The sequence below is a fragment of the Hydra viridissima genome, unplaced genomic scaffold (genome assembly GCF_058129835.1).
Source record: "Hydra viridissima isolate aposymbiotic clone 2 unplaced genomic scaffold, HvirCarnegie_v1 scaffold_12, whole genome shotgun sequence".
NCBI classification, from domain to species: Eukaryota; Metazoa; Cnidaria; class Hydrozoa; order Anthoathecata; family Hydridae; genus Hydra; species Hydra viridissima.
The window spans coordinates 4,592,531-4,880,888 of record NW_028324311.1 but is presented as its reverse complement, the minus strand read 5'-3'; the positions used below and the strand labels follow the sequence as shown (position 1 = coordinate 4,880,888).

At 30.3% G+C, this 288,358-nt stretch overlaps 18 protein-coding genes, 1 long non-coding RNA gene and 14 pseudogenes across 41 annotated transcripts; 23 read left to right on the top strand and 10 right to left on the bottom strand.

Annotated features, from left to right (window-relative positions):
* Nucleotides 1–2,833: 2,833 nt before the first annotated feature.
* LOC145189496 (uncharacterized) lies at nucleotides 2,834–14,612 on the bottom strand. Of its 2 annotated transcripts, none has more exons than XM_090068990.1 (6): nucleotides 13,151–14,612; nucleotides 12,963–13,041; nucleotides 4,334–4,597; nucleotides 3,854–4,027; nucleotides 3,409–3,701; nucleotides 2,834–3,164 (listed from the first exon to the last, which is right to left on the bottom strand). In XM_090068990.1, exons 5-6 carry the CDS (start codon nucleotides 3,616–3,618, stop codon nucleotides 2,856–2,858), a joined length of 519 nt encoding a protein of 172 aa, XP_089925116.1. In that variant the 5' UTR covers nucleotides 3,619–3,701; nucleotides 3,854–4,027; nucleotides 4,334–4,597; nucleotides 12,963–13,041; nucleotides 13,151–14,612; the 3' UTR covers nucleotides 2,834–2,855. The 2 variants fall into 2 exon arrangements, with proteins under 2 accessions (XP_089925116.1, XP_089925115.1); XM_090068989.1 differs by lacking the exon at nucleotides 13,151–14,612 and adding an exon at nucleotides 7,266–8,611 and having other exon boundaries at nucleotides 12,959–13,072.
* LOC149880924 (uncharacterized) lies at nucleotides 5,068–7,246 on the bottom strand (annotated as a pseudogene).
* LOC149880923 (E3 SUMO-protein ligase ZBED1-like) lies at nucleotides 9,090–12,155 on the top strand (annotated as a pseudogene). The gene is made up of 6 exons (XR_016445371.1): nucleotides 9,090–9,665; nucleotides 9,809–10,053; nucleotides 10,154–10,227; nucleotides 10,443–10,803; nucleotides 10,962–11,373; nucleotides 11,552–12,155. The product of XR_016445371.1 is annotated as an E3 SUMO-protein ligase ZBED1-like (transcript).
* LOC149880922 (uncharacterized) lies at nucleotides 13,088–14,880 on the top strand (annotated as a pseudogene).
* A 3,721-nt stretch (nucleotides 14,881–18,601) lies between these two features.
* LOC149880921 (3'-5' RNA helicase YTHDC2-like) lies at nucleotides 18,602–49,338 on the top strand. The gene is made up of 16 exons (XM_090068365.1): nucleotides 18,602–19,301; nucleotides 23,700–24,379; nucleotides 24,734–24,957; nucleotides 25,743–26,006; nucleotides 29,498–29,665; nucleotides 31,004–31,168; nucleotides 36,394–36,567; nucleotides 36,638–36,883; nucleotides 37,009–37,158; nucleotides 38,635–38,808; nucleotides 39,451–39,623; nucleotides 44,552–44,861; nucleotides 44,942–45,287; nucleotides 45,518–45,891; nucleotides 48,493–48,821; nucleotides 48,951–49,338. Exons 1-16 carry the CDS (start codon nucleotides 18,666–18,668, stop codon nucleotides 49,239–49,241), a joined length of 4,704 nt encoding a protein of 1,567 aa, XP_089924491.1. The 5' UTR covers nucleotides 18,602–18,665; the 3' UTR covers nucleotides 49,242–49,338.
* A 5,819-nt stretch (nucleotides 49,339–55,157) lies between these two features.
* Nucleotides 55,158–65,132, bottom strand: LOC149880919 (uncharacterized). Of its 3 annotated transcripts, none has more exons than XM_090069370.1 (6): nucleotides 64,310–65,132; nucleotides 57,750–57,859; nucleotides 57,195–57,498; nucleotides 56,887–57,088; nucleotides 55,647–56,781; nucleotides 55,158–55,523 (listed from the first exon to the last, which is right to left on the bottom strand). In XM_090069370.1, the coding sequence occupies exons 2-6, from the start codon at nucleotides 57,831–57,833 to the stop codon at nucleotides 55,338–55,340; spliced, it is 1,911 nt and encodes a 636-aa protein (XP_089925496.1). In that variant the 5' UTR covers nucleotides 57,834–57,859; nucleotides 64,310–65,132; the 3' UTR covers nucleotides 55,158–55,337. The 3 variants fall into 3 exon arrangements, with proteins under 3 accessions (XP_089925496.1, XP_089925494.1, XP_089925495.1); XM_090069368.1 differs by having other exon boundaries at nucleotides 64,857–65,132; XM_090069369.1 differs by lacking the exon at nucleotides 64,310–65,132 and adding an exon at nucleotides 62,567–64,024.
* On the top strand, nucleotides 59,159–67,961 carry LOC149880918 (uncharacterized). Its single transcript, XR_016445805.1, has 2 exons — nucleotides 59,159–59,245; nucleotides 67,696–67,961. It is a non-coding gene; the product is annotated as an uncharacterized LOC149880918 (long non-coding RNA).
* On the bottom strand, nucleotides 59,311–63,964 carry LOC149880920 (uncharacterized). Its single transcript, XM_090069372.1, has 2 exons — nucleotides 61,734–63,964; nucleotides 59,311–61,696 (listed from the first exon to the last, which is right to left on the bottom strand). Exon 2 carries the CDS (start codon nucleotides 60,790–60,792, stop codon nucleotides 60,418–60,420), a length of 375 nt encoding a protein of 124 aa, XP_089925498.1. The 5' UTR covers nucleotides 60,793–61,696; nucleotides 61,734–63,964; the 3' UTR covers nucleotides 59,311–60,417.
* Nucleotides 67,962–68,002: 41 nt separating the features above from the next.
* LOC149880917 (zinc finger BED domain-containing protein 4-like) lies at nucleotides 68,003–68,590 on the bottom strand (annotated as a pseudogene).
* A 14,288-nt stretch (nucleotides 68,591–82,878) lies between these two features.
* Nucleotides 82,879–89,309, bottom strand: LOC149880916 (uncharacterized). Of its 4 annotated transcripts, XM_090068808.1 has the most exons (7): nucleotides 89,002–89,309; nucleotides 88,620–88,877; nucleotides 85,986–86,095; nucleotides 85,439–85,742; nucleotides 85,027–85,228; nucleotides 83,668–84,916; nucleotides 82,879–83,547 (listed from the first exon to the last, which is right to left on the bottom strand). In XM_090068808.1, exons 2-7 carry the CDS (start codon nucleotides 88,657–88,659, stop codon nucleotides 83,362–83,364), a joined length of 2,091 nt encoding a protein of 696 aa, XP_089924934.1. In that variant the 5' UTR covers nucleotides 88,660–88,877; nucleotides 89,002–89,309; the 3' UTR covers nucleotides 82,879–83,361. The 4 variants fall into 4 exon arrangements, with proteins under 4 accessions (XP_089924934.1, XP_089924937.1, XP_089924935.1 ...); XM_090068811.1 differs by lacking the exon at nucleotides 88,620–88,877; XM_090068809.1 differs by lacking the exons at nucleotides 88,620–88,877; nucleotides 89,002–89,309 and adding an exon at nucleotides 88,081–88,270.
* An 11,582-nt stretch (nucleotides 89,310–100,891) lies between these two features.
* On the top strand, nucleotides 100,892–109,626 carry LOC145194412 (aspartate aminotransferase, mitochondrial-like). The gene is made up of 12 exons (XM_090068437.1): nucleotides 100,892–101,134; nucleotides 101,932–102,088; nucleotides 102,788–102,916; nucleotides 103,049–103,108; nucleotides 103,315–103,388; nucleotides 103,491–103,578; nucleotides 106,222–106,290; nucleotides 106,525–106,560; nucleotides 107,350–107,500; nucleotides 108,723–108,965; nucleotides 109,125–109,198; nucleotides 109,336–109,626. The coding sequence occupies exons 1-12, from the start codon at nucleotides 101,064–101,066 to the stop codon at nucleotides 109,456–109,458; spliced, it is 1,275 nt and encodes a 424-aa protein (XP_089924563.1). The 5' UTR covers nucleotides 100,892–101,063; the 3' UTR covers nucleotides 109,459–109,626.
* Nucleotides 109,627–114,953: 5,327 nt separating this feature from the next.
* LOC149880915 (uncharacterized) lies at nucleotides 114,954–119,996 on the top strand. Of its 5 annotated transcripts, none has more exons than XR_016445683.1 (11): nucleotides 114,954–115,258; nucleotides 115,367–115,553; nucleotides 115,647–115,705; nucleotides 115,974–116,028; nucleotides 116,106–116,150; nucleotides 116,267–116,369; nucleotides 116,704–116,783; nucleotides 117,197–117,353; nucleotides 118,686–118,751; nucleotides 118,870–118,966; nucleotides 119,180–119,996. XR_016445683.1 is itself a non-coding variant. In XM_090068974.1 (11 exons), exons 1-11 carry the CDS (start codon nucleotides 115,200–115,202, stop codon nucleotides 119,185–119,187), a joined length of 936 nt encoding a protein of 311 aa, XP_089925100.1. In that variant the 5' UTR covers nucleotides 114,954–115,199; the 3' UTR covers nucleotides 119,188–119,996. The 5 variants fall into 5 exon arrangements, 2 of the variants coding, with proteins under 2 accessions (XP_089925100.1, XP_089925099.1); XM_090068974.1 differs by having other exon boundaries at nucleotides 115,974–116,025; nucleotides 117,197–117,376; XM_090068973.1 differs by having other exon boundaries at nucleotides 117,197–117,376.
* A 26,934-nt stretch (nucleotides 119,997–146,930) lies between these two features.
* LOC145191283 (uncharacterized) lies at nucleotides 146,931–150,914 on the top strand. Of its 3 annotated transcripts, XM_090069753.1 has the most exons (6): nucleotides 147,664–148,765; nucleotides 149,181–149,503; nucleotides 149,583–149,792; nucleotides 150,022–150,234; nucleotides 150,326–150,388; nucleotides 150,667–150,914. In XM_090069753.1, the coding sequence occupies exons 1-2, from the start codon at nucleotides 148,069–148,071 to the stop codon at nucleotides 149,186–149,188; spliced, it is 705 nt and encodes a 234-aa protein (XP_089925879.1). In that variant the 5' UTR covers nucleotides 147,664–148,068; the 3' UTR covers nucleotides 149,189–149,503; nucleotides 149,583–149,792; nucleotides 150,022–150,234; nucleotides 150,326–150,388; nucleotides 150,667–150,914. The 3 variants fall into 3 exon arrangements, with proteins under 3 accessions (XP_089925878.1, XP_089925877.1, XP_089925879.1); XM_090069752.1 differs by lacking the exons at nucleotides 150,326–150,388; nucleotides 150,667–150,914 and adding an exon at nucleotides 146,931–146,959 and having other exon boundaries at nucleotides 147,777–149,503; XM_090069751.1 differs by lacking the exons at nucleotides 150,326–150,388; nucleotides 150,667–150,914 and having other exon boundaries at nucleotides 147,487–149,503.
* A 3,956-nt stretch (nucleotides 150,915–154,870) lies between these two features.
* LOC145194487 (UPF0598 protein CG30010-like) lies at nucleotides 154,871–157,885 on the bottom strand. Of its 6 annotated transcripts, XM_090069766.1 has the most exons (5): nucleotides 157,331–157,464; nucleotides 157,055–157,145; nucleotides 155,823–156,168; nucleotides 155,663–155,711; nucleotides 154,871–155,555 (listed from the first exon to the last, which is right to left on the bottom strand). In XM_090069766.1, the coding sequence occupies exon 5, from the start codon at nucleotides 155,459–155,461 to the stop codon at nucleotides 155,096–155,098; it is 366 nt and encodes a 121-aa protein (XP_089925892.1). In that variant the 5' UTR covers nucleotides 155,462–155,555; nucleotides 155,663–155,711; nucleotides 155,823–156,168; nucleotides 157,055–157,145; nucleotides 157,331–157,464; the 3' UTR covers nucleotides 154,871–155,095. The 6 variants fall into 6 exon arrangements, with proteins under 6 accessions (XP_089925892.1, XP_089925890.1, XP_089925893.1 ...); XM_090069764.1 differs by lacking the exon at nucleotides 155,823–156,168 and having other exon boundaries at nucleotides 154,871–155,559; XM_090069767.1 differs by lacking the exon at nucleotides 155,823–156,168.
* Nucleotides 157,886–159,368: 1,483 nt separating this feature from the next.
* LOC145194384 (putative ascorbate peroxidase pseudogene) lies at nucleotides 159,369–160,997 on the bottom strand (annotated as a pseudogene). The gene is made up of 2 exons (XR_013847995.2): nucleotides 160,862–160,997; nucleotides 159,369–160,573 (listed from the first exon to the last, which is right to left on the bottom strand). The product of XR_013847995.2 is annotated as a putative ascorbate peroxidase pseudogene (transcript).
* Nucleotides 160,998–168,761: 7,764 nt separating this feature from the next.
* LOC145194287 (uncharacterized) lies at nucleotides 168,762–173,444 on the top strand. 2 transcript variants are annotated; one of them, XM_090069770.1, is made up of 2 exons: nucleotides 168,762–169,369; nucleotides 169,494–169,621. In XM_090069770.1, exons 1-2 carry the CDS (start codon nucleotides 168,962–168,964, stop codon nucleotides 169,554–169,556), a joined length of 471 nt encoding a protein of 156 aa, XP_089925896.1. In that variant the 5' UTR covers nucleotides 168,762–168,961; the 3' UTR covers nucleotides 169,557–169,621. The 2 variants fall into 2 exon arrangements, with proteins under 2 accessions (XP_089925896.1, XP_089925895.1); XM_090069769.1 differs by adding an exon at nucleotides 173,331–173,444 and having other exon boundaries at nucleotides 168,766–171,043.
* Nucleotides 173,445–174,147: 703 nt separating this feature from the next.
* LOC149880914 (uncharacterized) lies at nucleotides 174,148–176,652 on the top strand. The gene is made up of 2 exons (XM_090067906.1): nucleotides 174,148–175,749; nucleotides 175,812–176,652. Exon 1 carries the CDS (start codon nucleotides 174,148–174,150, stop codon nucleotides 175,411–175,413), a length of 1,266 nt encoding a protein of 421 aa, XP_089924032.1. The 3' UTR covers nucleotides 175,414–175,749; nucleotides 175,812–176,652.
* Nucleotides 176,653–176,702: 50 nt separating this feature from the next.
* LOC145193932 (cysteine desulfurase-like) lies at nucleotides 176,703–186,851 on the bottom strand. 3 transcript variants are annotated; one of them, XM_090068227.1, is made up of 15 exons: nucleotides 186,722–186,851; nucleotides 183,629–183,690; nucleotides 183,032–183,148; nucleotides 181,334–181,417; nucleotides 180,944–180,997; nucleotides 180,436–180,534; nucleotides 180,175–180,268; nucleotides 180,027–180,076; nucleotides 179,632–179,716; nucleotides 179,338–179,413; nucleotides 179,151–179,232; nucleotides 178,827–179,014; nucleotides 178,178–178,261; nucleotides 177,840–177,929; nucleotides 176,703–177,174 (listed from the first exon to the last, which is right to left on the bottom strand). In XM_090068227.1, exons 1-15 carry the CDS (start codon nucleotides 186,828–186,830, stop codon nucleotides 177,111–177,113), a joined length of 1,338 nt encoding a protein of 445 aa, XP_089924353.1. In that variant the 5' UTR covers nucleotides 186,831–186,851; the 3' UTR covers nucleotides 176,703–177,110. The 3 variants fall into 3 exon arrangements, with proteins under 3 accessions (XP_089924353.1, XP_089924355.1, XP_089924354.1); XM_090068229.1 differs by lacking the exons at nucleotides 183,032–183,148; nucleotides 183,629–183,690; nucleotides 186,722–186,851 and adding an exon at nucleotides 181,855–182,962; XM_090068228.1 differs by lacking the exons at nucleotides 183,032–183,148; nucleotides 183,629–183,690; nucleotides 186,722–186,851 and adding an exon at nucleotides 182,533–182,679.
* Nucleotides 186,852–190,866: 4,015 nt separating this feature from the next.
* Nucleotides 190,867–201,596, top strand: LOC149880912 (uncharacterized). The gene is made up of 2 exons (XM_090069730.1): nucleotides 190,867–190,991; nucleotides 199,573–201,596. The coding sequence occupies exon 2, from the start codon at nucleotides 200,615–200,617 to the stop codon at nucleotides 200,993–200,995; it is 381 nt and encodes a 126-aa protein (XP_089925856.1). The 5' UTR covers nucleotides 190,867–190,991; nucleotides 199,573–200,614; the 3' UTR covers nucleotides 200,996–201,596.
* On the bottom strand, nucleotides 196,708–197,568 carry LOC149880913 (uncharacterized). Its single transcript, XM_090067905.1, has 2 exons — nucleotides 197,535–197,568; nucleotides 196,708–197,105 (listed from the first exon to the last, which is right to left on the bottom strand). Exons 1-2 carry the CDS (start codon nucleotides 197,566–197,568, stop codon nucleotides 196,708–196,710), a joined length of 432 nt encoding a protein of 143 aa, XP_089924031.1.
* A 439-nt stretch (nucleotides 201,597–202,035) lies between the features above and the next one.
* Nucleotides 202,036–203,169, top strand: LOC149880911 (uncharacterized). The gene is made up of 2 exons (XM_090067904.1): nucleotides 202,036–202,590; nucleotides 202,720–203,169. Exons 1-2 carry the CDS (start codon nucleotides 202,036–202,038, stop codon nucleotides 203,167–203,169), a joined length of 1,005 nt encoding a protein of 334 aa, XP_089924030.1.
* A 6,479-nt stretch (nucleotides 203,170–209,648) lies between these two features.
* Nucleotides 209,649–211,144, top strand: LOC145184345 (uncharacterized). The gene is made up of 3 exons (XM_090067903.1): nucleotides 209,649–209,682; nucleotides 209,843–210,091; nucleotides 210,351–211,144. The coding sequence occupies exons 1-3, from the start codon at nucleotides 209,664–209,666 to the stop codon at nucleotides 211,142–211,144; spliced, it is 1,062 nt and encodes a 353-aa protein (XP_089924029.1). The 5' UTR covers nucleotides 209,649–209,663.
* A 4,109-nt stretch (nucleotides 211,145–215,253) lies between these two features.
* On the top strand, nucleotides 215,254–216,087 carry LOC145181764 (uncharacterized; annotated as a pseudogene).
* A 4,643-nt stretch (nucleotides 216,088–220,730) lies between these two features.
* LOC149880910 (uncharacterized) lies at nucleotides 220,731–223,731 on the top strand (annotated as a pseudogene).
* Nucleotides 223,732–229,281: 5,550 nt separating this feature from the next.
* Nucleotides 229,282–234,776, top strand: LOC149880908 (uncharacterized; annotated as a pseudogene).
* On the top strand, nucleotides 230,928–233,310 carry LOC149880909 (uncharacterized). The gene is made up of 2 exons (XM_090068686.1): nucleotides 230,928–231,311; nucleotides 231,413–233,310. Exons 1-2 carry the CDS (start codon nucleotides 231,068–231,070, stop codon nucleotides 233,179–233,181), a joined length of 2,013 nt encoding a protein of 670 aa, XP_089924812.1. The 5' UTR covers nucleotides 230,928–231,067; the 3' UTR covers nucleotides 233,182–233,310.
* A 3,194-nt stretch (nucleotides 234,777–237,970) lies between the features above and the next one.
* Nucleotides 237,971–248,810, top strand: LOC149880906 (uncharacterized; annotated as a pseudogene).
* Nucleotides 243,711–246,461, top strand: LOC149880907 (uncharacterized; annotated as a pseudogene).
* A 482-nt stretch (nucleotides 248,811–249,292) lies between the features above and the next one.
* LOC149880905 (uncharacterized) lies at nucleotides 249,293–255,334 on the top strand (annotated as a pseudogene).
* Nucleotides 255,335–255,663: 329 nt separating this feature from the next.
* LOC149880904 (uncharacterized) lies at nucleotides 255,664–256,546 on the top strand (annotated as a pseudogene).
* A 17,587-nt stretch (nucleotides 256,547–274,133) lies between these two features.
* Nucleotides 274,134–277,425, top strand: LOC149880903 (uncharacterized). The gene has a single exon (XM_090067902.1). It carries the CDS (start codon nucleotides 275,851–275,853, stop codon nucleotides 277,423–277,425), a length of 1,575 nt encoding a protein of 524 aa, XP_089924028.1. The 5' UTR covers nucleotides 274,134–275,850.
* Nucleotides 277,426–281,090: 3,665 nt separating this feature from the next.
* Nucleotides 281,091–283,684, top strand: LOC149880902 (uncharacterized; annotated as a pseudogene).
* Nucleotides 283,685–284,441: 757 nt separating this feature from the next.
* On the top strand, nucleotides 284,442–286,100 carry LOC149880901 (uncharacterized; annotated as a pseudogene).
* Nucleotides 286,101–288,358: the final 2,258 nt, after the last annotated feature.

The window sequence follows — 288,358 nt, the reverse complement described above, 5'->3', positions numbered from 1 at the left end:
AAGCAAGTTGGGAACAGAGTAGAAAATATTTTGATAACCAGTGTCCAGAAATAGAATGTCCAAGTTTTTCACTAATATTTAGTTATATACGCACGATTATATATATAAAAATATATATATATATATATATATATATATATATATATATATATATATATATATATATATATATATATATATATATAAAAATATCTATATATTTTATCCTGATACTCAAAGACACTCCTATTTGAAAAGAACTAAGTAGACTTCAGAGAATAAAAAAAAATCTCAACACCAAAAATTCAGGAAGCTTTATGCCAAAAAAAATCTTCATTGCAAGAAAAAGAAAACTTTATGTTAAGCGTGATGAAAGAAAAAAATAATAGTTTGAATAGAAATAACAGTGACAGTAGAATCACAACATTTTAATGAACTGTCTTGTAGATCTATTCAAGGATGTTGCAAATAATTTCGTACTTTAACAACAGAGGAAACGTTGAGCCTCAGTAAACAAATCACATTTTGTCTCATTGATTTTTCTTTTTTTGTTGCATTAATTTTTTTTTTCATTGATTTCATTGAATTTCCTAAAGAAGTATAGAGGAGAAAGTGCTTATGGTGTGTGCAACATCTGCTTTAAGATGCTTAATATTTCCATTTAACATTCGAACGATTATGAGAAAATCGTTTAGTGTAGCAAAAAATTTCGATAAAATTCAAAAAATGTTAACCATTCCATTTATCGCATTTTGCTATGAAAACACATTAATGCAAAAATGCGAGTTTAATAAAAAGACACTGATTTTGAAATCTTCTTTCCCTTCGGAATCGTAAGGGAAGTATAACTATACAAGACGTCCACCTTCATTTATTTGTTTTGTTTAAGAGACTTCAAACGAAAATAATTGATTGATTACGTAATTTCTTCCAATAAAAAAAGTTAATGCAAGATATTCTGAAGTTTTGTTCATCGATGAGAAAATAATTAACGAGAAACTTATTTAATAGAGAGTTCCGTAATGATAGTTTTCTTATGTCAAAATATTTACCTTTCAAAGTAGGCCAGTCAATAGGATAAATGAGGCCAAACAATTTTGTTTTAGAAGTGGGACCTTTGTTTTAGAAGTGGGAACCTTTTTTTAGTGGAGGACCTTTTCTTTTTTTGATGAGCTTTACGAAATAAAGTTGATCGTTTAGAATAGGCATAGGCATGTGATCCAGAAGAGATTACTGATTGAAAAAATTGAGCAACAATCGAATCAAGCAATTTTTTCTGTCAATCAATAAACAAAATGTAAAGGAAGTTTTGTTAAAGTAAATTATGAACAAAAATAATAAGATAATAAAGTTGAGAAATGAATAAATTTGTATTTTTCCAAACAGATTGGTTTCAATTGGAAACTCGTCCTTTTTTTTTTTTTTTTTTTTTTTTTTTGCGTGTGTTGACAAAAGTATCATGGAAGAATTTTTAGAAATCAGGAACAATTTGAAAAATTCTTTTTTTGTAAAGTTTATATAACATTTTTCAAATCTCTTAAAACAAACTCCAACTTCTTGTTTAAAGCTTTTTTTTTTTTAGTTAAAAAACATAGAATAATTATGAGTTAAATTTGCGCTAGTATCTTGAAGTTCAAAGAAATCTAAAAAGTAGCTAAACTTTATGGTTAAAGTTCGACAAAATATCAGCAAAAGTCGAATGTATAATCAAATGCTAGGCCGTACCAAGTTTTTTCGGGGCACTGGGGGGAGAAATATTATAAAAATATGCTAAAAGGACTGAATTAAGGTTTTATTACACTTGTATTTAGGATAAAAATCAGATACTACAAACAAAACATTTTCTATGCATTACGCTTCTACATATCTGCAAGCTACAAGTTTCTAGACCTTCTTAAAGCGGAAAAGTCCATTTCTTGACAAATATCACATTCTAATGATAATAGTGATACTATTGCTAATCTCTCTTGGTTTAAAGTTAAGCGTAAATAGTTTTTGAGTAGTTTTAATTTTAAAAATTAAAAATTTTAAATTTGTTTAATTTAAAGTTTTAATTTAGTTTTAAATTAAAACAGCGACTGGAGTTGTCAGTACAAAGAGCAACATAAGTATTTGGATTTGTCATCCAATTGATTTGCACAAACCTCTCGTAGACAATCCGGAGCATTTGCGCAATGAGTTGGGATGACATGTTGAGATTACAGCTGAAATGTTGCAATTCTTCACAAACATTAATACCTTCAATATCACTTGCATCTTTCTCTTGATCCTGGAGGTTATAATGAAATTTCATAAAATGAACCATAAGATTTTTTCGTGACAGTTTTTTCAGTCCACGTTTGTTGTGCAAAAAGCTAAACTTAACTGTATGGCTTGAGTTAAATTCAAATCATTTTTTTAAGGAAGTGAGGGCAATTTAATTTTATACTTTTGTTAAGGTCTGAAGATGTGTGTTTTACAAATATTTATATATCAAACAAATCATATGATAATTGAATTCATACACAGTAAAAAAATAACCCGCTTTATTTTTTAAAAACATATCCGTTATGTTTGAAAACCTGAGATAACGGGTAATTACCCGTTATGTTATCCGTTAGGCTTAAGGAAATTTCAGTATTCTTAAAATATGTTGTTTTTTTTCCTATAATGACCATGCAATTCACTAAAAGCAAAACTCTTTCTCTCTCTCTCTATATATACATATAAATTGTTAGTTGTTACACAACCAGTCCCAATTTATTTTATAAAACAGTTTGATATGGAAAAGGACATTAACTGCGTTCTATGCAAATACTTTTATTGGTATTAGTTTGTAATCATTATAAATTATTCTATATATAGTATCATGTAGTTTAGGATCATGCATATATATTTCAAACAAACTTTACATTACTTCGAAAAGAGTTCAACAGTGCATTGCACTTTTTTGATATGAAAATAAATTGTTCAAATCCACATATCTCTTGAAAAAAACTAAGCAACTGCCCAAAACAAGATGGATATGATAAGTCCAATAAATAATACACAATAACTGAAGTCACCAACATCTCACTGGTGCTGACTAATGGCTGAATGTCCATCTCAAGACCCTGTCGACTCCTTATGGCATACTCCTTGTGATTAAAAATCACTTGGGGACCATAAGAACTTGGCACTTTTATGTATTCTCCAATAGAGTCACACTAAAAAAATATATAATAGTATAATAGTAAAATAATAATACTGCAAAAAAATATTGTGAAAATTTTTAAAGTACACTTTCCAATTTTTCACACACATTCCAGTTTAAAATTATTTCCGTGAAAGAATTAAACTAATGCAAAAAAAAAAGAGACAGAAAAGAAAAGTATGCTATTTCATGGAAACATAGACATGCATATTGTTGTTTAATTCAAATAACTTCAAAAATTCAGGTGATAAACTTACATCTGCTTTCATAAACAATTTATCACATGTCTTCTTGGAAATAAGTTTCTGCTGGAGCTTTAACAAATTGTCAGTGTGGTTACCAGACTCTGGAGAAATCCAAGACAACATTGCTTGTATCTTGACTGTAGCATCCTTGAAATCAGCATTAAAACGAATTGCTTCCTCCAGCATTAGTGTAGGAGAAAAACTAATTCTCTTTAGTATCATACTGAATGTCTCATTATTAAAGAGTTGTCTATTTAAAATGGACAAGGTCGGCTGTGAAGGTTTTCTTTTTTTTTTAATTCATTCTAAAATGAAAAGTACAAGTCGATTTTAAACATATAGAAGAGCTATAGAAATTAATCAAATAAAAATTAGAATAAATTAAGAGAAAAACTATTCACAAGAATTTCTAAGTAATATAAATATTGCTTAAATCCATAAATTATATTTTTCTTACTTCAACATCGTTTAATAGCTACTCTTGATTCGCTACCAATTCAGTCACAGCAGGTTTGAGTTTCCTATTGTTATTTGAAACAGAATCCTGTGGAAGCCTTTTCACCTTTAACCTGTGACACTTGGTATACTGTCGTTGTCGAAAATTGTTTGGGAACTTTTTAAAAATGAGATCCTAACATAATCAAAATATAATCTTATAATTTATAAAAAAAAAAAAAAAGTAACGAAATAGTGAATTGATAAGGCTGTTTGCTAAACAAACATTAATGCATAAATTGTCAAATAAAACTTTAAAAAAACATTAACTTTTAAAATTTACTTATTTATAATACATAATGCATAAATGATTATTCATTTAAACCAAAATGTACATGAACTTAAAAAGAATAAAATCTTTAAATGCAAAATCAATACTATCACTTTTAGTATGAACAAATTGGACTAACAAATACAATTTTAAATGTAATATTTCACTTACCAATTGTTGACCATAACAAGGATATAAGCCGAGACAAGTCAACTTTAACTTTGAAAAAAATATTTTGTACAGAAGAATTCTATTTACAATGATAGCATGAGTTGGGATACGGGAGAAACAGAATGATAACAGACAAGCCATTAATTCTCTGGCCACAATCTTATCTTCTACTACAGAGTTGCTGCTAACAAATTGTTTAATGTGTGGAGGAAAGTAACTAATGAGTTGTTGTCCAATGTCGCCAACAAAAGGAATTCTATCAATCTAAATCAATATGCAATTAGATATTAATAACATAATATTAGGAGATAGTCGTTATTAAATTAAACACCATAAAAGCTTCAAATAAAAAAATGCAAATTTATTTTTAAAATAAAACATTTAGAACAAGTTATAAACTATAACATTTAATGATCAAGTGCTTCGTAAGTCAAAAAATGTTTTCATCAATATCAGGATGTAAGCCTGACAATGACACTGCCTATATAGCGGAATTCCCAATTTTTGAAAAATTTAAAACTCTAAAGATTTAAATTCCTAAAACTCACTGAACTTTAAAAAAAACAAAACAATATAAAGACAATAAAAATTTCCAATATTGAAAAAAAAGCTATACAAATATATATATATATATATATATATATATATATATATATATATATATATATATATATATATATATATATATATATAAAGTGAAGCAAAATAACATTTACAAACTCAGTCAATAATAATTTGTGGAAATATTATTCTTTCAGTAAACTTTCGGTTGTAGTTTCTCACTCTGTAAATAGGTGCATATGCACTATATGAATGACTCCAAACTGTATTTAGCTATTTAACTAGCATGGAAGTACTGGGGGTACAATATAGATGTTATCAGCCTCTTTAAAGTAATGCACGCCAAGGAAAAAGAATATTTTTTGGTGAAATAGGTGTTAAAGGAATAATAATATCTTCAATGCCACTAAAAAACCTCTTATCTCATCATATGCAACAGACTGGAGCTGTGTTGTAATAAAAAACTTTGTGTCACCTCTGACTTGTATCTCCTTAATTATATAAACAAGAAACTGTGAACTACTATGAAACCATAAACATGACCCAAGACAATATTTAATACCATTAACCTGAATACGAGATATTACATTTTTCTTAAAAGTTACTTGATCTAATTCACAGAGAACTCCATTATTCAACTCACCATGATTTAAAATCATTCTCTTTAGGGCAGTATATGGCATATTTTTAAAATTAAAATGTCTGATACTTTTAATTAATTGGTGTTTTCTCTCAAATCCCATGCACATGTGGTATTGTAGAGGACCAAATTGTCTGGATTGATGTGGATAACGTATGAGAAAATAAAGCTTCGGTATAAATTTTTCTGGATGTAATTCCATAAAAAGTGTATGATAAGCAGCTTTTTTTTCCTCTAAGCAAAATAAATAAGCATCAGTTGTAATAGGAGAAAGACATAATTGAAGTATATGAAGAAGTTTAATTAGGCATGAAAAATGAAGATCAATTGCAGTTGTTCTCAAAAAAATAGGCAAAACAAGACAAAGAGATAGCACCTGAGCATTTCTAAATTTGCCCTTAATAACTAAATTGACTATTACAGGTGGTTTTTCAGTGTCCTGTGGATACTAAAAGCACTTTACAAAGTCATTTAGGCTATCTAGCGTAAATAAACTTTGAAAAACAGCATTACTTAAGTAAAGTTCTATCTGTAAAGGTATTACACCTTCTAACAAATCATGCATGGGATCAAAGAGCACTTGTTTTGTGACATCAAAATTTCTAATTTCTGATAAAATGCTTGCAGAATGAACACCATACAATTTTAACCATTTTTGACGTTGCTTGAAAGGCAGAAGTGGATTATCAAGTTTTTGGACTCTTATCTTATGTTCTTCTATATCACGAACAATACAATGAGAACGTCTATTTTGATTAAGCATATCTGAACAAGTAGAATTACAAACTCAACAACACCTAAGAAAGCCTTCCTTAAAACTGTTAAAGCTGTTAAAGCCTTCCTTAAAACCAGCAACTGCATTAAATGCTAACAAATCACCGATAAAGCTCTTCAATTTAACTGTGAATCGCTTACCTTTAGCATTGGTTAAAGTTGAGCAATCAAATAAAGATAGCTCATTTAGAGATTGAACTAAATCAAGCAAAAGTGATTTCATGAAGCTTTTATTTTTAACTGATTTAAAACCAGTTATTGATAAGGGAAATATTGAAAAAGTTTTACTGAGGCTATAATCAGCTACATTTAACAACTGAAAATATAAAACCCACAACTTATGGTTTCCTCTTGATTTACCTATTGGATTGGTAATACCTAAATCATCTGAAAACAATGAAATCAATATTTCAGAAGAATTCTCTAAACACTTTCATATTCAGGGGATATCAAAATAAACTTAAGTATTTCGTTAAATGAAATATAGAATCCCTGTAAGCCATTTTTAGAAATAGATTCAACTTTTGGTACATTGAAAGCATTTTTAAAGTCCTGCTTTCTTGAATATTCTGCTGATAACTGCTGGCAAATTGTAGATAACTCCTCTTTTGGTGTGTTATCAGTTAAAATATCTTTTAAATTTGAAAGAATAATATTGACTACATTTTCAGAATATACATATTTTCTTCTCAGGTGTAGAGCTAATGCACCAAGCTTTCTATTCTCTGAAGGAATCCCAATGTCTTCAACAGTGTCACCAATTTCTTCAACATCTTCAATCATAGTAATTGGAATGAGACAGTTTTTACAATGAAGTTGAAAATCTCTAACACTTTTAAATTTAGTAAAACAATTATCGCAATCTACTGAACCTGCCTGACCATGTAATTTAAGATGAGATATCATTATGTAAGGTCTATATATTTTAAAATCACAAATACAACAACTTAATCTTACTTTTTGGATTGCATTTGTTAGTGGATTAGATGCAAAAGCCATTTGAGCAGTATAGGATAGTTGACTGGAAATGCCTGTCAATGAAGACTGTTAAAAAGCACATTTTTGAGCTAAAGCTTCTTGAACAGATACTGGTTCAGATACATCTACTGCGCTCTCTAAATTTGATTGGTCACTAGATTGTTGATGTGAAGTAGGTATCTCATCACAAGTCAATAGTAGAGAATTGGGTGAATGCTGTGAACAATATTCTGCTAGTGATCATGATGACATATAAGGCTGACCAAGTAGATTTGTCACTGGTAAAGATAAACACTGCTGTGGTGAAGAAGCATGAAAATTTTCAAGGTGGGTGTATACAGGGTTTTTAACAAAAGAAAATTCATTTAAGGCGATTCCATGTGAAGACATCAAGGGCATGCATCCATAAGTCTCAGATTTTGCTGATTTTTAAACCACTTAAAGATTTTAGTAAAATATGAACATCCTGAAAATTGTATTATTTAATTTCAATTGAATCCTAAGATATATAGCTTTCTTAAGTTTGCCTCCAACCAACAAAAATCTGCCATTATTAAAAATGGTTTTGGTTCTAGTTTTCGTTATATGTATGTTGGAAAGCTGAAAATTTGCACCTTTACATATTTTGGCCAATTAAACAACTTAAAATATTTAAAAATGAACACAACACCTAAAATGTTTATTAGGGATAATAAATAATAGTATATTGATAAAATGGAATCTTGTGGATTTGGAAACGTTTTAAATGATGTATGTCACAAAATGTTTTGTTTAAAAACAAGGATTAAAAATTTTTTGTAATCTAGAAAAGGATTTTCAAGATACTTCTATTTGGAGGTCTGGATTGCTTGAGACTACATCATACGAAGAGATAAAGACTATTTGTTATCATCATGAGCAGGCTTAAGGACCAATATTTATAATAAGAATGATAAGTGTTGTGATGTTTTAAAAAGACATATATATATATATATATATAAAATGTAGAAGCAGAGTATAATGTTTATTAAAAATTAATGATTTTATTTTAGGTCAAACTATCATATCTCTTGAAATGGCTCATAACCTTAAATCCAAAAATCTAGACTGTAAACCAGGATGGAAATTTTGTCGCTCATGTATTCAGGTTTTGTCAAATTGTGATGATGTTTATGATAATGAAATGGAGTGTGAAATTGATGATGATGTATCATTTGTTAAAGGTAAATCTTGTAATAAACAACAGTTAGACAACTCTTTAATATCAATTGGAGTCTCACCAATTAAAGTTCATGGAGTCGCAAAGCATCAACAAGTTGTAACAGCAAAAAGAAAATTAGTCAAGCCTAGAGATGTGACAGGTTTTTTTGGTTCTTGTTTTTTTGTTTTTTTTTTGGAAAAAAAACACAGGGGTCCGTTTTTTCGGTTTTTTTGGTAAATATTCAAAAATTCATCATTTAAGCTACTAAATTCAAATTTAATAGAAATATTATTAAACCCATTTTCTTTTCAGATTTATATAGGAAAACTAAGGCTGAATTTGACTAAAATTCATTTTCTTTTAATATGCTTAAAGGTAATTGTTTTATTGTTAATTTTTAGGTTAACACGGTTATAGCAGTCCTGTATAAAAAATTATTAGTTAATTTTATCTTCCTCTATTTAGTTTTTATTGACTTTATTGTTATATATTGACATAATAAAGACTTCTTATCTAAATTTATTATACTTAACTACATTTACTCAATTTTAATTAATATTATATATACATGTGTATATTATTATTATTGTTATTGTTATTGCTATTGTTATTGTTATCATTATTATTATTATTACTATTATTTCTATTATTACTATTATTATTATTATTATTTTTATTATTATTATTATTATTAATTTGCTGTACTTATAAAGTTTTGAGTTGCAAATAAAAAGTTATATGCAGTTTAAATGCTCTTTTTAATAATCAATTATGTTCTCTATTTAACTATATTTAAATTTTAGATATTTTGCTTAACATTGTAAATTTTAATTATAAAAATGAATAAAGCAGGCCATACAGGGGGGAGAAATAAAACTGTAGTTGCCAATTTATTTATACCTATGAACCAAATTAGCAAAATGGAAAGAGTTAAATGCTCCTTTTGCTTTGACATTATGTCTAAAAACGGAACTCGAATGACTTAGCATATTGAAAAATGTCGAAAATGTCCTGATGAAGTAAAAAGTCTATATGCAAACAAATCAGGTTATTGTCAAAAGCAGCAAGACTCTCCCGGAGATGCTGAACCAAAAGCAAAAAATCCACGATCTGATTCTTTTGGAACATCCTTTTCTAATTCAATTTGTAGAAGTAAAATACCAAGTTCCATGTTTGACAGCATGACAAAAACTGAAAAGGTGTGTATTGTATTTTTTAAATTTTAAGACTTATTTGAGTGATTAACTGATTTGGCAACTAGCTTATTAAAAGTTCATGATGTATAGATTTTAGATTTGTTTTATGATTGACTGATGTACCAGTATGACATTATCTTTTGCAGGAATTGATTGATACACACCTAGCCAGAGCAATATATGCTAGTGGATCGCCACTTCATATAGTAGAAAATAACTATTGGAAAATCTTTTTGAACAAGTTATGTCCTGCTTATAAGCCTTCATCAAGACATGATGTGTCAAATGTGTTATTAGATAATGAATTTTCAAGGATTTCAGCAAATGTTAAAGAGATGGTAGCAACTGCAAATTATCTTGGATTGATGTGTGATGGATGGAGCAATTTAAGGTACAGTAACAATTTATTATAATATTAGTTGATGCAATTGAAGCTATATTATTTAGTTAATAAACAGATCATATTTGTTTATGTTTTTTCTTCTTTACAGAAATGAAGCTATCATTAACTTTGTAATGACATTGCCTTCTTCATCACCCATTTTGTGGAAGACATTGCCTACAGGTAAAACCATAATTTTAGTACTGTGTACAATGGATTTACTTAACAGACTGGTAGACTTTTAAAATATGCATACTATTTCATAATTAACTTTGATATTAAGTTTATAACAAACAACACTGAAAACCATTTCAGTAAGCAGAAATAACATATCAGTTAATTGGTTTATAATATTTATATAGTACAGTTTATATAATATATCCTAAACTGTTTTGTAGGAACATTAAACCATTCTGGTGAATATATGGCAAATGAAATAAAGAAAGTTTTAGAAGAAATAAATCCTAACAAAGTTTTGGGCATTGTGACTGACAATGCTGCAAATATGAAAAATGCATGGACTCGTCTAAAAGATTGTTATCCCCATCTTCATTGCTATGGATGCATTTCACATGGTTTAAATTTGCTGTTCACAGATTTTTTAAAATTGAAAACTTTAAGTGTTTTGATGTCACAAGTAACTGATATTGTTAAAGAGATAAAAAATTCTCATTTATCTGTTGCAGCATTTAGAGATATACAAAAAAAATCAGCTAGTGTAGTAACATGCATTTCCTTGAAACTACCAGTACGAACTAGGTAATACAACTAAAAGTATAAATATACTGTATATTACAAAAAAAATTGAACTATGTAACTAATTTTATTATACGTTCATAAAAATAGATTTCATTTAGTAAATTACTTTACTCTAAATTTATCAAAGTTATTGTAATTTCTTTATGTTTTATTTAAAGGTGGGGATCAACTGTAGCATGCTTAGATAGCATACAGAAAAATAAGCAACCATTAAAAACATTGGCTATTTCTGAAAACAGTGGACTTAATTCAACAACAAAAATTATTCTTCTATCAGATGTTTTTTGGGACAGGGTTGAAAGTTTTTTCAAATTGCTGTCACCATTAGCTGATGCAATAAAGAAAACTGAATCAAACACTCCCATGTTATCTTCTGTTGTGGAAACTTTTCACTTCTTGGAAGACCACATTTTTAAAAACTTAACAGTTAGCCCATTCTCAAAAAAGGAAGAAGAAGAAGCCAAAAAGGTCTTCAAGAAAAGAAAAGATTTTTGTTTAACAAAAATTCACTTGGCTGCCAATATACTAGATCCCAAATTTCAAGACAGAGTCTTGACTGGAGAACAAAAGGTATTTACTACACATAATTCATATATGATTCTTAAAACCAAATACATAAAAGTAAAATAAATAAAAGTAAAATTTTTGAAAAATTTTGAATTATCTTAAATAGTATTTTCAAGTTTGAAAATACTATTTAAATAATTAAAGTAATTTTAAAATTATTGAAAGAGAAATCTTTTTATAGATTGATGCATGTGAGGCGATACACAACATTGCTGCAAGTATGCCTGAAGTAAACAAAGAAATTATGATGTTTGACTTGGCTAATTACCAATCAAAGGGTGGCATATTTTCCAAACCTTTTATTTGGACTGCAGTTGGAATAACTCAACCCATAAATTGGTGGAAAGGGTTGTGTTCCTTTACTGAACTATCAAAAGTTGCATCTAGAATTCTTCAGCTACCAGCTTCAAGTGCAGCATGTGAGAGAAGTTTTAGTACTTATTCTAACATTCATAGTGCAAAAAGAAATCGCTTAACAACTGAAAGGGCTGGAAAACTAGTTTTCATTTCACAAAATTTAAAACTTGAAAATATTGAAAACTCCAGTTATGAAAATGGTACAAGCTACTCCTCAAATGGTACAAGCTACTCCTCAAATTAATAACTTGAGTGTAAATAAAGTTTCTAGCACTTCAATCCCTTGGTCAGAGTCTGAAGCAGTTAACGTAGAAAGTGACAGTGACTTTGTTTATGAATCATTAGATGAATGTAGTCTAGGGTGGGAAGACTTGGACTCAGAAAGCACATCCATTTATAATATCTTTTATAGTTTAAATAAATGTTAAAATTACTAAATTATTGAGTTTTTTGCTTAAATATTTACACTTTTTTTAATTGTGTGTATACTACACTACACAGTGCTACACTACTTAGCACTAAATTAATAACCAATTAAAACTAATAAAACATTATTATTAAAAAATATCAGATTATGTAAATTAAATAAAATTAGAGCTTTTTTTTATAAGGGCTTACTGGCAATATAATTCAACATATGTAACAAACAATATAAGACCAATTTATTACATAATAAATATTAGGATTTTCTGTTTCTTTAAAGATTTGAAATCTGATATTAAATAAGCATGATATTGTATATTAGTATATTTAAATTGTAAAAATGGTTATTTTGTCATGGACAAGTATAGTTTCTGTAAATAATGAGTGTAATATTTAGGATGTACAACAATATTTAAGAAGTAAAACATGACAAATAAACATTCTCATACAATATACCTAGATTTATAACTAACTTAATATTAAATTGCCTAATGAATATACTTAATAAATAGCTCATTTAAGTTTTTTTATTAAAACATTAACTTTAAATTGGTGTTTATAGATTGTATTTGTGATTATAATTATCATATACTATAAACAGACAGAATAAAAAAAAACTCTTCCAAATTATTTACCAAGAAAAAGAAAAAAATTGTTTAAAAAGTCAAAAAAACCAAAAAAACACCAAAAAAACCAAAAAAACACCAAAAAAACCAAAAAAACACCAAAAAAACCAAAAAAACACGTTTTTTTGACCCAAAAAAACGCAAGAGGAAAAAAACGCGTTTTTTTGCAACTCTAGTCAAGCCTACTCAAAAATGGAAGGAGTAGCAAGTGCTTATGGAGTAAATATAGATAACATCAGTGTAGCCTCAACGTTTCCCAGTCATCCTACAGAAAAAAAAAAGCAAATGATCTTGATTATTTGACAATTTTAATGAAAGAAAAACTTAAAGCTGAACCATTTAAAAAAAAAAAAAAATCAAATATTAACACTTACACCTGAATCTTGGTCTAGAAAATACGCTTCAGAATATTTTGAAGTTTCTGAACATCTTATACGACGTGCTAGGAAATTTAAAAGTGAAAATGGAATTCTTGCTATACCTGATAAGAAAATAGGCCAAAAAATACCAGACTTTCTTACAGCTTTGGTTCAAGATTTTTTTCAACAAGATGAACATTTTAGAATTATGCCTGGTAAAAAAGATTGTGTTAAGGTTAAAAGTGGTCCTCCACAACAAAAAAAATTATTGTTGAGCAGCCTTCACGAGCTTTATATTGATTTTAAAAGTAAATACCCTAATTTTAAAATAGGATTTTCAAAGTTTTGTAGTTTGCATCCAAAATGGTGTATTAGTGTGGGACCAAACAGTATACACTGTGTATGTGTTTGTATTTACCATCAAAACTCAATATTGCTTGTAAATGCTGTCCAATGGAATGTTACATACAAAGATTTAATGTCTAAGTTAGTTTGTGATACAAGCAATAATGAATGCATGGTTCATAGATGTGCCAAATGTCCAGGTTATGATAACTTAAAGGCATTTTTAGATGAGGAGTTAATTGATTGATGAAGAAGAAATTCAATTTAATCAATGGCAAAGTACTGATAGATCACAATTAATTACTCAGACAGTTAACTTATCTGAATATAAAGAACTAGTTGTTTCTCACATTAGTCAACTAACTTCACATTCATATATTGCTAAATGCCAAACTCGGTATTTGAAAGAGCTAAAATATAATTTAGGTTACAATGAATGTATTATACAGGCAGAAATACAAAGTTATCATTGGAATAAACAACAATGTACATTACATCCTGTTGTTATATATTTTAAGGAAATTTCTAAAACAAATATTCAGCATAAGTTGTTCTGTTTTTTAAGTGATGACAATAATAATGATACATGCTTTGTGTATGAATTTCAAAAGAAAATTGTAGAGTACATTAAAGAATATTTAGTTGGTATAAATAAAATTTATTATTTTTCTGATGGATGTTCTGCTCATTATAAAAACTATAAAAACTTTATAATACTATGCCACCATAAGGAAGATTTCGAGATTATAGCTGAATGGGTATTTTTTGAAACCAGCCATGGAAAATCCACTTGTGATGGCATATGTGGTACTGTTAAAAGAATAACAGCAAGAGCAACTTTGCAAAGATCATTAGAAAACCAAATATTGACAGTTGATGATATGCTTGAGTTTTGCATCACCAATATAAACACAATCATATTTTATAAAATTACCAAAGAAACAGTTAATTTAATGCGACAGCAACTAAAGGAGCGATTTGAAAAAGGAAAATTTATTCCAGGTACCAGAAGTTAATATCATTACATACCCATTTCAAAATTTGAAATTGGTTTTAAAAGAACAAGCGAACATCAATGTGTTGACAGATTTATACTGTCAAAAGCAGTAATGCCTGATGTTATAATTGTACCAAATCTAAATGATTTTGTTGCATGCAAGTACGATTCCTTTTGGTGGATAGGCATGGTTACAGAGATAGATATTACAACAAATGATATTCAAATTAAGTTTATGCACCCTCACGGTCTTTCTCAAAACTTCATTTGGCAACAGAGAGATGATATCTGTTGGGTACCATTGTCAAATTTAATTGCAGTAATCAAAGTCCCAACAACAAAATCAGGGTGAACATATAACATTGATGTGAATTATTATAACACTATAACTAACAAATTTTAATTTTTTTTGAGTTTTTAATTCTTAAATTTTGTATATTACTTTTGTTTCGTGAACTTCTTTCCAAGAGCTCTATTTGTTTTGGAGCCTTTTTTTTTAAGTTCATTTGTCTTAGTTTGATAAATATGAAACTGTTTTATAAGTAATAAATTTAAGTATATTTGAAGATGTTTTTATTTGTTTTAACGTTGCAATCTGATTTTTTCTATTAACTCCAACTAAACTTTTTAATACAGCCTCTAAAAAAAAAAACAACTAAATTTGTGATATACATCTGCATTTATATGATTCTCACCCTTTGAAACTATAATTTTTTAAGATGAGATTCTATAAAACTACTAAAAAAACAGAAACAGCTAGTCAACAACAACTAAAAGAACAATTTGATGTTACCAAAACAGTTTCAGTTACAAAACTGTCAAATTAAACCCTTTTTTTCTCATTTAATTTATCAAAATACCTGTTTTTAAGCACTAAATTTAAGTAGATTTGACCATGTTTTTATTTCTGTTTTAGAAAAGATCACTCTCCAATTCTTTGTAATAACTATAACTTAACTATTCAGGACAAATTCCAAAAAAAAAAAAAGAGCTACATCGGCATTTTTGTGATTGGACTCGCCCCAGTAAAATTGTGGTAAACACTTAAATTTTAGGTGTTATGTTCATTTTTAAATATTTTAAGTTGTTTTATTGAATTCATTGGCCCAAAATATGTAAAGGTGCAAATTTTCAGCTTTCCAACACACATATAACAGAAACTAAGACCAGAACCATTTTTAAAAATGGCAGATTTTTGTTGGTTGGAGGCAAACTTAAAATAGCTATATCTTAGGAACCGATTGAAATTAGATGATAAACTTTTCAGGATGTTCATAATTTACTAAAATCTTTAGATGGTTTAAAAATCAGCAAAATCTGAGACTTAGGGTTACATTTTCAAAAAAAATTGGATGTTTTCACATGGAATCGCTCTTTAAACTTTGGCAGAAAGAGCTTGAATAAAGTTAAGACACTGGCAAAGACAAGGCCTCAACTTCCAGGTTTTACTCATTTAGAATGGCAACTGTTCCCACTTGCACTAGCAAACTTCTTTGAAACTAAAATAAAAACATTACTTTAAATAAAAACACACCATAGAAACTAAAATAAACACAAAACATAATTTTTTCTTCAGATCTGTCTGTCTCTTTCGTAGGCTCTAAGCATATTACAAATTAATTTAAAAAGAATTTAAAAAATTAAAAAGGTAATGTGGGGTAACTTTGACACCAGAATTTGACAACCTCACTTAAAAGCAGCAACTTAAAATAAAACATAATAAAACAAAACATATATTTATGTGTATAAATAAAGATATATTTCATTTTATGTTAAATGTATCTGTTTAAAGTTGACATTTTATAGTCTGCTTTTAACGTTACCTTATGTAAACTTGATTAAGAATTAAAGTGAAAATATTAAATAGCATACATATACATTTGCAAAAATTTTACTTAGGCAAAATATTATGTAAAAATTTTACATTATTCTTAACAACAAATTATAAACATTATTAAATGTGTACTTCTGAAATTTTTAAAAATAAATATGCATACCATCATTTAAAAAATCAATAATGCTGCTATTATTAGCAATAACATTTTTTCGTTCACCAAGGTACTTAACAAGAACAGCTTTGACCATTTTATCTTCTTCTTTGTCAATTCTTTTTTAGTTACAATATAAATTATGAAAGTAATGGTGCTAAACCATGTTTTGTATAAATATTATTTTGTATTAATCTACTAATTAATAATTGCTTTGTTCTTTTAAGAACATTGAACACTCTATTTTGTAGAATACATTTTAAAATTGTATATATATATATATAGAATAATCTAGCGAAAATTTTTTAGATAAAATGAAAAATTAGTATTGAGAGAATTCGTATTTATTGAAGTTCATATATTAAATATATATATATATATATATATATATATATATATATATATATATATATATATATATATATATATATATATATATATATATCAGTGCATTATGGTATATATTTCGACGATTTATAAATCGTTGAATTTTGCTATAAATAATCAACTTACCGTATTTCTTATAGAAAAACCTCGTGCAACTAACTATTTTCAAGGATTCTTTCAATTCGCGCTTTTTTTATGATGTCATGCTTTTATGATGTCATATTTTTATGTGATGACATTTCCCACCAACGTAACGGTTAAACATAACGCCTTACATTTATATACAAATATACAAATAACTGTGGCCAACATAACGCTTTAGACATTTATTACTAATGTAACGGTAAACATAACGCCAAACTTTTCATTTACCGTTATGCAACCGTTATGTTAGCGTTATATTTTTTGCTGTGTATGCTCTTTCATCAACTTTTTCTGCTTTATCTCCCAAGAATACACAATACACTGAACAGCAAACAATGGCTGTAAGATATCTTTTAAATTTTCAATTGGTAAAGTAAAAAAACTGTAGTCTCGCCATTTCTGCTGTAATTTCCTTAATGTAAACCTAGGAATGTGGTTTAATTGCTCTTTTGCTGCTCCAATAGTTTGGCGGGAACCAAAACACACATTACTGATTGTCGATTTTGTCTCATTGCTTTAGCTGGTCACACAGCTAAGGCAAAGAACCACATCACATATCAAGTATTCAATCCAAAACGCATTCGGAGGATCTTACTGTTCTGATACCCATAAATTCTTGAACGCTCAATACTAATGAATAGAAAATCACATTGATTACAACTTCGCTTGTGATTTATCAATTAAATCTCAGCGTCTTCAGACAACTTTATGCATGCAGTCAGTGTTAAACATAAATCCAACTAGCGTGTTGCTTCATAATAGTAATGTTTACCCTTCATAGCTATTGAGCACGAATTTTACATTAAACAAGTATATGGAAATATAAAAATATTACTTAGTAAAAATCAGCTATCTTCAATGTAACTAGTGCATTTGCTGTGATCTCTGAGTCATTGGATTGCATGGAAACATTTTCGTAATATAAAAGGCGCTATATGATTAGTATAGTCAGCAAAGGGTTCACATTACATAATGAAAAATTGGGCACAGCGCATCAAATTCATCCCTGATCAAAAGTGTGAGCCGTGTGCCGCTGGTTAATCCACTAAAGATTTATGCCACCCTTAAGCACAAAACTTGGGTTTATGAAATTTTAGTCATAGCCATGAACAGAAATATTGTTTTAGATAATTTCAGAAAAAGTTTCCAAGAATTCGTGATGATAAAAAAAAAAAAGAATATTTCGTTGACTCTTAGAGCAGGGAAATCTCAAATGATGAAGAACTTTTGAATATCCTTAACATCATAGAGTTTCATGCATATTTATTCCAGTCCTTATGGAAGAATTTTCTAGAAAATGAGCAATATACTAACTATGCTTGACATGTTGAAAAACTTCTTCATACCTATAAGCTATTGGGGTGTTACTTAAAGTAAACTTTTTGCATTCGCACTTAGATTTTCTTCCCTCTGAATTTTGCTGATGTCCGCGATGAACACGGGAATGATCAAGACATCAATCGAGCAATCAAAAAAAAAAAAAAAAAAAAAAGGAGTTGAAGCATCCTAGCTGACTATTGCACTATCAAATTACTTTAGATATTGAAATTTAAAAACAACTTAAAAACAACCTTACAAAACCGTCTTGCCCTCCCGTCGCTCTTTTCTTTATAGTTAAGTTTCCTGTTCCGTCACATGGTGACAAGCGCGGAATATTAAAATATGAAACATGGAAGACAAGAAAAGTATTCCTGTTAAAAGAGATGGGAAAATGAATAATGATCCTAGTAAGCCTTCTTCCCAACAAGATATTTGCATTGGAGAAGAGGTTAAGATTGCAGTAGCTATTGCTGTTGACCGTTTTAGAAAAAATGAGAACGAAAAAGAATTAGAGTTTCCTTCTTCTTTCACTGCTCAAGAACGTGCATATGTTCATCGATATTGTAGAGACTTAAATCTTATATCCAAGAGTCGAGGAAAAGGAAACAAAAGATATTTAACTGTTTTTAAAACGGAGAAACAAAATTCTTCCCTTAAAGTGCGATTGGATATGACAAAAAGTAGTGCAAATGCTATCTCTACTTTACTGAATATTTTTCCTGTCACAAGCAGAGATAGACATGAGTTGTCTGGACAGAAACTTCACAAAGGTATTGTTAGCGAACAAAATAAAATATTAAATAAAGAACATAGGTTAGTTTTAGGAAGCAGTGGTAATATTCCTCCTGAACCAAAAGACACTGAGGCTGGAAAATGTGCCAGAAACCTTCCAATATTTGGCTTTAAAGATCAAATATTAAAAGCTATCAAAGAAAAACAAGTTGTTCTAATAGCTGGAGATACAGGTTCTGGAAAGACAACCCAGGTAAAATAGTTTTATATAGAGATTAGTGTGTTAAAAAAATAAAAAATAAATGTGTCAAATTTCAGTATAATTGCAATATGTGTACCATATACATACATAGATACATACAGACATACACATTTACATATACATGTATCTTTTTATATATGTATGTATGTATATATGTATGTAATATGTATGCATGTATGTATGTATGTATGTATGTATGTATGTATGTATGTATGTATGTATGTATGTATGTATGTATGTATGTATGTATGTATGTATGTATGTATGTATGTTTTATTGCACTTCATATCCAAATGTTTACCATTTGAACAATAGATTGTTGATTGAGAATTATAGGGTTCTATGTGATGTTTTTTTAGTTTAGAGAAAATCGACTTTAAACTTTTGTATCCTCTTCCCATGAAAACATTAATAGAATTTCGTACAAATTTTTGTCCAAAATGATTGTATACTTTCTCTAATGCTATAACTAAGTTAAAAAGGAATTAGACGAAATATTTTGTAAACTAAGCAATACTTTCAATTTCAGTTAGAACGTTTTCTACAATAGTAATGTATTTTTTGTTAGGATTAAAAAGTTCTACAAGAAATATTTGTGGGATATAGGCTATATTTAAGAAAAAAAATAAAGCAAGAGACAACATTAAAAAACTAAAACATTGAATATTTTGTTAATAATAAGAAAAAATAAGAACATCTGAAAAAATAAAGTTTAAGTATCTAAATATTTTAACAAATTTTTATAACATTTTCATAATATTCCTTATCTTGTAAAGGCATAAATTTTAGCATGTCTTTCAGATCATTCTTTTTTTTTCTGTAATGGCACTTTGATTAAACTTGAAAAGAATACCTGGTTTAGGCAAAGTAAACATAATATTCTTTTTAACTTCTTTATCTTTTTTTCTAGTATATTTCTCAGGTGGCTTTACATTGGTTGTATGAAACATTTTATTTGAATAAGAAACTTTATACCCAACAAGAGGTGCACATTTAATTTGGAGTGATGTTATATTTAAAAATGGCACTTTTTTGAATAAAAATTTGTTTGCAACATTTTGGAAATCTTTAAAATCCTCTGACTGCATTTGAATAATTGTGAATGGTTTTTTCCTGTTTACTGTAAGTAAAAGTCTCATTAATGAAATTGGTGAGTAAAATTCAGAAGAATGCAGTGTTTTTTCAATTTGACTGTGCATGTTATCAACATCCTGAACTGCAGAATGCCCTGGTACACTGTACTTCATTGTAATATCTTCAACTAGTCGGTGCTGAGTCAGAAAATAAATCATGGCAGTTGTCATAATTGAGTTGCGGTTTTGAGGATTACAACTATCACTCCAAGTAATGTAATGTTTAGCTTCAGGAAATGTTTTTGCAACATCATCAAAAATTTTAATAAGTCAGCTTGCAAGATCATTACCTGTTCTTCCTGAAGTTACTTCTGGCCAAACAACACAGTACTTCTTAATAGTTTTGTTAGATTTAACATGTGCTGTCAGGTTGTAAACATTTAGTTTTCTTTTGTAGAAAAAGCTACTTATTTCAGCTTTCGGACACTGAACAACATTTGGAGATCAAAACTAATTACTACTAAATCAACCAGCTCATTGTTATGGTCATATGTTTTTTCTTCACGCATTGCTATTTTTTCCTGCAAATGAACTTGCTGTACCTCTTCCATAGTGTTATCAAGTTTATTATTTTCTTTTGCTACTTTATAGGCTTCACAAGCATCACACCTGTCCTTTTTTGGTTTATGGAAACTTAAATTAAACTGAGTATTAAATATAAATCTAAAGTAAGACTCTTAAACTTTTTTTGCTTCTTCCTCACTATTCGTTTTGATGTACAGCTGATACATCTTTTTTAAATTCAAATTTGAGGGTAAGTACTGTCGGGTGCTTGAAGACCTGCAATAGTGACTATCAACTGTTGGAAATGAACTTATGAAGTGAATTACTTTATTTTTTATTTCATCTACAACCACTCTTTTAGTATGCTTACCCCTCATATCTGCTTTTGGCGTACCAGTCAACAGATCCTTCTTTTCATGCACATTGTAAATACTTTTTTGACTAATACGTAGTGTTTGTATCCAAAAAGTTTTGGAAACTCTGATTTCTTCATTTGCTACAACAAAAAAATATTGAAAGGAATAATGTCTTTTTGAAAAACCTTCTTTAGTCTGACGAGCTGTTATATTACGTTTTGTAGAACTTAAAATGAAAAAGTTTTGCCTATCTTTGTCCATATTGTAGTATGACTGTTTAATAAAAATTCTCTGCTCAAAGGTAAGTTTAGCGTTGCATTTACACTTGCAGTTTTCTTTACATGTTTTTAAAGCCTTTTTTGATGAAATTATCTTTTTAGTACTGCTAACATAAGACTCTCCAGACTGGCATAGTTTCTTACGTTTATTCATTTTCCATTTTTCTGGTTGTCTAGATCTCTTTTTATTTGTTTTTTTACTACTTGTTACGAGAAGACCATCTTTACCAAATCTATAAAAGATATTATTATGTAGAAAAGACAAAATTTTGAAAATTAACTAAACATTGAGATTATAAAAAGTAACCTTTGCAATCAAGAAAACATAATTTTGACAATAATCTTGAGTATTAAGTTATAAATTACACATAAATGACAAAAACACAAAAACACAATATAAAAATACCAATATAGTAATACATCAGATAAAATTGTTATGGGAAAGGTGTACTCTTAATGATTCTTTTTATTTTAACTTACCTTGCTTTTTCCGTTTGATTATCTGGATGCTGCGGAGACAAAGAAGATACCAGAGAACAAACAACGTTGTTGAACGAAATACCTCTACTATATAACAGAATGACATACAGTTAATGACTATAGAAAAAAAATAAAACTTAAAAACAGTACAAAAAAAAATAAAATTGTACTTTATTTGGTAAAAAGTTATAAGATTTTTCAAATTTAAGCATTTGTGGTCTAAATCCAATCTCTTTTTGTTTATAAGTAAACGTTGTAATTAAATTAAATTAATAAAAACTTTACTCATTTGACTCTTCACTATTGCAATTTTCATCATTTGAATCATCATTGATATTGGATGAAAAATTCTGATTAAAGTCTTCATTAATTGCATTTAAAACATCTTGCAAAAAAAAGATAATTTCTTATTTTTGCGAGCAGCCATCTTTTATTTAAAACTTGAAATAAATTGGTTGTTTATGCCAATAGAACCTTCTAGCACAAACAATATCTGAGGAACTTTATAATTCTGAACGATTGCTACAAAACCCTGCGTTGCAATTGGAACTTTTATCAAAAACTTGTTCAAATCTGGAGATTTTTATAAAGGGTTTTAACAGATGATAGATATTGTCTACACCATCATGATTATGTTTACAACTCATTTTTTTCCAAAATGTCAGTTAGAACCCTATAATTCTCAATCGACGAGATGTTGCCATCCATATTATAAGTTGTATACTTTCTTTATCTAAAACTGAAAAACACAATTTGCTACAATTACTTTTATACTTTTTATAACTGTATCTTTTATATTAATACAAAGATAACTATGGAAACACACATATGAACAAGCATGTGTTCCCATAATTATCTGAAATTTAATCCACATTTTGAATTACTAAAAAAGGACTCCAACTGTAGAAATTTTAACTTAAAAATGAAATTGTATCAAACAATCAACTACTGAAGAATATTTTCAAAAGAATTTGTGTTAAATGATTGTGATGGTGAATGTCTGATTGATGCAAACCAACATTAAGAAAAGCTTTTTTTTGTTTCCAATCTTGGTTTTGAAGTTTAACTAATTTAAAAATAACATAAATTCTATATCATTTTTTTTTTGTTTTGAAAGTTATCTTATTACTTCCTAAAATTACATTATTACACATTGTGCTTTATTAGAGTTATATTAGATAAGAATAATACCAATTATTTTTAAAAATGCTAGGTAATTTTTTAAAAATAAAGTTTAGTAAATCTTTTTAAAAAAAAAGCTGTTTTAAATTTCAGCCAAGTTGGTTAATGTGTGAAAACTAAAATTGACATACAAATAAAAATTAGAAGTAACAAAACAAAATAAAAACAGAAAGCTAAAATCATTTATAAAATATCACTGACAAAGATAATAATAAGAAATTTTTTTTGACACTTGCTTCTTTTCGAAGCAGCGTGCAAACTTGCTTAGTTATGAGTAAATATATTTTACTAATAAAAGAAACTTTGGTTTTTAATGGTTTTCAAAAATAAATTCCCTATGACTATTAAATAAATGCATAATTTCATTATTTTATTAAGTTAGATATTATTATATTTTCTTATTTTATTATCAATTAAGATTAAAAAAGTTTCTAACTAACAAGTTTCCTTTTTTAGGTTGGACAATATATCTTAGAAAGCTGCAGACAAGCTCAAAAACCATGTCATATTATTTGTTCGCAACCAAGAAGAATTTCTGCAATATCTGTTTCTGAGCGTGTTGCTTCTGAGCGAGGTGAACGAGTTGGTCAAACAGTGGGATATCAAGTTCGTCTTGACAGTAAACTATCACCAAAAACTGTTTTACAGTTTTGTACTACTGGTGTCTTGTTACGATTACTCATGGTAGGTCACAAAAGCCTGAGCAATATTTCTCATGTGATAGTTGATGAAATTCATGAACGAGACTCATTTACCGACTTTTTACTTATATGTCTAAGAGACTTACTGAAATCATATAAAAAACTTAAGTTGATTCTAATGAGTGCTGCTCTCAATGTCAATTTGTTTAAGGAGTATTTCGAAGATTGCCCATTTATACATGTTTCAGGGAATGACTTTAAAGTCCAGACCTACTTCCTAGAAGATGTTTTAAAGCATACAAGGTACGTAAACAAAGCAATGAAAAAGTTAATGAATGATGCGGATAAAGAGCTTTTTTATGTCAATGATTTACCTCATCAAGAAAGTGTTGAAGAAGATAATATTGAGCCAAAAGAATCTTCTGAAGTTGATAACAAATCAAATGTAGAGAGTTTAGATGAATGTGAAGTGGAAATTGATTTGGCTGAGCCCAGGTAAGTAAGTAATTTCTTTTTTTTTTGTAGAGTTTAAAATGTTTTAGTTAAATAAACTTTTCTGAAAAGAAATGTTAAGGTAAAATGCACCATAATTAAACATCTGAATGAAACCCTGTTCGCACTCTCAATAACAAAAGGGACCCAAATCATGTTTTTTCTGATTTAAATTCATATTATTATTACTGTTCTCCCCAATTTAAAAGTCCATTTGGAGCTTTTTTTTTAAATTTTTCTATAGATTATGAAACCACTCAGAGTTATATTTTTCAGACAAATTGTGAGTTGTGCCATTCTGTTATTGAAGATATAATAAATTGACTTTTTTTGTGTGTAAGTTATTTTTCTTTTTAGTTTGTTAACTGAAAAAAAAGACAATGATGAAGATTTCAAAGAAAATAGCATTACGAAAAAAGTTAAGTCTCTTGATATTTCCCAGGATGATGAGTTAAAAAATAGTGATGAGGAATCTATACATGAAGATGACGAAGAAGTTTTAGTAGAAGATGATGAAAATCTTCATTCAGAGGAACAAGAATGTGAAGTTAGCTTTTCTGAAGAAATGGATTCATCACTTGGTATTTTATTGTTTCTATAGTTTGATTAAGTATGTGTCAGAATGAGGATAAAACATTTAAAAAAAAGGCCCAACATTAAGCAAAATGCATGGCATCTCATTTTACTGATGATCAGAAACTTTAATCTCACTAATACCAAAACCCAAAATATAAAGTATTTACACTAATAATTAAAACAAGATGGTGTTGTAACAAAATAAACTTAAACTATAAAAATTTCATATTTATATATGTACATATTTATATATATTTATTTATATATTTACAATCAGCATTAACATTTTCATAAAAGTTATAATTTTTAATGTCATTGTTGTCTATTTTATTTCATGACATTTCATGACACATTTTTGGTAGAAGATTACCAATATTTCAGTTGAAGTCAGAAACATTTAAGAGTTAAATAGTTTTAACCTCCCTGATTATTTTTTAATCTTCATGAGTTATCACTGTGGAAAATAAAGAATTGTTAAAAAAAAAAAGAATTGTTCTTGCTTGGTGCATATTTTTATTGCTACACTTAGTCTTTTGTAGTACAAAATTTGCTGCAGGAATTTTTACTTGTTACAATCATGAGAAGCATAAATTTAACATGCATCAGGATTAAAATATCTATGTGATCATTAATCAACTATTGCCTAATAATTGATTACAGAATTAATTGGAGAAAAATTATCTTTTAAAATCATATAATTAGATTTTATACTAATACCAAATATCAGATTGTATTTCAGGCTCTATATGCACATATTGATGAAAACATTACTAATCTTTAACCTTTATAGCTCAAGCTTGGTTAAATGGTGATGATGAAGCTTTCGACCAAATTATACATCTAATATTAAATGAAAATGTTAACATTGACTATCAGCATTCTCATACTAAGATGACTGCCCTGATTGTTGCTGCAGCAAGAGGAAATTTAGCTCTTACTGAACAGTTGGTTGAACTTGGTGCTAATTTAGATATAAGAGATCCTAACAACAAGAGAGATGCATTTGAATGGGCAAGTCATTTTAATCAAGACCATGTTGTTGAGTTCTTGCATTGTATGTAATGAATTTGTTGTTTTTCTTGCTTTAACTTTTTATTCATTTAAAATTTATATATATGTATATGTGTGTGTACATGTGTATATATATATATATATATATATATATATATATATATATATATATATATATATATATATACACACATGTACACACACATATACATATATTAGGCTGTTATAATCACCCTAATGCTAAAAAATAAAAGCTGTTGTAATCCTCATTAAGTTTTGTGTTCCTTTTGCGTTAAGAAAGAAAAGTAAAATTTGTTTTTGAGGTTATAAGATATTTAGGACTGCCTTGATTAACTCAAAGTTCACATAATTGCCATGAATACTCAAGTAATCAAGAATCTGCTCATTTTCATTCTTGCTTGTACTACTGCAGGTAAGCAATTGCTTGTTCAGTAATTTACTTATTTACTTATTTACAGCATCACATAAAATATGTATACACTATCAGGAAATAAATAAAGCAGACATTAGTGTTATTCATATTTTTGAAATTTTAACTATTTTTCACCAAGTTAAGCTATTTTTTGGTATGTGGAGTGACTGAGTACTGAGTTTATTTTCATATCCTTATTGTCAAAGTTCAATTACTATAATTTCAGTAGAAAATATAACGTACTGTTAGTACAAGCCTATATGCTGGTCACAGGCCTATGTTTAGTTCAGGTAGATGTACAGTATGCACGCACAATACAATTAAGCCAACTGTAGCAATATTGCCCTATAGTTGCAAAAACCTCCCATATTATTGATTTGACTATATTCAGTTACTTTAGTGCAATACAAACTGTATTGAGTATTCATCACTTTCTATCTTTTGCAGGTAAGACTGGTCAACTATGGCAGTAACACAATCCCAGGCATATATACATTTGATTGATGAACCCTGTAAAGAATTTCATGAGAGAAGCTTGCCAACAGTTTAAGATGTCCTGAAAATTTATTTTCACTATCAGCTGTTTCACAGAAAGAAGCTGCAAATGTAGTGATGCAGAAGGTCTGTGAGTTCTGGAACAAGCTACAAATATCAACAGTAGAAAGCAGGAATATTTTTTGCAAGCTTTACTATTTACTCAATCACTACAGAAACATATGCCATAACAAGGGACGCAAATCATCATCTCAACATGCCAAGGAGTCAGAATATGCAACATCAATATACTAATTGTTTGACACAATGATGCAATGAATTTTATACACACTGATGAAAATAAGCAGTTTTTGATTGATCAGCGATCTTGCATAAAATATATATTAGAAGACATAGATGAAGGCTTAACAAGTCAGGTGAAAAGAAAAGAGGCAAGAAACAAGATATTGGAAGCACAGAGAGACCAGGAGAAAAAGAGAGCAGAAATGAATAAGAGCTGTAAAAGATCAACTGTTGATAAATTCTTGAGCGGTACAGAAGATGAATCTGACAGTAGCGGCAGTGATCTGCTAAAGTCATCTCACCTGCAATGGCAGCAGCCTTAGACCATGCAAATGTAAGCAACAGAAAAGCAGCATTTATCATATTGGAAGTTGCTCAGATTTATGCTCAAGATGCTAGTTCAATGACTAATGACAGAATGTTCCGACAAAAACAAAGCATGCAATGGCATGTAGATTTTGTGATTGTAATGATCAGTCCATTCAGCATAATTTAACTCCCTCACAGAAGTGCAATGATGTAGACATCATTGATAAGCCTCTTGAAGCTTTTTTTGGAACTCATTCAGTGTCACTCTTCAGCATTCTTAAACCAGACAGTTCCTTTCTGTCAGAAGAATTTAGCAAGTGGTCTGAACTGGAAGCCTATCAAAAGTGGTTAACAGCCCAGGCTCAAACAGGAAGAGCAGAAACAATTCCTGTTTCAAACTGTTGAATGCAAAAAAGTTTTGATAAACAATTCATTGAAAAAAAGGATGAATCAAACATCATACTGGCTGATAACTGAAATGACACATAACAACTGTTACATTTTGAGTAATCATGACATTATAGTGTCATTGTAATATCTATTCTTGAATTGTGTTTTGTAGAATGTTAAGTTGATAAAACACTACTTATATATGGCTTATTTCTTAATAGGCCACATGTGTATATATATACTTTCCAACAAGTGTCAGTTATTAACAACCACAATACATAAAATAAATGGAAATACTAACAATTTTTATTATTTTTTAATACAAATTTTGTTTGAAATTTTTTTATTTTTAAACAAAATTTTAAGACCATTCTAGTTTTTTTCTTAATAGTGATTTGGTCCACCATTTATTTATTACATCAATAATTCTATTTGGCATTAAATGAATAAGACTTTTTAATTCATCAAAGGTTATTGGACCCCAGTATTCCTTTATTCTTTCTTCTAACTCATTGACATCATTAAATTTCTTTCCTTTTGCATAAAACAAACAAATCAAACTACTCCATATGTTTTCAATATGATTTAAGTCCAGGCTATTTTGAGGGCATTGTAAAATATTTATTTTCTTTGTTAGTAACCATTTTTTTGTATAATTTGAGCTATGGATGCTAGCTCCTCCTTCCTGTTGAGTAGTTCTGTATAACCTTCAGAATCTAGAGTACCTTTAACAAATGCAATGCTTGATTTTCCTCTACTTCCGAAGGCTGCCAAAACCATTAAACTACTGCCTTCCAAATTACGATAAAATTTTTTCTTTCTTTAATAAATCATATCAATAATAGTGATAAACATCAAGCAACATCTACAATGAACTTCTTTTCATCAGACCATACAACATCATCTCAAGCTAACCTTGTTTAAATTTCTAGCAAACTCAAGTTTAGCTTCTTTTTGTCTTAGAGTAATTGCTGATTTTCTTTTTAATATCTTATAGTTAATTAATGGGTTTAATTTGATTACTTGCTGAATAGTTCAAACACTTACAACTAATAAATAAATCACTTATTATTTTCTCCTCAGTGTTGAATTAATAATTACTTAAAAATTACTAATCTTAAAAACTACTTGTCGAACCCATTTATAATGAGTCTATTCTTCCTTTAAGATAATTATGAACAAGAGTCTTTGATCTGTTTATATTTTTTGCTATTTCTATTTCACTAAGGTTCTTTGAATAAAGAGCATCAATTTTACTGTGCTCGTAATTAGTCATGTCCTTTGCTTTACCCATTTCAAAAGTTAAACAAAATACAGTTAAATCCCAATAAGTTTAACTTTTAAAGGACAATGGAAATGGTTTGACTTAATGAATATTTTAATTTAAACAAAGTTTTTTCTACAACTGAGTTTTCAAGGGACCGAAGAAAACAGTTTGAGATAATAAAAGTTTAAATTAAAAAGTTTAAGTTACTTTATTTAAAACATTTTAAAAATTCATAATTTATAAAAAAAATCATAATTTATTTAATTTAATTTATATTTAAAAAAAACTTAATTATATTACATATAAACTATATTATATTTATTTCGTTGCTAACAAGGTTTAAATGTCTTATATTTAGCTCTTATATCTGCTCGTTCACAACCTGATGAGTATAGTATAACAAACAATAATGAAGATCACAGACGGTTAGAGTTATATCATAAATCCTTTGATGATCAGCGAGTTGATATCAGTCTGATTGTGGCTTTGATTACTTCTATCTCTCAAAAACCAACAGCATTGCAAGGTTCAAATTTGCTTTAATGTGAAAACATATTTTTTTATTAAATTTGTGTGCTTTTATAAAATTTTATATATTTTCAATAAAATTTTTTTTATTAAATTTGTGTGCTTTTATAAAATTTTATATATTAACAATAAAATTTTCAGTATTTTCATATTTTATATTTAAATATAGAATTCTATTTGAAAGTGTGAAATTTCTAAAGAATTTCTTTTGTACCTTTGGCAGACAGTATAAGGATTTTTTTTAAAATGTTAATTGTTGTACACACAGCAAACAGTTTTAAACCAAAGACCAGTTAAATGCAGTTTTCCTCTAAATCTGTGTGGTATTTATATTAAACTAAGATGGTGAGCTTATGAAGGATCTTATCCTCTAACACAGCTTTAACTTTATTGCAATAATCATTACAAAATCATTATGTTATGAAGTAATAACTGAAAAAGAATCTCATTTGCTGCCTGCAGGATCTGAAAATTTTCATGTACATTGCACTTCCTTCTACAAAAAACTTAAGAGCAAAACCCTGAATGAACAACTTTGAACTGAAGACCTTTTCACACAAGTCAAAGCCTAAGCTATCAAGGATATATTTGGGAAAGCTTGATTTTTATATTTTAAAATTAAACTGCACATTTTCTAACAGAATCTACACTAGTTAAACAACATTAATCAGAGTAATGTTGATGACACCTCAACCTGAAGGATAATCCTATGATCAATTAATTATCCTAATAGGAAGTGATCAGAATTTTATGGCCTCCATTAGTCAAACTTTTCAATATGTCTGTGTTTTTAAACTATGAATTTTAGTATGTGAGTATGTAGTATCAGGTTAAATTATATGTATAAATCCTAAACATAATTTGATCCTTATTGTTTTATACACTTCTGTTTTACCCAAAAAGTAATACATTTAAATGGATGAGTCATATAAACATTGAAAAAAATATTTGTCCCTAAGAGTCAGTTTACATTTTTAACTTAGAAATTCTAAATAACTACATTTTATTTTATTGCAAAGATAGAAGAGAACATTTTGACCAAAAAACAAAAAATGTGAAAAATGTAAGCATAGTTTATAAGCATTAAAAAAAAGCATTTTAAATGTAATTAAAAGAGTTTCCTGAAAATGTCTTTTTTTTTGAGTTCTCTTTCATTTTCATAATTTATAATTATGTTTAAAATTTTAGTTAAAAATTAGCTGTTTATCATTCTAACACCTTTCTTTCAATATTTTATTTCAATGTTGATTATTTCAAAATTCTTTTGTTATTTTGCTCTTATAATTAGCTTGATTTATAGGTGCTATATTGGTCTTATAATTGGCTTGATTTATAGGTGCTATATTGGTCTTTCTACCTGGTTATGATGAGATAATTACTTTGCGAGATAGTTTAATAGCAAGTCCTGAATTCTCTCAAAGGTCAAAGTATCAAATATTACTTTTGCATTCAATGATTCCACCATCAAGTCAACGTAAAGTTTTTGTAAAACCCCCACCAGGTAAGATTTTTTATTTGATAATATTATTCAACTTTTACGGTTTTTAATATATTAAAGAAAACGCAAGAAATCTGTGATAATAACTAATTTAATCTAAATGTTTGACCTTTGAAAAGTTAATGATAACATTTTTAGTTTAACTTTGTTTAGGAATCTGCAAGTTAATCAATATTACCTTTTAGTTTATTATTCAATAAAGGAAGTTAATGGAAATGGGAAGTTTAAATCACAGTTTCTAATTAATCCTTTAGTTCTACAAGATTGCAAATCATAGAAAATTAAGGTCTACTGAAATAAGAACAAAAATATAAAATTGTTGTTTTCTATTTTTGCTGTTCTCTTCAATTCAATGGAAACGTTTTCTTGAAAATCTAATATTTTATGTTTTGTTTTTAAAACATCATTTTTTCATCCAGAGATTGCTTCTCATACTACAAGTACAGTATGCAATTTAACACTTAAAGTCGTCAAAGTAAAAAAATGACATCGTTCTGTTTTCTCTCTAAACGAGATTTCTATAACTAAAGAGTCTGTGTGATAAAGTTTGTGGGTATTTTATCAGAATGGAGTTATACCTGAACACTTTAAATTTAATCTGTATTTGTCTACTATTTGTACCACTCAACAGCAAAGACCATTTGAACTGAAGATGATTGAAATGGGAATTAGCATTATTGTCTTTAGTTAATCATTAATAAAGAATCAATCTATGAGTTATTTGGTTTTTAGTATTATCATAGTTTGTTTGTTATATTTAAAGGGTATGTATGCTGGTATGGAGGTGGTTTTAATTATCATTGCTAAAGAATATAGAAAACTTTTAAAGGTACTTTCAAAAATCAAATAAGATAGATCTATATGCTTTGATTGATAAGGCACTTAAATGAAATGCAAAAAAATTTTCAAAAAAATCTAAAACATTTAAAGATATATTTAGTGAGTAATTTAAATTTTATTTCTTATTGACATTTTAACTGTCAGTTGGTAATTTGATTAATAAAAAGAAGAAATATAAGAAATATAAATAAAGAAGTATAATAAAAAGAGTATAATAAAGTCATTTTTTACCATTAATAAGAAGTTATACACAAGTTTCCAAAATAGCAGAAGAAAGTAAATGACATAAAAGTATATAACATAAAAAAATAATGATTTTCATTAATAGAAATGTATATTAAATGTATTACTTCAAGCAAAAATTGGATTTGCATAGAGTTAAAAAAATTGTAATTTGCAGGTATTAGTTTTGAGTTGTCATTTGAAAGCTAGTTCAATTTTCTCATGACAAAAGTTGTCATGAGAAAATTGAACTAGCCTCCCCAGTTGGAGGCTTATTCAATTTTTTCTTCTTAAAATGACAGAGCCTGCAAAAGCAAGTATAGTGATGTGTTAATGTGTGGCAAGACTTGCATGGAAAAGCATGCAGTATTTGGGGAAAATATCATGTGAAGACATCTAAATCTCATAAAAGTGGAGTGGGAATCCTCTAAAAATTATCTTGCTCAAATTTCACTGGAAAACTAACTATGCAAGCAAACAATCTTCTTTATACTTTGTTTAACCAGTAGAGGAAAATCCATTTTTATCACAATTCCATATTAACTGGATCCTAGAGCCTTTCCACATTTTTCTATTGTCATAAAAATATTAACAAAAAGGTTAGTTATTGGGTTGTTCCAGGTCATTTCAACTTATGTTTGCACTATACCATCTCAGATTTTAATAATTTTTGGTACACAAGCTTACATTTTTGAGAAAAACTTTAATCCTTAAGGTTTTAAAGATTTCGATACTCCATCCCAATGCATTTTTGATCTTTTTTTCAGAAGCTTTACTAAAAAAAATTTACTAAAACACTACAAAATCAAAGCTAAATGAAAATTCAATATTAAAATTATGTAATCATTTTATTAGGTTTTCTAATTTTCTGTACAAAAAGAAAGATATTTTAAGATGTCTAAAAGATATGATTTTGAAATTTTTTTCTTTGGTTCAAAATGTAACTAACACTGTAATATAAAAAAAACTGCAAGGTTTTTTTTTTTAATATACATGATTTATTTGCATTGAAGTTTTATAACAGTAACCCCCCCCCCCCCCCTCGTCAAAAAAAATTACAAAAAAAATTATGAAAATTAGGAATTAATTAAAAATACTAGAATGTAATAAGAATTAACAATATTAAACAGTTTGATAAAAGTTTAGTTCTGGCTTAAAGTTTGCACAACTGTCTTCAATGCTTTGGTGCTCAATCTCACTGATGTTGCATTGTCTCCCTGTGACCGTTGTTGGAATATTAATCGTCAACAATAAGTTTGTTGATGTAACTCAACACACATCCCTTGAAAGAAAATAATATGACCTTGAGGGGTAACATGGATGCATGAATCTTATTTGAAAGACTAGTTGAGGAGAATAATGTTGAAAATGCAATATTAATCTTCTAAACTAGTCTGATCCATGAATTTTTGTTATATATCAAACATGCAAACACTCCAAAGTTCATATTCATAAACAGTTATTTTTTAATAATCTCATCAGTTTAGAAATTAAAGAGAAATGGTCATTCCAATTGTTCAAAAACAACTTCAGCTCCAATATTTGTGTTATTTATAGGGGTGAAATTGTGATAGCTGCAAGTGCCTTGTAAAGTTTTTGTCATGTGCCACCAACTTGTAATTTTCTGCAAAATCATTGAGGACAATGGCATCAGTACTACTCATTCAGTACAACTCATTACAATTCAGTACAATTCAGTACAGCTCATTTTTTTATTTTATATAATGACTTTTTTGACTTTGCTTGACTTTTTGCAATATAAAAATAATTAGAAAATTTTTGTAGCTTATCAGAGTATGAATGAAGTTACTTGTGGCTTTAGTTAGACTTATTAGTTAAGATTGATTTGTTGTCTCCCATTGTTTGTAATCTATGCAAGAATCATCATCTTCATCAATATCATATTGAAAACACAACCATTTTCAAGATAACATCTTAAATCTTCTGGACCCAAAGGGCAGCAATGTATCATGCAGTTATTACTAATTCAATTACAAACAGCATATCAAAAAGTTTGTGATAATCCTTTGATATTTTAACTACACTAAACATTTAACATTTTAATGGTAGGTGTAGATGCATCCTGTATGCATACCTGATGTCCCTATTGTGATGCACTATTTTAGGCCAAGTGAGCTAAAATTAGAAAAACAACTCTTTATCTGGATAAAGGGTTTTTATTTAGCATGCCATCAAATACTTTTGCATGTGAGATCTTTGAGCTATACTCACAAAATCTTTTATCCCAGGCGTTTGCATGCTCTTTTCATCACTACAATAAAGTTCAATTACCTTACCTACTTACCTACAGTCTCAGAAATTTCCTTTCATACTTTTTTCAATAAAAAATCTCTGCACCAATTAGCGTGATATCTGCTAATTGCTGCAGAAATTCTATCTTTTATTGAAAAACATTTATTAGACCTAGAAATAGGAACAGTGTTAGTAGTTAAATTTTCTGATTGCAATTGGATCTTAAAATTTTTTCTTTGATTTTTCAAATAAGTTTTTTTAACCCATCTCATTTGCTTTATGTTTAACTTCTTTAGATAATTTACGAAAAGAAACTACTCGGCTTAACTGAACAGGATCTATATTTAAAGTCTTTTCAATTCCTATCAGTTAAACACACTAAAATTCAGCACTCTTTTATCTTTAATTACTCAAAAACTGCTTAGCAGATTTTTCTAATTTTTCTTTGCAGAAGGAAGATAATTTGTTCTTTGATTGTATGGGTTGTAAGTATTGGTTATCATTGTTATTGGTTTAACCCTTTCAAGACTTGGTACATATATGTACCACTAAATTACATAGCTGATCTAGACGCCTTCTGTGATTTAAATTCGCTTGAAATGTATATATTTTTATTTGTTGATAACTCTTTAGAAGCGTGCCACAAAAATAGAAAATATTTACCTAAAATCAATGAAAAACTGAAAAGAGTCAATGATGTGTTTCAGTGCAGTAAAGATGGACTGTTATTTGTAAAATGGTAAGACACAAAAGAAGTCCTTATGTTGAGAAATTTTCATAAAGCTGATGTTACAGAAGTGACGAAAATTTTGAAAATGGTTCAAAATGTAGTGTTCTTCGCCCAGAGGAACTGGGCAAGGAACACTACATTTTGAGCCATTTTTCGAATTTGTCTGGATTGTGACCTTCCATTATGTTCAAAACATTTTGCAGCCAATCATACATAAAATATTTTGTAATATGTATGTATGTTCATTTATGTCAATTAGTTATGTTATGCTCAAAATATACAATATTTAAGCATAACATAACTAATTGACATAAATTGACATAAAGAATTAAACTTTTTTCAAGAACAATAGTTGTATGGTACTGATGGTACACAAATGAACCACAACAGAAGACTGCTGGTATATATATGTACCACCACCCTCGCCAACCACTTGATGTTTTATTTGCTTTTTCCAATAGATTAGGTACTATTGACTAACAAAATTATAAAAACACAAAGAAAACATTCATACTTCCTTAAAAAAACCATCTCGAAAGGGTTAAAATAAGTAAGTGAATATTAAATCATGAAAAAGTTTTGGAAACTTTCCTTCAAAACCCTTCAAAAAAGTTAACATTGAGAAAATATTTTATAAGTTAAGGCTAATTGTGTGATGTAATTTGCTTAAAAACTTAATGGCATTGAAAAAAAGGCAAATAAGAAATTGGGATTGAGTATCATTATCTCTGAAACCATACAGAGTTAGACTCTAAAATTTTAAATTAAATTTTTTCATGAATGTCAGCTTGTATACCAAAAGTTAAAATAACTGAGATGGCATGGTGCCGAAAAATTTTTTTTTGGTTGATTTCACACAGAATGACCCTTTAGTTGTTAGGGATATTGCTTCAGATGATTAGATTGTAATAAAGTTAGTTAAAAAATGTATCTTGAGTTAGATCAGTCAGGATATTATTACCTTGTAAAGGTCGCATTAAAAAAACATTAGTGTGGCAAAAACCTTTCTATACATCTCTCTGAAAAGTTTTTTTTGCCCTAAAACTTAAATTACTGAAAAAAATGGTGATTATTTAAGGCCTAATTATTACTTTGCATGACATTTACAATAGCAAAAAGTGATCCACCAAATTTTTTTTTTTTAAAAGAATTTATTGTTGTTATAAATTTTTGTATTTAACAGGTGTGCGCAAGATAATTCTATCAACAAATCTAGCAGAAACTAGTATCACAATTGATGATGTAGTTTATGTCATTGACTCAGGAAAAGTTAAAGAAAAAAGTCATGACCCTATAAGTTCTGCATCCACATTGCGAACAGTTTGGATTTCAAAAGCTAGTGCTTTGCAGCGTAGAGGTATGTTCATTTACTTCTTAAACTTTCTTGTATTTAATAAAAAATTTGTTCTAATTTTTTTTTTTTTAAGGACGGGCTGGCCGTTGTTCTGATGGCATTTGCTATCATTTATTCAGTCAAGAACGTTTTCATCATTTGCAATTGTATCAAGATGCTGAAATATTACGTATACCTATTCACAGTCTATGTTTGCAAACAAAAATGTTAGCTCCAGTAAATATTTCTATTTCTGACTATTTGTCCAAAGCACCAGAACCTCCTTCAAATCTCATGATAAGAAACTCTATTCGTCTCTTGAAAGCCATTGGTGCTTTAGGTATATTTAAATTACTATAAATAGATTGGAAGATAAAACAGTTTTAAATTGCTCTGATGATGACTTTTATGTTTATGATTTTTACTGTTATTTTGTTAACTTATGTGCTGAAATTTAATTTTAAGATGAAAATGAAGAGATGACTGACCTTGGAAAAGTTTTAGTTGAAATTCCAATTGAGCCACAGGCAGGAAAGTTAATTTTGATGGGTCTTACATTAAAGTGTTTAGAACCAGCTGTTATTATTGCTTGCTGCTCCACATTTAAAGATCTTTGTAAGTCTTTAAAAGTCTTATCTTCATTTAGATTGTCTTTAACGTTTTAAAACTAAAGAATATTTGTATTGCACAGTTTTTATTTTAATTGTCATTCTGTGAATTACTTATTTCTTTAATTTAAATCTTTTTCTACTTTGTCTAATTTATTTGATGTTCTCTCATTGAGCCTAAGTTTGCTTCTTTTTTTCTTATTATTTATAATAGCTGGTTAGGAAAGCAAAAACCTAAATTAAGTTACTGTGTAACTTATTGCTACAACTTGATGGTATTTTGATAGATGATTTTGGGAAAACAAATTTGAGAATGAAATATTCCAAAAGTTTTAAATTCCAATTTGAAAATTGCAAAAAAAAAAAAAAAGGATCCCACCTCATCAGAATTATGTTTTCTCAATTTGAGTAAAATCTCAATTTGAATAAAAAGACCAATGTTTTTGCAAAGTTTAAAATTTGACTTTCTTTTTTCTTGTGAACATTTGGGTGCAAAATAAGAATGCATTTTGCACCCACCAAGTTTTAGGATCCTAAAAATTAATATTTAAATGCCCTATATGTGATAATCATACATACCATATAAATACATATATACCATATATATATAAATCCACATGTAGGTAGATTCTGAATCAGCTCCCTTTAGCATTTAGATAAATCTCATTTTATTTGGACTTATCTTAACAAAAATCATGAAGAGAAATTGCTTTGCTTTTACCATTACTAAAACTTAAAAGGGCATTATAGCTCCAATGATGTCACACATGCTACACCAACAGCCAAATGTATACGCTAATCTTACCGAAAAGGGAAAAAATGAAAAGGAATAGAGGCAAGAATATCTAAAGAAAGTTATCCACACTTCTCAAGAATTAGAGTCAAGAATCAGATTCAAACCAAATCAACACCTCTAACCTATGCGGATACCACAGTCTTAATACATTATTGAAAAATGTGTGAAGGAGATCAAATCCATATCCAAGATTAGATAATTATTAAAGATTAAATCAGATAATAGATTAAAAGTAAAAATAGAATCTGTATGAGTTTATAACTTTAGAAATCTTCAATTGATCTAAAATAAAAATGTTGATTTAAGTATGCTTATCAATTCATAATAGACAAAAACAATATTTCAAATAATTCTTTATAAGTTTAGCAGCTGCCTGAAAAAGTCTGTAAGCAATAAATTTTCTTATGCTCTCAATTTATCACTCTTAGTTTTAACATGCTTTTATCTTTAGTAAACAATATTATTATCAGGGTGCAATCTTAATGCAATATTATTGTCATAGTAAAAACTTAATATCATATTCCAATAATATTGCCCAATGGTTATTTTTTGCAATATTATTTCCTGGGTGCAAGCCTAATCTCATATTGATACAATATTATTTGTCATAAAACTAAATCTTTTTAAAATATTTATGAGTTAATAAGAATATTAATTTAGTAATGGGTAATTTTTACTCTCTTTTAGTTGTTCTTCCTATAAGTGCATCACAAAAGAGTCTTGCAGCAAGTGTTAAATTACGTTTAAGTGCTGACTCGTTCAGTGACCAGATTTGTTTATTGCGTGCATTTCAGGGTTGGCAACATGCAAAAAGAGCAGGTCGTGAAAGATTATATTGCTCTAAAAACTTTTTATCACCTGGTAAGTAATAGTAACTTGTTGATGAAATGAAAATTAAATGTTGTCAATAGATTTTTCTTTCTTTTTTTTTTTTTCTTTCAAAATTTAATCGAAGTTTTATGGTTTTTTTTTTGTACCTTTATAAAACAAATTTCTCTTAAAAGGAATAAGTTTTAAATCTTTAAAATTTTTTTACACCATAAAGTATTTTGCAAAATCAATAGCTCAAAATAGATCTCTTTAACTTCTTTTTAAGAACTTTTCAGTTATTTTTAACTGAAAAGTTTACCTGATCTACAGGACAAGATGTATTTTCCACAGGTGACAATTTTCATATTTAAAAGTTTTTTTTAAAAGTAATGTATTTTTCTTGAATTTAAAATGTATTAAATTTCTTTTGCAATTCTCAGTTAATCTTGTTTTTTTTATCACAAGCTAAATTTTAGGCTTTAAATTTTAAAAGAATGTGTGAACTAAAAATAAATTATCATTAGTTTTTGTATTTACAGCTTATGGTTTTTTAAAAAAAAAAAAAATAGCTTCAAGGATATAAAGAATATGGTATCACAATAAGAAGATTATTTATTTGTAAATATTTAGAAATAACCTTTGTGTGTTTGTTTGCTCAATTCTTAGTGAGAGCTATAATTACTATTTTTTTAGGCATTATGGAAATGGTGTCAGGAATGAGGCGGCAAATAATAATGCATTTACGAAACCTTGGGTTTGTGCGAAGTCATGGGGCTGGTGATATTCGGGATTTAAACACAAACAGTAGAAACTGGGCAGTTATAAAAGCAGTTGTAGGCGCAGGAATGTATCCAAATATTATGCAGGTTAGTTTTAAAAAGTAAGGAGTTTAAACAAACAAACAAAAAAAAGTAAGTTTTTATTAAAAAAATTAAAATATTTTATTAATATTTTCAAAGGTTCAAACCAAGAAGGAAAAATGGTTCTGTTTTATAAAAATTAGTGTAAATCTTAAAGGATACTTTGTTTCAAGAATTCATTAAAAAACATGCAACAAAGTCTTACAAAAAATATATCTTTCTTGTGAAACTTTGATAACTTTTTTCATCAATAAAGGTTTATTAAGAATTAGGACTTTGTTATGCTGACTTAAGAGTATTAATCTTTCTAAGTTAAAAAATGTTTATTAATCCTGTTGTATGTTTCAGATCTTATCAAATATCCATCCTCTTAGCACTCTTTCTCTAGAATGAGGCAGCATGTCTTTAATCATGTCTTTGTATGTATTTCAATCCATAACCTTCAATGAAGTAAGTTGGTCCAATTAAATGTATACCATTATTTTTCCTGCATCTTATTTCATAGTCAAAGTTTTATGTTTTTAGTTGAATTTTTAGCCTGAAGGAAAACAGAAATAACTAATGCTGATCCAAATAATTTGAACTTTGATTTTCAAGTTTTTATCATAAATTTGGGAGAGAAGGATTTTACTTAAAGGGTAGGGTCGGGGGTGGGTTTGGGGGTGAAAAAATGGCTTTAAAAGTTTTGATCCAAATAATATTTGATATGAAAAAATTTTCATTTTTTCACGTCTTATTTTATAGAAATTTTTGCCCTTTTTTCTGGAGCCAATTTACGTAGCTTAGCAAACTCTACTTGGGTATTTCTATTCTTAATAAAAATCGATGTTTTTTTGTTTTTTTAAGTTACAGTGTTATTTATCAGTTTGGTCAAGTTAACAATTTGTCTCATACTTTTTTTAATGTAAATCTTGAACTTCTAAACTTGAAAAACTATAAACTTATTAATTTGAGATGCTACTTTTTTCAGTTTTCAGCTCAAATAATCAAATATTTTATATGTTAAGTGAAAATTAGCTCTTTTATTTTCCATATTTAATTTTTTTAAAAATTTATTTAGAAGAAAATATGAAACAGTAAAAAATTGATTTAAAATAGTTCTCCCAAATTTTTGCGCAATCATATTTTTCAGTATTTATAAGTATTGTTTAAGACACAAATCATAAGTTTTGCCCGAATTATTACTTATAATATCAATAGTCTTATGTAAAAGTTTCAGTGTAACCAGATCAAAGTGAAAAAGAGGTATCAATTAAAAAAACTTCATAAACTTTTACAGGCTTTTGTATTCTTTTTAAAGTAGTAATTGTTTTAAAAGTTGGAGCAAAATTTCTGATTGTTCTGAATAGTAAATAGTTGTAAAAGAATAATGGTTCTATGAAAATCCCTGTATATTTTTTACAAATTAAACTTTCTTCTTACTCCTTTATCTGCAGATGTTTGTTAATTCAGATATTCTTTTAGTATAAACCATGATTTTTATTAAAGACTGTCCAGAATGATAATGACCCATGGGGTTTTTGAATTATTTCAAGAACCACTGAATTGATTTTGATATTTTTTTGTTGTTTTAAAGCAAATTTATCTCTAAATACAGTAAAGCTTTTAGAAAACAATATCTTCAAGCTGATCACAATATTTTCTCAATTTAGTCCAAACACCTTTCATGACCTTTTGGGCAAAAGATTTCATAAAATTTTGTAATGCCACAATTTTGCCCTTCTTGCACAGCTCATGTTACATGGTCACCCAAATTTTTTCAAAAGTTGTGGCATATTTGCTGGATGTCATTTTGTTGATACCATTTAATTACACTTCTTGAGTAATGGCAAGATGCAAGATCAGACCAAAAGATGGCAAGATGCAAGATCAGACCAAAAGATGGGGGGATCATTATGCTTTCAGAGCCATAAGTTACTTTTCTAAACATTCTTTGGACTTTAGTGAATTGCTATTAGGATCTTCAAGGGAATTTCTGCTTTCATTATGCTTTATACTCTTATCTGTTTTTAATTTCTTGGATTGTCACTTAGGAATTCCAGAACAGCAGAACAGAGTACTCTGCATTTGGATCTATCCCTCTGATTACTTTTTGATTGAGTTTTAAACTTGATGGACCTTTTTCTTGGTTTCTTGACTTTCTTTCCAATCCACGACCTTCACTCAATAATTTGATGATACAAACAACAAGTTTTCTTTTGAACTTTTTACTTGTGAATTCATTGAAAAATGATTTTTTAAGCCACTCATCCTAATTAATTTTCTCACTTCTACTTGCAAAAAACATTTTTGTTTACAATCATCTTCTTTAAAATTACCATTATATTATTTAAATGGGAGATAAGTTTGCTTTAAAACAACAAAAAGTGTTAAAAGTTGATTTATTCTTGAAATATTTCAAAAACCCTATGGGTCATTATTATTCTGGACAGTCTTTATAGATCTTCATTTTATATTCTGATTTTGACAATTGAACCATTGTCTAAACTAGTTTGACTATTATCTTTTGGTTTATTCAAATCATCAGTTAATTCATTTTGTATTTTCCGTTAAATTTGTGTCTTAATACCATAATAAATGAACAGTATTGTTGTTAAAAAACTGAACTATTGTTCTTTAACTATGGTATTGATGTAAACATTTTCTAGTTTTTATTGCAAAACCAACTTGAATTGTGTGATTTTTATTGCAAAACCAACTTGAATTGTGTTTTAAATTTCTTGCAGTTGTGCAAGAACACTTCATGTCTTGGTTGTCTCATAATTTTCAAAATTCAATTTGTTGTATATTTATATGTAAAAAAAAAGTTCTAAATATAATACATTTTTTGATAGTTTCTCTTTTCTCACAGTAAACTTAAAATTGCAAAAATATAATACATTTTTTGATAGTTTCTCTTTTCTCACAGTTAAAACTTAAAATTGCAAAAAAAGTTTGTTTTTTTTACATGAAACAAAAGATTTTCCTTTCTAATATCGTTTGTAACAGTATTCTTGACCTTTTTTGCCGTTAGCAAAAAGTGAATGCGATGTCATGGGACTTATTCATAAAAGTTATGAAGAAAAAAAGGCTCAACTAAGTACAATATTAATTGAAAAGATGAAAAGTAATAGAAGATTCAGTATTTTACTAGACAAGTGGACAAGTATTTGGATGAAATGCTATTTAATATCAATATACAACCGTATAGTTTTGGGTTAGTGAGAATTTTTGGATCTTGTTTGGCATCTGACTTAGTTGATCTAGTTAAAACTCATTTAGAAAATTTTAACATTTCTTTTGAAAAAGATATTGTTGCGTCAACTTGTGATGGTGCTTCTATGATGATTAAGTATAGTAGAGAGTGCCCAGCAAATTACCAGTTATGTTTCAACCATGGCATACATTTAGCTGTTTACAACACACTTTAAAAAAAACATATTTGAATTGGAACATATACAAAATGATACAGTGATGATAATAATAAGGCAGTATTGAATGAAGATGATGCTGATAGTGGTAGAGAAGATTGTTTTGAAGATGAAAATGAAGCTAATGATGTTGCTCCGTCAAAAGTTGAATTTGAAAATAATTAAATATTCAAGAAAACATCAAGAACATTGTAAAATTGTCTGTTTTTTTAGAAAATCAATAGTTTAAAAACCATATTTTGCAAGGCAAGATTAAACATGGATGAGGAGAAGGACATTCTTTAGAGTTAAAACTAGACATAAAAGCTTGATGGAACTTATTAGTTGATATGGTTGAGCATTTTATAAAAGTTTGAGAGTATGCCACTGAATCTCTTCTTGAGTTAAATAAAACGGATATGCTGGCAGAAGTAAATTTCAACTTTTTACATTATTTGTTAATGCTCTTAAACCAATAATATTAGCTGTAGAAACTCATAGTAGACAAGATGCTTCTTTGTCATCAGCAGATCCAATAGTTAAGTTTATGATGAATGAAAATCGTAATGCTGACAGTGAAATAAGTAGAACATTAATGAGAAACTTACAAAGAAGAACTGCTGAACGCACAAATAAGGATTTAATGAATCTACTGAAATCATTGAATGATTCATTGCATATTCCATCAAAACATGAATTACATTTGGCAAACAAACTAATGCAAAGGGTTTTTTCCTACAATATTTACAAAACAGAAAATAACAGTGAAATTGTTTCTGTTGAACTAAAAGAAATGACTATGTAAGATGAACTGGAAATAGTTATACAAAACTCAATATAAAGAATCAGTAAGGGAATCACAAATTAATTCCACATTAAAAATATAAAACAAGAATTTACATTAATTTGAAATATTGGAAAATGAAGCAAAAATTTGGAAAAAGTGTTTAATGCTATTTGTTCAATCATGCCAACATCTACTGATTCTAACTGGTTATTTTCAATATCAGCTTTCAATATCAATTTCTGCACCAAAATCAGATCACAGTTATCTGATAAATTATTACGCTTGTATTTCTAAAATCATTTTATTTAAAATTGAATAAAGATTTATAAAAATTAAATTAATACATTATTTTCTGTTTTTATCATATTAAAAAGTTTATTTATCAGTTATCCCATATCTGGTGTTTTTCAAGAATCCAAAAACCAAATCCAGCGGATTTTCAGAAACTATTGACTATCTAACCTTAATTTATGGCTAACTTTTTCTTGTAAAAAAGTGAAAAACAAAATACTAGATGTTAGAGTATTGTTAAAAAGTTCTGGAAGCTAAATTACCGGTACCAGTAATTTTTACCAATAACATATTTTGTATAAATGTTATAACTTCCATAATGTTATAATTATCTTTAATGCAATCTATATATAGATTTTATTTAAGATAGATTAAGATTGGTCATTATTATTTTTTTCTCTGCCCTGCTTTCAAATACTACTGCAAGAAAATGTATGTTGTACAGAAATTTTGTTTGTTTATTTTAGGTTGATAGAGAAAATTTAGTGCTAACTTCAGACAAGGAGAAGAAAGTGAGCATCCACAATTCATCAGTACTATTGGCAAGAGGTGATGAAAAACTACATATTACAGCCACACATGCTAAAAAAATGAAATCTACAATTTTACGTTTACCTTTTGACTGGGTTGTGTATGAAGAACTATCACGACTTTATTACTCAGTTCAAATTCGTTGTGTTTCAATATTGTCACCAATGGCTCTTTCTTTAATGTGTGGTCCATGTATGTCTTATGAACATAGTAGTTTACGATTAAAATCTGGCAGGGAGCATAAAGGTTTGTATTTTTTTGGAAAATTTTCTCTGGAATTGAATATTTAAAAAAATACTTTGAAAATAAACTATATATTATGTTAGGCCACCAAAGTGATAAAGTAAAAGATGCATTTTTTCAAGAAAGTGACAGTGAACAGGAAGATATAACTAGTACAGAAGAAAACTTTGGTTCTTTTAAGTTAGACGATTGGATCTCTTTCACTGGAGAGGATCACATTTTATACTCCACAGCTATGTTAAGAATAAAATTTCTTGCTTTATTTTCAAAGCGTATCCAAATTCCTACTAAATCATGGAATCAAGTTGATGACCATGTGGTGCAATGCATTGTTAATATACTCACCAAAGAAGAGCAGAATGTTGGAGTTACAAACCCAGCCACTAAAGATATTGATAGAAGAATGACTTATGAAAAGCGATCTGATAAGTAAGTTTTGGATCTGATAAGTTATGTTTGCATTTGTAATGCCAAAAGAAAACTGGTTGCATAAAACTTTTACATAGATTTAGGTTAGAAGTAGTAATTATGAACTACAGATACTTGTAAACAATTGGTAGAGTATTTTCTTTCTTTTTGTATGCAACATAAAATAGTTGTGTTATAAATAATATTCTGCTTAAAACATTTAACTCCCTCCTCAACTTACAACTTGACAGATTTTCTTTTCGCTATGATTCTGGTCCTCATGATGGAACAAGAAAGACTGGTAATTATGAAACTGCTGTGCCTGATTGGCGTGCACGTCCATTTCGTGGTGAAAGTCATGCGGTTGACCAAGATGCTTCCACTCTAAGAGATGAAAAAGCTATACAAAATGACACTGATGTTGATATAGGTAGTTTGGAGATAAAGCGGCGTCCTGCTAGTTACTTTATTATGAAATGCAACAATGACAAAAACATGAGCATTTCATTTGAAAGAAATATATGGGCAACAACAAGAGGAAATGAAAAAAGACTAAATCGAGCATTCAATGAGTCAGATGAAGTCTTTCTGATTTTCTCAGTTCAAGGAAGCGGACATTTTCAAGGTAATTTTTTCTATTTGTATACAAAAAAAAAAAGTAAAAAATTGTGAGTTCTTTTAACAAAATCTGTCTGTGGATAGCTGTCTAAGTAAGAAAAATCTTTAGAAATCTAAAAAAAAAATCTTTAGCAATTTAAGATTCAAATAGTTTCTGATACTAAATAGTGCTTGACTCTAGTAACTCATATAAATTTACATATAAAAGGAAATGAAAATGTTTAAAGCGTGTACACGAAATAAATGTGAAAGAATTCAAATCATTTTTTTTCAGTGGTTGTATTAAAACCTTTTTACTTGTTTTGTATTTTGTTTACAACGTGTTATGATTTTAAAAAAATATGTTAGTTTTTGGATTTAATTTGAAATTAGTTTTAAAAATGACAAAAGAAGAAAACGTAAGAGAAAAAATTATGCACAAATATTTACAAAATCCTAATAGTAGCTACAATTCAATAGCAAAGTTGTTGCAAATACATCCATACACCTTTAGTCGTGTTATTCAACGTTTTTCTCAAACAAAATCAATCAAACGCAAATCTGGTGGTGGAAGAAAGGAAGGTTTTAAAGATATAAAACTAGTTAGAAAAGTTGTTAACAGTTTTAAGAATAACCCAAGCCTTTCACTAAGGGAACGCACAAAAATATTTGGATTTTCTCATAGTTTTGTTGCAAAAGTTAGAAATAAACATGGTTTTCATTCTTTCAAAACACAAAAAGTGTCCAACCATTCTGAAACTCAACAAAAAAGTGAAAGAACCCAGAGCAGAAAGTTGTTTGACAATTTTATTTCTAAAAATTTCTGTATTATTGAAGACAATGAAGCTTATATCAAGTACGATCATCAACAAATTCCTGATTCTGTTTATTATATTACCAAATATAGAGGAAAAGCAGATAAGAAATTTAAATACATAAAACATGTCAAGTTCGCTAAAAAAGATTTGGCAAGCTATTTGCAGTCATGGTAAAAAATCAGCACCTTATATTTCTCAGTCCACACTTTCTGGTCAAATATATGTTAAAGAATGTTTACAAAAACGCCTTTTACCTCTCATTAAATCACACAATAACAGACCTGTGTTCTGGCCTGATTTAGCTTCAATTCTTTATTATAAACTAGCTATGGAATGGTATAAAAAGAATAATGTGAAATTTGTGCCTAAAACAGAAAATCCTCCAAACTGCCCAGAATTGAGAGTTATTGAAAAGTACTGGGCTATTATTAAAAGAAAAATGAAAAAAAACAAAATAGCTTTGTAGAAACATTAAAGATATTAAAATATCATTTAAAAAAGCATCAAATAGTTTTGATTCTTATTCTGTGTGCAATCTTATGGGTACCACTAAAGCAAAAGCTCGAAATATTGTTAGATTCCCCCAGGAATAATAATTTTTTTTTTTTTTTTTCATGTTTGATCTTATATTATTGTATTAAAATTATTACTTGGTTCGAAATAAAAATTGAGGAGTACTTTTTTTTAGTTGTTTTTCTACTTTCACATTTATTTCGTGTACACGGTTTATAATAAACTTTTAAAAGATTTATTAAGCCTTTGATATTAAACACACATATTGCAGTTCAAATAACAAACATACTACAGTCAAATATTCACTACAGTCAAATTTTCACTAGTCATTTTGAAAAAGTTTATTTCTAATTTTAAAAATTTATTTTAAAAGTTAAAAAGATATTTGTAAATTTTTAAAATCCATAGTATAAAAAGATACTTAGCTACAGCAAAACAGAATTTCACTAAACTTTAATTGTTTGCTTCATTTGCTGGAATTGCTGTTATTCAAGATTGCTTGAAATCAATTAGTAGATGAAGAGTAGTTAATGGGTAAAATAATGACATAATGAGAGTCTAGTTGTTCTGGTTCATTTCAGTGTTTTATGTAACCATTCAGTATGTAGAACCATGTTATGCATCTTTGTTATTAGTACCCACTGAAGTCTCAGAGGGGCAGTTTCGCTGGTGTTCATTTTGACATGCACAAATCAGTTTATGTAATTAATAAAATTTAAAACGAAGATTTAAATTTTTTCAATTACCTCGATAAATTGTGGTTTAAAATATTAACAGCCTGTGTTTTGTCTACGCGAATTATTCAAGCTAGTATCTTTCGAAAGTGGCTTACATTTTAGCAGACTCGTGTGGTATTCAAGCTAGTGTCTTTCGAAAGTGGCTTACATTTTAGCAGACTCGTGTGGTATTCAAGCTAGTGTCTTTCGAAAGTGGCTCATATTTTAGCAGACTCGTGTGGTATTCAAGCTAGTGTCTTTCGAAAGTGGCTCATATTTTAGCAGACTCGTGTGGTATTCAAGCTAGTATCTTTCGAAAGTGGCTCATATTTTAGCAGACTCGTGTGGTATTCCAGTATATCAAATTTTTATTAGGTCTTTCAAATTTTTTTTTCCTAAACAAAAAACTTCAGTTTCTTAAAAAAACTCTAAATAGTTGGAAGTATGGAAGAAGTAATTGCTGTCCAATAATATGCATGTCTATTTTTTTTTTTTTTTTTTTTTTTTTATTAATAAATTGAAATAATTTGAAGCTAACGTGTAAAATTAAATCCTAATTGCAAAGTGTTGACTGTTTTTTAGGGGTAGCCAAAATGACATCTGAAATTGGTGATAGACGTTGCGAAGAGTTCGGGTCTTTAAATTTGGGAGGTCTGTTCAGTATAGAATGGATCTACCAGGAGGAGATTGCTTTTCAATACACTCAACACCTTTGTAATCCGTGGAATGACAACAAAAAAGTTCAAATAAGCCGTGATGCTCAGGAATTGGAAACTAACGTTGGTAAATCTTTAGTTGAAATGTGGCAACATAACAATGCATCAGCGAGAGAAGAAATTGTGGAACAGCGAGACATAAATTCACAGAATAATGTAAATAGCAGCGTTGTTGAAGAATTTTATTCTGACGAGGTAATTTTAATTGTGCTGTTTTCCTTAAACTTTGTTACGTTAGTCTTCCGTTAAGTTTACTCAATGTTTCGTTAATCGTACTAAAAAAAGAGTTTTCTTTTAAATAAGTAATTTTTGATTGCTTTTCAGATTTATTCATCAAACGATCCTGCTGGCTACATGGATGGGTACCCTCTTTATAGTCCTCCTCCGTTTAGTCCACAATATATGCCTGAATTCCAACATATACCTACTCCATTCGGTCATCCACAAATATACCAACAGCCGTACCCTATGTACGCTTCCCCTAGCGGTCAGATATATCGCCATCAAGATTATTACGTTCCTCAGTATGCACCTCCTCGACGAGGTGTGCCTCACGAATATTATCGAGATGGAGTTCGGGATCCGAGAAGTACCCGTGGAAATTTTCGTCAATAAATTTTTTGTTGAAATGTTCCCTTTGAACATTTACCTTCGCTTTTATTATCAAAATGAAATGATTGTCCTTGAATTAAAACCCCTTTTAAATTTTTAATTTTTTTTTTTTTTTTTTTTGTAATAAAGTGTAATGCTTACTTCTCAACCTTTTATATATTTAAAAACTTTCTTACTTTCTCATCCGCTTATTTTAAAAATCGATAAAATAAGTGGAAAAAACATATATAGTTTTAACCAGAAAGCATCTTTTCAATGTTACGATGTAATTTAATTAGGTTACATAATTTATCGAAGATTTTATGAAAGAAATCATGTTTTTGCTTCTTTTTTTTTTTAATTTATCCTTTAATCTGGTTACTGAGTCACAACCCATCAGATATTTTTGAATGCACGATTTTATGTTACGTTCCTATACCTATCTAAAAGAGTTCGTGCTCTTGTAAAGGATCTTTCTTTACCTTTTGAATAGTATATCCTTTGCTTTTTAATGACAAATATACCTTTCTTTTGATTCAGTATACGTTTTTATTTTTTTACTTTTTTTTTTACTTTATACGCACAATTAGTAACTTAATGATTTTCTTTACACATACTCAAATGTGCTGCAAAATGATGTTCGATCGAAAGGTATCAATGCAAAAGCTGCCATTTAGGCATGTTGTTTCAAGAAAACGCTGCTAGTTTTTAATTGCTAGTTTAAAAACTAAGAGTGGTCCACTATCAGCTTGTTATTTGTTATTGATTCGGCCCCACCTAACAATAGTTTCTAGCGAATTAAAAAAAACAAAAGCTTATGACAAAAAATAGGTGAGGCAACCGAACGAAGCCTATTTTCGTGTCATGAACATCTTTATCAATATTAATTTTCGATTTGCAATAGAAAAAGCCTTGTCTCCCTACTCGCAATCAAATCCGTGCTTATAAAGCATCAGCATTTAGTTTTTCCGTTACTAACGAATCAAATACAAACTTCTATACCAGTCTTTTTGCTGAACAAAATTGTGTAATGTTTTCAAGGATTGAAACAAATTTGTAGAAGGTATGTAGTTGTCGCTTTTTCTTTCTTTTTTTTTTTTAAGGTACTTTTGTCTTAAATATATAAGTAATATTAAGTGGATTGATCTCTGAGACCGACCAAGAAATTTGTACTTTTAAGTTAAGAAGGTAAGGAAGAGTCGCCCATTATGGAGCACTTTGTTAAAGAAGATAGTATTTCACTCATATTTGATTAAATTCTTAAGCTTTATTTTGATAAAAATTTCTTACCTGTAGGGTGAAATATCATATAAGGCTAGAAGCGGTAGATTTAATAATAACGCAATAAAAAAAAAAAAACTTGTTGATATTAGGAGATTTTTTTGTTTGTTGGACCATTATTATTGTTTCTAAAATGGACTTGATATAAGATTCCTTGGCAAATCTGTTGTTAAATAATCTTTCACTATTATAGATTTAGTGGAAATATCATGCTTAAAAGAAGTTCTTCATAATTGGATGGGAAAAACAAAATTTGATGAATATATTAGGACCTTGAACAAGTTCATGCCTTTTGCTAATAGATGGCTCTACTAGGATTCGTGTATATAATATCATATGATTACACATCTACGGGGTAGTCACCACATTTATCCTAAATTTCAGTGTATTAAAATTATCTGTGTAAACAATACGTTTTTAATGTGTCAACATGTCTAGTTTTGTGCTAGATAAAGTGTTTTTACGGGGGAAATTTGTTACATTATTTATTTTTTTTTAAAAAAACTGCAGCTGAGGCACACCGTATACTTTTCGAGACATATGTTGAGCATTTTCCATCAAAAAGGACATACAGAAACTGGTTTCGACGCTTCAAAACCAATTATTTTGATCTGGACGATAAAGAACGCTCTGGTTTGAAGATAAGGAGTTGTAGGAGTTGCTTGATGAAGATCCTTGACGCTAATTGAACTTAGGAAATCGTTACAAGTTGATGATTCGACAGTTTCGAAACGATTAAAAGCTTTTAAAAGATTAATTTTTTTAGGGATGATCCAAAAGCAAGGTCATTGGGTGCTCTATGAGTTAACGCTAAGAGACATTGAACGGCGACACTCAATGTGTCGGCGACAATGTATAAACTGTTGCTTGAAAGGCAAAAAAGAAAGGGGTTTTTGCATCGGATGCTTGAGATGAAAAGCGGATCAAGTATGACAATCCCAAACGTAAAAAATTCGTGTGATCAGCCAGGTAATGCATCGACATCTTATGCGAAACCGAATATCCATGACTCAAAGCTTCTTTTATGTATTTGGTGGGATCAGCAGGGTATAATTTATTACAAGCTTCTAAAACTCAATGAGATCTTCACGCCAGATAGCTACCGACTCCAATTGGAGCATTTGAGTCAAGCTCTAAGGGATAAACGGTCAGAATACTAATGCAGGCATGATAAAGTGATTTTATTGCACGATAATGCTCGACCACATGTTTCAAAATCTGTAAGAACTTATTTGGAATCACTCAAATGGGAAGTCTTACCTCACCCGCCGTATTCACCAGACATAACTCCAAGTCATTACAACTTATTCCTTTCGATGGCACATGGCCTGGCTAATCAATACTTCCAAATTTATGCAGACACCAAAAACTGAATTGATACGTGGCTATCATCAAAAGATGTATTTTTTTTTCGACGTGGGATTCAAATGCTGCCTGAAATATGGGAGAAAGTAGTGTCAAATGATTGACAGTACTTTGAATAAAATGGTATGTGTTTCATATTTTAAATAAAGTATTTATTTTGTCAAAAAAACGGCTAGAACTTATTTAAGGTCCTAATAATTGTTATATCTCTCTATCTCTCAACTTTAGTCTTTAACCCACACGCACCATCTCTTACAAAAGCTGGTTCTTCCTTACTTGAAAGATGAAACGTGATCTTACTTGAAAATTGCCGTGATTAACAAAAAGTCTATTTTCAACTGTATTTCATAACTACGTTAATAACAGGACAGCATGGACGCATAACCTATAGGTTATGCGTGCATGATCTTATAAGATTACTTATTTTTAACAAAATTTAACGATAAACAACTAAAATAAACAAAAAATAAACAACTAAACATGCAGTTAATCTCATTAAATAATTATGGATCCTTTCTACGTACACCCTCACGAACACCCTAAAAGGAGATTTTATCCTGTGGTCGAAGAATCTTTTCTAAAATATAATTTCTATTTGTTTCCTTCTATCATATCTGCCTAAAAGAGTTAAATTACAATAAATTTTATACTTAATATCTATGATTTTTTTCTCTGTTTACATATAAATATGCTAACAAAATATTTCTTTATTTTACTAATACTTCATCTGTTTTAAAAGTCTGATGTATAAGTGTTATTAAGGAGATTTATTGAAATTCTATTCTCATCACGTGATTGATTTTTTGAAATTCTATTCTCATTATGTGATAAATTTGTTTTTAGTATTACTTTTAAAAATTCTTTATCATATATCGATCATTGCGATTTATTAATGAATCACTATTTGCAATGACCTGTGTTTTCTAATATTCTTAGGTACAAAGAAAATGACAGTATTGATTGATCGATATTGATTGCTCAAACATTACAACAAACCTGTTGTTTATCGTTATTTTGTATACATGACTTTTTATTATCATCCGATAGATATTTTTTAAAAAGACACATCTTAGTTTAAGATTCTAAATTAATTACATACTGATCAGCATCCGTCAAAAAAAAACAAAAAAAAACGAAAATCATATTTGAACATATGGTTTCTTTTATTGTGTATTTAGGTGTTAATAAGAACCATAAAAGATTGCAGACTTATAGGTGCACTGCAGAGCCCTCCACTTTAGACTTATAGAAATCACATGTCAAAAACTAATTTCGAAACGGTTTTTTAATTTTGCCTTACAAATTACTGCTAGTTATTATTGTTAGTTACTTTTACAAGTTAAGGTTAGTTAGTAGAAATTTCTAACATTCTACAGCAAACTGTAAGTTGTGCAAAATTAAAACATAAGCAATCTTATTATTATTTCTCTATTTTGATAATTCAATAAAACAAGTATTTTATTCGATTCAAAGTATCATATTTCTTTCGAATTCATCACGTTTCTTTCGAATCTTTAGTTGTGAAAAGATTAAAATATTACGCTACTCTTTAAGATCTTTAAAACAAGATTTAATCTTTGTTAATTTGAATTTGAAGGTCAAGCGTTAAATGATAAACAACTGTGGCCATTATCCGGTCATGATGACGAGCCATTTGCATATGGAACTTGAAGTTGGTTACTGATCCCCCAAGCCAAACAATACTGAATTGAACAACATATTTATAATCTCCATGAAGAAAGAAATGATCATCAAGGCAGGTTTGGAGAAATGACAGACCTTCAAAGCTTGGAATATAATTTAAAGGTTTACTTTTATACCAATATCTTAAATATCTAATAAAACAATCATGGTACCACTTACCTTGATTTATCTGTGTAACATATACCCTTCTTCAATATTTCTTTCCAACTCTGTTTCGATTTCTAAAGCAGTGGCTAATTGGACCTAATGTTTCTGTCTTTTCAGTAATAGAATTGCAAAGATGCTAGAAAAAAATTTAAAATAAACTTAACAAGTCTCGATTTAATATTCTTTTAACTTTAAAATGACTCTCGCATATGATATCAATAAAAATAAATTAGACTTGATACCTTGATGTAAAGTTCATACTTATGCTAACCATCATATAGCTTGTAATTCTCTAGTTGTGTACAACCACCGTTTAACCATCCAGCATAAGTAGAGGGCGTAGCATTGTATCTATAAGTCTGAAAATTATCATGGTACTTACTACCATCTAAATACATGATTTAAAATATCATGGTATTTCTGCAAGTTTTCGAACCTTTCTTACAGGCCCCTGTTGACCACGGCACACTATTTTATAAAAAGAAGCGACTTTCAAACCTAAAGTGGAAAACTTAGCAGTGCACCCGAGTGAGTCTGAAACTTTCCAGGGGGTCTTACTAACACCTAAATTCACAACAAAAGAAACCATCGTATGTTCAAATATGATGCACAGTGTTAAGCAACGTAAACAGACAGCTTCGACAAAGCTAGGCTTTTGATTCAATGATAAAGTCAAAGTTACAAGACGTTAAGCTTCCTTTGAATACGAAGTTTAAAGGAAGTAAATACAGTGTGAACAACTTCAAATAACTGCGAGTTTTGATAAAAAATTTCCGTAGTTTATGAATGTGGTTGAAACATCCCATTTGTCTTTCAGGTTGTCGGTTTACTGATAAATAATAGTGACACGATACTTTAAACATCAATGCTTTATACATACGATACGTACAGCGCTTAATTTCGGCTAAAACTGTGCCTAAGACTTTAAGATACCTTTTCGATTATATGACATAACTTTAATTATTTTTGGTTTCGGCGAAACATTTTAAAAAAGGTGTTTACGTAAGGTAAACATTATTTTTAAAATTCTTGTGAGTTTAGGAAATAGTTTAGAGACTTGCGTTCATCGCTTTTGGAAAAGGATATCTTAGTTACAAAGAAAAAAAATTAAAAAAAAATACAAAAGAATAAGAAAAAGGGAGATAAGGTAAAAGCATGTTTAAAAGCAAACAAAGAAAATGTTCTTCTAATTAGAAAAATATTTCTTTTATTCAATGATCATATTAAATGTATATCGGTTTAGTCATTGAAGATAATTATAAAAATGCAGTTGTAAATTGGGCGGTGTTAAAACAATAATAACATAACACGCCGAAACAAAAAACTAAAAGAGAAAAATGAGCGAAGGATTTAAAGTAAAGGAGATGTCTTTTTCAATGTTTTTTGACAGATTTAAAAGTTTAAAAATGAAAAAAAGACTTAAAAAGTCAAAGAACAAAAACCAAAGCTGTAACAATAACTTTATGCTAATAAAAATATCTGTATAAATATATTAAAAAAAAACAACACGTGTATGTACATGGATTTTTAAATCAACACATATATAAGTATATATGTCATTTAAATAATCATTTTTGGATTAAAAACTCGTTAAAAATTGGCATTCCGCAAAATGTTGCTTTATTACATTAACTTAGATAAACTTTTTTTAGGTTTTGGAAATAAAGAGGAAGGTGTTTTTTCAAATAATATTTTTGGTAAGAACTTGTTTGCTGCCATCAGTTTTTGTAAATGAGAATCAATGTTCATACCATTTTGGATATTTGTTTGTAGGTTGATGCAATCCTTTAAAATAGGTAAATTTTCTCTCTAAAAATAATTTTATACAATTGAAGCCCATAAAAAAAAAAAACAAAAAAAAACAAATTAAAACAAGCTTTAAAAAAAGAGCCAAAAAGTTTAAAATAACTAAAACAAGACAACAATTATTACCTCAGTAATACATTTGGCATCTTGGGGAGGATACAAGGATAAAATTTCATTATCTTTTGGGTTTTTCTCTTTTTTAACAGCAAAACTATTTACAACACGAATACTAGGATCATCAGTAAGTATCTGCGATACGTTGCTTAATTTAGGAGGAAGTGGTGGAGAAGAGCAAATTTGGTTTGCAGAAAGTGGTTTGTTAGATTCATTACAATTCTCTTCTAAACTGAGATGTTTATTATTTAATCTTTTACAGATTAGCTTTGGAGTGGCAATCCTTTCAGGCACAGGAGGAGGGACATCAACAGCATCAACTTGTTCTGTAACTTGGACACCATTTTTTACTAAAGGTGCACCCCCCCAACCTGGTTTCATATTACGATTTAATTCTGGTGGTTTTTCAGTTTTTCGTTCTTCTTCCTGGTGCAACACTTGGCTGGGAAGTTTCATAAAAACATTAGACTTTAAATTACCATTAACTTGAAAGTCCATAGGTTCACTTGAGCGGCGTGGATTAAGCTTGGGGGGTAACTCTGGGCAATCTTTCGGTGAATTATTTATAACTGTTCTCCTTTTCACAGCTAATAAAAACATTTGATGTCTTATAGGATCAACTAATCCAGAAGTAAATGAATTAACCATCTTTTTAATGGATAATGCTTTTTCATTTTCTTCTACTAATTCCAAATAAGAGACATCATTGTTACTTTCAAACCTTGAAGAAGTAGAGAAAGCTGAATGTTGTTCACAACTATGACCTTTTTTTTCATGAAATACCATCCTGTTAGGCTCAACTGTATTTGGAGTAATATATCCATTATTGTCTAAACTTTTTATTGCTAAAGTTTTAGGTGATGAATGAGATTGATATTTATCAAAATTTAAAGAAATATTGTTGTTTGTATATTTTTCACCAGTATTAGCTGACAAATCTTCACTTCCGAGGTCTATTCTAGGCAATAAATCATCTGAATCAAAACTCTGCGGATTTCTTGAAAAAAAGTGTTCACTTTTTAATGATTCTGATACATTCAATGGGCATTTGTCATTACTTTCATCAGAATGTGCTTTAATACAATCAAGAATCTCGTTGCAAGCACTTGTTTCAAACTGAAGCACTCCAATACCAAAGTGACATGTACTATAATAAACAAATTTAAAATCATCTTAAAGTATTAAAACCTTTGTAATGAAATTTTTCAAGTCTTGCCTAAAAAAAATTTAAAAAAAATAAATAAAAACTTACTTTCCCATTACAAAAATAAGTCTTTTAGAAGTTGGCTGGCTTGATTGAAATGACATGCAGCTTATTGGCCAACTTAGTACCTCAGTAAGCCCATTCTTAGTGTACAATGAAATTTGTGATTGGTTTATCAACAAAATGTAGTTTCCTTTCAGACAATAAGCTTTAGATAACTTTGTTTCTAAGACCAAAACTTGAAACTGTCCTAAAATATTTAGTTATAGTATTTCATTTCACTAGTCAAAAACATTCAACATTTCATAGATTATATATATATGCACACTCACACAAAATGAAAGCTTAACTAATACCATATTCAGTGTGGAAGTTATTTGTATTCATTGAAAACCCACATTTTAAAATATCTATTATTTGCTTAAAAGCAGCCATCCACTCAGTAAGTAATATAGGATTATCACATCCAAAAACAAGTTCCTCACAATCATCCAAAACCACTTTAAATGCAAACTGTTGAGACTTTGAATGAACGAGCTTGGCAACATGGCTAATAGATTCCATGTGATGTAATTGACATAATATCTTGAGAGAAGAATTTTTGTATTCTCCCAGTACAAAAGGATCGTGTTGCAGAACAAAGTATGCTTTATACCAACCCTAAAACGAATTAGAATACTTAAATAAAAACTTTAAGAAAAAAAAAAAAGTAGAATGTTATATTCAAAAAAAAGTTGTTACACTTGTTGATAAATAAAAATATAAATATATAAAAATAAATATATAAAAAGCTTAACAGAAAAAGATAACAAAATATGTTAACTGATCAGTAATTATTAAAAAAAAATCTATAACTAACATCAAACAAATAAAAGAATTCAAGATTGAAAAATCTGCTATCCTACTCATACCTTATTAAACATGGGCGGTTTCTTTTGACTTTTGATATAAAGATAACCTTGTTTTGCAGATTCTTTTCTATCCATAGACACCATAGTCAATATTATTTAAAGCAATTTTTCTACAGAAGCAAAAAATACACTTATAAAATAAAACATTAAAATCTTCAGTCTTACATACCGAAAGCTAATATGCTTCTGTATGGTGGCTAATATGAAATTGGAACTTCAGTTCAAAAACTCATTTCAAAATTAATGCTTTCCAAAATCAAGACTAAAGCTGTAAGTAATACAAATAAAAATCTTAGTATTTCATTGTAGACTTTTGATTACACAAACCACAATTAGACCTTTGAAATCATTTAAAAAAGTGTTTCGTGTAATGTGTGAGATTTTGCTTTTAAATATTAATTTTTTTTTGACACCCATTTCTTTTGTGTCTTGTTTTTCGGATATATTGTGATTATCTCAGCTTTTAGGATTAAACAACGAGTTTCAAAAACAATATCAAATGGCTATTTTTAAAGTTTTAAATTAATTGATTTTAAAATTTCCAATCTAAGCAGTTTTTTTTAAAAATTTAATCAGAGAATTTTAAAAATGTTAAATTTTTAAATGTGTTTAAATTCAATTGAAATTTTTTAAGTATTCTTATAGTTAATTAAATTCAGCATATTATGTAATTAACTGTACACAATAATTCGCAATGGACATTATCATTGATTTAACTCCCTTTAGACATTATTAATCCTTTTTTTTTTAATAAGAAATTTAACCAAATGGCCGTGTACTAAAAAGTTTCTTTCTTTAAAGGTACTTTTTTACTACTCTAGTACTAAAATAGTACTAGTAATAAATATAATAAAAAATAATAAATAAAATAAATGAAAAATAGTACTAAAAGTTTCCTAAGAGTTTCTTTAGTTTCAAATTTGCCAAAAGAGAGAAAAAGTAGATAAAATACAATTTGAAAACAATGTTTAACAGCTTGTCAACTAAATTTACTTCAAATTGATTTGAATTCCATCGATATCATTCAATTTAATATAACCCTCAGGTTTGTCCCTGAACAGAACACAAGTTAGGATATATTCCTTAAACTCTTAATAAAATAAGTTTCTTATTGAAAGGTAACTTAGTATTAACAGTTTCTTGAGATTTTAGGGCTTCTAGTAAAAAGCTTCTTACAAAAATGTTCTTATATGAAAAAAATGATGTAGAGAGAATTTTAAAAAATAAATTAAGCAGATTTTTCAAAGAAATCTTTAAATTTTCTTTATGTTATTTTTCATTAAAAAGCAAAAAAAAAAGGCAAACACTTTAATTAATGAAGAACAAATAGGAGGCGGCCAAGCTTTTTTTTGAAAGGCAGATTTTTAAAAATTCTAATCTTTTTCCGTATCTTTAATTGAGTACCATAACTCATTACTCAAAGTTTTGTTTTAAAGAGCTTTAACTGGTTACTGTAATGAGAAAAAGGAGACATCAATGAAGTGGTGCTGCATTCAGTAAGCTAAGAGTTAAATTTATGTTGTACAGCAAATTAGTTTCAATTTTCAGACACGCGCTTTTTTTTTTTTTTTTTTTTTTTTTTATAAGAAATGTGTTTATAAGAAATTAGTACTAAAAGCCCCAAAGTCTTTTGAAGCTATAAGTACTAAGTTACTTTTCAATAAGAAGCTTATTTTGTTAAGAGTTTGAGGAATATTTCCAAATTTGTATTCAGAGACAAATCTGAGGATTATATGACATCAAATTGTGTCGATGCCATTCAAATCCATTTTTGTTGATTTTAAAATATTTAATCTTACTTGTTCACATATTTTAAAATTTTATTTTAAATTTTTTTTGCAAAAAAAATGTACCCTTAATGTAAAAAACTTTTTAGTACTTGTCCATTTGCTTGGCTTTTTATTTAAAAAAAAAAAAACAACGTAAAAAAGCAGAAAAAACGTTATTATTTTTAGAGAACATGCACAGTTTTCGCTTACTGAAACCATTTGTAAAAAAAGCGAAAGAAAGTTATAAAAGTTATAAAAAAAAGTTATTAAAAAAAGTTGGATTACCCTTACCATTTTTCAAGCAATTTATTGCAGTATAGACAGAGAGCGTTTATTTACATACTTAAGTCTTATATTAAACTCCTCCTTTAATGCAAGGGTGGTTGTGGGCTTGTTGACATAGACCTGTGATTTCAAATAACCTCATAAAAAGAAATCTAATGGTGTTAAATCCAACGATCTAGGGGGCCAATTCTAATCACCAAAACGAGAAAGTACACGACCTGAAAATGTCTTATGCAGTAATTAAATTGTTTCTCGGGCTGTATGGCATGTGGCACCGTCTTGTTGAAACCACATAATGGGAACATCAACATCATCCAATTTCAGCAGAAAAAACTATGTTATCATATCACGATATTGAGCACCAGTAACAGTCACTGCTTGACCAGTGTCCTCATTTTCAAAAAAGTATGGTTCAATTATGCCTCTAGCCCAAAATCCACACTAAACAGTAACACGTTGTGGATGCATTTATTTTTCGACAATCACATGTGGTCCTCGGAACCCCAAAAGTGGCAATTTTGGCGATTAAAAAAGCCATCTAGGTGAAAAAGTTCTTCATCGCTTAGGATAATTTTGCTTGAAAAATCAGCATCCATTTGTTGATGTTCAATAATCTATTCAACGAACTCTCTTCCCTGTGCATGGTCATTAGGCTTCAGTTGTTGTGTTAATTGAATTTTATAAGGATTGAGACACAGATCTTGAGCGAGTATACGCTGAAGGGAACTTCTTGAAATTTGCAATTCTTGTCCACGACGCCGAATTGAGGTTCCTGGATTGTCACCGACACTCTCACGCACTACTTCGATATTGACATTTGAATGGCTTGTTTTTGGACGACCAGTTTCTCTAACGGATCCAGTCGCCCTGAATTTTTCAATTAATCTCTTCACAGTTGATGAAGTTAAAACACTCTTACGACCGATGGTTCCAACTTCCGAATTCCGATTTTGCGTGAAATTTTCGAGCTGCAGCCGCCAAGCTTTCATTATTTTTGAAATATTGTTCAATAATGAAGACACGTTGTTCTATCGTATAACGCTCCATTTTTACTAACCCTAAACTGTCAGCTGTCGAAGTGTTTTTTATTTTTTTAGGGTTGCCAACACTTTACTGCACAAATGGCAACAAATTCAAATCTTGCGTTAATTTTGGGCTCTTTTTTTTGTTTGGGACACCCTTGTAAGTTCTTTTTTTTGTTTGGGACACCCTGTGTAATGTGTACTTGTATACATGTGTAAACAGATAACTTGAGAAAAAACTTTCATCGGCGAGGTTAAATGTTGAGAATTTGTTTGCTACTTTTAAGTGTTATGGTGTAAAAAAAAACGTTGAAATTTCCAACCAATATTAGACGTAACATCTATTACTTACACAATTATAGTTTTAAAATTTCCTGATATTAGGAAAAACTTTGAGGCATAAGGATATACTTTGTGATTTAAGGAAACAATCCATTGCGTAAATAATACTTATTCCATTGTGGAATCTTGTTGGCGAGGAAAAACATACTAAAGTTACATATTAAAATGTAAACAAGATAATACTTTTCCTTGGAAAATAAATGGTGTGGCAAAATAGCATAGTCAAATTAAGCACGCTAAGTTTTGGTTACTTGAAATCTCAAGAACTTGTTTAGGGTGTGAGCGGTGTTTTTGTATTGTTTGGTTTTAATGAAATAGTCAATCTATTGTATGAAGATGTAAAAATTATATGAAGAAAGGTTTGTATTATTTCACTTAAAAGGATGAATTTTCTAGTTTAAATGAAATATGTTTAAAAATAAAACTTTAGGAAATAGAATAAGTATAAAATAATAACTGAAAATTTTATATTTTCTTTAGCTATCATGTTACTGTTAACATTCTGTTAATAGAAAATCATCAAAATTTTCTATTCTTATTTCACCAATCCCTTATTCTTATTTCACCAATCCCTTATTCTTATTTCACCAATCCCTTATTCTTATTTCACCAATCCCTTATTCTTATTTCACCAATCCCTTATTCTTATTTCACCAATCCTTATTCTTATTTCACCAAATCTCTTATTCTTATTTCCAACTTTTCGTAACAGCAAAAAACAGCATTAACTTTTAAAAGTTAGAAATTCTGAAAGATCACTTTGGTCAAAACTTTGGCCCAAATTGTCCCAGATTTAATTAGGTTAGAGATAATTCCTACCAAAATATCTTTCAACAAAATTGGTCTAAACTAAATATAATCGGTCTAAACTAAATATAATTGGTCTAAAATAAATATAATTGGTCTAAACTAGATATAATTGGGCTAAACTATATATATTGTCTAAACTAAATATAATTGGTCTAATCTAAACAATTTGACAATAAGTTCAATTTGAAGCAGTTTGTACTGGGGAAAAAGTTGGGATTTAGATCATTTATGCCTCTCCATAAAATATTTTGAACTAAGTTTGAATTAGGGTTTACAGTGATGAGTACCTTCACTTTGGCTCTTTCTGGTGCATCATAAAAACCATTAATATAACACAAAATTATTCAACAATATATAATGAATAAATAAATGACATTCTCCTAAAAAATAATGCGCAAAAAGAATTTTGTAGCTATTTTTAGAGCTGGATTAAAGAAAAATAACTGAAGCACTTTCAAGTGTGAAAGCTCCGCGAAAAGAATTCTTTTCTAAAACGGAAAAAGAGAAAGAAAATGCATTCAATAATGGAAGGACCCTTTTTAAAACGTCCCTTTTAAATTTCTTAGAACATTTTAGTGCATTTTATTACCTAATTTTTTCTTCTTTATTTCAACACTTTTTAAACTTTGTTTTACTTCATCTTCTCCCGTCTCTGTTTACGTCACAGCAACGATTACTGATTTTTTAGAAATTTCTCACCAAGTTGTAATCTTTTAATTTTTTTTGTTTGATTGTTTGTTTTTTTTCTTTCTGTTTCTAGGCATTTACGCGGTAATCAGAAAAAAGTAAACTTTAAAATCTATTACTTAAAGATTATTTTAAAGTCACAAATCTTTTATCACAGACTTTATACAAATCAAGATAAAAATTTAATCAGTTTTTCGTCTGCAACATAAAAAAAAGAGAAGGACTTATGACCAAAAATGGAGCTTGAATTACGATAAAATCTATGCATTCTCTGTGGAAGTCGTGATTTTTTGACACGTTGCTAGTCAAGTTAACAAACATCATGCTTCTAACTTGATTTGCTCATTACAAATTTATTACTCTGTTTAAAATATATTTCTATAGTTTCTTAGAGTCTTTGAACAAAACATCTTTTAAAATACGAATAAATTATTTGTCATTAAAGAATGCAATCAAGTATAACAACTGTTTCCGGATATCATGTCTAAATGACCGTGCAAATATATTTGTAATCTTTAAAAATTTATGCCTATTTTATCGTCATTTTATTGTCATTGATAGTTTAAAATGTTATAAATATTCAGTTAAAAACTTGATAAACTTGAAATTTATAAGTTAAAAGACGAAAGAAGTTGGCTATTTTACCAATAAATTCTTATCCCAATTTAAACCTTGATGTCACAATCATCCTATGTCGAGTTAAACTTCGCGCCTCAAAATACTCGAAATTCATGTCGAGCAGAAAGTGATTTCTGATTTCAGATTTTTAACACAATTAATACACGCTGTTTACGCCGAGAGGAAATTCTGCGAACGACGAAATAATTCGTATACGTTATTACGAATTCTTCGCAGGTGGTAAATAGACGGATGTTTTAAGCCATTTTTTTTTTCAGTATTTGAATTTTTTTTTTTTAATTGAATTACTATACTTCATAGTCTTTTTGTAAAAAAAATATCATTTGAATAAAATAATTCAAACTGTCATTTTATTTAAATGAATTGCTGTCTATAATAGATTATTAGACTGTATTATATCAACTGAAATTTTTATTTTGCTTTGACGCATAAAAAGAAAATTATAAGCCTTTTTCTTAACGTATCTAAAATGACGAATGCGTAATGGCGTCAAGCGTTAATTCATCAAGACAGCAGTTTGTCTGCGTTTAAAATGAATTACAAATTTTAAGAAAACCATTTTAATTGTAACTAGACAACATAGAAATAAGTACGATAATCTACGAAGCATTAAAATAATTAAGTTTGCTCAAAACATGTAAAAAATTAATTGCTGACAGATGTTTTTGTCACTGATTAGCTTTTTATCACCTTAATTACACAAGGGTCGCACTAATTCTCTTTTTCTGAAAACTGATTTTATATTTTATTACTGAACAATTTTTTTTTTTAATGTTAAATTTATTATTTCTAGTTTTGTTTGTTTATAAACTAGTAGTAACCAGTACCCAGGACCCAGCTAAAACACACGCTTTAACCTTTCGGGGGATGTCTAAAGATACATTTAATGTGTGCGATACTTTCCAGTAAAAAAAGAGATGGCTGTGAGCTTTATCTCCATCAAGTACAAATATAACAACTGGTTGTTACATAAAAAGATACGATGCTTATTAGGAACTCTCCATACCTTATTTATTTTTTGAGGCTGACCTTTACATTTGATGACCCTTGAACTTTAGGCTGTCTTTTGCATCGTTTGTGCTTTCTCACCCTTGTAACCTACATAATGCTTTTAAAAAAGTTTAGCAGTTGAGAGTAGATACAGACCTTTTCTGCTTTCTTTTATCAAAAAAAGTTTGGCAAGTAATCATATTGTGAGGGCGTTCTTTTTAAAAAGTTTTTATTAGTGTATTAGTATGCTTGTGTTAATAATATGAAGGGTGTTAAGGTTGAGGAGGTTAAGGGAAGCTTTGGGCTCTAGGGTTGAATATAAAGTAATGTTGAGATTGGGGTTAAGTTTGAGGGTATGGCGACTATTTGGTTAGGAAAGGACAAGTTCTTGCGGCTACTTGGTTTGGGCTGAGCAAGGTTTAATCGCTAAAGGGTTAATTTTGTGTTTACTGTCCTCAATATATTTTATTATACAATATATCACAATAAACGTTTTAATAGTTTGTAATGCTTAGCACTCTTTTATTCATTACGTTGATAAAATACAAATAATACGTTCTTACTCTTCTTGAAGTGTTTAGTACTGTTTTTATTGATTACTCCTCCTCTTATTCTTCTTCATTAAACGAATATCTCTTCTTCTTCTTCATTTGAAACGGCTAAAACTTCCCTTTGCTTTTCTTTGATCAATATCTCTTTTGACTTCTGTTTAATTTTTTACTTCTGTCTATTAAAATTTTCTTCTTAATATTCTCTTTGTTCCTTATAAAACTTCTCCTTCATTTTAGTTCTCTTTAAAACTCCGTCTTCCTTCTGAAAAAACTCCCTTCTACTAAAACTAATTTTTTTTTTTTTTTGAGCTTTTATTGTTTTTTGCTTGTTTTCAATTGCGTCATCATTTGTTAACATGACAGAGCCCTGTTTGGCAGCTACTACTAAAAGTCATAAGAGATGCTGCTCAAACTGTTGAAATTGTAACAAATCGTAGCATCTAAAAGTATTTTAAAATGTGTTTGTTAACTTCCATACTTTATCCGCACAAAATAATCATATAAATAAGTTCTAGCTTTTTTTATTTTTCGAAACATTTTCGAAGCTTTTCTGTTTTGTTTTTTTTACACAAACTGATGTCTGCCGCAAGTTTGGCCTTTTTACGCTGCTCACATTTTATGCTTGTCCAAAATTTTCATTTGGACGAAGTGATTTGCTAGATTCATGTTTTTGGAGACATAATCGACACCATTTTCGATTACACTTCTTGAGTAATGGCAAGATGCAAGCTCAGGCCAGAAGACGGGTGTTCATAATTATGTTTTCGGATCAAAGGCATCAGTCGCTTTTTTAAACTTTCACGTAAACTTCTGAGTTTATGTTTCCGTTTGTGAAAAATGGCTGAGTTTTAAATCACACGAACAGTTGGCTAACCAAACCATAACTTTCTTGACAAGTTTTTTGGTTTTAATTGTTTTTAGCAAAATTATAGGCTTCTTACCTTTCGGGATTATTTCTGACCTGGGAGTGTCAAACAGAGGAGTTCGATTTTTCTTACATCTAGTTATGAATATATTTTCTTTGTTTTCAACCAACTTTTTAAAAAACTACCGTTACATTATTTGAAAGGAAGTTAAATTTGCTTCAAAATAATAAAAAAAATGATCAAAATTGATTGTGTGGTTTTCGAAATATTTCGAAAGTCCCATGGGTTATTATCATTCCGGAGAGACTTTATATGCTATAAATTATGATATTACGTTGTTGCAAACGTTCTTTTTTATTTTGTAAAAATAGTGCTAAAATGGATGCAAGCACTTAAAAAAGCAAACGATACGAATCGAAGCGGAATTTTATTAGGTGATCATGGTGACGATTTATTGAGACAGGTAAAACGCCTTCAACTCTTTTGCCTCCCCAGGACTAATTAACATTTAATAATACCCTTACATAAGTGAATTTTTTTTTTCAAAATATATTTTAAGCTTGGTTTCAAAAGAAACGAAAACTAAAAGAGGAATTAAGAAAAGTGATTTTTTAAAACATAAAATAATATAATACTGTTTGATTGCCAAAATCCAAAATCGTTTAATTTAAAAATTGCTTGATAAGCCGCTGTATTTATTATTTGCAATTTAAAAATAAAGATTGCCACTTTATTGTTTTAATAAAGTCAAATTCTTCAAAATAGCCACGTTGTGCAATGTTTTGGTGTTAAAGTTTGACTCCAATTGAAGTGGTTGAACTCTTACGCGAGTAAGTTCATCTCTCAACTTTACACCACACACTGCGGCCGATGTTTTACTGACTAATTTGGCGCATCGTTCAATAGCTTGAATATGACAAGGGTATATAGAAATATTAATTTTCGAAACGTTATGCTTGGCAGCTAACACATCCAGGTCAGTGACATTAGATTAGGTGAGAAGTCGTGGTTCAGTGATTCAGAATTCTGCCAATCAATCAAATCGACTTCATCTCTTGCTGAAATGTTTATTTTAGTGATTTGAAATATTCTAATTCCATATTTTTCTAATCTCGAACGCAATTGCCAACTCCTATATATTTTTACGTTCATCGTTCAACCTAGGAAGAAGAATGTTTTCTTGATGAGCGAAGTATCAATTACGTAGAATCACTAAACCTATAATTGCTTTAACTTCGTTGGAGAGATATCGTAATTCGTAAAATGATATGAAACAGATGTCAATTTCTATGTTTGCAAAATAATTTGCTTTAAATTTTAATAATTTTACGGTCAATGCTCTCGTTAAAAATATGGTCTTTTTTTCTAAATGTGAATTCCAACATATATCTTCTCCTTTCGTTCATCCACAAATATAACAACAGCCTTACCCTATGTACACTTGCCCTAGTGGTCAGATATCTCGCCATCAAGATATTACGTTCCTCAGTATGCACCTCCACGACGAGGTGCACCTCACGAATATTATCGAGATGGAGTTCGGAATCCGAGAAGTACCCGTGGAAATTTTCGTCAAATATTTTGTTGAAATGTTCCCTTTGAACATTTACCTTCGCTTTTATTATCAAAATGAAATGATTGTCCTTGAATTAAAACCCCTTTTAAATTTTTAATTTTTTTTTTTTTTTTTGTAATAAAGTGTAATGCTTACTTCTCAACCTTTTATATATTTAAAAACTTTCTTACTTTTTCATCCGCTTATTTTAAAAATCGATAAAATAAGTGGAAAAAACATATAGTTTTAACCAGAAGGCGTCTTTTCAATGTTACGATGTAATTTAATTAGGTTACAAAATTTATCGAAGATTTTATGAAAGAAATCAAGTTTTTACTTTTTTTTTTTAAATTCGTGCTTTAATCTGGTTACTGATATTCTTTTTTCTTGATTCAGTGTACGTTTTTTTTTTCTTTTTTCTACTATATAGGTAGTGATGTGAGAAACCAAAGTTTTAAGTTCGAAACGATTCGAAACGAAACTAAGCAGTTGCTGTTGTAAGCATGCAGTCGAAGTCATTCCATAAACTGCTTGGCTTGGAGGCTGCAGCTGATGTCCGACCAAGACCTGAACCAGGACCAGGACTTCCAAAAGCAGGAGCGGGAGCACCAGCACTAGAAGATGTTCCTACAAAGTATTATATAATACAAATAGCTGTAAAACTAAAATAGCAAACAGAAATGAAAAATTATGTATTATTGTTTCCTCATTCATCTGTAATTAAATTAAACCACAACTGAAAGTTAAATCTGAACTGCAGGCCATAACTATTACCATCATGTCTTAATCTGTGTTAATCACGTACCATAAAACGTAATAATTTTGGCATTATACCTTGAATTAAGTTCGGGTCATGGTCGCTCAAGGCAACATGTCCACCTCCACCAACACCAGTACCGTCACGAGATCGGAATTCCTAGAGTGCTGATGAAGACTGTCTACAACAGTAGCTTGTTGTTGTTGGATTTGTAGTGTGGATCAAGAAATGTACACTCTGCATCAGGCAAAGCTGATATGAATTGCGGAAATTATCGGTCTAGTTTTGACTTTAATTTTTGAGCAAGAAATACACCACAACCCTTATGTGAAGGATCATTGATGAATCGCTGCAATTGCTGATTTAAGTCATGTGAAGCCGGAATTTTCATAGACGACGTTGGTTAGTTCTTGCCACATAGTTCTCTACTTGCTTATTCAAATGGAGCAAGAATTGTGTAATAGCCTTCAGCAAGCTTCCATTCTGCATTAGTCAAATTATCAATTTTTTCACTAATTGCTAGCTCTGCAGATATAGCATCTTTTTCTTCGCATAATCTCTTCAGCATAAAGTAATCCGAGTTTCACCTAGAAGCAAGATTGATTATTAGTTCTCGTTCTGCCTTTCCTAATCGCTTTTGCTCTCTGTGCAAATTCTGTGTAGCCTGGCAGTAATGGTGATAATGTGACACAATAAAACGGCTTTTGGAAAGGGCAGTCTTCATTCCATCAACTTCACTCACGGCATTATTGAGGTTAATTGTAAAGTGTGAAAACAAGAAAGATCATAAAATGATTGTGAGAGATTCATGGCGCTCTTCAAATTACTGCCATTATCACGCAACGCATAAATTGGAACAGTCCGAGGAAGAGTGCTTTCGCCGGTATGTTCTCCTGGAAACGGCTTATTTTCTAATGCAAATGTCTTTAGCTCAAATTCAGGACTTACATATGACAGACAGAAATAAATAAATGGATCTTGTGCCCTCGAAGTCCACAGGTCAATCGTGAATGAATATGAAGGAATATCTTCAAAATCTCGATAAATTTCATTAGTGGTTTTCTGTTTTACACTACAATATAACTCAGGTACAACTGATCTTGAAAACGTGTTACAAGAAAACGAAACTAAAAGTCAGTTTCGAATTCAAAACCAAAGTTTCGAATTTCTCACATCGCTATATATAGGCACAATTAGTAACTTAATGATTTTCTTTACACATACTCAAATGTGCTACAAAACAATGTTTGATCGAAAGGTATCAATGCAAAAGCTGCCATTTAGCCATGTTGTTTCAAGAAAACGTTGCTGGTTTTAAATTGAGAAAACTAAGAGTGGTCCACTATCAGTTTGTAATCTGTTATTGATGCGGCCCCACCTTTTAACAGTCTTGCAAATTAAAAAAAACAAAAACTTATGACAAAAAAAAGGTGCGGCAACCGAACGAAGCCTATTTTCGTGTCATGAACATCTTTATCAATATCAATTTTCGATTTGCAATAGAAAATGCCTTGTCTCCCTACTCGCAATCAAATCCGTGCTTATAAAGCATCAGCATTTAGTTTCTCCGTTACTAACGAATCAAATGCAAACTTCTATACCAGTCTTTTTGCTGAACAAAATTGTGTAATGTTTTTAAGGGTTGAAACAAATTTGTAGAAGGTATGCAGTTGTCGTTGGTTTTTTTTTTAAAAGTACTAATGTCTTGAATATATAAATAATTTAGAGTTGATTGATCTCTGAGACCGACTTAGAAATTTGTACTTTTAAGTTAAGAAGGTAAGGAAGAATGGCCCATTATGGAGTACTTTGTTGAAGAAGTGAGTATTTCACTCATATTTGACTAAATTCCTAAGCTTTATTTTGATAAAAGTTTGTTACCTGTAGGGAGAAATATCATAAGGAAATAAGATAAGGCTAGAAATGGTAGATTTATTAATAATACAATAAGTAATAAAAAAAACTCCAACAGCTCTTATTAAGAGATATTTGTTATTGTAATTTTAATATGATCCACTAATAAAATTATTCGCTTGTTGTTCTTGCACGTTCTTCGTGTACTCATATACTACAGGAGCGATCATGTTTTCCATGAAGCATTCGTCTTACACGAAACGATGCCATTCACTTAGGTTAAGATCAATAAGCACTAAGGCTGTGCTTTCTTAAACACTTTTTTCTGTTTCTTAAATTTAGTTGTACCTGACTTTGGCTTAATGCCAGTACCAGCACACTCACGCAACAGTTTCTTAAAGGGACCTTAGAAGAGAACCTCTGACAGTTCCCTCCTATTTCTACGTTTACTTTCACCTTTATAAAAAGGGAATTAGGTAAAAGAGGTAAAAAAGGAGTTTTTTCTTCGTTGGTGACTTATAACTGGTAGTAATAGGGTTACAGGCTAAACTGGCACTGGAGGAGATTAGTGCCTCATAATGATTTGAATTGTCATCAAACAAGGTGTGTTTGATGAGAATGGGATCTCCATCATATTGCTACGCAAGAATACATATCTAATTTCTCATCACGTAGGTATTTGATTTTTCTTTGACTTTTCAATAGAAGAATGAGGAAGTGAAAATGAAAGTGAGCGATGCGCTTTTCTAGAATGTAATGAAAATGTAGGTGCTGTGGTGCAAAAAATAAGAGAAAAATCAACAGTATGAATTTATATTTAATAATTTGTATTTTAATGAAAATAATAACAATATTACTAATACTGTCATCATTAAAAAGTTGTTGTTAAGCTCTATGTTAATCTAAAGTATTTTATAAGTTTACTATACACGGACCAGTCACGAACCATTCAAGAACCATTCACAAACGTTTCACGAAAACCATTAAAAAGTTATTGTTGAGCTAAGTTTAACAATAACTTTCTAAGTTTATAAGTCTTATATAAATCTTTATAATCCCTTCTAGTCTAACAAATAGTATTTCGATATTTGTAAGCAAATGGATCACCAGACGGTTTTTTAATTTGTCAGCCATTACTATTTCTTTCAGATATAGTAGTGAATTTTTTATTTTCCCATTTAGCCTTTGTGCTACTTATAATTCAGGCGTTATGCATACAATTGATGCTGGTAAATTTAAAATGAGGTAGTAAGCCTACCGGTTGAGCTCGGGCATTTAATTGCAGCTATACCAGTTGCACTGCAGCAGCAAAGAATCCTTTCATTTAAACTTTCAAGAAATTGCATACTTTCATTAAAGTTTTTTTTGGTTTCTGGCTTTTTTGCCAACAGTTATAAAAATTTCATTTGCAAATGGTGCATTCAAATACATACATACATACATACATACATACATACATACATACATACATACATACATACATACATACATACATACATACATACATACATACATACATACATACATACATACATACATACATACATACATACATACATACATACATACATACATACATACATACATACATACATACATACATACATACATACATACATACATACATACATACATACATACATACATACATACATACATACATACATACATACATACATACATACATACATACATACATTTTTTTCCGTTTTTTTTTTTTGAATGTGTTGCAAATTTGGTAGAAGGTTTGAAGTGCCTTATACAACAGTCAGGTTCTACAACAGTAGGGTTCTACAAAGGTTTGTAGAGACCAATGATAACGCTAGAAGACTTTGTCAAGACAGACCACGAGCTACTAATGCTGCGGAGGACCGATTTTTTATGCTTCGAACACTGAGAAAACGGTTCACTACTGCACAAAGTCTCCAAATACAACTTGCTGAGGTTCATGGAACTGCTGTTAGTCAAGAAGACTTCTTGCTTTAAATTTAGCAGCTACTGGTCTCAGATTGTCTGTAGACCATTGAAGAAACAGACAGGCTTTTGCAAGGAGGCATATTAATTGGGGTGGAATATCTTTAACAGCTCACAAGGATCTTTTTATTCTTGATAGAAGTCTGACTTCTTAAAGATACATAGCAGACATTTTAGAACCTTTTGTGGTATCTTTTGCACCTTAAATTAGAAATGGATTCCTTCTTATGCAGGATATTGCTAGATCACATACGGCACATATTGTTACTGAGTACTTTAAACAATATTAATATTCAAGTTTTGAAGTGGTCAATTTGCAGTCCAGGTATGAAGCCAATAGAGCATCTTTGGGACGTAATGGGACGTGGTGTTAGAAGCCAATATCAACCACCTAACAGCCTAGTCAAGCTGCGACAAAGTCTTGTCCGCGTGTGGGAGGATGTCCCTCAAGAAACGATTAGATCTTTAATTGAAAGTATGCCACGGCGTTGTCAGGATGTAATAACAGCAAGAGGTGGTAACACTAGTTATTGATAAGTAAAAAATATTTCAATTTAAGTTATATTAGTGTGCATAACAATAATAATCATTACTTTATTTTGTTAAACGAACCATATTTTTGGTTTTAGTTTTTTTTTCAACATCCTCAAAGTCAATTTTATTATTATCATCGAAATAATTTTGTTCATGTGTTCTATTCTTAATATGTTTGTCAAAATATATGATAATTTTGACGACAATTAAAATAAATCGAAAGTATCAGTGGTGCGTTAATTTTGCGCTTAAGTATATTTATGTATGTGTATATGTATATTTATGCATATTATATATGTATATTTATGTATTATGTATTATATATATATATATATATATATATATATATATATATATATATATTATATATATATATATGTATATATATGTATATACATATGTATACATATAAACATATATATATATATATGTATATATATGTATACATATAAACATATACATTTATATAAACATGAGGGATTTGTTTGTTTATTTATTAAAACGCTGTGTCATAATAACTACCGACCAAGCGTTCATCTAAATAAGAAATAAAAATGAACTGGTTTAAACTGATTCTGGTTCATATTCCTTCATTTTTGTTTTTGACAGTATAAAGTGCAGTCATAGAATGAATTTAGTACAATAATTATGGGTTTTGGTACATTTTTAAAAAATTGTTACTTTTTATAAACACAGTTAAACAAATAGTTAAAAATAATTAAACAAAGTTATTAGTTTGCATTTTTAGATTAATTAAATGTTTGTTTTCATTTTTAAATGTTTACTTTGCATTTTTAGATTAAATAAATGGGTAAAATATCTTTAATAGAAAGACAAAAAGTTATTATGCTTCACAAAGAAGGTTATTCGCAGCCCCGAGTTTCGTCCAAAAAAGGATATTCAAAGACTGCTGTTACAGAAACCATTAAAAAGTTTAGAGAAACTGGCTCCTTGAAGATAGAAAGAAAAGTGGTAGACCTCCTAAGGTAAAAAAAGATGACAATAAATATTTAAAAACCCTTTCTTTAAGAAATAGGAAAAAAACATCAACCGAGTTGGCAAAGGACATTAACATAGCAACTGGGAAAAATGTCAGCTATTCTTGTATTCGACGACACCTACTTAAATCGGGATTAAGAGGGTGTGTTGCAATTCGCAAACCATTATTACGGCGCACAGTGACTCAGGACGATCAAAAAACGGTAAAAATTAAATAAAATTTGACATTAATCGTAAAAAAATAATGTTATACATCAAAATAATAATTTTGGGTCAAAGATTTCAAATTTGTTAATAAATTTTTTTTTACGCGCAGTTTCGACGCGTATAATGCGCGCTTACTTGCGTATACGCACGTTTAAGGTTTACGCGTACAAAAATTTTTTTTTTTCAAGTTTTAGAATGTTCAAGACAAATACATTATCTTGATATATTACTCTCCTTGACATTTTTATAAAAATGATTTTAAAGGATGTTGATACATAGAGAAAAAAAACTGCATTTTATTACATTTATTTTATTATTTACATTACAATTAATTTAAAAACTTCATCTGGTAACGGGTTTCCTCGATAGCTCTTATGTTTTCTAAAAGATATGCTTGATACTTTTGGATCTGATCTTATTATAAGGTAGTGCATCTGATTCATCATAGTATTTAACCTTGATATTTTTGCCGTGTGCTTAAGTCTAGAATTTCTTATCTGTTTATTTAAACTCTCCAGTGCATCTTCCGAATATACCCCGATTGGCAAAGGTAATTTTTGTGATATAGAAAAACTTTGCAGCAGCAGTTTATGTACAGTAGGAGGCATAACATACCAGTCTTACAAACTCACTATACGTTTAGCTGTTTCAGTGCAGTATAAATCTAATTCATTGATATTAATAGGATATCCACAAGATATGGTTATGAGAATATTATGCAATCTTTCACTTATATCACAATCAACTTTAGCAGTTTCAGAAAAAACTTTACTATTTTTAAATGCTCTTCTGGCAGTATTGCCGTCATTGGTATTTCCAGACCCAGTTTTAGGCATGTCAACATAAAAGCTTAACCGTTCTCTGAAGAGTACATAAATCTCTCTTTTTTTTTAAGTCTATAAGATAATTTTTGTGGCTTTTTAATTTCAATTTTACAAAGCTGAAATTTCGAGCCCCAAGGCTGACTCATTCGCAACTTTTGCTTTTAGTAAATTAATATTGGTCATTTCGTTGGGTTTAGCATTTCAAATATTGCAGGATTGAGTGGATTTTGTCTCTGTAAGTGCGTTAACTACTTTATTATCAAACATTGTAAGATCAACTCTACCCAGCAAGCACACAACGCTGAAACAACGTTGATGGAGCATCAAGCCAACGTTCATGCTCCATCAAAAGCAATCTTTCCATATAAAACTCCAAATATTTCGTTACCATGACCACAATTAGGCATATCAATCATTTCAGTTATTCTACTCACAGTGTGATCTAACATGCATTGAAGTGTACACTTTGCAGAAATTTCAGAAAAATGTATATTCTCAGGATAGCATTTTAATTTTTCCACGAATATATCGTTCAAGGTAGGATAAATATGTGCACTGTGTACAAGAGCTGAGTTTCTGATCATTTGATATTGTTTATCGCTGAGATCAGTGTTAATTTTTAATGCAAGAGCTTTCTCTACACTCATATTGATGGGAAACGTTTTATCCAAAGCTTTATCAACTTTTTCTATCTCTAAAACATTAGACAAATTCTTTTTTAAAATAGAAGCTTTTTTTTTTTCTCAAGCAGAATTTGCACTTTTTGCAGAAGCAAAAAATAGATCTTCATGATGTTCAGTGGCGAGTTCTTTTATTATTTTTTTTCTTTTGCTTTGCTCTCTAAGAACACTCGATTGCTTAAGGGGCCTTCCAGAACCAAAATGACTATTTTTATTGTTCATAAGATTTCTTTGAAGCCAACGATTTTCTTTTTTATAAATGTATCATAATTTCGTCCACATTGTTTTAGTTTTTTCTTCACCTTTGAAATAAATATAACTAAAGCAACCTTTACTTTATTTAAGTTTTCTTTGCGAATTTCTTTAGCATTTTTTATTTCATTAAGTAAATCCTTCCATAATCTTAATTTATCCACTCCTAATTCACGTATATTTGGGATAAAATCTAATCTTTTCATTGTTATTGTTTTTAAGAACCATCAATATATTAAAACTAATATATCTTTATACATTTTAAATTAGATTATGTTTTTTTTTAACTTTACACTGTTTAAAATTTTATTTTGTAATGGCTTTAACAATTGTCACATTGTTACATCCTGTAATAACACTATATTACTAAGTTAACTTTATATTACAGGAAATACTAAAGTTGTTCAGTTAAGCTTTTTCAAACATGTTGTACTTATCAAATAATAAATACTTTCAAAAATGGCGGGAAACAAGGTTTTTAAGTGTTTATCAACGTTTGTATTTCTTTAATAACTTCCAATACCGCATGAGACCGCAGTAATCCCTTTATAATTTAAAAGTAGAAATGTTAATTAACTAGAAAAAATGTATATATTTTTGGAACTCGGTGGAACATTTTTTTAGCTGATATATAAACCAAAAAAATACAATTACTTGCATCCTTTTTTTTTAGAAAAGTCTTTAAATTTAAACAAAAAAATCAGACTTTTTTTTTCTTTTGAGTAAATTTGAAATACATAGAGCCAAAAGATTTTCTTCAAAAAAAATAAACACTTTTATTTAAATTAAAAATACTCTATTTTAGTTAAATAAAAATCTGACATTTTTCAAACTTCTTTGAAAATAATATCAAATTTTTTTACTTCTTTTAACTATAAAATACAAAATAAAAGTTTTATGAAACAATTATTTATAGTTTTGAAATAAAAAGTTATTGCAATTTAATATTATTTAAAAAAAGGGCACTTAATTTATAGAAAAGTTGTGAGGGGTTTATTACCATTTTGTTGTTGTTATGAGTCACTGTGCGGCGTTGCAATAAAGAAAAACAACTTAAATATGCGAAGCAACACAAATATTGGGTCCAGGAAATGTTTAATCGAGTTCTGTACACCGATGAGTCCAAATTCGAGATTTTTGGAATAAAAAAACGCCAATATGTTCGAAGAAGAATTCAAGAAGCCTATCAGCCCGAGTGTTTAAACCCTACTATTAAACACGGAGGAGACTCTTTACAAGTTTGGGGCTGTTTATCTTCATCTGGAGTAGATGATTTGATCAAAATAGAGGGGCGACTCACCGGGGAACGTTATGTGGATATCCTAAGGCACCATGCTGTATCATCCGGAATAAAACTAATAGGTCATAAGTTTATTCTGCAGCAGGACAATAACCCAAAACATTGTTCCCGAGTGGCAAAAAATTATTTAAATAAATAGACTGAGGAAGGAGTACTTGAATTGATGACCTGGCCTCCCCAGAGTTCAGATTTGAATATAATTGAGCATATTTGGGATTACCAGGACAGGAAGAAGGTCGAACATGCTCCCCGAAATGCTGAAGAATGTTTTGAAGTACTTCAAAGAGAATGGCACAACATACCCCAGGATTTTATAACAAATTTGTATGAATCTGTTTCACGGCGAATATCGCCTGTGATTAAGACAAAAGGAGGACATAGTAGATATTAAGAGTTTTTTATGAAGTTCGACATTAAAAAGTTTTTTATTGTTCCATATTTTTGTTTGAAAAACATGTGTTTTAATAAGTTTATAATGAAGAACTACAAACTTATAATATTAGAGAATAATTCTCCGGGATTTTTTGAAAAAATGCAAGTGGTCTAAAACATATTCACAGTACCGTATATCAGAAACATTTTTGGGTACTTTATATAATTTTTCACTTTACACCGTTTAACATTTTATGTTATTATTTCTTTGAAAATTATCACATTAAGTTTCCTATAATATTTAAGTAAATAATGTTACTTGTATATTACAGGAAATACTGAAGTTGTTAAATACTTTTCGAATAATAGATCATTACTCAAAAAAAAAAAAAATCACTTTAACAAATTTCTAAGTAGCATATGACGACAAAAATATGTTTCTTGAAACTATATTTGATATATTAAAACAAGTCATACAATTAAAAAACTCAAATTTAGCTGATACTTCAAACAAAAAAATATGTATATATTCTATATTATTTTAGAAAATTCTTCTAATTTGAACAATAAAAATCAGGATGCAATTTTTTTTATCTAATATATTTGAAATATATAAAGTTAAAAGATTATCTTAAAAGTAAATATAGACTTTAATTTAGATTAAAAGGTCTCCATTTTTACTAAATAAAAATCTCTCATTTTTCAGATTTCTTTGAAAATAATATTAAAGTTCTTTTAATCATAAAACACAAAATACAAATTTTATCAAAAAACTGTTTTTACTTTTTAAATAAATATTCATTTTAATTTAATATTGTTAAAAAAAAGTGCACTATATTTACAAAAAAGTTGTGAGGGGTTTATGTTTTTGTTGTTTTGAGTCACTGTGCGACATTTTCTGGCTGGCAAAAATTTTCTTCATTACGAAAGTGCGAATTAGATATCTAGTTAATATAATTAATCTGTCTCGTAACGTGTCATAATTATCCGGGATCAATTTTTAAATTCCGAGACAAAGTTTATGTCCCGATTTGTAACTTTATTTCGGGACAACATTTTCCTTTGTTTCGTTATTTTTTTCCAGGAAATTTCTCGTCTCGCTACGCTTGTCCCGGTTCATTTCGAGAAAATGATTCCGAGACGCTTAGTGCGGGTGAACGCCGACAAAACTGTGCACAACCTCAAGAAGAAGCAGTTATTCTTTTCATATTAGCAATCAGAGTTGTAGTTGTTTACTGTATGTATGTATGTATGTATGTATGTATGTATGTATGTATGTATGTATGTATGTATGTATGTATGTATGTATGTATGTATGTATGTATGTATGTATGTATGTATGTATGTATGTATGTATGTATGTATGTATGTATGTATGTATGTATGTATGTATGTATGTATGTATGTATGTATGTATGTATGTATGTATGTATGTATGTATGTATGTATGTATGTATGTATGTATGTATGTATGTATGTATGTATGTATGTATGTATGTATGTATGTATGTATGTATGTATGTATGTATGTATGTATGTATGTATGTATGTATGTATGTATGTATGTATGTATGTATGTATGTATGTATGTATGTATGTATGTATGTATGTATGTATGTATGTATGTATGTATGTATGTATGTATGTATGTATGTATGTATGTATGTATGTATGTATGTATGTATGTATGTATGTATGTATGTATGTATGTATGTATGTATGTATGTATGTATGTATGTATGTATGTATGTATGTATGTATGTATGTATGTATGTATGTATGTATGTATGTATGTATGTATGCAGGCTTGGACTGGGCCGCCGGGATACCGGGAGATTCCCGGTGGGCCGGTTGGCATAAAAATTGTATTATATTTTTAGTTAGGCTACATTATATTATCCAAATAAAATGTAAATTAAAGTTCAGACTGGTTTGAAAGAGAAAAGAATCAGAGCAAATCAACTACTTGAAAGTGCAAAAGATAAATTTCGTATCAATGTTCACAACATGGTAATGAATCAAGTAATCAGAAGTTTAAAATAGAGATTCTCAGAGCATGGTAGTCTATATGCTGATTTATCTTGTTTAGATCCAAGAAATTTTGCAAAAATTTTGAAAAAAATGCCTAGTAGCAGATTGCAGCATCTGAATGGGTTGCTCAGAAAGTTTGATGCTAGTGTAACAAAAGATCAGCTTTAAACGGAATTATCGGACTTTGCAAGGAAATGGGAAAGTTTCGAAATAACTCTTGAAGATGAATATAACTTGATATTTGACACGGAAGTACTCACTGTGTCTCGGACAACATGTAACAATGTAAATCCGAAGAATCTGAAACTGTCTTTACAATCCCAGAAGTGGAAAACAGTGACAGCCACAGAAATAAATGCAAATCTTGCAAAAAATGTATTTTTTGTTGTTATTTTGTCCTCCAGAAGTTTAACTTGCATAGTCTTGCGTATTCAAATTTGTTTCTGGCTTAAAAAGTTGTGCTGACATAATCCTCATCACAAGTTGCTTGCGAAAGGTCATTTTCGAAATTGAAACATATTTTGAACAGATTAAGAAATTTGATGAGCCAGTCAAGTTTACAGTCAATCAGGCTGATGTCTTGTGAAAAAGACGTTCTTCCGAGAATTAATAACGATGCAATAATTGATGTCTTGGCATCGACTAGTCAAACGATGAAAAAGTTGCTATACTAGTTAATATTGAATAGCGATGGTGTCTACTATTTCTAGACTCCAACTAACAGCAGTGTTTTAGAAATATTTATTTTTATCAATATTTAGGCAGAGAAGATTAAATTTTTTTTTTTATACTTTAAATAATAATAAACAATAATTTTATAAAACGCTAATTATCACGTTGATGGGCTCAGTGACGCAACAGCATTTAAACTACTACTATAAGTTAATATAATGTTTTTTGACCCACTTTTTTTTAGTAATGATGAAAAGTTTACATTAAAATATATAATTTCTAAAAAAATCTCGCCTTAAAGCCTATTTTTATTGTGATAATTAAACTTTTTTAGCTTTTAGTTCTGTGACGCAACCTAATTTTTACAGATGTGTATGTGATAAAAAAACACATGAATTATTTTTAAAGACTAAAGGTGTTTTCACTCAAGACATATATAATGTCAAAGATTCTTTCTAAACAAAAATATGGATATGTTTTGTTTAAAATATTGCAATAACTTGCCCTCAAATTTTACTCACTTTTTCGAATAATAAAAAGAAAAAACAGTTGCTAACATTCATCAAATTTATCTACTCGGTTCAAATATTTTCTACTCAAAATATATTTTAACAATAATTTTAAGGTGTTTAAACTACAATTAAAGAAAAAAAATCTTTTAAAAAAAGAAATTTTTAAACACAAAATTTCCATCGTGGAAATAGCCATATGTGTATATATATATATATATATATATATATATATATATATATATATATATATATATATATATATATATATATATATATATAAAATTTATGCAACATACAATGAAGTGGGCTGCCTTGACCAATTTTCCCGGGCCGGTTTTTCAAGCCAGTCCAACCCTGTATGTATGTATGTATGTATGTATGTATGTATGTATGTATGTATGTATGTATGTATGTATGTATGTATGTATGTATGTATGTATGTATGTATGTATGTATGTATGTATGTATGTATGTATGTATGTATGTATGTATGTATGTATGTATGTATGTATGTATGTATGTATGTATGTATGTATGTATGTATGTATGTATGTATGTATGTATGTATGTGTGTATGTATGTATGTATGTGTGTATGTATGTACATATATGCATATATATATATACATAAATATATACTAGATATGTGTTTAAACCTTTACGACAACATAATGATCGATTGTCATTTACAAAATGCTGAAGAAAGGAAAACTCTGGTAATGGAAAACTTAAATTTGCACAGTAACGATAAATACGGATATTTAAAAACCAGACAAAGTTTCAATTTTGTTAATATCCAGTGAACTCCGTTAAAAAATCAATCTTTCTACTCAATATTTACCTTAAGTAAATATTAAGGAGAATGTTTATCACAGACAAACCATTCTAATTAATTTTTACCTTACTCATCACAGACAAGAATCAGTCTCTTAACGGATGAAAATCTTAACGGATGAAAAATCTGAATTTAACCCTAACTTAAAGTTCTAAACCTTGCTAGAAATTTTCACTTTCGGATTTTTTCTCATCAACAGATGTTAAAATGAAATGCAAAACATTTTTGATGAGAAGAATGCTACTTCTAGGGTCATATCGGTTGAGATAAAAATTTTAACATGAGCTTATGATTTTTTTTTTAAATAAATTAAGTAAAATAAAAATATCGAGACTAAAATACTGCGTAAGCTTTTTCTTTAGAAACGAAAGTCGAGCGAAAGAAACTTTTGCTTTCGGTTCAAAAGCTGCATTACTTAGTAAAAACGTGCTACAAATATTAATTCAATTCTTAGATAGAAACTTCTGTGTGACCACTCCAAAACATTCAAAATAGAAGAAATATAATGTAAGTAAAACAAATGTAACAAGAGGGGATTTTACATTTTCGTCAAATTTTAATCCCATGAGTAAATATCTACGAGCAAATAAAAATTGAACGAGTTACTATGTTGGATATAATGGCTAGAAAACACTTAAAAACTTTTTATGGTTTGAAGAAGAAAAAAGGACAATGAAAATGTTCCCGAGAAACTTTGTTAATCGAAAAGTATGAACTTTTGATTAACAATTGAAAGTTTCTAATTTCTCTTTTTTTAACAATTGAAAGAAAGATTTTTTTTTTCAAAACAATTGAACAAAATTTACACGTTATAATATATATTATTACACACCGTTGTCATAACTTTTTCATATAACAAAAGAAAAAATCATTAAACGACGGAGGCGATAAAACAAACAACACGTTAGAGTTAATTCAAGCTTTTTTAACACTTTTTAAAACAATCTTCTCGAAAATAATTGGATGGGAAAAAGCAAATTTTAATAAATATGATAGTTATATCTCTTTACTTCTATAACCTCCTCAACTTTAGTCTCTAACCCACATACACCATCTCTTACACAAGCCAGTGCACCCTTGCATGAAAGATGCAACGTGATCAACATCAAGGTCTCTTTTCAATTGTATTTCATAATTTTGTTAATCATAAGACAGAGATCATGCATAACCTAAGATTACTTATGACAAATTTAAAAATTTTACCAACATAGACAATTAAACATGGAATTAATTTCATTAAATAGTTATGTATCCTTCGTTCGAACACTCTCACGAACATCCTAAAAGGAGATTTTATCCTGTGTCATAGTTACAGGACGTTAAACTTGTAAATGAAATGTAATGGCAGTAGCCACACGGATAACTTCGAATGACTGCGAGTTTTGACACAAATTTTCTGTTATTTATGAATGTGGTTGAAACGTTCCATTTGTTTCTGAAGTTGTCAGTTTACTAATAAATAAATACAATAAACGCAATACTATAAACATCACTATCTTATAGATACGATACTTAAAGTGCTTAATTTCGGCTAAAACTGTGCTTAAGACTTTAAGATACCTTTTCAAATATATGACATAACTTTAATTATTTTTGGTTTCGGCGAAACTTTAAAAAAGGTGTTTACGTAAGGTAAACATTCTTTTTTAATTTCTCGTGAGTTTAGGAAATAGTTTAGAGACTTGCATTCATCGCTTTTGGAAAAGGATATCCTAGTTACAAAGAAAAAAAAAAAATAATAAAAATAAAAAAGATTAAGAAAAAGGGAGATAAAGTAAAAGCATGTTTAAAAGCAAACAAAGAAAACGTTCTTCTAATTAGAAAAATATTTCTTTTATTCAATGATCATATTAAATATATATCGGTTTAGTCGTTGAAGATAATTATAAGAATGCAATTGTAAATAGGGCGGTGTTAAAATATAAGTACATAACATGCCGAAACAAAAAATTAAAAGGGAAAAATGAATGAAGGATTAACAAGATTTAAAGTAAAGGAGATATTTTCTTAAATGTTTTTTGACAGATTTAAAAGATCAAAAACCAAAAAAGACTTCAAAAACTGGAAGACTTTAAAAATAAAAGAAAACTTAAAAAGTCAAAAAACAAAAACCAAAGCTGTAACAATAACTTTATGCTAATAAAAATATCTATGTATAAATATATTCTAAAAAAATACACGTATATGTACATGGATTTTTAAATCAACACATATATAAGTATATATGTCATTTAAATAATCATTTTTGGATTAAAAACTCGTTAAAAATTGGCATTCCGCAAAATGTTGCTTTATTACATTAACTTAGATAAACTTTTTTTAGGTTTTGGAAATAAAGAGGAAGGTGTTTTTTCAAATAATATTTTTGGTAAGAACTTGTTTGCTGCCATCAGTTTTTGTAAATGAGAATCAATGTTCATACCATTTTGGATGTTTGTTTGTAGGTTGATGCAATCCTTTAAAATAGGTAAATTTTCTCTCTAAAAATAATTTTATACAATTGAAGCCCATAAAAAAAAAAAAATTAAAACAAATTAAAACAAGCTTTAAAAAAAGAGCTAAAAAGTTTAAAATAACTAAAACAAGACAACAATTATTACCTCAGTAATACATTTGGCATCTTGGGGAGGATACAAGGATAAAATTTCATTATCTTTTGGGTTTTTCTCTTTTTTAACAGCAAAACTATTTACAACACAAATACTAGGATCATCAGTAAGTATCTGCGATACGTTGCTTAATTTAGGAGGAAGTGGTGGAGAAGAGCAAATTTGGTTTGCAGAAAGTGGTTTGTTAGATTCATTACAATTCTCTTCTAAACTGAGATGTTTATTATTTAATCTTTTACAGATTAGCTTTGGAGTGGCAATCCTTTCAGGCACAGGAGGAGGGACATCAACAGCATCAACTTGTTCTGTAACTTGGACACCATTTTTTACTAAAGGTGCACCCCCCCAACCTGGTTTCATATTACGATTTAATTCTGGTGGTTTTTCAGTTTTTCGTTCTTCTTCCTGGTGCAACACTTGGCCGGGAAGTTTCATAAGAACACTTTTTCGCTTTAAAGCAGAGTTTTTTAATCTATTTTGAAACTCTGTTAAACTATCGTTAAATCTCTTTTCACCACTTTTTGGGGAACTATTTCCTAAAACTTTATCAAAAACATTAGACTTTAAATCACCATTAACTTGAAAGTTCATAGGTTCACTTGAGCGACGTGGATTAAGCTTGGGAGGTAACTTTGGGGAATCTTTTGGTGAACTATTTATAATTAAATTTCCTTTAGCAGCTGATAAAGATATTTGATGTTTTATAGGATCAACTAATCCAGATGTAACTGAAATTAACATCTCTTCAACACTAAGTTTTTCATTTTCTTTTTCTACTACTTCCACATAAAAGTCATCATTGTTATTTTTAAACCTTGGAGAAGTAGAGAAAGCTGAATGTTGTTCACAACTATGACCTTTTTTTTCATGAAATACCATCCTGTTAGGCTCAAATGTATTTGGAGTAATATATCCAGTATTGTCTAAACTTTTTATTGCTAAAGTTTTAGGTGGTGAATAAGATTGATATTTATCACAACTTGAAAAAACATTGTTGTTTGTATATTTTTCACTAGTATTAGTTAAGAAATCTTCATTTCCAAGGTCTATTCTAGGCAAAGAGTCATCTGAATCAAAACTCTGCGGATTTCTTGAAAAAAAGTGTTCACTTTTTAATGATTCTGATACATTCAATGGATATTTGTCATTACTTGCATCAGAATGAGCCTTAATACAATCAAGAATCTCATCGCAAGCACTTGTTTCAAACTTAAGCACTCCAATACCAAAGTGACATGTTCTACAACAAGAAAAATTTAAAACTATCTTAAAGTATTAAAACCTTTGTAATGAAATTTTTCAAGTGTTGTCTAAAAAAATCAAAAAAAAAAAATAATAATAAAAACTTGCTTTCCCATTACAAAAATAAGTCTTTTAGAAGTTGGCTGGCTTGATTGAAATGACATGCAGCTTATTGGCCAACTTAGTACCTCAGTAAACTCATTCTTAGAGTACAATGAAACTTGTGATTGATTTATCAACAAAATGTAGTTTCCTTTCAGACAATTAGCTTTAGATAACTTTGTTTCCAAGACCAACACTTGAAATTGTCCTAAAATATTTAGTTATACTATTTCATCTCAATAGTCAAAAACATTCAACATTTCATATATATATATATATATATATATATATATATATATATATATATATATATATATATATATATATATATATATATATATATATATATATATATATATATATATATATATATATATATATAAACAAACACGCACACAAATAAAAGCTCAACTAATACCATATTCAGTGTGGAAGTTATTTGTATTCATTGAAAACCCACATTTTAAAATATCTATTATTTGCTTAAAAGCAGCCATCCACTCAGTAAGTAATATAGGATTATCACATCCAAAAACAAGTTCCTCACAATCATCCAAAACCACTTTAAATGCAAACTGTTGAGACTTTGAATGAACGAGCTTGGCAACATGGCTAATAGATTCCATGTGATGTAATTGACATAATATCTTGAGAGAAGAATTTTTGTATTCTCCCAGTACAAAAGGATCGTGTTGCAGAACAAAGTATGCTTTATACCAACCCTAAAACGAATTAGAATACTTATACAAAAACTTTAAGAACAAAAAAGAAATAGAATATTATATTCAAAAAAAAAGTCTTTCATTAATACTTATAAATTATACATGTTCATATACAAAATGTTACTATAAGCTTAACAGAAAAAGATAAAAAATACATTAACTGATATATCAGTAATTATAAGAAACACCCTAGAACTTACATAAAACATATACAAGAATGCAAATCTGCTATCCTAATCATACCTTATTAAACATTAGCGGTTTCTTTTGACTTTTGATATAAAGATAACCTTGTTTTGCAGATCCTTTTCTATCCATAGACACCATAGTCAATATTATGTAAAGCAATTTTTCTACAGAAGCAAAAAAATATATTTATGAAATAAAGCATTAAAAACTTTAGCCTTACATACCGAAAGCTATATGCTTCTGTATGGTGGCTAATATAAAGTTGGAACTTTAGTTCAAAAACTCATTTCAAAATTCATGCTTTCCAAAATCAAAACTAAAACTATAAGTAATACAAATAAAAATCTTAGTGTTTAGTTGTAGACTTTTGATTACACAAACCGTATTAAACCTTTGAAATCATTTAAAAAGTGTTTCGTTTAACGTGTGAGATTTTGCTTTTAAACATGAGTTTTTATTGACACCCACTTCTCTTGTTTCTTGTTTTTTGAGTATATTGATGATTATCTCAGCTTTTAGGATTAAACAACGAGTTTTAAAAACAATATCAAATGGCTTTTGTAAACTTTTAAATAAAATCATTTTAAAATTTTTAATCAAAACATGATAATAAAGAAGCAGAAGAGACGTCATTGGCCTTAGAGAACGTGCGCGGCATGTGCACATGAATTCATATGTTAAGAAGCCAGACATTTGTGTCAAAATTTCCAGGTCTATCGGCTGGATCGGCCGTACTTTCTTCAAGCAAATTACTGCAGTATAGACAAAAAGCGTTTATTTACATATTTAAGTCTTATATTAAACTTCCTGTAGTAACGAAGTTTTACTTTGGCTATTTCAACCCTAACTTTGATTAGCCTTCGTGAATTCGAATTTTAAATTTTCACGCAAATAAATTCACAACCTTAAACAAAATGCTAAACACAATACTAAAAGAATAAAATATTCTATTTTACAAAGAATCTTACATTATTACAAAGATATATAGAGTGTACTTGTATACATGTGTAAACAGATAGTTTGAGAAAAAACTTTCATCAGCGAGGTTAAATGTTGAGAATTTATTTGCTATCTTAAGTGTTAATGTGTAAAAAGAACGTTAAAATTTCCACCTGGTTTTAGACGTAACATCTATGACTTACACAATTATAGTTTTAAAATTTCCTGATATTAGGAAAAACTTTGAGGCATAAGGATATACTTTGTGATTTAAGGAAACAATCCATTGCGTAAATAATACTTGTTCCATTATGGAATCTTGTTGGCGAGGAAAAGCATACTTAAAGTTACATAATAAAATGTAAACAAGATAATACTTTTCCTTAGAAAATAAACAGCGCTGCAAAAAACCATGATCTAATTAAGCACTCTGAGTACTAGTTTATTTGTAAAAACTAGGGACCAGCCCAAATTCACGGCAATAAAAAAAAAAAGAAAAGCCCAAAAACAAATTGCCACCATCTTATTTTTTTTTGCCGTGAATTTGGTTGGTCCAAGTAAAAACATCCAATTCGTTAATAATTTTTATGTTAGGGGTTGGGTAGTATTTTTGTGTAGTGTTTGGACTCAATGAAATACTCAATAATATCCACTAAGATATAAAATCTATAGGTTTCATTTCACTTTAAAGGATGATATTTTAAATGAAATATGTTTAAAAATAAAACTTTAGGAAATAGAATAAGTATAAAATAATAACTGAAAATTTTATATTTTCTTTTACTATCATGTTACTGTTGATATTCTCTTACAAGAAAATCATCAAAATTTTTTATTACTATTTCGCCAATCCATTATTCTTATTTCCAACATTTCGTAACAACAATTATTTGACTTCATTAAACTTTAAAAGTCAGAAACCCTGAAGGATCACTTTGGTGAATAGCAAAGTAAAGCGGCTGGGAAAAAAGTTTGTGCTGGGAAAAAAATTGGGATTTAGATCATTTACGCTGCTCCAGTTTGATGCAGGTTTTGCTGAAATGAGTATCTTCACTTTGGCTCTTTCTGATGCGTCATAAAAACCATTAATATACCAAAAAATTATTATACAATTTATAAACGAGCGAATAAATGATATTCTCCTGAAAAATAATGCGCAAGAAGTTTTTTTATAGTTACTTGGAGTTGGAATTAAAGAAAACTGAGATACCTTTAAGTGTAAAAAAGCTGTGAAATTTCTGAAAACTCTTTTCTGAAAAAGAAATCTTTTCTGAAATGTTTGCCAAAGTTGAAATATGCCATTAAACGGAAAAAGAGAAAGAAAATGCGTTGAATAAAGGGAAGGACCCTTTTTTCAAAACGTCTCCATAAGATAAGCTAAAAAGAACCTTTTTGTTTATCTAATTTTTTCGTCTTTATGTCAACACTTTTTTTTCAACTTCATGATTTACTTAATCTTCTCTATTATCTTTGTTTACGTCACAGCAACGGTTACTGATTTTGAAAAAATTTCTCACAGAGTTGTAAACTTTTTTAATCTCAACTGTCTGTTTTTTTTGTGTTTTTTTTTTCTTCTTTCATTCTAAAGCATTTACGTGGTAATCAGAAAAAGTAAACTTTAAAATCTATTATTTTAAGATTATTTTAAAACTATGGTATCTATATCTCGCAAATTTTTTATTACAGGCGTTACTAATCAAGATAAAAATTTAATCTGTTTTTCGTCTGCAACATAAAAAAATGACTTACGATTAAAAATAGAGCTTGAATTACGACAAAAGTACTGCATTCTCTGTGGAAGTCGTGATTTTTTGACATGTTGCTAGTCAAGTTAACTACCATCATGCTTCTGATTTGATTTGCTTATTACAACTCTATTACTCTATTTAATATACAATGTGCTGTCGATTTTCAGAGTCTTTGAACAAAACATCTTTTAAAATGCGAATAAATCATTTGTTATTAAAGAATGCAATCAAGTATAACAACTGTTTCCGGATATCATGTCTAAATGACCGTGCAAATATATTTGTAATTTTCAAAAATTTATGTCTATTTTATCGTCATTTTACTGTCATTAATAGTTTAAAATATTTTTAAGTTAAAAGACGAAAGAAGTTGGTTATTTTACCAATAAATTCTTATCCCAGTTTAAACCTTGATGTCACAATCATCCTATGTCGAGTTAAACTTCGCGCCTCAAAATACTCGAAATTCTTGCTGAGCTGAAAGTGATTTCTGATTTCAGATTTTTAACACAAATAATACGCGCTGTTTACGCAGAGAAGAAATTCCGTGAACGACGAAATAATTTGTATACGTTATTACGAATTCTTAGCAGGTGGTAAATAGACATTTTAAGCCATTTTATTTTCCAGCAATTGAATTGTTTTTTCTCGATCAAATTACTACACTTTACTGTCTTTGCGTCAGGAAATATCATTTGAATAAAAAAACTCAAATTGTCACTTTATTTAAATGGATTGTCACCTATAACAGAAACTGTTAGACTGTATTACATCAACCGTATTGGAATTTTTATTTTGTTTTGACGCAATAATAAAAAAAAAATTATAAGTATTTTTTTGACGTATTTAAAATGACGATTATTATGACGTCAGCATTAATTCATCCAGACAGCAATCCGTCTACATTAACGACGAATTATAACTTTTAAGAAAACCATTATATTTGCAACTAAACAACATAGAAATAAGTGCGATAATCCACGAAGCATTAAAATAATTTAGTTTACTCATAATATGCGAAAAATAGATTGCTGACGAATCCCTTGTCGCTGAGCAACATTTTACCAGCTTTAACGTACAACCGTACCGTAAAAACTCTCTTTCTCTAAAAACTAGTTTTTATATTTACTAAGCAGAGACTAGGAAACAATTTTGTTTAAAAGTTAAACTCATTATTTCTACTTTTGTTTGTTTATAAACTAGTATTTCCAGTTCCAAGGTACCAGCTGGAGCGTGCACTTTAACCTTTCAGGGGATTTATTTACAGCTTCAACTCGAATTTAATTTGGATGACAAAAAGTGTGTGAGATATTTAAGGGTTGTTATTTTCTGAAAATTCTTCACGCAAGTTGAAAAACTGAATTTTGGGCAAGAAACTTATTCTTTAAATTGTTATGTAAACGAAGTAGTTTATAGAAGGCGCTTATAGACTTCCGTAATGCTCATGTCTCCAACTCTAAAGTGTATTTCTTTATAGACTCAGACTTTTAAATGTTGAGTAGATAGTTTTCTCTTGAAAAAAAAAAAGTTAAATTTTTCTTAAAAATTTTTCACTATTCCTAACTGGTAACTAATTTCAATTTCTTTGAACGATGAAATGCAATTATTAAAACAACATCTTTTAAAAAACTTTTTTGGTACTTCTTTTAAACCTAAAATAATTCTGTTATATGATCGATTATAAGATTTTGTTACATGATTGTTATAAGATTCTATGACATGATCTGTTATAAGATTCTATAACATGATAGTTATACGATTCTGCTATTGTCAATTTGTTTAATCAATTTAAATCTGGATGTTGAAAAACTAAATATGATATACCTTCTGCTGTAAAAGCCATAGTATCATATTTACTTCCAAAGGAAAAGCATTTGCCTACCACCAACTTTTTAACCAAGTTTGATGTGTAATGATAATGGATAAACTTTCAATGGATTTAGAATTAGCTACATTGGCTTACGATTTGGGGGCTTTGGCCAGTGTTCATTATTTAATGTTAATTTGCTCGACTTTCCCATATAAGTTTTAGATCACCCTAAAGTTTCCAAGAGTGTTTAAGAAAAAAGATTTGGGCTTATGCAACTTTTCTTAGTCTTAGCTGTAGGACCAGCCAAACATCAGTCAGACAAACGTAAAATTCAGTGTATTGTGAGTTATATCTCTAAACCTATACAGTGGAACATGTATATATTTCATAGTGGAACATGTTTATATATTACAGTAGAACATGTATATATTTAAATAAATTTTACGTTTAAAAATTATTTAAAATAAATGATTTTAACGTTTTAAACTTTATTTTTACTCTCTTGAGATTCCATTAAAACTTTGAACCATGTTGACCAGAGTGTTGATTGCTCTTTTATTACAAATTGCAATAATTATTACAAATTGCAATAATTATTACAAATTGCAATAACTATTACAAATTGCAATAATTATTACAAAAATACGAATTTTAAATAAATATAAAACAAATAAATCTCGGGCGCCATAAGAAAATATTATACGGTTGAAGTTGTTCAAATACAAAACTGCGTTTTAAAAACAATATTGTGCAAATAATAAATAAAAAATCTAAAATGATTACTTAGCATACCAAATAGATTTTATTGTATTGCTCACTTCCTTGCCCACAAGTTCAAATCAGCAATTATAAAAACTGCCAAATTGATTTCCCAAATTTAACCCTGCTCAGCCACAAATAGCTTTACATTAATTCAGTGAATTAAAAAATGTAAACAATTGGATGACACCCTTGGATCTTTTATTTGGGTAATTAACTTTCTTATGTGGTATTGCCACAATCAGTTAGTCACTGAACGTTAACAGCAGCAAATAAGGAATGGGTTGATAACGAAAATCCCATCGTCGTAATTGTATTACATAAACGTTTGGAAGATACAGGGAAAACCTTTTTTAATATTTCAAATTTTTTGAATAAAACATTTGTTTTAGTTTAATATGAAAAATGCGAAAATGCAACAATATAAAAAAATCATTCGCAACATGTAGTGTTTTTTTTGAACTATAAGTCTCAAACCGTGTAAACGTCAACCAAACTTCCTTTCAAGAAGATTTCAACTAATTCAGATTATAATGAAAAAAAAAAGTTAATATAGAAAGATCGCAGAAAAGTCACTGGAAGAAAGTAGACATTTTTAAAATTGTATGCTTTGTGCGAAGAGCGATTTGTTTATTAATACAAAATTTTCTAGTAAAAATTTTGCGTTTTAGTTCTCCAAATTTAACCAATAATTTACTAAAAGTATATAATAATTTTAAAGAATAAACTTATTATATTATAATTTAAGAACTGTTTGGGTTAACTGTAAAGTTTGAATAAGACTTTGTGTTGTTTTGTTTTCAGATTTGACTGTGCTGAAAATCCAAGTTAAGCGCAAAAAGTGATTCAACTAAGCTACAAGTTAAAAAAGAAAGCTCCAAAAACCTAACCTTGGACTTCATATTGATTTTACGAAAAGAACATTTTAAAGCGTTGCGACAAGAAATAAAAAAAAAATCGGGTTTCAAAAGCTCCTAAGAAGGAGTTGATGGACCTTCCAATGAATTCGTGGCACTGGTAGGCATTCCAAGGAAAACAAAGTTAAGCCGTAGATTGAAACTTACAGTAAACCAGAGTCCTGATTGGCGGCAACTACTGAAAGTCAAAAGAGATGCTGCTCAAGCTGCTGAAAGGCTAATAGATTAAGCATCTAAAAGACTTTTAAAATTTATATGTTAGCCCCCAAGTTTTATCCACACAAGATATTTGTACAAATAAGATCTGGCATTTTATTATTTTTCGAAAAATGTTCAAAGTTTTTAATTTTTTTTACGCAAACTGATTTTGTTTGTCGCAATTTTGGCCTTTTCACGCTACTCACTTTTCATGCTTGTCCAAAATTTTCATTTGGATGAAGTAAGTTTATGTTTCCGTTTGTGAAAAGTAGCTGAGTTTTGAAACCACACAAACAGATGGCTTTCCAAGGCATAACTTTCTTGCCAAATTTTTCCGCTGTAGCAGTTTTTAGCAAAACTTTATGCTTCGTTCCTTTCGGGATCTTATAAAATTTTTGGCCAGGGAGCGCCGAACAGAGGAGCTTTCACTTCTCCTTTCAAATATATTTTCTTTGCTTACAATAAACTTTTTTAAAATTACCGCTATATTATTTGTAAGAAAGATAAAATTTACTTTGAAGCAATAGAAAAAAAATAATCAAAATCAATTAAGTAGTTTAAGAAATATTTCAAAAATCCCACGGGTTATTATCATTCCGGAGAAACTTTATATGCTGTAAATTATGATATTATGTTGTGCAAATGTTCCATTTTATCTTGTAAAAATAGTATTAAAATGGATTTAGGCACTAAAAAAGCAAACAATGCAAATTGAAGCAGTACTATATAAAGTGATTATGGTGGCGATTTGCACAATATAATATAAAAATTTACAGCATACACCCTTATAAATAAATGTAGATCATAACTACCTTGCATACCTAGTTCAATAGGGCTATAAGTGCAAAAAAAAAGTAAAATCTTGAAAAACAGCGAAACAACTTTTAAAGCTAGTATAAAATTACTCAGAACCTTAAACTTTTATATTATATTACAATTAAGTTATATCATGATATAAAAATTAAGGTTGCGAGTGATTATATACCAGCTTTAAAAACAATGCTCTGAAACAACTAAATCTAAAAAAAATGCTCTGACACAACTAAATATAAAAACAATGCTCTGACACAACTAAATCTCTTAAACAAAAAAAAAAAATCTTAAAAATCTTAAACAAAAACTAACAAACCAAAGTATAATAAATTTTTTTTTTAAAAAAAAAAAAAAAAACAACTGGAAAACTTCAAGTCTTAGTATTAAAAGGAGTAATTTGATTGGTTGGTTGAAAAGTTTTGAAAGCAAAAGTTTTTAACATATTCAAGGTTCATCAACAACTGAAGTTTTTCATTTTTGTATGAACTTCAGTTGCTGATAAACCTTCCGAAAATAAGATTTTTTGTTAAAAAATACCCTGACAATAGATTTCAAATGTTAAATTAAATGGCTTGTAAACAAATAAAAACTTTTTGCTTGTAAACAAATAATAACTTGAAAAATTGCAACAAAACTTTGCGCATGTTAATTTGAAAGATAATATATTTAAAATTGTAGGTATTTGGATAATCTTGGATCAAAGCTTCATTTTTATTACCGCGTTGCAATTGAGATGCATTTTATGGTTACATATTTAATTTACTTCACAATAGATTTAAAAATGCATATAAACACCTTGCGAGAAATTTGTTTCATAGAAAAAAAAAAAAAAAAAGAAAAGACACATTATAAGTTACTGCTATATATATATATATATATATATATATATATATATATATATATATATATATATATATATATATATATATATATATATATTTAAACTTGCAAAACTGTTTGTTAAATAAATATATGCAATCAACATATTTATACTTTTGATTAAAGACTGATAAATGAATATAAAAAAATTTTCAAAAGCTAGTATGGAGGCACTAACTGAAGTTCCTTTGAAAACCCACGTGATTGTAAGGTAACTACACCAAATTACGTCAGGTTACTGTACATTAAGATGGATCGACCTTTTAATAGGAACTTTTTAAATTGTTTTTGTTTGCATTTGAATTGTGAGAAAAAGATGCCTAATAGTCTCAAAAAAACTTTTAAAAAACTTAAAACAAACCAATTAAAACTAAAACCCTTTCATAAGTGAAAATTTGCCAAAAATATTTAAAGCTGGATCTGAAAAGAAATGAAATTTGATAGAGAAGTTGAAAACAATTTTTTTAAAGAATAATGTGTTAAAACGCTGTTGGATTGCCAAAATCAAAAAACATTTAATTTAAAAATTGCTAAATATGCCTCAGTATTTATTTTTTGCAATTATGTAAAAATACAGATTGTCCTAATATTTAGCAAAGTTGATTATGTAAACGTAATGATTAGGCATGTCAATAGATAGGCTTAACTGTTTTCTGAAAGTTAACAAAATCATTTTCTTTCTTAAGTTTTCAGATAAATTTTCCTCAAGTGTTTTTTACCTTTTCATTTCCATTTTATAACTCAGTTTAAGAATAAACTCCTAGCAAATTATCCAGTAATGCAAACTCTGTGCGCCAAGGCTGACACATGTTCCGTTTTTGTTTTAACTAAATCAGTGTCGTTCATTTCGTTGGGTTTAGCATAGGATACATTGCAGGATTGATTTAATTTGTAAGCGCATGAACTACTTCATCTTCAAAGACCGTAAGATCAATCTTATAGCTGATTATAAAAATAAACATTCTCCTTACAATATCTTTAACATAGTTGTTTGATTTTTTTATTGTGACAATTTGAAGGATAAGTTAAGCAATAAAAGGCAGGAGAGCTGTGCAGAAAAGACTTTTCTCATGCTTAAATTCTATAACTACTTTGCTTATATGATATATGCAAAATAATTATAGAGCTTACATCTGATTATGAATACTTTGGCTCAATGCTCCATCAAAGCCAATCTTTATACATTATTCAAATATTTCGTCATCTTGACCGCATTCCGGCATATAAATTATTTTAAAAATTCCATTAACCACGTGATCTAATCATAGCCACCGAGAGAAATTTTGGGCCCTGAGAAGTTTTCATAAGGGGCTCTCATTATGATTAATTATATATCAGGACCAATAGAAGTGTGCTCTGATCGTTGAAAGTTAATAATGAAAATTAATTAAATCTTTTAAAAGTCAAAACTATTTAAATCTTTTAAAAACTATTTTAAAAAATTATTTGTACACACACGGGGCCCCAGGAATCTTCCCCGTCCATTCCCCCCCCCCCCCACCTCTCGGCGGCCATGGGTCTAATATGCATTGAAGGATAGTATCCACTAAATATTGTACAAGGCGGGATAAATAGTATTCTGTGTACAAGAAGAGCTTCTGTACACAATTTTCTGTACATTTGATATTGTTAATTTCCTCGGTGAATGTTCATGCTAGTTTTTTTAACTCTTTTTTTTTTGCTTCGCTCTTCTTCGCTCTATTTATCATTTACGTGGTCTTCCAGAACCAAAATGGCTACATTTACTGGTCATAAGATTTCCTTAAATTCATTAATTTAGATTTTTCTTCACTTTTAAAATAGATATAGCTAAAGTAACCTTTGCTTTACTTTAAATTGAAAATAAACTTTATATATAAGTAACCTTTACTTAGTTTGTTTTTGTATATTATCCTAATACGCTTATATTCAGGATAGGATCTAATTTTTTAATTGTTGCTATTTTTAAGATTCACCAATATGATAAAATCTTTAATATGTCGGAAACATTTTTTAATAATTTATATATATTTTTTTACTTTACACTGTTTAACATTTTTTGTTACTATTGTAACTATTTTATTACTATCACATTATGTTTCCTGTAATTATAATCTATTAGAATTTCAGTAAATGGCACTTGTGTATTACAGGAAACACTGAAGTTGTTGAATTGTATCAAATGTTTTATTTATCGATTGCGAAAACCTGATTTAAAATCGAAAATATACATTTTAACAGACTTCTAAACGATATGTAATGACAAAACCATCTTTCTTTAAACGATATTCGATAATATTAAAAGAAGTTATGCGCGTAAAAAAAATTCAAGCTTTCAACAATTTTATTTGTTTTGACATAATAAAAAAAAATAAATAAATAAAAAAGGTATAAAAACATTTTATTACACTTTTATATCTAAAATTTGTTTTTAAACGAGTTTTTACATGGTTTCATTTACATTTGTATTTCTTCAATAACCCCCTATTAGGAAATGTCATCGGGTCCCGTTCGGACCCTGTCAAGCGGGTCCCGAACCCGTTTGGGTATAAACCCGTTAAATACCCGATATCCCGATAACCCGAAACAATAATCGAACGGGTTATCGAGCACCGACGGCTAAGGAACCGAAACCGATAAATTATCGGGTACCTGTTCGGGTATTGAATTATTTTTTTTACCCAAAAACCCGAACCCGTTCGGTTTTTGGCTATATCACCGTTCGTGTCCCGAAACTTAGTAAAAGATTTTTAAAAATTGCGAAAATTGCTAAAAGTCACTAAATTTTTGCTACGATTTATTGCTTACAGTAATTTAGCATCTTTGGAAGAGTCTGTAAAATGTATGATATAAAATTTTAAAAATGTACTAAATTAAACTTACTTAATCTGGGAGTTAATTAATGAAGTATTTAACTAAAATCCATAGTTAATTAAGCAACATGAGTAAATGAAAGAAGTTAAATGACGTGAAAATATATGCAGTTTTGGTACCAAAAGTTAACTTTCAAAACAAACTATTTGCCTAAGAATTCTAAACCGAATTTTAAAAAATCATTTTCGACAAATTCTTTGTTTTCTTCAATGTCACACATGTCCATAATGTTAATTGCATCAACAGGGGCTTTCTCGATGTCATCATTCGGGTCCTCATTTGGGATTGATGAAGAGCTTTTGGTTTCTGAGCAGAATTTGAGCAACATTTTTCTCTCAAACTGAGAGTAGTTGCTCTTGATGAAGAGCATTTTTTCAGCTTTTAGAGGATCCAAACAGTTTCTACCCTTCGTGACTGTCAGGCCGCAGTGCTAAACAAGCGCTCTTAGGATGCTGAACATGCAGGAATGCTCAGGATAGAAAAGGCAGCCTTGGAAAGAATTGGATAGATGTTCCGTTTTATCACCCAGAACTACTTTGGCTTTCCCATCCATGCAGAAACTGCCTCAACATCATTTTCATAGGCAAAAAGTTCTCCTTTCAATCCAGTCGCGCTCTTCTTCTGCTTCTTTGGCTCGATAAAACTCAAAGAGAAGCTTCCATAATGTGAGTGCCGAAGGCTGTCGTCAATCTTGGAGTCTTCTTCACCACTTTTGCCAACAAAACTTGACTAGAACTCTTTGACAGTTTCTTCAGGATCCTTTGCCACGTTCCGGAGACTGAATTTTGTTTCTTTGAGCCTGGCTTTCAAGAACTTGATGTATTAGTCTGTAAAATATAAAAGAGAATTTAAAAAGTTAGACTTTCATTGGCAAAAAGACTGACTTTAAGGGCAGATAGTTAGACTTTTCTGACTTTAACCAACTTTTACTGAGTCTTTGTCCAAATATTTACATCTCTTTGCATTTTTGGAATTATTCGCTACTATTCCCTCTCATTTCTTTTAATAATTCGCAACTGCATTACTTTAGATCATTAGTAGCACTTATTTATATTAGCAACTTTTGATGTAACTTTTTACAATTGGCACGTCTAATGGTGGATTGGGAACTTACACAAGAATAGACTACAGCCAGTTACATTGCAACTTTTGACTAATAATATTTTTAAATAATTTTTCAATCACATTTTTATCAAGGGTCCAAGTAGTTAGCTACTAGGTAGACAACTTGTCTGGAATTCATCGTAACTTTAAACAATGCTTGAAGGCAAGTAGCAACCTATGTAAAATTTACAGGCACTAGACAAATAAATTGAACTAATTGCCAATTTATTACCTTATTTTTGGGCTTCGCATTCATGGGTAGGCAGGTCATCTGGATCTGAAGAAAGTGTTGGATTTTCTTTTTCACGTTCACTTCCTTCTTCGTTTTTAGTATCAACATTACCTAGACGTTTTGATGACAGAGCACTTGACTGGCTAGTCTCTGTCATCACAACGTCAAACATTTTCGGAATGTTTTTCTCTTTTACGCACGTCCGATTTTAAATTCAAAATTTTTAAATTACAACCCTTCTAACATCATTTCAAGAAAAGGAAAAGGAAACAATTCTGACACACAACGATGCTTTACGATCGCTTTTACTGCTTTTGGCTTACCTTGGATTTTTTGTAACAACCAATCAGAGTCGAGAATTTCAAATAAAGGGTGAGATAAAGTAATTTTGCTAAACGAATGGCGTGAAAAGCATAAGGAAATATGTTAAACTTTGTTTAACCGTCGATCCGTTAATGTTTATCGAATTGTCGGATTGTGCACCGAACTTGCTGAACGACTATGCTGAACGGTTCAAATTACTTACGTATCGATTTGATCCGAAAATAATGTACCGGAAAAAAATTCGTTAAAATTTTTTCGGATAATTTTTTCGGACTGCAATCCGATTCGATACTTTCGGATCGGATTACAATTCGAAAAATTTTTTTCAAATTGAAATCCGAACTGCTATTAGCTTTACGGATTTATACCGATTCAGAATAAGGAATGCTTTTGAAATAAGATTCATTTTTATTTATTTATAATATTTAAATATACAATCAACCGAAATGATTACCATGTTAAGAAATAAAAAAAGTCAAAACCACACTGACAGTTAATCATTTTCCAAATTCATTTCCTGGCCACAAAATGTCTTGAATTTTGCTGAGTTGCTCAGTGTTTTCTTTTATATATACCAACATCTCAACATCTCAACCTTTGAGATTGAAAGATTGGTTCTTCTAGAGCTGTATATATTCCCTGCTGTTGAGAAAACTCTTTCAGATGTTGATGATGCAGCAGGTATACAGAGGTTTTTTCTGGCCTTGATACAGGCCTTACACCTCGGTTTTTGGCTTGACACAGGCCTTACATTTTGCCTTGTTTTCCTCCACCTTATTGAAGAATTCTCAAATGTTAGATAGCTTAGGCATCTGAAAAGAAAAAAAAAAAAAAAAAAAGAAATAACATGAAAATGGAATAAATCGGATTATTTGAATTTTCCTTAATATTTGTCTTAACAAAAAATGATATTTTAGAAGCATGCATAAAGTTTTCAATAAAAGAACTAATTATTTGCCTTAATTGTTGAAATGAACGTAACAATTTTTCAAACTAGTTTTTATCTCTATTTTTATTTCTGTTTATATTTACATCTAAGTAGAAAAAATATAACACTATAAATTTTATCGGACCAATCCACTAATTGAAGCAAACTGCAAAGCGAATTGATTCGCAAGGGAATTAGATCCAAAAAAAAAAAAATCCGCAAAAATTCAGTTCGAAAAATTCTTAACTTTTAAATCAAAATAATATAATAATGGCTTACCGTAATAGATGTAAGTGAAGAATAATAGACTTGTTAATTTGTTGAATGAATTGTTGTAGGTTAAGATTTCCAAATTGGACCGATTGAAAATAAAAAAGAAATCCACTATTTATATGACGCGCACATAATAAAAATGTAATTTTTTTGGACCGCACCATTTAACGGTGACGCGAACGGAACGCGATTCGTATAATTCGCTTAGCGAATTAAAGTTAAATTAATTCGTAAAAATTTTTCGGATTAATAATCCGAACAGCAAAGAGAATCCGCAAATTCGCTAGTAGTTCGTAAATTAATTTTCGGATTATGGTTTGTAAAATATTTAACGATCGGACTGTTTTAATCCGCAAAATTAGTCGGATTGACCTTTTGCGGATTTTACGAACCGAATCGCCGGTACAAAAGGCCAAGTGAAAATGTAATTATTGCGATTATTACGGTTATATTCCACTTTGGTAACTTTTTTAAACATACCAATCATTTTTGAAAAAAATGGACATTTTTCACAGAATACCCGACAGAACCGTTCGGGTAATCGGGTTCGGGAACCGATAAGATCAATACCTTTCGGATACCAATTATTTAAATTACCCGAAAGATTGAGTCGGGTCGGGTATGAAAAATTTCTTCTACCCGATTTTAAAGGCGTTATCGTTTAATACCCGTTCGGGCAATTGGAGTCCGATAAAATTATTTTTAGCTTTTATCGCTGTCCGATACCCGTTCGGGTCGGGATTCGTTCGGTTCCTAACGAGACCCGGACAATCTCTACTCCCTATACCGCAGTTAACCACAGCAATCGATTTATTTTAAAATAAAAAATAAAAAGCTGAAAAAATTAAATATCTCGTTGTAACTTTGTTGAACATTTTTTTTATCTGATATTTAAACCAAAAAATGTAAATGTGTTCTATTTTATTTTTGAATAATCTTCAGATTTCAACCGAAAAATTGATTTTATTTTTTAAATGAAAAATGATTGTGATTAAGTATTATCAAAAAAGGGCACATTTACAAAAAAGTTGTGATTGTTTACTACCATTTTTTGACTGTTTTGACTGTTACGCCGATATTTATTGAGACTCTAATTTCCTAATAGTATGCTCTTAGGATTTAAATCAAAACAGAATAATCGCGCCTTTTTTTTTTTTTTTTTTTTTTTTTTTCACGTGGGACTGTCCTGAATAAACCATTAATTAACAAGTACACTGAACAATATTTCGCTTACATATAACCAAGTAATTTTTCAATATTTTCTGACTAGCTAACTTGGAGAATATTAAAAAGTGTTAAGCTGCATTATACTGCTAAGTTGAATAAATCTAAAGTGAAAACCCTCTTCAAAAGATATGGCACTCACCGCACTTTTAGCAAAAAACCTTGTTAATAATACAGCTAGAATCGCTCCAGTGAGGCTCAGGTAAAAAAAAAAAAGACGAGAGAAGTTAAATTTTCATAAACACATTTTTATATTTTAATTCGCTATTATTTAAGGTGTTTGCAGCCATATAATTCTGCAGTGTGTAATTGCTTTCCGATAAGTGTACGGAGAATTGTAAAAATATAACGAAAAAAAAGAATGACAGCTTTTTTAAAAATGTTTTTAAATAGCAAGACTTTAACAGCACATTACGAATGCCTACAAACGAAATGTTTCACAGTCCAAGGATTGAATTGGCATACTTTAAATTAGCAGATGCACCCTATACACTATTAATCTCAGGTGGTATTTCAATTGGGTAAAAGATTAAAGAAGAAAAATTATAACATAAATGAATATCTATATAATGTTTACAACTACAGTAATATAGTTTAACAAAATATATTTGATGGAAAACAGCAAAATCTAAAATAACTGTTTAAGTTATCATCTTTAACCTTTTTTTCAGAAAAAGGCTTCTTGTTTTTTATTATAACAGATTTTGATATTTAGCCAAGAACGAAGAAAACAAAAACAAAACAAAGAAAACAATAATCTCCATTCAATCATATATTGAATTGAATATCTATGGAATTGACAAATGTTTTTGCAGAATGCAACATCTTAAATGTAGCACGGAATGTTAAACTAACAAAAATATTCAATGATTTTTTTTAAACATCTTTGCTACAAATTTTTTCTTCTACATGAACCAATAATTTATTGGTATTATTTTCACTTATATACGAAAATTAATTTATTGCATAAGTAGAATCATATTTTTTTACAATTTACAGTTCATTCTGGTCTCATGTTGAGGAAGGACCTCCTGATGTAATTCTTGGAATAACTGAAGCATTTAAAAGAGACTCAAACCCTAATAGAATAAATCTTGGAGTTGGTGCATACAGAGATGAACAAGGAAAGCCATATGTCCTACCATGTGTTCGTAAGGTATAACTTTTATGCTTTCAAAAAAAATTTTATTCAAAATAATAATATAATAGATTAATAATAGTTTAATAGAGGAAATTTCTATTTTAACAACTGGATTTTAAGTAATAATATATGATAAAGGCTTTTCAAAAATGCTTATATTTATTTTGAATAAAAAAAATTAGCTTTGGTGATTTATTTATCATACATACATACATACATACATACATACATACATACATACATACATACATACATACATACATACATACATACATACATACATACATATATACATACATACATACATACATACATACATACATACATACATACATACATACATACATACATACATACATACATACATACATACATACATACATACATACATACATACATACATACATACATACATACATACATACATATATATATATATATATATATATATATATATATATATATATATATATAATCATAGTTTAAATTATGGTAAGGCATGGATGATATAAGTAACAAAATGATTATTAATAAAAATAAAATCTAAACATAATGCTTCTCAGACAATGTTCAATACATGTTGATAAAAACTTGCCTAAAATCTTTTTAAAAATTCTCATTGTTTTTATCTGTTTATTAGAAATTTGGGGTTTTGTAATGAGTTTTTTGAATACAAAAACAAAATTGCAAGTTATACTTCCATTCTATTATAAGGCAGAAGCACAAATTTTGGAAGAATTACGTGATAAAGAATATGCAGGTATTTCTGGTGTTCCTGATTTTTTGAAAGGAACTGCAAAATTGGCATTTGCTAATAAAGGTGGTGTAATAAGCGGTGGTTTGGTATGCTTTTTTTAGAAGTTAAATTTTTTTTTTAGATTTAGTTTTAACTTGTAATCTAGTAACTTTTAAGATGCTGGTTGCAGATTTAAATATTTCCCAGCATAATTTATAGAAAGGTTTTTTACACTCTAGAACACTACTGTGCAAGCTCTATCTGGTACTGGATCATTAAGAATTGGTGCTGCTTTTTTGGTAAATTGCTTTTCATTTTGGTTTTGTAATTAATTTTAATTTAACATAGTTTTTGTTATCCTTACTTTAACTTCAAATAATTTAAACATTTTAAATAGTTTTTTAATATTTCTTTAAGTTTTAAAAAGTGTATTCAAGAATTTAGTAAAATGCAATAAACAAAATTTTTTGTTTAAGTGAAAATATTTTTTCAAATTTTTATTCAGCAAAGGTTTTATGCTGGCTCTAAAGTTGTATATATTTCCACTCCATCATGGGGAAATCATTTTCCTATCTTCAAGTAAGTTTTAATATGTTGATAATAATTGCCAAAAAACTAATTAAAAAGACACTATGTGAGTTTTTTTGTGTTACAAACATTTATCTTCCTCTTTAAAAAAAGAGATTCTGGAATGGAATTTAAGAGCTATCGATATTATGACAAAAATACATGTGGTTTTGATGCTGCTGGTTGTTTCGAAGACTTAACAGTAAGTATATGTGTATTTTAATTACCTTTTTTAAGAGATTAATCAAAAAGTTTATGCAGCTTTTTTAAAAATGTATTCAGTGTAGTTAAGGTGTGTTTGTAAGGTGAGAACTAGCTGAGAAATTCCGATGATAATTTTAATTTAAAAAATTAAAAAGTTCAACAAGAGACCAAGGTTAAAGCTTGAGTAACAAATTTTTTTTTTTTTACTTATATCTGTTAAACAAACCACAAACTCCTTGTAAATAAGTCTAGTTATTTACAGAGTATATTGTAACATATTATAAATAGATATTACATATATATAAATATATTATATATGAATGTATTATACATAAATATATTATATATAAATATATTATATATATTATAAATATATATATAAATATATATTAATTATATATTATAAATATTTTAAATTTTCAGGTTATTAAGTTTAACTAAACAAGTGAAAATACCTACTTTTCTGAATTAACTATGAAAATAGAATCTGTATATAATACTTATGAATATCTACATCAATCAAATTTTTATATCCATGTATACAGAGGTATTAAGTTAAACTTAACTTGATCAAGATTGAAGACTACACAGTTAAAACCACAGATGTCCCATTTAATAAATTTTTGCATTTGTGTCCTTTTCATCATGCTACCTATTATTTCTGACAATATACAAGCCAAAAACCACCTTTATCAGGCTCTCTCTAATTGTTTAAGAATTTTTGCTGGGTACTGTAAACCTTTTACCAATAAAAATAGTATGCCTACAGATTGTTTTGCAGAAAATGACAATTATTTTAAAAACAGGTTTTATACCAGAAAAAAACAATTTTTCCAATTTTTTTTCTTCTTTACAAATTAAAAATTTGTAAAAGTTAGCACAAAGAAGAGTTGTCAAAAACAACATTTGTGTCAGATCATTAGCCAAAACCAAATATTTTTTCTTACTAACTGAAGACTCTCAGACTGGAACATTCTTAAAAGCTTCTTTATATGTTGAAGAAAAAACATCAATTTTATTGTTTTCAGACAAAAAATATTTCGTTGTTGATTCTGTCAGCAAAATGAGCCTTCCAAATTTGGTCCATATTTGGACCAAGATTGGAAGGCTCATTTTCTTCTTTGGATTGTTGCCATCTTTCCTACAAGAAGTTCTCTATGTTCAAGTTTAACTCCTTGTCATATGGCAAAGCTGAGCAAACCTGGCTTTGTTGCATATCTGACCTCACTGTTTACATGATTTGAACACCTTGATATCTCAGTGTGGACATGCTCTAAGACTTAGGCCTGTGAACACTAAGCAATAGGCTGAAATGTCATATGTCATTTGGTTAAATGGTGTAAAACCCTGTTATTTTGTGTTATATTCTTAAATTTCATTTGGTGGACAATTTTGAAAATATTCAGAAAAGTTATATAGTGATCAATTTTTGCAATGCAATCAGTATACCAAGACAGAAAAATTTCCTATCTATGAGATAAAAGGTAGGAAATTTTTAATTGTTACTAAATGATAGACTTGTTTCTTATAGAGATGATATTTTTGTTTCTCACAGAAAATGAAGTGTAGCAGTAGTGAAAAATGTAAATTCTGCCTGCAAATTCAATTTTAATGAAGACTGTTACCAAAATTATCAGTTTTTTGAATCATTACTTTAATTCCTAACATTAAAAATAAATCATTTTATAAGCAGCTCTTTTAATTTTATTCTAATACATTTTAAGCCTATTTGGAGTTAGGCAAATTAAAACTCACTCAATAATATCAAAAAGTTTATCTAAAACTTTCAACATAATAAGAGGAAGTTTTTGCAAAACTTTTTGATTTTGTTGGTAACAGTTATAAACAAATAAAAAGCTAAGTAAGCATTGTAAGGTAAAGAATCCATGTAGTTTTTAAATAAAATAAGTTAGTTTATAGACATGGTGGCCACAGTCCTGGAATCTCCTGGAATGTCCTGAAATGTCCTGGAAAATTAATTTTTTTTCAAAAATGTCCTGGAATTTTTTTTTCTAAATCAAGTCAAAAAATTACTAATAATATTAAAGTAATATAAAATTTTTTATGCAAAAAAAAAAAAAATTATATAAATGGTTTGAATTTAATTTTAAATAAGAGAGAATTATCTATGATTTATTATTTTATACATATATAATATTCTATTCTATAATTCAATCAGTATGAATAAATTTAATGTAAAGATAATTGAAAATATTCATTTAATAGGATATAAAATGTCCTGGAAAACGCAACAAAATGTCCTGGAATGTCTTGTAAATGTCCTGGAATTTAACTTTTAAAATTTTGTGGCCACCATGATAGACCATTAAGAATCATCTATTTGGGTAGTATCAGTAAATGTACATTATATGAAGTGCTTTAAGCACATTCAAGTTATGTAGAGTTTATTTATAAAAGACAAATATAATATCTACAATTTCTCATGTCTCAAGGAAAATTATGTCTCATAGCTTTTGTAATTGTCTTTTTTTAGATCCATATATGATATTTGGATTTTTTAAATCACTGGATTAGCCCTAATTTGTTCACTTTGTTTTATTTTTTGCTTTTTAAAGATAAAGTAAACACAATTTTTTGACTTATTGTTTTATTTTTTTAAATTTATTTTGTTTATTTTCAGAATATTCCTAATAAATCTATAGTGTTGCTTCATGCATGTGCTCATAACCCAACTGGTGTTGATCCAACTGTAAGTTACATTTTAAAACTATTAGTAAGATAAAAAAAAGTATTTTATAAAGGTACATCAACTACCTGAAAAGTTTATTAAATGATTCTTTCTATAGAGAGGAAGAGAAAATTTAGTGTTATAACAAAACAATAACAAATAACAAAAATTTCCTCTTATAAAGAAAATACAGTTATATTATCAAGTTAAAGTGTTGCATGATTTTTTTAATTAAATATAATTTTTATTTTTTAGCCTGAACAGTGGAAAGAATTGTCACACATATTTAAGGTAATATTCATAAGTGAAATATAAATTTTTCCTGTTAGCTTAAGGGTTACTTACATTTAACTCAACTTTTTTTTAACAGATTTTTTTTTGTCAAACTTAACAATTTTGGAGTTCTACAATATTATTTTTTGTAAATAATATTTTTATTAAGATTATATTAAGCATTTTTCTCAAAAAAATTTTAAGAAATGTTTGTTTTGTCCTTGATGTTTGAATTATCTTGAAATAAAACTGCATTTTAATGAAATAGAAATTGAATTGTCATGAAATAGTAACTGCATTTTAATGAAATAGGAACTGTATTCCAATAAAGTTGTAACTGCATTATAAAGAAGTTTTAGCTGGAATATTGTGAAAATCTAATTTTAAGTCAGTAGCCTAGAATGGAATGAATTTTTATATATCACATTTTATTTTATTCTTTTTAAATGCATGTCTAACAATGGTGAGATTCCTATAGTTAACTATGGCAACTATTTTGATAATATTAATGGCTAACAGTTTTTTACACAAAAGTGTCCACTTTAACCAAACCTTAAAAGTCACACGTGTAAAAGACATAAGAACTAAAAATTTAGGAATAAGTTTGAGTTTTAGCAATAATCTTGAAATTTTATTTGAAATATCTTAAATTTGATAAATCTGTTTCTGTCAATAAGAGGTTTTAAAAGTTGCTTAAGTCAAAGCTAGATTGCTATTTTTTCTTTTTAATTCATTAAAATAAATTTTTGAGACGTGTACTTTAGAATGAAGTATGGGAATAGTTCCAATTCTGTTTTAATTTTTTAGAAAAAGAATCACTATGCATTTTTTGATATGGCTTACCAAGGTTTTGCTAGTGGTGACATTGATCGAGATGCTTTTGCTGTGCAACTGTTTCTAGAAGAAGGTCATAAACCTTGCCTGGCTCAATCTTATGCCAAGAACATGGGTTTATATGGTTCGTTAATAATACATATTCTTAATATGCAATTAAATTATTGCTAATTAAAAACAACTATAATTCACAGGATGATAACAACAAACTTCTTTTCTTTTCACCTTTATTTAGACTACAGATCAAAAGTTTGTAATCACTTAAAAATGTTTTATTTTTGCATAAAATAATTTAATTTTTGAAGAGATTTTAAGATTAAATTGCAGATAACAACATGAATTCATTTTAAGAAACTTTTCTATTTGTCGACTGGATAGTGGCTACTAAATCACATTTTCATCAAGTAATCCTCTGTTTCTTTTTATAACTGTCTTATGCAATCTTGACATTCTTGATACCAATTTTTACAGTAATTTTAGCAAGTAATTTTTTGTAAGATTTCTTAATGCATTTTAGGAGGGTTCCAAATTATTTTTTGATGTCAGACAATGATTTTGGACATTGTAATTGTTTCCATAGCAATTGAATTGAGTTCAAATCACATTTTGTAGCAAGCCCTTGTGATCTTTTCTTACATTTTCTACTATCCTGTTGCAGGAAAAACCCTTTCCTGATGAAATGTAGCTGATAGATTTGCATCATTCTTCAGAATATCTTTATAACACTCTTTTTTTTTTCAATATACCATGGATCCTTGTAAGGCCACCTGTCTCATTTGATAAGAAACATCTTCAGACCATAATTGTTTCACTGTTGGAGCAATACACATAGCATTAGATTTCATTCTTTTTTTTTACATATATATCTTTTAATCTAAACTATTGTTTGTTTTTCATCATTAGGTTTGCCATGTAAGGGCATACAGGATCATCATAAGTAAGAAGTATATACTTTTTTTTTTTGCTGTAGAAACCGAACAAAAGCATCCTCTGATTTTGCCAAAATATTGTTGCCAAAAATTAACACATTTCAATGGCAGGAACATCTTATTGCCAAATCATTTTCCAAAAGTCACTTGTAGATGAAGTATTAGGGCCTAAAAAGTATTATAGTATGCATATGAATTATATATTTAGTATTACAATATGCATATGATTTGTTATACAGCACAATAATGGTTTTTCATAAATAGTGTTAAATAAAACTTATTTAGCTTTAATAAAATAACAATTGCCTTTAGTGTGAATAAATCACAATTTATATTTAAGTTCATACAAAAATTTGGGGTGGTTCTAAACTTTTGGTCGATAGTGCAAATCACAATAAGCAACATTTCTTTTCTCAGGTGAGAGAGTTGGTGCATTTAGTGTTGTGTGTGACTCGCCCACAGAGGCTAAGGCTGTAGAATCTCAACTAAAAATCCTCATTCGTCCTATGTACTCCAATCCTCCTATTCACGGAGCTCGGATTGTTGGGAAAATTCTCAACTCACCGGAGCTCTACAGTGAATGGTTAACCCAAGTCAAAGGAATGGCTGATCGCATTATTTCTGTTAGAAAAATGTTAAGAGAAAACCTGGCTAAAGAAGGTGTCTTTTATTTTTATTTTGTCTATAAATGTTACTGTTTATTACTATAAAAGGTGATAGGATTAAAATTATTTAAAGTACTAGAATTACTAGCTATTTATAAAACCCTTATAGTTTTTAAAAGGCTCTAGGTGATAAATGATTTTCTATTGTTAAAAGGTTCCTTACATGATTGGCAGCATATTACTAATCAAATTGGAATGTTCTGTTTCACTGGTTTAAAACCTGAACAGGTTTGCTTTTAAAATTTACTTTTTTTGTTTGTTTGCTGATTTACTATTTATAATTAATACTTTGTTAATGAAGTATTTAATGATTTGTTAAATAATAACATAATTGCTTTTTTGACTATTCCTTTTCTTTCGTCAAGGTTGAAAAATTGACAAAGAACTACTCCATCTATTTGACTAAAGATGGGCGTATATCAATGGCAGGTGTCACTGCACATAATGTTGGATATCTCGCTAAAGCAATACATGAAGTGACAAAATAAACATCAAAGTAGTAATTAGTAATTTCAACAAATGAACCATTTAAACATTTTAGGCATCATTGATAAATATTGTTTTCTTTCGCCATCTCCGTTGTAATCATCTCCCCGCTTCATTTTTATATTTAAGAAAGTATATCAAATTTCTTTTTCAATATCTCATGAAACAAACTGTTTTTTTTTTTTTTCTTTTGACTTATTGGTTATAAAATATAACTATTTACAACCAATAGGATAAGTCGCTTTCGAAAAAAAAAATTCGAATTGAGAAAGCGTTGGGCATTTTTCTTATGTCCTACACCAGCGCTGGCCAGACTTTTTGGCACGAGAGCCGCATTCAAATACTTACGTGAACCGAAGAACCGCATTAAATATTTCGTTAAGAAAATTTTTATGCATTCATTCTTTAAAGATATTTTGTCTTGCAAAAAGTTTAGAAACTGGTGGCGAAATAACAAGTGTTGTAAAATACTCCATAAAGTTAAACTTAATTTTATGTTTACTACTAGTTTTTATGTCTAAATTTAAAAGAAAAATTTTTCGAAGGCAAAAACTTTACTTCAAATATAAGGCTTGTTTAAAATTTCAAATTATCTCGAGTGCTTCGAAAAATTCATTTCAATCAAATTAAATAAAAATCTGCTTCCCTTTTACTCTCACACAAGAAAAACTAGTTATAGAATTGTTTTAAGAAGCATATTCACATCATTAGTTTTTTAAAAAGTAACAAAATTACAAACAGTTATGAATTTTCCAATCAGGCACTAAGGTTGGGAACTTTACTGATAAGTCTCTTAAAATCTGGCTTTTTTTTTTGAAAACTAAAAAATAGTCTGAACAAGATACATTTTTTTATTTTCCCTGAAGAGACAAATTTAGACTTTGTAAATGTTGCATTACATCAGTCAAAAACAAAAGATCTTTGAAAAAATTCATATCATTAAGAATTTCTAAAGTCTTTCTTTTCAATCAAAAAAGATTTAATTGGTTCTAATTCTACAAACTTATAAAAAGCATCACTACTTGAAAGCCACCGTACAGCACAGTAAAATGATAAGCCATTAGGTTTGTCAGCAAGATCAATTCATTAAAAAGGTTTTTAAACTGTCTGTTACTTTTAGCATTTGATCGAATATAATTTACAACTTCTGTCACTGATTTTAGAACAATTGAAAAATTAAAATGTTTTGCTACTAAATGTTCTCGATGAATCAAACAATGAACTGGAATGAATTCTGGATACTTAGGATCACTTTTTAATAAACCAATAAGTCCAACATGTTTGCCAACCATTGCTGGTGCACCATCTGTAGCAACACTAACAAGTTTGCTGATAGGTGCATTGTTAGAACTGTTTCAAGAGCTTCCTTTATATCAACTCCGTGAGTTGTATCTTTTAGCTCAAGCAAATCTAGTAATTCTTCTTTCACAATTACATCTGATGTTACATACCTAACAAATACTGCCATTTGAGATTTATCTTGAACATCTCTTGATTCATCCGGAGCTAAACTAAATGCTTCACAATTTTTTAGGTCATTCAACAGTTGCTGCTCAATATCAGCACTAATCACAGATATTCTTCTTTCAGTTGTATATCGAGAAATAGGAATCTGTGAAATTAATCTTTGGATTTTGCTATTTTTAGGATCTAAAACTAAGAGGACATCTGAAATATTTTGCTTTACAAATTCTCCATCGGTGTATGGATGTTTTACTCTTGCAATGTTCCATGCTATAACAAAACTTGCTTCTGTTGTAATAATTGATTCTTTACTGAAAGATGAAACATTTATTTGATTGTTAATTATCGTTTTGAGCAATTTAATTTTGTTTTTCCTGTAATCTGAATTTAATGGATATTCTTTGGAAAAACTTACATGTTGAATTTCATAGTGGCGTTTAACGTTCCCTTACTTGTTATGAGCAAGTTCTTTATTACATATTAAACATATTGGTTTATTTTCTTTTTCAATAAATGCAAATTTTTGGACAGAAAAATTTGCATTTATTGAAATTTATCAAATATTTTTCTCTCGTCATATATTTTTCTTTTCTAACTGCTGTTACGAAGTCAATTACTGTTAGTATTTACTTTATCCATTTTGAAAAAATAAGTTTTTCGAAAAAGCTAATACGAAAAGAACCGAAATGAAATTCCGAGAGCCGCATTGACATTCCAAGAGTCGCATGCGGCTCGCGAGCCACGTTTTGGCCATCCCTGTTCTACACCATATGCGAATGATTTGATAGTACCTGTTAATTCAGCTTCGACCTCAATTTCTTTTTTTTTTCTATTTGCCAAAATAATCATTACGCGTAGCTCCGAAACTTTTTTTAACGCTCTGTTTCTTTTTTAATTCTTTGCCCGCCCCCCATCTCCTTTATAATGCCGCCAACTGGAGTCCCTTAAACATAAAAACTGAGCGATGAAAGGCAATTTTAAAACTGAACTTTTTACTCTTGCATAAATATTTCTAAATAATAGTTTATTTAAAAGAATTTTCGTTTTAAAAAGTTAAGAAAACTAATCGGACCGGATGCTTTTATACAATTCAGTAACCATTTTTTTTGATCATCTCAACCAAGTTAGAATTACTTTAATAAAGAATTCATTACTTCATAAAACCTTTTTACATTATTAATGGCTAACACAATTAGGAGTGATAATTCCTGTAAATTAATTAAGTTTTTTGTTTAGGCAATAAGTTTAAGAATCATATCTCACAACTCTTGAGATGGGAACTAAATTTTAGATTGTTATAAGCTTGGGAACTAAATTGAGAGTCATTAAAAACTTAAAATCAATTAAAAAATCTTTAATTTGAATTGCTTCTGAAAAAGTTTGGGCTGAGAAAAAAATGTTATGGCTAAAAGCCAGTATGCAATACCATAAACACGCTTCTTAAACAAATATACGGTTTGTCATTTACAACTAGGGGAAGTTGGGGCATAACCGCATATGGAGGCATAACCTTTTTTCAACATTTCCCTTCGAAAAATGTTACCTAATATGGCAAAAAGCATACCGTGCGTCGGTAAATCAGTTTCCTTCATTTCGATTATGTCAAAAAGAATGCCTGTTGCATTTCTGGGAATTATATTATATTTACATCATATTTTTCCAGACCTTTTTTTTGAGGATTAAGCAATTTTTGATTTTAGTGTTAAACATTTGTTATCAGCATTATTTCATCAAGTAAAAACCGTTTTTGACATCAGCATAACTTAATGAGCAACCTATGAAACTGCATTCTTTCTATAAACTGTCCTCTGGGGCAGAACCGCATAGACGCACAGGAGGCACAACCGCGTACTTTTGATATTTATCATCGTTAGATAATTATGAATGACAACAATCACAATCGTCACACTTGAATGCCTCATGTAAAAACTTAAATAGAAATAGTATTGTTTTGAAATGTCGGAAAAAAAATTTTGTATTTTTTTATTTAACTTTTATAAATGAGTTTTTGATTAAAATTTAAAGCTAAGAGTATAAATCAATATCTTTTTACATTAAATATAACAAGATATCGATTTATACTCATAGCAATATATAATAACATGTATTACATTACACAATATATAATAATCACCAAATATACATAATATAATATTTATGTATATCTGGTGATTATCATATATTGTAGGTATATAATTATGCATATCCTAATTTGAATATACATACATACATACATACATACATACATACATACATACATACATACATACATACATACATACATACATACATACATACATACATACATACATACATACATACATACATACATACATACATACATACATACATACATACATACATACATACATACATACATACATACATACATACATACATACATACATACATATATATATATATATATATATATATATATATATATATATATATATATATATATATATATATATATATATAATATATATATATTTTAGGGTGCGGTTGTGCCTCACTATAGGGGCACAACCTTTTTTTTTTCTAAGTCTAATTTTTGTGCTATAACATTTTCAAAAACCGTTTTATTTTTTTCTTAATTGCAGCAACTTTAAGCTTAATGATGTGTTTATCGAAATACACTGTTAAAAAAACGCATGCCGTTTTTATTTTCATACTCCATTAATCTTATCGTTACGGGGGCTGTTATGCCCCCACTTTCCCTAAACGTTATTTTATCATTAACAACTGATGATGACTGACAATTTATAATCAATTGTCCTCTTTTTTTTCTCTACATAAAAGAAAAAGATGTGGTGATGCAAAACCTTTTGAGGCGAATGCAACCGACTATGAAATACCAAAATCACACATCAAACAACATGTCATTGAAGCATATTTAGAACAATATGCAATTAAAGTAAAAAAGGTTAAAATGTTTCGTTTTGCGATAATACAAATTTAGAAGAATACATTTACATATATGTATGTAATTAGCAATCGGAAAGTCTAAATATTGTCGAAGAAATTCTTGACATTTTAAAGTAGATGTTGTAGATGTTAAAGATGATGTGCAACTCCTTGTCTACTGATCAAAAGTATGCATAGAATACCTTAAGCAGTTATAATAGGCGCATTTTCCAACAATTTAGAAGAAACAACGGTTGGTCTACGCATTCAAACTAGATCCCGCTGCTGAAAATCTAGTTGAGGTTGTCGTTTGGGAAAGAAGAATATTTAAATCTACCTGTTTTAAAACTTATGTTAAAAGAGGAAGCTATCATTAAAAAAACAATTTCGGCTCCTCAAGTTCTCATTCATGGTAAAAATCATGAGAGGATTGTTGTAGTAGTTACCAGACTTCAAAAACTATATTTGCATTTGAGGAATTAAATAATTACATTAGCGTGACAGACACATTTTAAAGCAAAATATTATTGAAACTCGACATTTGTAAATATATAAATGTTTTCATATCTTTGTAAACATGTAATCATGCCTATGAGTTATGTAAATAACAATCCCAATTATTGTACCTGTCAGGGTCTTCTGAGATGACAAACTTTTACAATACAATCCTGGTAAGAAAATTACTAACGATGTTACTCTGGTTTAAAAATCAATAATAAGAAGAGTCTTATTGTTATTATTTAAGTTACAGTTGGCAAATTCAAGCTTTTACAAGACAAGACCGAAATGGCCTTATCGCTCATTCTTGTCTTATCTGCCTAAGGCTAGCTTAAAAATGCTAAAGCAATGCTTTTTGATTCAAGACGCAAACCCTTAATCACATTTGATTCAGCGCAAGAAATTTCATTCAGAAATCTAAGCTGCAACACTTCAGTTCACAAATGCATGAAGATGTTTATTTACCTTTGCCCATAGAGATAATAGTTGAGTTAATTATTATCTCTATCCTTGAATATTTATTTTTTTTAAAGGAACACATTTTGAAAATAACGTAGTTGCGCTAGGTTTGAGATTTTACGCTGAATTTTGGAATAGGTCTTTATATACATTACCCAAGACTCTAAATTTCTACAGGATCGACCTTTGGCGTCTAGTAGAAAATAACTTTGAAATGCAAAAATTACTAAATATTATGTCTCCGTGTAGTAAGCAAAGGCATTCAAAAATGCGCGGGAAATAATAAAAATTTATATTTTTGGTCTTATGTGACTGACAAATTATAATTTTAAAGTCTTTCTTATCGAGAAGCATTAGACAATTTTTCTAATAATTTAACTAAGTAGAGTTTGAATTTTATATAAAACTTGGTAGAATGAAGAATGCTAAATCTAATCTTTTTAGTAATTCCAATCCAAAAGGTCAAGCAAATAAGTAAGTTTTACAAAACTTATTCCTGTAATAAAACGATCCTTAGATAAAATCTTTCAAAACTGTTAAAAAGAAAGAAAAGATCAGGAATCAATAGTTTTTACATTCTAGACATCCCTATCATAATTGTTCAACTAATGATAGTAAGGAGTATTATTGCAACAGGAGCTTGAAGAAAAAGTATTTTTGCAATAGTGACTTTAGGAAAGAGTGTTCTAAACTTTGTCATCATTTACCTCCCAAAAAATCTGTTAAAAATGATATTGAAAGATCTAGAAAAAGAGTTGCTTTCCTAAAAGTAAGAAAATTTGGTATTAATATTAATACAGCATAATAAAAGTTAATTTTAAAAATTACCTACTTAAATGCTTCAATCCCTTCTTTTGTTTAGATTCAAATTGAAAATAAGACAAAATCTTTACAAGAATGCAAAGGACAGTATTTTAAAATGTATTCTTTATTTTCAATACTTATTTAAAAAATTATTTTAAAATGTATGCTAAGATTTCATTTTCAATAAAAGTTGTATGTATGTATGTATGTATGTATGTATGTATGTATGTATGTATGTATGTATGTATGTATGTATGTATGTATGTATGTATGTATGTATGTATGTATGTATGTATGTATGTATGCATGTATGTATGTATGTATGCATGCATGTACATAATGTACATGATAATTATTATAATGCTTCAATGTTTCATTTCCATAGAACAGAGCAAAATGAAATGTTAAAAAGAGATCTACTGCAGTTAGAAGATAACGTGGTATAAAATGTTAAAGAAAAAAGTCTTTTTATTTTTTTAAATATCAAAGAATAAAGTAAATCTATTCTTATCCTTAGTTTGCCAAAGCTAGAAGTACCCTTCAAGAATGTGAGAAATTATCAGTAAGTGAAATTTTTTATTAGTATATTTTTTTTATTACTATTTGGTTAATCATACTTTACTTACAAATTTAATTTATATTTGGATGGTTTTAATGCAAATGCAAAAGTTTTTTTAGTCCATTTTTCATACTTTGAGCATTGAAAAGTACCCTGACCATCTAAATGATGAACTCCAACAGTTTGAATTAGTAAAAAAAGCATTAGGTGCAGAATTAGATAGTAAGTTAAGGAAGTTGTTTTACTGACTTTAAAGATAGTTATATTTGACACACTTTTCTTTATTTTACTCTGGGTGTCATAGTAAGAATTTAAATTGTAGCACATCATTTTTTGTTAAGCTCCTTTTGTAAAATTAAGCGTTTGTATATGCATTTTAAATTTTATCTTATTTCTTTTTTAAAATTGTAAAAGCTTTTGGTGCTCAAAGTTTATAATATAGAAATAAAAATTGTTGTATTTAGAATATGTTTGAATTATACCAGCAAAACTGATTTTAAAAAACAAAACCAGACCTCTATTTTGCAGTTTAAGCATTACTTTTTTTTTTAAACAGAACTCAATAAAGAAGTAAAGAATGTGGAAGATTTAATAGATGAAGAAAATTCCATCTGTAAATCTCTTAAGCATTTCAAGGTGACAAAATTTAACATTTTAATTTTATTTTTAACCATTTAAATTTTAAATTTTACCTTTGATGATTATTTTAGACCTTTTGAGGTCTGCTAGTTGTGACCTTTGGGGTTACATTTTATTAGTATTTTGAGATTAAATTGTCCAAACAAATGAATTCTAACCAAAAAGTTGAGCTTAGTTTTCCTAATTTTGAAGAGTCCTTCCATCTTTGTTTATCTATCATTAGTATTATTCCTTTACCTAGTTAAAATTAGTTAAATATAAGTTTAATAATTTAAAATGAAAGCCACATTATTTCCGTACCTTGCAGTATGGATGGAAAGAATGCTATTTTCATTTTAAATTATTTTCAAGATTAATTAAAGAATTTATTTAAAAAATTTTTCATTAATAAAGTGGATTTTGTTTTTCAGGATATTGAATTTGCTGAAAATCACCGCAAAATTAGCTGCTTAAAAAAACAGATTCTAATGATAAACCATAGTCATCAAAAAGAGTATGAAAGTTTTCAAAATACTCATAAGAAAATTTCTGCATCAATAAATTTGCAAAGAATGCTAGGGGTTGAAGGTATTGAGGCAGACTTCTGTCAAGTAGGCATGTTTTGTCTAACATTTATTTTCAAGAAGTTTGTGCTTCTTGCTTGTATGATTAGTTTACATATCCTGCTAATGTAAAACAAGCCCCCTGACAGTTAAACATTAAATTTTTTTAGGAGAGCACTTTTAAGTTCAAATTTCTTGATTTAATATTTGAAGTTATTAGCCAGGTTTTAATGGCACTAATTCAATAACTCACTGTCTTTTAAAGATATAAGTAAGGTTTTTTCTGTGTGTGTATGTGTGTGTGACCAACAACTTGGACTTTGAGTGGTATCCTGCTGTTATTTTCCAATTATTTTTCTTCAAGTGGAGCAGTTCTTGTTTTCCTATGTGACTCATGAAATTGCATGAGATTCTTTTACCATATCATCTTATTTCTTTCAGCAGTGGAAGCACTTTTCTTATATGACATTATGAATGAAAATAATACTTATTATATTTCTGAAAGACAATAATGATTATTATTAGTGTTGTTCTATCAGACAGCATATATACAATAAATCTTATGACTTAGGAAATTAATCATTTCAGAAAAAGTCATAACCCTAATACATACATACATACATACATACATACATACATACATACATACATACATACATACATACATACATACATACATACATACATACATACATACATACATACATACATACATACATACATACATACATGCATGCATACATACATACATACATACATACATACATACATACATACATACATACATACATACATACATACATACATGCATACATAAATACGGGTTCAAAAATGAGGGTCTAGAAAAAAGATTTTTCTAGAGATAAATCGAAGCTAGTTTGGTGTATATATAGTAGGGTGCATCATCCCCCCCACCCCCCACCCCTAGTATTTTGCAAAATATGTTTTGTATTTGAGTTCAACTGGGATTGGAGTTCATTTATGTGTCCAACCAGGTCGATGAAGTTTTGCAATATTCAAAAATCGTTGAAAATAATGCACTATATGAAGGGATGTTCATTACTAAATGTTTCTCATAAACGAGTGTGTACTACATCTCAATTACAGTGTTGTTCACTTAATAAACATAATTGGTAATGTTAGAACTGTTTATCTACAAATCATTGCATTAGCTTAACAATAAACCAGTCCTTTCTCAATTTTCTTTTGTTTGCTGCAGCTTTTTAACGCGCTTTTTTATACTTGATTCAGTGTAAATGTTTTACCTTTATTTTTTTAAGTTTACACTTAAATAATGATATAACTTATTTATTAAATAATACAGTATTTAGGCTAAAATTTTTTATATTATATTTAGTTGGTATACTCGTCAATGGATTGCGGTGTGATATGCATGGCAGATGAAAATATCTTGCTAAAAAAAGTTCTGTTTTACTTTATCATTTTTAATTTTAACCACCTGCGTTGTTTATTCATGTGATTTTCAACTTTTGTGTAAAATTTTTTTAGGTGTATATATAGTTGATATCTTTTCACATTAGGAGATCTCTATCCATAAAAACGAAATGAGCCTCCTCTCGAATGATATTAAAAAGTTAGAGAATCAGGTTCAAAAGCTTCGATTTGTCGATAAATTAGGTGACTTTTTCATTTAAACCGTTATATTGTTAAAGTCATGATTATTGGTAAAATGTATTTTTTTTTACAGCACAAAAGATTTTGTTTTTTTTTCCGTTAACATTTTGTTGGTTTTAAAAAAACAACCTTTTACGACTTAAATAAGCCAAATTTTTTAATGATTGCACCATTTAGAAACATTTACAAACTATTTTAAACAATTTTCCTATTTAGGGTGTTAAACCAAGAGATGGTATTGTAGGGTAATCGCCTCAAGCAGTGTATATCCCAAACTCAAAAAAAAAAACAAAAAACTAATAACTGGTTGCTATTTGCTAATTAATTATAGTAAAAATGAAACGGGTTGAACATTTATTCGTGTTATTTGCGTATTCTTGTAAATTAATATTTGGCTTCTCAAAATTCTCAATCGCTTTTTGTTTCTCGTTAAAAGCATCGCATGAATTATTTGTTTCCAAATTAACTTAAATTTTCTGCTAATCAAAACTAGCATACCTGTAATATTTGTGGTGCTGAATAGGAAAGAAATAATGAAAAGGTTACCTAATATGATGTATCGTATCTTCTTCAAAAGTGAAGTTTATGGAACAGTTGGATTTACGCGTGAAAATAGGACGCCACAAAAGGTCGGAATCTCGTCAATGGTCGGAAAACAATTGTCTAAGCGATCTTTATTTTCCAATAACGTCGAATTCGAACTTTTCTTTAGATTCTACATTTAGTCAATTTAAAAAAGAAAGCATCAGATGCAACAATACCAATCATCAGATACAACTAGAGCAATTTATAAATATCATAACGTTACTTATAAAACACTAAGAAGTTTAAAGTATTAAATGGTTATAGTGCCGAAACTCTTAGGCGCGGTATAAGGAGCTTTTGTCAAATTCGCATTATCTCAATAGCCACAAGTTTCACGAAGCTTGTTGAAACCACAATCGAGCGATTTTTATCGATTACTAAGACCAACAAATGTAAAAAATAAGCTGAAACGGCCTAATGGCTAAAATCTAAACACTATGAAAAGAAAGAACCAAAATCCTTTGTGGAAGCGCTTAAAAACGCCAGCAAAACATCCCAAACAACCCAAAATACCAGCCAATACACGACCCTGGCACAAAAAAAGAGGAAATCCATAGCAGGATTTTCCACAAGGTCTCATACACTACCGACCAGTCCCCAAGCGGAATTGAGAAAAAGTCCAGGAGATACTGTCAACGATCTCAAAAGAAATAGGACAATATACAGTAGAAATGAAAACGAAAGAACTTCTCCGCAGAATCCTGACGAAAAATCTACATTTCCTAGGAAAAAGCCCTGGTAAAACCAAGCCGAAATAAAATCCCACTCATTACGATCAAAACCGACGCCTCAGTACTGAAGGAGGAAATCGCACATGCTTTACAACCATACAGTAAGGTTTCAAACATTAGCTACGGCTATTACAACAGCAGCAAAACAATACGAGACGGGATACAACTAATATACATAGTCCCAACTGTGACCATCGACAAAATTCCTCCGACCGTTCTTATTGACTACAGAATACATTAACTATATTTTAGAGGAAAAACAACACCAACAAAACCCCCCCAACAGGAAACGGAAAACCTACTCCGAGACCTAGAACTTTCGGACATATACTCAGCACTACTATAAAAAGCGGGTTCAAGCTCATTGGCATTTTTGCGCAGACTCATTGGCATTTTCTATAGAAAAAATGTCATATCAGGTTCAAGCTCATTGTCATTTTTGCGCCGACTCATTGACATTTTTGTGCATTTTCATAATGAGATGACATTATGAAAAAAGGATGTGAATGACATAATTTATTCTTTGTAGTGGTTCTTCAAACTATTGTCTACGTCCATTAAGTATTACTGTTGGTCCTCTTTCAATTATTTCATATCGTTTTTGTTTTTTAAGAGTTAATTTTTCTTCTAATGTAATTTCAACTACAGAGGGTCTTCTTATAATAAGTTTAACTTTAATTTTTCCACCAGGTTCAGTGGGTTCTGTTATAATTATTTCAGACGGAGGTCTTTCAATTCTTCGACGTCGTTCAATAATATCATGTTCTTGGTTTCTTTCTCTCTCATCGCGTATTCTGTTTGCTCTCGTTTCATAATTTTCTCGTCGGTTTAAAAGCTCATATTGCCGTTCTATCATTTCATCGTAATAATAAAAATAACGTAAATCTTCAGGATCGCTTTCTACAATTTCAACATCTTCAGTTACACGGGTTCTTGTAATTATTGTTTCTCGTCGAGAATTCATTATTTTATAACAAGAAAAAATTTATTTAAGTCATTTTCAATTTTTTTTCTTCTGTACATTAGATCCAAAGGATTCATGGAAAATCATGATGATTTTTTAAGCGTAATAATAGGCTTGTCCTAGAAGAAGGTAAAAGCTTCCAGATTGACCGACTTGAGCATCACCAGAGTTGAGCGTGACAACGAGTCTTCTACCAGCTGCAACCGTAGGCATAGAATCTGCTTCTCCAAAATTTCTGTAAAAAGAGATGGTGGTGGTGGAACCGATGGAGGATGTGGATTGATACAACAGTCCTGTCGATTTGTTGTTGAATGAAGTCACATTTGATCCGTTCCATGACGACAAATAAAAATCTTCCAGTCCGGATGAGGAAAAGATGCATGTGCTGTCACCATCATATCCTGGAAAATACGTGTAATTGTTGGTGTTGTACGGTGTCCAAGGAGTGAGAACAGTGCCGTTACCTGGTGGTAAATTCCCATCGTACATTCTGACTCTAGATTCCCACCAGTTTCCAGAGGCGCCAATAATGTGCATCCTGATATATTTCAACGACACGTCATTTCCTTTTCCGTTGGTGTTCAGCAAAACGTATTCACTGCCATAAGTGGTGTTCAAATATCGAAACGTTCTGCAGTACAGCTTGTAAAGAGGGATGGTTGCAGGAATAGAAGCAAGTGTGGAAATGAATGGTTGAATCCAATACGTGATGGCAGTAGCATTTCTGTTGACGAGTTGAATGGAGACGTCGTTTCTGAAAGGCATGTCCAACGTGAAATATCCTCCCAAGGAAGTGGTGTTAAACATGTTGCATCCCTGCAAAGAGTTGGCGTAAAAAGCTCCTCCTAAAGGTGAAAAAAGCAAATCGGTAGCAAGTCCTGTTTGATCCACTCCAATTCCTTCCGTTGTTTCTGCATAATTCCCTACATTGATTTCTCCGTCAGTAAAGATTCGAATAAAAACTTGACCTGGAATATTTGTGCCAGAGGTGCTGTATAAAGCCAGCCACAATCTTCTCAGCACTCCGGATTTTCCAGAAAACGCAAACACAGGAGAAGTGGTTAACGCTGCCACTGTCTGAGACTTTAAGCCTAAACTGGTAAAACTGGATCCTGGAACGACACTGGTCAAACTCGATTTTTGCAACAACAAGTCTACATAATTCTTTGTTGATCCGTCTTGCGCGTTGGTTGGATCAGTCACGTTGATCAATTTGTGTGAATTCAAATCCAAATCTGCTACACCTACAGTTGTTCCACCTGAAGCATGCGTGTCTACATAATTTTTCGTAGCCGAATCTGAAGCTGATGTAGGTTCTGCTAAATTGGTTAATTTGTGCGACGTCATGTTAATGTCGGTGTATGAAATAGTGTTGTAAGAGACTTTGGTGTCTACATACCCTTTTGTCGCTGCGTCTTTTAAAGCGGTGGGGTCGGAAACGTTGATCAACTTGTGTGAGTTCATGTCGATGATCCCTGTGATCGTGCTGGATCCATCTGTTTTAACACATAGACTCGAACTCACATCGACATAATTTTTAGTGGCGGCGTCATGAAGATTAGTTGGTTCGTTCAAATTGATGGCTTTGTGAAAATTTAAATCCAAATCTGCAGTTCCCACTACAGTTCCAGTACCACCTGTCACGTGATTGTCTACGTAATTTTTCGTAGCAGCATCGTGTGCGTTGGTGGGTTCACCCAGGTTGATGATTTTATGAGAGTTGTAATCCAAATCTGCAGTGATGGTGCTCGATCCGTCCGTTTTAATATAAACGTTGCTGGCTGAGTCTGATGCAACACTATCAAAATAAACACTGATTTCGCTTCTGTTGAATTTGTCAATCATTTTTTAATGGGGTAAAAATTTTTTTAGATCTTTTAGATCTGTTGAAAATTCTTCGAATTTTTTAAATGAGTAAAACTTTTAAAAAATCACCAAAGGGTGTTGACAACGTCTTGAAAGCTGTCTCCCTCTTCGCATTTTTTCAAGACGTAAAGACACAAGTGTCCACAATAAGACGTGTTTCCAAATTGAACCCTTTCACTGTTGTAAAAGACAGGACTTTTCAAATAGTCAACGAGCTCGACGAGAGGTGGTTGAGCGTAAGAGTCAAAGCTGTATTTTTTGTCTCCGTCTTTGAACCAACACACCCAATGAAACCCATCTGTGCTCGAATCCCCTGTGTTAACAATTCCACATTCTTTTTTTCTTGGCTTTTTTGGCAACGCGTCTCTGACAAAAACTCCTCTAAAGTTTTTTATTTTTAGTTTTTTTGCTGCTTCCATCAACTGAATAGTGGATAAAGCCTCGTTTGGTAAAACAATTCCCTCCACATTTATTTTTTTGTTTCTCATTTTTTTATTTTGTTATTTTTTTAAATCTTTCATTTTTGTATCCGCGATTATCCCTCTGCACTCTTCGATCAACCTTTTTGACTTACCTGAAATTTCTTTGTTTTCCGCGATTATCCCTCTGCACTCTGCGATCAACCTTTTTGCCTCTGTCTTTGGTTCTTCCTCTACACCGTGTTCTTCCTCTGTCTCTGTCGATTTTTTTAATTTGTAGTGACCATAAGCCAACGTGTGTATTCCATCTTCCAAAATGACTCTTTTGTCATCGTTAGCGCTGAGTGCGACTTTGTTGATTTCTTCAGTGAAAATATTGTGATGATGAGATCGTAAGACGTTCATTTTTCTGAGCTGTTCTTCTTTAGTCATTAAGCATTCTTTATAATCTTGATGAGTGATGTGCTTTTCAACAACACATTTCTGAATTCCTTTGCATTTTTTGTGTTCTTTTTCTTCATTAAAGACCTCATAAGAGTAGAGCTTAGGACGAAGTCCAACAAACTCTTTAATTTGCTTACCACCTGTTTCATCCTTAAACTTACCGATAACCTTTTTATTTTTAAACCCAACGTCAAATGCAAAGTTTTGAACGGCAGGATGATCTTTAGGAAAGTCGCTCGTGTCAAACTTGCTTTCAACGTCATCAGCAATGTCTTTGTAAAAGTCTTCCGTTTCTATTTCATAAAAGAGCGAATCAGTATCAGTCATGAGTAATTTCAGCTTATCCCCGTATTTAGGTTTCATGTAGTCGTAGTGATGTTCATACATGAGGGTTTTGCTGATGTCTAGGATGCTCATTCCCAAGAAAACAGGTTTGTCGTAAAAAACAAATGCCTTTTCCATGTGAACCGCGATCAAGTTTTCATCAAAAATGGTGTTTCGTTTATATTTAATTTTTTTAGATAATTTTATAGCTTCTTTTCTCGTGGTAATGAGTCTAACATCAACGCGTTTTAGAATATTCTCCATGGTTTTCCCAAAGACAGAGTTGTTCATGAGTTTGAAAAATTCTTTATCAGATTCGTTTGTAGCTTCTTTTCTCTTATCGGTGTTGAGATCAATGTACTTTTTCATGAAAGGTTCTTCTTCAAAGGTGATACCTCGATGAATTTTTGTAGTGATCAACCCCATTCGTTCATAGAGTTTTAGGTTTTCATGGTGAATAACATATTTTTCTTTGTTGTTTAAATTGGGAACTAACTTTTCCACTTTTCCAACAAGCATTCTTTCAGGAGCTAAAGGGTAATCATTGTGTAAATCGTGAAGACTTTCAGGATAATCTAAATCAACTTCGAGAATGCAAGGCATGGATTTCCAATTTAAAAGTTCATCCTCAGTCATCCATCTAAATCCTCTAACTGGAAGAGGTTTGCTCATAGCATATCCATAAAGATTATTGGCGTCTAAATATTGAAGGAATTTCGAAGGTTCTGAAGGTTTATAATCATCACTCATGTATTTGTTGTTAGCAGTTCCATGTCGATTGGAGATCATGCAGATTCCACCGCGTATTCCTTTTCGAATCATGTTGAGCATATCAATATCGGTTATAAGCTCTATTACAACTTCAGTTTTCTTTAGCATAGCATCCCAAGCCAAACCAGGGGAGGTGTAATACCAAGCAGGATCAAGACTGTAATGTTTCATACAAGTGTCTCTAAAAGTTTCAAAGACATCTGCTAGTATCAACACATCCGACACGTTGTACAAATCGTGATAATCTCTGAACGTTTTGCATTGAAACGTATTCCAAACCTTTTGCGCATGCGCGTATTCTTCGTCGCTTATCCCCTCGTGTCTAAGTTTTGAGAAAAACGCTTCTTTTGGTGGTAATTGCGTTTCTTGAAATTTATCGAATCCGTCCACCCAATCGTAAGGGTACACGCCTTTTTTACAAAACAAATTAAATTTTTCACCTTCAAAATGTAATGCAAGGCTTTTAAACTGCTCTGGCTTTAAATTTTTAGACAAAGTATCCAAACTGGAGGAAAGGAATTTAAAGCTGTCGATGAACCTCAATTCAATTTTTTTGTTTTTTGGTTTTCCATCTTTTCCAATGTACTCTCCCACTTTGATTTTTTTCGAGAAGCTGATATATTTTTCTTCATTGTTGGGTATACAAGTGATCTTTCCACCTAATTTTTTGATAAACAAATGAGTGTCGTAACCAGACAAATTATGAAAAACGACCGGGATGAATTTTGGAACTTGAAATTTTTTATTGCAATCGTCGTGAGCCGCTCCTCGATATTTTCCAGTAAAATGACAGTGATCACGTACTTTGTCGTCTTTGAGATTTTTATTGCAAATGTGGCAAACTGTTGCGGATTTGAAATTATTTTCGTCCTCTTTTGTCAAAACCATCTTTTTTTTCTCGATTTTTCCGAAAATTTCTTTTATTTCTTTTTCCAAACTTTCGACAAAAAATTGAGCCACGTCTTGGTTCTCGTTTGACGATTCGGAAATGGATGGTTCAGCATCACAAACGGTTTCATCAAAACATTTGATGTAATAGGAAAAGGAACTTGGAATGTGTCTTTGAAACTTTTTTGTGTAAGACTGGTTTGAGTTGGGAGCGCACGAGCCTATCGGCTTGATAAAGCTTTCAAAGTCAGCATATACGATAAATGGAACCCTCATTGACTTTCCGATGCCTTTAAACTGAAGAGTTGCACCCTTTTTAGGAAGTTCAATTCTCATTGGCGCGTTTTTATAACAATCTTCTCGATGTTTTTGAAGCTTTTCTTCTTGATCATAACATTGAAGACACCTTCTGCAAAAATGTTGTTTTCTTTTACCTTTTGATGTTGAGGAGCCGGCAAATCGACTGAAACTATTAATGAGACAGTAATGTTCTGTGTCTTCGTTTTTAATATACAGCAAATCAACATTATGCTTTCGATCGAGAAAGTCAGATACTTTCAAAGGGTTGGGTTTTTTATTTTCATACTCAAAAACGTTGATGCTAATAGTTGGATTATTTTTTTCAAACTTGTCAATATTATGGAAATTCACAGGAAACTCCATTCCTTCCCAATTCAGCTCTTTTGACTTTTCAATCAAGTCTTCATCAATTCTTTCGTTGTTTTTATTTTTCAGATTCAACGCTCTGGTCACCGACCATTTAAAGCATTGATTGTCGTTGTTTTTCATGTTGATGATTGCCTTTTTATCTTTTAGATCGTCAGTCAGCTCAATGTAGGATCCACCGCTGAGAGGTGTGTAATCGATAAAGTTTATATCCATTCTTAAAATCTTAGATAGGATGCTATTAGAACCTAAAGCATTGTATTTGACACTACTTTCCAAGACTTTTTCTTCCATTTCACCCATGAGTTCTCTTACATCTGTAGCTGCTCGAATAATTTCCGAGCTGGATGAAAAGCTTGCTTCCCGAGTCACTTCTTCACCGGTCATGATGCTTACAGATTTCATTTCGCACGTTAAAATAATTCTTACTTTTGTATTCCTTTCTCCTTCCATGGTTTGAATGGCAGACTCTCTTACCAAATTAAAAAAGGATGCAATGTCTTGATATTGAGAAGAAGGCTCGTAAGAATATAACCTAACAGTACTACCCAACGCGTGTTCAGTCAACTTGAATTTTATTTTATAAGGCTTTGGCAAGGGCTGTTTATACACTGTTTTTAATACAAGTGATTTGATAGACTGTATCTTTTTATCGATTTGTTCCGCTGATTCGTTTACCTTCTCCTTGACTACTTCAGGAACGTAGGGTTCTATCCAATCTTTAACATCATCAAACTTAGTTTTAACATACGACGCCACACTTTTTGCAGCTGCCTTCAGACTTGAAAAAAATGAAGGTCTCGGTGGAATGACTGGTTTTGGTGTTATGGCAGGTGTTAAATCTAAAACCGGTTCATCAAGGATATGTTTTTGCAAATGAATTGGTTTCGGAGCAATAGGAGGTTTTACCACAGGTCTTGGTGGAATGATTGCTGGTTTCGGAGCAATAGGAGGTTTTATCACTGCAGAAGGAACAATCCTTACTTTTGTTGGCTTTATTGAAACTTTTGCCGGTTTTATTGAAACTTTTACAGCTGGTCTAACAAACCTCACCACGGTAGCATTAACAGGCAAAGGTCTTGCCTCAGTCGTTCGCCTACGAAGAGAAGCAGGAGCAGAGACAACTCTAGGAGGCTGCAAAGCCATTATAAGCTCCCCCTTTCTCATTTTAGAATACCCTCTTATTTTTTGCCTTTTAGCAATTTCTTTTAATTCTTTCAACGTTTTGTTTTCCATTTTTATTATAGCAAGAAATTTATTTAACCCAAAATCATTTTTCTAATATTTTTATTTCTTTTCAATTCTCTGAAAAAAGAATTGAAAAAATTTTTTACATTTCTCACGGACTTTTTCTTTCAAGCTTTTCCGAATTTAAAATTTCAATCTTTATTCCATCTTCCACTTTTCCATTTCGACGTTCCAAATATCTCCATCCATGTCCTGTCTTTTTCATTGCTTTGTAAAGGGATTTGTATTCAACCACTTCCCCGGTTTCCATATTGGTTGTTTTCACAGACACAGGTTTATTTCGAATTGAAGCAAGCCTCTCATATTTTGGATCGATCGGTTTTTTTTCCGTTTTCTCATTTTTCATTTTTATTTCTTTTTTTGGTCGACCCACTGACCTGTGTTCTTTTACACCTTTCAAAAGCGAATCTTTACTTATTAGATTATTATCAATCGCAATCATCATCAAAGGCAACAATTTGTTTGAGGTTAATGTGATTCCATTTTCCATAAGCAAATTTTTCAGATAATTTTTTGTATATCTCATGTTTTATTTTTAAAAAGAAAAAAAATTTATTTAAATCATTTTTGTTAAGAATCTCATGAAGAACTTTCAAACCTAATAAACAACGGTCATGTTGGTTCCGTCGGAATCGAATCCGATCAATCTGTCTGAAATGATCACTGCAAAAATAACGGTGTTTTCTGGTACTGCTGTTCGAAATTTGAGGTTGACCACCAATTCTGCCGTTTCAGAAACAACTCTTTCTTTTTGCTTGCTAATGTCTACAAAAAACAACGGAAACAAATTTTTATATTCAAGCAGAGACAAACCAGATTGACAAACAAGTTCGTTTGTACCATAATATTTATCGTCAAAAGAGAACGTATCAGAATGAGCCATGGTAATTTTCTTTTCTCCAAAATTCAAATCGTAATTGTAATTTGGATATTTTATTCCATTGACGGTTACGAAAAAATTGCTGACATCACAATGGTTGAAAATGGCTGGATTTATAATTTGACTGGAATTCTTGTTTGTCTGAAGTCCAAGCACGATATATCTCGGAACGCTTTTGTCTGTGATTCTTCCTAGAGTCCAAGTGAATTCTGTGAGACCAGCAGGAATGACCTGTCTTTCGACTCTGTTTGACTTATAAGCTACTGGGACGCGAATTTTCCTCGCCATTAATTTCAAAAATTCGGATTTCTTCGAAACATCCAACTCAATTCTAGGCATAAAAAGTCTGAATTTTTTAAGGTCGATCATTCCTGCGGCAACAGTCTCGGCTCTGTAAATGGCGTCGTCGTATTCTTTTTTTGTGAAGGTAATGATGTGTCTGAAGCCATAAACAACTTTGTCGTAAGTTTCGCAAAAACCAAAAATGTGTTTTAATGGTATCTTGAACGAAAATGCACCAATGGATGTCGTGTCTGCAAACAAGTGGTCTCGTCTTACAACAAACCCTGAATTTCCAGTGGCGCTTGAAGTGTCTTTATACCACATTTTCTTCAATCCATCTGCAAGCTGAAAACCAAAAGGGTATTTCAACAATCCAAGCATGGTTGTTCCTTGACCTGGATACGACACTCTTTCCACTTGTTGTCCTCCTAAATCATAGGTGACATCATTAAACAAATACATGATGGCGTTGTTTATCAGAGCAATGTTGTCTGTTGCTGTGTATGCAGTTCCATCTGCTTTTTTGAGAACCCCTTCAACGAGGATGTAAGCCTCTGATGGTAGTGTTTGAATCGATTGACAATCCATCTCAAAAATGATCGAACTTGAAGAATTTAAATCGAGGTTTGTTGGGTGGTACTCGAAAAAATCAACTTTTTCAATTCCAGTGTCATACTCTGGCATTTCTTCAACTCTTAATCTATCGGTGTTTATCATTTTTAAAATGAGAAAAAAAAAATTTATGTCATTTTTGATTTGTTAAAATAATCAAGCAATCAAAAGCCCGCTCCCCATTTTAACGAGATCTTGGATTCTAGCCGCATTCTTTTTCGTCATTTTCTTTTTCACTTGAATGGAAGAACCAAACATTTTTTTATGCAGCTCTTCCATTGGATTAATATATGGATCAGGCTTTGCCGCTTCGTTTACAATCGTGGTGAGTAATTGGTTTGGATTCGCCGTACCTGTCTTGGCGTAAACTTTTTCAAGCGCTTTTTTTCCTTTGTCGATGGCAACGTCTTTAGCAGTGGATATAGCTGAAGAGGCCAATTCTTTTCCAGCTGATTTGGCGGCTGTGATTGCTTCTCTTCCAATTTCGCTTGCTGCTGCTTTTCTCAATAAATGAAGAGACGATCGTGAAGCGTTTGAAGCTGCCATTCTCCTCAAAAAATTTTTAATCGAGTCCATGATTCCTCCACCTCCAACGACGTTCTTTTTAAAATATCTTCTGTTGTTCACAATGAGCATTTTTTAAAATGAGAAAATATTTTTTTAAATCCTTTGGATTCATTGAAATCTACGATTTCTTAAATCCGTTCTCACGACTCGATGTATTTTTGAATCGCTCTGTATTCTTCTTTGTTTATTTCCCCCTGTCTCAAAAGCTCGTCACAAATGGCAACGGCTTCGTTTCTCGATGCTATATTTCCTGCATGTCCTGCGGCGATGCTCAAGTTAAGCCTTTGCATAAGCACATTTGGATCGCTCGGAAGAATGATCACTCCTCGACCTTTTCTTCCACTCGTTTTTGTGTAATTTTTTTCCCAAATTTTTGAAACAATCGTTCCCCACTTTTCACTTCTCGAAGATTTTGGCACGGTTGGTCTCCCTTCTTTCTCCATTGCATGCGTTTCAACGAGTATTTTTTCATAATTTTTCATGTCCTCGTCTGACACCTTTGTTGTATCAGGCTTGGATCTTGTGATCAACTCCCAAAGACCTGTCGTCCCCTCGTACTTTTCTCCATCAATAATAACGTCGTTATTGTCGATAAAAATTTCTTTGTCTCCAATAAACATTTTTCCGCGTTCTTTTGCGTGAATTCCAAACACTCTGTCTGCATAAAATTTTTTGGCTGCATATTTGGATAAATATTCCAAAGCAATATTTCCAACATTCATTTTTCCAAAAGTTTTTTCATCACTTTTTGAACTTTCAAAAGACGTCTCACTTTCTGGATAAGTCAAAGCCAGTGGAGTGTTTTCAACCTCTCTGTATGCGATGCTTTTTAGTTCGTTTTTTATATTTTCATTGCTCTCAATCAGAGGCTTAAAAAACTTGCTCAAATCAGTCTGATAATTTGCATCTGAAATGTTGGTGTTAAGACTCTCATTGTAAAGCTTTTCTCTATTAGCTCTATATTCTCTCAAAATCTCATCTCGCTTTTCAGGATCTTGTATTCTAAAAAAAGACATTTTTAGAATACGGAGAAAAAAACTTAAAACAAAAACTCGATTGCGTTTACGATTTCTTTTTTGATTCTTTAATTTTTCTTAGATTCTTTGAATCCCATGGAAATCTACGATTTCTGAAACAAGTTGTTGAATGCTTTTATCGCTTCTTCTCTTCCTTTTTGGATCAACGACTCTTTAGTCAATTCGTCAATGACGCTTTTTGTCTTGGTTCGGATTTCTTCAGTCATAGTTTTGAATTTTTGAAGCTCGCTGAGAATGAGTTCGTACTCGGAATCACTCACAAATCCATCCATAAGAGATTTTGAAATGTGGTCGCTAATCGTATTCAATTTTGACTCGGAAAGAACTTTCAATTTTTCGTGCTTTTCAGCCTTTAGCAACATTTTTTTGTTCTGATGATTTCCGAAAATGGATAAAGCTCCCAATCCAACAGCAACCCCTTCACACGCAATCGAAACTGGGGTGGCAACGACGGTTGACAAAAGTGCAATCCCTGCAACCCCTAAACCAATGCATACCGTTTGCAATCCGTCGTCGGTGAAACGAATTATTTTTGCCGCTCGATGGTATTTTTTACTCAAAGCCATTCGTTTCACTTTTTCATCCTCTATTTCTTTTTGGATCTCGCTTATTTTTTGAAGCCGGTAAATATGTCCTCCATCTGATGGTGCCGTTGGAAGAACTGGATAAATTTTTTCAGTGTTTTTGTTTATCTCCATCTTTTTAACAAAGACACATTTTTTTTAATTCGAATCGATGTAGTTTATTTTACAAAGCTTTTCACCTTTTTTAACGGTGACTTCCTGGTTGTTATAATTGTGTATGGTCATAACTATGTCATCCACAGACTCGGAAAAAATAGCATCGTTTTTGAAATAATTCAATTGGTTGCTTATTTTATCCATCAAAGTGACGACAGCAATTCCTTTGTCTAATTGTAAACCTACAGACAACGATATCTGCTTGTGAGATACAGGAGGAAATTTAATGTCTTGTTGAGCAAAAATCTCGTGCTGTCTGTAGGTGTTGAAATAGGCGGGATAATCCAACTTTTTCTTTGTTACAATAATGTTTTTCATATTTTTTCGTTCCAACTCTTTGATTCTATCCTCTAAATGACTCAGTTGGAAATTAAAATTGTAAATCTCTGCTGAGGCGCTGTTTTTAAGCAACTTGTGTGGGGCATGCATTTTTTAATATGAAAATAAAATGTTTTAAGTCGTTTTATTTTCAGTTTTTTGTGCTTTTACATTTCCTCGTCAGAATCCATTTCTCCCAAATCCAAGTTTTCACACATCATGATGCTATGAGGTAAAGATGCATTTTTTACGATGATGGCTTCGGACAGTTTAACTTGAATAGACACAATCGAAGGACCAATATACACCCCCTCAATTCTAAGTCCTCCAATAGCATAACATCTTTGGTTGATAAAATCATGCCCAGAAGATAAGACCAAATTTTTATTATGAGGTTCTCCTTTGACTCCATTTTTTATATCAAGAGCTGTTTTCTTTCTATGAAATGTAGAAGTAATGAATATTTCGTCTTCATTTTTAGATCCTTTAGTTATATACATTTTAGCATAAAACACTGGCGCTGCATCAGCATGTCCAGCTTTATATTTTAAAATACTCAATTCGTCTGAATTAATTTGCTTTCTTCTTCCTCCCTTTTTAAGTTTGGATGACAATTTATCTACTTCACCTCTAATAAACAAAGTAATCTTTTCCATTGTGCTAATAAACTTTTCTTCTTCTTCAGTTTTACCCTTTTTAGCATCAAAGCAAACAAAGGACATGGAATATCCAGTCAATTTTTGTGTTACCGGATCTTTATTTTCACACACACCATACGAAAATAATGTAGGTGTTCGTAATACAAGAGGACCATCTCCAGTTGGATAAGAATATTTTACTGGCACTTTTTGATAGACCACTGGTTTGGTTGCTGCGTAAATTTCTCCAACTGATAATTTGCTCTCATCAAAATTTTCCATTGTAATAAAATTCATTTCTTTTCTATATACAAGATTTTTATTTAACTCAAAAATTTTTTTTCTTGCCATACAAAACGACGCGTCTATTTTTGCAAACTTAACAATTCATTATTATCTACCCATGAGTTGAACGAGTCTGGATATCCCAACCATTTGACTAAAGATCTGTTCTTTTGCTTTCGAATGACTTTTTCAATTCTAAATATGTCTTGATTGGTCTTTTGCATTTCTTGTTCATAAAATGTACCTTTAATTTCTTCACCGTTAGCATCAGCGATTTTATACGTGGGTGGATTCGTATGCTGAACATTTAACACGGTAAAAACCTCTTCAATCCATCTCGGTGTATACCCCTTTTCAAAATGAGACTTCTTTTTTACGATCCTCACTTGATCACCCATCAAGAATTTTGGTCCTGCTCTTTCTGTTTGCGTATTTCCATTCAGGTTCATCCAAACCCTATATTTATTCTTTTTATCGCTAGCTTCCACTGGAGTCATTTTGATAGAAGAGTGTTTGGTGTGGTTGTAATTTTTCACCATTTCATCTAATACGTCAATGTATTTATGAGTGTTGTTGGCTGAAAAATATTTAAACATTCTCTCTTTCATCGTTCTATTCCATCGCTCGACAACAGAACTTTTTTCCTCGTTTTCAGTGGAATACAATTGCACTCCCAACGCTTGTACATGCTTGTTATAAAACTCTTTACCTTTGTCCACCCACATCTTTGTACACCTTCTCTCCTCAAATATTTTGCTTAGAGCGTTAGCTACATCAACTCCAGTTTTACTCTTTAACGGAACGATCCATCCATACTTTGAAAACACGTCGATCACCATGAGCAAATATTTTACGCCGTTGTTGAATTTTGAAAACGATTGCATGTCAACCAGATCAGCAGCCCATATTTCATCGATGTCGTTCACAAACACTTTTCTTCTTTTAAAATGATGAATGACTGGTTTATGAAGCTCGTTTGCAAGTTGATCCGTCCATTTCAGGTTCTCCGGCGGTTTTTTTTTGCAGATACACCTAATCCGAATTTAGCTTTGGCTTTGATGATGGGAGTGATCAGTTTTCTTTCGTTTATTTCTCTCTGAGTGGGATTTTGTATAGAGTTCATTTCTTCAAGCATCATTTGATCTGCTAAATTTCTGCTTTGAACGTCGTTTAAATATTTATAAGCTAAATCATGATGGTATGCTGCATTGTCCACTCGATCTACCGGTTTGCTCCACTCTTGATACATGTCTGTGGATGTAAGTCTTTTGTCCAAGTTTGTGCCAGGTCCTGCAAAATTCATTCCTGGAATGTGCATTTCTCCTGGAAATTTTGCCCATGGAAGCTTTATTTTTTTTGAAAAATTGTTAATCGTTTCCACCAAGTCTCCTCCTTTTGCCGTATGCGAAGATGATCCTTTGAGCGCATGCGAAGAAACAAACTTACATTTGGTTGTTCCGCAAACGTTGCAAGCCCCTTTAACCATATGCCGGTTGTTTTTTGTGATTTCGTTTCTCAAATGATTCGTTTCTGTTTTCCTTTTACATTTAACACAGTACATTTTATTTAAAAAAAATATTTTTAAACTAAAAATGGAAGTGTCTGATTTGTCATGGAATATTGGAAAAATCAAAAGAAACAACAACAAGCTTTTACCGAGAAGCATTCGAGGAATCATCGTTGGAAAATCCGGATGTGGAAAAACAACGTTGCTTCTCAATTTATTGCTCAGACCTGGATGGTTGGATTATAACCATTTGCAAGTTTTTGGAAAATCTCTTTTCCAACCCGAGTACAAAATACTAAAAAGTTCGTTCGAAAAAAAATTACCAAAAAAAATAATTCTCGACTTGTTCAAGGTGCAAACCGAAATTGAAAAATTGAAACTAGACCCTGAATGTGTTATCAACGATCTTTCAAAAAATTTTTCCGAAACCGAGGGTATGGAGTGTGAATTTTTTGAAACGGCTGACGATGTGCCTAATCCTGAAGATCTTGATTCATCCAAAAACAATTTAATGATCTTTGACGATTTGCAACTTACCAAACAAAACAAATGTGAAAAATATTACATCCGAGGAAGGCACTCTAACGTCGACTGCTTTTACCTCGCTCAAAATTATTTCATGCTCCCAAGACAAACGATCAGAGAAAACACCAATTTTATCTGTCTCTTTCCTCAAGACTTAAAAAACATTAACCACAATTATCAAGACCACGTTTCGAGTGATATGGAAAAAAAAGAGTTTGAAAAGTTTTGCAGACATTGTTGGTCTGAACCTCACGGATTTGCGGTGATTGATTTGTCGTCAAAAAAGGACAATGGAAAATATCGAAGCGGATTTGACACTTTTTATTTTCCAAAAGAAACCATTTAAATATGTCTGAATCCGAAGAATCTAAAATTTCACTTGTGAAATTCCATGAATCCGAAGGATTTAAAAAAAATGTTACATAATAAAAAAATGTCAGGCATAACCATCGACGTGGACGGAAGTTCCAACGTAATCATAACAGAATTTTTAGACAAAATCGTTTTTGACAAAGGAAAAACTTATGAAATGGCTTTTCTAGGGCTTGAGACGTACAACAGCTTTCCAAACATCATCAGCAAAAACAATTCTTTCCGGTATAGCATGAACAACGGAAGGAATTGGGAAAATGTCACCATTCCAGACGGGAGCTACGACATTAAAGACATCAACAATTATTTACAAAAGGTCGTCTCAAACACAATAAAAAATTATGCGTCTCAAAGCGCAAGCTACGTCACAGCAAATAAAATCAGCTACTCTCCCGATAACATAAAAATCGGATCCAATTTAAACACTTTAAAATCAACCATCACACTTGGAATGAATTATTTGATGGATTTGAATGTGGAAAACAGCATCGCCTCAGTTTTAGGATTTACAAAAAGACAATTGGATCCTAATTCCGAATATGAGTCTGACGATATTGTTAGAATTTCAAGCATCAACACGATCAGAATCCTCAACAACGTCATCGGGTCTGCTTACGTCAACGGATCCCAACTCAATTGCATCTACTCTTTTTATCCAGCTGTTGGTCCTGGTTTTAAAATCATCGAAAGACCAACTCATTTGACTTACCTCCCTATCAAAGTCCCAGAAATTTCCACAATGATCACTCGCGTTGTCGATCAAAATGGAAATTTGGTTGATTTTCGTGGAGAGGAGATTACGATCCGTTATCACATTCGAGAAGTGAAATAAATATTTTTTCTCACATTTAAAAATGAGCAAATATGTTAGTGTTAAATTAAATGTGTCTCAGGGACAGATTGAAAAAATAAAAAAATCAATGATAGCAGGTAAACCTGTGAGCATCCGTATTTCAAAAGATGATTTTAACGGAAACGACGTTTTACTTGTAACACAAAATCAACATCGAAAACTTTTGGACGCTCTCCATCGAGGAGTTGGAGTCACCATTAAAATGAGCAAAACCCAATTGGAACATAACGCAAATGTGAAAGGAGGATTTATTGGAGCTCTTCTACCTTTATTGGGTATGTTGGGTAGTACACTTGCAACAAGAGTAGTTCCAGCTCTTGCCACCGGATTGTTAGCAGGTGTAGGATCTTCTGCAGGTTCTGCTATGGTTGATAAAATTGCAGGAAGAGGTATCGTTTATTTGAAAAAGAATGGAAATGGAATGAAAATGGGAACGCACAGAGGAAACGGATTATTTTTAACACCCTGGCCTAAAGGAGGATCATTCAAAGACGGAGTTTACGTTAAAAGCGGAAGAGGATATGAATCTATCGGAGCTGGTTTGCTTCTCGGACCAAACTCTCCATTCTCAAGCATCCCTTTTTTAAATTTAATTTTGTAAATTATACAGTGAAAAAAACTTTTTTAAAATGACTTAAATAAATTTTTTCTTGTTATAAAAATGAGTATTACAGAACAAGAAGAATTTGAGGAATTCCTTTACAGCGAACTACAGGAAATAAACACTTTTGACCCAGAATTACACAGAATGGCCATACAATTCCACGATGATAATCACAAAAAAAGAATTGATGAAAATTATATTAATAAAATTAAAAAATTAAATACCTTACCCATTCATACCAATACTAAACTCTTACTAAAACATGGATTTGAAGAACAACGACAAAAACAACATGCACAAAGAATTAGAGAAACGCGAAGAGAAAAATATAAACATCTTTTTCCATACTTGAACCACTACAAAGAATAAATTATGTCATTCACATCCTTTTTTCATAATGTCATCTCATTATGAAAATGCACAAAAATGTCAATGAGTCGGCGCAAAAATGACAATGAGCTTGAACCTGATATGACATTTTTTCTATAGAAAATGCCAATGAGTCTGCGCAAAAATGCCAATGAGCTTGAACCCGCTTTTTATAGTAGTCTCAGCAATGACGAAATGTCACAGGACGAGGACATACCTAAACAAACTAACGATCCCACAGAGGAAATTAAAACCCCTCAACCAAACACTAAAACAAGAAAACCCACAACTGACACCACAACCGAAAAACCTTCCACTGCCATCGACTCCAAACAGATAACAAAAACAGAGCAGACACCACAAGTATCAAAAACATTGGACGCACTAGGACAACACAAACACCTCTTGACCCCACACGGACCTCCACATCCTCAACAAATACCCCAATGGAGACAGACAGCAATAAAATCACTCCAAAACCCACGAAACGAAAGAGTGAAACAACACTGAAAAAACTAACACCCTTGACAAAGTCTTCCACAAACAAAATCATCTACAGCAATGACTACAAAACTCATGTCCATGAACACACCAGGAATGAGAAGCAGACAAAGACGAAGGCAAATCCTAAATAACATGTAGTATTCAGAAAATGATATAATACTACTGCAAGAAACACATATTTCTCCAGACCTCTACAACAAAACAGAAAAATTGTGGCCAGGAACCATCTCTTTCTCACCCGGAAAAGAAACCACCGACGGTACGGCGATTACAAACAACATCATAAAAGATAATAACGGAAACTATCAAATACTAGACATAGACATAAACGTACACACGCTAAAGCTGATAAATGTATATTCCCCATCAAGAGGAAAGTTCGAAAAACAAAAGTACTGAGAAAAGCTATGGACGACCCTTCCCAATACGCTAAAAAGACAGGACGACACCGGAGAGCATCCACATACTAGCCGGCGACTTCAACATGACGGAAAACAAACAAGACCGTACTACCCAAAACGAATATGCGCAAACTTGCTAATCCCAAACCTCCCTAACCGCACTTAAAAACACATCGAAGACATAACCAAAAAAAGCATCCATCAACCCAGCATTACACATACTTACACCAAATAACAATGACCAGAACAATGTTGGACAGGATCTATACCAGCAAAAGCATAGGTTACTACATAACAGACTCCACACTGATCCCAACAACAATGACAGACCATTACAACGCCCCTTAAATCACAATCACTTTTAACAGACAAGCGCGAGGGAAAGGCATATGGATCATGAACAACGACCTGCTCCAAGACAACGAATACATAAAACTGATCACAGCCACAATAGAAAAACGTAAAACCACAAAATCACATTACCGTGACATTACAGAATGGTGGGAAAATACAAAGCTAAGCATCAAACAAAAGACAGTGATATACCCAAAAGCACAAGCGAGACTTAAGGAAAAGACTGAGAAACACACTTAAGAACGACACTAGGACGCGACGACAAAATAAGCCAACAGTTAAGAGCAAAAATAGAAGAAATCGAAAAAAAGAAAGAGAAGGGAGCACAAATAAAAACTAGAATAGAGTGGAACAACGAAGGCGAACGAAGCACAAAGCTCTTCTTCTCCCTAGAAAAGCAAAACGCAGCCAGTTGTACCATAACGCAACTCAAACGCGAAAACGGAACTGACAAAGACAAACACGAAGACATACTCAACATTATGAGGAACTTCTACGAGACTTTGTACAAAAACGAAACTCTAGACGAAAACGGACAGGACGAAATCCTAAGAAACACAAAACTACCGAAACTTTCAGATGACATAAAAAAAAGTGCAACAGCAACCTCACAGAGCTAGAATTAACGACAGCCCTTAAAGACACCAAGAGCGGCAAGTCCCCCGGCTCAGACGGACTGTCACCGGAGTTCTACAAAAGGTTCTGGGGACAGCTAGTGAAAGACTTTACCAAAATGGCAAACACAGTACTGAACAAAAAACTCCTTACCCCCACACAGAGACAAGCGGTACTGACTTGCATTTACAAATACGGAGACAGAAACGAGATTGCAAACTGGAGACCTATATCTCTCCTAAACACAGATTACAAACTGATGACAAAAACGCTGATAAATAGAATCAAACCGACTCTACAGCACATAATCAGCAACACACCAGACGCCATGCATACCCAACAGACAAATGCACATGAACCTCTTCTGCACACGGGACATCCTAAAAATAACGAAAACCGAACAACTCAAAAACACGTACATTGTTTCCATCGACCAAGTAAAAGTTTTTGAGTGTGCTGGACATACCTGACCAAAGTATTAAACAAATATAACTACGGCACACAAAAAATAGAAAACATGAAGACTCTCTACACAGACATAGAGACAATCATAAAAGCAAACGGACACATGGCAGCCCCATTCCACCCGACCTGAGGAGTACGGCAAGGTTGCCCCCTGTCAATTATACTTAACGTACTCCAAGCCGACATACTGATAAGAAACGTTGAACAGAACAAAGATATCAAAGGCATTACAGTCAACAGAAAGGAAACGAAAGTAACCACTTACACTGATGACACCATATTCTATATCACAGGACTGAACTCACTCCAAAAACTCAACTCTCTGCTGGAGGATTTCGAACATGCCACAGGAACCTAAACAGGAAAAAGTGCCAAGGCATCTTAATTGGCAAAAACGGTCTCACAACGAAGAGACCGTTAAACTTTAACTAGAAAGAGACGCACCTAAAAACACTAGGAATTACATTCAACCGAGACGGGCACAACCAAATCCAACTGAACTGGACTCCCATGATACAAAAGACGGAGAAAACAATCCGCGCGTGGGTCAGACACAGACTGAGCCTCAAGGGCAGAGTGCTGGTTCTCAACTCGCTTGTGATGATCAGGATGTGCACAATACTTCCACTTTCAGACAAAAAAACGGTGACACAAATCAACTCAACAATGCACGACTACTAGTGGCACAGCAGAAAAACAAAAATGAACAGAAAACAGCTTCAACAACCACAAAAAGACGGAGGCCTAGGCCTGACAGACATCCAAACAAAATTCGACGCACTACAGGCAAGATGGGCACCAAAAATACTGACCAACATAGACAACGCGTCGTGGACACACACCGCCAAATACTACCTCAACAAATACCGAGACGGTCAACAAAGCAAACACACGCTACTAACTTACATTACTACAACAGGCATGAAAGCGCTCCCGAAAATATACCAACACATGCCAAAAAATATAATCAACAGAATCCCGACCGACTAAAAAGAAAAAATAAACAACACCAACCAAAGATACCCGCACCAGCACCACTCGAATGAAATACTAATCAAAGGGAGACCGACACCGTTAACCGAAATAACAACAAGACACATACACAACTCCATGTTGACAAACAGGACAAAGACGGAACACAGATATCTGAGATAGACGAACGGCAACACAACCGAAAGACTACAAATCGCCAACAAAACATGGGAACGAAAGTTTACGGACCTGAAAAAATTGAACAAATACAACAAAGCCACGGACATAATCTACAAGTACATACACAGAAAAGTACCATCACTTGACAGAATGCGCAAATCGAACATGACCATCTCCAAAATGTGCCGATGCTGCGCCACAACCACAGAAACACCATAACACTGGTTCTACGCATGCCAAGACACACAGACGCTCTGCCGTAAAAACAATAGACTACCACTGATCTCAAAATATAACTGGACATCGTATACGGGAAATTTTTTGAAGCCAGCTTTGGCCTCCCAAGATGGGATCGGAATTAACGAACGGCTATATGAAAATTAAGAAACTGATGATAATCAAGTTTTATATCTTAAGCTTAAATATTGATAAATATATAATTTTCGAATAAAAATCTAGTTTTTTTGTTTAGCATAAGATTTTTTTAATAAAAATAACTTCTTATAATAACTTCTTTTATGTTAACTTTCTGTTTTTCGTTTTTTAAAATAAATATAATAATATAAAATAAAAATTCTCCGTATGTACGAATTTTAATTTTAGTTTGTTTAAATTTAGTTTGTTTAATAATAGTGAAGAAAAAGTATTTGATTGCTTGTGCATAAATTTCAAATTTCAAATAATTAGCATTTGTCATATAATTTATGCACCATTTATTTCTTAACTTCCCAATACTGTGTGCTAGAAGGCTAATAACACATTAGCATGGTAGGCAGCTGAGTTTCTTTTTAAGAAAAGTATTATGCATTAGTTTTTCAGATACTAAAAAAGTCATACAAAAGTCATGCTGCATGAACTTTTAATTGAGCGTTGTGAACTCAGTGAACACACAACTCAGAGGTTCTTTCTTGAGTTATTTGGTTGTATTTCGTTTTTATATATAAATAGTTGATATATATATATATATATATATATATATATATATATATATATATATATATATATATATATATATATATATATATATATATATATATAATATAATATATATATATATATATATCTTATAATAAAAATATTTTTCATTTGTTCTTTACCCAGGTGATAAAGACGTATTTTTGAATAGTTTTCTGAAATAAGTTTAGTAAGTGAAAATAAATAATTATCAGTTATAGCCAAGTCAAAAATATAAGAGGTTTGTTCATTAAGTATTTCTATACTCAAAAATTTATTAATGGGTTTTAATTAATTTTTTTAAGGTGTTTTTACATGCATTTATATCTTAAACAACGAGTGATTATCCCTAAACTTTAAGGGATAGTTAACATTTAAAGATATAAATTTATATGTATCATACATTTTTTAATAACACACATGTTGATAATGTTTGATATCATACATAATGTGTATTATCAAAAGATTCCCGTAATAATTTTTAAAGTTGTTTTGAAGAACAAGTAAAAAACAATTGGCTTAATTATTGAGAGCTGGAATATTACAAAGAATAATATATAAAATAATATATGATATTTAAAAAATTATATTTTGTAATTAATATTCTTATTAAATATTATATACATTAATTACATTCATGTATTAAATAACCCTAGAAGGAACCCCTGATTTGTGTGTGCTCAAAGCACTCAGCTCATAGTTCATGCAGAATGTACATATCTGGTATCTTTCTACAAAATTTGAAAATACAAAATTTCTCAAAATTGTTAGTAGACACCTCTGCCGCTTACAATTCAGTTATGTTATCAACCTTCTAGCACGCTGCGTTGGGTAACTAAGAACTAAAAGGTACACAAATTAAACATAAGCCACACTTGTCCAAAAATGAGAATAATTACTCCGAAAAGCACCGGAAAAACCCTTTGGTGGGAACAATATGCACACCTTCCTGATATGAAAAATCCCAAAATTGAAATCTTTTATGACCGTCCGAGAGAAAAAATTCAATTTGAAGTTTTCGACATAGTCAAAAAAGTTTGTAAAATGGTATAATATATATCTTCGGAATAAAAATCATAAAAACAAGTCAGAAATTGTATGTTGACTGCTTTGAGAATCATAATAAAACAATTTTTGCTTTTCTGAACTTTTTATTCTCAATAAATACAAGGTTATTTTTTCTTATGTAATTAAAAATTTCTCCACAGCACTTTCCACATATTAAGTTCAAAAAACAAACAGTGCATTCCTTTAATTTTAATCAGAATTTTAAATTCAAAATGATGATTTTCTTTGAAAATTTCAACAGGTATTCAAGAGGAGCCAATGCTTTCACAAGTTCTTGCTGTTGAAATCAACAAGACAATTTTGCAGGTTTCGCAAATATTCTGGATGATCTATTGGCATCTTGTATCTTTCCCAATGTGTCCTGAAGTTGTGATGCAATGCCTCTGTGGCCTGCTCACTGTACTTGCCAAGAGATTCCTTCCTGTGATCAATGAATTCCTTGACATGAAAGAAGACGGCGTGGACTTTAGGGATCACACTTGCCTTTGGCAAAGAAAGGAAGGAATTTTTAAACTGTGTGATTTTTTCAGCATAGTTACTCTGCAACTGATTTCCAAAACAAGAGGACACAACTGCATCAAACTTTCTGAGTTTATCAATCCATGGAAAAACTTGGAATGCTGAGTCTTCTTCAGCAAGTCTTTGAAGAAGATCAACATGCTTCAAAAGTTTTCGGCACTAATTGCCAGCAAACTGGCCTCCATGAAATGGCTGAAGCTTGATGTGAAGTGCTTTTGGCTATTTATCAGCTTTATCCCAGGTTTCTTTCAGTGTTTTAAACAAATGGTTGACCACATCATGTAAAAAATGAAGTTCCATGGGTGGGATCTTGTCAAGAACAAAAGTAGAGTCATGCACATCTAAGAGTGGATTACATTTTGAAACTGCTTTGCCTTCTTGTGGTCCAGACCTGAATCTTGAAATGAAGCAAAGCACTTTCTTATTGAGCCAAAAGTGCGAAATTTTCCACATTGTGACAAGTTACGGTGATCCGCATCACACCAAGTACATGGATGAGAGCTGGCATGGGATTGAAGCCCGCAAACAAGGTTTTCTAACTTCATGTCACAGGACAAAGAAAAATCTACTCCACTTGGACAAATTAAAAACAAAATGCTTTTGAGGTTATCATAATTTTCAGGAACATCCTCCGCAACTGCAACGAGAAGTTGGCGCTTAACTCCAATGTCTTTGGGTGTTTGAAATAACACAGCCTTTTTGCCTGGTGGTGAAATGGATGGAAGTCTTGTTTCTTCTTCTTGAATGCCAAGACTGACTTTAAGGAAACCACCTCTACCATCGATGCCCAACTTCACCAAGTAGTCACCTTGAACATGACGTTGCAACAAGACATCATTCAGTAGCTCAGACAGATTTTTGAAGTGAACCACAAGCTGTTTTCTGGACTGCTGTTTGTCATTTGAAATGGATATGTATGTGTGTGAGAAGTGATCTGCCAATTGCTTTCCAATGTCAAGAAACTTTCCTTTAAATCTTGGCTCGACAACTTTTGTATTTGTGACTTGGTTTAATGTAGACGCAAGTTTTTTGATGTTGTTGTTCGACAGTCCAGTGTTGTTTTGTATGCAGACAAGATCTTGAGCTCGTAGAAGTGGCACATCACCAAACAGTCTCTTGGGGTTTGAAGGATCTTTAGGAAAGAAATTTGAAAAACACCAAATTGAGACACTTAAAAAGCAGTGGTCTTGTTAAAATGCAAAACATTTTATGTAATACTTTTACTGTTGAAGTAATAAGCAAGATTCCTTTTACCTGGAGTAATTGGCATGGGACAGCCTCCACCACTTTGCGCAATCCTGACAGTTCCATGAGGTGAGGACTGTTTTGCTGAGATAACAGTCAATGCAATCTGTTCACTGGCTTTTGGATCCTTTGAAGCAAGTTCTTTAAGATTTTCTCTGAAGGTGTATTGATTGCACTGATGTTACACTCCTCTTGCAACAAGTGTAAGACAGTCTGAACATCTTCTTTGATTTTGTGAAGCTCCTGAAGATTCTGATTTGTCCAAAGGGTGCTTTTGAAGTGCTTTCAAATGACCAATTCGACAATTAATGAAATCACAAGGCTGACCACGTGTCTCTGGTCTAACCAGGACTTCTGTGAAATCCATAAAGTTTTGAGAGAGCCACATTTTCACCTTTGCACTTTTTTCCTAAAAGAACCCTGCAGGTATTGCATATTCCACTTGGAACTTGTGAGTCAGAAAAGTCAAGTGCGAATGAAACTGATTTCTTGATTTGTTTAATCAAAAAACTTGTCAATTCTTGAGTACATTTGTTCAAACATAGGAAACAAACTGTTTTCCTACAGTCATCATGTTTTTTAACAGAATTTGGCATTTTTGCTTTGAAGTTAAAAAAAAGTTGTCATGCAGAGTTTAACACTTCGTCAGGTTAGAATTATTTTGTTCTATCTCCCATTTTAAACATTGAAAGAAAGTTTTTGATTTTTTTCTATAAGTAAAAATTATTTAAAATTTTACTATTACTTTTTTAAGAAATAATAACTTATTCTTTAAATAATTTATATTTAAAGAAACTATTTAGAAAAAAAATTTCAAAAAAAAATTTATTTTAAAAGTAATCATTACTTAGTAAAATTAACAACTCATTTTCTCCCAACGTTTAAAATTGGAGATAGAACAAAATAATTCTAACCTGACGACTTGACAAAAACTGCTTTTTCCTGGAATTACAAAAACTTGTTTAGAATTAAATATTACTCACTAGGGCTTCGTAATAATAACAAAATGTTTTCAACACAATTTCTGACTTATTTTTATGATTTTTATTCCAAAGATACATATTGTACCGTTTTGCAAACTTTTTGGACAATGCTGAAAACTTCAAATTGAATTTTTTTTCTCGGACGGTCATAAAAGATTTCAATTTTTGGATTTTTCATATCAGGAAGGTGTTTATATTGTTCCCACCAAAGGGTTTTTCCGGTGCTTTTCGGAGTAATTATTCTCATTTTTGGACAAGTGTGAAGCATTAATTTAATCTTAAATTGCACTTAAAAATTATATCGAATATTTTGAACTTTAACATTTAAATTAACAATTTCTTTAATTGTCTAATTTTTTAAAAATCACTTCATTTCTTTAAACTTTTAAAAAAATCATTTCATAGTCTAGATTTTTTTTTCAAGGCTCTGTTTAATTATTTTCTTTCATATTTCTGTAAAGCCTTATAAAATGTACATCAGTCACCGCTAAAAGCTCTGATCGCCGCCATCTTGCAAGGCCAATTTTGGCTTGAACTTTAAAAAAAACAAAAAACAATAGAACACGCTATCTAGTTATATTTTTAGATCAGTGAGATATACTACTAGGCTTTGACGACAACAAACAAAATTGGAGAAACAATAATAGAAACACTCTACGAAACTACACAATATGTCAGAAACGTACTAACAATAAGCAACGAAAATACAAACTCACTAAAACACTTCACAACCCTCCTCACAAAAAGACTATACGTAAAAAAAACACTAACCTACGACAGAACATAAAAACAACAATATCTTTACGCCATAGCCGTTTGCAAAAAAAACAACACATAAAAAAAAAACAACAACCTGTAAGTACATGTTAGTATGATTTATTAAAAAGGAAAAAAAAAAAAGAAAAAAAAAAAGTTGTATATATGTATTATATAGTATATAGATTTACATTTTGTAAATAAATAAAAAGAAAAAAAAAAAAAATTTCATGTAAAAGCGGATTTATATCACGACATTTTCTAACCTTCTAAAAGGTATTGTAACTTTTGAGAGGTATAATAAAAATGTATATATATATGTAAATATATATAAAAAAAGAAACGACCTAATGGCTTAGATCAAGTGTAGTACTATAAAGCTCATCCGAAAAATTGATGCATCAAATTTGTTGGAATTAATAGGGTGGGCGGCTGGTACTTGCTCGATCATATAGCTGGGTCATTCCATTAGAATTCAACAAAAGGTTGGTGGCACTATGTCTCAGATTTTGCTCTTCTTTTGAAATTATGTTAATAATAATAAAATATGAATAATTTGAAAATTTCAATGCATTTGGATTATCCGTTACTAAATTATCGGCATTAAAAGATTTGCGATGGAAGCCTACTTTTTAGAAAACTGTATTTTTGGCATTTTAATACGTTTATAACTTTTTTCTGTAATATAATAAATGCATATTTTTTTATTTACTAAATAAATGTAACTTAGCCTAAATAAAAAACAACATGCAGCTTATTTATTTGATTTCAGAAAAAAAATATCAGCACACAAAAGTTGAATAATTTTCATTAAATTGAAAAAAGTACTACTTTTATGCCATTATAACTTTTTTCTGATGTATAATAAACTATGTATAATTTTAGAACTAGAATCTCTACCATAAAAGTAGAATTAAAATTTAAAAAATCTTCATTTATTGTTTAACAGAAAAAATATATACATCGTTAAAAATTGCCATTGATGGAAATCGACAAATTTTGGGCTTAATTAAAATAGTCAGTAAGATTTTCTGATACCTTGTACCAAACTATTAGTGACAGCAAATAATATTCATATATAGTATATTACTTAGCAAATAAAAGTTTTCATTTATTTTAACAAATATCAGCTATTCAGATTTTATATTAATTGATTTACGTAATCAATTAATATCAAATCTGAATAGCTGATATTTGTTATTAAAAAAGCACATTGAATGCAAATTCTAAAATGAAACTAAGAGTTAATAGTAAAAATTTATTATTATTCAGGCATAATGACTAACAATACGTGTTCATTAGGTGATTATTTAAATCAAGAGTGCCACAAATTATCCTATGTCACAAAGTCAGATGTTTGTGATATAACACATGAACATAAATATTTGCTTAGCGTGAGAACAGGAATTAGTGTACAAAACTTGAAGACAACTTGCATTCATCATGAAATGGAATATTTTCGATACTATGGCAATAATTTTCGTAGCTGTTGTAATCCTCTGAATCTTCACACAAAGGTAATTAAAAAGAATTTAAACCCTATAACTCTTGTTCATCACAACATACACAACTCCCTAATTCCTGGCCAAAAGAAATGTTGTCCCTGCTTAAGAAAATTGAAAGCAAAAATGATGGAATCAGTGTTGAAATAGAAAACCATCCTGATTATATAGATGATAACAATATAAAAAAAAATGTTGAAGATCTCAATATAAGTTTAACATCGTTTGGACATTCCCCTATAATTAGCAAAAAAAGAAGCTATGAACAACTTCACAGTAGAGTCAACGTAAAGTTTCGAAGGCTGTATGAATCAGTAAACTCTGTTAATATCATTGAAGCCAGTGATGCAGAAACAAGTCTTAAAGCAGAATCATTAGACTACTTTGTTATGAAGTTAAGGGAGAAGTATGACAGAGAAGTTAACATAGCTGAAAAAATAAAATTACTGACACTTGTCTCAATACATTGGACACTTGAATTTACAATTCAAGAGTTTAACACTACACAGTATATGGTAAGAGAGGCAAGAAAACTAAGGGATGAAAAAGGCATACTTGGAGATCGAATATTGGAAAACAATAAACCAAAGAAGTTGACACCTGATGTTACTAAAACAATAAAAGAGTTTTATGAAAACGAAGAAAATTTTCTTTTACTTCCCGGCAAGAAAGACTATATTAGTGTTAATACTGATGTAGGAAAATCAAATAAACAAAAAATTTTAATTCTATGCAACTTAAAGGAACTTTATGCTGCGTTCAAATTAAAATACCCAGAAATAAGGGTTGGTTTCTCCACATTTGCCAGTTTAAGGTCTAAATGGTGTGTTTTGGCAGGGTCTTCTGGTACACACAGTGTTTGCGTATGTCATCATCATGAAAACCCAAAACTCAAACTTTGTGCTCTTGATAGTTCCTTAGAGCTAAAAACCATGATGGCTATACAAGTATGCAGTGTAAATTCAGAAGAATGCATGCCCCACAAGTGTAAAAACTGTGGCGGAGTTAACGCTGTAAAGATGGAACTGGAAAGATATGCTACAAATAGTGACACTTACACTTTCAAACAATGGGTAAATGTTGACCGCAGTGAATTAACAACAATCACAGAAGATGCACATGTGTTCACTGAAAATTTAAGTCTCGATATTTGGAAACTATCCATTCATGAATTTTTCAGGCATAGACAAGCTGCATACCTTAGAAATCTGAATGATTCTCTACCGCAAAATGAAATTCTGATAATAGGTGACTTTGCCGAAAATTATACATGTATTGTTCAAAATTCCATACAAGCACCATACTTCTCAGCCACTCAAGTGACATTACATCCATTTGCTGCCTACTACAACACAACCAATGGCTTAACATCAAAATGTTACTGCATACTGTCAACTCCATGGATCATAACCATGTTGCTGTTCACTCATTCCTTAAAGAACTTTTACCAAAAGTCAAATCATTGGTTTCAGAATTGAAACACATTCATTATTTCAGTGATGGATCAGCTGCACAATACAAAAATCGGTGAGTAATCTATACCTATAATAATAGGCTTATTAACAACCTTTGTAAAGTTGTACAGCATACATTTCTACGATTTTAGATACAACTTAGTGAATCTTGCAAACCAAAATCAAGATTTTGGTGTAGAAGCCTCCTGGAATTTTTTTGCCACAAGCCACAGAAAAAATGTATGTGATGGTATTGGAGGTGCTGTGAAACGAGTGTTGTCTAAGTTATCACTCCAGGGACACCTTCTTAACAATGCTGAAAGAATTATGAACTGTTGTATTGACAAGATTAAAGGAATAGAGTAAGTACTTTACACTCACTAACTGTATTTTATTTTGAATCAATAACATTGTTACAGTTCAACTTCAATCATATCATGAATATTTGTTCAAATACAAAAATAAAATAATAATAAAATTGAAATAAAAAAATTAATGACAAAAAATAAATAGTTAAAAATGGTAATGAATGAAAAAGTATGAAAAATAATTAGTAAAAATGATATAGTAATGAATAAATATGATTTTTAGTTTTAGATTCAACTATGTTGATAAGTTAGCTGTTTCTCAATGCCAATCATTACTACAGACTCGATACCAAAAGATGACTGATCCAATGAGAGGAACCTGATCTTTCTATGCCTTTCGAATAACAGATAATGGTCTTGCTCCTTATACTCTCAGTGAGCATATCAATGGAACGCTTGTTATTCTAGTTAAAGCAAGCTTATTTAACAAAAAAAAGTAAATATAATTTTAATTACAACAAATAATAGCAATAACAATAAACAGGAAGCATACATTTTTGTAATTTATTCCTTTTTTTAAATTTCAGAAAAATCAAAGTATGTGAAAATATACAATCCAGTTCTGTATCCAACACATTGACTGACATCAGGTGAGGCAATATATATTCCGATAAAATATGAGAAATATATTATTAGTAAACTGTTTACAATTGTCAATAATCATCATAACTATGTTTAGTGTAGTTGATGATCATGTTTTTAATAATGATGTACAATCTATTAAATTATGAATTTAATCAGATATTCAGTCATTACTTAACATGTACAGCCTATTTTTATTTAATAATCTAAGACATACATAATTTTACATTGAAGAAGATTAGTTTACTGTCTAATCTTTATTTTTATATATAAATTTAATTTTCAGCATGATTCCTGTTATGGGAACCTGTGACATGAGCTCAAGAAATTCTGGGGAAGCCGAAATTATACTCTAAAAGCACAAATAATAGACAATTTTATATTTTTTGATTTGAAATAATATATGCATGGCATCATTACTTTTGTATTGCTGAATAAAAATTGTTTTATTGTAATATCAGTTTATGTAAAACATTTTTAAAAATTAGTTATGGTGGAGATTAGTGTGCTAAATTATAAGATTATGTCGTAATATATAATGGCCTGTCATTTTAACATGTTACTGAATAAATGAAAACTTTTATTTGCTAAGTAATATACTATATATGAATATTATTTGCTGTCACTAATAGTTTGGTACAAGGTATCAGAAAATCTTACTGACTATTTTAATTAAGCCCAAAATTTGTCGATTTCCATCAATGGCAATTTTTAACGATGTATATATTTTTTCTGTTAAACAATAAATGAAGATTTTTTAAATTTTAATTCTACGTTTATGGTAGAGATTCTAGTTCTAAAATTATACATAGTTTATTATACATCAGAAAAAAGTTATAATGGCATAAAAGTAGTACTTTTTTCAATTTAATGAAAATTATTCAACTTTTGTGTGCTGATATTTTTTTTCTGAAATCAAATAAATAAGCTGCATGTTGTTTTTTATTTAGGCTAAGTTACATTTATTTAGTAAATAAAAAAATATGCATTTATTATATTACAGAAAAAAGTTATAAACGTATTAAAATGCCAAAAATACAGTTTTCTAAAAAGTAGGCTTCCATCGCAAATCTTTTAATGCCGATAATTTAGTAACGGATAATCCAAATGCATTGAAATTTTCAAATTATTCATATTTTATTATTATTAACATAATTTCAAAAGAAGAGCAAAATCTGAGACATAGTGCCACCAACTTAGATGGAAAGTTGTTGAAATCTACTGAAATGACCCGTATACGGTATACTAACTTTACGGTATACTTTTCCGTAAACTTGGTATACTAAGAGTTAGTATACAGATTCGTATGCCCGTTTACTTTTATTTGTGAAATATTTTTGGACTTTCTTTATAATCTTATAATTATATTTTCTCAAAGAATTAAATTACTGGACCATGTCTATGGACTATGACTTATCATGATTAAAGTGTTTTTTTTTTAAAATTCAATTTTAATTTCTTAGATTTACTTATAAAAACTTTAATTTGTTAGTTGTTATATTTTTAGTACAGTTCACCGTATAGTATACTTTACGGTATACTATACGGTAAACTGTACACTAAATTTTTAGTATACCGTAGACTAGCGATCCCTAACATATCGCGAGGTTAGAATTATTTTGTTCCATCTCCAATTTTAAAAGTTGGGAGAAAATGAGTTATTAATTTTAGTTAGTAATAATAACTTTTAAAATACGCATTATTTTTTAATTTTTTTTCTAAATAACTTGCTTAAACATAAATTATTTAAAGCATAAGTTATTATTACTTTAAAAATTAAAGCTAAAACTTTAAACAATTTTTACTCTTAGAAAAAATCAAAAACTTTCTCCCAACAATTAAACTTGGAGATAGAACAAAATAATTCTAACCTCGCGATATTGAGACTTATTCAACCTGCCATATCAATAAACGATATAGCCGAGAGAAGAAAAGTTAAAGAAACAACTGGGAAAAAACGTAAACGCGAAGACTGGTAAACGATAAAGCGAAAAGAAGAAAAGTTAAAAACAACAACCAGGAAAAGACTTATACACGATGATTCATCAATCTATCAAGTAAGCAAACGATAAAACGATAAGAAGAATAGTTAAAAACAACTGAAAAAAGACGTAAACACGAAGCCTCATCAACCTGCCATATAAATAAATAAAAAGATATCGCAACGGAAAAACAAGCAAAAACTATAAAAGCTCAAAAAAAAAAAAAAAAAAAAAAAGAATCTGACGGTTTGAAGAAGAGTTTTAAAAGGAGGAGGAAGACGTAGTTTTAAAGAGAAGTAAATTAGAGTGTTAAGAAAGTTTGTTAAGAAGAATTTTAAAGAGAGAGAATTCTTGTGATTGAAAAATACTTTGATGAGCAAGCAGTTTTTATAAGTGAATAAAAGAAAAAAAGAAGAAGAGATTTTTTTTACCAGAAGATTTTAATATTGATTGAAGGACAAAGACCAGAAGTTTAAGTAAAGAAGAGATATTTGTAATAAAAAGAAGATATATTAAAGAAGAGTAATTGATATAAACAGTTTTGAACACTGCAGGAAACGTAAGAGAATATTATTTGTATTATATAAACGTTATGAGTAAAAGAGTGCTAATCATTACACACTAATAGAACATTTATTGAGTTTTATTATATAATAGAACCTTAGCCCTTTAACGAATAAACCTATCTCATTACTAACCAAACTTTCCCCAAACCTCACCCTTTCCTAAGCAAGTAATCCCCAGATCCTCAACCTTATTCCCAACCTCCACATCTACCTTCCACACAACTCTAAACCTATGCCTCCCTTAACCCTTACCCTTTCCCTCAACGAAAAACATTAAATAGATAATTTAAGTCATTAAAAATGCCGCCCTCAGAGAAGTAAAGCAAAACAAATGAACAAAAAAAAAAAAAAAAATGAAACCCTTATTAAGCCAAGTTTTATAGCTTTCGAGAAATCAACGGAACATTTCCAACGCGGTGTAGACAAATCGTTTACACGGGATGTTTCGAGAAATTCTCAATTTCTCGTTTCTCAAAGAGAGCATCAGATCATTTTATTTGGTGACAATTAAATGATCTGACACTTTTCATGAGAAACGAAATACGATTAAGATTTTTCATCTTTGATCAAATTTATTGTTCTAATTCAGTTTGGTTTTGATTGGTTAAAGATATAGCAACTATAATATATGTAATTTGATTTTAATCTGATTTACTTTTTTTTTTTTAACTAGGTTTCGAGTAAAACGTAGCTGGCGCTATAGCAGCTATGTTTTAGTATACGCCCCTGCTGTATACAAGGTCAGAGCGATAATCAGAAAATTGGAGCTCTCAGCAAAAATTTCGAAATGCATCCTAGTTAAGAGAATGTTTGCATAATATTAATTTTTTGTTAACAATAATAAAAAAAACAAGTTAAATACATTTGCTTACAAATTTTAATCCTTTACAGAAAATGGAACATTTGAAAAAGACGCGCAGGGAAAAGCCTAGTTTAAATTTCAATAAATTTCGCATTTACGTCCTTTTCATCATTTACTGGTGCTAGGCTATTTATTCCGATTTTATACAAGCGAATAATCGCCGAGGCTATCGAAATGTTTTAATATCGGGGTGTTTTAAAACTTTTAACATTGAAGATTTTTTCCAACACAAAACTTCGTTTCTCTCAAAAGTAGAAAAAAAGACAACTCTGGGTCTTCCCATGTTGTCTTAAATTACATAAAGATAAAAGAAAATGAAAACTGAAACGAAGATCCCTTTACTTACATTAATAATAGTCATCTCATAAACATATGCACTAACACTACATATATATGCATAAAATATGTGTACGAATTATTATAAACTGCTTTAAATTATTAATATAGTAACATTTAATATTTAAGACATAATTTTTTGTTGAAAATATTCACCGCTTTAATTTTTTTTGGTATTTTGGTTTTCACCAGTCCGTAAATATTAGAGATTTTTTTCGAGATACGCAGGGTGTCTGAGGTCTGCTTACATTTTTCCCGTGTAAGTGGTATTGAATTTTTACAACCGCTTTCATTTACATTTTACTTATTCTTCTGCATTAATGAAAGGCCTGAAATATAGTATTGTTGAGTTATCTATCTCTCAATCAACCACAGATCAGTTAGCGATTACATATTCTAAATAGTATTCCATATCATAGGTTTGTCAACTTTTAATAAGCTTTGTTTTCTATTTTCTAAAAAAATTTGCTTTGCAAGAAACTCTAGGAAATGGCCAATAACAATGACCATATCAGTTAGATAACAGCAGACCTACTTTTTATCGTTCTTAATAGGAGAATTATCTTGAATGTAAAAAAAACATTTTTTTGAAATTTCAATCTATAAATCCTTATCATTCCAATAACATAATATATATAAAAGTCTTAAGTTTTGGTGACTCTAAGGAAGTTTAGGAGACGTAAGAGTAAGCTAAAAAAAAAAAAAAAAAAAAAAAAAAAAAAAAAATTTGCATTTGCACCCAAAAAATTTATAAAAAGTCGCTTCAACCAAAATCACCTTATTATACTAGGTTGCTAACATATTACCAAGTTGCTAAACTTACAGAAAGCTTACTTTAGTAAATGCTATCATTAAAAATTTATTTAGTAAGTGTTATTTATTTCTTTAAACCTAATCTAGACTTAAAATAAAATTCATTATTTACAGATTTGCAAAAAAATACATAAATATTTATTTAGCACGTGAATATTAATAATTTTGTTCTTCTACATAGTTTTCATGTCTCAAGATGCTCAACAGTGAGTTGTCCAGTTGAATTTTTTCACCTTTCCAACTAAAATGTGTTGGAGGATCATTCTCACTACTGGAATTTAAGAACAAAAAGTTTGAACTAAACTGAACTGCTAAACTTGTTTTTAAAATTCCAACACCGCCAACCTTTTCCGCTGCAGGATGATAAACTCTTCCATTTAGTGGAAGCATGCAAAGTTTATTAGGCTGAAATGGAACAGTCATCAAATCACCAATACCATTTAATGTCAGAAAAGTATTAGTTTGCTGCTCAAAAAGATCAGTGAATACAATTGGTCTGCTCTCACAGCGCACATAGTTCATTTCAGGACCACATTGTGATATGTAAGGATAGTCATCAGAGTATTTACCGCTATTGTTTGTTTTAAGTCTTTTGAAGAAGAATGCAAGAAACTGTCTGTCTAAATATAATCAAAAAGTATGTATCTTAAAAAAATATATTACAATAAAAACAGAACTGTTTTAAAATGCTTTAATGTAAGTTAACTGGATTTAAGAATTTACCTTTAAAGCAAGTGACAAAGTTTCGTGTTTTGGTACCATCCATAAATAGCTGAAATAATTTAATTTTAATACAATATGATAAACAGTTGTTAGTTATGGAAGAATAAATTTTGCACTTATTATGACATATACACCATGTAACTTTAAAACCTACACTAACCCAGTAATAAGGAAATATTTAAAAATTTCCACACATTTTAGTAAAAAAGAACTTGTACCATAGATTTCTCACATGAATTTCAAATATAATAGTCAATGAGACCAGTAGGCATATATTACAAGATTGATCATGATAAACCTATTGCAGATTCTTCTTGACATTTATGGATATGGCATTCTATTATTCGATAATTTATGTCCATATTGAGTTATCAAGAGGATTAAAATCTGGTGAACTAGGAGGCCATACACTTTTTCTCCAGAAATCTGATTGATTCTTTTGGCTGTGAAAAGAGAAGCTCTATTCTGTTGGAAACATAATCTTCACATAAGGAGTGCAATTAGAACTGATCCATGATTAGAGATGAGAAAAGAAAAAAAAAAATTACAGCCTGTAAAAAAAAACTTTTTTAACATGTTTTATCAATTAAATATACCACCTTTTCAATAAAATATTTATATCAAATACAAATAACATTTTAAAATAATTAATGAGTTATTTTTCTCCATTTATTTTACAAATATGGTAGACAAGTGTGAATATTCTAAAATTGTATAAACAACATATTACAATCAAATATGCTGTAACTAACTGAGTCAAGAACATAACAGATCACAATTGGGCTGCCTGTGTTTCCTGTCCAGATCATTGTTTATAACCAAGATCTGCAAAACTTGTACTTATTGTGCTGGAAATTTTCCAATAACTCAAGGTACAACTTTTGAGAAAGTATGCATGGCATTAACATCTGGAATAAATGCCCCTGGTCCAGTGCCATTATCACTGTCACATTCTACCTTCAGACTCACAATTAGATGTGGCTGATAAGTCTAGTGACAATTCAATTCTGATTCTGAAGTTGATTAGCCAAATATTTAAATTAACCATTTTCTTTAATCTTGTGTAATTTTGTAATATTTTTTAAATTTATTATTTACAGAAATTTTGTTACTTTTATAATTGCTTTCAATGCAGCATGTAATCAGCATATTACAAGGAATATTTCATTTAGGGCAAGTTTGAATTTCTATATGATATTTAAAGCAGTGTTTTTTTTTTTAATTATCCCAACTACAATGTAAAAATAATAAAAAATGAAACGAAGAAAAAAAAAAAAAACAGCATTTTTTTTCATAACCCAATCCATGACCTAACATGCTTTTCTAGATTGATGTATACATCATAAATGATTTTAACACCAGAGTTGATGAAGACAAGTAGCATTTTTTTACCTTTGACAACTTTGAAAAGCTTCGGTGTCTTCACTTTCTTTTTCACTCCCAACCTTCCTTTCAACATGAGCAATTTTATGATTTGAGAGTCCTTTAAGATGTTATTTTGTCATTCATGGTAAAAGTTCAGAAAATAAAAAAAAACTTGAAATACAGATATCTAATCAAATACCAATTTCCATGATGCTCAAAATAATCACACAAAAATTAATGTAGATTTATTTGTCACATGCTGTATTATCTTTTATTAACACTATACTAATATTTAATGCTAACCTGCCCTTGATGATCAATGTAATAGAAATATTCTCTTTCACCGTTTTCTGCAGAAAATCCTTGAATATATTTCTTACTATTGAAACTTCGACATGCTATTTTGTGAATATAAATATACCTCCAACTTTGTGTATATTTAAACATGATGAAACATCCTTAAGAAGATTTTTTCTTAAACCTAAAAAAAAGTTTAAAACAAAAAAACAGAAAGAAAAATTTGTTAATAATGAGCTCCTTAACTTTGGCACATTTGCCAAATTCGAAACTCAGGTCCAAAACAACTTGCTTAAGAATGAGACACTATTAACATAAATATCTTTTTGAGATAATTTTTGCTTAGGAAGGAGAAATAATTAGCTCATATTTTCCTTGTTGTCCCTTGTTATCCTTTCCAAATTACTTAATCTGCATTTAAACAAATATAGAAAAATAATAAAATTTAAAATATTACAAAATAATTTTTTAAAAATTAAATTATACCAAAGAGGGGGTAATCCTGCAGCGTAAAAGCGGCGTAAAATGAAATAATATTTGTGCTTTTAGCGCTCTTTTTCGTAGTGGTAAAAAGTTCTTAAAATAATTGTAAAAATAGTGGATAAATTTCAAAGTAGTTGTTTGCTTTTTTTTTTTTTAAATAAGTTTTTGTTTTATATTTTTATTATTTGCTTTTATTGTTGATATTTAATTATTTTAACATTTATATTGGTAATATTTACTTATTATATTACTAATTATGTAAGAAAATTTAAATTAACACTTTAAGATTGTAAAATTTTAGATTGTTTTAGACTACTTAATATAAATATAGAATATAAGATATACAACTATTGTTCTTACTAATATGTTTTTAAATGATATGTAGCTATGAAATAAGGCGTTTTATTTGTCAACTACAAATAATACTGACGAGACACAAAAGGAATATTGGAAACTCTTTAAACCTTTGACGCGAAATAAATTCGTGAAGATGCGATGTAAACAAGACTTTATGCGTACCAAACTGCTGTCGATGTTTACGCTTAACATGTAATATTTACAAAAAAATTAAAAAATTTAAAAGTGATTTTTTCTTTCATTTATTTGTATTTACTTATCTGTATCGGGCTTTTCTTTTTTTTTCTTTTTCTTTTTTATAGATTTCGATTATTTCTATTTTTCGAATTTAGTTTCCTCTTACGCTTCAAACGTCACTTTCAGATAATTTGTTTTAAATTTTTAACCATCGCTGAGTTTATATTAAATTATTTTACGCCGCTGAACTGCAGGATTACCGCACAATAAACCCATTGGTAATACTAAATACGACAGCAAATTAAAAAGCATATAAAGATGCAATAAAGATAAAAAAAGGAAAGTGTGTATCAAAGTATCCAAATACCAATGTACTTTGCCACTCGTTAAAATGAAGATAAGACAAATCTTGCATGAAAATTTACACACTTATTACATTAGGATTGCCAGTTATTTTCTAAAAAACACACCTAAGTATGCAGGTTTACATGTATCCATGTATGTACATATATATATATATGATTAAGCGTCTGCGTATCGTTATCATTCTGATATATTGGAATAAAAGTGTCATCGGAATGACCTGAGTTCCGGTATATACCGAGATTTAAACTAACTATAATACCGGTTAAAATTTTTTTACCGATATTTTTTCGCAATCATTCCGATGAAACGTTTTTTTTTTCTAATATCATATCGGAAAGATAACGATGCGGAAATGAAACTATACGCAGACGCTTATATATGATACACAGACAAACACACAATTATAAAAAGCAAATTTAATAGCTAATATATCTGAAAAGCATATTCACATAGCTAATAGAATTTTTTTTTTTTGGAATTTTTTTGCGTAATAATTGCGGAACAGATTTTTAAATGCAATGACGGTGTTGGTTTAAAGGACAACTATACACAAATAAAAAGAGTACATTTCTAAATATCATCTTTATTTTGTACTAATATAAAAACATACAACTTTAAGAATGTTAAATTTTTTACCAGAAAAAATTTAATAGCGTAAAAATGCTTAAAAACCAATGAAAAAAGATTTAAAAGTCCAGCCTTCAATACATTTTACACCCCAAATAAATAAAAAAATAAAAAAAGCGACACAAGTATTGTGCCAAATGTTTCTATTTAAAAAAACTTAACTAATTGTTCTATTTGAAGAATCGTAATAGTATTTCACATTATAAGGTACTGTTGGGGCTTCTATTAAAATGTGGTTATTTAATCCGGTCATTCGGCCAAAAGCCTTTGTGAACTCTTTCACCCACAACGCGTTATCACGTGCGAATTGAACTGCGTGTCTGTGAGCACGAGAATGTCGACAAGCAATTGTTGTTGAAGTTGGCGTACACGAAACAGCTCCGTTTTCATCAGTTGGTTCAATAACCCATGAGTTGGCCATATCAGCATTTAAAAGCAATGTGGTTCTTTCTGACTCGGGCAGCTTATCATTTGGTACTGGGTGGCTTGGAACCTGCCATTGTTTTCGTGTACCGTTAATTGTTACCTGTATCCATGGTACAATATCTATAAACATTCTGTAATAAGCGTTATCAAGGATGCTAGTTGGAGCCAACGTGGTTTGATCTTGTGGAACTGTTGAAAATTTTTCGTCAACAAATGTTCCCACAAAACCTGTATTTTCCAGTCTGCATCTTCCGAGTGTGTGTGCCCCTAAAAGTGCTACTGCCTCTCTTAAACTTAACCCAAATTCGTCTTTAAAAAACCGAAAGGTTTTTTCAGTGCCATCAATGCCATCTGGCGGATCAACACTCTGGACTTGGTGAGGAGAAGTGCTACAGTCTTGCCTGCCAACCTTAAAGTTTTTCAGACCGAGGTATTTGACTGGAGCGTCAGCAGTGGATCTAGTTAGAGCAACTACTGCGGCTAAGGCGTAGAAATCTGCTCTAGATATTTTTCCTTTATGCGAGGCATCATACAAAGCATCAAGACGATCAGATACTATTTTTAACCCCGCGTTACCTTTGTGATTATGATCGATACATCCGTCACAGTTATCTTTACCAATGCAATCGTGAAAAGCGAGACGAACAGTGCCAGCGATCATCGGTAAATCTTTCCCTCTTTTGACTGATTCAATTAAATTTAGAAGATCTACTTTTGCTTTTTCATAATCCTCGAACGTGGGTATAATTTGCGTAGCTAGAGAACATGTTATGAGCAATATAAGGTACCATACTTCAATTAGCCGAGACATGTCTAAACAGAAAAGGTATAATATTAAAATGCTGTATGTATATATAATTTGCAGTTGAAATGTGTAGTGTTTTGTTGCGGTGGTTACCAAAAGTGTTGATTACCACGGCAACAAAACAGTACACATTTTCGGTTTTCATTTCTCCACTGAACAGAAACTGTTTTTCTTATTTTTACTCTTCCAAATGCAGCACCTACACTTACATGAAACTCACTTGTTATATATTAAAAATTTATTCTGTAAATTCTCTGTAAATATTTTTACACTTTGTATATAGTAAATTCTCTTACCAGTTCTTTTTCTTCGCTTTGCAAATTGATATCAAAATATTGGAATTCGGGGTCCTTTTATAGCGAAGCATGTTTTTTGGCGAATATCTGTGGCGCAAGTTTTAAAGCTAATTGAGGAAGAAATGTCGCAGATAAATTGGCAGACGAAACAACTTCCTTACTTCCTTCTTAAAACTAAAACGTTGGCGAAAACCAATAATTTACTTTTTATGAAATAAATGAAGGGAAAAAAAATCCTTTAATGAATCATTAAACAGTAGACCTGCTAAAATATTCAAAATATTTCACATTTGCAAATAAAATACGCGCTTTAAAGAAGAGTTTCCTGAAATTTCTCTCTTAGCCATCATTCATCATAAAATTTTTTAAGTTTTTCGTTAAAAAAAGTTGAATGAAACTTATTGAATGGATTTATGATAAAATATTATAACGTAAAATGATCACAGCTTTTAATTAAAAAATAATTGTTAAAAAATAAATGTAAAAGTAATAGTTTAAAATTATGAAAACTATAAAAAGTGATGATTATAAAAATAGCAACAAAAAATAAGATAAAAAGTATTAAAATATAAAATTTCAATTTTTTGTTCATATTACTTTTTATATGCGCGTCGGAAAAAGGTATTGTACAACGGATTTTCTGTCATTTAATATTTTTTTATATATGGAAATTTAATATATTGACACACTTTTCTATGTTATGTGGTTTGCTTGTAATGTTATTATGATCAGTTTAATCGTTTGCAATCAATTTATTTATAAATTCATTTATAATGAACTTTTTTATCATGAATTTCTTTTAGCCAATTTATTTATGAACTGACTTAAATTAATGAAATTTAAGTTTTGATTGGTTCCTTGGTAGTTTCTTGAGAAACACGAAATGAGTTTCTTCAATCGTGCTCTGAACGTGTCTGCCAGAAGGAAGAGTCTCCCAAAAAGGTCAGAGTTTGGAATAAAACATTTAGCGCTTGCAGAATATAACACCTTCCTTATTTATAGCAGGTTTTTTAAGATCGTTGTTTAAAGTTAAGATAAGAGGTTTTTTTTTTTTTTTTTTTTTTTTTAGCAACGAAAAGTACTTTAACTTAAACTTGAACAAAAAAAAAAAATGTAAAAAAGTCCACCAAAACACTAATAGTCGGCATTTTTCTCTACGTGATCTTTATTAAGTTCCTAAATTAAAAAACCACTTCCTTGTAACATAATAACCGGCCTGGTTTTTATTCCTTAAAATTGAAAAGGTTTTCCAGTAATTATCATAAATTTTCAAACACTCACTTTTGTTCATATAACATTTTGCATTTCCAATTTTTGATTTATTTCTATTTCTCTTTATATATAATTTTTACATAGAGATGAAAATATCTCCAAACGGTTAAAATAACTTAAAAGCAAACTAAGAAATAAAAGGTTTTGTTATACGAATTGGTTTTTGTTAAAACGTTGTAAGTCAGTAATGCTTATGTAAATAAGCATTACTGACTTTAATAAAGTTTTTTTTTTAATGCGAAACAGCAAAATTTAAAAAATACAGGTATTTTTTAAATTGTACTCAGTTTGAGTCAAAGAAATAAAACTTAAAAATTTTTCAGATTTGAAGAACATTAAGGCAAAAATAAAATAAAATCCCAGAATGATAGCGCTAACATAAGAAGACATTTTTAAACAAATTTTCTTCCATCAAATTTTTAACAAATTTGATTAGATGTTAATGTTCTTTTAACAAATCAATTAGATGTTAATGTTCATTAAGGTCCTATTTCAATTGCAATATGAAAACTTAACAGCTGCGACCGTAAAAACCGTGTCATGTGAAAACCATGTCATTTCCATGTTAACATGGCTTGAGCTAACAAAACTAATGGTTTTGAAAAATGGCATCTAAAGTTTTCATGGAACTTTAGAGGTTTGGTGCCACTTTATTTTCAAGGATCTGATTTAGCTTCTTAAACACCAAATTTAGTATTAGAGTTTTGGGGCAATTTAGTTTTTATGACTACTTTTTGATTAGAGTTCGCTAATTTTTGATTATTGACGTCAATCTTTAGCAATAAGGATTGCGTTGTAGGCGTTGGTGCACGTACCCGCGCTATGTTGAAAGTTCAACTCTTGAAATTGACTAGTCTTAAAGGGCTATGAGTGACAAACTATAAAAATTTAATATATCCATCAAGGTTACTAACGTGGTATTGTTGCTATTAAGAAGTTATCGACTAAAGCCAAGGTAAGCGAAGAGGTTGCGCACACATGGTTTAAGCGACAAGCAGTATGGAAGATATACTTGTCTGCTCCATATTATCTTTTGAAACTCATGATCAATAAAGTTGGACCTGGCTGACCTACTATATTTTCCACTTGATAAGGTGGGCTAAAAAACTTTTTAATAAACGAGAACCTCTAACTTTGCCAAATCTAATACAGGTGGACCCAGGTCGCGAGTTCATTGGAATCTTCAGTTTACTACTCACAAAGCACAATATACAGGTGCACCAAGGTAGAGCTGACACTCAGCAAGACTAACGTGTAGTAGAGCAATTCAAACGGACATTTGTTGAGAGAATATATGGATGTCAATACGAACAGGACCTTTTGATGGTTGGAAGAGTTTCGTCCAAGAGTAGTACTAAATGGGTGTGAGCTTTGGTTGAAGTTGTACGTACACTCAACAATGAGGCACCGCATTTGACGGCGAAGAGCCTTTAGAGGGAATAAGGGCTAAAGCGGTAGTACAAAAACCCTCTCTTTCCATCATCAGCAAATATACACGCAATAATGATTGTAAAAGTACTCGTATTAATACACAGATTTGCAACATAATAATTTTAACTCATCCGCGCTACCGCTAAAACGGATACTTGTATAGTTACTGTTTTTTTTTAAGTCCTCAGTTTTTAGGCCTTTTACCCACCGCTTAAGCAGAAAGCCAAAAAATTGCGTACCATCACTGATCTAATTTTTTGATTTACCGCTTCTGATTTTCCCACCACAGGCATGATTAGATGCTATCATAGCCTTTAAGGTTTAGGAAGACCACTGGCAACTTAGTTTTATAAGGTTAGATACGAAGCCTCGGTATTTTCCAGAGATATGATAGTGATTTCAGACTCAATCCATGATTCCCACACACGGTACAATACTGATGTATTGACCAAGATCAGCATCTTAATGGTTTATGCTTTCTCGCTTACACCTTGACAGCCCTTCACATGCATTTTTCTCATGAGAGACATGATCGTATGTAATCTCATATCCTTTCTAGCTGGCGTCACTTGTTCACTGATGCTATTATTTCTTTCCTCTCTACTCTTTTCCTGTTGCACAACTTCTTGGTCATAGCTCTGAGCAAAATATCGTTGGACGTTTTTTCGTCATCCTGACATTTAAGCCATTTGTAATGAAGACAAATTTTGAAACTCAAATTCTCCCGTCTCTTATGGTTGTTTGCCTCTCTTAACTTCTTATGGTTGTTTGCCTCTCTTAATTTCTTATGGTTGTTTGCCTCTCTTAATTTCTTATGGTTGTTTGCCTCTCTTAATTTCTTAGCTCCAAATATTTTCACTTCAAAAAACTTATTCAATAAATCTGTAATTACTTTAACATGCCTTTGGTGTCCATACATAAAACAAGTTTTTGATAAACATTAAGTTTGCGGAAATTCGGTTTGAGTTCACACGATTTTAGTTTGTATTAGTCAGGGCTATTCGTCGACTTAAAATATACGGCCTTATTTTACGCATTTTAAGTAAAAAAATAATAGAAGGCTAAAAATTGTTGCTTCTAAAACTCTTTTTCCAAAAATTATTATCTATTTTTAATAATAATCAGATTTCTTTAGCAATCTGAAACTGTTTCTTAAGAAAAAAACGTTTCCGATAATGTTTTTTTATCAACTGAAATATGAATCAAATTTCTTGATATACATATTTTATTAACTTATAAGGTTCCGTCAACTGGGCTAACTTATAAGGTATATTCCGTCAACTGAAGTAAGTTTGACCACTTTTTGAAATTTTGTTTCCTTGTAAATTGTCTTTTACAAACATATTTACACTGAATGTCTACTTTTTGAGTTGTCCATTTTTAAAAAAACATGTTGAAATTAATATTAAAAAGCGAATTATGTTGAATCCTTTATTACTAAAAATGTATTAAAAAGTCTTGTAAACATTTCTATATTCAGCATATTTTAAAGTTTCTTTTTTATATAAAGTAGATAACTTTACAAACTTGAAGTTTTAATGTCAGCATTATCTAGAACTCCGTTACAAAAAAAAGATGGCATAATCGATGAAGCTAACGAAGGATGTTATAGGCCACCCATAAAGTATTCTCTGAAGAACTTTTAGTTGAGTTTCTAGCTAATGTAAAAAATAGAAACTGAAAATTATAACAACAATTAAAAACTAAAATTATTATTAAAAAACGAAATTGAAACAAAAACGAAAACTAGCTACAAAACGAAAACGAAATTAAAAAAGAATTGAGATTAAAAAAAAAAACGAAATAAAAACGAAATTGATTTAAAATCATAAAACGAATTTATTACTGCTTAGCACTTATAAATTAAATTAATTAATGATTACATCAGTTTTTTATGAGATTTTTTTATATTCGTATGATAACATTTCATAGTATTTTTCACAAATATTCTATAAATTGTTAAAAAGTTCTTAAAAACGGTAATAACTAAATAAAAATAATAGTTTTAAATTTTAAAGTTTCTTCAATAAATTCTTTAATTTATCAATATGCAGAATATTTAAATGTACAAACAATTCTGAGTTTACTTTTGAGTTTTTTTTTTAAGATCTGTTTACAAATCAAAGTTTCATGAGCCTTACCACCAGTAATTCATATTGATCTTCTTCCATTGGTCAGATGTTTGTTCTACAGTCTCACTTTTAAACAAATTGCAATTAACTATTGGAAAATTGATGATAACTTCGGAAAAACCACCCTCAACAACCAGCTTGGCAAATTGCTTGCTAACCTTGGTAACATGAGTGATAATTTTGAATAATGCTTATACCTGTATTTGTTACTTAACTCACTTAACTCTATAAAAATTCTTGAAAAGCCTGAAAAAGTTAAATAATAATATCCCAATATTGAGCTTATTTCTCAATACTGTAGTAAAATGGGAAGAAAAAGCGTCAGTGAAGCCATCAAATGGCAAATTATTGGTTTGAGCAAAGAAAACAGTAAGAGTAAACGAGAAATTGCAAAAATTTTAGGAATAAGTGAGTGTTGTGTAAGAAACAAAATTAAAAAGTATAACATAACAGCTGAGCTCCAAGATTAACCAAAGTCTGGTAGAGGCCTCAAAAGTTGACAGAGTTAAACACTATCTTTATAGAATGGCTAGAAAAAATCCAACGTTAAGTGGCAAAACTTTAGCTGATGAATTTAACATAACAAATTTAACAGTTAAAGTAAGCAGAGAGACAGTCAGAAAAACTTTGCTCAAATTTAAAATAGCCACATCATGCGGACCTTAGAAAACCTCTCCTAACAGTTAAAGATCGATTTAAGAAAATGGTACAAGGAACGCTTCTCTTAATCAGTTGAATATTGGGCAAAAGTCATTTTTAGCAAAGAATCTTATTTCAATGTCTTCAACAGGAAAGGAAAAGTGCTCGTTTAGAGATTAAGGTCAAAAAAATATAATCCAAGGTTTGTGGTAGCAAGGCTTCAAGACAGTGGAGGATCCGAAGGCATCTGGAGTTGTTTCTCTTTTAAAGGAACATATCAATGCAACATTCACACAGGTCGAGTCAATCAGTTTACTTAGATTTCAACGTTGAAAGACTACCATTTGTCGTCAGCTGCAAAATTTTATGGACGTAGGAAATACATCTTTCAACAAAATGGAGCTTCGACGCACACAGAGACTTCCGTAAAAGAATGTTTTACAAAAAAAAAGATAAACCTGATGCTCTGGTTTACCAGATCACCGGATCTCAATCCAATCGAAAGCATTTGGGCAAATGGATGCTGAAATGATCAAAGTAAAATAACTTCTGTGAAGCATTTAAAAGCGGTTTTAGAGGAAGTCTAGAGCTCAGTACCAATAGAACTTTGGATGAAGCTATTTGAGTCAAGGCTAAATAGAGTGAGATCATGCTTAAAAGCGATTGGAGAATATTTTCGTTATTAATTTATTAATTTTTATCTTGGAAAATATAGTGCGTTTAAAATTATTTGTCATTTGTAATTTCTTTTATTTGCAATATTGTACCAATTTATCATAATTCAACTACTATTATTGTATTTTTTTGTTTTGTTTTAATTGTAAATTGTAAATACATCTTCTAAATATACCATTGAAAAAAATAATTAAAAAAAAAACTTTTATAGTTTTTCTTTTATGCGACTTTAATCTCGACCGAATGTTAAAAAACGAGAACGCTTAATCTTGAACTACATAATTTTTTTTTTTTTTTTTTATAAGAAATTTTTGGCACTAATTTGAAAACCAAATTAGTGCCAAAATAACATGAAGTAACTATTTTACATGTGCAATGTGTTCCATAAGTTATTACAAAAACTGAACCTATGTAATATGCAAAAAATATATATTTCTGGTGAATCAATCATACTTTATCTTCGTTATAGTTGGTTAGAGTATTTATATAAACTACTAGTTTTTGCATATAAGTGCGCCATCAATTGGAACTATACAGTTATGCAAAACAGATGGAAAGCGCTTCATAGTTTTGGAAAACCAGTTGGATTATCTAGAAAAAATTTTGTGGACAGATGAGCTGTATTTTCATCTTACGTGAACTGTTTACACCAAGAAGGTCTTCATTTTTAGTGACACGAATCCTTACATTTTTACCAAAAAGTCACTTATTTAATTAAAGTTTTTGCGTGTGGATAGGTTTTTTTTGGCAAAACTATCGTTCCCTTACATTTCATCAAAACCGAGACTATTTATGGTGAATATCTACTAAGAATTATAACTTACAGCTCACCGTAAGATAAGGTGCAATAAGTTGACAATCAACAATAAATAATAAAATATAATAATATAATAAGCAATCAAAAAAATTAACAGAAGCTTATAGAAATCCCATCACAAAAAGTTTTTACAGTTCTACCATTTTCAAAAAAACAATAATTCGAAATTTAACCAAAGCAAGTAAAAATAGTGATTCTATACATGAAAGCCCACCGAAAATGTGCAACACCAACAAGATGGTGTTTTGCTGCACATAAAGAGAAATGTGAAAAAATTTCTAACAAAAACTTTCACAAATGATTGTGTTACAAGCCATTTTTTTCCGCAGTTCTAGTCACTGCATTTACCAGATTTATCGCCTTGCGATCTCTTGTACTGAGGTAATCTAAAACAGTTAGTGAATGCGCTCGTATCACCTTTCACAATTGAAAATTTACGATCTCAAATATTAGATGCTGGCCATCAATTCACCATTGACAATACGGCACCAGTGCTTCTGTCTTCTTTCAGCTCACTTTTTGTGCATTCTGACCACTGTGCCCCTCATTCAGTACTCCTCCCACAAACAAACCTTCTGGACTTGCGATTGCTGACGATAATCCATGGTCAGTAGAGAATTCGTTAGTAAATTTATGGACAATAATCTAAAAGTTAGTAACATTTATTCAGGCGATTAATATATTGATATATCCGTCAATTAATAATAATTTTAAACTCACTTTTTAAAATATATTGTTACACATTTAGTAGCATAATTAGGCTTTTATGCTCTTCCTACGTCTCTGAACCAACGTTTTTTTTTGTTATAAATTAAAGATTAACAATCTCCAGAAGATTAGCATTTTAATTAATCTAAAAGAAAAAAAATTCGTAAAATAATTTACCTCGAACATTCCATACATCACGTCATATCCGACAAATGTTTTGTTAGAATTGTTAAGGAATGCCAGCTTTACGCTAAATGTTTACGCAAGAGCTATACCATTAAAGAAGTGCGCTGAATTGTACCATTTTAAAATGCCGTTAAGACATTGGTGCTTGCTTAACTAAATGTAAATGTTGTAAAATAACATTTTCTTATATTTATAATGTTTTTTTAAATTAAACTGAAAGAAGAAAACGAGTAAGGAAAGATGGCAGACATGTATGAGAATGGAAATATCATGGACTATAGTAAATTGAGAATACTTATTGTTGGAGAAGCCATGATCGATGAATATAGCTATGGTGATCCCGGTGGAATTTCTTCAGAGGCCTTGAGTTTTCTTGTAAAACATTTGAAAACAACAAGAAACCTTGGTGGAAGTGCGAACATCGCGCAGAATATTACAAATCTCGGTGCGAAAGTAGACATATTGACATCAGTAGGCGACGATGAATACAAAATAACACTTTTACAGAAAATGAAAGAACAAAACATAGAAGTGATTCCAGTAGTTACGTCACGTCCGACAATTGTAAAACGAAGAATAATGGTAGGAAGTCAACAACTAGTAAGAATTGATTATGAAGACGATTCAGAAGTTTCAGGAGCCGATGAGGTATTATTACTAGATAACATAAAAAAACTTAATGCAACAATTTATGATGCAGTAATTTTATCTGATTATAACAAAGGTACGTTTACAAAAAATATTGTAAACAAACTATTTGATATGTTTGAAGGAACTTTTGTATTGGCTGACGCGAGACCGAAGAAAATGCATCTTTTTTCAAAGGCTTCAATAGTAAAGACTAATTTTAGAGAATATGCGAAATTCATGAAAAGCCATAATATAATGGTAATCAATACAGATGAAAACATCGAAGCTCACCGTGAATTCTTGTTAAGACATTTTAATGCCTACCTTTTGACAAGAAGCGAAGCAGGAATGAGCTTCCTTTCTAAAGAAAAGGCTGAACATTTGCCAGCAAATGCATCGTCTGTGCTAGACGTAACAGGTGCTGGGGACACTGTTACTGCTACTTTTGTTTTGGAGTATTTAAAAACAAAAAACATTAAGGTCTCGATGACCTTTGCTAGACTTTCCGCACAAATAGTTATAGCAAAAGAAGGCTGCGTTCCAATATCCAAAAATGATTTTTGTGTCAAAAAAAGTACACATTCAAAAATAATCTCTGATTACGAAGAATTGAAACTAATAGTAGAAAATGTGAAAAAGAAGGGCGAAACAATTGTTTTCACAAATGGATGCTATGACATTGTTCATTCAAATCATGCCAATTTATTAAGGAGAGCAAAGGACTTAGGGGATGTTCTATTTGTTGCAATAAACGACGATGCCTCCGTTCGAAGATATAAAGGACCAAATCGACCAATCATTAATCAGAAATCACGTCTTATCATGCTCTCCAGCTTCCAATATGTTGACTACGTTTTTTTATTTCACGAAGATGATCCAAGGAAAGTAATTGAGTTAGTTAAGCCTAATATTCATGTAAAAGGCGGAGAATACAAAAGTGAGGATTGCTTAACTGAAACAGAAACTGTAAAAAATGGCGGCGGGAAAGTAATATTAATCCCAAATGAGGACATTAACTCAACTATTTCTACTACAGAAATAATTAAAAAGATCGTCAAGGTTTATGGGAATAGTTTTAAAGAACAGAATGAATAAATAAACTTTTTTTTCCGAGCTTCACTTTTTTTTAATTGCTTTCAAACACAGTCATTTTACATTTAACACAGTTTTCTAGAAGGAATGACTTCCAAAATAATTTTTTAGTTGTTTTTGTTTATGAAGTTTTAGATGAGACCATTTGTGCTTATTCTTCAGCTTTCGTTTTTTTCTGATTGGTTCCACATGAGAAGTGAGTTTAAACACAGACTCAGATGATACTTCTATTTTTAAATTACTTTTTTTAAATTAATTTTTAGCAGAAATAAACTTTTACACATATTTCTCCTGCTATTTTAGGAATTTCATTTTTATTTGGGTGTTTTAAAAGATTATCTATTATTTCTGAATTTAATTTATAGAAATTTATAGAAATTTATGGGATATCTATGTAGAAATATTAACTAGTTATATTATAATTTATTTAACTAATTCTTTCAAAGACAATAGCAAATACATTTTGACCTATATTAGTATTTTGCCCTCTCAGATTTTGTTGCAAAAAAAAAATAATTTTATCAAACTTTATCAGATCACAGTTTCTAATCCCAAATGCTTTAACACTGCAAAATATCAAGAGCCTGAACAAAATCAGAGGTATGTTTTGTTTATTATTCTTTTGTTTATTATTTTAAATCAAATCTGTTTTGGATATAACTACAAGTGCTCTTTCAATTACATTTTTTTATTCCAAGAATCGTTTTAATATACTGATTAGAGAATCCTATTTTGCTTTAGTATTTAGAAAAAGCTTAAGTTTCTTTCAGTTCGACAAATCTCTACATATCAGCTCTGGAAATCTCTACATATCAGCTCTGGAAATCTCTACATATCAGCTCTGGAAATCTCTACATATCAGCTCTGGAAATCTCTACATATCAGTTCGGCAAATCTCTTTTAAGCATTGATTTTCCTAACACTTGGACTGTTTTACAAACCTTTGGTTGAGAATACCAGTCTGGATTAAACTGGATTCCCTCATCAACAGAGCTGTTACTTTTTTCATTCCAGCATTCTTTATTGTCCTTATCATCATCAGAACCAGAATAAGTTTCTTCTTTTTGATTATCCTCATTCTTGATTAGTTTTTCTCAAGTTGTTACAATTACTTAACCTTTTTTTCTTACAAAAAGTATCACATATACAACAAGGAATTTATTCTGTGACAATTGTAAGATGAATTCGTCCATGGCAGTAGTCCCATTTTCTTCATAGCTAATGCACCATCAGTAAATTAAAAGATATCATTGATCAAACTTAAGCCAAGTTTATTCAACTTATTAGTAAAATAATAACTGCTCTTTCTGAAGACTTCGATCTATTTATTCTAATCATAATTGCAGTAAAATAATTTGGAGATGTGCTAAAGGTGTTGGAGCATGTTCCGATGCACTTGATATTAGTCAATGTTTATTAAGGCACAAGTACCTTATAGTTCCACCTGAAGTCCACCAATCAAAAGAAAATGAAAATCTTTTGACACTTATCACCTTTTCATACCCCCCCCCCCCCCTCAATTTTTTAGGATTGATTTTGATGGAGAATTTTACGCTGATTAAGATCCGCATTAAAGCATAGATCTCCAAATCAATGCAAAATTCTCTAATTTGATGTTAAAAGTAGAAAAGCATACAATAAATTGCTAACAAGCGAGTAATGATTAATTTTGCTTCAAAGATTTCTTTTAAAGGTTTTAACAACCTGGTTTTAATTTTTGTAGTGAATATATTGAATATAGAAGTTTCAATCGTTGCAAATCATATCAAGTTTAATTAATTTCACCCCCACTTTTTATCTTTTAAAAATGTTTATGGAATAACTTGAAAAGTTCTTTTATTGATTATAACTACAATAAACTATAAAACTAATAAACTTGTTTAAAGTAAAAATGTATAAATTAAAAATCTTTAACTTCATTAAAATTTTATTTTTACTATTATGCTTGTCAAAAAAAATGTAAAAGTTTTAAACTAAAGAAAGATTTTATAAAATTCAAATTCACAAAAATGAATCGGATGTTTTATAAAAATCACATGCTTTAAAGAACGTAATTGCTTAAACATACGTTAAATAAAAAAACATGTAAACTTGTCTTAACCAAAAAAGCATAATAGTATTTCATCGAAGCTAAATCTATTGAATTTAGATTAACCGTTCAGAGAAAAAGTCTGTAGAAAGAATATCTCTGATCACGACACGTCTATAATATTTTGTATAGAAATTAAATGTTACGCAAGTGCAATATTAAGTAATATATCCTGCGACGTGCGTATTTTCTCTTCTCTTCGGCTCAGATCACCAGTCTTAAATAGAACACAGCTCACTGGATTATCCAAGATTTTGTGTTAAGCAAAACAAAAAGTTTTCTTCGCATAGACCCCAATTACCCAATTCAATCTTTCCACTTTATTATCTACTTTTCCAACAGTGGAATTTATTAGATTTCCCGCGTAATTATCAATTTTCTATAAGGTAATAGCTATAAATTTTGATGTTTTACGTTCGTTTCCATAGATACAATTACGTTATACACCAGTTTATTTAGATCAGCCAATAGAGATTGCAACACTTTGATCGTTCTTTTTTATACTTTTTTTTTTTCACGACGTAGCTCAATTAGGCTAAACTGGTTGTCGATTCATTTTAAAACACACTTTGCTGTAGTATTAAGTATAGAAATAATAATTGAATGCCAAAAAACAACTTTTTAGCATGCCACTCGAATTTTATCTTGTATTGAAATATTTGAATGCATTCTTTCCCGCATTCACAAATCAAGAGAATTTGTTTTAAACAAAAACAAACCTTCCAAATATTGAACAATTATCAATTTCTTTGAGTGAAGAGTTACAATCGTGTATTTGTAAAAGTTCATTAAATTTAGATGGACACTTATGGAATTGCCAGATACAGGACGCTGTCAATAAAAAGATGGCATTTGCATTTTCAGTAGACTTGTATCTGCAACCTCGGGTGCTTACATCACTTTGAAGGAAGGAGAGAGAGAGGAAGTCCTCAATACACCATTTGTTTAAAAGATAACTCAACACCAGCCTGTTTAAGATAAATCTTTAAAACTTTCATCGCTATTTAAAAAAAATAGTTCTGAAGATAAAACGAGGTCTTAATATATTCACTAACATGCTGATTATGATAGTTTCGGCCTCTCTGTTTGTAAATGTCAATAGTTATATCAGTGCCTAGTATTATTGCTAATGTTCTATCCTTTCGACTACCCGCTTTACTTCTGCTACGTTCTATTGCAAGGGCGGGGAAAAATTAATTGGGCAAACAATTAATTGCAATTAATTGATTGCAATTAATTGATTGAAAAATTTTTAATACCAATTAATTGATTGAAAATATTTTTTAAACCAATTAATTAATTGGGTCAGAATTGCAATTAATTGATAATTTTGCCATTAATATTATTTACCGAGATTATATTATACTTTTATGTAATTTTTAGTTTAGCACTGTTTTTAACCATAAAAAGTTAAAGATAGAATGACGCATAACCAATAATACGCATGTATAAATATTTCGAGCTGTATACGCATATAAGGTTAAGGATAGATTGACGCATAACCAATAATACGCATTTACACGCATTTTCATTTGATTTGTGCTATTAATTATGTTTGTATGTGGACATAAAGTAAAAAAAATCCTTTTTAGGATTTTTATAAATCTCGCAAACAATGAATACAAAAGAAATAGTCAATATTTACTTCAAGAAAGATGAAGCTAATGACAGTAATTGGACCTGTAAGTGCGGAAAAAAACTACGCCAGAAAACTGGGACAGGATGGACCAATTTATTTAATCATGTTAAAAGTATGCATCCAGAATATATAGAATATAATACTTCTTCAACTTCAACACAACAGCCGATTACACAGTTTAGTGGTTTTACTCATATTCCAGGACCAATAATACCAAAGAGTGCCGACAATATGTATTCATGGATAGAATGGGTGACTTGTGGCCTTAAACCATTTTCATTTGTAGAAAACTCTCTCACGCAAAAATACTCTAAATTAGAAAATATTTCCATAAAAACCATGAAAAAGTACATGAATTTGCTGACTAAAAAGGTTGAAGTAGAAATTGCTAACATAGTTCCAGAAAATTTCGCAATTATTTTTGATGGATGGTCAAACGGAAGTACGCACTATGTGGCATTGTTTGTATCATATCCTAATAATGCCAGTGAAAATGAGTACAGTACTGCATTAATTGCCTTTTCACCTATAGGAAATGAAACAGAGTTTACAGCAAAAGCCCACTTTGAATATTTATCATGGGTTCTTCAAAATATTCTTCGCAAAAATATGACTAACGTAACATCTTTAATAGGTGACAACTGTGAAACAAATAAGGCCCTAGCAAATCTGTGCAATGTTCCATTAATAGGATGTGCCTCTCACAGGTTCAACTTGGCTATAGAAATGTTTTTACTCAAATATAAACATATCATCGATAAGACAAATACGCTTATGGGTAAATTCAAAAATTTAAAGCTAGCCGGAAAACTCCGTTTGTTGACTTCTCTTTGTGCTATTCAAAGAAACACAACACGATGGTCAAGTACTTCAAAAATGATAAAACGATATTTTCGTCTTAAGCCATTTTTCACCCAAGGGAACTTCGATAAAATGCCCGAGCTAATAGATTACATGTTGTCTGCCAGGGAAGAAAATGATCTTCAGTTGCTAAACGAGACTCTACAAAAATTTAACTCATTAACCATTGCACTTCAAGGAGAATCAAGTGACATTTCAGAAGTAAGAATTTTATTTAATGAAATAATTAGACACGATGTTAATATGGGTACCTATTTATCTTCAAATGCAGATATTATTCATTCTAAAACATTTGAAAGTGCGCTAGTTAAAATATTGGACAACAGAGAGCACGAACTATTTTTAAATGAAAAGGAAAGTGTAAATAAACTTCTAAAGTAATCTTGTATCACGCAAGTTAGTGGACTTTGCTTCTAAGCTGCTAAAGAAAAGAAAATTAGAAAAAATGTCTTCGGATTCAAGATATGTGAATTGCAAGTTTCTGGTGCCAACGTCAAATATTGCGGAAAGATTTTTCAGTGCTGCAGGTTACGCAATTGGCCATTTGAGACATAATATACTTCCATCCAATCTTGAAATGCAAATGTTTTTGTGTGTTAACAAACGATTTTGGGACAGGAAAATGCTCTCAGATATTATGATGAATAATGAAAATAACTGATTGTTTTAGTGACTTACTTTTCAAGTAAGTTTTGGTTTTCAATTTATTTTTTATGAGTTCTTAGTAAAGACGTACTTTAAACTGGAATTATACATAACAATGTAATGTACAATTCCAGTTTAAAGTACGTTATTACTTTAAATATATATATGTAATGATTGCATGTATATATTTAAAGTAATAACCCAACAATATTAATCTTTTAAGTATGATATTTAATAAAAAATTATAATTTTATGTTCTGTTTTTAAAATTTTTAGACATTTTTAAAAACCAATAATTAATTGCAATTAATTGGAAAAATTGATTGAACTGTTCAAAAATTGCAATTAATTGATTGCACTGAATAATAATTGCAATTAATTAATTGGTAGTATATTTTTAAACAATTAAATTGCAGTTAAATTTTCCCTGCCCTTGTTCTATTGTATACGTTTAATTGACATCCGAAACATCTTAAGATTTTTTATTTTTGTTACAACTGAATAAGCCTTTTCTGCTTTCATGTATTAATAGCTTTGTTGCTCAGATGCTTTTAAGTTGATGCTTACCAAATATGTTGATGGAAATTCATTTAATACTTCTTTTTTTCCCGGTGCGGTTTTGGATCCTCTGGAGGTCTGATATCGAAACCCACGAAAAACTTCAGTTTTTAATCTTTTTTAAATTGAACATTAAAATTTTAAGTGTTTTGTGTACGTCAAAATTTTAAGGTGGTATTGGCTCCGCCAAGTATTTAGTTGAGCTTAAATCAAAGTTCAAAAGCCAGAGTGACATTATGAATTACTGACGCGTTCGATGATTAAAGCAATTTTTAATTAACATAAATAAAAATAATCTTTAAATACCACCACAATTAGAGATACCAGTAGCTCTAAAGGACTTTATGAGATGACGAGAGCAGAATAGTAGGCAGCAGAATATTTTAAAACCGATAAAAAAAAAAAAAAAAAAAAAAATTGAATAACATATTAAGAGAGCGCCGATAATGCAAATAGAACAAATAGAAGACAATCATATTTAAGGTTTATTTACACATTATGTATTTGTAACAATCTCGCCACACTTATTCAAAAATAAACGTATCCAGTCTCTTTTCAGCGGTAGTCGGTAATAGACCGGGTTGAGATCTTATCCGTTGGTTCGCCAAGAAAACCGCACATCGTTTTTCACCAAATTTGTAAGTAAAACATTAAACCACATAGAATAAGAAAAAACGACTAAAAAATAGTCAACAGTAAATTATTCGCGAAACGAACGCTACTAGATATGTTTGAAAAGGCGTATTTCATAACTGGTATCGCATTTGGAAAAATCTTGATTGATGGCAAGTAATAAAAAGAAAAAGATCACTCAAAACGCTCCACACGGTTTATAAACACTAATGAGTAATCTCAATTGATCAAGAAGCTCATTACTAATGTTGAGCCCATTCAATAGATTTAAGATCAATGCCATCCTGAATCATTTCCCACAACGGACTGAAAAGAAAATACATTACAGCATTATGTAATAACTCCTGAAAACTGAAGATTGTTTATTTGTAAAAAAAAAAAATTAAAATAATTTTCAAATATTTACATACTAAGTGTAAACATTCAGGTTATACAAAAAGGGTCCCAAAAGGTTTCGTTACAGAAATTCAAGTTTTTCAAATCTTTATTCCGAATTCATTAAAATGGCTTTTTTGTTTGTTGCAGATACAGAAGTTGAAATTTGTTGATGAATCATTTTTACATTACATTACTAATGAAATTACATTAATACTGTTACATTACATCACTATTGAAACTCTACTATTGATATCAAATTTTTGTTTTGAGAAATTATATATTTATATATATAATTATATGATTCGAGCAATGAAAGATTTAACAAACTTAAGATTATCTGCACGAAATCAAAAAAATTACATGGTTTTGAGAAGAAACAGCAATCCCACTAAACTAACACCTGTTTCCAACATCTAGCTTACCTGGCCAAACTGGTAGCACTACGAAAAAAAATTCTGCTTTCTTGCAACGACCGTTCCTAATTTTATTTTTTAACATATGTTTTCTCTCATATCGAAGTTCAAAGTGTGACAGCCATCCATAAACATAAATAGAAACCATTCACACGATAAAAAAAAAACCTCAAGATTTACCTCATCTCACGAAGTTTATTGACATTACTGACGCATTTCTGAATTGTGAAATCAATTTCTTCTTCAGTTGTGAAACGACCAATTCCAAATCTGAAATTGAAAAAAGGAATATTATTCTTCGTATATAACATTTTGCGTACAAAAAAATATATTTGACATTTTTCACATGTATTCATTTTTGGCGGTCAATATAAACTTAGAGATTTTAGCCCATTAGGATACAATAAAAAGTAATTTAAAAGATATAAGGAATTGAAATCAATCGCAACTTCGAAAAGGTTTCATTTCTTCTCCTAAAATATGTAACATGGAAATATAAAATTAAAAAACTTGTTTACCTTATAGATGAGTGTGCCATATCGTCGTCGGCACCAAGAGCTCTAAGAACATAAGATGGCTCCAACGACGCCGATGTGCACGCACTTAAATTAAAGCAATTCAATTAAAAGCTTAAGAAATTTTTATGAACGAGAAATTTGTAAGCTATTAAAAAATCTGTATGTTAAATAGTTGTATACTCCTTCTCTATTTAATGTTACACAAAGTAAACCACAAAGAACATTTTAGAACGGAAGAGACATTTTAAAGCGGAAAACACAGGTGTTGTTAAACGTGCTATTGATTTAAAGTTTTTATAGCGCTGATGACCTAAGCTAAGTTATAAGTTAAAAATTTCGAATCTAAAATAAGTCATCCATACTTTAAAATTTCTTTAAGACATTTTTACTTATTCAGCAGTTATGATCAATTTCCCGAAAGTTTATCATAAAAGCACAGACCAATCAATCACAATAAGTTAGAAAGCAATCGAAAAAATATTTGATATAACAACGTCCATGAAAAGCATACTGTAACAGTAATAAGAAACGTACTCTAAAGTCCTTTTAAAAAGGTAAGTGTGCACACAAGACATTAGAGAGATGCTTAAGTATTGAAAAAGAGCAAAAAGAAGTAAATAAATATCTAGAAGGTTGCAGAGCTACGTACCTGCCAGAAGATAGAGCAATATCTTTTAAAGCCATTAACAAACTTTCCCCTTCAATACATGAAAATGATAAATTGACACAGCCTGGATAAGTCATCAAAGGATCACCATTTCTTACAACATGATCAATTTGACTCATGATACCATTGACTAATCTCAAAGAAAGCCTTTCAATGTGTTTTCTGTCAAACTAAACAAACAGTTATTTAAAAATGAAGCAGTAAACTAAAATCAATTATACAAGTGTTTAAACAATATAAGTGATGAATATTACTAGAGAAAACATTAGCTTTTATTTTAACAAAGATTCATGAAACAGCAATTACCTCCATTTCTTGTCGAGCAATGTCACAAGCAGCACCAAAGCCAACAATTAATGGAGCTGGTAAAGTACCACTTCTTAAACCCCTATATAATATCAAAGATCAGCTTAGAGGATGAAGAGAGTTTGTTTTAGTTAAATATTTACAACTAAATATATATAAAAAAAATGTTAATATCAACATAAAATACCTTTCTTGACCTCCCCCACTCATAATGGGCTCTAATCGCACACGAGGTCTCCTTCTCACATACAAAGCACCAACACCTAAGATAGCATTTAAACTAGATAATTCTTAAAACATCGATCTTTTAATTGGATAGATAACTACACTAGGTGCTTTTACTCAAATCATAAAATATTGCTTTTTTTTTTTATAAATGCAGATTATCAAAATATTATCTTTATGAAAACACTTAATACCAACCTTAATACAAAGCCTTAAACATAAATAACATCAAAAAGGATTTAGCAATTTAAGACACCTTTAGGGCCATATACTTTATGACCACTAATTGAAAGTAAGTCAACATTCAGCTTATTGACATCAATGGCTACTTTGCCTGCCGCCTAAAAAATTTATTAAAAAAAAAAAAAAAAAAAAAAAAAAAAATTATAAATTTTTAGAAAAATAATATAAATTAAGACACACATAAATTTATCTAAAATATATAATTTTGTAAAAAAGAATAATATATTAAAAAAGTATACTTTGGAGTAGTTACAAGTTTTGAGTTTTGTTAATGAAAAAAGATAATTTTATTTACTGAATAGCACATCTTACCAATAATAAAGTTAAAATTTATTGAATCAGTAGAATATTTGACCACATATATGAAATTAATGGCTGAGCTGACAACTGTTATTAATTTTTGTATACCTGAGCAGCATCAGTGTGAAAGAAAACATTTTTCTCTTTACAAAGGGCACCTTGAAAAAAAAACAAACAGAAGTTAAGTGAAGAAAAAACAACTAAGCATGTTAAGAAACATAAAATACAAATAACAGACAAATAAGAAAATATATACCAATTTCTTCAATAGGTTGTTGAACCCCAATCTCATTATTAACAAACATGACAGACAATAGAGATGTTTCTGGCCTAATAGCATCTTTAAGAACCTTAACGGTCAAAACAAACAGAACATTATTTCATTTAATTGTTCATCCATAAAACAAATATAATTCAAGTTGCAATTGTTTTCTGGTTGTTACATTTTCCTCTCACAAAAGTAAATTATACAAAAAATGTTAAAAATGAAAACATCATTAACGATGATGTTAACAACCTGTATATCGATCAGTCCATTTGATTTCACTGGCAAATAGGTGACATTAAACCCTTCACCTTCTAAATATCGACAAGAATCAAGCACACATTTATGTTCCTTAAAAAAAAATTATTCTCATTTTTTATGAAATTATAACATAAGTTCAATGCTGGAAACAACATCAGCACATAAGACAATCCAGTTCACAATAAAAATTCCATTAAAAAGTTCAAAAGTTTTTATATTACTTTGAATTTTCTAATTTTAAATTTGTACTTAATTTTCTTTTTTCTGACATAATTTTTTAAATCAGTAGTTTTCTTAAAAACAAAAACAACTGGTCATTTAAAATTTAAAAACTTCTTGATTCATTGAGATTACTCATTTCATGTTTATAAACATTAAAAAAAAACATTTGTGCAAAAGTTTTTAATTAATACCAAATAAACCATAAATTTAAAAATAAAGCTGATTCATCAAAATAAACTAACTAAAATAACCTTTTGTAACCCAAAAAAGAACATACAGTTTGAGAGGTGATTATATGATTTTTCTTTCTTTTATTAAACTTTGCCACACCCTAAAAAGAAAAATGTGTATTAAAAAAAAAAAAATTGTACATTTTTTTCATCATTTTCTGCTCATCACTTATTTTATAATGATTTTCTGCTCATCACTTATTTTATAATCATTTTCTGTTTATTATTTATGTTCTTGTAAAATTGAAAAAACAAGGTTTTCTGTAACTTTTTAAAAATTATCCATTACTCTTTTTTCAATTATAACTAAAATAAAAGCTGCTGAAAATAAAAAAAAAAAGTTAAAAAAAAGTTAACAATCTTAACTATGGTTAATTTCAGATTCTTAAAAGTTTAGACCTCAAAAAGAACTTAAAAATTATTTAACAAAAACATACCTTAATAGCAATATTATTTGATTCAGTGGCCCCACTTGTAAAAATGATTTCCTTTGGATCTGCTCCTATTAGATTTGCGACATGCTAAAGCAAAAGCACCTTCTAAGTAATTTCAAAGCTTGAGTTTCTTAATATTTTCTTATAGATAAAAACCTCACAGAATAACAATATTCATCATTGCATTGCACTTTCATATCATAAATTTAAAACCTAAAGTGATCCTGATGTTGGTATTCGTGCAAAAGTTTATTAAAATAAAGTTGAATTTATGCTGCTGTTGCATATGCTCCAAGGTTTTAGCCAAGTAATTTCCAATAAATTTTTCTTAAAAAACTATTTTACAATACAGATAGCAAAATGCATAAATATATATGTATGGAAGATATGATAACTATTTAGCTCTACAGAATGCTAAATAGAATGATAAACTGGTACTTCAATTACATTTTTAAAAATTTTGTGAAAAGAACTTTGATTTCCGAAAAATGAAATAGCATTAAATTGCCTAATTTATTATGTACCTTATGAACACCCTCCAGACTATTCTTAGCTTGATGCAAATGATGCTGAGATTACTCTCCAGTTTGGTAAAGATTGTTGTATTAAAACCTACAATTATATGATTAGCTGTTGATTATTTTTCCATCTCTCATATACTTTACAAAAACTCATCATAGAAACCTTTTACTGATTTCTGTGTTCTATCACAGCTCTTGGGACACCTGTGATAAAAAGATCTTTTTTGTTGATTAGTCATCTCTCACCTATCATACTAAAAACTGTTTAAAATTTCCTGAATTTCCTTAAGGAAATTAAAAAATATAAAATATATTTTGACATTTGCTAGATTTTTGTATGAATCTTAATCCCTATAAATCTTGTTGATAAACTCATCATTTTTTATGAATTTGAATAAGCTAGAATAAGAATCACTTCAACCATACTCACATATATATATATACATATACAGTCATTAAAAAAATGTCAGGCCACCTGTTGAATTTTTAATTTTTTTAAACAAAATTAAAAAGATGCTTAACTTCATTTCTTTTTCATTTATTCATTAAACTCTGATGTTTTCCTTAAAAAACACCAGTTCAAAAATATAATTCAAAAGTTAATACATTTATCACTATGAAATCTTTTATGCACCTATTCAATGTAAAAAAGTATTCAGCCAACTGTGAATTTATGATTACCTGTGAACGTTTTAACATAAACTTGATAGGATATTGATAGTAGATTAACTGTTGATGTTCCAATCACACAAATGGTAATTCACAATTGAAAGGCCATCTTTTGTATATTGCATTTGCAACTGATTTTTTTTTGGTAAAAACATCCAAAAATGACTTGAGTAAAAGAAACTTTGTTTGAAGAACAAAAAAAAAACATAAATTTACATCAGGATAACAGAATTTTTGTGTTGACTGTGGTTTGAAAGCCATTCTAGCAAATTGGAAAATTGCTAGAGTGGTTTTCAAACCAGTCAACAAAATAATTTTATCATCAAAAGCCTTGATAAAATTGTCTTATTATTCAGCAAAGCAGGATCTGCCCAGCAATCAAAAGTCAACACACTGTGCCAAGTGTGAAGCAAAGTTGTTAAAAAATATAAAAAAAAACCTTGACTGTTTTACTCAATGCATTCAAGTCAACCATGAAATGAAAGAGTAAAGAAATAAACATTCTCCTTACTTTCCTTGCTGTCTCCACTGCTTCTTCTGCTTCCCACCCATAAAAATGAGTTCTTGAATGAGGGTTTCCATATTGTGATATCATATATGGAAGCATTGCATCAAGAACTCTAGGATCCTAAAAAAAGCCAACCACTTGTGTTTGTACTCTTTTTAATTGAAAGAATTAAAAAAAGTGGCAAAATCACCTGAGGGTGAGTTGATTTTTTAAACATCAAAAAAAAAAAAAAAAAATTAAAACTAAAAACTCTGTTTTCCTTTTCTTATATTTTTTTAAAAAAGAAATATTTTTAAAAACTTTTTTTTGTACAATCTACAAAGTTACAAAAAGCTCATGAAATGTTTTGATTTCAAATAAGAAAGGAAACAGAATGACTCTAGAAATAAAAGATTGTTTTTTTTCAAGGGCCATTCGATTTATAAATCTAAGTTTTCATGGTCAACGGCTCAGATTTGAAACTTTCAGTTTTTTGTTTCATGCATTCCTAAGATATGTGTATTAAAAATGACAAATCTTCAACTTTAAAACTTGAGAAGCAATAAATCAAATATACAAAACATATTAATTATATCAAAGGAATAAAAATGTATTACTTACTAAAGGTGTTGTTGCTTGAGCATCCATATACAGGGGTTTTATATGAGATTCATTTTTGAGATCTAAAGAACAAGATTTTTAGAAATATTTTTTAAGCAAACTATTGTTTACATTTTGGATTTAAATTTCCTAAAGTGAAGTCACCAAAACAGGAAAAATGAACTTTAGAAATTTTTCATGGCAAATATAAAGAGCTTTAAATTTATATTTAATGTTGATAACCTTATAAGTTTTAAATAAAAGAACCTTCAAACTGGTCAAAATTTTTACACAGGGCTCTGACCCTTTAGCTAGTACCGCATAATAATCAAACCAGTCTGTGGTGATCACAGAAAACAGAATCAAATCAATTAATCAAAAACCTGTAGGCTTTAACTATTAGCCTAATACTCATAGCTACTAGCTGCTTGTAGCATTGAATGATTTTGGTACTAGTAATACTCTTTAGTAATATATAAATTATAAACTACATTCACAGAATAAATAAGCCACCATAGTATTTCCATTTATTTATTAACCATCTGTTAACTATTCTTAAGATCAAAAATATAATTTTTTTCTTTTATTACAAAATACAAGCTTTGAATAACTATGGAAGATTAAGGGGAATATAAATGAGAATATTTTGTGCCTAACTACTACAGTAATAAGACAGAAATACTATTACTAAAGCTTGTTAGTAGCTACCAAGCTTATGAGAGAAACTGACAAATTTGCATTCATTTTAACTGAAAGTTGCATTAATGAAATATCAAAAATGAACATTAAGCATGAGCATATATCCTGGAGTTGGTATATTTTTATCAACTCTGAGTGAGAGTTCTTTGCACTGTGGAAAATTAGCTTGCCTCCACCTGGAATGGTGAACTGGGTATGGTAAAACAACTTTAAGCCCAAAAACTTTGATGTCAGAAAATTTTTAAGGTCCATGCCACTCCAATTTGTGTGCAAAAACCAATTATTTCTCAGAGGGCTGGTGATGAACTTAAAAATTAACTTAGAAGGGTAATTTTTTTCAAGATGCAACAGTTTAGCTTAGTTATCAATTTTAGACAGCGGGCAGAATGAAATATGGATGTGTTAAGTGAGCATACATGTGAAAGTATTTAAAAAACCAATATTTAAAAATGATAACCAATAATCTAAAATGATACATTATTATTTATAACTGAGACTAATTTCTTCTTCTATTTAGGTCAAATTCAATAAGTAAATTACATACCTAAGCATTTCTATTATTTTTAAGCTTCATATAGAAAGGGCTTATGAAAATATTTGCTAAAAATCGTGAAAATATTGTTCCTAGTTTTAGGGGAAGGATATTTTCACACAATTTTTAGCAAATATTGTCATACCTAAATATTTTTTTTATTTTTGAAGAAAAATATTTCTTGAATTATTTATTTTAAATCAAAATATTTTTAAACCATTTTCAGAAACAAGATGTCAAAATCAACTAGGTTTAAAACAAAGCCATATCTTTTTTAAAGAAGAGAAACTTAAAGAGAGTCCTAAAGAAGTGTTTTCTACATATGAAAAAATTATTCTCCACTTTCAGTTTAGAAGATCTAATGATAAAATAACTCAACACAAAAGATTATTGCTTGTGCCATTGGACAAGGTGTTCTGGTCTTTTTTAATTGTCCAGAAAACTGCATTCTAATTGCAGTAAATAAACTTTGGGAAGACTTATTTTTGTATTTCATTTTTATTTATACATCAAATAACAACATTTATATGTTAAACAATTACTATAAAGTGCAGCATGTGGGGTATGTATGACAATGTGAGTGCACAGCTATAATTTCTATATGTACTTTATAATATATTACAGGAAGCATATCACTGATCTGATCAACAGCTGGGAGTTTAAAGAAAAGCAAGAATAATAACACAAAATCAGGAGGAAAAGCTAGACAAGATATTAAAAATAATATGGACTCATACCATAAAGATATAACCATAAATAACATATCAAAAAATGACCTGGAAAAAAATTTCCCCAATGAAACTGGAAACATGTTCTTTGAACCAATGAGTCAAAGATGCAAACTTTTGGTTCAAAGAGAAGAGCATGTGTTCTAAGAAAAGTTGGTGAAAGGATGATATTTACATTCCATTTTGAAAATTGTTAATTTGCAGATTCTGGAACTTGTTTTGGTCGATTCTTGGTCACACATTATGAATTTGGGGAAAATGGTTATGCATCATTGCATTAATTATTTTACACTTAAATGCTATTATTTTCAAAGTGTCACATACAAAAAAACATACCAAAAAATATTGAAAAAAAACAAAAAAACAAAACAACAACAACAAAAAAAAACAACAACAAATATGACTAGTTTAGCCATATTTAAGAGAATTTTAGGAGATTTTGAGTTTTAAAAAATAAGATATAGATATAGGTCAGAAAGCGTTAAGTGAAGCATCAAACTGGCATAAAATAGATATGAAGGATGGTTCTAGGATCAACAACAAAAAAATAGCAGGTAGATTATTATTTTTGAGAATTAAGTCAAAAAATACTCTATAAGCATTTTAAAGTGCCAGGTGACATCCAATCCTATCAAGGATCTGAAGGTTCAAAATAAAAATACTGAGTGGAAGAGCAGTCTTATAGTTTTTCAAGTAAGAGAATGAAAAACATGTGTATTTAACACAGTTAGAAACATAGGTGCTTATGCAGCTGTTAGAAAACCAATAAAGAAAGAAAGAAGGATAGCAAAAGTAAGAATAGAATGGGTTGGTCAATAGAAAAGTAGAAGCAGGTTATTTTTAGTGATAAAAGTAATTTTAAAACAATAAACAGGAAAAGCACAATTTTTGTTAAAAGATTACTTACTTTGAAAAAAGAAACTAAACACAAGCTATTTTAATACCTTTTTTTTTGAACACTGTTTATACAGAAATTATAAAACTGTCATTTATAAACTTTTAAGCAACAAGTTTTTTATTTTAACAACAATTGTACTCAAATATTTATTTAAACATTTTTGCAGTCGGAGAGGAGATTTCAACAGATATTTCTAATATATGTTGAAAATAATTTCTATTGTAATAGTCTAAAATATAATTTATATTTAAACTTACTGATTTCCTTTTTACCAGCAGTTGCAGTGACTAAAAGCCGTGATGAAGTAGTAAATCTTCGACTATTATTTCTCACCAGTAAATGCCCAAAATATTTGAACATATACATTTTTATTATTGATAATTTTTCTGCAAAAGTGCAAATAAAAAGTTGTAATATTACAGCTATTTAACAATTTCTTTTGTAAAAGTATCTCTTTAACTTAACTCATTTAGGAAAAAAGAAATAAGAAAAACAGACAATAATTATTACACATATAATTAACATTCATATAATTAACAAAACTCAAACTCTTTAAATTGTCAAATGTTAAAACATTATTTATGGTATTTCATTTGTACAATTTCTGTCATTTTTAGATATCTAATAAAGGAACTGCAAATACTAGTAAGAAAAGTAGATTATTGGACAAAAAATCTATTGAATTTTTGAAACCTATATTAACAAAAAAAACACAAAACAACAACAAAAAAAAAAAGCACTTGTATTTTGTAACTTGTAGTCTGTGGAATAAAATTTAGTTTTTCTATTTTACACTCAAGATCAGTAACTCAAAAGTTGGAAAAACTTATTAGCAAAAAAAAAAAAAAAACATATCTGAAGAAACCAACTGAGCTTGCTTTAAAAATTTTTTGATAATTTATCAAAGAAAATATGGTTGTTATAGTAAAAACTAAATCAAATAGAACTATTGATTTGCTAACTAAGCTTCTACTCAATAAACAGCATACATCTATAAAATAGAAGAAAAATAATATCAGAAAAAAAAATAAACAAACTAAAAATTGGTTTTGATTCTTAATAAGAATGGTACTTCTATATATATATATATATATATATATATATATATATATATATATATATATATATATATATATATATATATATATATATATATATATATATATATATATATATATATATATATATATATATATATATATATATATATATATATATATATATATATATATCTGTGTGTGTGTGTGCATTACAATTTGAAAAGCCAACATGTTGCATGCCACTACCACATCTTAGATGGAGGATTGAAGTATGTGCTGTTACACCTGTTTAGATCAAAGTCAAGTCCATATATTGATAGTCAGACATTGCAAACTGAATTGAACAATGGTGAACACTTTATGAACTATAGTAAAATTTTGAACAAATTAAAGTGTATTTTTGGAGTGACGGCATCAAGTTTAACATTTCATCAATTTATTCTCAGATTTTGGACAAGATTCAAAGCAAAAACTTCAACACCTCCCTGCTCTCAAAAATTCAAGATAGAATTTTAGAACAAACGTTGGTTGTTTTCAGGAAAATGATAATAGTATATAGATTTTTTCTGTATTTTGAAAGAAACTTACGATACTCGTGTCATGTATATATATTACGACGTTTACGGCGAAACAAAATTTTAATGAATACATTTTATTACATAATATAAATTTTAAATAATTTTACTCCCCACGCGGCATAATGTAAAGCCGAAATTTGTGTTTAAATTTGGGGGAGGGACTAAATAAGGATGCGATATTAAGGGGCACTTATTGTAGGATTCTGCATGAGGAGAAATACCGTTGCCAAAAACAGGGAGCTATGAGCTGACCTGAAAGTATCATTTATATGGGGTGAAAGAAGACATTCCAAAGTTGAGAAATGTAAATTTTGAAATCCAACAATGACGTCTGCGAAAATAAATTGAATTTGAAAGATTGAAACTACCGTTTTCAAACCTTGGAGTAAAAGTTGGAAAAATACTTACTAAATCTGACCTATTAGCATGGAAATTTGTGGATATATAATAAGCAGTATATGCAACAAACCACTAACTATTCACTATGATAGTAAATTTTTACCCAAAAAAAAAATTAACTGAACTGCAGCTCATGTCACAGGCAGTGGTGAAAAAATGCTAATTAGTTTTAAAACATGGTAAGCTTGAAAAATTGTACATTTACTTTTACTAAAAACCTGTCTTGTTTTAAGGGCATTATAATTAATAATAATAATAACAATAATAGTAATAATAATAATAATAATAATAATAATAATAATAATAATAATAATAATAATAATAATAATAATAATAATAATAATAATAATAATAATAATAATAATAATAATAATAATAATAATAATAATAATAATAATAATAATAATAATAATAATAATAATAATAATAATAATAATAATAATAATAATAATAATAATAATAATAATAATAATAATAATAATAATAATAATAATAATAATAATAATAATAATAATATTAATAATAATAATAATTGAATCATTATTATTGAATCGATAATCAACAATGGTAAAGTTTTTTTAACTTTATCGTTACATTGTTTTCTTTTTTGTGACATACATAATGTTACATTTTTCAATATTTAGTTGCATACTCCATCATTTCACATTACAATTACTACTGCGGATTATTTGAAAAACTTTAAAATCATAGAGTAGCGTTTTCTTTAATAGGTACTCAGGAAGATGATTGACATTAAAAACGGTATTGGTCCCAGAACTGAGCCCTGGTAAAAAACTTGAAACATTAAGCCATGTAGAACAATTTTCTCCGAAAACAACTGTTTACTTTTTATTTGATAGAACCGACTCGATCTATTTGAAAATCCTACCTCTTATGGAGTGAAATCTGTTTTTGGAGGAAAAAGTAGGTGTAAGTGCAATGTTTATAGAATCTATCATCAAAGCGAATGACTTCAACAAAATATATTTCAAAACTTAAATTTGTTAGTAATCCAGGTAATGAATGGCAAACTAATTTTCGAAAAAAAATCCTTGGTTATTTTGAAAAAAAATCCACTAGCCTTGGTAGAGCAACATCATTTAGCGCTAAAAAAAGAAAAGCATTTTATGATAAGTTGGCTGAAGTAATGGATATATACGAAGTAAATGCTTCGAAAATATGAAATATTGACAAAACAGGTGTATATACAATATTAAAACCTAATAAAATTATGGCTGCATAAGGTAAAGAATATATTGATCCCATGACTTTTGGGGAAAGAGCTAATAATGTCAAAACAGTAATTGCTGTATCTGCTTCTTAAAGAATAACGCCCCTTATGTTCCTATTTTCTCGTAAAAATTAAGGATTATTTCAAAAACGGTGGTTCGCTCGACTGCATTGGAATAGGAAATGAGAGTAGGCTGGTTGCCTGATGCAAAAATCAACAAGTTTGTACAACTTTTTGTAAAACACATAAAGCCTTCTAATAAACATTGTAATCTGCTGATCTCGGCAAACCCATTTTTACTTTGAAACACTTAACGTAGTGAAAGGGAATCTGATATTGATGTTGTTTTTCCGCCACACTTTAGTCAAAAGCTAAAGCCACTTGATTTATCAATATTCATGACTTTTAAAAAGTTCTTGGCTGGCGTAAAAGGTGCATGGTTAAAGAACATTGCCAGAAAGACTAACAATTTATGACATACCAAGAGTAGTGCCAGTTTTATTTCGGTAAGCTATGCTTTGTACAATATTGGAAAAGGTTTAAAAAAAACTGGCATTTTCAGTAACAATGATTTTTTCCATAACTTGTGACAGACCGTCCAGAATTAAAAGCCTTGTTTCTAAGCTATTGTGAGGAGGGAAAATGATAAAATTGTAAACATTATCTTTAAGTTTTACCCGACTCAAGCATATAACATTCGAACGAAGAAAAGAGTGAGTCAACCAACAAAAAATTACGCCAGAGACTTATTGAATTTGACATATAAATAAACGATAAAGCGAAAAGAAAAGTAAAAAACAACAACAACCAAGAAAGACGTACACACAGAGACTTATTGAATTCGTCATATGAACAAGATGATAAAGCGAAAAGAAAAGTAAAAAGTAACAATAACCAAGAAAAGACGTACACGCAGTGAATTATTGAATTTGTCATATGAATAAACTATATAGCGAAAAGAAAAGTAAAAAATAACAACAACCAAGAAAAGATGTACGCACGGTTGAATGGTTGATGATTAAGTAACAAAACCGTAAACAACTGAAAACTATAAAAAGCTCAAAAAAAAGAAAAAAAGGAGAGGAGGAGGAAAGGAATGGAAAAGTAAGAGATAAGAAGAGAAAAGAGATTTAAAGAGATTTAAAGAGAATTTTAAGAGAAAAGAGTTTTAAGAGATTTAAAAGAGGATTAATGAGAAAAGGATTTTTAAAGATTTAAAGAGAATTTTATGAGAAGTCTTTATGAAGATTTCATGAAGAGAAACTTATGAGAAGAATTGGTAAGAAAAGATATTTGAATAACTTTAAATAAGCGTTATTATCTGTATTGATTTATTGATATTTGCATGAATTAATATTAAGAGAATATAAATTGATGAGAATATTTGAGAATATTTATTAAGAAAAATAAGAGAAGAAGAACCAGTAGTAAGTATTTTTGTTTGCATTTTGATTATCAATATTACTGTTGTTATTACTATATGCGTTAAATATTGTTATTGAAAAGTTTGATGCTCTAACCGCACACCTTACTATAGTCGCGCCGTAATATATCACCTGAGGGACCAAACATAGAAAACATTTAATAAAACCCCCAACACACCCCAACCTTGTTCCCAACCTCCATAACCTTTCTACAACCTAAACCTAGCCCTTTCCTAACTAAGTACTCCCCAAACCATCAACCTTGTCCCCAACCTCCATATAACTAATCCAAACAACACCAAACCCAAATCTTCCCCTTACCTCTTTCCACCAAATATTAAACATTTAAATAAATAAATAAGAAAACAATTAAACAATAATCCACCGCCCTCACACTATCAAGATTGTCCTAAAGACATTTTAATAGCATGTGTCTGTCAATCTGTCAGAGATCTGTTATACAGCATGGAATCCACGTCTGTCAATCTGTCAGAGATCTTATTTTGAGCATGGAATCCACGATACTTCCTGTGCAATTTATATCTTGACTCGGCAGCTTTTTCACACAGTACGCCAAGTTGAACAGGCGAATGCAATAGAATTTCAGCAGCATGTTTAAAATATGCATACATGCATGCTAATACCTTGTGCACTAAAGATGGAATCATAAACCAAGAACTCTATATATCAAGAAATAATTTATAAACTCACTGCAATATGAATCCAACTTCACTGCATTGGTTTCTAGCTGGCAGTTAATCGCGATCAATATGTTTTTAAATTGAGCAATCAGGACTTCTAGCATATCAAAAACTCCACTTAATTTCTTTGGATAGGAGAAACTCGTCGACAAATATTTTTATACCAGATAAACAATTGAAAAAAAGATAAGCTTCTCTACCTGCATCTTGTGATCATACCATTTCTTTAGGGATATGCATCATATGGAACGATTGTATCTGGTATTAAAAAAACCCAAATTGAGACCGAAAAGTTTTCTCAAAAACATCATTTGATATTTTTGAACCTGATTTTAAAAATAGAATTTCGTCATGAAAATGTTGCAGAGCAAACTTTTCGTATTTGAATATGAAAAATTATTATTGTTATTGTTATTATTATTATTATTATTATTATTATTGTTATTATTATTATTATTATTATTATTATTATTATTATTATTATTATTATTATTATTATTATTATTATTATTATTATTATTATTATTATTATTATTATTATTATTATTATTATTATTATTATTATTATTATTATTATTATTATTATTATTATTATTATTATTATTATTATTATTATTATTATTATTATTATTACTATTATTATTATTATTACTATATCTTAAGAATTAAATCTCTCGAAAAAGTGAAAGATATGAATCTAAACTTTTGGCTGGAATTAGTAAACATGTCAGAGATTCGATTGTGCTCTATATCTCAATTCAACTATTCTAATAAAATTTTTTATGTCCAACAAAAATGAAATTTAAGATATTTTTAAATCAATTTCGATTAATAATCACTTTCAAAAAAGAAAAATATCTATTTCCAAATAGATAAAAGGGAAGTGGGGGCACAACAGCCCCCGTAACGTTTAGATTAACGGAGTATGAAAAAAAAAACGGCATGCATTTTTTTTAACAGTGTGTTTCGATAAACACACCATTAAGCTTTAAATTACTGCAATTAAGGGGCTGTTTATATGGACAAGGGCTAGCCTGTTTGCCGAGCTAGCCCGGAAAACGAGCCAGTTTTATTGGGTTGGGGAATATGTTCGTAGCGTTTTTATCAAAGACTTTTATTTAAGGGAAATCTTTACTTATAATAATAAATTAATCGATTGTTTATTCGCCATCGCTGTTTACGACCTCCTCCCACCTCTCGACCAATTTGTCGATGCCTTTCCGCCAAAAATCGCCCGATCTAATATCGAAGAAGTTATTGACCCAGTTTTTAAGGTCCTCTTCATTATCGAAGGTAACGCCCCTCATATGGTTCGACAGAGATCGGAAAAGATGGTAATCTGTGGGTGCAAGATCCGGAGAATACGGCGGATGCTAAAAGACCTCCCGTTCGAGCTCTTGGAGTTTGGCTTTGACGACTTGTGCAACATGGGGTCTGGCGTTGTCGTGAAGGAGTATGGTTTGGCCTTGTCGATGAGGTCTTTTCAGTTGAATAGCTTCATTTACGCGGCGTAGCTGGGCTAGTTAGAGCTCCTTGGTGATCGTGACATTCCTATCGAGCATTTCCCAGTGCACCATGCCCTCCCAGTCCCACCAAACACATATCATGATCTTCTTTGGATGAAGGTCACGCTTGACTCTTGGCTTTGGCGTATCTCCTGGTGCCACCCATTCCTTCCTTTGCTTCATATTAATGTATAGACACTATTTCTCATCTTCCGTGATGATTCGATACAAAAAGCGCTGTTTATGACCACGTGTTGCTCGATGGCGGGCGAGATGTTGAGAAGCAATTTGAAGGCGATTTTCTTTGTTTACTTCGCTCAACTCGTGAGGTACTCAGACTCCCAATTTTTCAGCAAATCCCATTGAATGAAGATGGTTGAGAATCGCTCTATGATCACAGTTCATTTTTTCGGCCAATTCACGACTTGTTTGGTGACCGTCCTCCTTTAAAAGTGCTTTGAGACGCTCTTCGTCAAAGTAAGAAGGTCTCCCGCTGCGAGGTGTGTCGTCGACGTCAAAATCGCCATTTTTAAACTTTGCAAACCATTTTCGTGCAGTGGACTTACCTATGACACCGTCTCCGTATACGTTGCAAATGTCCTGGGTTGCTTCAGCAGCCTTTTGGCCTCGATGAAAAGCGAAGAAAAGTAGGTGTCGAAAATGTTGTTTTTTACCTCCTGGATATTCCATTTTTAAGCCTTAAAAGTAACAAAAAATTAAATTATTCCAAAAGACGATTAGGACAATTTTATAGAGCAGAAAGAGCTCTATCGAATGAATATTTACACTTTGTCAAACAGAAACAAATCGTTGTAAAATAAAATAAAATATAAAAACGCTACGAATATATCCAATAAAATTGCGTTTATATGAATTTTTGCCAAAAAATTAAAAAATGATATCGAGGTCAGCCTGGCTTTTTCTAGCAGGGCTGGCCTCTTTATCAGTAAAATATAACTTTAAAGATTGAGGCTAGCGACAAAAAAACACATTGCATTTTAACAATATGTTTAACTGGTATTATAACACAAATAATGGTTCTTAAAAGCCTAATTGTATTATATAAGCTTCAAAAAATTAAATTTGATAATTTTTTAAATATTATTCTTTTACGAAAACGATCACAATCACTTCACAAGATGAAACAAGCAAGAGAGAGGCGCCTTAAAAGAAAAAATCGTAGCTGCTGGTTTAAAACTGGCAGAACTGATTATGGTAGCATAAAATTATAACTGGTGTAGCTCCCATTGATGTATGGAAAACAAATTTTAGGCTTTCATGGTTTTTTTTTCATGAATTTGGTTTCAGAGTTGGGCCCTTATTTATCTCCTGACCCTTTTTTCGCCTAACTCTAGAGCTCTATCAGTAGATAAAAAAGTCGCTATTACTTTATATTACTTAAAAGATGCTGGATCTTTGGTAAATTATAAAAGCAAAACAACTAAAATTTTAAGTACACGGAAGTTGCCAGTTTTATTATTAAATTTATTACTTTACGCGGAAGCTTTCAAATTTAAAAAATGTATTTGTACGCATGCGTACAAATTTATAAAAGAAATTAACCAGCCCGTTTGCCGAGATCTCAGCAAAAAGCAATGATATATTATATATACTAGATGTCTAACTTCGATCCGAAAAGTGAAGCCGTGGAAGCCGTTTCTAGTTCGGGCAAAAACATGCATTTTTAACTTTTATTTCGCACGTCGGATATAGCTTTTGCCCTTATTACAAATGGCGGATTCAATTTGTAAACAAAAAAAGCGGCTTCACTTTTCGTCTAACAAAATCCCGCAAGTTAGACATCTATATATATAATATATCATTGTATATATAATATATCATTGCAAAAAACAGTGAGATCTCGCTATCCGGGCTCGTTTATTCATATAAACGCAAAATAAAATTAATATAAAATATTGATGACGACAAATATCTCGGCTTTCCATATAAACAGGCCCTTAGAAAAAAAAAACGGTTGTGCCCCTAATATATATATATACCGCACCCAAATATATATATATATATATATATATATATATATATATATATATATATATATATATATATATATATATATATATATATAGAGGTATATATATTCATATTAGGATATGCATAATTATATACCTACAATATATGATAATCAACAGATATACATAAATATTATATTTATGTATATCTGTTGATTATTATATATTGTGTAATGTAATATATGTTATTATATATTGCTATGAGTATAAATCGATATCTTTTTATATTGAATATAACAAGATATCGATTTATACTCTTAGCTTTAATTTTTAATCTAAAACTCATTTATAAAAATTAAATAAAAAAATACGAAATCTTATTTCCGACATTTTAAAACAATACTATTTCTATTTAAGTTTTTACATGAAGCATTCAAGTGTGACGACTGTGATTGTTGTCATTCATAATTATCTAGCGATAACAAATATCAAAAGTATGCGGTTGTGCCTCCTGTGCGTCTATGCGGTTCTGCCCCAGAGGACAGTTTTTAGAAAGAATGCAATTTCATAGGTTGCTCATTAAGTTATGCCGATGTCAAAAACGATTTTTACTTGATGAAATAATGCTGTAAAAAATATGTTTAACTCAGAAAAATCAAAGATTGCTTAATCCTCCAAAAAAAGATCTGGAAAAATATGATGTAAATATAATACTTTTATCAAAATAGACATTATTATGTACAACTTCCCAGAAACGCAACAGGCGTTCTTTTTGACATAATCAAAATGAAGGAAACTGATTTACCGGCGCATGGTATGCTTTTTGCCATATTAGGTAACATTTTTTCAAAGGGAAATGTTGAAAAATGGTTATGCCTCCATATGCGGTTATGCCCCCACTTCCCCTATATTTTTTAAAGTAATTATTAGAAAATACGTTTAATTGTGATTCTAACGATATATAGGGTAATGTGCTCTAATAATGACCGGGTTTTATTAAGAGCCAAATTTAGGTCAGCTTTTATTACATTAGTAGTGGGAATTGCCGATTCTGGCTCATTAACCATAAGTGAACCGTTACTTTTTTATTCCGTGCAGGAAAGCAGTACGTCATATACACGTCACTTTTAATTATTTTTTTCTTGATGTAATTTGTGACGTAATGAATAGAAAAAGTAAAAAAATTTTTTTTAATTTTTCGCTTCATGTATTTTTTATGCAATTTTCAATTAATTTTTTTCAGTTTGATTCAATTTTTTTTTTTAATATTATTGCGCATTATCATGCGTATGTGCACTAAAGCGTCTTTTTTCGCAAACTTATCAACTCTTTATCATCAACCCATGAGTTGAATGAATCTGGATATCCATACCATTTTACTAATGATTTGTTCTTTTATTTACGAATAACTTTTTCAATTCCAAATATTTCTTGATTAGTTTTTTGCATTTCCTGTTCATAAAAAGTACCTTGTATTTCTTCCCCATTATTGTCTGTTATTTTATAAGAAAATGGGTCTGTGTACTGAATTTTTGATACAGCAAAACCCTCCTCAGTCCATCTTGGTGTGTATCCTTTTTCAAAATTTGACTTCTTTTTAGTTATCCAAATTTTATCACCAATGGAAAATTTGAAATAATTTCCTGACGAACATTTTGGATTGGTTCTTTCTGTTTGTGCATTTCCATATAAATTAAACCAGATAATATTCTTATTCTTTTTATCACTAGCTTCAACTGGAGTCCTTTTAATTGAAGAGTGTCTTATGTTGTTGTAGTTTTTCAAAGTTTTATCTAAAATATCTATATATTTTTTAGTATTATGAGCTGAAAAGTACTTGAGCACTTTTTCTTTCATCGTTCTATTCCATGAGTAAGTATTTTATACAGTTGTTGATTTTTGAAAAAGATTGCATGTCAACTAAATCAGCAGCCCATATTTCATCTATATCATCTACAATCACTTTTCTTCTTCTGAAATGATGGATAACTGGTTTATGAAGTTCGTTTGCAAGTTCAGGTCTTTCAGGCCTATAACAATTAGGTCTTCATTTTTTTCTTTTTCACTGATCGCTGGTAGTTTTTTTGAAAACCAAGTCCAAACTTTGCTTTGGCGGATATGATGGGTTTGATTATAGTATGCTGCATTATCAATTCTGTCAACAGGTTTGCTCTAATCTTTATATGCATCAGTAGAAGTGAGTCTTTCATCCAAGTTCGTACCTGGACCGGCAAAGTTCATACCAGGTAAATGCATCTCTCCAGGAAACTTTGCCCATGGGAGATTGAGTTTGCTAGTGACAGAGTTAATTGAGTTGACCAAATCTCCTCCTTTTTTAGGTCCATGCGAATCTGCTATTAAGGTATGAATGGTGTTGAATCTGCTATTAAGGTATGAATGGTTGGATTACAACAACTTGCAAGTTTTTGGAAAATCTCTTTTTCAGCCAGAGTATAAAATAATGAAAAATTGTTTTGATAGAAAATTTCCAAAAGAGGCTATTATTTTACTGTTTGATATTCAAAATAAGATTAAAGAAGAAGGTATGAATGCGGATTTCGTTGTAGAGGAATTTTCAAAACAATGGGATAACAAAACTAATACAGAGTGTAGTTTTTTTTGAGAATGCTGAAGATGTGCTACAACCTGAAAAACTTGATCTGAATAAGAATAACTTGATGATATTTGATGATTTGCAATTAAAAAAAGCAAAATACGTGCGAAAAATATTATACGAGAGGAAGACCTTCTAATATAGATTGCTTCTATCTTGCTCCAGACTTTTTTTTGCTTCCTAGACAGACGATCAGAAGAAATTCAAATTTTATTTGTTTGCTTCCTCAGGATGACAAAAGTGTAGGTCATATTTATAGAGATCATGCTTCATGTGATATGAGTTTAAAAGAGTTTAAAGAGTTTTGTAAGAAACGTTGGTCTAAACCTCGCGGATTTGTGGTTATAGATTTATCATCTGAAAAGTATGAAGTGAGTCACAAGAACTTGTTAGAATAACGAATATTAGCACTATACGAGTAACAAACGATGCAATAGGTGCATCATATTTTAACGGAGGTAGAACGAAAGATATATATTCATTCTTCCCGAGTGTAGGTCCTGCATATAAAATTTTAGAGAAACCACTTCATTTGATTTATCTTCCGATGGCAGTAGGCAAAATTTCTAGCATTGAGACAAAATTAGTAGATCAAAACGGAAAGCTGATAGATTTGCGAGGGGAGGACATAACTATTAGATATCATCTAAGAGAAACATCATCGTCTATTTTGAATAGATTATTTCCAAATGCAGCGCTGTCAAGAAAATAATTTTTTTTTTTCGTATAAAAAACAATGAGCAGATACGATAATATTAAAGTGAATATTTCACAGGGTCAAGCTGATAAAATAAAAAAAGCGATTCAAGACGGAAGCGCGGTTAGTATTAAACTATCTCATCAAGATCTAGATGGTAATCACGTACTAGCAGTGACTACTTCTTAATTGAAAAAAATTATAAAAGCATACAAGAATGGTACAGGGGTATCACTTATACTAGGTCAAAGACAACTTGCACACAACTCAAAAGAAGAAGGTGGGTTTATCGGAGCACTTCTTTCTTTTCTAGGAGCTATTGGAAAAACTCTTGTATCGAGTGTTATTCCAACGTTAGCGACAGGATTGCTAGCAGGAGTTTATTCGTCTGCCGGTTTGCTATGGTAGACAAAGTTGCCGGTAGAGGAGTAGTGTTTGTGAAAAAGAATGAAAGAGGAGTGAAAATGACAGTTGCAGGATCTGGTTTGTTTTTGAGACCTTGGGTAAAAGGAGGATCTATAGGAGACGGTATTTACTTACGCAGCGGAAATGGATAAGAATCAGTGGGAGCAGGTTTATTGTTAGGTCCAAACTCACCATTTTCAAGCATTCCGTTTTTGAATTTGATTTTATAAATTGAGACTTTTTTAAAAAAAAAACTTTTTAAAAAAATATTTTCTTATCATAATAAAAAGATGAGCACTCCTCACAAGTTATTTAAGCATAATGGTGTTGAAATTCCGAATTATAATTTGTTACAAAAAATTAAACAATTAGAGACAGAATCGAAACCAAAACAGAAAGAATCGAAGCCTATAGATAATAAATCAATTGTTTTAAAACATTTAGCTTTAGAACATCCTCCGGTGTTTGCTAATGGTAGGTATGAGATATTTGCACAAAAAGACATTAAACTCATTCAATTAACCCATCAGAAATTATCTTTTAGGATTGGTCTTCAAGTAACAAGAGGTACAACTTTAGAGACGTTGAGGGAGGAGTTAAAATCAAAACTAGACTATTATAAACATGATATTATATTAGCAGAGTCAACTGATGATATTATAATGGAAATTCACAACAACAGCAAGTCAGACGTGATTGTCAAAAAAGGAGAGTTTATTTTTTATAACTTTTACATCTTTATTTATTTAAATTTGCATAAATTATATCCTTCTAACCTCTAGAAAAATCTTTGATTTTTTAAATTTTTTTTCATTACTTTATAAAATGGAATATAATTGTGATATTAATTGCAATAATAAACTGTATCCAGTTCTTCCGAACGCGCCGATGGAAGATGGACATAGCTATAGCGCATTGCAAGCAGGTGGATATGCACTTGGAACAATCGGTTTAGGATTTTTAACGACAATCATTGCAGCTCCAGTAGTGATTGCATGCGAGAGTATTGCACTAAGTGCAGGGTTTTTGTCGATCGTTGGAGCTGTCGATCGTTTAAGCTGTGCTTAAAAACAGAAAAACAAGAAAAGATAAAAGTGATGTCTGATTCAAAGCTATATATCATAAGCAATTATATTTCAAAGTCATTAAAAGATGGAGTCATAAGCGACAGCGAGTACGAGCTAATCCTTGGAAAGCATCAAAAGTTTAAATCCATGCTTGAAGATATTTGAACAAAAGTGAGAGGTCAGATAGATGACATTACTAAGGAGTCACTGATCAACCAAGGGAGAGAAGAGGCTATTAAGGCGTTTAAAAATACGTTTAGCAAAAAATGAATATTTTTTCAGGGATTCAAAGAATTTACAAAAACAAAACATCAACACAGATCATAAGAATCTAAAAAACATAAAACATCAACACAGATCATAAGAATCTAAAAAACATAAAACATCAAACGTTTTATTTTTTTGTGCTTTTATAAAAATGTCGTCTTAAAAATTAGTGATCCTAAAAAAAGAGATCAAATTGTTGAAGAGTTTTTAGATGTAAAGAAAAGAATATATCAGAATAGCATAGATGATAATATGGCTGGCGCAAGCATTCAAGCAGACCTAACGAAAATGTATAAGTCGCTGATTGACAGTAATAACATGATAAAAGAAAGCTTGAAAGGTGCTAATGATAAATTAAGTGAAGGGTTGTTGGCTATTGCAAGCTCTTCTTTTTCAAGTACCACTCCAGAGATGTTGGCTTATGATGAAGAAATTATGAATGTAGGTAAAATTGGATCACATTACCTAAAAATGTATACTTTTAACAAAAATCAGACAGATAAAACATTTGGAGTTCATTTAAAAGACGGAGAACTGTTTATAGGAAAAGATCAGATATCAATTAACAATGATGACATTATTATTGGTGATAGGACATATAATGGAGCTGATAACAAAGTTCACACCAGATGAGAGAGTTTTTAACGAAGAAGATCTTAAAAGTTACAAGAGTATACTTTTAGAGACGGATGCAATTGTATCTGAAGCAAATCCAACCAAGCCGAAAGCGTCTAGAAGCGTGAAGTATAGAAAAATATTAGCTTCCATTTGGAGGGATGTTAAAGGAGATGTCAAAACGCGCTTGTCAATAAGTTGTCAATGAGCGTTGCTTCATGGAGAACTTGAAATACAGGGTCTAGAAATGAGGCTGTAGCCATATGCGATGAGCTTTTAAGAAAAGGAGCTATAAATAGAGAGGAATATAAAGTAATTCAAAATATTTTGCAATCAAATCACTGAGCATACGCGTGCGCTAAAAAGCGCTTAGCATGCGTGCGCGATGAAAGCAAAAAAAAAAAAAAAAATGCTTTATAAAAATGATCATTGTTAGCAACAAGAGGTATGGAAAGAAATATGTCATTGGTGGAAGTGGAATAATCGATATTATTAAAAATCAGCAAAATCAGCAGGAAAAGAGCTAGCTTCTTCTGCTATATACACTGCTAAAGACGTCGCCATTGATAAAGGGAAAAAAGCGATAGAGAAAGTGCATTCACGTACTGGAACAAACAAACCGGAACAGAAAAATCTTACTAAAAAAAGTAAAGGCATACTTTCAGGAATGGCTAACAGTGGAATTGCGCAAGCGACAAACACACGAGCAACAAGCCCACAAGCATTAAGGGCGCAAATGGACGAATTATCCAATTCAATGTTTAGAGGGTCGTTATAAAATCATCCAATTCATGTGGGTCTGAAAGACCTAAAAAAGATGTCAAAGGAAAATGCAATTAGAATACAAGATCTTGTAAAAATTGGAAAGGGGATTATGAGAACTTTGTAAAAATCTTTGATTTTTTTAAATTTCGTATATAAAAAATGGCAACTTCCGATATTTTTAATTTTACAGAAAAACCTACTGTTAATGAGGGGATAGAAAAATTTGAGTTTTGCAAGCACCTGCCAGACAGTTTAGCAAGTTTAATACTGCAGGAGAAATTAGAACCAACATCATGCAAGACGACACGTTTGCACTTCCATCCGAAGCATATATCTTGATTGAAGGAAGGCTAACAAAAGCTGATGGAACACCCTATGCAGATGCAGATGTAGTTTCGCTTGCAAACAATGGTATAATGCACATGTTCAGTCAGATATCCTATCAATTATCGAACCAAGAAGTGGAAACAATATGCAGTCCAGGACAAGCAACTACAATGCTTGGATTTCTTAAATATCCAGTTGAGTTTCAATTTTCAGAAGGTATGAAACAGCTGTTGCAAAGAGACACCACAGATGCAGCAGATTTTACTGATAATACTGGAAACGCTGGATTTAGAACAAGACAAAACTACATCATTATGCAGCCTGTTACAAAAGGATCATTTTCATTCTGCATAACGTTAAAACATATTTTTGGATTCTGCGATGATTATGAAAAAGTTGTTTATGGATTTAAACACGCTCTAGCTTTAATGAGAAAGAGCGATGATGATGTGATTTATAGAAACGCCGCTGCAGCAGCAGGAAAAATAGAATTGAGCAAATATTCCTTGTTTATGCCACATGTCATTCCAGCTGATATGGAAAGACTCATTCTTTACTAAGCCATTAAATCGAAAGTGACTGTTCCAGTAGCATTCAGATCGAGGCACTGTGATACATCCTTTGTACCTCAAACCAATACATTCTATTAGAGGTTAGGTACTAAATCAGCTAGTAAAAGACCGAGATACATTATTGTTGGATTCCAAACAGATAAAGATGGTAATCAAGAGAAGAACACTTTACATGGCACTTTAAATTTGGAAAAATTTCCTGCTACTGATTACAACTTGTCATTCAAAAACAACCAATACTCAAGAGCCTATAGAGATGCTGCCAAGTTTAATAATAAGTTTTATGGAGTTGATGAGATAATTTCACCACCTAACATATCTGCATTAAACTATAGATATATTTGCCCACTTATTATGATTGATGTGAGCAAGCAGTCTAATAGATTAAAATCTACAGTACTGGATGTGCAAATTAATGCTACATTTAGTGAAAATGTTCCTGCAAACACTCGCGCCTTTGCCGTTGTTATATCTGATAAATTGATGCAGTTTAAATCAGACGGAAGCAAAATGAATATTGTCTATTAGATTCTTTTTTAAATCTAAAAAGTTTTTTAAATTTAACAAGTTTTTTAAATTTAACAAGTTTTTTAAATTTAACAAGTTTTTTAAATTTAACAAGTTTTTTAAATTTAAATAGTTTTTTAAATTTCTTTAATTCATAAAATTAAAAAAAATGAATTAAAGGAATTTTTTTCTTGACATAATAAAATGAGATATAAGAAAAAGGATTTGAAAAAATTGTTAAAAGAAAACGGCATTTCTAAAAGGTCAGACAGTTTAGTAGCGCTGTTAACAATTGCTATTGAAAATAATTTGATAGACAAAAACTTGGTGATGGAAGATGTAAAAGAAGAGGAAAAAAAGAGACCTGTTCGAAGATTGAGAAGAGAAAAAACTGAAAAAGTAGATATGGAAAAAAGCATTGATCCCAAGTATGATGTTGGAAGATTGAGAAGAGAAAAAACTGAAAAAGTAGATATGGAAAAAAGCATTGATCCCAAGTATGACAGGCTAAAGTTTATCAGAAAAAAACCTGTGACTGACAAATGTTGAAACAGGAGAGGTTATTGAGTACAACTCTTTGTACTAAGCGGTTAGAGAGACGAGACACGGTGGGAAGTACTTGGAGCTACGAGATGGAAACGTGGATAATGGATTTAAAATAGAAATATTAAATTCTGAAAAGCTAAAAAAATGTAGATCCAAAGAATTGTGTCTGAAAGACCTAAAAAAACTCATGTTGAAAAATGACTTCAGATTTTTTATCGCATGGTTTAACAAGAAGAAAAAAAATACGCAACTTTTATCCTTTTTTTCTGCAATGCAGCAAGAGAGAAACAGATATGTATAAGAAAAAGCATCTTGAGCTTCTTGCGTTTGGAATAGGAGGTGTTATTATTAATGATTCCGTATACGTCACCGAAAACGGAAATTTTCAAATCCGAAAAATATTCAATATGAAGAGAGAGACAAGCTTTACAAACTCGTATGGATTGACGAGACAGAATTTTCACGAACTGAGAAAGAAATTAAAGAGCACTTGGGACAACTTAAAGAAAAGAGACAAGCTAAGAGTTATCGACAAGTATATGCTTAATTTGGATTGTGATTTTAAAGAGAAAAAAAAAATCAAAAGCGACATCACCAACGCGCTCACCCTTGGCTTGGTTGAATCAGACGACATTGCTTTGCCCGATCGTGAATAGAATTAAAAAATGATATAAATAAAAATCTTGCGCTATAAAAATGAAAAACAAAAATGTCAAAGAGTTGCGAGAAATCGCAACAGAGCAAAAAATAAAATATTACTACAAAATGCGTGAGAATGATCTTGTTAGAGCCTTAAATGTGAATTTATTAAACAATACATCATCTCAAAGACCGGTTCCTGCTCCTAGACCGGTGAGACCTATATTAGGTTCTTTGAACCCACATATCTTAGATGAGCCTGTTCCATCATCAGCTTTATCACCTGTTTTGGTTCCTACTACTCCTGGATTATTTTCAAGGTTGGCAACAGCTGCAAGAAGTGTATCGTCGTTCGTCATCAACAGTTACAACGATGTGGTCAATTGGATTAAACCATACATCCCAGAAACAATTAAGAAAAAAGTAAACGAGACAGGCGTGGAGATTAACAAAAAAATACTTCATCAGTACAATACACAAAATAAGATTAAGTTTAAAATGGTGAGGCATGAAGTAAATCGTGTTACTAAACAATTTTTGTATAAAGTCGAAGACGAGCAGCATGACGTCTCTTCATTCTTAAACTTGGCGAGAAAGGGAGCAATAAAAATACTGAAAGAAAATAGAAATAAAAAAGTTCACATTCTTGTGACATGTGAGATGGAACACATTAGTATTTTAACTGGAGAGTCAACAACTCGAAATGTTTCTTTTTCATCTAACTCTGGAATTGTATTAGAGTCAATTGATTTGGAAAAGTTTAATGAAAGAGAGAAAGAAGCAATATGGAAAACAAGACAAAGTACAACAAGTTGGGATCGAATTGCAGAGTTTCAGCCATCATGAAGATGGATATAAACACGATTGATTACAATCCCATCACTGTCCTATATACCTCTGGACCCTTTTCTATCGAGCAAAAATTATCAACATGCGCAACAAAGACAATAAGTGCTTTAAATGGTGCATTACAAGGGATTTGAACATGAAAGATAAAAACCAAGAGAGAATTGATGAAGATCTTATTGAAAAGTCGGAAAAGTTGAATTGGGATGGGATAGAATTTCCAGTCTCATTACATCAAATCAAGAAATTTGAGAAAAATAATGAAGATATAAGAGTCAATGTATATGGATATGAAAATAAATCCATCTACCCTTTGAGAATATCAAAGTATTGTGGATCCGAAGGATCTAAATTTAGTTCAAGAAAGAATCAAATCGATTTGCTTCTCATTTCAAACGAGGAGACGGCTCAATATTGCTTAATCAAAAGTTTGAGTCAATTAATATCCTCACAATCATCCAACACTCAGCACAAAACATACTATTGCAGAAATTGTTTGCAGGGACTAAACAGTGAAGAAGCGCTATCCAAGCATATAACCTATTGCAACGCACACAGTTCTGTTAGAATCGAACTTCCTACAAAGAATTCAGCAATGCAGTTCAGCCATAATGAAAGGTCCATGAGAATTCCGTTTGTGATGAATGCAGATTTTGAGAGTTTTATTACTCCGATCAACACATGCATCCCTGATCCTAATAAATCTTATACTAAGCGGTACCAAAAGCACACGCCAAGTTCATTCTGCTATTACATAAAATGTTTTGACGAAAAGTATATAAAAGAAAACCAGTCACGTTTACTGCAACAAGCGAAACAGATGATGTTGCAAAAATATTTGTGGATAGGTTGGAAGAGAACATCAAGAAGATTTACGATATGATTAAATTTCCTAAAAAGATGATCATGACCTATGAGGGAAGAAATGATTTTAATGCTGCAACAGTGTGAAATATTTGTGGAGAAGATCTAAGTGATAGAGTACGTGACCAATGTCATACAACAGGAAAGTATAGAGGTGCTGCTCATAACAATTGTAATACAAAATATAAAATTCCTAAATTCTTCCCTGTTGCAGTTAACAACTTGTCAGGTTATGAAAGTCATTTGTTCATATAGAAACTTTCAGGAGGTAAACTAAATTGCATCCCCAACAATGAAGAAAAGTACATCAGCTTTTCTAAAGAAACTAAAGTGGGTGAGTTTATTAACGTGGGTAAGGTGATTGAAGTAAAACGTGAGTTGAGATTCATAGATAGTTATAGATTTATGGCTTGCTCATCAAAAGATTTAACAGAAAACCTCATTAAAGATTTGTGCGCTGAATGTAAAACATTAGATGCAAAGACGTGTAAGAAGAACTGTCAAAAAAGTAAAGAAAAGGATTGTGATTGTAAACTAAACTGTAAAGATTGTAAAGCTAGAAGCATTAAGAAAGGTGATATTATGTGTAAGAACCTGAATTTAATGAATAGTGGAACAAAACGAGTTTATTGCTCAGAAAAGGTGTGTATCCCTACGATTGGGTTGACTCGATTGATAAACTCTCTGAAACGCATTTACCACCAAAAGAGTCATTCTTCTCTAAACTCAACGATGAAGGAACAAGTGATAGTGACTTTGCACATGCACAAACAGTATGGGATGAGTTTAACTGCAAAACGCTTAGAGATTAACATGACTTGTACAATGTTTCAGACGTGTTGATGTTAGCATATGTGTTTGAGAATTTTAGAGATGTTTGCATTAACAATTACAAACTCGATCCTGCTTGCTACTATACATCTCCAGGATGCTACTATACACTCAAGATAACAAAAATAAGATTAGAGCTGCTTAGCAATTTTTAAATGATACTGATGATCAAGAAAGGGATACGCGGAGGAATTAGTATGATACAAATCGATTAGGAACTTCGAATGTTAAATACATCGGAGATTCGTTTGATAAAAGCAAAGAGTCGACATACATTCAATACTTGGATGCTAACAACTTGTATGGATGGGCTATGAGCAAACCTCTTGCAACGCACAGTTTTGAGTGGATGAGTGAAAGCAAGTTAACACATTGGAAATCTATGCCGTGTATATTAGTGGATTTGGATAATCCGGAAAGCTTGCACGACTAACACAACGACTACCCGTTAGCACCTGAAAGAATGACAATAGACTAAGTGGAAAAACTCATTCTACGCTTGAATGATAAGAAGAATTATGTCATTCACTATGAGAAACTGTATGAAAGGTTAGGATTAAAGATTGCAAAAATACATAGAGGAATAAAGTTTGAAGAGCGAGATTGGCTGAAAGAGTACATTGATCTCAATACAAGTTTAAGAACTAAAGCAACAAACAACTTTGAAATAGATTTTTTCAAGCTGATGAACAATTCAGTGTTTGGCAAAACAATGGAAAAAATTGAAAAGCGAGTCGATGTTAGATTAGTGACAAAAAGGGAAGAAGCCATGAAATTGTCTTCTAAACCTAATTACGATAGTCACACGATATTTGATAAAAAACTTGATAGCGGTACACATGAAAAGAACAAAATTAATTTATGACACGCCGATTTATTTGGTAATATGTATATTGGATTTGAGCAAAACTTTAATGTTTGAATTTCATTATGATTACATAAGAAAAATGTATTGATTACTCGTTGATTTACGAAATCAAGACAGATGATTTTTACAAAGACATTTCAAAAGATGTAGAGAGCAAATTCGACACGAGTGAATTTGATAAAGACCATCCAGCTACCGGCAGTGTTGGTCTTAAGGTAGGTGCAAACAAAAAGGTGATAGGAATGTTTAAAGATGAGACCTCAGGAAAACAGGAATTTGTTGGACTCAGATCGAAGTTGTATTCTTACAAACTTCATGAAAAAGATTACAAAAACTGCAAACGGGTGAAGAAAAATGTTAAAAAATACATAACATATGAAGATTACAAAGACTGCTTAGTAAGTAAAAAAGAACAGGTAAAGAGCATAAGCGTGATAAGATCAAATTTACATGAAGTATACACAGAAGAAATTTACAAAGTGGCACTCAGTGCAGATGATGATAAAAGAGTCATCTTGGAAGATGGAATACACACGTTGGCATACGGACATTACAAATTAAAAAATTTAAAAAAAACAGCGAAATAAAAACAATTAACAAATTTAAAACAATCGAAGATTTTTCAACGATTTGCTTGCAATTTATAAACGTACAGGTATATGCACCGCAAAAACCGCACGAATGATGGCATACTCGTATTTTCTTATGGACAATTTATTTACAAGTTTTCTTAATATTTTTTATTACTACCACTATAAATAACTCCTTCCAGAGGGCTGTTGGAAATTATTTATAATTGGTTTCTATTTTTTACCATATCAAAAAGTCATTGCTTTTTCAATGCGCACCTCAAAAACCACATCAACAAAAATGCAAATAAAACTTTTTCCAAACAAGTTTAAGCTTCAGGATTTGTTTTGCGGCAGTTATATTATATTCTGAGTTGATCTTATATGTGATTGCAAACTTACTTTTTTTTATTTAGCATGTTATTCACTACAAAACCCACATCATACGCACCCCAAAAAGCACATTAGTTTTTCTTTACTATCCAATAGTTATTCTTAAAATTGCATATAACTATTATATATTCTTGTTATACATATATAACTATACCGCATGTAGCAGTCTTATTAGATTTGCTTGTATTTGCTTTAAATTATTGTCAAAGCAACTTATATATATTTTATTTGCTACACAGAAATAAAAAATGAAAATATTTTTAAAATGACAACAAAGTTTACTTTACGTTTTGGAACAAGGTCAATAAACCCAAGTAGTAAATCAGAAGCAGTTGTTGCAAGAAAGCACACAAATGCAAAAAATAAACAGTTGGCAGAAGCTGTAGCATGGTGCAAAGATAACAATGTAAGAGGACATTGTGCCTTGAAATCAAGACTTTTCCCGTTGATTAAAGACCGAGAGACAATAAATCGACGTTTGGATGGTAAAATAGAAACAGGAAAAGAACGTCAATACTGCTCTATATTATTAGAAGAGGAAGAGAATTCAATTGTACCATTTGTGAAAAATAAAAATAGATCTTTGTAAGGTATCAATAAAGCACAACTGACTAAATTAATGTTAGATACATTGAAAATAAGAGATTACACAAATAAGAGATTAAAAGGAGGACGAAAATATCATCCATTGTCATCTGCAGCTAAATTGGCATTAAAGAATCAACGGTATTTCTAAAATTTACTTTTATTTTTAGAATCTTTAGTACTTGTTAAGCTAAATTGCATTTTTCACAAACTATAAAAAATACTTTATAAAAAAAATTGATCTATGTGTGCATATTTATTTTTTTAGATTTGGTCGTTCATTTTGGCTAAGATTTCATGCAAAACATTACAGTTTAACTGTCAAACATCAAGGACAAGTGTCAATCAATAGAGCTTTAAATTGTACCAGAAAAATGGCTTGCAATCACATAGGTTTTTTGTTATTGAAAACTGATGATGTCATGTTTCTAGAGAATAAATGATTATCTAATCAGTTGTGTTAAAAATATGTTTCCTCTTTAATTCCTTTCTTTCTTTTTTAAATTCCTATTATTGCAAATAAGTATAGCCAATTTAAGCAATTATATTGTAGATGCACTTGCAGAGGAACTTATTGCTGCTAGAATTATGACAGAAGCTGAGCACATCGAGGTAGGTATTTGGAAAGGAAATATTGACACCACAAGAGTTTTTAATAATGATGAAACTCCACAATTCATTCATTATGGTTTTGATGGAACCTCTTCTAGTTTGGTCTATGCAGCGAAAGGAGATCAATCCAAAAAAATGCAGAAAGAAAACAGAGAATGTGTTACCATCCATCCCTTCGTGTCATTCTCAGGTTTGCTTTTATTTTAGTATTTGATATTTTCTTAAAATGATTGAATTTAGACCAAATTTTCAGATGTAAATCCAATTTTCTTATTTAAACTATATCTTTTAACAAATCTATTGTTATCAAGACTTGCTGGTTTAATTTAGTCTCGCTATACATTTAACTACATTAAACGTAAAGTAATAAAACTGTACTGTTTAGAAACTTTTTAAACTAACTTGAACTGAGATCATATTACTAAAAAAATCACAACTTACAATTTCAGGAGAGGTCTGTATGTGTCAAGTAAGAAAAGCAAAAGATGAAATGTTTACTGAGACAAATTCTCTAAACAAAGTAGCATTCATGCTTATTCTAGCAAATATATGGGATAAATGGGCAACAAAACCCACTCTCCTAAAAGCTGCTAAGCGAGTTGGTGTAACCAATGAAGCCTTGAGCATTGAATTCATGCAGCAAGACAAGTTTGATAAAGCAGATAATTGCATAGAGACTCCTGAAAAGGCATCAGTTTCATCAATGCAATCAAAATTGACTTCCCCTGATTCATCATATGTTGTCTCTCCTGATAGAAGAAGAGGATCAGCATTGTATTGGAAAGAAAATTTTGAAAGTGCTCAATCTTTGATTAATGAGTTGCACGAGAAGAGCATCCAACTTGAGGAGATACCAGGATTTATGACTATTAGAAAAGTAAAACCAAATCTATCTACCAGTTCAACACGAATAACTCAAGTTCATGGATCCATGAAAGCTAAAGACATTTTGAATTTAGTTGCAAACATTAATGAAAAGAAAGAACAAAAGCTTCAAACACAATTGCAAAATGCAAAAAAAAAAGAAGAGCTAAAGAAAATCTTTATTAAATGTAAAGAGATATGTGTATGTACTGGAAACATTTGTAAAGTAGCAATGTTTAGGGAATGTCCAAAATGCCACGATATTTTAAAATCTCAGTGCAGCAAATTAGCGTGTCGTGTTGAGGGCAATGATTTTTCCTACTGCAGCTTTGCAAAAAACAGGGACAAATCCAAGGAAAAGTTTATTCAATTCAAATAGTAATACATCAGAGAGGGATGAATAGTTTTTTCATAAAGAATTTATGTATAACTAAAACATTCTTTTCAAGTGTAATGTATGATTTTAAGTTATTATGATTTCAAGTTATTATTAAACATTTTTGTTGTGGTTTTTGACTTTTAAGTTTATTTTCTAAATGCACCCCAAAAACTACATCACTATGAGGTTGAACTTGGCTCAAAAATGTAAAAAATAATACTGCAAAATAATTTAACTTTATGATTATTATTGAAAAGGGCACTTAAAGGCTTATAAAAAAGTCAACTTTGCAAACTTAATCTGACATTTACATGTTTTATGGTGTTTTTACTGAAATATTTGATTTAAAAAACCAGAGAAATTTTTAGAAAAGGCTTAAAATAATCACTTAAAGCTATAAAAAAAAATGAAAAGCTGATATATTTTTCCATTAGCTTGAACATTTTAATGAAAAAAAATTAAACCCTTATACTTTTTAGGTGTAAATCGGACTAGCTACATTCCAATAAGTAACTGTGTGGTTTTTGGGGTGCAATAGTTTTTGCGGTGCATATACCTGTAGAGGGAATTGTCTTGCCGAACGAACCACTTACAAACTTTCAACTGATAGAGGCAGCAAAAAAACTAAAAATAAAAAACTTTAAAGGAGTTTTTGTTAGAGATGAATTGCAAAAGCAAAAAAAAGTAAGGAAAAAAGAATGTGGAATAGTCAATGCAGGAGATTCAAGCACTAGCGGTTTTCATTGGATCTGTTAGCGAAAAGACGGGAATGAAAAGTACAGCTTCGACTCTTATGCACAGCCTCCTCCCGTCGTAAACTACTTGAGTCCAGTTTACTACAATAGCGAAAGAGTTCAGTTTGGTGACACTTCTTACTGAGGTCACTTGTGTCTCTACGTCTTGAAAAAGCTTGATGAAGAATATGACTTTCAAAGCGTTGTCAACACGCTTTGGTGATTTTTCCAGGGATTCAAAAAATTTTAAAAAATGCATATATAAAAATGATTGAAAAACTCGGTTGATCAGAAACGGGGAGATATTACTATGATATGCTCACACCCACACTGGCTAATAAAATGTTTATAAGAACAGACGGTTCAAACACTACCATTGAAGACATTGATTTGAACTCTTACAAATTGGTTAACGTGGCAGAATCCGTCAACTCGCATGACGCTGCTACTAAAAATTACGTACAAACATTCAACAACTGGTAAAGGAGGAGCTACAAGCAGCATCACTTCAGACCTAGATTTGGACTTTCACAAATTGATCAATGTGAATGAACCTTCAAGCTTGCACGATGCTGCTACAAAATACTATGTAGATGTAAGCACAAGCATGTGTGTAAAAACAAATGGAGCTAGCACGATCAGCGGCGATCTAGATTTGAACTCGCACAAATGGATCAATGTGTCTTATCCGATCAATTTACATGACGCCGCTACAAAAAATTATGTAGATGCAAATGCAGCTTTAGGAATAAGCAGCATAACTACTGATGTCATCTTAAATTCACACAAGTTGACAAATGTATTAGATCCTACAAACTTGCAAGATGCTGCTACAAAAAGCTACGTTGATGTTTCATCACAAAAATCTAACTTTTTAAATCTAAATTCAAGCTTTTCATGCTTAGGACTAAAGTCGCAAACTATAGCAGCAGGATTGCCTGATGCAGCTACAGTTTTCAACTACTCTGACGGTTCTGGAGTTCTAAGAAGATTATGGTTAGCTATTAATGGAACTGTCACAAACGGATTGTCCGTTCCTGGAAATGTTCATATTAGAATATTTGCAGACGGAGAGATTGGAGTTGGAAATTATTAAGAAACTACTGATGCTGTCGGCGTAGATAGTGTAGCTCTAGCTTGCGACTTGTTGTTCTCTCCTTTCGGAGGACCGTTTTATGCAAACTCTTTGCAAGGTTGCAACATATACAACACTTCTTTGTTGGGAGGATATTTTACACTTGACATGCCATTTAGAACAAGCTTAGCCATACAATTGTTAAACAAAACAGCTTCACCAATAACATACTGGATTCAACCCTTCAAATCAACATTTACCACAATCCAACCGCTAATCTCATCCATTAAATTAAACTCAAGAACATTTAGATATTTTAACACAACATACGGAAACGATTGTGCTTCTAAACTCTGTCGGTAAGAGTAATGGTGTTTATTTAAAATATATTAGAGCACACATTATTGGAGGATCTGGAAACTGGTGGGAATCCAGATTAAGAATTTATGATGGAAATTTACCTCCTGGAAATGGTACTATAATCAGTCCTTGGACACCTAATAATACAAGCAACTACACTCACTTTGTTGGTTATGATAACGACAGCAAGTGCATTTTTTCTTCATCTGGATTGGATGATTTTTACTTGTCATCGTGAAATGGCTCAAACATAAGCTCATTCAACAACAAGTCGTCAGGATTATTATACCAATCCAATGCTTCAATTGCCTCAACAACCACTATATCGTTTTATAGAAATTTTGGAGAAGCTGACTCTATGCCCGGCGTTTCTACTGGTAGAAGGCTAGTTGTCACAATAAACTCTGGAGATGCGCAAGTGGATCAATCCAGAAGCTTTTATCTAATGCTAGGACAGGTATATTTTTACGCATAAGAACTCATACAGCTTGATTCAATCAACAAGAAAAAAAAACTACCTAAATAAATAATTTCTTGTTACAAAAACGAGTTCTGCTAGCGTTATAAAAAAACAAACAACCGTCTATAAAATCATTCCTATAAGCCATACTAGAAAAGAAATAATAGTATCACTATCTAAAAAAACAAAAGACGACATTAGAAAAAAAAATTCTAATAAACTAGACCAAAAAACAAAGGACATCTACAAAAGCAGACTCAATGAAATCATAGAAGACAAAGAATACAACATTAGAAAAAAAGCAAGATCAATCAAAGCAAAACCACTATGCACTTTGATGGACTGATAAGTTTGCGAAAATAGACGCTTTAGCGCATATGCGCATGATAATTTAAAAAAACTTATTAGGCGAGACAATTACCAACTTGATTAATATAATTTCGTGTTTCTTTAATATAACTATGTTTTGTTCTAGCTTTTATAAATATTTCTATCAATATAGGTTTTATAGAAATCTTATTTCGGTCAAGGTTAGCAATGGTAAATATTTTATACTGAGGGTATACATTTTTGTTTTTTCAAGCAACTTTGAAACGCATTTAACAGAGTTTTCCTTCGGGTGCAGCTTAATGATATATTTTGATCTGTTTTGTTAGTTTATTATGATTATGTAAACTGTTTTAATGGTCGACAAACGGCAGAAATTATCTTATGAAGACATTCTACTTTTACGAGAGAAAATATAACTTTTAACATCTAACAATAACACATTGGAAACTTATTCAAGAATAAAAAAGTACACACATCTACACAGTTTGTTAGTATTAGACTTTGGATATTAAGGACTATTCAAATCTTTCTTGAATAAATTGGATTATTGTTAAGAGTATTGGCAGAAACATAAATGTTACCTAAACTCCCAGATCTCAAATAGTCTCAACAATTACCACTCGTTTGACCAAATACGAGCCGTGGGCTCTTATATGGTACCGACGTGGCTATTAATAGGATCTTAGTGTAATTTATACTCGATAAACACTCTAAAATAAAATTGATTTCCATTTTATTTAAAATGTATCAGTTATCTATATATACATAACATAAAGGCAAGCACTGTTGTAGCCAGGGCCGAGGCAAGGGCTATGCGAATTATGCGGTCGCATAGGGTGCCGGCTGTCGAATTTAGATTGTTGTGAAAACCAGATCAGTCAGTAATAGGAACCGTACGCATCGCGTGACATTGTTTCCTATACTGATTGGTCTGGACTTGTGACAGGGCATTATGGTTAATCCCACGTTTTTTGTTGTAACAATTTTTTTTTTGAGTTATCTATGTTTGTATCTTGTTATAAAAGTAAATAGATTAACTAATTCAGTCTGATTTATAAGGAACGCTGTGTGTCTTTATGGTGCCGAAACCCGTACATTTTTTGATTTAAAGATAATATTTAAGAGATATATAAGAGATTATTTTCTACCGATGGCTTCCTTAATTAAGAAAAAGCAAATAAGAAATGGACATCGAGTTTACCTGAGAAAGTTGTTTGCAGAAATTGACGTTGATTTGAAAGAAATTAAAAGGATAAACTTATTATTGACTACCATAGAGACCAAACATGTGATTATAAAGACTTTAGACGACGAAATTATGGACTTATTGGCGGACGAAGCTGACATTATGTCCGAAACTGAGGATACTAGCTTATGGACTAGTGATATATTAAGTAACATAGAGAACTTACGGTTTCTTAGTAAAAAGGTAGAAAAATCTGAGAAAGATTCATCCACTCGAAGTGTTTCTTCTAAAAATTCTATGAAGCTTCCAAAATTAACAATTCAAAGCTTCTCCGGTGATATATTATCATGGAAAGGGTTTTGGGATCAGTATTCAACTGCAATTGACAGTAATGAAGATCTTTCAGATATAGCAAAGTTTAATTATTTAAAATCATATCTTTCTGGTAGAGCACAAGAGCTAATCGAAGGACTTTCACTTAGCCAAGACAATAATAGGGAAGCAATACAACTTTTAAAGGACAGGTTTGGTGATACTCAAAGACTCATTGCAGCACATATGGATGATCTTCGAAAAATAAATCCAGTGCGAAGTTAAAAGAAGTAACACAACTCCGTCAAATATATGATAAGCTAGAAATAAACATAAGAAATTTAAAAGATGTAAATGTTGAAACATGTACTTATGGATCACTTCTTATTGCCATTATATCAGAAAGAATTGCACGTCAGTTATGCATTATTATTTCAAGACATTTTAAAAATGATGACTGGAACGCAAATGAATTTACGAATGTGATTAAGACAGAACTTTCAGCTCTAGAGCGTTGTGAAGCTGTTACTAATGCAAGTATGGAAGTAGAAGAAAATATACCAATTACATTACAGAATATGCACATTAATAGTAAAAAATATAATCAGCACCATTTGAGCAATAATCAAAGACATTTTAACCATAACACTATCCCAAGAAATAATCAAGAAGCTAGAGACACTTGTGTGTTTTGTAAAGAACGACACTTATCATCCTAGATGCAGAAATATAACTGATGTAAAAAACCGCCGAAGTATAGTTCAAAAGGAGAACAGATGTTTTGTTTGTTTAAAAAGAGGATATAAAGCAAGTTTTTGTCAATTAAATTATAAGTGCATTAAATGCAAAAAGAAGCATAAGATAACTTTATGCGATGCTGAAAGTAACAAGGTTCCAAATAAATTGTTATCAGAAGTCCAGAGTTATTCAATTACTCATAAAAACCAGCATACAGCTACCAACAACCATGTCATTCTACAGTCTGCTAAAGCTACAGCTACAAACCCATATAACACTTTATCCAGTTGCAGTAGAGTATTATTTGATGGATGCAGTCAACGAACTTACATTACAGATGCATTACGTGAAAAATTGAAGTTAAAGAAGATACGCCCAGAAAGTTTAATAATTAAAAGATTTGCATCAGATGAAGGCTTAATCAGAACACTAGATGTTGTTTGTGTTTGTTTGAAGGGTAGAGATCCAAAGAATAATGTTTACATGGAGACATTATGCATTCCTTTCATATGTTCACCATTAAAAAATCCTAACTTCAATCTTTTGCAACAAAAATATGTTTACTTAAAAGGAATCCCTTTAGCTGAATCTTAACCATTAAAGAACAATGAATCTGTTGACATCCTAATGGGTTTAGACTATTATTACTCAGTAATTACTGGAAAAATAATAAGAGGTTGCAATAATGGTCCAGTTGCCCTTGAAAGTATTTTAGGATGCATTGTTTGTGGTTCATCTGACATCGGTGCTCGTGAGAATTTTATTCAAACTAATTTGGTGTCGACTTCACAATCAGATGATGTCTTAGGTTGGAATTACGAAAATTTTGGGAATCTGAATCCAGCAATTTCCAAGAGCAAGACAATTTTTACCAGCAATTTAAAAATGACATTACTTTTAATGGGGAACGATATGTGACAAAGCTACCATTAAAACCAAAGTGTGAATTTTTACCTGATAATTATAATATTAGTTTAAAAAGATTTATTTCATTACAGAGAAAGTTTGAGAAAAATACTGATTTAAAACAACGATATCAAGAAGAACTTCATACGAAAATGAAAAGATTATTGAGCGAGTCTATGATCCAGGCGAACCTGGAAAAGTTCATTATCTACCTCATCGTGCAGTAGTATGAGATGATAAAGAGACAACAAAGTTACGTATTGTGTTCGATGGTTCCACAAATGAGGGTGGTCCTTCAATTAATGAGAGCTTGTATACTGGCCCATGTTTACTGACATGCATATATAGTACACTTTTACGCTTTCGCATGTTCAAGATAGGACTGATATCTGATATCCGCCAAGCGTTTCTAAACGTTGGTATATGCAATGAGCATAAGGATCTATTGCGATTTTTATGGTATGATGATAAGAGCAACATGTTAATTATTTACCGTTTCCTGCGAATTTGGAATCACTAGTAGTCCTTTTTTGTTAAATACAACAGTGTCCGACAAAAAAAAACTCACTGAGTTTGAAAAGTGCCAAATTGTGGCATGGCATGAAAGTGGATACACTGACCATGAAATTGGAAAATAATTGAATCGATGGTGCACTACAGTTCGAAGATTTTTGTTCAAGTATTGTTTGACGGGAAGTTTTAAACGCAAAGAAGGGAGCGGAAGAAGGCGTAAAACTACTGCAAGAGAGGACAGATTAATTATAAGAGAGGTTCGAAAGAATAGAAAGATAACAGCGGCTGAAATGAAGAGAAATTTTAAACTGGATGTTGACGAACGGACGGTTCTTCGAAGGATCCATTCTATTGGGAAATTTAAATCTTACTGGAGCGTTAAAAAACCATTTATATCCGAAAATAACCGGAAAAAAAAACTTCAATGGGCAAAGCAATATCAGAATTGGGCAATCGAACAATGGAAAAATGTTTTATGGAGTGATTAGTCACCATTTTGTTTGCGCTTCAGTGGACGGTCGCGTATTTGGCGGTTGCATAATGAACGTTACCATCCATTAGTAACACAGCCAACAGTAAAGCACGATAAAAAAGTAAATGTATGGGGATGTTTTACTTCATCGGGTGTTGGTCGTTTGTATAAAATTCCTGGTATTATGGACAGTAAAATGTACAAAAAAATCTTAATTCATCAACTGATACCTAGTGCAAATGAGCTCTTTAAAGTAAAAGTTGAGTCTTTCAGATAATGACCCGAAACATACGGCAAACAATGTGAAAAATTATTTGAAGAACAAAAAATTAGTGGTTCATTCTTGGCCAGCTCAAAGTCCTGATCTGAACCCTATCGAGAATCTCTGGAGTATATTGGATCATGGAATCAAGACAACAGCTCCAAAAAATGAAAGAGAGTTGTTTCAAATTCTTCAAAATCAATGGAAGAACATTTCTGGGGAACTCTTACAATCACTTGTTAAGAGTATGACTCGTCGGTGCAAGGCAGTATTCAAAAGCCTTGGCTTCACCACAAAGTATTAGTTTGGTCTTTTTCGTTATTTCAATAAAAATTCTCACATTTTCGTCATTTTTTTCTTGTTTTTTTTCTATCTAAGAATCAATGCACCAAATAAAAATTTTTTGTTTATTTTTTTCTATATCAGTTATAGAAATTTAGTTGAGTTCTCTTGCATATCTATCTAAGCTTTTTTTTTGTCGGACACTGTATATAATGATATATTATACTTATATGATAATATATTCAATATTTACTTAGGAAGAACATTGAATAGAAGTCAAGAAGAAGAAGCTGAATGAATTTATGCCTAGTTACTATGCATTTAAACTAAAAGATGCTAATTGTTTTCCTACATATTTATTTAATGATAGTGTAAAAAGCACAACATCAGCAACAAATTGGTGGAGAATTATAGAAATGAAGGAGTCTAAGTCTTAAAAATACCTGCAAATTTTGCATGGTTTTTTTAAGACTAAGGCTCCTTTTTCAATGGATCCAGAACTAGCTGGGCAAGTGTGCAACTGCCCAGAACTAGCTGGGCAGTTGCACACTTGCCCAGCTAGTTCTGGATCCATTGAAAGATTTTTCTCATCCTTTGGCATGGTTTGAAGCATAATTAGAAATCGTTTAGGAATAGAAAAAGCTGAAATGCTTGTACGAATTTAAAGACATTTAAGATCAAGATGCACAATTGCTGATGACGAAATGGTTTGATGACTTTGTTTTAAATCTTTAAGTTTAAATATTGCTATTCTAAGTGGGAAAAGAAACTTTCTCATTTATGAAATATATAATACTAAACTCCTTATTTTATCATCATTAGGACAATTGTTGAGCAGCATCTAACTTATAGTGTTAAATGGAAACTAATTTATGAACGAAAAAGTTATAAATGAAAAACTTGAGACCAAAAACCTTGTAAGTTGGGTTTTTGGTGGGTTTTTGCCACTGATTTCTAAAATAACTGGAAAGCGCATCTCTAATATCAAAATTGACGCAAAATTCACCATATTGGAAAGCCCTGCTTGTAAGTCAAACAAATGCTAACGGAGTAATGTGATTAACTGCATATTGTTTACAGAAAGTGTAAGATTAGATGATTTTAAAAAATTTTGGGCGATGAGCTGAATAGCCAAGAACATTTTTGTTTTATCTTTAGTTGATAAAAAATCGACTAAAAGAAAAACTAATGAAAGGGCTAATACAAGGCGAAGTATTACAAAAGTCATTTAAAATTAAATAACAACAAAATATGTATGTTTATAAGACGTTTTTTAAGAGTATGTTTAAAGACGTTTTTAGAAACGTTGGGTATTAAAGAGAGGACAGTTAGATACTGGCTAGGAGAAAAACATAATAGGGATACAACAACAAAACGTAATGATACTTGCAACTCATTGAAAGAGTTGGTACAAATATTTTAAGAGCCATGCCTAAATTGCCTTCTCACTACTGCAGAACGGATAGTAAAAAATTGTATCTAGAACCCATAGTACAGTCTAAACGTGAGCTCTATCGTATTTACGTTAAAAATGCTTCAAAAAATGGACAGAGAGTAGCCTCCAGAAACCTATTTGAAGATGTTTTGAAAGATGAAAATATACCTTTGTTTCAACCAAAGAAAGATGATCTATTTTGTTCATATAAAACAGGAAATACTACAGAGCAAGAGTATCAACAACATGTTTCACGGAAAAATTTAGCTAGACAGGAAAAAGCTTAAGACAGAATAACTGCAAAAAATGGAACAATTCACGTTATCACTCCTGGTTTAAAACCAGTGAAATTATGTCAATACTTGACCGCCAGTGCTTTGTAATTTAAAACAAAACTGGTGGTTCATAATGTTACAATATACAATCTTGGCACTAATAAATTAAAGTGTTATTGGTTTGATGAAACAACTGATTTAAAGGCATCAATTTAAGCTTTATTTTTTGTTGATTATTTAAATAAAATGATTGATGAATCCCTAACAGATGTCATAGTTTTTACTGATGGATGTACATCACAAAATAGAAATGCTATTGTTTCGAACGCACATCTGCAATTGGCAATGCAAAAAAATGTAGTCATCACAGAAAAGTTTTTAGAAAAGGGTCATACTCAAATGGAGGTAGATTCAGTTTATTCGGTAATAGAAAGAAAGTTAAAACACCTTGAAATATTTTTACCTAGTCAATACTTTTTATTTACCAAAGAAATTAGACGCAATCCATCTCCATATGAGGTTGAAATGGTAGACCATACATTTTTTAAAGATTATAGTATTAAAGGTTACTTTATTTATAATACAATCCATCCTGGAAGAGGTACTGGAGCAAAATGCGTGGTTGATATCAGAGTTCTAAAATACAATCCCAATTGTACAATAGATTTTAAACAAAGTTACGATGAATTATTTAAATAATTACCACAAAAACAAAAAAGAGTTCAACCAGTGATTCCACCACAACTCTTTACTGAAAGATTGCAAATCTCAAAATCAAAATATGATCATTTACAACAGTTAAAATGTGTTATACCCAAGAATTGCCATGAATTTTATGACAACTAACCTTACAAAAATTGTTAATTTTCTTTTATTCTGTTAAACTTTAACTACGATGACAGTTGTTATTTTTTGAGTATTTGAAATAGTTCTTTTACTTTTTTGATGTTTTTTGTAATTTTAATGTTAATGAGTAACATTTTTCTTCATTTATAATCATAAGGATTTATTTATAAAGTCAATAAGATATATTTTTGTTAGGAAGCTGAAGATGTTCTTTTATTGCTACGAGTTTATTTTGTGATATTATTCCTAAAACTTGCTTTATTGTGTCAATGTGTCAAAAGAAATTATTCATGAAGCTGCCAAATAATCATCTTGTAAAGTTAGCTAAGTCTAATATTTTAAGAAAGTTATTATATAATATATTTGTTTTCTACTCTTTCATTATTACAGCTATTTTAAATATATATATTTTTCATTTAGGTTGTTGTACAGTATAAAAAAGTGAATACCAATATTCAAATTCAAACTAATCACTTTATAATTCAGAAAATTGAAAAAGAGTGGAAAAGAGTTACTCAAACTGTTTGGGAAAGAGTGACTAATACTAAAAAGGATAAGTTCTATAACGAAATGGACGCGCTATTTGATATTCTTCGTTCCAAACATTGTATTAAATGCAAGGAAGATCCAACTTGTTCTGACTCAAAATGTTCTCATTGTGATATTCTTCCGATCTGTAATTGTCCATTCAGTTTGAAAATTCCTGAAATAGAGCTCAAGTTTATCAGAGCTCAGAGATTGAAAGTTGAAATGAAAAGTGTGTACCAAATACATTGTAGAGATAAAAAGAACATACTCGGCTAGCTAAGCAATACAAAAAAAAAGAAACAACTTTAATGTTTAAAAAATTAAGGAAAAGAAAGTAGAGTTAAGTAATAATGAGTATTTTAATGAAGAAATAGAGGTAGATGAGATTTAGAAAGCAAATGAATCTTCTAACCAGTTTATGGATACCAAAATTGAAGACCGGAATAAAGCAATCTGTCATCAATACAAATCGCTTTCCTCTTCTTGCTCATACAGTTTTAAGATACGAAACAAGTAACAGAGAAACTGCTGCTATTTCTTTTGCAGTTCTTATAGATCTTGGGATTGTTAATGAAAAAGATAATAAACTGATTAATGACCATCACAAAATTAATTGGGAAGAGAAAAAATTAATGGAAAAGCTCCAGACAGAAGATTTACGGTTGTATCAGTCAGAAGAAATTAAAGCATTAATTTTTGATGGTAGAAACAATTTAACTCTTTTAAAAAATCAAGACAAAACAACATTAAAATATTATTCTAAAACAATAAAAAATAAACTTATACACTGTCTTTAGTGAACCAGATGGAAAATATGTATTCCATTTCTATCCTCTTAAGCCTGGAGTAGGCGAAAAATCTTCGTTAAAGATAGCCAAACCTATAGCAGATTGGCGTAGAAAATTTAGTATAAACTTACAGTAGAGCAGACTCTACAGCTACTAACACTGGAATATTAGGTAGAGTTTAAAAAAACAACTGTGCTACATTACTTCCAGTAGCACAGGCATTTCCAACAATAACCATTCGTAAAAGGCTAATTGAATTAAATAAAGATGTGATCGATGATCTTTCAACTAATCAGCTTAATGGGTATAAAACGATTTGGATATACGTTCAGGTAACATACCTATAGATCTTATAAAGATGGAGTGTGGTCCTGTTAATCACAGCAGATGGTTGACCACTGCAAATAGATTGATGAGAATTTGGGTATCAGTTCATGGACTGTCTGGGCAAAACTTTATTACTTTAAGTCGTTTAGTTGAATATTATGTTGGTGTTTACTATCCAATGTGGTTTCATATAAAGATGAGGTGGTCTTTAATTGAGTGTCCAAGACATGTTTTAGAAACCTTAAGATTAGTAAAAATGCAAAACAAGGTTACCAGGGATATTGTTGAAAATATGTCATACCAGGAGCCTGATTTTCTCACAGTGAAGCTGTTCTAGCCACTTAGCTTTGCAGCTCTAAAGTGGAAGAACAGGTTTTTGCAGTGGATCGTATTCTACAGATCAGTAGAGGTTTCGACAAAGGAGAAACATCTGCCCGAGAAAGACTCATTCTTCTTATTTAAACAGATGCTAAGAATCTTATTGAGTTATGTTCTTGGACTCATAATGTATTTGAGCCAATTCAAACATGTAGCTTTACTACTGAGGAAATTATTGATTTTAAGGTGTATCCCATGATTGTTGACTCCATACCATGCCACATACAAAGTGTTGAGCGGGCTATTAAACAAACAACAGGAGCTTGTGCTGCTGTCTATAGACATGATTCAAGAGATGGTTTTATCCGAGCAGGTTGCCATCACCGTAAATCTTATCTAAAAACAATATAAAAAAAAACATAAAACAAATGATTATATAACTTCTGTACTTTGAAAATGAGAATATATATTTCTTAACTTATTCGATTTTCGCGGATTTATATTTTAATTTATATTAAACAGGGTCCATATTCCATAAAAAGCTCATTTTGCAGGTCTAATTTTGTATAGTGTTTTTATTTTTTGAAAGGGTTAAGCCAAAATTTTTGAAACTTTAATCTCGCTATAAATGTGGCAAATAAGGGTTGTAATAAAAAAAACATTGTTATCTAGGTTTAGCCTCAACACTCAACTACCCCCATCCCCCGTCACCATCCCTCTTTCTTTAAAAAATCTCTAATAAATTAATTTTAAAAAATTTTTTTTAATATTTTTATTTTAAAATAGAAAAAATTTAATAGGAGTTTTTGAATTTTAAAAAACATGTGTTGTATAATAACTCCTCCCTTTACCCCATTTTGGTAATTTATTTTGAAGTTATGGAAAAGTAATTTTTATAGTATATCTTAAAATGTCTATGGACATCTGAAAATAATATTTAAGTTTTCAATTTCGAAAAAAAAAGTTTTTCACTACACCTTATTAAGCAATTTACTAAAAACTTGTTTTTAGTTTTTTACAATATCTCTTCAATCCTAAATACATCTTGTTTTTCTTTTGCATTCTTCCTAATAGCTCTACAGATACTCTATAATCTTTTTAAAGATAGAACTTTTCTCGCTTACTTTTATTCTATCACCAACTGAAAACTCTGGTTTTGCTCTTGATTTTGTTATTTTAAATTTTTCTGGGTATAAATTTTTCCACATCATACTTTTATTCTTCTTTAAGCTAGCTTCAACAAGAGTCTTTTAATCGAATAATGAATGGTACTTTTATATTTTTTGACTAAGTCATCCAGATGTTTTGACATATATGAGTTAAGTTGGTGCTAAAGTAGTTTCACATTTTTTCTTCCATCGAACAATTCCATCTTTCTACTATACTCGATTTTTCATCATTTTTGGAAGAGTAAATCTCAACAATACTTTATATATCTCAATAAAAAAGTATTAAATGGCTTTCCTAGTTTTTCCAGTTTTATCTTTTAGAGGAATCAACCAGCTATAATTGGAGGAAGTAAAAATTATTGCTAATAAAAAGTTTACATCTTTATTTAATTTGGAGAATGCTAGCAAATCAACAAGATCAACATATTTCATTTACACCGTTAATAACAACTTTTCTTTTTTGCATAAATTCTCTTTACTTGTTTATGTAATTCATCAACCTACTGAAATATTTAGTTTAGATCCGAGGTTAAACGATGCGGAGGGTTACATTTTATTTTTTTTGCTTTTTTTGATGAACCAGATGTAGTCAATCCTATTTCAAATATCATTTTTTCCCAATAGAGTACGAACAAATAATAGCTGTCTTTTCTAATTTAACAGAATTTCTCATCTTTTATCTTTGTAAAATCTGCATTGTATCTTTGTTATATCTTTTTACAATTTAAAATTAAAAACTTGCATATTGATATGTTTCTGACAATTTTAAAATATTTAAAAAAATATAATTCTAATCGGAAGAATTCTTTTATTTCAAGAAATACCTATTACATCAGTTTTAGTAAATTAGAGAAAGAAAAAAACAAGGTGTGGCAAACTATAACGCATCTCTTCAACAATAGACTTGTCTAATTTTTCTCTAAACGAAGAATTATCAAAACTATCTATTTTTTCCAATACTTGTTAATCACATACATTATTGCGAATGGATGTGTCTTCATACGGTAGATAGCATATATCATGATAATAGACAGCTTTATCAACTCAATTTATAGGCTTGCTCCATTCTTTTGGTGTAAGATCCACATTCAATTATCTATTTAATCTTTCACCGGGAGCAGTAAAACTATGGCTGGGTAAATGCGTTTTAAACAGTAGCTTAATGATAACAGAGTTTAATATTGATCCACCTTCAGCCTTCGAGTCATTTGGTGATGCTTTTACTAAAGAAGAGTCATTTGGAGAAGCAAGGCTCTATCTCTGAAATAGTCTGTTGTGTCCATAAGCTATAGTATCCATAACTATTCTTTTATCATCCATAACTATTCATAACTATTCTTTTATCATCATCAAAACTGAGAACCAATTTATTTACTTCATTAGTATTTACTTATAGTATCACGAATACATATCTTTTAATTATATCTTTTAATTATCTTTTAATTAATAGATCTTATTACATTTTTATTCTTATTCAAGCAATTTTCATGGTCTTCGAATGCAACTCTATTTTTAACAACTGACTTTTTTACATTTCTTGTTTACTCTTCCGTCCAACATTTGGAGTGAATATGCTTCAGACTTTAAACAATCTTTTTGATAATTTCACACTTTAGGGGAGACCGGGGCTAGTTGGCAGCAGGGGTAAGTTGACGAATTGCATTTGTCTTCAAAGCCTTTCATCAGAAAGTGCCAATAATCTAAAGAAACCTTCCTAGTTGATCATTTCATCTTTCATTGTAGTATCGAAAGGATTTGCGCATGCGCATAAAAGATATTACGACTGTTTTTTCCACATTTTTATAACTTTTACAACTTCTTTATTTTTTCAATTTTTAAAAGCATCAAGTGCACTTAAACTTGAATAAAGTTATATCTTGCATGGTTCAGTGAAACATGTCCATCGTTTTTTTATTATTTACCTTTTTCAGGAATCGGTAGGGGAGTTTGTAACCAAATAGCTGTCGGGGTTAGTTGGCAAAATATTGGCGGGGCAAGTTGGCCGTATATTTCAACTAAATCCGATTGCGATCGGACTTAAATTTCAAGAGTTTTCCGTTTTTAATTTTTTGAAATATTATATTAACATAGATTAAATAGATCACATAGATCACATGCGAAACTATAAACGATAAACAGAGAGGGTTATAACTCCTCAAAATGTTATAAAAAAATGGTGTTGTTGGTTTCTTATTAGAAGGAAAATCTATACGAAAAACAGCCAAAGACTTTAATATCCATGAAAAAAGGTGGTCCGGATTCTGCAAAAAGCAACAACATCATGGTCAGCAAATATCAGGTTACATATAATCTAGACAGGTCAGTCTATATATATATATATATATATATATATATATATATATATATATATATATATATATATATATATATATATATATATATATATATATATATATATATATATATATATATATATATATATATATATATATATATATACACACACACATATATTATATATAAAAATTATACAAATAGAGTGCTCAATGGTCTTGAAGAACGTATCAGTAACATTTTATAACTGTGTGTTATCCTATGTGTGTGTTAAAGAACATATCAGTAATATTTTATAGCTGTGTATTGCGTGTGTGTGTGCATATATATATATACAGTGCTTCCAGAAAGTTTTAGCGCACTCGTAATTTTTTTATTATGGACAACTTCAAATCAATATAAATTGTAAAGTAATTTAAATTTTGAACTAATTTTTTTTTTTAAATGAAAGGTAAAAGCAATGAAATTTAATTATAATGTCAAATATTGTCAACCTGCTTGTTTTTTTTATGAGTTAATTAGAAGTTTAATGACTACTCGGAAAAATGTCTGAAATTAAGCGTTCAAAAGTATTAGCGCACTTACAGTTTTTCAAAGATTCTAAGAAAGTTTAATATTTTATGTGACCACCTTTGTTTTTAAGGCATGCCAAGATTCTACGCGGCATAGAATCTATAAGTTTTCTGATTAGTTCTTGTGGCACGGTGTTTCACAACTCTTGGATTTGCGTTTTGAGCTGCACCAAGTTAGTGGGCTTGCTTTTTTGTAATTTGCAGTCCATCCAACTCCAAAGATTTTCCATAGGATTTAAATCAGGTGAGCGAGCGGGCCAAGGCATTACATTCAACCGTTTTTCTTCCATGTATTGCTTTATTGAGCGTGCTGTGTGGCAAGGAGCGTTATCTTGTTGAAGTTGCCAGGTGGAGTCAGCCTTGAAAACGTCCATTGATGGCTTTAAATAATCTTCTAATATTTCTCTATATTGATGTTGATTAAGGCAATCAGTGTAAAGATGCGCCAGTCCATTGCTAGATCCAGCAATGCAGCCCCAAATGCCAATTGAACCTCCTCCTTCTTGAACTTTTGACATGATAAAACGAGGATTATATTTTTCGTTTTTGTATCTCCTCAAGACAACCCTTTTCTTGCGATTAATAATTTCAAAATTTGACTCGTCCGAGAAAATTACTTTTCTCCATTGCTCTACAGTCCATGCAGCTCTCTCTTTGCACCATTTTCTTCGCTTGAGACGGTCTTTGATACTTAATAGTGGCTTCTTTGTTGCAAGGTATGAATTGAGGTGTTTTTTCTTCATAAGCTTGCTAATTGTTGATCGGCTAACTTGATGTGCACCCAACGCTGTATTCAGGTCTGAGGCGATTTCGGCTATGCTCATGTTTGGGTTGCGTCTAGCGAGCATAACTGCTTTATTTTCGTGCCTTTCTGACATTTTTTTGGGACGACCAGAGCGACTTTTGTCTTTGACTGTTCCAAACTCATTATAATTTTTGAGCGTTGTTCTAACGCTGCATTCACTGATATCAAGTTGACGTCCGATTTCTCGATTGCTGAGACCACTTTTGTTCAGGCCAACAACTTGCCACTTTGTTTCAATTGATATGCTCCTTAAACCCATATTTTTGTTCTTGCAATTTTAAAGTTTTAACTAACTGTATTTCAAATGATTTTCCGCTACTTCAATTTATTCCTCTTATATTTTTTATTGACTATTATTAATCAGCAGAGAGTTTTTAACAAAAATTAACCAAAAAAGTTTTTCTCAAAGGAATTAAACCAGTGTGCTAATGCATTTTAAATGAGTGCGCTAATACTTTTGCACGCTTAATTTCAGACATTTTTCCGAGTAGTCATTAAACTTCTAATTAACTCATAAAAAAAACAAGCAGGTTGACAATATTTGACATTATAATTAAATTTCATTGCTTTTACCTTTCATTTAAAAAAAAAAATTAGTTCAAAATTTAAATTACTTTACAATTTACATTGATTTGAAGTTGTCCATAATAAAAAAATTACGAGTGCGCTAAAACTTTCTGGAAGCACTGTATATATATATATATATATATATATATATATATATATATATATATATATATATATATATATATATATATAGTGCACATTTATATAGTGTTATTTATTTTAATATTGGTATTGTTCATTTAGGTCTTTACTGATTTCCAAGATGATTTGTTGAAACAGCATCTGACTAAAGCTTCTGATATTTATTATAGACTTTCTCCTAAGGAGGTAAGGAAACTAGCTTATCAGTATGGAAAAGCGAATAGCATAAAAATGCCTCATAATTGGAGTGCAAATGAAGCAGCCGGAGAGGACTGGTTCAGTGCTTACCTCAAAAGGCACAAAAAACTGTCAATAAGAAAATCTGAGGCAACAAGTCAAGCACGTGTTCCCAGTTTTAATCCAACAAATATTCAAAAGTGTTATAGCAATTTACAAATTGTTCTTAATTGTTTAAAGTTAGAATGTGGAGATATTTGAAATATGGATGAAACTGGTATTACCACAGTTCAAACTCCAGATCATATTGTAGCAAGAAAAGGTTTTAAACAAATTAAACGTGTTACTTCCGCTGAGAGAGACAATTTAATAACTGTGGCAGTTACTGTTTCTGCAAGTGGAAATTCAATTCCTCGATTTTTCATATTTCCTCGTGTGAAATTTAAAAGCTATTTTTTAAATGGTGCTCCTAATGGAAGTGCAGTCGCTGCAAACCCATCTGGTTGGATGACCAAAGTTCAATTTTTGCAGTTTTTCCATCATTTTGTCAAATATGCCAGAAGTACAAAAGAACGACCCGTTTTGTTGCTATTAGATAATCATGACTCTCATATTTCAGTAGAGACTTTAGATTACTTTAAAGAAAATGGGGTATTAGTTTATTCATTTCTACCTCATTGCAGCCACAATGTTCAACTTCTAGATCGAAGTGTATTTGGACCTTTTAAAAAATAGACTAACAAAGCATGGATGGCAATGCACCCCGGTTCCACATTGTCTATTTGCAGTATGCCAGGTATTGTGGGTAACTCATTTCCATTAGCATCTACCCCTAACAATATCAAGACTGGTTTTGCAAAAACAGGAATTTTCTCACAAAATGTTAACATTTTTAGTGAACAGGATTTTATGCCAGCCTACCACAGATAGACCATCTCCGAAACAAGACTGTGCTGTGGAAAGTACAGTGCTAAATATAATGTAACTGATGTTGACTTTACAATATCAGAAATTGACTTGTTAGATGACATGTCAAAAAATACAGAACCACATCATGATATTCAAGCAACAATGATGTACAATGCATCTACAGAGTCAACTGTGGTTCTATCGCCTGAAGATTTAGAATTTAAAAGATTTTGAATGGTCAAAAAAGCAGAACCAAGAAAAAGAGTTAGGGTAAATAAAAGAAATGGGTCATTCCATGCCAAGTGGTGCAAAGGTCCCTTATGGACCATCTCAGATTTTATTGAAATTTTTTGATTTTGTACATATATATGTTAAAAGCATGTTTTGAAAATTTTAGATCAATATCTAATATGGTTCTTGAGAAAACGCTATTTAAGTAGTGGGCTATTTTGCATAAAATTTCACTCTACAAGAAAAAAGGGTTTTTTCATCATTTTTAACAGCCAATAACTTTTGAACAAGTTAGTTTTATACTTCAATTATTATAAGATAGCAAGTGTGCTGTGGATACTTTGAAAAAAGAAAAAAATATTATTTCTGGCATCTTAACTTTTTCCATAATGGCGGGCTAAAGTTGATTTTTTTGTTTTAAGAATAAGTTTTTTTGTGATTTTAAAGACCTTAATCTTAAAAACTAGTTACAAAGTTAATACAAATCAAATTGCCTGCTGATCTACATGTGGTGGATAAACATTTTTAAAAAAATCAGTTGATTAAAGAGCTGCATTCAAAAGTTATAGGTCTCCAAAATGAGTCAGATCGAGATTTTCGTAAAATTGATCTGTGATGCAAAGCATCTGTTACCTAAGATGGCACTTTTTTTTTTTTATAAAATTTTTTATACGCATCAATTAAAGACTGTTAATTAATAAAAACCATTAATAAAAAATTAATGGGCGCTTATTTATAACCCCCGAAAGGTAGTCTCTAAAAGTCAGGTAAATTTTCCATAAAAAATTATTACTTTTTAAAAGTTTAGTTATTGTTTCATTTAATTCTATATTACTAGTATGTCAATCTAAAAAGTACTAATAAAACCAAATAAATTGTTGTATTTTAGAACTAATTAATAATAAGTAATATGCCTGAGCTTTCTACTTGCTGTATTGGTAAAGCATTAAATGAACAGTGCTATCTATCTAATAAAAGTAAACGCTACCAAGAACTGTCTAAACTAAACCAAGAGCTTATTTCTTTGAGAAGCAAAATAAATCCCATAGATTTTATTTGTAGCTATCACGAGAAAGTTTACTTGTCGAGATATGAGAATGAACATCGCAGGTATTGTTGTAATCCGTTGAACAAGCACGCAAAAAATGTGAAAAGTAAGTTTCAATATTTAATATCTTAATTTAATAAAAATACCTTAATAACACTAAATAAATAAATAAAAAAATATTTAATAATTATTTCCGTTATTTTTTAGATTCTCTTAGAGTTATCAGTCTTTCATATGCCAAAGATTTTGGTTTAATACCTGGTCAAAAAATTTGCACTAGTTGCAGAAAAGTTCTGAATTGCAAACATAATACAAAAGAAAATGAACTCCAAGAAAAAGAAATTTATGTTGACAACCATACATTAAAAAAAGATCTTAATTCAAGTATTGCAAGTTTTGGATGCTCACCTCTAAAACTTCTTTCAAAAAAAGATAGAGTTGAATATGGAAAGCGTAAAATTGATAGCATAAGAGCTCATACACAAAAGGCTGTTGCCAATGTGCTAGGTATAGAAATAGCTACACTTTGTGAAATTGAATCACCCTCAAAAAAATGTTTGAAAAAAACAAACACAGATTTAGACAATATTATGACTAAAATTAAGTCAAAATTTGAAAAAACATTGTCAAGTTCTGAAAAAATCACACTTCTTACACTCACTCCAGACAGTTGGTCAATAGAGAAAACTCAGAAGTTTTTTTTTATTTCAAAAAGATCTGTAGTACAAGCCAGAAAATTAAGTAAAAAAAGTGGAATACTATCAAAACCTTCTCCAAAATCGGGTAGAAAACTAAGCGAAGATGTAATTACAGAGGTTGTTCATTTCTACGAATGCGATGAATATTCAAGGGTTTGTCCAGGAAAAAAAGAGTTTGTTTCAGTTAAAGTAGATAGTAAAAAGCAACATATCCAAAAGCGCCTTCTACTAGTCAATATGAAAGAGCTACATATTGAGTTTAAAAAGAAATATAATTATCTTAAAGTTGGATTTTCAAAATTTTGTGAGCTAAGGCCCAAGTGGTGCATTCCTGTGGGTGGTGCTTCTGGTCTGCATGCAGTTTGTGTTTGCCAGTACCATCAAAATGTAAAGCTCCTTGTACAGAAAATTCCTGGAATTTCTGATTTCAAAATCTTATTAAAATTAATGGTTTGTAGCATTGAAAATAGAGATTGTATGCTGCATAGCTGCAATAAATGTCCTGCTAAAAAGGTTTTGTTAGACTACATTGACACTTTGTTTACAGAAAAAGAAATTAGTGAAGTTAACTTTTATCAATGGCAAAAATCAAATTACCAATGTACTTTAGTACCAGCAACTCTACCTTTAGATGAATTTATTGAAATGGTTTATGAACAGTTAGATAGTTTACGAGTGCATCATTTTATATCAAAAAGTCAAGCCACTTACTACCAACATTTGAAAACTAATTTAAAAGAAAATCAAGCTTTGGTTCCTCTTGACTTTGCAGAAAACTATAGTTTTCTAATACAGGATGCAGTGCAAGGTTTTCACTGGAATAACAGCCAAGCAACTGTGCACCCCTTTGTTGCGTATTTTATAAAAGATGGAAAACTTGATAGTCAAAGTTATTGTGTTATATCAAATCATCTGAAACATGGAACAGATGCTGTTCATTGCTTTATCGGTAATGTTATTGATAAACTTAAACAATTACAAACATTTGAACACATCTATTTTAGTGATGGAGCTGCATCACAATATAAAAATTACAAAAATCTTATCAACTTATGCTACCATAAACACGATTTTGACATGACTGCAGAGTGGCACTTTTTTGCAACATCGCATGGTAAAAGCCCTTGTGATGGTGTTGGTGGAAAAGTAAAACGTCTTGTTGCACGAGCCAGTCTACAATCACTAAACGATCCTATTGACACACCAAGCAAAATGTACAGCTGGTGTGTTCAACACGTCAAAGGAATATCTTTTTTTTTGTTGACAAAGTTTCAATAGAAACACATACTACAAACTTCAATTTGGAAGAGAGATATCGTTCTTGTTCGACAATACCTGGGACACGAAACCACCACAGTTTTATCCCAATGTCACTTACCTCAATAAAAATAAGAAGAGTCTCATTTGATATTATTTGCACTAATGTGGATTTTTCTACTTGCAGAATTTAGAATTCAGAAGATTTTATAGTATTGACTTAAAAGAAATCAATGAGATTATTTTATTATTTGAGAAATTTAACTTTTTGTAAATTTTATTATTTTTGTTTATTTTCTTAAAAACATTTTGTTTGTTTTTCATTAAAAAAATTATTGTATTATAAAGAGGGGAGGGGACAGAGGGGAGGGGACTTTATCTATTGGGATTTAAAAGTTCTTTATCTAAAGGGATTAAAAGGCTTCAAGCATTGATATTTTTTAATTGATATTTCATAATAAATAACATTATATAATTCAATGCATTTATTTATTATGTCAATTTTAGAATTTTATGGAAAATTTACCTGACTTTTAGAGACTACCTTTCGGGGGTTATAAATAAGCGCCCATTAATTTTTTATTAATGGTTTTTATTAATTAACAGTCTTTAATTGATGCGTATAAAAAATTTTATAAAAAAAAAAAAGTGCCATCTTAGGTAACAGATGCTTTGCATCACAGATCAATTTTACGAAAATCTCGATCTGACTCATTTTGGAGACCTATAACTTTTGAATGCAGCTCTTTAATCAACTGATTTTTTTAAAAATGTTTATCCACCACATGTAGATCAGCAGGCAATTTGATTTGTATTAACTTTGTAACTAGTTTTTAAGATTAAGGTCTTTAAAATCACAAAAAAACTTATTCTTAAAACAAAAAAATCAACTTTAGCCCGCCATTATGGAAAAAGTTAAGATGCCAGAAATAATATTTTTTTCTTTTTTCAAAGTATCCACAGCACACTTGCTATCTTATAATAATTGAAGTATAAAACTAACTTGTTCAAAAGTTATTGGCTGTTAAAAATGATGAAAAAACCCTTTTTTCTTGTAGAGTGAAATTTTATGCAAAATAGCCCACTACTTAAATAGCGTTTTCTCAAGAACCATATTAGATATTGATCTAAAATTTTCAAAACATGCTTTTAACATATATATGTACAAAATCAAAAAATTTCAATAAAATCTGAGATGGTCCATGAGGGACCTCATTAAAATTTGCACCACTTGGCATGGAATGACCCAAATAGAACCACATCAATTCTTACAGATTCACCAAATATGAATGTTTTAAAAATAGAAAGAGAATCAGCTAAAAAGAAAAAGTTAGCAATTGAAGAGAGAAAATAAACAAACAAAAATGTTAAATAAAGATAATGATAAAGTAAGTAAAAGATCAACTAGTAAAGGAAGTATACACTTAATGGGAAAAAGTTTGAATCGTCCAAATAACTCCGTAGAATAGGAGTGTTTTTGTTTGATTTGTAGTGGAATGTTTTCTAAAAGTAAACCAGAAGAATTCTGGGTTCAATGCACCCAATGTCACCTTTAGGCTCACAAGCCATGCATAATCGAAAACTCCTTGTTTTTTATTTGCAATAACTGCTGCTAGCCAATTTGAAACTCAATTAGTTGAAAATATTCATGTAATAAAACAATATACGTTTTAATTCTAATTGTATAACCATTAATTGGTAACACTGTTTTGTTTTCCCTTTTTTTCACTTTTTAATTATATTATACTGTTTATTATATACTTTTTAATTATAACTACTCTTTTTCTTAAAATGTTACAATGACTTGACCCAAAAGTTTGATGATATTAATAAAAATATACTTCAGCAATAATTTCTTTATAAAAAAAAGGGGTGGGGGTTTAAAATACTATTGTAATACATATAAATAGGACCTTAAACCTTAATTTTTATTATTGTGAGCCAACTTACCCCTTGTGTATTAGCAACTTACTCTGTGGTGGGGTAAGTTGCTAATACTTTTTCTTTTTAATACTTTTTTTTTTCCGGGAAGGCCCCGAGAATTTTTTTTGTAAATCAATGCAACTTTTAAACGTTATCCAGATTCATACTCTTTGGAACTACACTTTAATATTTTCAATATAATGTGCCGTTAGGGCTACAGAGCTCATAGAGTAAAAACCGAGTCAACTAGCCCCGGTCTCCGCTACTTCAGATTTGAATATACCACCAACCTTTTTATTATATCCGGTTTTAATGCAAATGCATGATTTGGTTTAAACTCACTTATATCAAATCTTGTTTGAACATCTGGAGCAACATCTCAGTAAAAATCGTTAGTTTCTATTTCTTAGATTATACTGTCTATATCTGTAATGTAACTGTCTGTGAATACAAGCTTAATGAAAGTCTAACATTGTATTAATGTACATTGCTATAATCAAGAATATATGTACCTAGATTAATGGTTTGTTAAGTACCAGTTTTGTCTTTTTCATATTGATACTTACTAGATTTTTAAAAATAATATTCAAATGTCTAATGTTTGGTTTGGTAGTTAGTTTCTTTGATTTAACATCATTATAGCTAATCTAGAGAATTAACTCTAGTTCCTATATATTTTCCATAATTTTTCCAAAAACAGGATTGTTTTTAGCCTATAAAAAACTTTTTCAAAAGCTTTTTTAACCTTTACTCTCATGTCAGCATTTTTTTCTATATATTGCTTCAATCATGTGCTTTGATTAAAGTTTATTTCTCTTTCAATATGTATAATTATCATTCCATATTTCACGTTTTAAATTCTTGTGATTAACAACATTTATTTTTTGTTTAAATTGGGTATTATAATTCCGTTGCGAAAAGTACAAGACCGTTTAATGAAGTAACGGAGCTAGTAATTTTATTAGTTTTTACCAGTGACCAAAAACATTTAAGTAAGCGTTGACAATTTTTTATGACGGTTTTTGAGGAACTATTTTGGAAAACTATCCGGTAAAAAGAAGCAAAAAAATTTGCGAAGGCAGATCTTGTTTTGACAGAAGATTATTGTCACTCGATTGATGTCTATGTTGCAAAAAAACTATAGGTACCAATTTATCAACATAGATTTTTCGCATTCTTTCAATAGCTTATGATAGTCATTATGTAAATCATGCAACTGTTTTTGATATTCCAAATCTACTTCTAAGATGCAAGTATGGTTTTTCCATGAACTAAGTTCATCTTCTGTCATCGTCTTAAAACCAGCTGTAGGTAGAGATTAAAAATTGCTTTTATGTAGAGACCATTAGCATCTGGATAGGTAATACAAATGGGCGGTTCATCTTCATTGTAATTATCTTCCATAAATTTATTCTTAGCTTTTTGCATACCGCTTAGAAGCTACTTAGAAGATATTCCACCACTAATACCTTTATCTGACATGAGTAAAATACTAGTATCATCAAGTAATTCTAATTTATCACCAGTTAATTTAAGAGCAGTACCTTAAGCTTGTCCTCAAGCAGGGTAATACCATGCATGATCTAAACCACATACTTTTACACATACATCTCTAAAATTCTCAAAAATATCATCCAAGAATAAGACATCTGACATATAAATGCCATGATAATCTTTAAGTGTTTCACATTATTCAATGATGATGATATGATGCAATTATGATAATACACGTGATGATGCGGATAATGATAATACATTTGACGGGCCTAAGAATATATAAGGTTGCAATTTTACTTCAAGAATCAGAACGTTGCAAGACAGCGCAAGAGTAACTGCGAAGCCCTTCAAAAAAGTTCGGTAAGTCTGCCCTCTTTATTTTTTTTTTTGACTTAGAACTTTTTTTATTGCTTAATATTGTTGTTTCTTTGCCTCTCTTATTTCAGAACAAACAAAATTGCTGATAAAAATATTAATTGCATCGTAGAATTTAAAAAGTATAACACAAGACGAAAGATTTATAAAAGAAATGAGTGGTTATCAGATGAAATCTCAACTTAAAGATATGGCCTAGTTTATAAGGTGGCACGAGAACAACATGCTGAAGCAAAAACGGGTGAAGAAGATAAAGTTAAAGAAAATGATTTAGGAAAAGAAAATGAGGGAAAAAGAAAAGATAACACAAAAACTTAAAGAAATATTTTTCAACTTGTAATTGTTTTATTAGCAAATAATTTTAAAAGATAAAATCATATTAGCATAGAATATGCTAACGATAGCAGGCTTTGGAGTGATGAAAATGCGAAAGACTGCAAGAAAAAATCAATCAATAAACAAGAGTTACGAGTTTTCCAATCAAAGTGCGTATAAACTTTATTTCAAAAAATTGAAAGGACTTAATTGCTCCGTTAGTTTTCTCATCACCCTCTACCTTCTTTATGGTATCCTTATAAAATCGAAATCGATAAATTAAACCATTAGTATAAATAAATATGGAAAATGCGGACTACATCTCATCAATTTATCAGGTTATCATTTCATAAAAGAATTATATACGTTAAAAAAACAAGTGCGTTTAAACTTTTTGTACAAGGTATATATATAAAAGAAGACCACACGGGTAAAACCTCATGTCCACTTTTTGAAAACTTTGAGTTTGAGATATTTTTATGATATTCTAGTACTAAGCTATTTAAATTTAAAAATGCATAACAAAAAAGCAATATTATAAATTTCGATAGTCAATTTAAAAAAGGGCAACTTTGAAACAACCAATGTTGTCCAATGTTTACTTAGTTAAAAACGTAGTTGTCCATGTTATTTATAACTAAACCAATAATAATAATAAAATAATAAGTCACGTGACCAACATTTATCATTAAAAAAAAATATGGCGGCGACTAATGTAAACAACCCTACAGTCACAAAAAAATCTAACAAAAAGGCAGTCAATGGGAGAAAAAAAAAAGTTTACTCGAGATCTGAGATTAAAAAGTCATGTTATAGGAATACTATGTAACTGTGTTACTCTGAAGTGTTTTGAAGTTACAACAGAAGATGACAGAATAAAACTTATATCATATTTCAACAAGTTGAAAACAAAGGATGAGCAGAATTTGTATATTTCTTCTCTTTATTTTATTTTATTTATTTCATTTCATAACATTAAGCGTCGACGAGGCAGAATTTTAAAGATTGAACAATATAAATTTCATAGTTATTCGTATAAGTACCACCTGAAAATTGTTAGAGATAAGAGTTTTACAGCTATTCACGAAAGTTTAAACGATTGCAGAATTTTTGTCGAGTATGTTTGGTATTTGTTTAATAAAAAAAAACTGTAAAATGATATCGAATTAACTTTTTTTACTTATTGAAGAAAAAGTAATTAGCTTTAAAATAAATATGAACATATTATAAAAATTTTAATATTAAGTTAGAAAAAAACAATTACAAAAAATCATATAGGAAAAATAAGAAGCACAAAAGTTTAAACGAATTGCAACATTCGAACAAAAAATGAAAAAAAAAGCAAAATTAATATTTAAAGTGTCTTCCTTTGTTCTTATAGAAAAGATAAACTCGTTTATGCATTATTCAACTAATTTCATGCACATCACGCGAGGTACCTTCAGCTAGTACTCATTCAAAAGATGCTTTAAATGCTGAGTTGATTGAATTTCATGGTATGTCAGTTGATTGTTGATCCAAGACCAAATATTTTCAATTGGGTTAAGATCTGGTGATCTAGGGCACCAGGGCGTCACATTGAACTTTTTCTTTTCAAAAAGTATTCTTTGAGTGAGCTGTGTGAGCTGTAGCCCCGTCTTGTTGAAAGATGAATTGCTTGCTTCTGCCATACAAGTGTCTGATTGATGGAACTAAACACGTTTCCAATGTGTTCTTGTAGGTGTATTGATTAATTCGGCCTTCATACAGCTCACAGAAGCCTATACCTTTGTGAGAAAAACATCTCCAGATGTCAACCGAAACTCTACCGCCTTGTCGACGATGTTGCAAAAACCTGTCTGAATATTTCTCAGTTGCAAATCTATTGACATAGAATCTTCCCTTGCGGTTTACGACTTGAAAATTTGCTTCATCACTCCAAATAACTTTTGCCCACTGTTCTACAGACCAGTCAAACCTTTCTCTTAACCACACTCGTCGTTTGCGTTTATCCGTGATTGAAAGAATAGGTTTTCCAGCAGCTATGTACGTTCCAAGACATTTGTCCAAGAATGTTCGTCTTACGAGCTCTCTGCTAACTTTTGGATTATCTTTTGACTCGTTGAAGATTTATGCTAGCTTTTTGTAGCTGAGTCTGGGGTTTTCTCTGCTCATTCTGAATATAACACTTTTGTCACGGTTGCTGAATTTGGATGGTCTCCTAGTACTCGGCATGTCGGAGACGTCATTGGTTAGTTCCCCGGTTTTGAGAGTTTTTCTAACCCAAGGTTCAGAAACGTGAAGTATTTTGCCTATTTGAGCGTGTGTGTGATTTTTTGTCCTCGCCATTCAAATAACTTGCCACTTTATCTCACTAGAAACTGATTTTCGACCCATTTGCACGCAATTGAAATTAATTTGAAATTTACAATATTTCAAGTTAATTTTTAATGAATTAAAAGCTGACTGATGATGTTGTGATGAATTTTTTGATTGTAAACTACTCATTTTAACTTTATTCAAAAATAAAAAAATTTTCGCACCGGATTTATCAATTGATTAGCAAATAATTGATCCTAAATAAAGTCGTTTAAACTTTTGTGACACCTCTTAATTTGTATCACCCACCTTTTAATGAAATTTCTGAGTAAACAGTGATGAGTTGAAACCTACTTTTGTTTATTTTATTAACAAATATCCTGTTTACGAAATAGGAAAAAAAAATTATTTTGATATCTATTTCCGTTTGATTTTTATTCAAGAAAAACCGAAGGTTAGATCTTCAAGTTCTGTAATCGTTTAAACTTTTTTGAATAGCTGTACAAAAATATGTGCGTGTATCAAAGCATTCATATCTATATTTGGTTTGACTGAAAATTGTGTGAGGCGAATCAAAGAAGTTCTTTCAGCCACTGGTATGTAAAAATAAATTATGATATAAATATATATATATATATATATATATATATATATATATATATATATATATATATATATATATATATATATATATATATATATATATATATATATATATATACTGTATACATCTTTTTATATAATAGAGCATTAAAATAATAAGATGTTTTCATTAAAATATTTTTTGTTATGACACAAACTGTGTTTTGTCATTTTATTTCAATTATTTTCTTTTCAATCATTAGGTCTACCTTTTACAGGCATGAGAGGACGTCATAAAAATAAAAAGCATGCTTTTTTTGTTGAAAAGATTCATATGATAGTGCAGCAGAACAAGTCATTTCGAGGACAATCTTCTCATTATGCTAGAACAAAATCTACCAGACTTTACCTTCCAGAAGACTTAAATATTTTTAAAATGTACTGCATGTTTAAAGAAAAGTATCCTTTAGAAAAGTGTTTCTATGAAAGTTATCGTAAAATTTTCAATTCTCAGTCTAACATTTCATTTGGATATCCTAGAAAGGACACCTGCTCATTTTCTGATTTAACAAAGAAAAATATAGTTGCAACAGATTGTCATGTACCTATTGACACTGTTGCTGCTAATGATTTGTTAAAAAACAAAAATGCTTTGAATAGATCTTTTGAACTTCGTCAGAGAAAAGCTGAAATGTTTTACCAAAGTAAAAGAACTGCACGTTTACAAGCTCAGCAAACTTTAGACTGTGCAGCAATCTGCTTTGATTTTCAAAAAAATCTGAAATGCTTAAACATTTCAACTCAAGATGTATACTACTCCAGGCAACTGTCATTTTACTCTTTCAATATTCAAATACTTTCTACTCAAAAAGATATATTTTTATTGCTATGATGGATGAAACCGTAGGCAACAAAGGCTCTGATGATGTATGTTCTATGCTTCATGATTTTTTTAATTGTCATTTGCCTGAAAATGTAAAGCATATCAAGTTGTTTTGCGATTCCTATGCAGGTCAAAATAAAAGTGGACAGTTTTGCGGTTTTTTTATTATCTAGTTCATAAGATAGAAAGGTTTGAGAGCAAAACAGTTTCATATCTCATTAGAGGCGATTCCTATATGGAATGTGACAGAGATATGGCTATTATTAATCAAAAGTTTTCAGCAGAAACACCAGAAGATTGGAGGAGTGTTTTCCAGGCTTCTCGCAAAAAACCAAAGCCATTCAACATTATAAATATGACAGAAGAAAAGTTTCTGAAGTTTACGGAGCTTTTAAAGCCAAGCTTTTTAGCTGTTTGTCCATTTAAGACACATTCATTCAGAGAAGTTGAAATATCAAAGGCTAATTCTAACTTAACTAACGGGTGGCCCAAGATAAATGGCATAGGTAGTATTTTTATTATAACTTTGTTATTTTTTTAGCTAGAACAGTGAATTTTTTTAAAAAAGATTTATTATTAAATTCTCTATAAATCTGTGTTGATGGGTTTGTTTTATGGTTTTTAACTTTATTTGTAGATAATGATATATAAGGATTTGCAAAAGCTTTTACTTTATAAATACCAAAATGGTGATGGTCCATCAAAAATATTTGCTGATATTAAGGGTGTCATTGGGTTTCGTACAATAAATCGGTGGTGTCAAATGATAAGAGAGATAGGCTCTATCGATTTGAAATGTCCATCAGGTGGTCTAAGATCAGTTCGAACAAATGCAAACATTAAAAAAATCAGAAGTCGTCTGAAACGTAAAAAGAGGATTTCATCTCGAAAATTAACTAATGAACTCAATATCTCCAGTACTAGTGTTCAAATAATACTATAAAAGGATCTCAATTTGCAAGCATACAAACACAGAGTTGAACCACTGCTTACAAATGGTCAAAAAGTCAAGAGAATTAAATTTGCAAATTGGATAAAAAACCATTTTTGAAAAGAGCAAACACTGAAAATTCTGTTTTCAGATGAAAAAAATTTAGATTTAAATGGTATGTGCAATGCCCAAAATGATCGCATATGCAGAGCCGGATTTACAGGCAGGCCAAATAGGCAATGGCCTAGGGGCCCCGCAAGAAAAGGGGCCCCAAAATCGAATTGCAAATTTAGCAAATGCAACTGTGGACTTTTTAAACGTAAAATTGAACTTGGAAATCAGCAACTGCAGAATCCAGTTTTATGATAACTCAAGCAATATGACTGGAAAATATAAAGGAATAAACTAGAATTTTGGAGTTCAATAAGCTGGCAAAATTCTTGCATCGAGGGAATCAATTTTTTTGGTATTGTTCAAGAACTGTAAAATTTTTTCTCTGCTTCCACAAAGTTGTGGAGTGTTTTGGAACAGTTTGCAAGTAGTTCATTGAAATCACTATCGAATACTCGGTGGAGCGCTCATGCTAACTCGGTCAAAACCATTCACCAGAACTACAATAAATTAATGGAAGGATTGGTCAAAATCAATGAGTGTGGCTGGAAACTTACTATCGGAAATGGAAACTTTTGAATTTGCTTTACAAACAATAATATGGGATCAAGTTTTGCAACGAATGAATGCTGTTTCCAAATCATTGCAAAGTGCAACGATTACTCTAGATACTTATGCTGAACTTTATTCATCTCTTGGAGATTATCTTCTCGAATTAACTAATACATTCGATTTAATAGAACAAGATGCAAAATCACTGTTACCAGACATAGATTATTTACAAAAAAGACGCCGTAATAAGAAAGCGCTATTAGATGAAAACCGATCAGAGGAACCTCAATTAAGTCCACGTGAAGATTTTAAGACAAACGTTTTTTTAAAAACTATCAATAATCTTACTACAAGTTTAAAAGAAAGAGCTCAATGCTATCAGGAATTGAATGACAAATTTGTATTTTTAATAGACACGAGATTCAACAAAGATACGCTGAAGATATGTGTTAATCGTCTGGTGGAAGACTACACGGAAGATATTGATGATAATTTATATGCAGAAATTGAACATCTACTTCTGTATTTGAAAGAACATTTTAATACTCAAGTTCCTGATTTGTCCCATTTGGATTTGTATAAACTTATAAAGGAAAAACAAATGGAGGCTACATTTCCAAATACTGAAATCATTCTTAGGATTTTCATATAATTCATGATATCCAACTGCTCTGGAGAAAGGTCATTTTCAAAATTAAAATTAACAAAAAATTATTTTGCGATCAACTATGTCACAAAAATCGTTAAATGATTTTGCGTTATTATCAAGCAACGCAGACAAAATGAAGTCAATTAATATAGATTCATTGATTGAAGATTTCGTTAATGAAAAATACAGAAAAAAGTTTATGCAGATTTTAAACAATATTTTTGAAAAAATGAAATAAAACTTTTAATTACGTTAAACTAAGATTATATTTTTTTAAACTAACATATTATTTCTAAATATGGGGCCACAGGCCTTTTTTTGGCCTAGGGCCCCTAAAATTGTAAATCCGGCTCTGCGCATATGGTCTACTAATCGTAATGAAGCTGATAAAGATGGTGGTATTAAACAGAAACAAAAGTTCCCTCTAAAAGGTAATGGTTTGGTTGGGAGCTTGTTCAAAAGGTATTACACCACTAGTTATTTTGTACAAAGATATAGTAAATCATGACTTGTATATAAAAAGAGTATTGCCAGTGGCCTTGAAATATGGAAACGAGATGTTTGGTGATGATTGGAGATTTCAACAAGATGGAGCAACCTCACATTTTTTTTTCGACTCTGTTTTTTTTAATTCTGTAAGTTCAATTATTACTTTATCATAGCTTTTACTTATAAATTCGACAGCTTTCTGTTCCTCAGATAATTCTTTTTTTAACTTAAAGTTTTCATCTTTTAAGTTATTAAATTTAATTTCCATTTTTTCAATCCGATCATTAAAAATTTTCATCATAGCATTCTCATGATTTTCAAGGATTTCTTTAAGTTGTGCTGGTGTAAAGTTTTTCGCCACTATTATAAGTTTTTTAATAAGCGTCTTTAAACACGTCCGTTCGCGGTGAAATTCACCGTTCGCGGTGAAAATGAAAACAATAACATAAAAGAGAAAATAGCAGAACTAGAAGACAGAAGCCGAAGAAAAAACTTGAGATTTGTTGGGATTAAAGAAAAAGCTAATGAAACTTGGGAAGAAAGTGAGCAAAAAATCAAACAGTTTCTCAATACAAAGCCTAATATACAGGAAAAAATTTTAATAGATAGAGCCCATCGAGTTGGAAAAAAAACAGGAAAAACAGATCAATAATTGTTCGATTTCAAAACTACAAAGACAAAGCCCTAGTGTTGAACAAATATACGACGATGAAGCTTTGGAACGAGCGGTTGTACGTTAACGAAGACTTTAGCGATTTTACAATGGATTTACGAAGAAAGCTTTTCAAAGAAGCGAAAGAAATGAGAGCTAAAGGTAAGTTTGCTAAAGTAACTTACAATAAATTAATTACGCATGACCTATAACTATAAAAGAAATCTTTTAATATTCCATAATCAAGTTTAAAAACAAACATGGATGAGTACGAATCCTTTACTTTTAATTTTCATGATAAATTTTTAACCCCAAATCTTAATACAGATCCAGATGTAAACTTTTTTGACGATGTGAACACATCTTGTTCTTATCTTTAACTCAACAAGTTAAAAGAATTTCTTAATAAAAATGGCACTGAAAATCAAAAAATCAGAATCCTTCACATAAATATTAGAAGTCTTAATGAAAATATCTAAAAGTTTTGTGATTTTTTAGATGAAACTGAAAACATTTTTAATATAATTTGTTTAACAGAAACGTGGATTTCTTCGAATGACTTTAAAAATAATTCTATTTTCCATCTTCCAGGTTTTGAAACTATCTTGTTAAAAAGACAAACAAATAAACGGGGTAGAGGAGTTCTGATTTACGTTAAGGAACACATTGAGTATAATAATAGGAATGATATGTGCATTTCTGACGGCGATAAAGCAATCATAACCATTGAAATTTTATATAATAATAAAAAAAAATTTTTTTTATTAAACTGCTGTTGTAGACCACCTGATGGTGCGTCTGAAAATCTTAGTTTCTTTTTACGGCAAAATATCATTCACAAAGGTAGCAAAGAAAACAAAATTACTTTTATAATTGGAGATTTCAACATAAACTGTTTAATTTATAGTAAAGATAAAAAAGTAAAAAGTTTTTATCATGAAATATTTATGGCAGGAGCTCTTCCTTTAATCAATCGCCCTACTAGAATAATTAAAAATTCAACGAGGTTGATTGATAATATTTTTACCACAAATATTTATAATAAGAAATTACAAAAAGGAATTATAAAAACTGACATATCCGATCATTTCCCCATTTTTTTAACAATCCATACTGTATCCTCTAATAACAACGAAAGAAAAAATATAATAAAAAAACGGGTCTTCAACGAGAATCAATGATCACTTCTGCATTGGAAACATATTAACTTTATTGATGACGCAAATACAATATATAATAAATTCTTTGATACGTTCTTCTCAATATACAATGCAAACTTTCCACTTTGTGAACAAATAACAAAAATAAAAACCTTGAATAGTCCATGGATTACTAAAGGACTTTGAAAATCCTCTAGTATCAAACAGAATCTATATATAAAATATTTAAAAACAAAACAGATGAAAACCATGAAAAATATAAAAATTACGAACATTTATTTGAAAAAATTCGTAAAAAACTAAAAAAAAATTATTATTCAAATTTAATTAGTAAATTTAAAAACGACTCAAAAAATACTTGAGAAGGTTGAAAGAAATAACAGGAAAACAAAAAACAAATTCAAATTCTCTCCCTAAAGTAATTAAAATAAAAAAAAAAAAATACATATGAACCAAACGAAATTGCAAACGAGTTTAATAAATATTTTATTGATACAGGAACTAAATTGGCAAGTAAGATTCCTATTACAGAAAAAAGATTTAGTGATTTCCTAGAGCCTATAAACAATTCGTTTTCTGTAGATAATTTATATTCTGACTTATCTTTTGATGAGTTTGAAAGAGCTTACAAATCTCTCAAAAGAAATAAAGCTACGGGTGCGGACGAAATAAATGGTAGCATAGTCATAGATTGCTTTGAAAATTTAAAATGTATTCTTTATAATGTCTTCAGGGCATCTATACAGCAAGGTGTTTTCTCCGACCAATTAAAAATAGCTAAAGTTACTCCAATTTACAAAGAAGGAAAAAAATCAAATATTAATAGTTATCGTCTCAGTTCTTTCAACCTTCTTGAAAATTTTAGAAAGAATTGTATACAATAGAACATACAATTATCTTAAACTAAATAAACTTCTATATAAAAATCAATTCGGTTTTAAAAGAAATGGTTCAACTGAACAAGCCATTACACAGTTCATTCGTGAAATCTCCTATTCATTTGGTAGATCACAATATACACTAGGCATTTTCATCGACCTATCAAAAGCATTCGATACGGTCGATCACAAAATTCTACTTAAATTTTACTCAAATTTTACGAAATTAATGGCAAAGTAATAAAATGGTATAAAAGTTACTTGACAAATAGAAAACAATTTGTTTCCTATGGTGATTATTTTCAAAATAAAAAATTAAATGACATAAAATGTGGTGTTCCACAGGGTTCTATTCCAGGTCTACTTTTGTTTCTAGTCTATATATATGATTTAAATAAAGCTTCTAACCTTATGAGTATCATGTTTGCCGACGATACTAATTTATTTCTGTCAAACAGTGACATTTATGAGCTTTTTTCAAATATGAATAAAGAACTCAATCACATCTCCAACTGGTTTAAGTGCAACAAGTTAACTTTAAACATTGACAAAACAAAAGGGATCCTTTTCCACTCTCTCGCAAAAAAGCGTTTTTTACCAAGTAATTTACCTAAACTTTTTATTGATAAAATTGAAATAAAAAAGGAGTCGGTCACAAGACTTTTAGGCATTTACATTGATGAAAATATTATATGGAAGTATCATATCGACTTTATTTCTACTAAATTGGCAAAAAGTATTGGAATTCTATATAAAGTCAGATACTATCTAAGTAAACAAAATTTAATTCAACTCTACTACTCATTTATTCATAGCTATTAAAATTATGCAAATATTGTTTGGGGAAGTAACTCTAAAAGTAAGTTGCGAAATCTTCACAGTCGTCAGAAACACGCAATGCGTATAATATGTTTTGAAAATCGTTTCTCTCATTCAAATATTTTATTTAAAAGCGTTAAAGCACTCAACATCTACGAACTTAATGTCTATAATATTTTATGTTTTATGTTTCGTTGTAAAAATGATCAACCATTGTCGATTTTTAAAGATCTTTTTACCCCAAATATCCTTTACGAAATAATAATTTATTACTTGAACCCTTTCGTCAAACAAAGTTTAATCAATTTTGAATAAACTATTGAGCACCATATTTGTGGAACAAAATTGTTCCAAGTTTTATTTGTCAACTTCATTTTCAGTTTTTAATACTAAAAAACTATATTCTTTCTACTGGTAATATATATAAATATTTTTGGAATGAAAAATTATTTCACTCTGGATAATTTGTAAAACTATTTTCAGTTTTTGTTAATTCTACATTGTTATTAGTTATTAAATCAATTGTATTTTTATTTTATTTTATATACACGTTTGATATATTTTATATGGTTCTGACGCCAAGATCTTTTGGATCTTTTTTCAGATACCAAGTTTATGGATTGTTATATTGCTGTATTACGATTAATAACTGTAAACTAAAAAGAAAAGAAAAAAAAAAAGAAAAACATACGCATCATTTGACTTAACAATGGTGTAATGATAATTTTCCTGCTTTTATTGACAAAAACCACTGGCCTCCAAATTCTCCCGATCTCAATCCTTTAGATTACTCAATATGGGATGAACTCGTTCACCAAATGAAATGGAATAAAATTAAATCAAAATTAACATTAATTCAAGAACTTAAACAAGCTGTAAAAAACATTAGAGTAAATGTAGATTTAGAAAGTTGTACCAGTTGGACCAATCGCTTATATCCTATGTCAAAAAAAAAAGGAGACTATTTACATTAAATAAATCATGTCATTTTGTAGAGAATTTAATAATAAATCTTTTTAAAAAAAATTCACTTTTCTAGCTAAAAAAAATAACAAAGTTATAATAAAAATACTACCTATGCATTTATCTTGGGCCACCCGTTGTGTATAGGGAAAACTGGAGTGGTATATTTAGTTCTATGCGTGTTACACCTCTTATGTCTAGATCATGTTCTGGTTCAATAAGAGGGAGAAGATTGACCCAATTTAAACATGTCTTTGAAGTGCCTGATAAACCAAAACAAGCATACATTGCCCCTTTGCCACTTCCTTGTGAAAAATTCAAAGACTTATTAAAGCAAAAAAACATTTGAAAGTGAACAAAATAAGTCTTATCACTTGCCAGTTGATAACCTATATGTCCTGGAATCAGAACCAAAGCAAATCTCTGACTCAGAGGAAGAGATTGTAAAAAATAATGTAAAACTATTTAGAAAACGTATATCTATATATTTGTAGAAATACTTTGTTGAAAATAAAAATAACATTTATTTTTATTTAGGTTTTTTTCACAATGGGGTGTTTGTCTGGGGTATAGACTTAAATCCAAAGTGATAGATTACAGACAATATGGTAGATGGGGTTGTGGAAACAATTTGTTGCATGGGTACTTTTTATAAAGTTTGTAAAAATTTGACGAGTTATTTGATTTGTATTATCTACTACTACCTACTTTAAACAAAAAAAGTGCTCTAAAAGGTTACAAGTTAATCTAGTTCACAAGCCGCAGAATTTACAACGGAAAAATCACTGATGTCCAAATTAAGTGTCTTGACTTCGAATAGTCAATCCCAGCCGGCACAAGACGTATCCAATACGTATTCTATTCGTCTTATATTCGTATTATAAAGATAATACAAATTGTATACTTTTTAAATACGTATATCTGTATACTACACATGAGCTAAATAAATTGTTTGAGCTGTACTTTCAATAGGAGGTACTTTCAATAAGAGGTTTTCAGTTTCCGCGTCGTAAAAACAAATCGAGCACGTTTTATGTAGGTTAACATTTAAAGAAATGGCGTACTATCGTAAATACAGAAGATTAAATGCTGAACTTAAGAAAATCGTTAAAGAGGAGGATAGTTTTGGTTCTATTGAAGATAACTCTTTGGTTACTAATTTTTTATGTGTTAAAATTGTAGTTTCAGTTTGCACTAACGAGACGATAAATGAAAATATCGATTTTGGTGTGCTTTCTGAGTCATAGAGCACGCCAAAATCTATATCATTAGAGTCTGAGCGAAGCTATGATGAATGTGATTTTGATACTGTTCCAGCAATACATCCTACATTAGACGATGATAGTGGTCACAGTGATAATGGAGATAAAGATACCATTATGGTCTAGTTGGTTTATCATGTAAATACAATCTGTCAAGATCTTGCATGGGCGATTTACTCAAACTTTTAAGGGAAAGTGGAGATTGCTACTTGCCAAAAGATTCACGTACATTGCTAAAAACTCCTAGAGAGATTGATTATAAAAAAAAATGTGGCGGAGAATATATTTACTTCGGTATAAAATGTGCAGTATTAAAGCAGTTAGTTTTTCTTCCGACTTTTCATTTAAACCACGATTCTATCAACCTATATATAAACATTAATGGAGTTCCTTTATTCAAATTATCAAAAATTCAGCTTTGACCTATTTTGGGTAAATTTGATGGCTAAAATGTTTTTACTATTGCTTTATACTCTGGAACAAGCAAACCTAATTGTGTTACAGATTATCTTGATGATTTTATAAATGAAATAAATATTTTTGAGAATTGATGGTATTCACTTTAATGATAAGATGTATGCTGTAAAACTTAAAGCTTTTATACGTGATGCACCTGCACGATCCTTTCTTAAGCGTATATTTGGTTATAATGCATGTTAGCGATGTCAAGTAAAATGTTCTCGTGATACTACTGTGATCAAAAAGTAAGGTGAATTTTTAATTTAAACTTCCCGCCTTATTCGAATCGTCCAATCTTTTTTATTTTTAAGTTGGTAGGAATGTCATTAACATTTGCGCCAAATTACATGTCAAACTCATAATTATTTTTTTTTGTTTACGCTTGTTTCTGAAGTACCAAAAGTGCATTCGGCGATTTTCACGATGTCTAATTTTGTTGAGCAAAGAAGTGCTATTGAATTTTGTTTGCGGAATGATATTTCTGCTGCTGAAACGTATCGAATGTTGCAAAAGGCCTTCGGTGAAGAGTCTCAAAAAAATGTTTACAAGTGGTACAAAGACTTCAAAGAAGGCCGAGAACGTGTTGATGACTTAGAACGCTCCGGACGACCATCGACTTCGATTGATGATCGCTACATCAACAAAATCAAAGAATTGGTGCTTGCAAATCGTCGGTTAACCATTCGAGACCTTGTTGACATGGTTGGAATATCATATGGGTCGGTGCAAGCGATTTTGAAGGATCATTTGGGCCTCAGAAGATTCAAATCACGTTTGGTGCCGAAATTTCTCAATTTCTTTGAAAAAGAGCGTCGCGTTAAAACGCGTGAAGCAATGCTTTTTGACTATCAAGACGTCTACAAACAAATTATTACTGGCGATGAGACTTGGGTCTACGCATACGACCCTGAAACAACCGACCAATCGAGTGAATACCGTGAAAAAGGCGAGCCGAGACCGAAGCAACCACGTCAAAGTCGCTCAAAAATCAAGGTCATGTTGACTGTTTTCTTTGATTATTGTGGTGTCGTGCACTACGAATTCCTTCCAACTGGCCAAACTGTCAAAAAGGGATATTATTTAAGCGTTATGCGACGTTTGCGTGAAGCTATTCGCAAAAAGAGACCGGAATTATGGGCCAATAACTCTTGGATTTTGCACCACGACAATGCGCCTTCGCACACAGCACTGGTTCTTCGTGAGTTTTTCGCCAAAAACTCTACCCATGTTGCTCCACAACCACCGTATTCGCCCGACTTAGCACCGTGTGACTTCTGGCTGTTCCCAAAGCTCAAGAGACCACTCCGGGGAAATCATTTTGAGTCCATTGAAGAGATCCAACGTGAATCGGCACGCGCATTGAAGGCTATCCCTACCGAGGACTTTTCGGCATGCTTCGAAGACTGGAAAAAACGTTGGCAAAAGTGCATTGGGGCCGGGGGGGACTATTTTGAGAGGGACGATACAGATTCGGAAGAATAGATAAAGATTTTTCATTTTATAAAAAAATTCACCTTACTTTTTGATCACAGTAGTAGTAACAGAACTGTATATAATGATGATATTAGTTATCCGCTTCGTAAAAAGGAAGATTTTAATTAATTTCTGTATATAAATAGCCATCAAGTGCAGCTATCGCCATTAGTTAAGATAGATGATTTTGACTGCATTAAAGGTTTCATTTTAGATAACATGCATTTAGTGTGCCTTGGGATTACAAAAAAAGTATTAATCCTTTTTAAAATCTGGTCCTAGAATATGCAAATTCTCAAATTCACAGGTATTAGAAATACCTGCTAAACTAATTTCTATTAACGGCAATTTTCCTTCGGATTTAGCAAGGCAACCACGATCTTTAGATGATTTATTATTTTGGAAGGCAACAGAATTTAGGGAATTTTTACTTTATTTAGGTGTTATTGTTTTAAAGGGCATTGTTTCAGATGCAATATATAACCATTTTTTACCATTTAGCATTGCAATGCGTATTTTATTGTCTGAAAATGATGAATTTCGTAGTTACTATCTTGATTATGCTTACAATTTATTAGTAACACTGCTCCATAAAATTTGAGACCAAAATTGAATTAGCGATGTTTAATTAGTAAACTTGATAAAATAATTAGTATTTGGTGTCAAATGAAAGCTCTATCTTTCCTCTTTCAATTAGCATGTGAGACCATCAGCTTCAAAACCGGCCCTTTGACATTTTTTTCAATTTTGAATGAAGCGCGCCAAATTTCTCGTAATGGCAAAATAAAAAAAAAATGGTGCAAATCTGTATATTGAAAAATTAAAAAATTTGGTGCAAAACCTGTTCAATCCTATTGTTTTTAATATGTAAAATTCAGCAAATTGTGCAAAACCGGCTCTTTTTATTTGCGCAGCTGCTTCAAAACCAGTTTATTATTTCAGCCAATAGGAAAGGACTTACGACGTGATCACAACAGCTGATATTGAAAATCCTTTCGTTTTTAATGCTTTTATCCTCTGGAAATTGCAAATTCTTCGTGATTTGTCATCTAAGTAATAGAAAAAGTAGAAAGTTTTATGAAATATTAGTTAACTAAACATTTACAGAGTTTTACAATAAAATCATACCTAATGAGGAAATAGATGGCATTAACTCTGATCAGGACATTGAATCAGAAGAAAAAAATGAGCTGTGCTGTGGTGAAGATGATGTTGATGATGTTGATGTTAGGATTTAGTAATTTAAATTTTGTGAATTTGAAACTATTTTATTGTAAAGAATTTTTTATTAAGAAATTGACTTGCCTTTAAAATGTGTTTTTTAAGCTGCATATAAAAAAAAGAAAGCTATATAATTTTTGGCTTGCTAATTATTATATAAGTAAATTTAATTTTTTAAATGTTGTTCACACATGTATTTGTGGCCTAAACATGTCTAGCAGAAATTTTACGTACACCATAAATTTGTTAAATAACACCTGCCCGCGGAATGTGCCATATATTGTATTGAAACTTTATAATGAAACATCATATTGCAAGAAACATAATAGGGTTCTCATTAAATATTTTTTAAGTGTTTTGTTTCTTCTACTTTAAAACCCAGGTAGCTAAAATTTATGACATGTGATGCAGGTATTTCTTCAACTTTTATGACCACTAATAATTAGTTACGTTATTGCATTTTAATAGAAATTTAATGCATGGCAAAAATTATTTCGAAATATATTTAACTTTTTAAAAACACTAGCGGGCTATCCTGCTAAAAAAAGGGAGGAGAGAGTTTTCTAAAATTGTCCTTAGATGGCGTAAATATACTGAAAAGCGTGTGAAATCGCGGTGAACTTTAAGTAACCATGGGTTTCAACGAAATTAATCACAAAACAATTAAAGTTTTATTAAAATGTGCAGTGGCTGGATCAAAACCGGCTCTTTTTTGAAAAAAATGCCCTTTAATCAAATATTTCTATTCAATGATAATCACAATTACTGATACTCACATAGAAAACCATTCATTAGTGACTTAAAGGAGGTGTATATGTTCTTTTTAATTTTTTTATTTGCAGAAAAAAAAAAGGTGTATCGTGTAAAACTTGCTTTAGTGCAAAGGGCCGGTTTTAAAGCTGACGGTCTCATATAAATTCTCTGTTTATTTTTTGTTTAGATAACAATTTAAAGTGCAAAATCAACAAGCCGTAAAAAGTCGTGTGTATAATTTTTATAAAAAAAAACATGAAGATGGAACACATTGTTTGGAACCATTTCAAGATGGCGGGGTACTCAAAAGTTACAATTTATAGATATATGAACAGTTACGATCAAAATAAACCATAGGGTCGCAAAGCTGGAAGTGGAAGAAGGCCTACTCTTAATACACAAAACAACCGCATCAAATTAAAGAAAATGTTTAACAATCGAAGAGGTGTGTCACATTCAAAGGCTCCTAGAAGGCTTGGTTGTAGCAAAAGCACCATCGGACGAATCTTAAAGTGCTTTAAAAAGCCTATTCTTTGTTATAAAAGAAAAAAAAAAGACCAAGCAGAACTCCTGAACAGAGGCGTTGGGGTCGCCGAAAATGTGGTCGACTTTATTCAAAATATCGCAACCATGAATTTATTATTGACGATGAGTCATACTTTACTTTGTCGAATAGCCAACCAGTATTATTACCAACCAGTGCGGTTGATAATAATACAAACTATTCAAATGATCAAAAATTGGCACCAGACATTGTTAAGTTTTATGATGATGCAAAATTTGAAAAAAAATTACTTGTATGGATGGCGATATCTCCTCGAGAAGTCACATCTATTTACATTGTTCCTTCTGGCGAAGCAATAAACCAACAGATCTATTTAAAAGAGTGTTTACAAAAGCGCTTGCAACCTTTTATTAATAAATATTATAGAGACACCAAGTATATCTTTTAGCCCGATTTAGCAACATCTCACTATGCTGATTCGGTAACAAAATGGTTAAAAACCCAGAAGATATCATTTGTTCAAAAAAAGACAATCCAGCAAACTTAGAGAAGCTCGTGCTATAGAGGATTTTTGGGCAATGCTTAAGCGGGGTGTGTACAAGAATGGATGGACTACAAATAATATATCAAACCTTGAGCGTCGGATTCGTTATTGTTCCAGTAGACTTGACCTAAATGCTGTACAAAAGCTGGTTCAAGGTACCAATACCAGACTTGATCAAATTCGAAGATATGGAATCTTGTGATAAATTTATTTTTATTTTCCTGTTCTGAATATTTAATTCCTAGAACATACCAAAAGTTTTATCGTGTTTATTTAAGTTTTTATTCAAGTTTGAAGCCAGTCTCAAACTTTATGGAACAGGTGTTATATTTTTGCAAGAAAGCCAAGTTTTTATACGAAAATACGTTTTGTGTATACAATGTTCATTGTATTATACATGTTCATGATGATGTAAAAATTTTTGGGTGTTCTTTAAATAAGTTGTCTTCTTTTCCTTTCGAAAATTATATGCAAACATTAAAAAAGTATAAAAAAAACTCCAAAAGTCCTATAGTGCAAGTAGCAAAACATCTTTCTAAGTTGGAGAATTTACATTTTATGAAAAACACAAAAACCCTGGTCAATAAAGTAAGTACTCATTTTCGTGATTCGTTGTTTTTATTAGAGGACACCACTTTCTGTTTTATTAAAGAGATAGATAGAGAAAATTGTATATGTGATACTTTTAAGAATGACCAGCTTGTATCTTTGTATAAAAGTCCAATTGATTCTAAGGAGTTAAATGTTGGTATAATAGATATGAAAAAGATTCGTTTTTTACCAAAAAATCTTATGTATGGCAAAACTTATCCGAAGCGCTGTTGTGTTACCTTAAAAAAATGGTTTTATTTGTATGTCATTAGTTCATGAGTTTATTTGATTTTATTTACGAGTGATCTTTGTATAAATAAAACTAACTTTTTTTTAAATTTAATTGCAGATTTTTTAAAATATATAACGTTTAACATAAAAATTGATTATATTAAATACTCCTAAGTTTTCTCAACTTAAATTTTTGTATAAGTAAATCATTTTGGTTTAAAAATGATTAAAGTGATATTAAAATAGATTTAACCAACCATACTGCCATATGGCGTGGTAGAAAACTGGCTTAATTAACTTTCTCTAATTCAGTAATCTACTAATTAGTCAAATATAAAAACAAAATCTTTGATAATTATTTTTATATTAGCCTTGGTTTAGTTAAATATGGCAAGCAAAACTATTAAAAATAAGTTACTTTGGACAAGAGTTGTCTGGGAAGAAAAAGCTGGTTTTCAATTTGAAGATGTAATTCCAGCACATTGGGTAAATGAAAATAAGTGTGTGGTATTTTGGCCGTCAACTAAATCAGTCCAAAGAGCCATTTTGGAACAAATTGGCGTTGACAAAACAAGGAGAAAGTTTAAATGAATTAAAACTAAAATTGTGGATGGTAAGTGGTTTGATTGTATTATTTTAATCTATATTTGTAATATATCTAGCTATAGTATATTGGTAATGTTTTTTTAGAAGATAAACAGCTCTGTCTTGATTATAATTTTACTTCTGGAACAAAGCAATGTAGCACAGAGAAGGGGATAGATTCGGAAAATGCTGCAGGTTATAAATTTTTATATTAATAGCTCAATGCTGTTAAACTGCTTTTAAACTATATGTTTATAATTATAAAATATTTTTATAACTATTTATAAGGAATCCATACTTGTGTCGAACCTGAACTTCCTAAACCGCCAATGATCACTTTCAAGGAAAATAAAAGTTTTATTAATCTTTTAATTATATATTTTATTCTTTATTATTAATGCAAGTTTTCATTCTATATAGAAAAGAAGCAGTTTTTTCAACATATACTGTAAGTTTGTTTATAAAAAGTTTAATTCAAGATTTACCAATAGCTGACAAAAGTAAGATTATGAAATATTTGTATATATTTATTTAATTATTTATGCTTTCATTAGAATCTCACATTGTAGATTTTTATACTTATCATGCAGAGTCTAGAGGATCAGTAAAAATAAAACGTCATACAAGTTCCTTTGAGTTTACAACAGGAACAACGTCAATTAAAAAATCTAGTATGTATGTTTGATAATATATAATAATGAATTTAAAGATAGTTGTTGGATGTGCTAAGATTTTAAATTGCTTCAAAATGCTATTTATAATCTATAATATAATTCCTACAGAAATTCTTAACGTTTAACGTTGTTTCATCATTAGTTACTAGGCTTTGAAAGAGCGCGTTCTCTAAATGCACGCGGCCATTGAAGAAAGATCTCTTAAGCGAGTTAATACCTTTTTTCCATTTGAAATTTATTTATGAATATAGATATACTACATAAAGAATCATATTAAGATAAATAATCATCGTTAAGACCATATTATAATTGAAATAAGTTTATAAAATAGTCTTATATATTTTTTTACTTGATGAAGTAGAAAGGATTTAAACTTTTATTACATAAAGTAGAAAGGATATTAATTTTTTAAATCGTTAATATTTTGTTTGTTTTAGTTTTTCTTTTAGCAGTTTTATTTTTACTAGCAAAAAGCAACCCGTTATACGGGTTGTGGTAGGGTATGCTAATTAATTTATTGTATTTTATTTTTAAGAAGGAAAATAGGGGTATGGATATTATTTAAAGTTATACTAATGCTATTACCATAAAATGGTTATTACTACTTTGAAATTTTTGTGATGCTATTAACTATTTTTGTTCTTTTTTAGAAAATTTAGAAAAATAAATTAATATTTTGTGCCAACACTGACATGGCATGTCAAATATTATTATATGTTAAGGTTAAATTTTGTTTTGAGGTTAACAGTTCTTATGAAAAAAAAAAAAAAGAAGATAAAGAGTATTGTTTGTAAATATATGTTTTGTTTACTTTGAATCTTTTTAAATTTTCTTGCGTCATTTTTAAAATTTTTGTTAACACATATTGTTTGCATATATGCTTTTTTGATATGTATGTGTATGTGGTAATAAGTGCCTTACAGCTGTTTTATCAATGTGTTTTTAAAATAATGTAAAGTGTTTTTATCGTTTGTGTATGTGTTAATATGTAATATAATTGTTTTAAAAATGTGTATAAATATGTATATAAGGAATGTATTTAATCTTTTATACATACTTAAACACATTTATTGTGTTTATAGTTGGTACATATGTTTATATTATGTTGTTTCCGTGTTTTCGAAGTGCTGTGACTTGGAAAACATCTAGAGCAAGGTTTGTAAACTTTGCCAGCCAAGTGATATACTTTTAATAGAGGGTTCACGAAAGTGTTTAGTAACAAACTGTTACTGCTCACTGTTGTAAAAAATGACCTAAAACTACTTTGAGCTGACCCGAGAAAACTGCTTTGACAGGGTGAAACTACAATGTTTCCTGACTCCAAAAATGTAAAATTTGAAATCTAACTATTTCGTCCGAGAAAATAATTTTGATTTTTAGTTTTAAGTACTTTGCACAATAGGGCGAAATGACAGCTTTTCAAATTTTGCATTTTTACAGCATTCAAAAACTCTTCAAAATAAGCATTTATTACTCCAAAACATAACTGTCTAAAATTCACTTGAATAATAGTTTATTCTGACACAACTGATATAGTTTTTCATTAACAAGATGGAAATAATTAACACTTTCTTAAATAATTCTTTTAGTTATTCTAAGCCAAAACACAAAAACAACCTCTTGATTCTAAACACATAAAGAGCAAATGGTACATAAAATAAATTCTTCTCAATATTTGATTCTTCACAAATGCTTACTGTTGTAGTCCACAACACATGAAAGAAGCCTCTTTGCATACTCAGGATGATTGCGGTCTCTTTTGTATCTCTGCCAATGTGAGCTGAAATTATGATGCATTGATTCTGTTGCCTGCTCACTAAAGATCCCCAAGGGAGCCCTTTTGATCTCAATGAATTGCTTCACATGGAAGAAAACAGCATGAACTTTTGGAGTCACACTGATGTTCATGATTGCCAAATATGAGTCTCTGAAGCGATCAATTTTTTCAGAAAAGTCATCCTCCAGAACCATACCAAAACATGCTGTCACCACAGACTTAAACTTTCGAAGGGCATCAATGATTCCAAAGACTTGAAAAGCAGACTCAGTCTCTGCAATTCTTTGAAGGAGGTCAAGATTGCTGAGAAGCTTGTGACAGGCATTCCCTGCAAACTGCCCACCATGGTATGATTCTTGTTGAATGTGAAGAGCTAAGGGCCACTTGACAACATTGGGCCAAACTTCTGTCATGGCTTTGTACATGTGATTGACCACACCAAGGAGAAGATGGAGTTCCATTGGTGGTATGAGCTCCAAGATGAGTTTGTTTTCAGAACCAGATAGCAAAGGCTCATGCACTACATTGCCAAAAGATCTTGTCTTTTTGATATCACCACCAGGCTTAGCAAACTCTTGATAACAGGCAACAAGTGAGCCTAGGTTCCTCAAAGATCCTGATTGAGAAAGATGCTTTGATTCTGTGTTGCACCAAGAGTAAGGGTGAGTACTTGCATGGCTCTGAAGGCCACAAAGGATGTTGGCAAGTTTCATGTCGCATGAGACAACAAAGTTGACTTTGTCTAACTTTGTTGTCTCATGCGACATGAAACTTGCCAACATCCTTTGTGGCCTTCAGAGCCATGATCTGCCTCACATTTTCAAAGTTTTCTGGTAGCCCTTCTGATAAAGCCACAAGCATTTGACGCTTTACACTACTGTCTTTGGCAGTCCTCTGAGTTAAAGGTTTTTTCCGTGGTGGTGACCTTGAATCACAGTGAGAATCCAACTCCATGATGCCAAGAGAAACTTTCAGAAATCCTCCACCTCCATCAATTCCCAACTTGACAATATGATTCTGGAAAACTCTTCGAGAAAGCAGGACTTCATTCAAAAGCTCGGCAAGATCCTTGCAATGCACAACCGCAAAGTCAGTGGAGTTACTCTCTGATAAAACTTGGATGCTGGTTTGAGTAAAAAACTCAGACAACTCTTTGCCAATGGCTTCAAACTTAGCTAGAAAACTAGTCTCCACAATCTTGGTGTCACTGACTCTGTTGATGGTTGATGCCAATTTCTTCATGCCAAGGTTGGACAGTCCTGTGTTTAGCTGAACTTGTACAAGATCTTCAGTTTTGATGCTGGGTTCAGGAAAAAGAGCTCTTGCACTTGAGCTTCCTAAAAATGAAATTATATTAACACTTTTTGTAATTTTAAGTTTTAAAATTAAAGGTATTCCCTCTGAACCTGCCATCTTTATATGTATATATAAAAGTATCACCTGTTTTAACTCTAAGTGGTGGGCCACCTTTAGGAAGCGATATTTTGGCAGTACCACCAGGTGTGGAAGGTTTAGTAGAGATGACTTGAGTAGCTATTTGCTCTGCAGCGAGTGGATCAGCTGTAGCTAGCTGCTTGAGATTCTCTCTAAAAGTGAATGGAGTGCACTGATGTGGCAGACCTCTTCCAACTAGACTCAAACAATCACCACATCTTTGAGGGGTACAATCTTCCACAGGTTTAGAATAGTCCACTGGGCTCTTCTCATTCAACTTCAAATGTCCAACTTGACAAATAAGACAGTTGCAACCTTGATCTCTTGTTGGTGGTCTAACTTTTATAGATGAGAAAGGAAACAAAGGTGGCAGGTTAACATCTTTTCCTTCATCTTTTCTCCGAAGAATTGTTCGACATGAGTCACAAATGCCTCTTGGCACTCTGGTATCAGTCAAATCAAGACTTGTATGGTAATGCTTGAGGATCTTTTCAACAAGGAACTGTGTCAACTCTCGAGAGCACTTCTTCAGACACAAGACACAGACAGATTTCCGACAATCTTCATGATTTTTTGAAAAATTTGGCATTTTGAAATTTTTCTCACACAACTGATAAGTGAAACACTTTAAATAAACATGTTCACTGCCAATTCCCGGAATTTTTAGCTTGTTTACAATTTTGATGCAAAACTTAAAACAAACATGTTCACTGCCTATTCCCGGAATTTTTAGCTTATTTACAATTTTGATGCAACAAAATGTTTATAATATAGTTCAACCATGAAACTGTAGGTAAAATTTTATCTTCTGAGTTAAAATAAATACAAATTATACTTGCTATATAGACTGTTATGTTTTAGAGTAATAAATGCTAATTTTGGAGAGTTTTTGAATGCTGTAAAAATGCAAAATTTGAAAAGCTGTCATTTTGCCCTATTGTGCAAAGTACTAAAAACTAAAAATCAAAATTATTTTCTTGGACGAAATAGTTAGATTTCAAATTTTACATTTTTAGAGTCAGGAAACATTGTAGTTTCACCCTGTCAAAGCGGTTTTCTCGGGTCAGCTCAAAGTAGTTTTTGGTCATTTTTTACAACAGTGATATATATATATATATATATATATATATATATATATATATATATATATATATATATATATATTATATATATACATATATATATATAAATATAAAATTATTATTATAAAACTTGTAAAAGTTTTTTAATAATAAAGGTAACTTTTTTATTTTTAGTTAAAAAAGCATAAAATTTATGCAATAAAATTTTAATAATAATTTTTATATGACGCAATTATTATATTAAAAATTTTGATACTTTTTCTAAAATAGCTCATAAGAGGAAGAAAAAATCTGAAAGACAAATAAACAGTAAACAAATAATTTTAAGGTTCTAACTGCTGTTTAACGGTAGTTAGAAACATGTTAGTTACTTTGAAATTTTGTGACTGAAGCAGTTAGTTACTTTAAATTTTGTAACTGAAATAATAATATAATAAAAAGCTAATTTTTATAAATTACATTATTGTTTCAGTCTCAAAACAAGGTTACAACATTTTGTTTACTTATTTTTATTACATTAAGTACAACCCTTAAAAGCTTTTCATGTTTATTTTATAGGTGAAGCACAACTCGATAGTAGGATATAATAATAATTATATAGTATAATATAATAATAATAAATCTCTGTCCTCGAGGGGCATAAACGGAAATGCAGCTTTTATATCTATTTTTTTAAGTCTACAAGTTCCTTTGTACAATTTTGAATCATGACTAGATTTAAAATGTATAATGTGAGATGTATAAGTAAATATTAGAACAGCAACGTTAGAAAAAGGAACTGACTTGTAATTAAACAGCTTTGCTGTTACCGAATACTCCTTGAAGTCATGTGGTTTCATTTGAATGATGTGAGAAGGATTTTTTGTGTTAACTCAAATCCTTGAAATTATGCGGTTTCATTTGAATGATACGACAAAGAGTTTTTCTGTTAACTTGTTTCAACATCCTTATCAATCCAATTGGACTATAAAAATCAGTTTTCCTCATGAGCTTTTCAACTTCCTTATGGATATGATCCACCTCTTGGGTGCATGAATGACCTGAAGGGAATATTTCATAGTGATTGAGTTAATGTTAGGACTGTCTCTTAAAAAATGTAACTCAGCATTTGATGATATACTATTCTGATTTTGAGGAACACATGAGTTAGACCAAGTAATTAAGTCACTTACGTCGTTTTCCTCTGCCACATCACTCAAAATTTTGCAAAAGGCACTGGCATGATCATTGCCGCTTCTTCCCGCCATAGATTCAGTCCCTAATGCACAGTACACTTTTTTGGTTGTTGAAAAATAAGCTGTCAAATTATACACGCTTTGCTTTCTCAGATAAAAAAGGGAACTAATTTCTACATGCGGAGTCAAAATAACATTTTGAAGGTCAAAAAGTAAAACCGGAACATTTTTATCTCTTTTGTCTTTAGCACTTATATCTCTCTTTTTTAAAAAACTTGATGTCTTTCAAAGTCTTCTCTCAACTTTTCAGACATAGTATCAGTGTTTTCAGCAACTTTAAACTTCTCACAAAGGTCGCATCTATTCTTTTTGGGAATGTGAAAACCAAGATTGAATTCGGTGGAGAAAATATGGTAGTAAATAAATTTTTTTACTGGCTCAACATTTTCGTTTATACATTTCTCTTTGTAAAGATTATACATTTTTTTAAATATTATGGTGTGACTCAAGGTATTCTTTATTGGTATTTACACGACAATGTGACTCAACTGTTGGAAAAGATTTTATGTGACCCCTAGCTGAGTTGGTTTACGTTTTTGTGCACTGTGCGTTTGCATTTCATTATTTTACCTCGTAGATCTTGTGCAGGAGTATTTGTTTCAAATCTTTGGTGTTGTGAGCTAAGTAAACTAGCTTTTGTAAAATTGACAGTGTAGTTAGGTAAAATGTTTTGCAAACACGGACTTTTTCTCCTTTTACATGAAAAAAATATCTGTAGGCGTAATTCCTTTTTTGAAAAAATTTGTTTTTCAGCGTGGTCATCAGTTTTTATTTGCATTTTCACTACAATTGTTTTCTTCGTGGTTTCTCTTTTAACTACGTAGCCTGGTTTTTATTATTGCCACAAAAACGTTTTATTATAAGTTGTTTAAATTTTAATATTACTGATATTTTTTATTTAACAAGTTAAAATAGTTACATCGGTGTCAAATTAGAACACTTTTTGTTGATTTTTAGACCTATTTTTTATATGATTTTTGATAGGTATAAAACTCTCTATCATATTAGTTAATAAAGGAAGAGATTATGAAGTTATTGTTAGTTAGAACCTTGTCAAACTAAATATTAGTTAAATAAAGTTGCAGATAGAACTTTGGCACTTTAGCAGTTTGCTTGTTTTGCGCTATATCGCTGTAAATTTCAGTTTATTTTGTCCATCATGATTTAAATTTTCTAATAAAATGAAAAGTCAATTTTGGCAAAAATGTCAGTTAGAATCTTGTCAAACCAACGCGTCGATTTGGCTTATCTTCATGTTGGTGTCTATTGTTAAAAATGGTAAATAGGAAATTTTTTAAAAAATCACTGCTTTTAATCATTCACTAAAAGCCAATACAAATTATTTTGCCATATATACAATTTGTTTTATCTCAATTTAATTTTTTGTCTTTTGTGCTATTTACTACATGATTTTGCTATGAATATTTTGGAATCATGATGTTCCAACATAAATTATTTTGTAAAAGCTAACATGAAATAATAGTATTTTGCAACTACTACTCTGGTAAATCACTACAGCTTTTCTCTATAATGAACACTAATTTTCATTTTTGTATGTAATATTTTTCTTATTTACTTACTTATTCATTACATTTTTTATTTTAGATTTATCAGATGATGTACTTATGTGGAATAGAAGAACGTAATATTGTAAAGTTTTGTGAATTTTTTTAAAATGTTTACTAATAACTTTATTTGAAGAAATACTATAAGTTTGCAAAAAAGGATTTACAACGTTTTCTTTGTTAGCAGTATGTTTATTATTACAATTGCATGTTTTTAATAATTTTTTTTATTATCATTTGCTATGCTAATTTTTTTAAAACATCTTTTAGCTGATATATATACATTTTTAAAGTCATAAGATTATTGTATAATTTATCTTAAATGACAGTCTGTTATATTTAAAAATTATTTGTGTGTGCTATTTAGAGTAGAAAAAAAGTTATATTGGAAAGATCACAATCTTCAGGATACTTTAAGATTTTTCTTACTACTTTCAATTTCAATTAAAAGTGAATGGATGATATTAGGCCAGAAGCAGATATTAGTGTTGAAAATGTAAACATTGATAGGCAAGTTAATCGTCGCAGAAATGAAAGAGATATGCTTAGGCGAAATGAAATTAATAAACGACAAAATGCTAGAAATGCTGCTCGGCAAGCAGCAAGTAATTTGAACCCAAATGATGAGAGCTTGGTTAGGCGAATTGAAAATAATCGTCGCAGAAATGAAAGAAATAGGCTAAGGCGAGATGAAATTAATAATCAACAAAATGCTAGAAATGCCGCTAGATACGAGAGAATGCATTGTATAGCAAGAAGTAATACTATTCCAGATTATAATTATTTAGGAGAAATGAGTTATATTTGTCAGCATTGTGGTGCTAAGAAATTTCTTGATGAAACACATTTTTTATACTGCCATAATGGAAAGGTAGTTTTGTCGCAACCTTCATCATTTCCACAAGATTTAGATTTATTTAAAGAAAACTATGCAGATAGAAATATCAATCTGAATTTTTTAAAATATATTAGAAATTATATGCCTGTCTTTCTTTTGCTTCATTTGGAGGTAATGTAGTTCAAACCATGAATATGGGCCGCCTTGTTTTAGAATATGTGGTCAAGTTTTTCAACGTATAGGTAATCTAAGACCAAATCAAGATGTTCCGCCGACATATTGTCAACTATACATCTATGATCCACTTGCAGCAGTAAATTTTAGAATGCAACAACGAGGTAATGATCTTTGCTTAAATGATTTAATGGTGCACCACCTGCTTCCAAGGACGTTGTTATTTACCCAAGAGGTCAACCTCTTAAAACTATATCAAGTTTGTCTGCCAACTTAGATCCTATGGTTTATCCTCTATTATTTCCGAGGGGTGATGCTGGTTGGCATAATCAATTGGTTCACAAACCTAAGCGTGCTACATTGGTTAGAAATCATGTTACATTATCTCAGTATTATAATTATAAACTTTCAGTTAGACAATTTTTTTCTTCACTCTTTTATGGCAAAAAACTGTTTCAGCAATATGCTGTTGATGCGTATGTTAAAATTGAAGGCCAGCGCCTTGCTTTCATCAGAAATAACCAAAACAAACTGAGAAGCGAGCAGTATGATCTCTTACACGACCATGTAAACAACCTCAGAAATGATCATAATGTTAGACCAGGGCGTGTTGTTGTTTTGCCATCATCTTATGTAGGAAGTCCTAGAGCTTTAAAAGAAAACTTTGAAGATGCTGTGGCTATAATTAAAAAGTATGGTTAACCAGATCTTTTTATTACTTTCACTTGCAACCCAAAATGGCGCGAGATAACTGAAAATTTATATCCAGGTCAGACAGCATATGATAGACCTGACTTGATTATTCGAGTGTTTAAACTCAAATTAAATAGCCTTCTTAATGACATTTTTAAGCACGGTGTATTAGGGAAAGTTGTAACACATGTTCAGGTTATTGAGTTTCAAAAGCGTGGTTTGCCACATGTTCATATTATACTTCACTTTGCAAATGATGATAAGCTTGAAACAGCACATGATATCAATAATTTAATATCTGCAGAAATTCCAGATCCGATTGTTAATCGAGACCTTTATGACGTTGTTAAAACTTGCATGATTCACGGTCCATGTGGCATACTGAATCCAAATTCTCCCTGCATGAAAGATGGGGTGTACAGCAAAAACTATCCTAAAGAATTTAAACAGTTCATAATGGTTATCCACGCTATAGACGTCGTGATAATGGTTTGGTTATCAATATTAAAGGTAACAATGTAGATAACCGCTGGGTGGTACCTTACAATCCATGGTTATCAAAGAAATATCAAGCTCACATTAATGTTGAAGCTTGCATGTCTGTTAAGGCTGTTAAATATTTGTACAAATACATATACAAGGGTCAAGACTGTGCCAATATTTTAATAAATGATCAAATTAATCATGATGAAGTAAACACTTTTTTAGATTGTCGTAATGTTAGTGCACCTGAAGCATTGTGGCGAATTTTTGAGTATCCAATAAGTCACATGTCACACACTATTATACGCCTTAAAGTTCATCTACCTGAAAATCAATTAGTGTATTTTAGAGAAGGAGCAGAACAAATGGCTTTAGATCGTGCAGCTCAACGTGATACGCACCTAACAGCATGGTTTAAGTTAAATACTGAAAATAAAAGAGCACATTGCTATTCTTATGTAGACATTCCTTATCACTTTATATTTGATGATAAACATTGTAAATGGAAGGTTAGACAAAGGGGCGGTGATAAGGTAATAGTAAGAATGTATAAAGTTAATCCAACTGGAGAATTGTTTTTTCTTAGGTTGTTACTTTTGCAAGTAAAAGGAGCAACATTTTGGGAGGACGTGCGTACTGTTAATGGTAATGTTCTTGAAACGTTTCGTGAAGCATGTGTTTTGAAAGGCTTGCTGCAAGATGACACTGAATGGCAGAATACACTCTCTGAGGCGGTTTTAACACGTATGCCAAACAAATTAGACAGTTGTTTTCAATTATTTTGACTTTTTGTGAACCTGACAATCCTTTAGATCTCTGGAATTCATACAAAGCTTTTATGATGGAAGATTTCATTCACCGCTCATTCCCACTTCTGACAGCTGAACAAGCTACTCTTCATCAAATTGAAAAGATTATTAATCAAAGTGGTAAAACGCCGGCTGATTACAATCTGCCAGTTATTGATGAGTTTATAGGTTTAAATCTAGAAAATTTTGATGAAAATGTTCAACAATCTATTGACGAAGCCAATCGAATGAGACTGTTGCTTAATGTCAATCAATTAAATGTATGTAATGCTATTCTTGCTGCACTGAATGAGCAACCAAGTGTAGAAAATCAACATTCTAGATTGTTTTTCATGGATGGACCAGCTGGTAGTGGAAAAACCTTTACTTATAATTATTTGATTGCTGAAACCATAAGTAGGGGCTTTAAATCTGCCACAGCTGCATGGACTGGCATAGCAGCAACTCTTCTTTCAAATGGATCTACATTGCATGGCTTGTTCAAACTTCCTGTTCCAATATTGGATAATAGCACATGTAATACAACTCCTAATTCTATACACGGGCATTTTTTAAGACAAGTTAGTTTGTTTTTGCTTGATGAAACATCCATGATACCTAAACATGCGTTAAATGCAATTGATAGGTTGTTAAAAGATATTTGCAACAACAACCATCCGTTCGGAGGAAAAATCATTCTTTTTGGTGGTGACTTTAGGCAAATTCTGCCTGTTGTGAAAAGAGGACAACCAGCTGAAATACTAGAATCGTGTATAAAATGTTCTTTGCATTGGCAATGGGTGCAGAAGTTTGCATTAACTGAAAATATGAGAGTACAAGATGGGGAAGGTGAATTTTCCCAATGGCTATTAAAACTTGGGAATGGAACAATACCTGTCAAAGGGGAGGATCCTTTTAAAGGATGCATTGAAATACCAAATCAGTGCATTATTAGAGAAAATGAATCGATTGTTGAAAAGATTTTTGGAGATGCTGATCAAAATGATTATTCTAAACGTGTGATTTTAACACCAACCAATTTTGATTCATTATCAATCAATGAAGAAGTGCTTGAATGTCTGCCGGGTGAAGTCAAAATTTATTTAAGTGCTGATCAAATTAATACTGATGACCCTAATGAAAGGAATAACTTTCCTGTTGAGTTTTTGAACAGCTTAACTCCTTCAGGTATGCCACCTCATTGTTTAAAATTGAAAATTGGTTGTGTAATTATGCTACTTAGAAATTTAGATCTCAAAGCTGGGTTATGCAACGGTCCTCGAAAATTTACTGTTTGTAGGTTGTGAGCACATTTTGTATGTATAACTTTATTTATTATTTTCATATTTTTTTTCATAGTTTTTGAAAAATATATCTGTCATTTAATATTGTTATAAAATGTGTTTATGTGAGTTATATAAAACCATATTTGTTTTTAGTTGTATATATGTTTAAATTATGTTGTTTCCATGTTTTCAAAGTGGTGTGACTTGGCATTATGTTGTGCAAGATTAATAACCTTGCCAGCCAAGCGGTGTACTTATAGCAGAGGTGTGACTTGGCAGCATTTAGTGCCAGGCGGTGTTACTGCTTTAGAGCTAGGTGTTGTCTAGCCTTTTTTAATTATTCTGGAAACACATAATAATGTCTGCTAATGTTTAGCGTAATGTGTATGAGAGAGTATGCAACCTTGATCTTTAAATCTAGGGTGGTTTAATGTCCTAAATTTGAAGTAATTGAATAACTAATATTGAACGTAAAAACAAATATACTTTTTTGTATTTATATGTTTAGTAAAAAGATAAATATAGTTAACTTTAAATTGGTTTTCTAATTTTGCATTTCATATTTTAATTTGGTTAGTTATTTTCGCTGGATTTTAGGATCAAGGGTGTAAATATTCTATTGTTATGTGTTATTGTTGTGATGTTTTGTGTTGATAGACTACTTGGCTTACCTTCACGTTGGTGTCTATTGTTAAAAATGAATAATAGGTAGTTTCATTATTGGAACTTACTGCTTTTATTTATTTACTTAAAGCCAAGACAACATTATGCTAAAAATGCAATTTATATCTTAATTTGATTTTTTTTTTTTTTTTTTTTTTTTTGAAGAATTGTTTATCTTTTTGTTCTTCGAAATAGATTCTATAGTTAGATTTTCGATAAATCTTTATATTAACTGCTATGTCAAAATAGGTTACTATAAATAGGTAAATCGATTTTCAGTTTTTATGTGGGTTTTTTTTTCTTTAAGATTTACGATTGACGCATTTATACGATTTATAAAAAGAAAACCTGATTACTTTTTATTGTAAATTTTTGTCAGTTAAAATGATATAAATATATGCAATTAGTTCAATTTTTTTTTAATTTTCTCTATTTTATGCCTAATAATATTTGATGTACGTAACTTAGGGGATCTTTTTAAACGGGGGATGAATATTGTAGTTTTGCGCATTTGTCAAATATCGAGTTACTTAAATTTTATACGGTGTTTAACTAATTAATTAGCTTAATTTTGAGGAAAGAAAAATTCTTATATATGTTAAATTCTTAAATCATTGTTTCACATTTTATTATTCTGGTAAAAGGTCTTCATCAAAAACTTGATTACTCTTAATAAAAATAGCTCTCTTCTCCTAACCACCATTAGGGCAAAAACGGGGAAGGGAGGTCCTTTATTAGCGTCAAAATATTTAAGAGAATTAAACTTCGAGTAACAAAAGGAATTTTTAGTAAATGGTAGCAAATTACCGTTTATTAAAAACTGTTGAAACAAAGAGGCCATATATAAAAATAGTCAAATTAGTGCTGTAAATAGTAATGGTCAAATGTTCAGTTGTTTTTAGTTAATTTATTTAGTTGTGTGCATTTAACGTTTTAAAGACAATTTCCTTTTTTAAAGAAACATGTATCAAGGGGATACCAAAAAGTTAATAATTCATGTATAATTAACGTTCGCTTAATATTACTCTTATTAATTAAAGTTCATGTTATAAAAAATATAACAAAAATTTAGCTTTTTTCGTCAATTTAAAGCATGATGAAGTGTTATTATTTTCTGTCAGTAACTAAAAACTTATTGTTTTGAACTTAGTAAAGTCGAGGAAAATGGTTCTGCCTTACACTGATATGACATATATCAGTTCTAAATTTCTCAAATAATGTTAAATAATTGGTAAATTATTTTACCTCCGCATACTATTTATTTTAATTTTACAGATGGTTTAATTTTTTAAATTTGAAGGCGTTTTTCTAAAAGGGTATTAATAATGATTTCGCAACTTTAAATTGTGTAAAACAGCCACCATAAAATAACAGACCGACCATAACCCGTATTACGGGTTGCTTTTTGCTAGTAATTATAAATACAGCAAAAAAGATTAAAAAAATGCATTTTTTCACATCTTTTCAAATAAATTCAAACACAATCCACAGAATAAACATTAAATAATTGCATTTTACTGTTTTAATAGGTACACAATCTTATGAAAGAAATACTTTCATGTCTTATCAACTCATTCAAACACAATTTACAACTTTAAGGCAACCATCTATGTCTGCATATATTTAAATGAAGTATTTAGAAATTTACAATGATATCTCCTGATAATAATAACTCCAAAACCTCAACAGGAAAGTCTTTCTTTTTTGAAGTGCAGGTTTGCCCCAAAGATGCTATGACAGGATCAGATGAGCATAGAAATCTTTTCAAAATGTCCTCGTTTGCCATACATCTTGAAGCTTTTCGAGCATGACGTTCACGAAACCGTATGAAAAATTTTTTTGTTGCCTCCTGTGCTTCTTCACTCATCATTCCAATTGACAGTGAGATTCAGCAGTTTGTGGAGGCTTTGTGGCATTAGTACCATGGGTACAGTTTCACAAACAATTTTGCAGTTTCTGTATACATCATGGTAAACTTTTCAGTGTTTATTTCATAGCCACTTGATATGCTTGACAAAATAATGTGCAGTTTTAAAATTAGTTCCTTATTGATACCTGTTATATTTGCAAAAGAAATGGCATCAGTAGATGCTCGTCGAGAAGTGTTGCCATCATTAGATGTACCAGATCCTCCAGACTTTGGTTGATCAACAACAAGGCCCATTTGTTGAAGAAAAGCTTGTTGGATGTGAGACTTTGTTTCAGCAACTTGTGCTTTGTCTTCTGCTGTTCTTGCTTTCCACTTTTTGATAGGCAACTTGTAACCAATATGCGGAAAACATTCAAAACATCGAATCCAGCAATTCAGTGTAGATAAACCATACTGCAAGCCTTTTGCCTGGTAATTTCTTACTATGCAGGCATCAATGTTGTTCATCTCTTTTGGTGAGCATCCACAGATAGAGCAACACTGACTTGAGTTAGTGGCCTCAGATAAAGCTGTGTGTACTTTTCCATCATTCATTGTTATTTCAATCATATGCTTTACTTGAAGTACTTTTCCATTGTTTAATATAATTTTTGTACAATTTGAATTCCTTATTTCTTCTTTTAGTTGAACTTCTTCAGATATTATAATATCTTTAGACTCTTTTTCAAACTGAAAACGCAAAGGGCGACAATACAGAGTTGATGATGGTTTTAGGTTTCGCCACAAAGTTGTCTTTTTTCCACCAGCAAATGAGCTCAAGTCAAGTGGTACTATGCAAGTTAAAAACAATGACTCTTCTATTTGTATTTTACGGATACCATCTTTAGACACTGTTTGCTTATAGACACTTTGTCCTGTTGAGCCATCAAATCCTGCTTTGTGTCTTAAAGTAGCAAATATGGTTGTATCACCAGCAACTGTTTCAATAACTTCATTCTGTACTTGACATAGTCTTTGTGCAGTGTGGTCGACCAAGCTCTGCATTGAGATTTTAGCAAAAAAATCATCCATCTTTATTTCATTTTGATAGCAAGATAATTTTGCTGCCTTTATTATGTGATATGAAGGATAAAGTTCACAGTTTTTTCTCAAAGCAGCATTTCGATGTAGTTGATATCCATCTTTGGTCATATTGGTATCTAAAAGTAAAGCTAGAGCCTCATTGCCAGAGAGTTTTTGAGATATTTTGTTACTATTGTCAAAAATTCTCTTTACTGCATGTACCTCATCAAGTTTATTTTCTTTTTTAAGAGAAACTTTTGCTGCAAAAAGTAGTTCACTCGATGAATTCCCATGTTGTAGAGAGTTGGTGCGCCTGTACTTTGTTCGAAGTGAACAGTCATCAAAATTCTCAATTGAAGGCCTGTCACGTGTATCTTGTTTCACAGGAATATCAGTAAAAACATCAATCTCTGTCTGTAGCCACTCTTTATGCTTTTTTTCGAAACAAATACGGTTACCTTTTAAGTCCTGCCATCTCTTTCTTATATGAATTAGCAATGTTTTCAGCTTAGGGTTAGGGTTTACCAGATTTATACCATTGATAACATCCTTTTAAACACCATGGTCAGAGATTTTTAATTTTTTTTCTAGCATGTAGGTATATATATAAATGTATTTCATTTTAACCTATAAATTCTAAAATACATTCATTAGAAATCATTTAAATGACAGTATATTTATGCCTAAAAGTTTAAAGATGATGTGTTTTATTTTTAATTAAAAAGCCAAGTGATTAATTAAAAATTAACTAATTAAAAAAACTCGTGATTTGTTTGTCGCGGGCAAAATTTTAGATATAACCTGCCATCTAAAAGTTGATTTGTGGGCAAGGTGGTGCTTTTTTGAAGCTAAAACTAACTTTAAATTATAATATATATACTTAGTAAAGATTTTAATGCATTTTCAGACTGGAGGATATTGGAGGTTTTTTTAATTAAATAAAGTAAGCAAAAATTTACACTAAATAAACCTGTAAACACACATCATCTTAAAAATTAAATAAAACTTCTTACTTACAAGCAAAAAATTTGCAAGGAAGTTATTTTGTTTCAAAGAGCGAAAATAATTTTAATTAAAAAATAGTTTACGGTTTCTGTGTAGTAACACATATTTTATTAATTTTTATTTTAAAACTTACAAATCTGGCAAAAAAAATTAACTTCAACAGGCCATATAAAATTTAATATAAAAGCTAGTGACTAAAAAATATCTTTTTTTTAAAGCTTGATAAGTATGGAAAACAACTATTACCATTAAACCTACGTTGAACAAAATCTTTTTTTTTTTAATTTTGGCACAACTTGACCCACTGTGCAATGCTTCAGGTGCACCAACATAACGATAATCTAAAAAAGCGTTCACTTCATCATGATTAATTTGTTCATTTATTAAAATGTTGGCACAGTCGTGACCCTTATATATATATTTGCATAAATGTTTAACAGCCTAATAGACATGCAAGCTTCAACATCAATGTGAGCTTGATATTTCTTTGATAACCATGGATTGTAAGGTACCACCCAGTGGTTATCTACATTGTTACCTTTACTATTGATAACCAATGATTCCAAAATATTTTAGAGCAAAATCATGTAGTAAACAGCGGTAAAGACAAAAAATCATATTGAGATAAAACAAATTGTATATATGCCAAAATAATTTGTATTGGCTTTTAGTGAATGATTAAAAGCAGTGATTTTTAATAAAAATACCTATTTACCATTTTTAACAAAAGGCACTAACATGAAGATAAGCCAAATGTCTACTAACTCAAAAGACAACAAAAAAACATCAAAGCAACAACATACAACAATAGCACACACCATAAGTTTACATAATATGTATATAATATAACTTAAGTAAGATAACATTCATATATAACAAAACATAAGTAACAGCATTACGCAAAATGTTATTAAAATACATTATTATGTATTTTTAGAATAATTTTTTTAATAATAAAGGCTTGAAAACAGCTAGACCTAAAGCACACTGTTGTAAAAAATGACCAAAAACTACTTTGAGCTGACCCGAGAAAACCGCTTTGACAGGGTGAAACTACAATGTTTCCTGACTCTAAAAATGTAAAATTTGAAATCTAACTATTTCGTCCAAGAAAATAATTTTGATTTTTAGTTTTTAGTACTTTGCACAATAGGGCAAAATGACAGCTTTTCAAATTTTGCATTTTTACAGCATTCAAAAACTCTCCAAAATTAGCATTTATTACTCTAAAACATAACAGTCTATATAGCAAGTATAATTTGTATTTATTTTAACTCAGAAGATAAAATTTTACCTACAGTTTCATGGTTGAACTATATTATAAACATTTTGTTGCATCAAAATTGTAAATAAGCTAAAAATTCCGGGAATAGGCAGTGAACATGTTTGTTTTAAGTTTTGCATCAAAATTGTAAACAAGCTAAAAATTCCGGGAATTGGCAGTGAACATTAGGGGTGTTCAAAAAAAAAAAATTTCGAAAACGCGAATACACAACAAGCTAATTTTGGGGCAAATGTAAAAAAAATACGATTACAAAAAAAAAAAGTCAAAAATATTGAGATTTACCTTGTGCTCAAGCGTCAAAACCCCCCTAAAAATGCCCCAAATAGTACCCTCGTAGCAAGGCTTTGAGCACAAGGTAAATCTTAATATTTTTAATTTTTTTTTTTTTTAATGTGCTCATAATAATCTATACTTTTTTTTAAAATTGATGTGTATCCGTGATTTTTCTTAAAAGTTCTTTAAATTTAAAACGATTTTATGCAAAAAAACGAAAATATGCGCATTTAACAAAAAAGAATGCGCAATAATTCGTACTTATTTTATTTGTTTATATTCACATTGTTTGGTTTTTTAATCATTAATGTTTCTTTTGTTATTTGATTTGTGTACTTTGTTTACATTTTTCTTTTGTTCTCACTTAATAAACAATTATATTACCTGTCTAAAACTTGTAAAAAGAAAAAACTGACAATTGTAAATTAACGTTAATGTATATTGCGAAATTCTGCAGTAAACATTATAGTTTCATCTCATATTTTGAAATTAGTGAACGTCATTTCTTTTAAAATAGTTTTAAAAATTATAATGGACAATTTAATAGAAAACAAAGGAGAGTCACAAAAAATGAAAGTTTCAAGTGCAAATAAAAGTAAGAAACTATTAAAAAGTGGCAATGAAAAGCGAAATATAAAAATGAAAAGAAACAAACATTTTATTATTGAGAAAGTGAAACCAGCAATACCAAGTAACGAATTTGTTTTGAGCTTTTTTTAATTTTAAATATCTAGTTTAGGATATAAGACTATAGTTAATAATGTGAAATCTTATGACTATAAGATTTCACGTTGTACAAGAGCAAACTCAACCTGAATATTTTTGTTATTAACTTTAGTTGATCAACTGCCAACTGGATTAGATATTTTACAACACATAGCTTTTAATAAGTCGACGCTTTCTAAAACCTCAAAAAATTCAATGATAATTGCATGCTCGGTAAAAAAAGACAGAAAATACGAGAGATGTGTTGAACTGCATTGTAGGTGTATTCTAAGCAAAATCAAGGGTCCCTGGCTTAAAGCTGGATTCCCTCTTCAATCAGATAATAACTTGATACAAAAGCTGAATAAGTTGAACAAAAAATATTTGAATTTGAAAAAAAACATGCACAGGAGGTCGCCTTTAGAATTAAAAAAGCAACAAGACTTTAGAAAAGAGCTGGGAAAAATCTTTTGGGCAGGAATAGCTGACTTACAAAACTGGATAAAGAAGGACAAGAATAGATCAGACCTAGATAGGAAAGAGGACCTAGATTTTTTTATACGATCAAGAACACAACAGAAAGTTATTTCTAGGGCCTGAAGACAAAAAATATAGCGAGAAGGTATTATATATTATAATATAAATCCATATTATAAACCTTTTTTCTGAATTTAAAAACTCTTCTATCATTGCTCACTCTTCTCCAATTTTTCATTGGTTTTTATTTTGGGTACATTAATTTTTATTTTATAATGTATGCTGTTTAGATTTCGGAGAATACAAGAAAGAGAAATCCATCTATAAAAAATGCTGCTAAATCAGTAGAAGTAAGTTCAGAGTTAGAATTTGGTACGGACACCAGCGAAGATTCATCTTTTGATTCCGATTTTGAACCAGGATATCGGCGTTCTATAGAGTCAAGTAGTCTTATAAAAGCTGAGATCCCAAAAGATATTATTTCTGGTAATGTTGCTCTTATTGCCACAATTACTGATATTTCTCCAAACGTTTTGACAAAAGTTACTGCTGCAATCCTTGATAGTTCTGGGGTTGATCTTACAAATGTAAATTGCAGCAGGTCAACAGCATCTAGAAAGATGAAACAAACAGCTCATGAAATGGCAGTTATTGCTAAAGAAGATGTCGAACTTAGCATCCGAGCTTCTCCCTACCCATGCATTATACATTTTGACGGAAAGACACTTTTTGAAATTAATAATGGAAAAAAATTAAAGCATGATAGACTTGCGGTTCTGGCAACTATTGATAATGACTCCCATCTTCTCGGAGTTACGCCATTACCCTCTTCATCTGGAGAAGATCAGTACAATGGTGTAATGAAAGTCTTAAAAGAGTACAATCTCGAATCAAAGATTGGATTACTTTGTTTTGATACCACATCAAGCAATACAGGAATACATAAAGGATCTTTAATAAGAATATCTACTGAGTTAAATAAGTATCTAATTCTTTTAGCTTGCAGACATCATGTTTCTGAGTTGAGAATCACACACTTTTGTGAGGCTATAACAAATGAAAAAACTACGGCCCCCGATAACCCTTTGTTTAAACATTTCAAAAACTTGTTTGAGCAGCCTAATTTTGAGTACAACCCATCTATGTTAGTAAAATTTGGTTGGGAAGAAATTAAAGGAACCGTTGTTGAAAAAGCTGCTACAGAATCTCTTGAGTATTGTAGATCTTACTTATTGAGAAATAATATTGTACGGGAAGATAGAAAAGAACTTGCAGAGCTAGTGGTCAGCTATCTTTCTCCTTCTATCATTAAAATTCGAAAAACTGGAGCGGTTCATCATGCAAGATTTCTTGGGAAATCTATATATTATTTAAAAATGCAAATTCTTTCAACTCAAATTGATTTTATTCAAAAAAATAGAGAACATATTAAGGTAATAACTGAATTTATAGCTTGTTTTTATGCAAAGTGGTACCTGCAATCAAATGATACAATCAAAGCTCCTTTTATGGATGTAACTGCTATTCATCAAATGCATCAGTATAAAGCAGTATGTGCAGAACCATTTGCTGTTGATGCTGTGTTGAATTCTTTATTTAAACATACATGGTATCTTGACTCAACTCTGATTCCTTTAGCCTTGCTGGATGATGGTGTTGCACTCGAAGAAAAGAAAAAAATTGCTGCTGCAATATTATCATTTCCAAAACCTAAGTCATGTTACTTTAAAACTGAAAATAAGCAAAAAAAAGATATAGGAAAATTGTTGAAAATTGAACTTAACATTCATCAGCAAATTCCTAGCTTAGCTTCTTTGGTTGATGAGTTCTCTTGGTTAATGTTTGATATGATCGGAATAAAAGATCAACGAGTTGATGATTGGCTGACCTTGCCACCTCAGTATTGGCACACGCAATCAACATATAAATTATTTTTAAATTTTGCAAAAAGTATTGTTTGTGTAAACGACCACGCTGAAAGGGCAATTGGAATGATGCAACAATTTGTTCACCGCTACAGAGACGAGGAAGAAAAACAAAATAGGCTTATTGCTGTGGACAAAACTCGCTCAATTTTTAAGGCATCAGGCAGTGAATCTTTATTAACCAAGAAACAAAATAACAAAGTTATAAGCAAGAAAAGAATCGCAAAGGGATTACTTAGCTTACGCTCCAAAATTCAGAAGATAGCTTGAACTATTATATTTATATTAAAAAAATATTTTTTAAAGATACAAGTTGCACGTAATTTAAGTTTGTATCATTCAATCAACCTATAAAAAAAACGTTTTTCTAAAAAGCTTAATACAAATAAAATGAAAACCAAACACTGTGAATATAAACAAATAAAATAAGTACGAATTATTGCGCATTCTTTTTTGTTAAATGCGCATATTTTCGTTTTTTTGCATAAAATCGTTTTAAATTTAAAGAACTTTTAAGAAAAATCACGAATACACATCAATTTTAAAAAAAAGTATAGATTATTATGAGCACATTAAAAAAAAAAAAAATTAAAAATATTAAGATTTACCTTGTGCTCAAAGCCTTGCTACGAGGGTACTATTTGGGGCATTTTTAGGGGGGTTTTGACGCTTGAGCACAAGGTAAATCTCAATATTTTTGACTTTTTTTTTTTGAATTCGTATTTTTTTTACATTTGCCCCAAATTTAGCTTGTTGTGTATTCGTGTTTTCGAAATTTTTTTTTTTTGAACACCCCTAGTGAACATGTTTATTTAAAGTGTTTCACTTATCAGTTGTGTGAGAAAAATTTCAAAATGCCAAATTTTTCAAAAAATCATGAAGATTGTCGGAAATCTGTCTGTGTCTTGTGTCTGAAGAAGTGCTCTCGAGAGTTGACACAGTTCCTTGTTGAAAAGATCCTCAAGCATTACCATACAAGTCTTGATTTGACTGATACCAGAGTGCCAAGAGGCATTTGTGACTCATGTCGAACAATTCTTCGGAGAAAAGATGAAGGAAAAGATGTTAACCTGCCACCTTTGTTTCCTTTCTCATCTATAAAAGTTAGACCACCAACAAGAGATCAAGGTTGCAACTGTCTTATTTGTCAAGTTGGACATTTGAAGTTGAATGAGAAGAGCCCAGTGGACTATTCTAAACCTGTGGAAGATTGTACCCCTCAAAGATGTGGTGATTGTTTGAGTCTAGTTGGAAGAGGTCTGCCACATCAGTGCACTCCATTCACTTTTAGAGAGAATCTCAAGCAGCTAGCTACAGCTGATCCACTCGCTGCAGAGCAAATAGCTACTCAAGTCATCTCTACTAAACCTTCCACACCTGGTGGTACTGCCAAAATATCGCTTCCTAAAGGTGGCCCACCACTTAGAGTTAAAACAGGTGATACTTTTATATATACATATAAAGATGGCAGGTTCAGAGGGAATACCTTTAATTTTAAAACTTAAAATTACAAAAAGTGTTAATATAATTTCATTTTTAGGAAGCTCAAGTGCAAGAGCTCTTTTTCCTGAACCCAGCATCAAAACTGAAGATCTTGTACAAGTTCAGCTAAACACAGGACTGTCCAACCTTGGCATGAAGAAATTGGCATCAACCATCAACAGAGTCAGTGACACCAAGATTGTGGAGACTAGTTTTCTAGCTAAGTTTGAAGCCATTGGCAAAGAGTTGTCTGAGTTTTTTACTCAAACCAGCATCCAAGTTTTATCAGAGAGTAACTCCACTGACTTTGCGGTTGTGCATTGCAAGGATCTTGCCGAGCTTTTGAATGAAGTCCTGCTTTCTCGAAGAGTTTTCCAGAATCATATTGTCAAGTTGGGAATTGATGGAGGTGGAGGATTTCTGAAAGTTTCTCTTGGCATCATGGAGTTGGATTCTCACTGTGATTCAAGGTCACCACCACGGAAAAAACCTTTAACTCAGAGGACTGCCAAAGACAGTAGTGTAAAGCGTCAAATGCTTGTGGCTTTATCAGAAGGGCTACCAGAAAACTTTGAAAATGTGAGGCAGATCATGGCTCTGAAGGCCACAAAGGATGTTGGCAAGTTTCATGTCGCATGAGACAACAAAGTTAGACAAAGTCAACTTTGTTGTCTCATGCGACATGAAACTTGCCAACATCCTTTGTGGCCTTCAGAGCCATGCAAGTACTCACCCTTACTCTTGGTGCAACACAGAATCAAAGCATCTTTCTCAATCAGGATCTTTGAGGAACCTAGGCTCACTTGTTGCCTGTTATCAAGAGTTTGCTAAGCCTGGTGGTGATATCAAAAAGACAAGATCTTTTGGCAATGTAGTGCATGAGCCTTTGCTATCTGGTTCTGAAAACAAACTCATCTTGGAGCTCATACCACCAATGGAACTCCATCTTCTCCTTGGTGTGGTCAATCACATGTACAAAGCCATGACAGAAGTTTGGCCCAATGTTGTCAAGTGGCCCTTAGCTCTTCACATTCAACAAGAATCATACCATGGTGGGCAGTTTGCAGGGAATGCCTGTCACAAGCTTCTCAGCAATCTTGACCTCCTTCAAAGAATTGCAGAGACTGAGTCTGCTTTTCAAGTCTTTGGAATCATTGATGCCCTTCGAAAGTTTAAGTCTGTGGTGACAGCATGTTTTGGTATGGTTCTGGAGGATGACTTTTCTGAAAAAATTGATCGCTTCAGAGACTCATATTTGGCAATCATGAACATCAGTGTGACTCCAAAAGTTCATGCTGTTTTCTTCCATGTGAAGCAATTCATTGAGATCAAAAGGGCTCCCTTGGGGATCTTTAGTGAGCAGGCAACAGAATCAATGCATCATAATTTCAGCTCACATTGGCAGAGATACAAAAGAGACCGCAATCATCCTGAGTATGCAAAGAGGCTTCTTTCATGTGTTGTGGACTACAACAGTAAGCATTTGTGAAGAATCAAATATTGAGAAGAATTTATTTTATGTACCATTTGCTCTTTATGTGTTTAGAATCAAGAGGTTGTTTTTGTGTTTTGGCTTAGAATAACTAAAAGAATTATTTAAGAAAGTGTTAATTATTTCCATCTTGTTAATGAAAAACTATATCAGTTGTGTCAGAATAAACTATTATTCAAGTGAATTTTAGACAGTTATGTTTTGGAGTAATAAATGCTTATTTTGAAGAGTTTTTGAATGCTGTAAAAATGCAAAATTTGAAAAGCTGTCATTTCGCCCTATTGTGCAAAGTACTTAAAACTAAAAATCAAAATTATTTTCTCGGACGAAATAGTTAGATTTCAAATTTTACATTTTTGGAGTCAGGAAACATTGTAGTTTCACCCTGTCAAAGCAGTTTTCTCGGGTCAGCTCAAAGTAGTTTTAGGTCATTTTTTACAACAGTGATATGTATGTATATATATATATATATATATATACATATATATATATATATATATATATATATATATATATATATATATATATATATATATATATATATATATATATATATATATATAGATATATATATATATATATATAGATATATATAGATATATATATATATGTATATATGTATATATGTATATATGTATATATGTATATATGTATATACAATATACACATATACATACAACCCTTCGAATTAGAAAAACTAAGGTTAGCAATAACTGTTGATTCTGCCTTTTTCTAATTTGAAGTTCATAATTTACCTGTTTTAGGTTGGTGTCAGATCAGCTAAAACAGTTTTTAATAAAAGTTTAGTTTTTTTATATTTCTTTATAAATAATTAAGAGAGGAAAAGTTTTGTTGTTATTGTTAATGTTTTGCAATATTCATGCGTTGGTGAAGGAGGGGAGGGGGTCTTAAATTTTATAATAAATAATGTGTATGTACGCAGAGGGGGTAGTTAAAAGCATTCAAGAGCGTACAAAGGTGGTGTCCTAAATAAGTGGTTTTACTGTGTATGTATTATATGGATGGCCCCTAATCTAAATTATATTATGAAAATTTTCTATTTTTTTATTGTTTAGATAATGTTTAAACAAAAAAAAACCAATCGATATGCAGCTCGATCAAACTTTATCAGAAAAAATGTTAAGAAGCATTTAGAAGAATTAGAAACTCCAAATAGTAGCTTGCAAATAAAATTGCAAGACTTACAACAAAACGAAAGTTTACTTTGCACTAGCAGCATTCAGAGTAAGCATACATAGTATATTTGCTAATTCTCACATTAACAGTGAAAAGTTATTTTAGTATATTATATAACGATTTTTATATTTTATATATCAAATTATTTAGAATATTTGGTAGACGAGAGCGAAGTTACAGATTTTGAAATTGTAGATGATCGATGTAAAAACGAAGCGATTGGTTTTGAGGGAGATACAAATAATGTTAAATTTACTAATGGTTCTTTCTCTCAATTGAGTTCATCTGATGAGAATGATGGCAATTACTATTACCCATCTTGTTCGAGTGAAGGTGATGCAAACGAGCATAATAAAAGTTTACAGGATTTGCTTGCAACTTGGTCTGTAAAACATAACATAAGACATACTGCTTTATCTGATTTATTTGTAATATTAGGTCGATATCATTCCTTACCAAAAGATGCTAGAACTGTTTTAAAAACTAAGAAGCTTGCTGATATAATCCCAATGTATGTTATCCACAACAATTGCGGTGAATATGTTTATTTAGGACTTGAAAAACAATTAATAAAATTATTGGAAAGTGCAAATAAAGTAACAACTTGTGGAGACTGTTGTTTGAAACTTCAGTTTAGCATTGATGGATTGCCACTATTTAAAAGTTCCGCAAAGCAATTTTGGCCAATACTTTGTTCAGTAAAATATGATGGAACTATCTATAAACCTTTTGTAGTTAGTTTGTTTTGTGGAAATAGTAAACCAATAACAGCGGAAGTTTTTTTTATCTGATTTCGTTGCGGAGGTTAAAAAACTTAAGGATCATGGATTTGTAGCAGCAGGTTCCTTTTTTACCATAGCTGTGAATGCTTTTATATGTGATGCGCCTGCTCGGGCATTTGTTAAAGGTATAACAAGCCACAATGGCTATTATGGATGCGTAAGGTGTATTCAAGTTGGAGAATATGTTGAAAGAAGAGTTACATTTCCAGAGTTTAATGCAGAAAAGCGAACAGATACCTCATTTATTAATCGTCAACAAAAACAGCATCATCAATAGAATATTATATCATCACTTCTGGAGCTTAATATTGGACATGTTTCTCAATTTCCTTTGGAATATATGCATCTTGTATGCCTTGGTGCGACTCGAAAATTATTATTGTATTGGCTTCGTGGCTCACGAAATGTTAAAATAAGCGTAGGAAATGCTGATACTATATCTAATAATATGATTAGCTTGGTAAATTGTATTTCTTGTGAGTTTTCCAGAAAACCAAGGTCTCTCAAAGAAATAAGTCGATGGAAAGCCACTAAATTTAGACTTTTTTTATGTTATGTTGGTCCGGTTGTTTTAAGAAACCACTTACCATCGAATATATACCATCATTTTATGCTTTTAAACGTTGCTATTTCAATACTAGCAAATCCAGATACTTCTAATAATTATTGTAATTATGCTGAAAAACTGTTAAAAATTTTTGTAAAGGAACTCTCAAGTTTGTATGGTCATAGTTCATTAAGTTACACAATGCATAGCCTTATTCATATATGTGATGATGTTAGGCTTTTTGGTGCTTTTGATAATTTTAGTGCATTCCCATTTGAAAACATGCTTGGTTCACTGAAAAAAATGGTAAGAACTGGCCGATTTCCACTCAGACAATTGTGTCAGCGTTTATCTGAGCAAAGTTTTGTTTTTTCAGATGAACCACCATCATTAAAACCTTCATTGTGTAAAACTTACCACCAAGGTCCAACCCTTACCTTTACAGGAATACAGTATAAGCAACTTAATTTTGCTGGTTGTTTTTTTTCCACTGAGAAAGCAAACAGATGTGCTATATTAAATGATGGAAAAATTATCGTAATTTGCAATATTATTGAGCATGATGGAATAATTATGATTTGTCGCATTTTTAAAATAAAGAAAATTTTTTACAGCTATCCATGTGAGTCATCAAAACTTAATGTTTTCAAAGTTGATCAGTTGTCAGAACAATATTCATATTTTCCGTTATCGTCAATCTTTAAAAAATGCTTATTGCTGCAGAGAAAAAATTATTTTATAGCTTTTCCTTTTCTTCATTGTTTAAAGTTTATTTAAGATTTTTTTAACATTTATATATAAAGATTTTGTTGTAATTTATTTAAAAAAATAATACATTATTATGCTTTAAAATGACTTATTAACTAATTTGTCTACAAATAAGTAGTTTTCATATATTTGATATATTTTTATACCTTAAGTATTTTGTACATAAACTTGATGAAATATATATAAAATACAAAAAAATGAATATAAGAACTAAGTGTATATTATAATATAGATTACTATGTATTACAATATAACATATAAGTTAGTAAAAATAGAAAAACAGCAAATATATATTAATTGTAATATCTAATTATAATATATTATATTATAATTATATATTATAATATATTATAAAACGATTATAATTATATATTAATATATTATTTATAATATATCAACAAGTTAATACTTATATATTAGTATTAATTATAATTAATTTGTTGATTAAAATTATGGCACTATATATATAGTGTCATATATATATTTAATTTATATCACACTATAGTGTCATATTTAATATATTGATTCAATTTTGAGATTTTGTATTTTCCTTTTTAACATTATTAACCAACAAATTAATTATAACTAATACTAATATATTAGCTGTTGTTCTATTTTTACGAATTAAAACTATAAATAGTACCATTATTAAATATATCTACAAATCAAATCAGTTTTTTTGGCAATATGGTCTGATATGTTATCCGAATGTTTTTGCAATATTTGTCACGATATTGGACCAATATATAAATATAATATTAGGTAAATATTGCTAAATGTAAACATTTTATATTGGGCCAATATTGTTGCCAACTTTGCGCCGATATTGCTAATAATATTGGACCAATATTGTAAAATAATATTGAACCAATATTGGCAACAATATTTGGCCAATATATAAATCTAATATTGGGCAAATATTGCTAAATGTAAACATTTTATATTGGTCCAATATTGTTGCCAATATTGCTCCAACATTGCTAACAATATTGCGCCAATACCGCGCCAATATTGTTTGCTACTTGGGATCTTGTCAAAACAGCATCCAGATTTGCCCAAAGATAGTAGAACCTTACTGAAAACAAAAAGCAGTTCTGACATTATTATCATTCAAGACATGTATGGGGAAAAAGCAGAGTTTGTTTATTTTGGTTTGAAACATCAGTTAACTAATTTACTAGTGTTTAACAACATTAAAAGCTGCAAAGTCAATTTATTGTTTAGCATTGATGGATTGCCTTTGTATAAGAGCTCGGGAAAACAGTTTTGGCCAATACTTTGCAGTGTTACACTTGGTGACAATATTTATAAACCGTTTGTAGTTAGTATATTTTGTGGCAACAGCAAACCAAAAAGTTCAGCTACTTTTCTAGCTAGTTTTGTAGCTGAATTCAATGTTTTGAAGGAACAAGGTTTATTTATAGATGAAAATCACTTTACCATACATGTTAAAGGCTTTGTGTGTGATGCACCGGCACGTGTTTTTGTTAAATGTATAAAAGGACATAATGGGTTTTATGGTTGTGAGCAATGCATTCTAAAGGGAACTAGGGTAGATAATAGAACTGTATTTCCTGATATAAATGCATTGAACAGAACAGATGCTTCATTTGCTTTATTCCAACAAGTTCAGCATCACAAACCAGATGCAGTATCCCCATTGTTAGAGCTTAATATTGGTCACATCTCTCAATCTCCACTAGAATATATGCATCTAGTTTGTCTTGATGCCACACGAAGATTACTTCTGCATTGGATTCGTGGAAAACGTGCAGTAAAAATAAGCACGCTAATTGCAGATATAATTTCAAATGGCTTGAAAAATTTTGCAGCTAATGGTACTGTTGAATTTGCAAGTAAGCCAAGATCACTAAAGAACATTGATCGATGGAAAGCCACAGAGCTTCGGTTATTTTTGTGCTACCTTGGGCATCTAGTATTACGAAGCCATCTTACCAATAATCTATACCAGTATTTTATGTTATTGCATGTTGCAATTAGTATTTTAGCTAATCTAAATATGTGTTGGACGCCTGTTGATTATGCAGAAAAGTTGTTAAACATATTTGTCATGCAAATGCCAGAATTATATAGCAACAGTTCCATAAGCTACACAAAGCATAGCCTTTATCACATTTGTGATGATGTAAGACAGTATGGTTCACTTGATGAGTACAGTGCATTTCCTTTTGAAAATGCTTTAGGGATTATGAAACAATTGTTAAGAAGTGGTCACATGCCACTGCAGCAATTGTGTCGGTGTTTGTCAGAGAGAGTTGATAGCAACACATGTTAGTCGCAAGTTTGAAAAGGATACACAGCAAGTTTGAAAAGGATACACAGCAACGGCCCTACGTTAGGATACTACGGAAAGCAATATCTAAAGGTTGAATATGCTGGTTTCTCATATTTTTCTGCAAATTCAAACAACTGTGCTTTACTTGATTATGGAAAAGTTGTCCTTATTGAAAATGTTATGATAATTACACGTGTTTTTGGACTAAAAGAAAATTTTTACACCTATCCTTGTGAATCTTCTTTGGTCAATGTTTTAGGAGTAAGTCAACTATCTGATCAATTTTTTGCTTTTCCTATAACTTCTCTACTGAAAAAATGCCTATAATTACCTAGAGAAAATTATTTTGTTAGTTTTGCTTTACTTCATTGGGGCCACTAAACATTCTTCCAATGTTAGGACGCTATTCTAAAGTTATATATCTTATTATTTTATAGAAAGAGATAATAATTTATTCAATAAAGTAGATTTTGCTTTCAAGTTGAGTTTAAGTTTACAGTAGTTTTTTTTATCTTAAAAAGCAAATTTATACAATTCACTGTACATTTACTGGAATATGCAAGTTAACAAACTCTTTTTTTATACAAAAATGAATATGAAATTAAATAGTACCGATTAAATTTTATTTTTTTTAGTGTTGCATCTCAGCGTAGTTAAGAAGAGATCCTAACGAATAGTGTTTCTTAAGCTTTATCTAAAATTTACGTTTTTAAACTATTAATGTTATGTATTTTTAAAAAGTAGATTATAGGCTTTTCATATATAATTTATTATTTTTTGTAAATCTTTTTTCAATCCAAGATTTAAACAAAATAAAACCACTTAAATATGTAACACGGAAGGGCAGCATAAAACAGTGCAAACAAATGTTTTAAGTATTATCAATCTGAAAATGTCTCTTTCATTCAAAAGTTTATAGTCTCCTTGTTTCCAGCATTAAAATATTTGATAAATCACCTCATAATTTACTTTTCCATATACCGTGAAAACATTTAAAACTCTTGCCCCATTCTAATTAGCTAAAACTTGAAACTCGTAGAAATTAAAATCACCAAACATTTAAAAACAATATAAAACAATGAGTTTCATGATTAAAAAAAATGAATCAATAAGAATGCACCCAAAAAAAAATAGAACCGAAACAGTTTTGTTTTTTTCGGCTCTTTATTTAATTACGCTGACCACACAAGTGTGGAACCACTAAATTTAAAAAAATACTTATTTAATTACATTACTTTTTTAATTTTTTTAATTTTTTTTTTAATTTATATACACATATTGTACAGTTAAGTTAAGGATGGCAACCAAGTTTAAAAAGTTTGCTGTTGCTGAATTTCTTGATGAAAAAAAAAAGGTATTTGTGCCATGGACGTTATCTGTTCGTCATGGCTGATCAGTGAAAGTTTTGTGCTCGCCAAATCACTTACGATCATCTCGCCTTTCAGCTGCATTTCGGGAAGCCACACTTACTCCTGAAAGTAACTGGAAACATCTGAAATTAAAAATTCTTTATTATTCTGGTAATTGTCGTTATTTACTGTCATTTTTGCTTGTTTTAGTGTTTAGTTTTGCTTTGTCTTTTAAGTTACATTTGTGCAAGATGCTAATAATAATGCAAGATATTGCTTTCCGTAGTATCCTAACGTAGGGCCGTTGCTGTGTATCCTTTTCAAACTTGCTGTGTATCCTTTTGTGAACAACTATATTCATCTTTACTTTATATATTTTTAGACAGTTATGAAACTGCTTTAGAACAGATGGAAGGATTAGAGTTTATATCTAGTGTTGAAAAGGCCGTTGAAAGTGACGACGGATTTCCCATGCCTCCAGCTAAAAAGTTAGCAGGTTGTAATGCTGTTCAATATATTGAGCCATCTATATCGAACCATTATCAAACAATATCTCCCTCTCCTGACCAGAGCTTGGCTACTGTTGTAGCTGCTTTAGGCACCCGATTTGCTGGTAAAGAATTACATAGATGGGTTATTTATTTGAATGTTTAATTGAATGTACTGTTTATACCTTTTTTTTCCTTTTTTTTGTGTGTTCTTAGATCTAATCTATTTACTTTTTATTTAAGTCATAGTCAGTCATTTTTATTTATGTCATTTTACATATTTTATTGCAGCATTTGAGAAAAAAAGTTTAGATCTGCTTGTCGGTATTCAATATGATTTGAAAAAAATAAATACTCGTCTAATCAATTTAGAAAAAGGTTTAGTGTTGCCTCCTACAGTTTGCAATCAGAGCATAGCAAGACCATCCCCACCAATGCAATGGAATTATTTGCCGGTTAGAGAGGAAAAAGATCTTCTAGACCTGGATGAAAAATTAAGGAATAAAGACACCTATGAATCTTTGGTATGTATCAAAGAATTAATATCTGTTAATAGTTTTTAGAAACAGTTCAATGTGCATTTAAAATTAGTATACCTTACATTTATATACATGATACATTTATTTTAATTTAGATATGGAATAAAATGCTTTATATAAAGTATACTTACTAAATTGTGTTGTGATTTTTATTTTTTATGCACAGTTATCTCATTTAGTAGAGCAATGAGTCTACTAATCTTAGAGTCATATGAAGCCCCACTTTAGCAACTTTAAGGTCCGCTTTTGTGTGTGGCAAAGAC

Coding starts and splice junctions, on each gene's coding strand:
- LOC145189496 (XM_090068990.1), bottom strand. CDS start 3,618: ATGATACTAAAGAGAATTAGTTTTTCTCCTACACTAATGCTGGAGGAA. Junction 3,165..3,408: donor AATTGTTTATGAAAGCAGAT/GTAAGTTTATCA, acceptor ATATTTTTTTAG/TGTGACTCTATTGGAGAATA.
- LOC149880921 (XM_090068365.1), top strand. CDS start 18,666: ATGGAAGACAAGAAAAGTATTCCTGTTAAAAGAGATGGGAAAATGAAT. Junction 31,169..36,393: donor TTTTGTAAAACCCCCACCAG/GTAAGATTTTTT, acceptor TGTATTTAACAG/GTGTGCGCAAGATAATTCTA. Junction 45,892..48,492: donor AGGAAGCGGACATTTTCAAG/GTAATTTTTTCT, acceptor ACTGTTTTTTAG/GGGTAGCCAAAATGACATCT.
- LOC149880919 (XM_090069370.1), bottom strand. CDS start 57,833: ATGGTGTCTATGGATAGAAAAGAATCTGCAAAACAAGGTTATCTTTAT. Junction 57,499..57,749: donor AACCGCCCATGTTTAATAAG/GTATGAGTAGGA, acceptor AATTCGTTTTAG/GGTTGGTATAAAGCATACTT. Junction 57,089..57,194: donor TAACTTCCACACTGAATATG/GTATTAGTTAAG, acceptor TAAATATTTTAG/GACAGTTTCAAGTTTTGGTC.
- LOC149880920 (XM_090069372.1), bottom strand. CDS start 60,792: ATGAAAGCTTGGCGGCTGCAGCTCGAAAATTTCACGCAAAATCGGAAT.
- LOC149880916 (XM_090068808.1), bottom strand. CDS start 88,659: ATGCAGTACTTTTGTCGTAATTCAAGCTCTATTTTTAATC. Junction 85,743..85,985: donor AACCGCTAATGTTTAATAAG/GTATGATTAGGA, acceptor AATTCGTTTTAG/GGTTGGTATAAAGCATACTT. Junction 83,548..83,667: donor ATGCCAAATGTATTACTGAG/GTAATAATTGTT, acceptor AATTATTTTTAG/AGAGAAAATTTACCTATTTT.
- LOC145194412 (XM_090068437.1), top strand. CDS start 101,064: ATGGCACTCACCGCACTTTTAGCAAAAAACCTTGTTAATAATACAGCT. Junction 102,917..103,048: donor GTGTAATAAGCGGTGGTTTG/GTATGCTTTTTT, acceptor TTTACACTCTAG/AACACTACTGTGCAAGCTCT. Junction 103,389..103,490: donor AATCATTTTCCTATCTTCAA/GTAAGTTTTAAT, acceptor CTTTAAAAAAAG/AGATTCTGGAATGGAATTTA.
- LOC149880915 (XM_090068973.1), top strand. CDS start 115,200: ATGAAGAATGCTAAATCTAATCTTTTTAGTAATTCCAATCCAAAAGGT. Junction 116,029..116,105: donor TGCAGTTAGAAGATAACGTG/GTATAAAATGTT, acceptor TCTTATCCTTAG/TTTGCCAAAGCTAGAAGTAC. Junction 118,752..118,869: donor AAAATATCTTGCTAAAAAAA/GTTCTGTTTTAC, acceptor TTTTCACATTAG/GAGATCTCTATCCATAAAAA.
- LOC145191283 (XM_090069752.1), top strand. CDS start 148,069: ATGTTGTCCCTGCTTAAGAAAATTGAAAGCAAAAATGATGGAATCAGT.
- LOC145194487 (XM_090069762.1), bottom strand. CDS start 157,474: ATGTTTAAATATACACAAAGTTGGAGGTATATTTATATTCACAAAATA. Junction 155,712..157,330: donor ACATTGATCATCAAGGGCAG/GTTAGCATTAAA, acceptor AAATTATTTCAG/CTATTTATGGATGGTACCAA. Junction 155,560..155,662: donor CTTTGTCACTTGCTTTAAAG/GTAAATTCTTAA, acceptor GATTATATTTAG/ACAGACAGTTTCTTGCATTC.
- LOC145194287 (XM_090069769.1), top strand. CDS start 168,962: ATGGCAGACATGTATGAGAATGGAAATATCATGGACTATAGTAAATTG.
- LOC149880914 (XM_090067906.1), top strand. CDS start 174,148: ATGAATACAAAAGAAATAGTCAATATTTACTTCAAGAAAGATGAAGCT.
- LOC145193932 (XM_090068227.1), bottom strand. CDS start 186,830: ATGTATATGTTCAAATATTTTGGGCATTTACTGGTGAGAAATAATAGT. Junction 180,269..180,435: donor ATGGACTGATCGATATACAG/GTTGTTAACATC, acceptor TTGACCGTTAAG/GTTCTTAAAGATGCTATTAG. Junction 179,233..179,337: donor AGTGGGGGAGGTCAAGAAAG/GTATTTTATGTT, acceptor GATATTATATAG/GGGTTTAAGAAGTGGTACTT.
- LOC149880913 (XM_090067905.1), bottom strand. CDS start 197,568: ATGCATTTACCTGGTATGAACTTTGCCGGTCCAG. Junction 197,106..197,534: donor TATGAACTTTGCCGGTCCAG/GTACGAACTTGG, acceptor TAGATATTTTAG/ATAAAACTTTGAAAAACTAC.
- LOC149880912 (XM_090069730.1), top strand. CDS start 200,615: ATGGCTGGCGCAAGCATTCAAGCAGACCTAACGAAAATGTATAAGTCG.
- LOC149880911 (XM_090067904.1), top strand. CDS start 202,036: ATGCAAGACGACACGTTTGCACTTCCATCCGAAGCATATATCTTGATT. Junction 202,591..202,719: donor ATTCCTTGTTTATGCCACAT/GTCATTCCAGCT, acceptor ACATTCTATTAG/AGGTTAGGTACTAAATCAGC.
- LOC145184345 (XM_090067903.1), top strand. Junction 210,092..210,350: donor TCCCTTCGTGTCATTCTCAG/GTTTGCTTTTAT, acceptor TTACAATTTCAG/GAGAGGTCTGTATGTGTCAA.
- LOC149880909 (XM_090068686.1), top strand. CDS start 231,068: ATGCCTGAGCTTTCTACTTGCTGTATTGGTAAAGCATTAAATGAACAG. Junction 231,312..231,412: donor GCACGCAAAAAATGTGAAAA/GTAAGTTTCAAT, acceptor GTTATTTTTTAG/ATTCTCTTAGAGTTATCAGT.
- LOC149880903 (XM_090067902.1), top strand. CDS start 275,851: ATGAAACAAACAGCTCATGAAATGGCAGTTATTGCTAAAGAAGATGTC.